Source organism: Triturus cristatus, chromosome 6 (assembly GCF_964204655.1).
Source record: "Triturus cristatus chromosome 6, aTriCri1.1, whole genome shotgun sequence".
Lineage (NCBI taxonomy): Eukaryota > Metazoa > Chordata > Amphibia > Caudata > Salamandridae > Triturus > Triturus cristatus.
This window is the reverse complement of record NC_140589.1, coordinates 122443106-122731463: the sequence shown is the minus strand read 5'-3', so window position 1 is coordinate 122731463 and position 288358 is coordinate 122443106. Positions and strand designations below refer to the sequence as shown.

Below are 288358 nucleotides of genomic sequence, written 5' to 3'. Positions count from 1 at the left end.
CCTGAGCTCCAACTTGCGCTCATCAATCACAGATGACAAAAATGCAGTGATTTCTTGAACTTTCTCCGCTGGTAACCTTGCTACCGTTGCAATGGTGTCTATTTCAATACCCAGAAAAACCATCGTCGTGTTGGGACCCTCTGTCTTATCCGGGGCCAATGGCACACCCAGCTCCTGCGCCAGCGTCTGAAAAGCCCGCAGAGCTCCCTGGCACTGACCTGTACCTTGAACTCCAATGAAAAGAAAATCATCTAAATAATGACAAATGAGGGCATGTCCAGTAACCTGGGTGAAGCGCCACTGCAGAAATGAGCTGAAAAGCTCAAAGAGGGCACAAGAGATAGAGCAGCCCATAGGAAGCATTCGATCTACATAAAAGGCTCCCTGCATCTGCATCCCCAAAAGTTCAAAATCAGAAGGATGAATGGGTAACAGCCTAAAAGCAGATTGGATATCACTCTTGGCCAATTGCGCCTCCCTCCCTGCCGATCTAACCAAACGCAAGGCATCATCCACCGAAGCGTATGACACACAGGCATCGTCGGGCGAGATGAAATCATTAATGGATGCGCCCTCAGGCCATGACAGGTGGTGTATCATACGGAATTCCCCAGCTTTCTTTTTAGGGACCACCCCCAGTGGAGATACAATCAAATTGGGCATTGGACAGTTGGAAAAAGGACCAACAACTCTTCCGGCTTCTACTTCACCCTGCAACTTCAGCTGAACCACCTGTGGCAACTCCTTAGCTGACTTCAAATTATCAGACCACCTACCCAGTCTAGGCCCCTGGTAACCTATCTTGAAGCCTTCCTTGAAACCCCAAGAAAGCCTACTGGCGGCCTCAACATCAGGGTACTCCTGCAACCATTGCCCCAGAACCTCCACCTTAACCGGAGTAGGACCCCTTTCCTGCAAACTGGACAGCATTGCCCCTTCCCCTCTGTCCCCTCCCCATGTCACTGAACTTCTGGCCGGCGAAGCATTGCGTGAGGGGATGCCTTCCACCACACTGGGAACACTCATGTTTATATCGGCAAAACTGCCTATTGCAGAAACCCCTGTTGAAATTCCAACAGGCTCCAAAAATAGGGGTCTGACCTCTGCCACCAAACCCCGCCCCAGGCTGGGCGGGACGAGCGGGAAAGGGCCGATAGGATATAGGTAAACCACTAGCCGTGTGCGTAGTAGCAGGCGGCTGAGAAGACGCCATCCATTGAAGCCACAGTTCGGAATCCACATCACCCCAAGGTCTGTCCTGAGACACACTTAAACGGGCTCTAAACTCCTCGTCATAAGACAGCCACGCAAAACCCCCAAAGTAACTCTGAGCCTTCCGAATAATATCCATGTATTTGAAAATCGCTACCGCCCTATCTGGGTATTTTTCACAATATACACTGGCATATATCAGGAAAGCAGACGACCAGTTCTCAATATTCTTAGGCACCCTGGGACGCCTCGCCAGCTCCCACTCCTCCTCCTTGGAGCCCTCCTTTGCCTGAATGTCACGGTGCAACAGTTTAAAAACATCCACAAACTCATGTCTCCAAATCCTGTTTTTAGTCTTGTCAGATAGATGTGAGCCCAACGGCATGGCAATCCCCATATACGGCAATTTCTTGTGGATATTTTTATCTTCCTCCACCACCTCCGGGACCCCTTTACCTTTCTCCAGAAGAGGCTGAGACCCAGGGACGGGGGCAACCCCCCCCCTTCCCCACACCCAAGGAGGAACCTTGCTGCTCAGACACTGTCTTGTCCCCCAAAGTATCTCCCCCAGTCCCAATAGACCTGGTCGCTTTTGGTGGTTGACCCCCTTGTTGCCAAACCGACCACCACCCCGTAGTACCTGAAGGCAAAGGAGCTGGTCGAAGAGTGTTGACGGGCCATGCTGCTTGCGTGCGACTGGTATCCTCCAGAGCCTGGTCCGTTGCATTGTCCGCACTAGACGTCTGCAAAAAACTAAGCACATTTGGTTGCCCCACAAAACCCCTCTTCCCCCTCACAGGCTGCGCCTGGTGTGCCCCACAAGCCCCATCCCCGTCCCGCAATTCCCCTTCCTCCAATTCATCACTGTCCAAATTCAAAGGACCCAAGACACCAAAATCACCAGCAGGTGCCCCATTGTCCCCCGTCCCCTCCAGAAAACCCCCTCTCCCAAACCCCAAACGTTGCTGAACAGTCCCTCTAGTGGAGGGGTGCCCTCGCTGGGAAGGGCAATCCGCTCCAGATCGCCCCCCCTCAGTAGGCCCCCCAGACAGAGCCACAGCGTGCTCCATCCGCCTCGTGCGCTTGCCGGCCGCAAACCGTGTGGCTAAAACCGGCATATCTTCCTGTAAGCCGCTCAAACCAATACGTTCCTTTCCAATCGACTGAACCCCCTGACCCTCCAAACTGCCACCCCTCCCAACGCCCGAAGCCGCAGCCCCGTGCACCCAGATCCACTGACCATCACGTGGCGCCGGTAACCCTCTAGCGTGAAACCCCTCTAAGTTGGAAAACTGTGCTGCGCGCCCTAACGTGGAGCTCGGGCCCTGAAAAGCTGCCTGGCCAGTAGAGTCACCAGTACTAACAAGGGGGGAAGCGCCAAGTAGCTCAGGAGAACTGGCAGACGATGACGCAAAAAACCGGCCCCTCCGGCGCACTCTGCCGCCCCAACGCGCCGTCACTCACTTGAACTGGACCCGTCACCCCTGTGCCCATGGCCCCAGACACCCTCCTGGGTGTCACCACCACTGTACTCTTCCTTAAGGGGCAGTCGGTAGGCACCTCCGGGGGAAAAACAACAGGCAGGGACGTCGCAGGGCTCAACAGAAATGTCTGCCCATTCAATTGCACCAACTGTGAGCTGTTATGCCACGATAAATCAACTGACCCTATAACTGGGGTGGTGGCGTGCCTCTGAGCCGGCCCAGGGACCTGCAAAACCTCCATACTCTTCCCCCGCCCCTCACTCCTGGCACGCCCAGCTGGACCACCGGCCCTGCAACCGGCTCTCCTCCCACGCAGCCCGGCCTTCGAGAGGGACCGCCCCCTCCTTCCTCCCACTGCTGTCCGCCTGGGGCCCACAACCAGCCGTGCAGGAGCACATACCTGCGCCTCTTCAGCCGCCTCCTCCGACGGGCCTGCCTGCGCCTCAGGGTCCCCGAACTGGGCCGGTTCCGGCGCCCCCACCGGACACATCGCGACCTCCTCCACCGCGTCGGGCCCCGGGGATAGACAGGCCGCCACCGCTCGAGCGACGCCCCTCCTGGCCTTACGGGGTGCGAGGTCCAAGCCCACCCATGCCTGGCCAGCCACGCCAGGCTTCAAAAGGTCACTCCTGCCGGCTTCGTGCAGAACCCGTAACGCCTCCCGCACCGCCTCCTGTGACGCCATGACGCCTACGCAAAACTACGGGAAGCGCGAGGCAACAAAAAGAGTAAACCAGCCCCTCCTCCCCGCTCCCGAGGGCCCAGTGATTTTCCCGCCCCTGCCTCCCCCTACTTATTACCTTCGGCGCGCCTCGCGCCCCTAATCAACCCTCTACCCTGGCACCTGGGTGGCCGCTCCATTGTGCGAAGCCACCCAGGGGGAGACCTGGCTCGCGCCCTGCACCCCCTGGGTCCCCCCTTTCCCAGCAAAGAATAAACATAGCAAAATGGCGGCACGTTGATCTTGCGTCTGCCGGGTGGCTCCGTGCGCGCTATTGCACCAAAACATCTGGAGGCAGTAAAGCATCAAGTAACGAATAGTAACGTCATAGAGGGCTCACAGGTTGATACGTGTGAAGAGGTGAGAGGCACATGCGCCCTGTATGAAATTTTGAATGGCTACAAGGCGATTTTCTTCTAACTGTACTATAGTCAAAACCACTTACTTGTGATAGCAAGGCCACTTTTGCATCCAAAATCGTCATGTATGGACACAGTCGAGAGAATACACATTGGCCCCAACTCACTGAACAAGACTCGTACACCATAATAAAAACCGGGGCGCTTTTGCAAATGCGCAGGTGACATCAAACCAAGTGCCACTGAATGGTGGCTCTCATGAAGTACGGGGCACTGCCTGCGCTCAGAGCACCTTCTTGAACACAGACACAAAGGGTGCTCTCACAGGAAAGAAACCGTGCTCACACTGCAGAAAGTTCAGAGCTGTCCTACCGAGGATGCAGCCAAAGCGTGCTGTCAGGGTCAAACCACAGCAGAGGGACACAGCAGGGTGATCAGGCCAACTGCACCTCTTTGAAGCTTGTAATTGTGAGATCACTGTTATGACAGTCACTAGCAGTGCACGGGCAGAGCACCCATGGGTGTGTGAGGCAGGCAACGTGCAAGGCAGGAAAAACCAGCACTTTAGATCACAGGTCACAGGAAAGTCAAACGAAAGTCAAACGCCCTGGTCTGCAGGCTGTCCTGGTGACAAAGGACACTGGAGGGCTGACCAGAGCGTATCTCTAGTAATCCTTTTTCTTGGGAATTCTTTTTTTTGAGGTTCCAGTAGCAGGGTATTCCTTCAGCAGGACGCAGGTTATTTTAAATCGTCGCCAGTGTTGTAAATAAAGGATAGTCCTGTAGTCAAGTCATGTATAAGTACGTTGAAGGTTTATTCATAGGTACAGCTTCAGATATGTTACTGGAAGATGTAAAGTCCAGGTGATGCCCCACCAGGAGCAGCCTCCCTGCTGCTCAGCCTGCTCACTCCAACTGACACTCACAACCTCACCAGGCACCCATGCATTCCACGACATCCTCAATCATCCAACATTCCAGACATCTCCAAGCACACTAACTCTCGTTCTGGCTGAGCAGTAGGGAGGAGATACATAGGCAAAGGGGAAAGGCAAACAGTAGATCATAACATGTTTGCAAGTCTCGTTAATAAAAAAGCAAATAGTACCCGCACTTCAACACTTTGAGCAGCGCTTTGAGAAGTTTAACTACTTATAAGCTCTGGTAAGCAAACCCCCCAAAAAATCTCAGGCAATGCAAACCTTCCTGCTGTATGAACCACACACACCCTTGCTTTGCATTCTACTTTCCTTCAGGGCAGTATTATCTGAAGGTATCAACTGCCCAGTGCTAATCCCAAACCAAGAACACACACCGGCTTCATTCATTCACTCCTGCATTCATTCAGTCCCACCGGTTGGCGCATCAGCTACCGTCTGGGGAATCTCTCTCATCAAAAGGCTCAACCTTCCACGATGACGTCACAGACACTGCTGCTCTAAGGCTGGGCGCTGGGAGGTAAATACGGGCGTTCTCAGAGACACGCCCAGCCAAAATACAAATGCATACTACCCAGGAACACAACGTAAACACTACAGCTGAGTATAAATCAGACTGAAGGCATGCACAAGCTGCAGTCCAGTTCCACTTCTGCCGAGCAGTTCACGGATGCAGATACCCTCATTGTGCGCCTTTAGGCGCTACATTTGTATCTTCACAACTACTACATATCTAAATGTACAGCTGTCCGAGTGCCTACGATCAACCCTTGTCATGTCTCAATAACAATAACTCTTTACTAGCAGTCAGTGCGCTATGAACCCTCTTAACACCAAGGCTTTGCCACTCTTCCATATACTCAGGCCGCCTCAAGCCAGACACACCTCCACCTCACTTGGGACCTACACGACCCCCTCTTCACCCTTCTCAACAAGGCTCCCACAGAGGAGCCTCGAAGCGCTGGCCTGTATCAGACCCGCCCTCTGTGCTCGTCTTATCCCCCGGTAGCAGTAGGAGTGTAGCTGTCATCAGTGCAGCAGGTGCAGTGACACCCGAACGCAGGGGTGTTCACTGAACCCAAATTACTGTTGCCTCTTCTTAGTTATTTAATGCAGTTTTACATAGCGCGGACTTTACCCAAAGGTGTCACAGCGCTTTACAATAGCGCTTTTACCAAAAATGAAATATGTAGGCCATTTTCTCTTGATTCCGTCATGCCCCTGGCATTCCCTGGCGCGTAAAGCGCTTTATATTAACGCTATATACAGCTGCTTTTTTAAAATTTAAAATTTAAATTACAGAAATAGCATGCGGAAAGAATACGGGGTCTGAGAGCAGGCTGCCTTCCATTTTGGTGTTAGAAGGACCATTTTGAACAAAAAGAATTCCCCGAGCCTGAAGTCCTTTTAAGTGAAACCGGCAGTAATTGCGGCAAGAGTGAGCAGGACACGACAACCCGGCCCCGTCCCAATAAGTGCGGAGATAAAGGCATTATTAAGCCATCCGGAAAGATTATGCGCGCGATAATCACACGCAGGCTTGATTAGTTAATGCAATTCTGACATGAGGCGCTTAGTATAATTTATACGTGGCTCCATAAAGGGCACCGAGACCGCCACTAATGCTAAAATGTGGCGCGCGCGCTCTCCTTCCGGTAATGCTTGCATAATGATGGCTCTTTCCCAGACAGGAAGCGGAGGTGTCAGAAGGGGGACGCGCTGAACACTGTCAGCCGGGGGAGGCGAGAACCGGGCGGACAGGAATCATGCGAATGGGGACACCTGAGAGGCCATCACAGTAAAATCGCAGGAACACTATATATATATTCAATGAAAAACACAAAGATGGAAGATTAGTTCGTTATGGTGGGGAAAACTTTATCTATTAACTCTATAAAAAGCAATGTTAAACTGCACAAACATTGACAATTCTAAACTTATAGTTATAACTCAAAGTTAGAATTTACGTCCCGCTGAATATACTTACTATAACTCACAGACCTCCGAGACAGTGTTCTTAACTCGCCAGGCAGACTCCATTAACTGTAACTCAACCCTTAACCACGCACAGCTTATACCCTTACATATTACATCACTCATACCTTAAATCATAGCATTCATAGCAACACTCATGACATAGTTTATAAGAACACTGGGGCATATTTACAACGCGGCGATAGAAATTATCGCCGCTTTTGCGGCCGTGTTCAGCCGAAAAGCGGCGATAATTTTATCGCCTGATTAGCAAGGTCACGCTAACGCGTGAAACCTTGCATTAGCGCAGGAAATCTTAATGCCCAGCTTTGCATCTCTAATGAGAAGCAAAGTGGGCGTTCCTGACCTAACATGACAGGAGAAATGTCGCTAAGCGACATTTCTCCTATCATCAAGCCCCACACTATGAAGCATAGCGGCAGGAAAAGTAGCGATAGCCCCTGTTATCGCTACTTTCCTTACGCCTGCTTCAGGACTGACTTAGCCATGATATCCTATGGAAGGCGGATATCATGGCTAAGTTTGTGAGGCCCTATCAACAAGCTAACGCCACATTTCGTGAGATTATCGCTGGGTTTCCAGTGATAATCTCACGTTAGCGCTAGGATTTTTATCGCTTTTGAGATAAGCGTTGCTAATAGCACGCTATCTCAGCGATAAAAATCCACGCTAGCCGGCGATAATTATCCTAGCGCTAAGTGAGCTTAGCGATAATTATCGCCGGTTGTTGCTGATATACCCCTCAGTGCCTGGTTGAGGGACGAGTTATAGTTAATGTAGCCTGCCTGGCGAGTTCACAACACTGTGTACGGAGGTCTGCAAGTTCTAGTACGTTTTGGCCGGGAAATACATTGTGAATTTACATTAGAAGTAGAACTTTAGATTTCCTGATGTTTGTGTAGTTAAAATGTGTTTTGTGTAGAAAAATAAATCACGTTTTTCTAACTGTAACTCTTCTATAGAACAAATACATCGAGTTTTCCCAACTGTCTCTAATCTTTATCCTTTTAATAAGAATGTGTCTTAAATAGCACAATCCAGCCCCCCTGATATACCTCCATAAAAAAACTGTTGTCCAAAGATTTTCATTTTTGATTTGTGTTTTTGTATTATCAGAGAAGTAATTTAGGTTGGATAGACATTGCTGATCCGGCCAAATTTTTCTGGAAGACAGTTTTAACAAGCATTTGCAATGCAGTAGGTCTCGCATTTGTGGGAGTAAGAGCTATTGGCATTGTAAAAGGCAATGTCTTTTACCCATGTGTTTGGTATGGAGTGGAATGGAAATATGTGGTGTGGAGAGGAATTATGTGGGTTGAATTGAAATGGTTTGTGGTGGAATTGTGTGGTGTGGAGTGGAATTATGTGGCATGGTGTGCTGTGGAATTAGGTGGATAGTAATTATGTGGTATTGAGTGTTCTGGAATTATGTTGAGTGGGACTGTGTGTCATGAAGTGTAATTATGTGGAATGGTATTTGGTGGTACATAGTGATATATAGTGGAGTTTGATTATGTTGTTGTTTTGTTGAATTTTGTGGCATTATGTGGAATTCCGTGGTGTTGGTTGGATGTATGTGGTGTGTTGGGTAATTGTGTTGTTGAGTTGAATTATGTGGTTTATTGTCAAATTATGTGGTATGAAAATGTGTACAGTTGAATTGTGTGGTGTGGAAGTGTGGGGCATTGAGTGAAATTATGCTGATTGGAATTATGTGGCATGGTGAGGAGTGCAACTTGAAAATGTTATCATTGAGGACGGTGGGGGAGTCTTTTGTGTATAAAAAAAGATATTAGGAATTACACAAAGGTTATGTCAAAACATTTACTTTACCTGAATTATGCAATTCTGAGGCTGCAGCGTTTTCCGCATGATTATGAATTTGCTGCATACGATATAAGTGAGCTCCTATTTGTGTATGGGCAGATGTCTAACACTTCCCTCTGATAAGCCTACGGCTGCTCGACCACACTACCTCCTAGAAGAGCATCATGGAATTGCTAGAGCAAGGCCCTGATCACTAGTGATGAAATACCTGGACTCTTTTCATGGTATACCTCTTTTTGGCATACCACATATAAAGTGCTGGCTTCCTAAACATAGGGAAAAAGAAATGCTAAAAAAACTCAGTGAGAACGCTAAGTGCTCCCGTGGGGGCATATCAACAAGGGCTTTATCTCTGCTTTTTTGGCTTTAAAAGCCAAAAAAGGAGAGATAAAACTAGCGCCCTATCAACAACAGGGTGCTAACATGCAAATGTGCATGTTAGCACCCTTTTACTCTACGCTTCCCCTTGCATCTCTAATGAGATGCAAAGGGGGCGTTCCAGAGTAAAATAATAGGAGAAATATCGCTAAGCGACATTTCTCCTATTATCAAGAATGTCGCTAACCCTGTTAGAGACAAAAAAAGCAGCGCTAACCGCGGTTAACGCTGCTTTTTTACGTCTGGTATTTTTCTGACTTAGCCATGATATCCTATGGAAGGTGGATATCATGGCTAAGTTTTCCTGTCCCCATCAACAAGCTAACGTGAGATTATCGCTGGGTTTCCAGCGATAATCTCACGTTAGCCTGTTAGCGTGAGGATTTTTATCGCTATTGAGATAAGCGTTGCTAATAGCACGCTATCTCAGCGATAAAAATTCATGCTAGCCGGCGATAATTATTCTAGCGCATAGTGCGCTTAGAGATAATTATCGCCGGTTGTTGTTGATATGCCCCTCTGTGCCTTTCTTCTTTAAAAGGTTCAGCATTACTAGTTGGAACAGCATGCGTGGCTGCAGGACATGGTTCTTTTATTGAATGGGTTTAAAGCTGTAGGCTTGAGCATGGTACTGTTTGAGAACTGGATTCTTTTCTGTAATGACCCTAGTGGACAGCTTGGGTTTGCTCCTCTTGAATATGGCATGTATGAAAAATTAACTAAAATATCACATCCCTCCTGTAGGCCAGCATATTTTATGCCTATAACAATATACAGTTTTAGGATTCCTGACAAAAAAACACTAATGGGAGACTCTGACAATGTTTTACAATGAAGCAAGACAGCAATACAAAAGTGAAATATTTTCTGGCTAACAAGCCTGTAATTTATTAAACACCGCAAAGTAATGCCTGGTGTGCTCTAAAGCTGTCCTTTGAAACAACTTCTTTATAGATGTCCATCAGGACCTAACTTGAGGGTTTCATGAGACAGTGCGATATCAAAATGGATATGTATATTTATACCCACCACACAGGTGCCCTTTTGTACCCTTTTGTCTGTGTGAGACGCACCAAGATCAATGTCAAATGCTCCTCAGTTGCCCTTTTTGATGCAGCTTGGCTAGGTCGATTTTAAGTTTTTGCAAGAAACCACAACATACTCAAAGTTGGATCCCGGGTCCTCAACTTTTCCTGCGAATGGCCACGCCCCTCAGTCAGTGCAATACATTCACTTGGTCCCCTTTACCTCAAACGCTTGCAAACATTTTGAGCCGGATTCTTGTATAAAATCTGAGAATAGGTTTATAATTTGCACATCACTTGCAATAGGTGGCAAGAGAATAAATAAGTGGAATTTCCACTACTTCAATATTGGCTGTTACCAAAGCACTCTAATTGCAGGCACTAAAAGTGATTTTGTAAGTTTGCATTTCCTGTGTAAACTTGCCCTCGCCTGCAATGAAGGTTATGTCAATGCTTGTTTCCTTTCGTTTAGTTTATTATTAATCTATAATTTTAAGAAACCACACGCCGGTGTTCTTGGAATGTTAAAATATTTAGGGTAGGGTGCCTCACGCAGATTTTCCCTGCCCATGTCTGAAAGGACCGGCATGGAGGTCTTGGCAAAGAACGTTATCAATGGCTTCTGTGCTGATTAAAAATCATTGTGCAGCGGGGCCATGATTTTTATTTTGCTCCTTAAAAACATACTCCCGTTTGGGGATGTTTTTGGTGCGATCCCAATTAATGTTAAGTGGGTCCCAGATAGCGCGCTCAGCATGCCCTTTCTAATTGTAGGCGCTGGGCTCTGCACCGAGGCAGTGCTGCTGTACATCATAGGTCCCAAGTGTTTAAAGCCAGACAGTCTCCATAACTAACATATTGCTCCTTTCTCCCATTCCATTAACGTGAGAATGTACACATATTCTACATGCCAAGGCGGGACGGCGTTAAAATTATCGACGGTTTAGCGGCAGAAAACTGCAGCTAAAGCGGCGATAATGGGCTTGATAATACGCCCTGGAGAATTCCAATTGAAGCCCAGGTTCACACCAGAACATGGGCTTCTATTGGAATTCTCAAGGGCTAAACCGGGGATAATTTTTAAAGCCGTCCTTGATAATATGCCCCTATGTATTTAGTGCATGCATCAGAAAGAGATTGGAAGAACATTTTAGGCAAGGAATACGACTGGGCTTGGACAGAAATGAGGTGATGTTAATTTATTCTTCACTGAACAACAGACAGCAGGGCGAGGCAAGGGTGCGCCATTAGCAAAAGCTTCAAACACAAATTTAACCGTTGGTCTCAGTATATGCTGCCAGTATTTTATTTTAAAGTTTAACTTAGCTAAATCCCTTGTAAAATAGTTCTCCTCTTCATTTCTCATGCTCTAACTGTTCATTGCCGCAACATTATTGTAATTCAATTTCGGTTTCATTTTGTTTCTTTTCATCATTGTGGAGCACCTCGAAATGCTTCAACTACATAAATAATAAAAGAAATAGAACGGACTACAAGGTCTCATTAAGACAGCAGCAGGAGGAGGGAGGAAGCGACTGCTGAAGCGATGGTCAGCCGAGCCGGTTTTACGCTGCTGCTGCTCCGGGGCCACAGCCGCCTCCAATGTGATCCTCCTCCCATGGCTGGAACAGGAGGCACTCCCAGGCTCTCAGTCAACCAATCACAACACTGTAATGTAGTGTTGTGATTGGTCTGAGTGCCATGGTTCAGCACTCAGACACTGACTGGGAGCCTGGGTAGTTTCTCCAGGCAGGCTGTAGTGCAGCCTGCATGGAGAACATGCAAAGTGCGCATTAATGTTTGGCAGGTTTGAGATGGCCAGCCAAACATTCTTGTGCACCTACAGTATGCTCACCGCTTCCCCTGCTCCTGTCGTGAGAGCAGCCCGCCCCACAAAGCTGCAGACATCAGGACAAAAGAAAATGATAATTGTGATTTTATTTTTCCTTAATTTACCTCTAAAAATCAGTGGGGCGACGCTCCTCCGCCTTAGCGGAGGAACCGCCACTGTATGTACTTCATTTTGGTGTAAAAACTTTGGGCATATTTACAAGTTTGGCAGTCCGTAGGACTGCTGAACTTGCTAGTGGAGATGCGGTGGCAGTGACTGCTGCACTAGTGGTCTGACCACCATATTACGAATACGGCAGTCGGACTGTGAGAGGACCGCCGTGATCCCTGGCGGGTGGTATTGAGGCTGCAATATGCTTGGTGGCGCTGCTGCGGCACCGCCAAACATATTATGAGCTTCCTCACTGTAACCCTAACCACGGGGTGGGCCCACATTGGAAAGGGTGGCAGTGAGGAAACAAAAGGAGCCCTAAAGGCCTTTCCTCAGCCCCAAGGGATGCATGCATGGGGCACATGGTTGTGGCCCCATGTCTGCATGCACCCCCATTCCTGCATGGCATAGACTTTATAGTAGCAGGGCTTTGACGTTCTCATTGTGCTGCTTTTTTAAAGGCACAGACATGGGAATGCCAAATGACGGGCCGCAAGACTATGAGAAAACTCGTAATCTTGCGGGTGGCCGACAGCCCTGTTTAGCAGTGTGGGGGCAGGGCGGTGCCGGCCTGCTCCTACACCGCCAAACTCGTAATCAAGCCCTTCGTTTTTGGGAGTCAAGTAGTCATGCAATGACAGAAAATAACTCCTCAGTGCAGCCCTTCTGCTAATTTCCTAAATGGTGGCTATAATAGAGGAAGAAGAGACATACATAAAAATGAAACAAATAATATTATGGAATCCTTTTTTGTATACACCAAACAATGTTTATGTTCTGAATATGAATAAAAAATAATGTTTATAGCTCCTATTTTAGACACATTTTCATAGTTCACTTTATTTATTTGTTTTGGCAATCACTCGTGCAACATTTGCAGAATGTTGAACATTTGAGAAAAGCATATTGAAAGGGACACATTGTTTACATATTCTACACAAAGGGTAGATTTTTGAAGGTGTCTCCATATGCATTGATTAAAGTGGTAATAGCAACCTTGTATGGCTGTGTGAGGGTAATGTTTCAGGATGGCCTATATCATTGACCGTTCGACGTCTATGATAATTTCTGGTGGGTAGAAGTTATTAGTTCCTTGATTTACCTTTGTTAGGAGTTCTATATATGCAGTTGTTTGTTTGTTTGGTAACAGGGCATATATAAAGGGGATGTTGCTATTGTGATACTGGCCATGTATTGTGAATAACTGGTAAAATTGTTTGGGACTTACTTTAAATGTCCCATCCATCATCTATGTTTCACAATTTTGCATTTTAAGTAGGTTTGTAGGAGATGCAAATATTATAATACATTTTCCATCTGATTTATTATTATATCAAAAGTAGGGACTAGGGGTGTTGTTATTTAGAGAGGTCCAGTGTACATACCCCATATGACTAGCGACAAAGAAGGGTACAAAGTTCCTCATGTACAGTGACGAAGAAGAGCCATTAAGAGAATCTCTCAGCTGGTTAGTGCTAAGAAAGGCCGGTCAGAAAAAGGGGAAGGAATTCCCCTAATTTGAACTAGTGCTCTCACACACCCAGCAAGCTAGGTGTCATGCTTCATCATATGAGCACTGCCCCTCGTCAAGTCGGCGCTGCAATCCTTGACGGGCTCCCGAAACCGGGGCTCTTTATCGGGGATCTTTTGTTCGAGCCGAGGGTGCTTGGGGGTGAGGGGCCTAGTGTGGTGTAATGTAGCAGAGAAATGTGAATTAAAAGGGGTTAGTTGGTCCTAATTCACCTTTATTCCAAAGGTCAACTACCCTATTAAAAATGTGTAGAGTGGCTGATATGCTAGGAGTTAGGTGTCTAGGTAAAAGCTCTACTCTATGTGATCAACATGTTTCTTGCCACAGACGTCAGGAGGATCAGGGCAATTCGTCAGGATCAAGGTAATACTGTCTACAACAATATGTGGTAAGGTGCTATCTACATACCACTTCTTATAGTTTGTTCCTGTAGGGAAAAAGAAGAAACTCTTTATAACAAATAAAATAGCTCTTTATGCTGTACATAGCTATGAATATTGTGTCAAAGTGATCACCGTGCTCAGGCGTGCAACACGCAATCTCATTAGATAGTGGTGTCTCGAACGCTATTCGGGAGTGTAGGATGGGGCGGGCAATTTAATTATCCAAACCAATCTACGGGAAGCAAAAAAGGACTCACCTAAAAAGGTTGCTACAGTTGTTAGCAACTGTGCTGGCGGTAAAAAGGAACCCAATTGGGTCCTAAGAGGGGACAAAAATAGTCAGAAAACCGTCTCTATTAGTATCTGTATATTTATTAAAAAGACGGATTAACCACATAGAAGGTCTAAGTCTAAGTGCCATCAGGTAGCTGGACAAAGCCGTAGTTACCGAATACCTAGCCGATCCATCCGTAACGGACACAAAGGACGGGTCAAAGTAGTGACCTCGGTGCTGAGAGTCCGTGGGAATAGACCTGGGAGGTTCCAGTCGACAGTAGGCCGATGTGGCTCCTCGGGTGTAGAAAGGAAATTAAAAATAGAGTCAGTACTCACCGACGTGGATTCACGTCCAGGGAAATGACCTACCCAAACCGCCAGGAACCGGGGTGGTAGGTATCGAAGGGAGAGCCGAGAAGATAAACAGTTGTTCCGTATACGTCATCGAGTGCGTAGCACGTCGTGACGGAATGCGCTCGGGGAGTACAACTATCTGATTGGTCCCAGGCATGGAAGAGCGTTACCGTTGCTAGGTAACCTAGTGATGTTGTATAATAGCCAATATGAGTGTCTCGCTGTTGAGTACGCTGTGTGTGATGTGATAGTGCGCAACCCATCACGGTGTGACGTGTTGTGCAAATGGAGTAAGGCCAAAAGGTGGATTCAAACCCAGAGCAGCGTCTTTGTTGCTACGCGACCTAATGAAGTGGTCTCATCAGTAAGCGCAATATATTGCGGAGTGTAAATCAGCCGAGAATTGGTATGTGAACCAACGGGAGGTTCCGCAACGCTACTGGTTCAAGGGTCGGCGGGTTAGAGACCAGAGTCATATTAGTTATAGGACCGCTCATAAACAAGGAGGGGGGCGTCATGCTGGTTAGTTATGTGGTCGTGTAGTAGTTAAAGCCTAGGGTGCTAAGATAAGATATGTCACTCCCGAATGGCGTCGGATGTGAAACACAATTTCCACTGGTGAAGTACATGACAGTAGTATATTGATCAGTCACCAATCGCTCATCATGGTTGAATACAAGGCACTACTTAGATAGAGATGGCTCATCCTGAGTGGATAGAGGGCACTACTTAGCTAGAGGACCAAGATTGAAGGGCCTTATGTCCTTCCACTTAGGAAGTTATTTCCATGAACTGTTCAACAAGGTGTTCCAGAATTCAGAGTGGGATATGACCAGTTGGTTTTGGGCATATGGATCCCAGTTCAAGATAATGTATTCCAGGGTATGTCATCATTGAGGCCCTCGATATGGCTTGATAATCTATGTACCCATCTCTGTTCGAGTCTGAATAGGGAAGATTTGGAAATCTGGGCATGAGATTCTAATATGACCCAGCGTAATGAATCAGAAGTATGTTGTGTCTCAATGAAGTGTCTGTATAGTTTCGTAGTGGTTCGTTGGCAACGTATGTTACTCCTGTGTTCAGTTATACGTATTTTAACTGGACGCATAGTCATCCCTATGTACTGTAGGTCACAGGGGCAAGTAATCAGGTAAATGCACTGTTTGGTGTTACAATTCGTGTGTTTTTGTATGCACCACTTGAAATTGGGTCTTAACGCAATTTCTTTAGTGATCGTTGTAAGTGGGCACACTATACACGTGCCACAGGGAAAATGTCCTTTTACTGGTGGAAGTCCCCATAGGGTGGTTTGTGATGGGGTAGTGTGCTTCTTGGGTCTCGTATGAATCAAGATATCTCTGAGGCTGCTAGTTCTGGTGTAGGCAAACCTTGGTGCAGGTATCTGTAGGTCGCCTGTGTTTAGAATGCCCCAATGTTTCAAGATAATCTTTTTTGTGGACGTGGAGTTGGGTGTAAAAGAAGTTACACACGTAATGATGTCCTCAGGTTGTTTCTGATGGATTTCTAATAATGCCTCCCTGGGACTATTTAAGGCTCTCTTCATGGAGTTTCGTATCACCTTCTGTGGGTAGCCTCTAGTCTTGAGATTGTTAGCTAAAGAGGAGGCTTCTATTTTGTAGTCATTTGTGGAGGTACAATTGCGCCTGATACGTAGGAACTGTCCCACGGGGAGGTTATCTTTCAGCGCTCTCGGGTGATGGCTCTGGTACAAGAGAAGGCTATTACGATCTGTGGTTTTTTTGTAAAGGCTTGTAGAGAGTTGTTCGCTTGAGAGTTTTATGTTCAGATCAAGAAATGGAATGTGAGAGTCTGAGATAGTATGTGAAAATTTCAGAAATGGATTTTGCTGATTGATCCACTGTACAAACCTGTTGCAAGTGTCAATCGGACCCTGCCAGAATATCAAAATATCATCGATAAACCTTTTCCAAAGGATAAGATGTTGTAGAAACGGGTTTTGTACAGTATTGATGACTTCTTTCTCAAAGGTTGCCATGTAGAGGCAGGCCAGGCTCGGCGCAAAAGTGCTGCCCATCGATGTACCCTGGCACTGATGGTATAATTGCCCTTTATACTCGAAAAAGTTCTCAGTTAGGGCTAGGGACGCACAATCCATGATGAATGTAACTGGGGTAGGAGAATCCCACTCTAATGAGTTCAAAGCTGCTTCTACAACTGTCAGTGTGTCTCCTTGAGGAATGTTAGTATATAACGCCTCTACATCAAGTGTGACGAGGAGGTCGATACAGGATGGGTCCTCTATGGAGTCTATGATTCTGAGGATATCAGTCGTATCCCTGACGAAAGACGGGATATCCCTCACCAGAGGCTGTAGGAAATGATCCACAAATTTGGAGAGTGGTTCCAAAATTGAACCGATACCCGATACTATAGGGCGCCCAGGAACCGGTGTAGTGCCCTTGTGTATCTTGGATAGAGTGTAAAAGTAGGGCGTCCTCGGTTCTGTGGCAATCAGAAAATCTGCTTCTTTTTTGTTGATCCACCCATTGGTTAATGCCTCATGAACCAACATGGAGATTGTATTAGAGAGGCGCGGGGTGGGATCAATAGCGATGGGGGCATAGTATCGGTCATTGTTCAGTTGACGTTTGCATTCGTCATCATAATCGTCAATAGACTGAATGACAGTCGCCCCACCTTTATCGGCTTGTTTGATGATTATGGAGTCGTCACTTGCGAGGGCATTTGCTGTTTCTGTCTCAAATTTTGACAAATTCTGGAAGGGTGTGGGGAACGGTAATGAAGCTAGATCTTTCAGAACAGCCTTCTCGAAGGTAAGAACCTCAACCGGGACCATCCCGTTATGAGGAGTAAAAGTGGATGGTTTGCTTAGTCCTGAGCCATCCACTTGGGTGAGTGGTTTATCCATAAAATAAGAACGTAGCCTTATCTTACGGAAAAGTTTTTGGACTTCGCAGACATCCCTGAATTTATCCACTTTAGGTGTAGGTACAAAACCTAGTCCTTTTTGTAATATTGATATTTCAGGGTCCGTGAGTACACGTGATGATAAATTCACAACTAATTTCTCTTGTTCACAGTTTTGCTCCTCGTGTCCATCCCAGTGGGGGGCACACTACCCCATCACAAACCACCCTATGGGGACTTCCACCAGTAAAAGGACATTTTCCCTGTGGCACGTGTATAGTGTGCCCACTTACAACGATCACTAAAGAAATTGCGTTAAGACCCAATTTCAAGTGGTGCATACAAAAACACACGAATTGTAACACCAAACAGTGCATTTACCTGATTACTTGCCCCTGTGACCTACAGTACATAGGGATGACTATGCGTCCAGTTAAAATACGTATAACTGAACACAGGAGTAACATACGTTGCCAACGAACCACTACGAAACTATACAGACACTTCATTGAGACACAACATACTTCTGATTCATTACGCTGGGTCATATTAGAATCTCATGCCCAGATTTCCAAATCTTCCCTATTCAGACTCGAACAGAGATGGGTACATAGATTAACAAGCCATATCGAGGGCCTCAATGATGACATACCCTGGAATACATTATCTTGAACTGGGATCCATATGCCCAAAACCAACTAGTCATATCCCACTCTGAATTCTGGAACACCTTGTTGAACAGTTCATGGAAATAACTTCCTAAGTGGAAGGACATAAGGCCCTTCAATCTTGGTCCTCTAGCTAAGTAGTGCCCTCTATCCACTCAGGATGAGCCATCTCTATCTAAGTAGTGCCTTGTATTCAACCATGATGAGCGATTGGTGACTGATCAATATACTACTGTCATGTACTTCACCAGTGGAAATTGTGTTTCACATCCGACGCCATTCGGGAGTGACATATCTTATCTTAGCACCCTAGGCTTTAACTACTACACGACCACATAACTAACCAGCATGACGCCCCCCTCCTTGTTTATGAGCGGTCCTATAACTAATATGACTCTGGTCTCTAACCCGCCGACCCTTGAACCAGTAGCGTTGCGGAACCTCCCGTTGGTTCACATACCAATTCTCGGCTGATTTACCCTCCGCAATATATTGCGCTTACTGATGAGACCACTTCATTAGGTCGCGTAGCAACAAAGACGCTGCTCTGGGTTTGAATCCACCTTTTGGCCTTACTCCATTTGCACAACAAGTCACACCGTGATGGGTTGCGCACTATCACATCACACACAGCGTACTCAACAGCGAGACACTCGTATTGGCTATTATACAACATCACTAGGTTACCTAGCAACGGTAACGCTCTTCCATGCCTGGGACCAATCAGATAGTTGTACTCCCCGAGTTCATTCCGTCACGACGTGCTACTCACTCGATGACGAATACGGAACAACTGTTTATCTTCTCGGCTCTCCCTTCGATACCTACCACCCCGGTTCCTGGCGGTTTGGGTAGGTCATTTCCCTGGACGTGAATCCACGTCGGTGAGTACTGACTCTATTTTTAATTTCCTTTCTACACCCGAGGAGCCACATCGGCCTACTGTCGACTGGAACCTCCCAGGTCTATTCCCACGGACTCTCAGCACCGAGATCACTACTTTGACCCGTCCTTTGTGTCCGTTACGGATGGATCGGCTAGGTATTCGGTAACTACGGCTTTGTCCAGCTACCTGATGGCACTTAGACTTAGACCTTCTATGTGGTTAATCCGTCTTTTTAATAAATATACAGATACTAATAGAGACGGTTTTCTGACTATTTTTGTCCCCTCTTAGGACCCAATTGGGTTCCTTTTTACCGCCAGCACCGTTGCTAACAACTGTAGCAACCTTTTTAGGTGAGTCCTTTTTTGCTTCCCGTAGATTGGTTTGGATAATTAAATTGCCCGCCCCATCCCACACTCCCGAATGGCGTTCGAGACACCACTATCTAATGAGATTGCGTGTTGCACGCCTGAGCACGGTGATCACTTTGACACAATATTCATAGCTATGTACAGCATAAAGAGCTATTTTATTTGTTATAAAGAGTTTCTTCTTTTTCCCTACAGGAACAAACTATAAGAAGTGGCATGTAGATAGCACCTTACCACATATTGTTGTAGACAGTATTACCTTGATCCTGACGAATTGCCCTGATCCTCCTGACGTCTGTGGCAAGAAACATGTTGATCACATAGAGTAGAGCTTTTACCTAGACACCTAACTCCTAGCATATCAGCCACTCTACACATTTTTAATAGGGTAGTTGACCTTTGGAATAAAGGTGAATTAGGACCAACTAACCCCTTTTAATTCACATTTCTCTGCTACATTACACCACACTAGGCCCCTCACCCCCAAGCACCCTCGGCTCGAACAAAAGATCCCCGATAAAGAGCCCCGGTTTCGGGAGCCCGTCAAGGATTGCAGCGCCGACTTGACGAGGGGCAGTGCTCATATGATGAAGCATGACACCTAGCTTGCTGGGTGTGTGAGAGCACTAGTTCAAATTAGGGGAATTCCTTCCCCTTTTTCTGACCGGCCTTTCTTAGCACTAACCAGCTGAGAGATTCTCTTAATGGCTCTTCTTCGTCACTGTACATGAGGAACTTTGTACCCTTCTTTGCCATTTGATTTATTATCATAAATAAGGAAATGCTCTTCATAAAGAGTTATAGTGAGTTCAGGTGGGATTTGAACTTTACTGAAAGTTTTGGGGGTAGGTGGGGTGTTACTAGTTAATTTTTTCTATCTAGCTATAATCTTTTTAAACTTGGGATGGAGGGTAATTGGCCAGTTATGTGTTCTGGAACTCTGGGTAGGATGTCCTTTAGTATTTGAGTTGTAGGTTTTTGAGAGCTTGTGCTAGCTTCCTTAAGAGTTGCTAAAACGTCTCTTACTTCTATTTCGGCAATGTTAGGGGAGTGGTTATCTTTTTTAACATTTAATACAGTAGTTTATTTTGTTGTAGCCCTCCCATAACATGCATTTCCATAATATTTGCTGCATTTCCAATTAACATTGTCTCCTGTTTGTTTTTCTTGGGTGTAGACATATCCCATTTAGCATAATAACAGTTTTCCTTTTTGTAAAGTATGAATTTTGCACCTTCAGTCATTTTGATGTTGTAACTGTTATAAGAAATATGTATAATTTTTTTACATATATTATAAAAGCTTTTCTTGTATTGCAGATTCCTAAAAACAAAGTTACACTTACATGTTTTAATCTGTTGAACTTGCTCGATGTTCTGATGCTTTTCTGTAGATTTTTGAATTTAGTGTTTTGTTTTCTTTTCTGTAGGAAAAATACCTAACTTTAATTAATTTGTTTAACTGCATTTTTTGTCTTTTGTGGTTTGGGTGGTTAGTGGGGCTTATGTGTTGTGATTATTAGTTTTGGGATAAATGTATCCTTACTTTTATTGTAGGAAGTTTTTTGGTGTTGTCTGTAGTTAGTTTACTGTTGTTTGGATTTTATGTAGAGTAGATATCATTAAAAAATATTATATTAAATATTTAATTATTTTAAAAGCACTTTACTTTTGTTTTATAAGTTATAACATTAGTTTTATGTTTTACTTAGGTTGTAAAGTTGAAATCCACGTTTTCAATGTGGTAGTTTGATGTTGTAGAAGCAATGTGGCAGAGATTTTCGTTTTTCTTGTATTTACTGTTGTAGCATAATATAATGTTAATTTTTCTTTACTTTATATAGTTTTTGTCTAATTGTTCTTTAAATATTATTGGTTTATTTAAGCTGTAGGTTCTTTTCATTGGATGTTATTAATGTTTTCAAATTATTTTGGCAGTTTTTTCCTTATTTGGGAGACGCTAATTAATGTTCAGTTAACCGTTTTTTTATTATTTGTTTATGAAAGTAAATGTTAGTATCTAATTTGTAATTTACATTGTATTTAAGATTTGAATTAGTGTAGTTATTTTATATATTATGTTTGTAAAGAGTAAAAAATGTTGTGGTGTTTTTATGTTAAAGTTATATTTTTTAATCATAGTTTTTTTATTTGTAATTGTATATATTTATTATAGTGTGTGTTAGTGATATATTTGTACTTTATTTTTTAAGTATTGTGTTATTTGGACAATTTTTAAAGTGTCGATATTGTGATATTGCCGATAATTGTGTGGTCTATATTTTTGGTGTCGATATTTGTGTTATTTTGTATGTTTATTTAATGTTGACGATATTCTTTTCAACAATATTAATGATTTTTTATATTGTTTAAATCGATGTTTGTTGTTGACGATATTTATGTTTCGATATTTGTGTATTTTTTAAAATAAGTATAGTAAGTCAATATATGTTATCGATATTTGAGTCTCGATAATTTTGTATGTTGATATTATCATAGTCGACATTATGTTGGTGATTCCACTATTAGCATGTACCAAGTTTTTCACCAGAGCTATCATGTGTAAAAGATTTCCCCAGTACTTGCAAAGTTGAGATTTTTCCTCACATTCTTTGACAAACTCTACAAACTTGTTTTTCAGATTTTCTGAAGTGAGTGTATTGAACATTGCCTGGCTTTGCATTATGGCTTTTGAATGAAGTGAACCTTGTGCCTTCTTCACTTCTTAGATAAGCTATGCAAAACCTAATTTGTCATTCTTGTTCCAGAAAGCATTCCAACACAATGTTTCGATATGCCTCAGATATGTAGAGCATACCTTGTAATGAACAAACATAGGGGCATATTATCAAGACAGGCGATAAAATTATCGCAGTTTTAGTGGCAGAAAACTGCCGCTAAAACGGTGATAATGGGCTTGATAATATGCTCTATGGAATTCCAATTGAAGCCCATATTGGATGTGAAGGACATCTAACCTGGGCTTCAATTGAAATTCCATAGAGCATATTATCAAGCCCATTATCGCCGTTTTAGCGGCAGTTTTCTGCCGCTAAAACGGCGATAATTTTATCGCCTGTCTTGATAATATGCCCCATAATGAGCTCCGCTCAGCACTGACTAGACAGTTTTGCTTCCAAAGATTCCAGCCTCAATAAGTGCATAGTTATGCCACATCCACTGAGATAACTTCATGCACACGATTACACAATTTTTGTCATGTGGAAAACGCCCATCATTGGCTAAAGATCGTCAAATTCTACTGGCTTGCTCATAAAAATGTCAGCTACAATACAGAAAACACCTTCATCGAAGAAAATTGGCCGGATAGGCTGGTCTTCAAGCTGAGTACTCACTCTTTGGAAATCTTTTAGAGCTGTGTATACTGTTGTGTAGTTTGTGACTGTAGATGGTATTACTGGTAAAACCCCATCCTTCTTCAGTGGCTCGGTATTCTGGGAATCAAAGCATGAACTCCATCCCACAGAGAAACTGGCTTATCTTGATCCTTCAGTCCACAACGAATAAGCAATATGATCAATACAGTTATATCAGCTCTGTGAACCGCAGTATCAGGTAGAAGATCAATGTCCTCAGTCACTTTGAAACTTTCTGGTAGACTGTAACATATTGATAGCTTGTTGTGATTTTGCACATAATTGCAAGGCAGTTGGGTTATAAGTTTGCACCAACGTTTGTTTATGCCTACAGCTGACGCAGCTTGTTTTCCAGCAGCTACATCATTGGTACAGTCTTGAAAAAGCACCATGGCAGTATCATGTGTCCTCCATGTACCAGGCAAAGCTGTCTTCAAATTCAAAATGATCAAGAACAGCATTGTAAATACTTTCATAGTAAGGTGACTTGCAAGTGGTGTGCTGTCGGATTCACAAGATTTTACAGCATGCGCTGCTAACAAGTTCTTGCACCGTACTATGTCATTATAACTTGTTGATAAAGCAATCCTATTCATTCATTAAAGTGATTAGCTCTCTACCTTAGCACTTGTCATAGATTGCGTGGGCAGTCATCATGTGTAGCGGAGTTTATTTTTTGCCGAGATGTGATTCATAAAACATGAATTGAAAAAGACAGTACATTTGCACAGCATAAGCCTGTCAGTTCATGGAATCACCTTCCACTTCTTCACTTACATCTTCAAAGCCATCATCAATGTTGTCTTCTGCGCCAAACTCAAGAACTTTAGTATGTAACAGCTTTGCTTTGCTGATATTAAACAATGTTGTAAAAATGTTGAGACAACATCAGGCATTCTTATTGACTCCCATTTGTGGACCTCTGGGGCATCGCAAAATTTTTTCATGAAGTCCAAAATCTAAATCTTTCAAGACGTCTCTTAAAATGGTTCCTGCTGATTTTACTGCATCCTGTGATCTTATTTTGGTGGCAAGAACTTCAGGAGTCAAATCAGCTGAGAACACCATAAGTGGCTCATTCTTTTGTTAGACTGACAAAATGAATTCTGTCATTGTACATTCTCACCGGGAAAAGTTTTATTTCATTATTATACATTAATACAGTTTCATCAATGTTGACCATTATTTCTCTGATCTCACTAAGTGTGAACACGTAGCCAGCACTCAAGAGTGGCTTTGAAATGTATTTGTTTTTTTTCAAAGAGTGCAACCTAAACTGAAGGCTGGCAGTTACATTGCTGCTGGGAGCTCATTGTACATTCATATTTTCGAATTTATGCACACATGCAGTTTGGGTGGGCATACAAATCCGCTCCAAATACATTCACCTCGATGTTTAGATCACCTACTCAGCTGAAAACATCATTGTGGAAGAAACTAACTGCAGATAAAAGTGTGTTTGCCCTTTGAAACTCACATAAGCAGTACCTTGTTCTGGCTAAACCACAGATAACACATTGGAGATCCTCTGTTTTCTAATCCGTTGTTGGAGGTGGACCTGGGGTAGCCATCAATCTTCTAAGTCGATGGGCATTGGCTTTGGTTGTCAAGACTGGGATTCTTGTTGTGATTCACTGGTTTCTGCTATTTTTTGACAGGTTTTTTTCAGGCTTTTTTTTCATTGCATATGACTAGTAGCATTTGTTGTTACAAGTATAAAGTAATTGCTCCTCTTCACCCATCAGTTTTAATCATTTGTGAACTCTGTGTTGCTGTATTTCTGCAGCATCTCAAACTCTCTTCTTTCCAGCTGCAGTTGATGTTAGCTTTTTTTTGGATTAGTTTGACATATGACACATTTCTTTCGTTGGAGGAGTCCTCAGATTTTGCAATTAGCAACACTCTGTCAAAAGGTAAGGATCCTCTGCTACTACCTGCTTCGCTCCTGTTTATGATTTTGAAACAATGGAAAACCTGAAACAAAAACAATATTAAAATAAATGACCAATATGAACACATCATTATAGAGCCACCATTTTGGAAAATAGCACAAGGGTTGCTCTGAGCAGTTGTTTCCTGTATATACAAGACTACTTGACCCCCCAAACCTATGTCTTGATACCAAAATGAAGTATATAGATTGCATGGTTCCTGAAATATTACATCATCACTGCAACACATCTGCCATTTTGAAAGAAATGTTGCACAGAAAAATTCGGCCTGGATCTACCCAAGCTAAATTACTTCTTTACTGATACAAAAACATAAATCAAACATGAAAATCTCTGGAAACCAGTTTTATTTACAGAGGTATATTAAGGGGCCAGGACTAGTAGAGCGGAATGTTGTTCTGTGAAGTGTCATCGAGTAGATTGTCATAGAGTAGAGTGGAGGAGAGTGTAGTGTCATAGACTGGAGTGTCATGGAGTAGAGTGCCATAGAGTGGAGTGTCGTAGAGTCGTGTTGTACAGTGTTGTGGCGTAGAGCGTTGTGGCGTAGAGTGGAGCAGCGTAGAGTGGAGTGGTGTATATTCAAGTGGCGTAGAGTGAAGTGGCATGTCATCGAATGGTGTGGTACAGAGTGTCTGAGATTGGAGGCGTGTAAACCGGTGTGGTGTACAATGGAGTGGCATGCCGTAGAGGGGAGTGGCATGGCATAAAATGCAGTGGTGTGTTATACAATGGAGTGGCATGTCGTAGAGTGGAGTGGGTTTGATTTTCATTGAGTGGAGTGCCATGCAGTGGAGTGGAGTGTTGTACAGTGGAGTGACGTGTCATACAGTGGAGTGGAATGTCCTAACGTGTAGTAGAGTGGAGAGACATATAGTGGAGTGGTATACAGTGGGGAAACAGCATTTACAATGCTGTAATCACAACGCAGTAGTTTACAACGCGATCGTTACAATGACCGTGCTGTTACCACATGTGCCTTTAACAACGACTTGCTATAGGGGGCCTGCAACACTAGGGAATGTGTTGGATTTTAAATCCAACACCTTCCCTGCTGTTGCACAAACTGGAGTAGGAATAGTAATTAATACTATTCCTAAGTCCATCGCGCCCCCTACAGCAAGTCGTTGATACGACTTGCGATGTAATGACACGCATGGTAACACCGCGGTCATTATAATGACTGCGTTGTGAATGCACACATTTTAACGTGCTATATTCATACAGTGGAGTGTTGTACAGTGATGTGGCATCGAGTGGAGGGGCATGCCATACAGTGGAGTAGAATGGAGTATCATAGAGTGGAGTGTTGTACAGTGGAGTGGCATGTCGTGGAGTAGAGTCACAAGTCATCGGCTGGAGTGCAGTGCCATAGGCTGGAGTGGCATGTAATAGAGTGGAGTTAAGTGGCGTAGAGTGTAGGGCATAGAGTAGATTAGAGTGTTGTAGAGTGGCGTACAATAGAGTGGTGTGTTGTAGACAAGATTGGAGTGGCGTGCTATAGAGTGGCATGTCATAGAATGTATTGCAGTGGATGGGCATACAGTGAAGTGGCATGTGGTAGATTGGAGTGGCTTGCCATAGAGTGGAGTGGTGTGTCGTACAGTAAAGTGGAAATGGAGTGGTGTACATTGTTATTACGTAGATTGTTGTGGTACAGAATAGAGTGGTGAGAGTGAAGTGGGGTACAATGGAATGGTACAGAGTGGAGTAGCGTAGAGTCGAGTGTCATGTCATAGGGTAGATTGGGGTTAGCGTTCAGTGGAGTGGCATGGCATGTTGAAGAGTTGAGTGACATGTTGTAGAATCGAGTAAAGTGGCGTGGCGTGGCGTGGCATGTTGTAGAGTGTTGTTTGTCATATTGAATTTTTTGTGTGATTTTCGTAGGTACCGTAGTACTTCCTAAATAGTTTCCAGGAAGTACAGAACTACTCTATAAAAAGTTTTTAAAACATATAGAACAATAAAGCCTCTTTTCCTAATCTATACAAACGTTTTCACTGCTTACACCCTTTTATATTATATCACTTATACAATCTAAAACAATAGCATTTATGAGCTTAGTTATGACATTGCAAATTCTATCTTGTGTGAGAACATAATGCATTATATAGTGGTGAGTTATAGTTAATGTAGTGTGCCTGCAGAGATAAAATACACTGTGAATAGAGGTGCGTGAGTTACAAACATTTTGAGGGTGTTGCGTGAGTTATAAATTAGAGGTATAAGTTTAAATATTTAAATTTGTGTATAGTTTAAGTTTGGGTTTGTAGATAAAGAATAAATAAAGTTACATCAGTTTAAAGGTGGTGTGTGCACTGATTCTAATATCTGTAGGCAAAAATTACTAATTGCTTTTTGGTGTTTTTAATTTTGCAGTATATATTCAGCTTTATTCTTCTTGTTTGCAACAAAGATGAAAAGAGTAAGATACTAAGGGGCAGATTTACAAGTCCCTTGCAACATGTTTATGACACCGTTGCGTCACTTCTGTGACGCAGCGGCGGTGTAAACAATGCGCCTCCATGCAACAGATTTACAATGTGACGCATCTAATGAGATGCGTCATGTTGTAAAGCCCTGCGCTACATTATACCTGCGTCAGGTATAATGTATGCAGGGTGGGCATTCCGTCGCAAGGAAGCCCCGTAAAAGTGACACAGTGAAATCTACAAGATTTCACTGTGTCACTTTTACATCCATGCTGTGTCAAAACCCTACGCCTGCTTGAAGTAGGCATACGAAGTGACGCAGCATGTTAGGAATAGGGTTCCCCTGAGCATTGGTGGAGCTTGCGACACAACTCCAGCAATGCGCTGCCCTTACGTCTGAAGATGCAACACGTTTATGGCTATCCTTGCACCATGGTGCATTGCATTGTAAATGTGACGCATCCGTGGTGGCCCAAGGGTATTCCTGCGTGTTGCATCTTTACTGGCGCATCCCTGCTGATATGCAGGGATGAGCCAGTCCTCATAAATCTGCCCCTAAGGCTTTAAGTAGTTTGTGGGAAGGTTGATGGTGTGGCCATGTCTTATAAGGAATAAAAACCCTCTACCGTGCCTAAAAAAAAAAACCAAGTTGTGTGTGCATTATAACTTTAAGATAGAACTATAACTTGAGAATGTGTACTGTTTGTGTATTTTAAGTTTGGTTTGTATAGAAATAATACTGTTTTCCTAACTATAACACAGGTTTAGCCTTTCTCTTTTTCATTGAATTTCAATGTTTTTTTTAATTTTTAATACAAATGTGTTTCAAATCGTAGAGTTTACTGTCGTTGAGTGTCATTAAGTAAAGTGTGGTACAGTGGCGAAGAGTGTTGTGCAGTGTACTGTCATAGAGTATAGTGTCATAGATTGGAATAGACTGGAGTGTGATACAGTAGAGTGTCGTACAGTGGAATAGAGTACAATGGGTTGGTATAAAGTGCAGTGATGTAGAGTGGAGTGTTGTAGAATGGGGTGGAGTGGAATAGAGTGGAGTGGAGTAGAGTGAAGTAGCGTAGCGTACAGTGGAGTATATTGTTGTGTAGTGTGGTGGTGTGTTGTATAGTACAGTGGTGTGGAGTGCACTATAGTTGACATGCGTAGTGTAGAGTCTAGTAAATTGTTATAAATTGGAGTGGTGTCTTGTGCACTGCAGTGAAATGGTTTGTCGTTATTGAAGGAAAGTGCCGTACAGTGGTGTAGAGTGCTGTACATTTGGGGTGTAAGGGCATAGAGTGGAGTACAGTGTGGTATAGTGTCACAAAGTGTAGTAGTTGTTTGTAGAGCGGAATTGCATAGAGTAGTGCAGTGTGTGGTAGAGTGGGATGGTGTACAGTGCCATAGAGTGTGGTAAAGTGTGGTAGAGTGGAGTTCACTGAAGTGGTGTAGCGTACTGTGGAATAGGGTGTTCTAGTGTACAGTGGCATGGAATTTAGCAGACAGGAATGGCGTAGTATACAGTGGAGTGAAGTTTTGTAGACTGGAGTGGTGTTGGGTAAGGTGGAGTAGAGTAGTGTTTCACAGAGTGGATTAAAGTGCTGTACAGTGTAGTGGCATGGAGTAGAGTAGAGTGTGGTACAGTATGGTAGAGTGGCATGGGATAGGCTGTTATATGGTTGAATGACATAGGGTAGCGTACAGTATAGTGGCGTAGTGAGCAGCAGTGGAGAACAGTGGAGTACAGTCAAGTGGTGTCTCATAGAGTAGAATATATTAACTAGGCCGAAGCGGCATAGAGGGAGCTGCATAGATTGTCGTAGAGTGGAGAAGAGTGTCATTAAGTGCTATAGAGCAAAGTAGAGTGCTGTACATTAGCATTGACAGGAATGCATTGTTGTATAGTTTAGTACTATACAGTAGAGTATAGTAAGTAGAGGGGCATGGACTGTTGTTGAGTAGTGTATAGTGTTGTTGAGTGGAGCACATTGGAGTAGCGTTGAGTGGAACTTGGTAGAATGCAGTGGCATAGAAAGGAGTAGCGTACAGTGGAATGGTGTACAATGGAGGGACATACAGGGCAAGGGTGTACAGTGTAGTGGCATTGACTGATCTAGCATAGCGTGGAGTGGGGTAGAGTGTAGTTACGTACAGTGTAACAGCTTATAATACAGTGTTGTGGAGTGGAGTGGTGTTGACTTCAGTGGCATAAAGTGGAGTGGTGTACAATGGAATAGCATACAGTGGAGTGCTGTAAAGTGGAGTGGTGTAGAGTGGAGTGGGGTACAGTCGAGTCACATACAGTGGAATAGCATACAGTGAAGTGGTGTACAGGGGATCGGTGTACAGTGGAGTGGTGTAGAGTGGAGTGCCATATATTGGAGTGACATACAGGGGAGTGGTCTAGAGTGCAGTGGCATACAGTGTAATAGTGTACAGTAGAGTAGCGTAAACTGAAATAGTGTACAATGGAGTAGAATACAGTGGACTGGTGTGCACTGTAGTGCTGTTTGGAGTGGCATAGATTGGAACAATGTAGAGTGGCGTTGAGTGATGTGGTGTGACATGGAACGAGTGGGCTGGGGTCAGGGAAGGAGCATACATTGGAACAGCGCAAAAGTGGAGTGGTATACAGTGAAGTAGGATAGAGTGGAGTGACATACATTTGAATAAAGCAGAGTTGAGTGGCATAGCGTGTAATTGCGTACAATGGACTAGCGTATAGTGAAGTGTCATAGAGTGTCATAAAGTGGAGTGGTGTAGAGTGGAGTGGGGCACAGTGGAGTGGAGTACAGTGGAGTGGCATACAATAGCGTGGAGTAGAATAGCATATAGTGGATTGGCATAGAATGGCATAAATTGGAGTGGCATACAGTGGAACAGCACATAGTAAAGCGACTTAGAGTGAATTAACATATAGTGGAGTGGCTTACAGTGAGGTGGCATAGATTGGAGTAGCCTAGGGTGGAATAGTGCTGAGTGGAATTGCGAGAGTGAAGTTGTGTACATTGGAATAGCAAGACTGGAGTAGTGTACAGTGTAGTGGTGTAGACTGCTGGAGTGGCATAAAGTGAAGTCAGATTGGAGTGGCAAATAGTGGAGTAGGGGAGAATTGAGGGGCGTATAGTAGAGTGGCATAAAGTGGAGTGGCATAGAGTAGAATAGCATAGAGTGGATTGGCATACAGTGTAGCTGTGTAGAGTGAAATAGTGTAAAGTGGTTTAGCATATAATGTAGTTGTATACAGTGGCGTACAGTGGAGCAGCATACAATGGAATAGCATAAAGTGGAGTGATGTACTTTGCAGTGGTGTCGAGTATAAAGTGGAGTGGTGTACACTGCAGTGGTGTAGAATGGTGAATGGCAGAGTGGACTGGCATACAGTATTATAGCATAGAGTGGAATGACATACAGTGGCGTGGCAGAGAGTGCAGTGGTGTAAAATGGAGTAGTGTATAGTGGACTGGCGTTGAGGAACTTCGATTCTCGAACCCGATCGAATCGACCCGCCATTTTGTAACCCGCCGCCATTTTGTGTTGCCATCACTCAGGCAGCACGGCGAACGAAGTCTATTCTGCCTCTCCCGTAACTTGGTGTCAAAATACGTCCTTGGCCTTGTTTGCGAGGCTGGTGTTTGGACTAGCCGAGTACACTAATCCGTGTCTGGCTCTCCTAATCCATGTTCCAACTATCTGTAGGCTCACACCATTCTTTCCTGATCATATCTTATCGACTGGACTTCACTGTCTCCTGCTGGCATTCTCTTGTGTCATGCCCGTCCTCAATACACACAAACGTATCTCACCACCTGCAAGTCAGTCGTATTCTGTTAATGAATCAGTTCGGGGGTGGGATAACAAATATAGTTGGAGGAGCGGACTCTTCGAGACATCTGATCTTTTTGTTTTCGAACTTTCCTTACTGGTTCCCTTTGTTTTCCACTTACCCTATTGGCTCTTTTCTTCTTTGCTTGGGGCGTGTGTTTCATTAATAATTCTATATTGTACAGTATTTAATCTGATGCGCCACAGAGTGAAGTGGCAGTCTCCTGAGAACCTACTTTGTGTACTTCTAGGATAACTGTACTAGCTGCAGCTAAATAAATCTAATCTTCTAACGCCGACAGAGTGTCCCGTGTCTCTGTGTAACGAAGCAGGTGAACCCAGAAGACGGAGGGCGTACCCTGCGCCGCCAGGTCCAAAAGGTTCTGGTTCTTCAATTGGCGCCCAATGTGGGGCGGCTTCAGTGGTACCGGTTCTGCTCGAAGGTCGTGAGGAACCTCGCAAGAAAATTCCGGAGGGTTCGCGAGCCACACTAAGCGACCCCTGTATGTCGAAAGTGGTCCGAAGGTCTTTTGCAGCGCGGTTACTCCTTCCTGACGGCTACTGGCGACCGCTGCCCTGACTGCTGCCCTGCTTTGGCCCATTCCTTTGGTGATGTATGGTAAAGCGAGACGATAGACGGGCCTCTGTTGGTGGAAGAAGACGTCCTTAGTTAAGTTAAGTATTTTCGTGGGTCGCGCCCACAAATCTTGGTTCTTTGTTTGATGTTCTTAGGGTACTTAGATTTAGTTTGTGCAAAGACTAAAGCCGAGGGTAAGTGCATTTGTGCTGCGTAAACTGAGTTTACTCCCTTGAAGTTTGTGAACAGTCCAGAGTCATTGTGAAATGCCTGGTCTGACTAAGTTTGGAAGAATTTGTTGCCTTGGTTGTAATAGGGACTCCCGACTTGAGGACTCTTGTCCGATTCCTTCGGTTGGAACTCCCACATATGAGCTCTACTCAAAACATGGTATCGGCCCCATTGCCTTTAACGAGACATGGACTCGATACACGAAGAAAGATGGTGTTCTTAAATGGCCAGAAAACTGTAGTTTTGATCCCGATGTGCTAGGTAATTTAGAAACAGTTTTGTTCAAAAGGAAAGCCCGGCCGGCAATGTTTGACTCTCTTCGCCTTTGGCGTAAGGAAGCCAAACAGAAAGAAATTAAACAAGCAAAACGAGATAGGAAAGCAAAGGGTATGACGATTATACAGGCTGCTCAACAGTTCAAAAATGAAGAAATTGACAATGCGACTGAAATCTCAGAAAGACAACATCGTATGGCGATAGATAAATGCTATCCGGTGTTGCCTGTTTCTCCTTCTGATAATAAGAAAGATATAGAAGAAGATCCCAAAATGTCTCATTTATTAAGGTTGCCTCCACCCTATGCGCAAAATGCTAATGTGCCTCAGCCGTTACAGCCTGCTCAAATGCTCGTAGTACCTCCGCCGGTTCCGGCTCTTCAACATTTGCCTCCTTCAGCATTACCGCTCTTGCCGGTTTCACCATTAGTCTCAGCATCTCAACCTTCATCTCCTGATCCTAGCTCTCCTTTGCCTTCTGCTCCTCCTGTAATTTCTAGTTCTCCTCTTGATAATTCTCCTAATATTCTGTCTCCAGTTCTGATGTCTAATTCACCATCTATGCGTAAGCGTCTCGCAGATTCCGTTACTAGTATTTTATCTCCTTTCTTTGGAGCTCTTAATGCGTCTCCGGCTTTTGCTCGAAGACAATCACGTAGTCAGTTTCCAGATTTTGAGGAACGAGAGAAGCTAGATTCTCTTGCACGAAGATGGATCAAGAAGGGTCCACAATATAGTGTGTCAGATATTATGCCTACCTTTTTGCAGTGGAATGCACCTACACAAAGGTATGTTTTTAATGTAATGTGCGATATTCTCATTAAAGAATGGGAAGATGTGAGTTTGAGTCCGATCTCACAAGATTTATTAGATGTCCAAGCCGATTTTGAAAAAGGGTTTATTGTAGGCTCCAAAGTTGAGGAAGCTGTAAGGACACTCATCTCTTATAGAACCTTATTGTTCTCTCAGATTTTTCTTGACTCTGATCCGTCGGTTAAACTGACATCGAAAAATTACCCTATGAGAGAAGTTCCTCCAGTATGGAAGGAAGAGGTTGCGGGAGTAGGTGCTAATCCAGCTATTCCAGCTCACTTTCAGCGTATATGGGTACATGTACCATGGAAAAGATCCGAAGTTTTGGCCCTTAAACAGACTCTACCAGATCCTCGTAAGAACCCTGCAGGTTACTATAAAGAATTATCGCAGACAATCGATGCTTGTATTATGAATCTGGCAGATATTGATATGCTAATGGGTAATGTAGTTCCACAGACAATATGGGCTAAAATTCGTAGAGAGGATCACGTACAGGAATTGGGTGCCACTTGGGATGTCATAGCTAATACAGATAGAGACCAAGTGGGTGGTGCAAAGCCTAACGTTTTGATTTCGGAGCTTCCTGGTAGAATCATTACGTTAATGAAAACTATGATGCCTGCATTAAGAGTGAATTGGGATAAGCTAGCAGCATGTAAACAAAAGAAAGATGAAAGTGTCTCTGATTTCTTTACTCGTTTCGTGGAGACATTTATTGATCATAGTGGTCAGGACATGGCTACCGAGGGTGGACAGCGACTATTCGTGGACAAATTTGTATTCAATTTGCTTCCCGAGCTGTCACACAAATTAAAGGATTCAGAAAGTTCTTGGGCTGTTTCTTCTTCTGCCCAGATATTGGCTACTGCACAATATTACGAGAATAGGGACAAAGAAGAAAAACAGAAGCAAGAGAAAAAGACGAAAAAGACGAAAGATTTAAAAACGAAGGTTCTCTTGCAGCAAGCTTATCCGCCACGTTATGTTCAGCCTCAGACTCAACAGCCACCGCAGTTTCAGAGATTGCATCAGAAACCTGAGCCATACATTCCGCGATCCTTGTTAGGTCCTAATCAATGTACTTATTGTAGAGAAGAAGGTCATTTTAAGAGCAGTTGTCCGATTTTATTGCAGCGCAATGGAGCATCATTTGCTCCACGAGGTCGTGCTGGCCTCCAGTCAGCAAACAGAGGTAGAGGTCGAGGCATGTTGACTCAAGAACAGCGTGCCCTTCCTTCTCCTAATTCCATAAACTACTTTGATCAGCAGAATGTGAGATCCACTCAATATTATAATGATGACCATTATGTTGAAGGCGAGAACGAAAGTCTTCATGCCAACTAGGACAGCCATGGACAAAGTAGAGGAGTTGTGCCAATCCCAGTAGATCAAAATGGCCCTTATGTCAACGTCACTACAATGGGTATATCAGAGCCATTCCTTCTAGATACTGGAGCAATGAGAAGTTCTATCATTCATTCTAAACTCCCTGGCGCACCTTTGTCTGGCTTAACGAATGTTTCTGTAGGATTTTCTAGCGCCCCTGTTCGCAATCCGGTTTCTTGTCCTTTGCCTATTTCAGTTGGTCCTTATGACTTAGAAGCTTCACTTTTGTTAACGAATGGTTGTGGTTAAAATCTGTTGGGTCTAGACCTATTGAAAAGAATGCATGCTACAATATATTGTTCTCCTTCAGGCGTACATCTCACCCTAGGTCAGAAGTTGATCTCCCCAATGTATCTGTCTAAAGATCAGTTTCCTCCCGAGTTGCTTTCTCTTCCGACAGCACTTTGGGCCACGGGTCCGAACGATGTGGGTTGTCTTGAGATACCGCCTTATGTTGTTACTCTTAAGCCCAATGTTGAATTACCACGCATCCCACAATACTGAATTTCTGCAGAGGATGAAACAGCGCTTTTGGAAATCATTTATGATCTTATTCAGAAGGGTGTGGTTGAAGAAACGAGAGGCAACACATGCAATAGTCCTATTCTTCCTGTTCTCAAACGTACTGATCCTTCTCAACCTCCTGTGTACCGGTTTGTGATTGATCTGCGAGAAGTAAACAAAATTGTGATTCCACAATTTCCTGTTGTTCCAGACATTACTGCCTTGTTGACTATGATACCTTCCACAGCGACTTGGTTTTCTGTTATTGACCTAAAGAATGCCTTCTTCAGTATTCCAATTGCAGAAGAGAGTAGGGATATTTTTGGTTTTTCTCTTGGAGGCCGAAGCTTCCGATTTAAGCGCGCACCCCAAGGGTACTGTGAAAGTCCCTCCATTTACAGCCAAGCTTTGAAATGTCATCTTGATACTTTTCATTTGCCGTCTGGTGCTGCCCTTATTCAATACATGGATGACTTGTTAGTCGCTGCCGATTCAGAAGATATCTGTAAGGATGTCACTGTAGCACTGTTTCGTCACTTGTTCAAGCTGAATCACAAGGTTTCACCTTCCAAACTACAGTATGTTTGTCAAGAGGTTACCTACTTGGGTCATCTCCTATCAAAGGAGGGACGACAATTGACACAAGAACGAATTCAGGCGATTGCTCAAATGTCTGTGCCATCCACACAAAGGGAAGTACGTGCTTTTCTGGGAATCACTTCTTATTGTAGACAGTGGATCCCTAACTTCTCTTTGATCGCCAAACCTCTGTTGGCACTTACTTTGAAAGATACGCCTCAGCCCCTACCTTGGACTGATGAGTGCCAAAAGAGTTTCACTGATTTACGTACTGCTCTGTGTTCTGCTCCTGTACTAGGCACCCCAGATTACACTTAGCCTTTTACGCTGTATGTTCACGAGAAAGAAGGTTGTGCATTATCAGTCTTGACACAGCAATTTGGAGATAGACAGCGGCCATGTGCTTATTTTTCGGCTACGTTAGATCCCGTAGCTAAAGCATTGCCTAGTTGTCTCAAAGCCACAGCAGCCGCAGCGATTTCAATTCGACAGTCCGCTGGGATAGTGTTAGATAACACTCTCATTGTCATGGTGCCACATGCAGTGGATACCTTACTAAACAGAACGAAGACACAGCATCTCACGAGTGCACGTTTAACTGGTTACGAGCTGACGCTATTGGCTAGACACGTGCATATCAAACGATGCAATACTCTGAATCCAGCTACCTTGTTGCCCCTTCCTAATGAGGAGAGTATTGAGGATCAGGATGATTGTTTCTTCCGTACTGAGGAAGAAACAAAAGGAAGGATTGATTTGAGAGACACACCTTTAGAGAATCCAGATGGGACTCTATGGGTAGATGGTTCTTGTTTTAAGATGCCTAATGGGGATACGGTTTCAGCCTATGCAGTAACTACCTTACATACGGTTGTGGAAACTGCGCGTGTTAGACACAACTCAGCACAAGCAGCAGAGTTGATAGCACTGACGAGAGCTTGTGTATTATCAAAAGAGAAAAGAGTGAACGTGTACACTGACAGTCAGTATGCCTTTGGTGGCGCGTTCAATTTTGGGCGTCTTTGGAAAGAGAGGGGTTACCTAACTTCACATGGCACTAAGATACAGCATGGTCAGTTAGTGACTTATCTCCTTGAGTCACTTACTTTACCTGTCCAAATTGCGATAGTGAAGTGTAGTGCTCACAAGAAGATTACGGCTGATGTTGGATGAGGAAATGCATTTGCTGATGAAACAGCAAAGAAAACAGCGAGAGATTCAACGAGTCGAATGTATATGGCAGGTCCTGCGAATTGGGTCAGAGAGAGAGGAATGTGTGAGAATACAGTGGAAAGCGTGAAAACGATTCAGAAAGAGGCTACAAAAAGAGAGCTGAGCATGTGGAAAGAAAGTACGGGAATGTTAGATGAGATGGGTTGTTGGGTTGAATTGTCCGAACATCAACGATGGTTGTTACCAGATGCTTATGTACTTCCAGTGGTTACCATGGCTCATGGTCCAGCTCATCTTAGTGCAAAAGGCATTTGTAAACTTTTAGCTCCAGTTTGGCAGAATGAGAACATCCCAAAATGTGCAGACAACGTAGTAAAGCATTGTATTGTTTGTCTGATGTATAACCCAGGAAAGGGAACCCCCACTCCAGCAGGTCACTTTGCTCCTCGGACATACCCATTTGAAGTGTTGCAAATCGATTACATTCACATGGATCGATGCAACAACCTCAAATATGTTCTGGTGGTAGTATGTGCCTTTTCGAGATGGATAGAAGCATACCCTTTAAAAGACAACACAGCTTTATCCACAGCCAAAATCCTTCTGAAAAAGTTCTTTCCCAGGTTTGGATTGCCGCGCATTGTCTGGAGTGACAATGGGAGCGAATTTTGTTGGCCAAGTCATGCAGAAAGTTTGTGCAGGTCTTGGAATCAAGCAAAAGTTCCATGCGGCAAATCATCCCCAATCAGCAGGTTTAGTAGAATGCTACAATGGGACCTTGAAATTGAAGTTAGCGAAAATTCAAGCAAGTACGCGACTTAATTGGCCTGATGCTTTGCCGTTAGCTTTGCTATCCACCAGAACTGCAATACACTCTCGTCTGGGACTTAGCCCCTACGAAGTAGTGTTTGGCCGTCCGGCCAACATATGGGGAATACCTCGTCCTAAAAAGTTCTCAGATTTACCCTACCCAATGTTAATTGACTATTTGCATGACCTTACAACTAAATTGCATGTCCTTCATCGACAGGTTCGGAGTGCTTTGCCGGAGGCTTCCACAGATCCAGGTCACTCCATCCGTCCAGGTGACTGGGTCGGCATCCGCAATTTTCAGAGGAAGAAGAATTTGGAGCCCAAATAGCGGAAGCCCCGAATGGTTCTTCTCACCACCAGGACAGCAATTAAAGTTGAAGGAAAGAAAAATTGGATTCACGGTGTGCACTGCAAGAAAGTACCTTTGCCCTTGCCTTTCGATCAGTGGGTTCGTAGAGGGATTGGTGACTGTGAAGGCGAAACAGTTCCACGATTCATGCCCTTTAGCGATGCACACCTGAATGGGACATTGTCTGAGAAAGAGGACAACGACATTTTACAGAAAGCGATTCCATTGCACCGTCGCTTGAACACGACTGAACCAAAAACCTTGTTTCAAGATCAGATTGTACCTGGGAAGGATCGCTACAATCTTAGGCCCAGACAAAAGAACACTTAAAACTTTTTTATTCTTCCTTCTCCTTTGTGTAGTGTTCTGTTTAGGTTGCAGGGTCACGGTAGGAGTCTAGGTCACGACCTGAGTAGTGACAATAGGTCTGCAGGATCTTTCAGTGTCATAGGACGGTTGAGTATCGTGATTTTAGTGATTAAGGAAGATTGCCGTGAGCATCCACTAGTGAAAATGGAAACTACACCAAGTATTGAAGAGAGAAGAAATGAAATAAAGACAGCATCTTGTAAAACAATGTACAGTTGTTACAGTATAACCCTATGTATTTTGATATCATTATGTATTGCTCTGGCGATTATTGGTTGGGTTGTTTATGTTTTGCAGCCAAGAAACACCTCCTCTACCTCCTCTTTGCCTTCTTCTACTATCTCTCCACACCTCTTTCATACTTTTCCTTCACACGAACTTGTCAGAAGAACCGAATATTACAACAATTCTTTTGTCCAGCTATTACACAAGCATCAATTAGTGGTTAACACAACTGATTGTTGGGTATGTGGTCTTATGCCGCATACTACTGAGAAAGGAATTCCATATTTAGTTCTCCCTTTCTCCTATGAGGGTTCCGCTTGGGCATTCTTTGTTAATTTCTCTAATGCATATCAAAGTAAATTCAGACGGTCTGTCGCTTCACAAATTAATTATCCGGATTTTAGCCATAGTTCCTTGATTAAAGGTATGGTAGTTATGGCTAAAATCATGGAGAATAGCAAGATTTCCATCGATGAGAGAAAAGCCTACACCAATTGGAACGTCACCCAATACATGTCGAGTCTTAATAACAAAATGGGAAAAGAGAAATCCTCACCAATCTGGACTATACCACACCAAGGTAATTTCTGTTTAAAAATAAACGATTGTTCTTCTGACTCTGTACCAAAGAGTAACTGCTCCTATACATACATTTATTCCTCTCTGAACTCGCCTCCTCTGGTACCGTCCCAAGGCACCTATTTCATTTGCTATGATCGAGCTTATACCTGGTTGCCAACGGGTTTCTCTGGTACCTGCTACATAGCTTTCCTTCTTCCTCCTACTTACACTGCTTCTGCCAATTATCACCGAACCCGTCTCAGCCGAGGAATTATTGACTCCAAAGACACCACGGGACAAGAAGGAGGAGATTTCCTTAAAGGTTTTCTTCCTTTCTGGGGTCCAATGGCCAATAGCAGAAATATAAGGCAACTGGTCCGTGTTGTGGAGACTACAATAGACATCACTGTAGGAGCCTTGAGTAATATCACGGCGGAACTACAGGCGGATCGTCTTATGACCTTACAAAATCGAGTTGCCTTAGACTTTATTCTTGCCGATCGTGGTGGGGTATGTAAATTGATCGGGTCAAGCTGTTGTATTTTCATTCCTAATGACGCTCCGACAGTATACCAAGCGATTTACAAGTTGCATATAATCTCCGAGTCTATTCATCAGGACGAAGGAGATTGGTCCTTAACGGAATGGTTTTGGGGATTACTGTCCAAATGGGGTTGGAAAGTATTGACATTCCTTGGAGTAATTTTGACAATCATATTTTCTTGTTGTCTTTGTATGCACTGTGGTCCCGCTATCTGTGATCTTTGTGCCACTATGTGCATTTCAAGACCCAAACCCCAAGTAGCAGAAGACATAAAGATGATGCTACAACAACAGCTTGATGATCTTATGGCCATCGATGTAGACTCAGATTAACGTGAGTCTATCTTGCCTGAGTTCTGGCAAAAGGAGGGTCTGAGGAACTTCGATTCTCGAACCCGATCGAATCGACCCGCCCTTTTGTAACCCGCCGCCATTTTGTGTTGCCATCCCTCAGGCAGCACGGCGAACGAAGTCTATTCTGCCTCTCCTGTAACTTGGTGTCAAAATACGTTCTCGGCCTTGTTTGCGAGGCTGGTGTTTGGACTAGCCGAGTACACTAATCCGTGTCTGGCTCTCCTAATCCCTGTTCCAACTATCTGTAGGCTCACACCATTCTTTCCTGATCATATCTTATCGACTGGCCTTCACTGTCTCCTGCTGGCATTCTCTTGTGTCATGCCCGTCCTCCAATACACACAAACGTATCTCACCACCTGCAAGTCAGTCGTATTCTGTTAATGAATCAGTTCGGGGGTGGGATAACAAATATAGTTGGAGGAGCGGACTCTTCGAGACATCTGATCTTTTTGTTTTCAAACTTTCCTTACTGGTTCCGCTTTGTTTTCCACTTACCCTATTGGCTCTTTTCTTCTTTGCTTGGGGCGTGTGTTTCATTAATAATTCTATATTGTATAGTATTTAATCTGATGCGCCACAGAGTGAAGTGGCAGTCTCCTGAGAACCTACTTTGTGTACTTCTAGGATAACTGTACTAGCTGCAGCTAAATAAATCTAATCTTCTAACGCCGACAGAGTGTCCCGTGTCTCTGTGTAACGAAGCAGGTGAACCCAGAAGACGGAGGGCGTACCCTGCGCCGCCAGGTCCAAAAGGTTCTGGTTCTTCAGCGTAGAGTGGAATGAGGTACAATGAACTGGCGTATGGTGTAATGGCATAGAGTGGAGCTTGTTAGAGTGGATTGTTGTACAGTGGAGTGGCATACAGCGGAATAGCATACACTAGTGCGGTAGAGTGGAGTGGTGTAGACTGGAGTGACATATTCAGGAGTAGCGTACAGTGGAGTGGTGTGGAGTGGAATAACATTGAGTGTACTGGCATACACTGTAGTGACATGAAGTGTGGCCATATTGTGGAATAGCATAGAGTATAGTGGCATAGAGTGGAGAGTTGTACAGTGGAATAGGATACAGTGTAGTTGCGTATAGTAGAGTGGCTTACAGTGGAGTGGCATACAGAGGAGTGGTGTACAGTGTAATAGTATAGCCTATTGTCATAGAGTTGAGTGGCATATAGTGGAGTGGGGTACAGTGGAGTGGGGTACAGTGGAGTGGAGTAAAGTGGAATGCCGAATGAGGTACAGTGGAGTGGAATAGAGTGGAGTGGAGTAAAGTGGAGTGCCGTACACTGCAGAGGTGTACACTGAAGTCGGGATCAGTGGATACAGTGTAATAGCATAGAGTGTGGTGTAGTAGAGTGGACTTCGGTATAATGGAATGGAGTACAATGGAGTGGAATAGAGTCGAGTGGCATAGAGTGGAGTGACATAGAATAGAGTGGTGTAGAGTGGAGTGTGGTAATTGAAATAGACATAGCTTGAAAGTGGGTGAACGATATAGATGTAATGTGACAGGAATATAGATTATTAGGTACAAATGTTAATTTTTGGTAGCATGTGGAAATAGTATAGTTAATGTTAAAGTAATTCATTTTAAAATGCTTAGTTATATATTGTGCCACATATACTGTGGTACATGCTGATGAGAAGGCAGTATGTGTTTTGCTAATGACTGCATTTACCAATTGTAAAACGCAGTCATGTCATTTTCAGCACAGTTTGGCTGCGTTCAGGTTTTATTGATATTCCCTACCTATTACCAGTTTATGGCAGCAGTAAAAGTCAGATATTTTTAAAAATAATTTTCGATATATTTTTACAGCAGTTTAGGGAGAACCACACTTTTTCTTTTAAGTAGAGCGTAATTTGCAGGTATTACCGCGGTACTCCATAGACTTTTTTGTGAAGATTTAAATATGTTACAAATAGAAAATTCATTGTAGTACACTATATTTATAAAATGCAGTGTGGTACAGTGTATTTTTAATTTGTAACATTTGTTTTAAAGAAACACAGTGCTCTGTACATTTTTTTTAAATATCTAGAAATTTATAAATATTTTCCCTACCTAAGAACTCTTTAGTAGGTAGGGGAAAAATATCAAACCTAATGCTTACTGTATTTAAAGGTATAACACTAAACACGCCTAAAAACAACAGAACAACATGACTGCCTTTAACTTTTACAAAGGTATTCATTAGCCAATCGCATAAGGACTTATCATCACCATATTATGTGGTACTTCTGAAAAATACCACAAAATTCAACAGCAGATATCGCCAATTAAAAATGCCTTATTACTTAAATGATACTTACCCTACTTACTGTACTACCCAAAAGGATCATCTGTGCACCATATGTTAACCCTGCTGAATTTAATGGAAATCCATTCAGCCATTTTTGTGCAATGTGAGATACAAATGTCTATGGAAAATGCATCTGTGGAAACACACATTTTGGGACCCCTCCCTTTTATCTTTGCAGCCCATTTGACCAATCACCATGAAACTTTCCATCCTCTGCCAATGTAGAAAAAGCTATTGGTCTGCAAAAGTTTGTGAATATTCCTCAAATGGGGGCAATGTTATTAGCACCCAAACTTCCGAGAAACTCCTATACCTGGGAATCCTAACTATAACTGCACAGTGGCTAAATAAAGTGAAAGGTGAAGCTGCCAAGGGCATCAACAAGAGCCCAGAACAAAATAGAAAGTGGAGCGGCCAATGGAATTTGAGAAACATCCAGGCAAAATAGATTGCAGAGCAGCCAATGTGATTTGCAATGGCCCAGAGCAACCGATAAGGGGGAATACCTAACGGGATTTTAAGAGCCCCAAGTAAAACAAAAACTGGAGCAATCTAGGGTGTGTTTAAGAGCCCCCCAGGAGTGGTGGATGAGATAAAATAAACATGTTGGATGTCTGCTATCTTAGGACTATCTATCTCAAAGGGCATTATAATTTAAACATAGTGACAGATTTAGGCATCCTTTCCCTTTGCTAATATGTCCAGATTTTCTTTCTTTTTACTTCTCCTAAAAATGTCCAAAATTTGTTTCACTAAAGTGCTAGTGCGGTCAACACTCTGTAGTATGAATGCCAGTGCCGACACCATGCCTCCCCATGAGCCTGATTACAATTACTTAATAGAACAAGCACTGTTTATAAGACTCTGGGGCAAACAGGGAAAAAGGTTAAGGCTATCGAGAAACACTGGAGCAGCCTTGCTGACATCTGAGGGCTTCCACGCTCGCTCTGCCATTATGCCCAATCAATGGTGAGGAACAGTATGTGAACAACTGGTGGTGCACTCTTATTGAGATGAACTGAATTAGTTAGTTGTAGTTCCACTATAGGCTAAGGGTAATGTGTCACCCACAGTGCGAGTAATCTCTCTAATAGCAGACTCACAGGAGATGAAGAGGAGATAGCCGCATGACTTCAGGAGCAGGTTTGTAGCGGTAGACAACTGGCATGCTAATACACAGAGGGTAAGCAGGATATCATCAGGAGGGAACCAAAGGGAAAAAACAAATCAATTAATGGGTATAGAGAGGGGGATTCAGGTGCAATTATTATTAGAGCTGAAAAACCCAACAAAACGCATAGCTACTGGGGAAAGTGATCTCAGATGCGCTTGAATAAATTCCTTCTCTTCCCACTGAACCTGGAAGCAATCTTTTCTGCCATCTTGGATTGGGAAGTCTTCATACTCTAGAATGAAAATGAGTACTGTGATGGAAAGGGAGGGACACTAACCATTTGTCAGCACATAGAGTATTATCTGTTTCGCATTACGGGCTTCCACAATCGCCATGTTCATACTGCTCGTTTCCTGTATTGGAACCTGATATGCGTGCGTGTAATAGTAAGATATACTTGCAACCCTGACAGGTACCATCACTGTAAACTCCCATTAGATCAGATCATCTTTTCTCAAGGAACAACAATTCATGAAAAAGCAAACATGCTTTCTGAATACACAGGTGATTTCAGGTGACCGATAAATATTTCTTAAGGCCAACTGGCATGGATGACAAATTCATAGATAAAATGCCCTCTATTGTTTTAGGGTTGTGAACTAGTAATACGTTGTCTTGAGACCATGTTCCAGTCAAGGGCCTTTAGTTGAACCTAAATTATTCAAGAGTTGTGGTCATGAGATAGTCATTGAAACATTGGGCTGATACTTCTGCAATGATTTGCAACAGAAAACCCCAGGGAGTGAAAAATTGTATCTTGGCGACACTGGGCTAGGTAGCAACCTATACAATTGGCTGAACACCCTGGTGACTAATTTAACATTCTATGGCAATCACTAGCACATAATAATGGTTTTGTTCTACTAACAGAGGAAAATCAATAGATGTGCATTGGTGTTTATTTTCTCATTTTGAACCTTATTAAGAGGCTGATCGGTGACAGAATTTAATGTAGGGTTAACTGAAAATATACTTAGCAAAGGCATTTACTGTGGAGGATTATGTAAATTGTCCCCAGACCAGCACAGGAATTTGAAAAAAAGCCAATTCTATGGGATTTCATGGTTGGGGGCATGGCGTATGGGAGAGTACCAAATTAGTAGCACAGTTGTTGGTCATGCTGACAGTTCTGAGGAAATACACAATTTTACTGTGTTCCTCCCACTCATTTGATTTGAACATCTTGGGGCATATGTATCATGGAGTTGCATCACACTTGCAACACACAAGGAGTCTGATTTATCAAGCAGCGCAAGGCCACTTTGCGTGGGCCTGTAGGGCTTGATAAATCTAGAGTAACGCAGCGCAAATCGCTGCATTGCCTTACTCTGCCCAAGTGAGGCTTTCCATGGGTGGAGCATGGGTGTTAATGAGTTAGACGTGAGTTGTGGCACTCCTGTTAAAGTACTGTGAAACGTAACACTTTTCTTCTGTGTAGATCTGTTTTGGGTGCAGGTGGGTACCGTCCCTCTGATCTAGGGCATCACTATCAAAAACCCACCAATTGCGTTGTCTTAAACAAGAGCAACGTCCCCACCTTGCATTCCTGGTTAGCGTAGTAGTATAATTTCTTAAAGCAGTTAATATTCATACAGTCATCACTACTTTGAAATTAAAGTCTTCATTTATTTAATTTGAAGTATTCGTATTCATCGTGTTGGACCATCACACGTCGATAGCAAATTAACTTTGCATTTTTTACGAATCTCAATGCATTTCGGGACAGGCCCTTTGTCAGGGGAAAGTATCCTACAATATAATCAACAACAAATATTAAAATATTCAGTTATCCAAGAGATACAGCCTACCATATGATTGAGTAGCAATATATAAGCAACATATTTCATATAGAAGTGCATCAAAACACTTTTGCCCAAAGGAAAAAACAGAATTAGCAGCTAGGTGACTGTTGGTGAAGTGAGTTTAGGTGCAAACGTCACAAGGAAAACAGTCTTATGAATGTCATAACACTTATTGCAAAAGTGTGCGAAACGTACAAGTAACAAGTGTTTAAAGGGCCAGCGCTGTGACTTGCATGCAACTCAAGTGGATTTATTCAGAGTGACAGCAGATAGATTTGTAAGGGTGGAATTAATAGCGAATTAAAAGAACACAGTATCATGAGATCCATATCATAGTTGGAAATCTGGTTAAATGAAGTGTATGCAAGTCAAAAGGAATGAAAGTAAGGTGCTGGCGGATAAAATCTGTGCATATGGGTGATAGCGAATAAGTACGATGGTGACAAGTTTGTAAATTGCAACACAAATGCTTTAAGATGTGTTGCGTATTCGTCCTCATTCAGTCGACCACAGATGTAACTTTTTTAGGGAGAGGCCAAGATGCTGCCCTCAAACCTGGAGGGGACAGGGACAAAAAAAACAAAGGATCAACCCATTGCAAAGTCAACCTGGAGTCAAAAAACCTAGTCATTAGCATTTCCAGTTATCAATTAACTTCCTCTCAAATAAAGACTTACAAAAAGGCATTTCATTTGTCCCTACCTATCATTCCAATGATTTTGAAACTCAAATACGTTTTTACAAATTCATGAGAAATTTGAGACTTAGACATTTTTTTGACAACATGATCGAATCTCGCCCTAGGAAGGAAGAAGGGACGCTAATTTATCTCAAAAAGAAAAGCACATTCGGAGCACCCATGAGTCATAAAATTTTGGACTCCGTTGAAACTGTTGTCCAAAAAGAGCTCCATGAAATTATTAAGAAACAAAATTCAAAGATTTCTAATTTAACACAGAAAGAACGTAGAGTCATTACCCAGATTGCAAATAACTCTACCACCACCTGCTGTAAGACAGACAAGGGAGGAGCATTGGTCATTCTAGACACAGATTTTTATTAGAAGAGTGTTGACGGGCATGTTCACTGCACCTTCATATACATGAAACTAAATTCAAACCCTACAGGAGAATTTTTGAAGCTTCTTGTAACCATTCTTGACAACGGCACTATCTATGGGCACTATCACAGAAGCCGATAAACAATATCTCATCCAAAACCATCCGAGTATACCATACATATACTTGTTACCGAAATTCCACAAAGATTCACAGAAACCACCGTTTCGATCAATTGTTTTTACAAGAAATTCCCCACATGAACCTAATGGAAGATATTTGGATCGACATCTCCAACCCATTGTCCAACGAATGTCGACTTATTTGAAAGACATGACTGATTTTCTCGACAAAATAAAATCAATTGAGTTTGATGAAAATATTGTTTCTATCCTCTGTACCATAGACATATGATCTTTGTATACTTCAATTCCTCATGACCAAGGGTTACATGCTGTAGAATCTTTTTTGTTGAATGACAGGATGAATATAGCCCGTCAAATATTTTTGTTGGAAATACAAAATTTTGGAGCAGATGTATGGCCGTTGTTTGCGGTCGCAAACGGGAATTTGGCCCGTTTGTGACCGCAAAATAGGGCAGTTCCATGTACAAACCATATTTTACAGGTCGCTAACCTATTAGTGTCTCGCAAAATATGCTTTGCGGCCAGGGCCGGACTGGCCGTAGCGGGCACCGGGCACCGGGCAATCCCCCTGTAGGCCGCATGGGTGGGGGCTGGTTTTGGGCCCCTGGGGGCCGTTTTGTTACAGGGCCATTTTTGCAGCATAGCTGCAAAATCTGCCCTGTAACAAAATCGTCCGAAAACCGGCCCTGGCAAAGAGCTCGGCAGCACACCCAACCCCTCGGGGGGGGGGCGGGCGAGCACTTTGCCAGGGCCGGTTTTGGTTCCCAGTCCAGCCCTCTTTGCGACTCGCTTTTAGGAAGGGGCGTGCCAAGGGTGTCCCTTCCTAATAGCGAGTCTCCCACCTACCGCATTTGCAGTCGCAAAACACTCGCAGTTTACCACCCTTTTACAGAGGGTGGTAAGCCACTCGTAAACAGGAAGGGGTTCCTAGGGGACCCCTTCCCCTTTGTGAATGGGTGTGAAAATATTTTTTCAGAGCAGGCAGTGGTACCAGGAACCACTGCCTGCCCTTAAAAAATTAAAACTGAAAAGTTTAATTTTTCTTTTTTAAATGAATCCTGTTTTCCTTTAAGGAAAACGGGCTATATTTTTGTTTTTTAATAACTGCTTTATTGAAAAAGCAGTTACAGACATGGTGGTGTGCTGACCCCAGCAGGCCACCATCCTTGTGAATGCTGGCCATTCCCAATGGGGTTGCAAATCGCGTTTGCCTCATGAATATTTATGAGGCATGAAATTTGCGACCCCATTGGGAATCGCAAACAGCGTCTGAGACACTGCTGTACATTGCATCTAGCGAGTCGCAATTTGACACAATTTGCGACTCGCTAAATGCAAGCGTCGTACATCTGGCCCTTTGTGCATTATCACAGCAACTTCACATGAAACAATGAATTCTACTTACAACTCTCTGGTACTTCCATGGTCCACCCTACGCAAATTTGTTCATGCAATGCTTCGAATTAGACAACATTTTTCAAAAATACGAACGGTCCAAAAATGTGATCACCTTTTGGAGATACATCGATGACATTTTTGATATGGAAAGGTCAAGAATCACAACTCGTTTCAGCAATCTACGATTTGAACACCATAGATGAACGTATCAGTTTCACCAACAGCATGAGTAAAAGTCAGATCACATTCTTGAATGTCGAAATCACAGTACAGGGTAAAAATCTTGAAACCAATGTATTTACCAAACCCAGACATAAAGAAAACGAGATACTAACTTCAGTTATCCAGTATTGGTATCTTTCATAGATTCACATGCTTGAATCATCCCCGCCGTCGAGGTGGGAGTCTCACGTTACAAAATAAATATATACATTATAGTAATAAAATATCATACAATAGGCTATAATGGACAATAACGTCACTACACTAGCCTATCCTTGTCCATTTGTAAAAAAGAACCAAATTTGGAACACAGCCAATCAGGCTCCAGCACCCTCTAGGATCAGCGTGGGCGTTAGCTCTTCCCACCAGAGGCCCCCACTGAAGCATACTGTGGTAACACAGCAGCCACTATGCAAGGCAGGATTTCTAAATGTACTTTTTCAATCTAAACAACAGACTACGACTTTCCACAAAACATTACACCAGCGTCTTCTACAAATTACTTTGTAAAATAAAACGGTTTCTAATGCAGATATGTATGTAACCAGCAGTGAGGTGGCATTCCTCCAAGAACTGTCCATCACTTGATTATGACTAACAAACATACCATACCAGGCAACAGGAGAATAAAGACAAACCTGGGCGTCTCTTTTTTTACATCAGTGTATTCTTGCATAAGTTCAAAATTTTGAATGACAAGAAACACAGACATTTTTCACCCTTATGCTAAAGTACCCACGAGAGTGTGGTTTGAGTAGAACATATCTAGCTGAGAGATGTTTTCTCCTGAAATCAGCCAGGCTTCTGCCAGCACCTGGCTTGACTGTACTGTGCGAGGAATGCCCGAGGTACCAGCAAATGTACATATATTTTGATGGCAAATGGAGTACATGTGGTTCCCAATACTCCCTTGCCATAAACTAATGTATAGTTAAATAATCGCATCATGTTCATCCTGTGTCAACACTACATTGTGGCCTTCATGGTGCCCATGACAGTTACCACTGAGATTCTGAACATGCTGCATGACTGTCCCAGCGGCAAAACATGTGAAGAGAAACACACCGGTTTTCAATGCACTTATGAGCATTTCACACTGAATATGAAAGTCACCTCAGTAATATTGCATGTAGCCACCATACTTCAAGAATAAATCATACAGTTTGGGGGGACGGGCTAAACATGTTTGTAAGTGGAGTTCCTTGGCTATGTGGTTTTAGCGATTGTGAAAAGAAATTAAAATGTCATGCCGGATCCTTCTACATTTTTAATGGTTGGTCCCTTGGCAAGGTTAAAAACAGTGCAAAGTCATAAGGGAGTAGTGGCACTATTCATGTACGGTCGAAATGTTTCAGCTGTTAGAATCTCCTGTATGGGTTGGCTGGCTTTCTTCAGGACCTTTTTTTTTGCACTAATTCCTATAAGTGTAATTAGACTTTATTCTGCCGTGTATATCCGTCTTTTTAAAAACGTTTTTAAGACAAGGCTGCACGCAAATCATGAAGACCAGTATTTTGGACTTTTTCCTTTTTGCATTGGTTTGTGTTGGCCTACTTAGTCAACAAGGCTTCATAGGGTTATTCTGGGGGGGGGGCTCTTCATTGTCTCACTTTCGTCAAAGGACAGCACCCTCGTCTTTACCTATTCGGCTCCCCACACCCTGATACAGATGCAGGCACTGTCCTTTGACAAAAGGGTGACTATAAGTAGTGCCCCCCCCCCAGATTAACCCTATGAAGCCTTGTTGACTAAATAGGCCAAGGAGGAAGGAGAAGAGGACACCAACTGCCTTGGCACCAGCCCTACCGGCCTGTCCCGTCTATGACCTGCCAACAGCAAGAACCCCGGTGAGTCCAGCAGCCAGCAACCCCCAGATCCCAGAGGACCTGCCCTGTGACCTGACTACAGAATGTGCCTGCCGTGAGCCCTGGATTTGCTCAACCAGAGAGTCACCTTCAGAATTCCGATTCTGGTGACTCCACGATTCTGCACCACTTTAAACCCGACACCCACCGCCCCAGCTCGAGAGGCCCAACACCCCATGGAGGTCTCCTCAGCGATCCTGACTAGGGATCTGGTGATCCACGACCTCCCTCAAGCCGATGCCTTCAGCCTCAACCTGAAGGGTCCCACCTGACCGCAACCGAAGCTGGTAAGAAAACCCGATGCCAGAAGATACCCCTGCACCCGACGCCCCACGGTCTTTGGTGGCCCAACCAACGGTGTCCAGGCATCCGCAAATATCCCAACTTACCTCTCTAGCCAGAGGTTGCCTTTAGGAAGCCTCCCTGCTCCAGCCTGCAACATATTTGCGAAACCGAAGGTCTCCATTGGAAAACACAGGGTCCTCGATGTCCGACTTGCACCCTGGACCTGGCAGCACCAGTGCCGCTGGTTGTGCGGCTCCTGTGTGGGTTGTTGGCCCCTGTAGTGCTGAGCTTAACCCCAGGAGCTTCGCTCCCGCACCCAAGTGGCTTGTTAGTCAGCAGTCCCTAACCGAAGGCCCCCTTAGCCCCATTGGCTAACATTGAGCTACTGCACTCTGCACTGGCTGCCCCAGTGCCGCTGGTGGCGCAACTTGAATGCCCATCTAGACCTTGGGGTACCTTGGTCCTAACCCGCAAAACTCAACCCCGTAAGTCGTGTACTTACCTGTGAAACTGCTAACACTTTTTTATTCCCAAAAAAGTGTTAGCAGTTTACAACTGTGCTGTATAAAGAAAATAGAATTCTATTGTAAAGTATAAAAAGCTGTACTTTAGAGATCCTAAGGTGTAGTATCTAGACATACCACCCCCAGTATTCAAAGTAATCCAAAAGTTATCAAGAGTAAAGAAAAGTTATTACTATGTAATTCAAACTGATTTCAAAGCATTTACAAACCTGGAACAATTGCAATTTCAAGCACGACTGCATTTCATTGAGCAGTCTTGCATTTGAAAGTATATTTGACTTACCTGTGCCAAGTCCTGCTTGTTTCTAAAATAAAACCTAAGTATACCTTTTTTAAACATACCTAATTGGTCTGGATTCTGTCTCTGAGTGTGTGAATCAGTCCTTGATTGAGTGAATACAATAAATGCTTAACACACCCTCTGGATAAGCCTCTGGATAAGCCTAACTGCTCGCCCACACTACCACAAAGAGAGCTGTTAGTACTTACCTAATTTAGCCTCTGCTATTCCTCTGTGGACTGCCTGGACTCTTTGAACACTATACCCCTAATTTGGTATAGTATATACAGAGTCAGCTTCCTACAATAGCCCACAAGGGCACAGTGATATCTATCGATGTACCTGGGTAAACACTCCTACACCTGAGCGAGACAGTGGCAACGCAACATTCTGTCTTGTGGATAGTAATAGGATCCAACAAAGTAAGGTAACCCTCCTCAAGTATTGTTGTATATGCTTGGGGCATGTAGCCTACAATTGCATGTGTCGTGTAAACAAATACTCTTTTTTTTTTTTTTTATAAACTTTTTATTGTATATGAAGTTTGGCACAAGCTTAGCAAACAGACAATATATCCAGACATCTTTGTTTTTTCAGGCACCCGCACGGGGATTTTACAGGCATCATTACTGTGAACAACTTCCCAACCCTCAAATCCCAGCCTCTCCATCACTCCCGTCTTCCGAATCCCCCTCCGCCCGCATCTCGGGAGGCTCACAGATAAATCCCCTGAATTTATTCCATGCCCCCCATACTCTGTTCCATTTCTTCAGACATCCTCGATGAACGAACACTGCCCTTTCGGCCATCATAGCAGTGTCTAGATCTCCACACCATGCAGCCAGCGTTGGTGACTCTATCGCGCCCCATTTCTGTGTGATGTTGCGCTTTGCTACTAGTATCCCCAGCGTGGCCCATTCCTGCAATGGGCGCGTGAGGTCGTTTGTTCCCAAACATTTAGCAAGCATCTCCTGGGTTCCGGCGTCAATGACACCTCCACCGCCTTCAATATGGTCCTCATTACTTTTACCCAATAGTCCCTGATCTTAGCGCACTCCCACACCGTGTGAAAGAATGTGCACCCTCCCCACAACGCCTCAAGCAGTATGGGTGTGGCGCCGACCCTATCGTGTGAAGAGTTTGTCTCGTGTAGTAGATTCTGTGTAGGATTTTAAGTTGTACTAATTTAAGTGTGGAGGGTCTTCCCACCTCCCACGGTGATGCCAACGCCTCCCGCCATTCGAATTCGTCAAAGTCTCCCAGATCCCGGGACCACCTCTCCCTGAGCGCTACATGTGGGTCGGGTAAATTGTTTATTAGTTTACAGTAGGTTAAGGAGGTCGCCCGCTTCGGCATGTAGTCCGTCAGAACAAATACTCTTTAAAAATGAAGTGTAAGTGAGTACAATGATTCAGAGGGAGAGGGGAAAGGAAGGTAGTGAGAAAGAGAGGGAGAAGAGAGAGTGGAGAATAGGCCAGAGAGAATGGATGGATGCAAACAGAGAGATGTTGCACAAGGAGATGGAGGGAGGGTTGCGCATTTCTGCCAGAGCTGTTTTTGGTTCCTAAGTCCAGCTCTAGTTAGTGTCCAAGCCACGCACAGACAATTGTGATTCAGAGGCTTCAGATGTAGAGTAGGTGGAACTATTTGGTCTCACACAATCCCCTCTGCCCCTTAAGAACTTGTGGCTGCCACGCAGAGCCTACATTTAGCATGGGCGAGCTGGGAACAGGCCCAGGGCACCAATTTTCTGAGGGGCGCATGAAGCTGTGTGCAATAAGGTTATGCCAACAGCAGCGCCCTTCTCATCTTGCTTCAGCCTTGTCGATGTCCATGCCTGTCCGTTTCTGTTTGATTTACCAGTTCGTTATCATACGGCAGGCACCTCTTTAGCCCCCTTCCTTGCCCTTACTTCACCCTCTGACCCCTTCTGGCACAAATCAACAAACCCATCACCTGCGTAAGTCAGCTAAGCTACGGATGATTTGGGTGAGCAGGGGGAGGTCTGGGGATGTTGTGTTCAGGAGCCAGTCTCTGCTCATCCAGGTACTGACCAGTGAACATAGAAGGGACCCCCCTGATGCATCATTCAATGCAGTACCATCAGCAAGGGCGCCAAATTTCTCTTCGCCCAGGGCACTATTTTGGCAAAGGCCACGCTTGAGTAAGAGCAGGCTAAAAGCACCACCCACCATTCACCAGAGGATATAACAGGCATACAACTAGAGCCGAAATAGTGTCAGGCATAGAGCGTTTGAAAGAGATCCACAACATGGTGTCCTCCCAGCCATGGTGCACCTCCGAGGAGGCACAGAAATGCCTCCAGAGCATCCCTGAGAGCATGAATGGATGAGAATGCAGAATGATTATCAGAACACAGCTGGTGGTGTACTAGAGGGACAGAAGGGTATCTGGCCAGAACTTGTCAGTCTAAGAGATGACATTCAGGTCCTGACAACAAACCACAAAGATCTGGTATCTCACACATACAGTGTTTAGTGTGTGTAAAGGCACCAAAGAAATTTTTTTCTGGACGTCTCCGTGTAAAGTAAGTTCAGACATTTGTCCTTTCTGAGCAACCCCACATTGTGTTTTTTTAAGCTTGTGATGTTCACAAACAATTGGTACATTATTAACTGGCATAATCTTCCCCAAACATTAGAACAAGTGAATTAAGGTTACTGGTGCAACTGTTTTTGTAGAGTTACCATAGCTGTTCACAAACATTTGCTTCATCGTAAGAATTATGTTTTCATGATGGAGGATGGATGTTGCTCTCTGGGGACAATTCCATCCCTACTTCCTCTTCTAGTTGTTTGTTTGATTCCAGGCCAGTCAGGATGAAATCCACAGAGATTCCCACTAGAGCTGCATCCCTGAAAGTGTACCTCAACGTCTGCGTTGAAGCAAGAACTCCAGCAGAGGCATTCCCAGATTTCTCACTCACAAGAAAAAAAGAGATGCAGCTTGACTGCTGCACCTTTGAATCTACAAAAGGTACTCAACACTGATTGTTGAGAAAACGTAGAGCGCGTCTGAACCTCACTGAGCATCATTTGGACAGAAGACCCGCACTAAGATGGTTTACAGAGTGTGGAGCCAGTGTGCTGTCCATTTCCTCTTGGATAGGACTGAGTGTCTTATTTAAAATCAGGTGGATCTGGAACATCAGTGATAAATGTCCAGTCTACCAAATTACGAGTGCATTGCTGTCCTGCGGCAATATTAATATGGCCATTTTTTGACAGATGTTCCATTAAGTCAAATTTTAAATTTGGCCCACAGTCCAAGGGCTCTAATGACACTCTGCTGGCCTACCCTCATACTGATGCTGCTAAATATTACGTTTTGACATTTTTTTTCCTGCCTAGCCAGAGAGGGTGTTATACTAGAATATCATATTTTAAATATTGTGCTGCAAAGATATTCTAGACAAAATGTCGACTGCTTGAATATTGTGAAAATGAATAGACATAAGTGAAGATTTATTATTTTTAACCCCACATTTATCTACCATGACAATCTATTTTTAGTTATATAGTAAACCTATAATTACTTGTATATAGTTAAGAAGTGAGAAATGTGCTCACTTAAGCTTATTTTTTGATGTTTCATGGATTGTCAGGAGCATAACCAGGAAGTCTATGCCAAATGTAGATTTCCTGAAGTATTCTAATGCACATCATTTGTTTGCACATTCCAAATTTCTAGAGAGTTTTCCATGCATGAATGTAATAAATACTTACATTTGCACACAAACCTGTTTTTTCATCCACAATTTATTCTCTATGTAAAACATCCTTTCCCACTAAAAAGTATGATTTTTGTTCTCTATTGCCACTTGGTGTTAGAAATGACAATCTTTTGCATGGTGTACCCCAGAGATTTGCCTTGACTGTTTTTGCTCGCTGTAGATCTCATAATGTGATTGGCATGCCCCTAATTCGAAAATGTAACTTACCCATTAACCCCTAGTATATGGTACAAAAGCGTACACAAGGTTTGTACACTAAGGGCCAGATGTATCAAAGGGTTTTGCCCATTCTGTGTCTATGGGGAAATGTGTTGATACATATGGCCCTAAAGGTCACAAGTGGATGCAGCACCCATTGTGCCTTCCACTACAGTGACAGTGAAAACCTGGCTGCAGGCCTATCATTTGTAGACCATTCAAAAGAACTCAATTTGACCTGTTTTGACAGGCCTAAAAGCTTTCTATTAAATATTACTAAGTCACCCCTAAGTGAGCCTTAATGCCCATAAGGCAAGGTGCATGGTATTTAAAAGTAGGACATGTAAAAGTTTAACATTATACATGGCCTTACAGTGGCAAGGCCTCAACAGCTATTAACATTGTAGCATGGTTGGCTGTTCCATAGGAAAGCATTGGGATGAGATATTATATTTAATAATGTTATCTCCGGCTAGGAAACAGTTGCAAATGTAACTCTTGGACTTTTTTGAAATATTTATTAAAATCTCAATTCATTGGTGAAGTCATATTTCCAGTAGGTATTTTGAAAAAGGTACCTTTTTCTCTGCCTAAACCCTTTGGGCACCTGGGAGCTGAATATCCCCTTAATGAGGTATGAAAACTGCTCCCTAAGCAAGACAAAAGACATGGGGATGGGGAAATGTGCCTTTTCCACTGGCAAAATGACCATCTGGGCTGTGTCGAGAAACTTGATTAACTTCAAAATGTCTACCCTGTCACAGGCAAATGTTAGCTGGCACCTGGGCAGGGCCCTCCTTAGTTCCCCTAGCCAGACAGGCACCAATTCCAGGTGTAAAGGAGCTACCTCTAGAACTGGTTTAGAGTGACCACAGAGAAGGGGTTGCTTATTTCCCTGACCGCACTTCAGCAGTGGCAAATCTGTTGCAGCAGAGAAGATCTAGCCTCGTGGAGCCCTTTACGGCTACTGCCTGCAGCCTTGCCCCTCTGGAAGAATCCAAGCTGTAAAAGAGTGACTAAGTCTGAAGGTATTAATCTTACCAGGCGAAGGCCGAAAAGTACCCGGCAGGTAAGGGACCTTGCTTGGGCACGCAATTAAAATGTTTTCCATTTAGAGCTTTCCTATCAAAAGTCAACAGCTTCACCAGGACCTTGTTCAGCTGCTATCCGACATTGCGGAGCCCTCTTTCATCACAGTCTGATGCTTTGATGCTGAGGATTTTTTGGCTTCCATTTCAGAGACTAAGGGGCCCGTTAGGATGGCGGGCGGAACGCCCCTGCCGGACCGGCGGTAGTCACCGCTGGCCCGGAGGGGCGATCGCCCACCATCCACACTTCAAAGACCCCCCACCATATTAGGATGGCTGGGAGGGGTCCACGGCGGATGGAAAGACCGTCCGCCGCTTTTCCGCAGGTCGACTCGTCAACCGGGCGGAAAACATGGTTTATATGGTGGCAGTGTCTGCAAGGCACCGCCATCTATAGTATGATTAGGGCGGAGATCAGCCTTTCCATGGAAAGGCATTCGGTCTTTGCTATTGGGGGCCCGTAGCGGGCCCCCAGGAGGTTGGAGGGGTGGGGATGCACATGAGGGTACCTATGGTACCCTTCTTCATTGGCATGGACAAGGTGGCATGCACCGTGCAGTGCCTGTCACCTTGTGCATGCCAATGCACAATGTGCATTCCCAGCATTGTGGCTGGCGGTGCTGTGAGCACCGCCCACTACAATGCTGGGAATAGGTGGCATACTAATTGCAGGTGCGGGACCGCCGCACCCCTGGTGGATGGTCCCACATTCCGTTACGGTGGCGGGCGGACAATGTAATGGACCCCTAAGTCTGAAGGTAAAACTTCGACCAGGTCGAACCTGATTTCTATATCTGAACTGCTCTCCCACGTGATCAGCCTTATCTTGTGTATGAGAACATGCTCCATCATGGTCAACCTCAACTTTCACATAGTTAAGTGCAACCAGATGATGCTTTTTGGAGCTTTTTTCTACCTAAACTTTACAAATTCATAACTTTGGTTTGCCTTATTGGATTTGTGTCATTTTGGTGTCATTTAATTTATTGCCATTGACTCTGTTTTTCACAATAGTTTTTTCTTTTATTTTGTTTTGTCAGTATTACTGTCAAAACATGAGTATTTTACACATTCCCTCTAAGTTAAGCTTGTTTGCTCTGTGCTGTGTCTACCAGGGGGTTGAGCTCAAGGTAATTAGTGACTTTAATAGCTTATTCCATCAACTAATACCCCATTTTCTTACACATGGAATGTGAGAATCCAAAAAAATACGAGTTTGTGGCTATTAACCATTTCTTCATGGTTGCCACCAAGAAGCAACCACAATCCTGCACTTAACTATAGGTTTGCAAATGGGGCAATAATTCCATACTGCAGAATTCCTTCTTCCATAACTTTCCATGCCTAACATCTTATACTGTTGCTAATCCTAAATCCAGGAATCAGGATTGGAAATTGACGTTCACAGCGTTCAAATTAGATGTGAAAATTACTGCATAGTTCAAGAACCAGGGGCCCGTTTACAGCTAGAGCGCACTTTCTCTGTTTGCGCCATGGTGCACCTTAAAACAGGCGCAAACAGAGAAAGTGCACCCTATTAAACGAAATGGCTGCTCCAGGGCAGACGTTACATCACACTCCCCCTAGGGTGGCGCATTCAAGTGAAAAACGGAGCGGCTTTGAAGCAGCCAGTCTGTGTTTCACTGTCAAGGTGGCAACCCGCCTGCACTTTTAGGGGGGTTTAGAGATCTCTATGCAGGGGGTGTGCAGTGAGTGACTACACCTGCCTGCAAGGGTATGTCTGTGGGGGGTCCATAGGACCCCTTTTTCCCCCTCCAGAGTGCTGCCATCAGGGGGTGCACTGACAGTGCATCACCTTTTAGGTGGTGCATTGTGTGTGTGCCTCCTGACAGCTTCTTTGCCTCTTCGCCTGTGTCTATAAAACGCGCCTCGCCCACATGCAAATGAGGGAACCACCTCTGGTGATAGTGCTGGCGCTAAATGTGCGCCATCGACCTCTGTATTACAGAAAGGGCCTCACAAGCGACTGCTGCCCCTTCTGTAATACCAAAGTGCCTTGGGAGCCCGCAAAGCATATTGAAATGCCCGTTGTTCCCCAGGGCACTTTGTATAATACGGCCCCTGGTGTTGTTTCTAGGAAAACCCTTTACAGTAAGAGGCAAAAATAGTACAATAGAGGGTTTTGTTATTTATTTTGGTATAAAACATGTTATTTAACTCACATTGTTCAAGTTTACGACTGTGCCAAACTTGGGAAATTAAATTCAACGTTATGTGATTGCTATCCCACTAGTTGCAAAGCTCCATGTCATTATTGGTTCTCTTCTGGGTTTATTGGGGCTTTGCTTGTGAATTCCCAGGGCTGTTCATTCAGAGTGTGGATGGCAGAATTTAAAATATGCATTTGCACACTTTTGTTACTGCCCATGTGACTGTCATGAGCCGCAACTGAACTTGCCCTCTATTTCTTGTCACAAGACCAAGCCCAGCTAAAGAGGACCAACACATTTAAATCTCAGGGTCATTGCACAATATTTCTTATGATCTGGTTGCATTCCTAAATGCCATATTGAATTGTTTAAAGTTGTACTAAGCTTGACTGTAAATCAATAATTAGTGCAATGTAGTTTGTCATGTACTGTTACATTTTTCAAAATGATATGTGAATTTTGAACATTTTAAGAGAATGTATGGTTTACAGCCTACCAATTAAAATAGTGCATGGACGTGACCAGTAGTTCTGATACCTTAGAACTCTCGATTTAAAACCACACACCAGGTTTATGATGACAGGTGATTTGTGGCAGCCGCTTCAGCCTGTGGGCAGCTGCTCCAGTTGAATGAGTGCAGGATATCTGGCACACGCTAAAAATACTTTGAGAACTGTGATTACATTGCATTTGACAATATTCTGTGCTGAACTCAGTGCAAAACACAGTGAAAGCATAATTTGGCATTTGAAGCCTTTTTTTCACATGGAAGTTTTTGCTTTATCCTGAAATCACCTTTCTATTGCTTTAAGTGCATCAAAGGCAGACATCACTGTGCCATCGAGAGCCAAGATACATGATGTAAGATTGTATGTAAGTGGAGTAAAAAGGTACACACGTGGCTACAACGCATGAGTGAGGGGAGACAGTGAAGCCAAGGAAAACAAAAAAGGTAATTACTAGTGATGCTGTATAGAGTAAAAAAAAAAAAAACCCCCAATACCCGGTGTATACAATATGGAGATTTCACGTTACCTGGGAGCTCAATAGCCCCCCAACATTCGGTCTGGGGCCTCCTTCTTCTATATGATCATGGAACGCCTCAGTACATTAAGTACACGACAACAGCACGATAATAAACATTTTGTCGTACTTTGTAGTACTAAATCCTTTATGTGACACTTTATTTAGAGTAATTGGAAGAACTTTACAAGCCACTGGTGGATACCAGTTCACCTAACACTCCAATGTTAGGGGAAAATATGTGTATCTTCTCCTGGCAGGGTATCCGAACTTTTTATTTTTCATATGAGGGCTTTTGTGAAAAATCCGCTTTAACGAACTATTAATATATTGGGTCTTTTCTCTCTGAGCACGATAAAGGGCCTGATTTATACTTTGGCGGATGGGATACTCCATCACAAATTTGACAGTTACCTCATCCATCGTATTACAATTATATTATATCCTATGGCAATTGTAATACGGCGGATGGGATATCCGTCCCGTTTGTGAGGGAATTTCCCATCCGCAAAAGTATGAACCAGGCCCTTGGAGCCTGATGTAGACTTTGGCAGATGAGGTTGCTCCATCACAAAGATAACGCATCCACCATATTACAATTCCAAAATATTCTATTGTACTTGTAATACAGCGACGGTGTATTCATCACACTTGTAACGGAGCAACCCATCCACCAAACTCTAAATCCTGCCCAAAGGCTCTCGACGTAACCATGGACCACAACCTTGCTATAATCCTGAGAGCAAACAGCACAGGAATTGGGCTCATGGTTCTAATCATGGCCTGTATGGGAAATATCTGCTTGGTAGAAAGTAGCCTAATGTCCAGTTCTCTCTTGAGATAATCCGCCTTCCTTAGTTTGTGGGGCGGCCCCTTGGGAGTCCAGAGGGGGAGCCACGTATTTACACTCCACAGGGCAAGACTGAAAATCTAACTCCACACATCTTTTACTGTGCAAAGGTGACTTTTGTGGGGCACAAATAGATTTCTTATCAGTCCATCTGTTGAGGATTGGCTTATTGCCATGATGTGGATATATTTTCTAATTAGATGCCATGTGGGGACAGGCGTGCTGTTATTGAATTGGAGTAGACATGACTGTAAATTATTAATATTGCAAATTATTTTATATCTGTGCCTTAATTTTGCAAAATGCTTTTAGCATCGAGCAGGACATTTGTACCTCAGACGCCCACTATGTTCCTAGATTTAATCCCACACTCTCTTATGTTGGACAGGTGATTTGTGACAGCTATTGCAGCCTGCGTACAGCTTCATTAGGTGAGGGATGTGCAGGACAGCTGGCCCAAGCTAAAAATAAATTGAAAATGAAAGACTGCCCTTCCAGTGGGCGATTCTGCATTTCATTGCTGCCAAAAGTGCCCTTTCTCTGCATATGAGTTAATTCTCAAAACAGAACATATCATTTGGCACGTAAAGGCTTTATTTCCCTGCCAATGCTGACGTTTTGCCCTGAAATAACCGTCTCTTTACTTAAAGCTCATCTGATGAACGTGCCCGTTGGAGATTGAAAGACATTTGTGATCCCATCTCACTGAGTCAAATGCATGCAGCTTTTTTCAAATCGAATTTCTAATTCGTGTCCAAAGTTTGAATCAGGAGTTCTAGGGTGCAGAATCCACCTGGGCCTAACTACCAGTGGCTGTGGAATATTCAAAGTTTACCGGTGTATCTTGGTGAGGTATTATCAGGTCCACAAACACCCAGTGGCGACTGGCATGTAAGAAAGGTGGTGAGGTGGGGGGAATTAAAGTAAAAAAATAAGTAAACAAAAAATAATACCACTTACCTTCCTGGCGCCACGTTCTCCTCCTTGTTAGGGTCTTCTCCAGGAAGGCTCCAAGAAACTGCAGTAACCAATCCTGGCGCTGCTCTCATGCTGCATGAGAGCAGCGCCAGGATTGGAGGGAGCGGACGCTCTTGCTGCTCCAGAGGGCACTGGAGCCCTATGCTGTCTCTAACCCAGCTGTGTAAGACAGTTTAGTTACAGAGGTTTAAAATGGGCATGCCTGGCTGGCCATCGCAAGAAGGCCGGCCAAAAAACCTTGCGCACTTTAATTGCCTGACTGGCAGCAGCAGAAATCAGAAAGCCCAGCCCACCCATCCTGACGTTAGACTCAGGATAGGGTTTTGAAAAATAAAATGGTAAGAAATGACCTTTATTACCATTTTATTTTTCTATCTCTGGGGCAATTTTTAGTGGGGCGACACTCCACCGCCTTAACGGAGGAGCCGCCCCTGCAAACACCAGACTTAATAATCCCACCACCGGAGATATTGGGCCCAGGTTTGACAGTGGAGATGTGGGGGGTCCAGGAAATAGCTTTAGAGCCCAGTCCTTGCCCACCACCTACCGCACCAAGGGGGAGCAAAAAAAGCTCCCCAATTGAAAATAAATCCGATCTACCCTCCAAATTCTTATCGCACACCACAGCCAAAAGAAAAGGTCAACACGTATTTCCCATCTGCTCCAAGCTGTAAAACAAAAATAAAATGGATTAAGACATTCTGGCTGTACACGGTGAACACAGATATTCTGACCCGGCACAAGCGAGGTTGCTGTGCGCTGTTGGCTTGCTGTAATCCTGGCAAGTGGACGGGTTTGCTGCCGACGACTTGGCTGACTTTTGGACAATAAGTGCCCATTACATCCTCAACTAGGGAGGTTATAGAAGTGCTTGTTGCCGACCTCCTGGAGTCGCCTGTTCGGCCCTTAGCTTGATGGTCCACTTGGGCCATATTAGAGGATCAAAACCTACTAAACTTTGCCTGTTATCTGCCCCGGAACCTAGTGGGCTGTCGCAATAACCACTATCGATAGTGAGAAGATTCCTGGGAACGCTTTGTGACACCTATATAGGACATTGGCTACCTGAGACTTTGAGGCTTCTGTGTCCCTGACAGACTCAATGGGATGCAAAAAAGACCCCAGACCAATGGATTCCGATGGTAGGGATTCTGTCAAAGAAGCAACAAGAGGACCGGGGCCTTTGGAGAGTCCCACTCTACAAGACATCCTGCAGGCTATCACAACCAGTAGGGAAGCCATAGAAATTAAAAAAGATACTCTGAGCATGGACCTCGGATTGCTCCGAGATGATCATAGGAAAATAGTGGAACGAGTCACCACCACTGAGAGGGGCCTTGCAGAGATATCCGACTCACTTTTGCTGATTAATAGAGTCCAAGATTCAAACACTTGAATTGAGAGAAAAGGATGCTGAAAATCAGTTCCTCCATAATAATGTCAGGGTAGAAGACTGAAGATGGTGACATGTTGACCTACTTGGAGGCGTGACTTAGAGCCGAGGTGGTGCCGCAGGGTCTGTCCCAGTTTTATGCCTTGGAAAGGGCTCACAGAGTTTCGACGTGACCGCCTCACCCGAAGCTCCACTACAAAGCTCATGACCACATCCTTTTACAAGCCATGCTCACAGGGGACATTACAGTTGGCAATACTAAAGTCAGAATATTACCAGACTTCTCCAGAGAAGTACAAAGGCATAGATCTAAATGTATGATTGCTTATAAACGTCATAGACAACTGGAAATGCAATATGGAATATTGTTCCCGGCCAGGCTGAGAGTGGTGACCCTGGATGGAGTACAGTTTTTTCAGAGTCCCTAGGAAATATGGGATTGGCTGGAACAGCACACACATTTGCAGTCTGACCGAGAAACTGGGAGCATGGGACAGAGTAGGCCAGATCAAGCTGCAGAGAAAACCGACTAAAAACTCCTGCTCCCTCCCAAACAGAGGTAATTCAGTGTTAGAGTCGGGGATCTCTGGTTGGCGCAAGGTTGCCCTTGTGTCAAGCAGGAACCCTCTCCTCCACGTCAGGGCGCAGGATAACCCCTCGCGAATGACCCTTGCTCACCCTCTAGGTGCGTGGCGTGAGCAGCCAAGGCGATTCCTCAGGCGTTGTTGGTTAAGCACTTACAATCATACACACAGTAAATACATCAATCCCCCCAGAAACGGACACCAGACTGGGATATATATAAAAATACGATTCTTTATGTAAAAATACGGTATATATATCTCAACAGACTTATCACAAGACCAATAACGTTTTCGCTAGGCCACCAGGTTATACAGCAGGCAAATTTTCTTGGTTCGTTGTTTCAAATGGATACTTTGTAGTCTCTTTACTTGTAGTTCCAGTACTCACAGGGATCGACTCCTGGGAACGGGGAAATAAGGCGTTGCGGGCCCCGAGCCCGATACTGGAACTTCTTTCGTGATGTGGAGAGTCGGCACAGGTGGGTGCGACTCTCAGCTTGGGAAGTGTTCTTGGGTCCTCAATCAGCAGGTGTGGGCAAGTAGGCAGGCGCGGCCCGCGACCCTTTAGCACGGCGGTGCCGGAGGGTCTCCACAGCGGGGGCGGCGCGGCCTGAGATGTCCGAGGATAGCGAAGCGGGGCCACAGGGCACAGTCAGTGCAGCTGGGTGACCCGGCGTAGATCACAGTCGTCGGACGGCTTCCGGCAGGAGGGGTGATAGCGCGGTCAGCGCGCTCCAGTAGCAGGCGGTGACAGGGATGCAGGCGGCCTGGCCCGGGGACAGAGAGCGGCTCGGGACGGAGCGGGGCTCTCACGGGTTGGAGGCAGGCGAGCTTCTGAGTGTCACGGCCCTAGGAGGGGCGATGAGGGGCGCAGTCTCTTTTCCAGCGGGATGCACACACGGCTCGAATTGGAGGACGAGCAAGAAGCACAGAGAACCCACTGTTCCTGGGGTTCAGTTCAGGGGGCAAGCTCAGATCAAGCCCTTGGAGAATGTTCAAGCACAAAGTAGCAAAGTCTTTTCAGTAAGTCTCTTCCTCTCCTCTCTCAGCAAGGCAAGCAGCAGGCCAGCTCCTCCGGCGTCTTCTTCTCCTTCTAGTCGGGCAGAGGTCCTTTGTGGTAAACAGGATTCTGATTTCTTAGGAGCCAGGCTCCTACTTTTATACACCAATTCTTTTGTTCTTTAGCGCCAGGGGGCCCAGGCCTGGCTCAGTCCAGTTCCGGAGCACTCGGTTATGGTGACTCTGCTCTTTCCTTTCAGCAGCAGGGCAGAGACATCAGCCGCCCCACAGGGGGTGGCGCCGGCTTTGTGGTGGCAGAGCACAGGTCTATTCAAGAGTCAAGGTGTACTCCTCCCACCCATCCAGGTGTAATCTCTCTACCCACCACCTGGCAGCCAACCTGTCTCTGGGGATCCCCCCACCCTGCTCCTTACTGTTGCCAGGCAGAACACATACACACAGCAGAGGCGGACTGAGATGGTCAGGTCAGTAAATACTAACTTTCTAAAAGTAGTATTTACAAACCCAGGATACTAAAATAAACTTGACTACAAGAAGTATTTTATTATTCTGAGTTCAGGCATACCAAACTTGACACTCTACCATGCTCTCTGAGTCCACTGGGGTCACAGCGTTGGCGTGACCCCGGCAGCCCATTCTGGCCTATGGAGAGCAGGTAGCCTTCAATAGTGAAAAACGACAAGGCTGTAATTCACTACTAAGACATGCCACACACATCAGGGCATGTCCTACCTTATGCCTACAATGCACCCTGCCCTCGGGCCTACCAGAGGGGTGGCTAATATGTAGGTAAGGGAAGGTTTAGGGACTGGCAAGTGGGGGCACTTGCGCAGTCAGCGCGACGGTCCCGGACCGCGCACAGGGTCTGCGGTGGCAGACCCTAGACACACTTTACAAGGCCGCTTCCGTGGGTGGCGCAACCAGCGCTGCAAGCCCACCAGCAGCATTGGCATTCACAAGCCCTGGCACCCCTGGTGCACTTTACTGGGGACTGACAGTGAATCCAATAAACCAATCATGGACATCAATTACAGGTACACTTTATCTAGGGAGCACTTGCACTGCGGCACGGATTAGCCGTGGCGCAGTGCCCTGAGCGGACAACACCAGCAAAACAGTCGAGGCACACCATCAAAAAGTGGAAGGGAAACTCACGCCAAGGTGCCAGGTCTAACACGTGTCCCCTCCAGCTGAAATGTGGGGAGAACTACCCTTGCCCAGGGGGTTCCTCGTCACTAAGGCGGAAATACCTAGACAGACCGTCAGCGTTGGCGTGATCTGTACCAGGACGGTGTTCCACCGTAAAGTCCATACCCTGTAGGGAGATGGACCACCTCAACAGCTTCGGGTTTTCACCCCTCATTTGCATCAACCATCTGAGGGGCCTGTGGTCCGTCTGAACCCGGAAGTGAGACCCCAACAAGTAGGGTCTTAGCTTCTTCAGCGCCCAGACCACAGCAAATGCTTCTCGCTCAATTGCACTCCACCTACTTTCCCGTGGAAGTAACCTCCTACTGATGAAGGCTACGGGTTGGTCCCAGCCCTCCTCAGTCATCTGTGAGAGAACAGCCCCTACACCATGCTCTGAAGCGTCTGTCTGGACTAGGAATTCCTTGGAGAAGTCGGGGGCCAAGAGCACGGGCGCCGTGCACATGGCAGTCTTCAGGGTGTCGAAAGCTTTCTGACAGGTGTCAGTCCAAATCACGTTCCTGGGCTGCTTCTTCGAAGTCAGCTCTGTCAAGGGGGCAACGATCATTCCATAGCCCTTGACAAACCTCCTGTAGTACCCAGTGAGCCCCAGGAAGGCCCTCACTGCGGTCTGCGTCTTGGGGGGTTCCCAAGCCAGGATGGTCTCGATTTTGGGTTGCAAGGGTGCCACCTTGCCACTCCCCACTTGGTGTCCCAAGTACACCACGGAACCCTGCCCGATCTGGCACTTGCTTGCCTTGATCGTGAGGCCTGCTCGGCGCAGCGCCATCAACACTTCCCAGAGGTGGCGCAGGTGTTCAGGCCAGGTGGTACTGAACACTGCGATGTCATCCAGGTAGGCGGCACTGAACGCATCCAGCCCAACCAGTACCTGGTTGACCAACCTCTGAAAGGTGGCAGGGGCATTCTTCATCCCAAATGGCATGACTCGGAACTGGAAGTGCCCATCTGGTGTAGAGAATGCTGACCTCTCTTTGGCCCCATCGGTCAAGGCGATCTGCCAGTACCCAGACGTTAAATCAAACATGCTGAGGAACCGGGCAGCCCCCAGCCGATCAATGAGCTCATCAGCTCTGGGGATGGGGTGCGCGTCAGTCTTCGTGACTGAATTGAGTCCTCTGTAGTCCACACAGAACCGGAGTTCAGGTGTGGCTCCCGGCGCAGCAGCTTTGGGGACCAAGACCACGGGGCTGGACCAAGGACTGCTGGAGGACTCAACCACCCCTAGCGCAAGCATTTTGGAGACCTCCTCCTTAATGCAGGCTCTGACCCTGTCAGTTACCCTGTAAGCCTTGTGCTTTACAGGTAAGCTGTCTCCTGTGTCCACATCATGGACGCACCAATCTGTGACACCAGGAACCAGGGAGAATCGGTCGGAAAATTGTCCCAGCAAGTGGCGGCAATCTTCCTGTTGTTCGGGCGTCAGGGAGGGTGAGAGGTTAACTCCTTCCACTGACCCATCTTTCTCAGAGGCCACTAAGAGGTCGGGAAGAGGCTCGGTCTCCTCTTCCATTCCATCATCAGTGGCCAGCAGCATGCCCACTTCGGTCCTCTCTAAGTGGGGCTTAAGGCGGTTAACATGTAGGACCCTCAAAGGGTTCCTGGGAGTCTGCATGTCCACCAAGTAGGTGATAGGACTTTTGCGCTCCACAACCTCAAATGGACCTGTCCACTTATCCTGAAGTGCACACGGCTCCACTGGGGCCAAGACCCACACCTTTTGTCCAGGTTGAAGCTCTACCAGAGTGGCATTCCGGTCGTACCACCGCTTCATCTCCTCCTGGCTGGCTTCCAGATTTGCCTCAGCAAGTTGCCTGAAACGCCGAGTCTGGTTTCGGAAGGCCAGCATGTAACTATATACATTCTGGGGAGGTTTCCTGGGAGATTGCTCCCAGCCTTCCTTCACCAAACTCAGAGGTCCTCTTACCGGGTGACCATACAGAAGCTCAAAGGGGCTGAACCCTAGAGACTTCTGTGGCACCTCTCGGTAAGCGAAGAGCAGGCATGGCAAGAGGACGTCCCACTTACGCCTCATTGGACCGTCCAGGCCCATGATCATGCCTTTGAGGGTTCGGTTGAATCTCTCAACCAACCCATTTCCTTGGGGATGGTAAGGAGTGGTGAACTTGTAAGTTACCCCACACTCCTTCCACAGGGATTTCATATATGTGGATATGAAATTGGTCCCCCTGTCGCTCACCACCTCTAGAGGGAATCCCACTCGGGAGAAAATCCCCATCAGTGCCCGTCCCACCACGGGGGCCGTCACTGTCCTCAGAGGGATGGCTTCAGGGTACCGGGTGGCATGGTCCACCAAGACCAGGATGAACCTGTTGCCCAGGGCTGTCTTGGGGTCCAGAGGCCCCACAATGTCAATACCCACTCGCTGGAATGGCGTACCGACCACAGGGAAAGGTTGCAGAGGAGCCTTGTGCTTCCCTCCGCTCTTACCACTTGCCTGGCAAGTCTGACAGGTTCTGCAGTAGGAATCGGAATTCTTGTGCATTTGGGGCCAGTAAAAGTGGGTGACAAGCCTGTCATAGGTCTTGTCCATCCCCAAATGTCCTGCTAAAGGCACATCGTGAGCCAGCCCCAGTAGGAAGGTTCTGAACTTCTGGGGTACCACCAGCACACGGGCTGACCCAGGTTCAGCAGCCTTAGGCTCGGAATACAGGAGGTCACTCTCCCAGTACACGTAGTGTGTTTTGGCCTGAACACCATTGGCCTGGTCTGCAGCCTGTTGCCGCATACCTACGAGAGAAGGGCATTCTTTCTGCTCCCTGCAGAATTCCTCCCTGGAGGGACCTCCTTCTTGCTGCCAATGGGTCAGCTCAGGCAGATCTCCCAGTTCGGCAATCTGTTCCCCGGTAGGCTCCAGAGCATCCCCCTCAGGGTCTACTTCCTCCTGGGCCGTGGGAACTTCGGGGGCCGGTTTCCCGCGCCTCCTGCGCCTTCTCCCTAAGGCCGGTCCCTGGACCTCTCCCTCAGGTTCCAGGACCCTCTCAACACCCCTACTGGCTGCCATGGACCGGGTGGTCACGCACGCCCAGTCGGGTAGACCCACCATCCTCAGATGCGTGGTCTTCTCCACCTTTTCCCAAGGGGAACTCTCCAGGTCGTTCCCTAGCAGACAGTCTACAGGCATGTCAGTTCTCACAGCGACTTGTAGAGTACCAGAGACCTCCCCCCACTCAAAGGGAACTTGAGCCATTGGACAACGACTCTCTACGTTGTCAGCATTGACAACCCTACAGTAGGCATTGGGTACAATCTGCTCTTGAGACACCAGGTGTTGCCTCACCGAGGTCACGCTGGCTCCTGTATCTCTAAGAGCCTCAACCTTCTTTCCATTGATGGTCACCACCTGCCCATATTTCTTAGTGTTAGAGGGTAGGTAGGTTACAGGGACCATCTCACTGTCTCCTAGCGAGACTAGGGTCATCTGCCCGGGACCCCCACCCTCCTGGACTGCTACTTCCTCCCCAAAGTTAACACTAGCTACTTGCCGGGGTGGAGCACCAGTGGGTGCGGTCTTACCAAACAGGCGACACTTAGGATCAGAGGCAATGTGACCCGGATCACCACACTTATAACAATTGAAGGGCCCCTTTGGAACAGGTCTACCTGTCGGGGCCCCGTTCTGCTGCGGGGGTGGGGGAGGCTGAGAACCCTTCTGCTGGTTCCCTTGGGAATTACTTTGGGGGCCTTTTTGGAACCCCTTCTGTTTACCCTTGTCCCCCCCACTCTTCTGCTGGGGACCCTGCCCACCTTTGGCGGAGTCTCCCACTTGACCCTTGTGGACCCTGGTGCTGAGCCAGCGGTCCGCCTCCTCAGCAAGCTTCCTCGGGTTGGACAGCTTGCTATCTATCAGGTGCTGGCGTAGCTCAGGAAAACATTGACTGGACAAGTGCTCCCATGCAATTAAATCAAGCAGCCCTTGGTAATCATTCACTTTGCTACCCTTCACCCAACCATCCAGCGCTCTGCAGAAAAAGGTCACATATTCCACATACGTACTCTCAGGGATCTTCTTCGTCTCCCTGAACCGCTGTCTATATAGCTCCGGAGTTAACCCATACCTGGTCATTAAAGCTTCCTTCATATGGGGGTATGAGGTTTGGAGATCTAAGGGTAAATCTAACAGTGTGTCACGCCCTTCAGCAAGGAACCTTCCCCACAACCCCGCTCACCAGTCTTTCTCAGGGACCCGGTGTGAGGACATGGCCACCTCGTAGGCCCTAAACCACTGCCCTATGTCATCCTTTCTGAAATACTCCTTTACTACATCTTTGGGGATGTACACCTTGGACTCTACCTGCGCTGGTGGAGCGCTGCCACCAGAAGGAGCGGTGTCCAAACTTTTTGCCTTCAGCTCCAACTCCTTCAATCTGATATCATGATCCATTTGGCGTTGTTGTGCCTCCAGGGCCAACTTCTGCTTTTCCATTTCCATCTGTCCTGCCAACTTTGCCATCTCCATTGCATGCGCCCTGTCTGCTGCCCTGTCTGCCAGCTCCTCTGGCGACCGGACTCTGCTGGGCTCCTCAAGGTTGTCGGGTGGAACGATGTCCCCCGCATTCCGTAGGTCTCGTGACTCCTTCCAGGCTCTCAACGCCTTGGTGTACTGGGGCTTCCTCTTGCATCCAGCATGGGGGACTCTGAATTGTACACTGTAGCCTTTCAATTGCTCCATCGTGTAGCCTTCCAGTCTCTCCCAATCCACCTCATCGATTCCAGAAATCACAGAGAGGGCCCTCCCAGCGGAGTGTGAGCCAGGCATGGTTGCAGTAATGGCAGATGTCTCAACAAAGTTCAACAATTACAAACCTGTGGCTGCGTTATTTGGTCTGCTCTCACTATCTGGTGATTAATAATTCACTGTATGCAAATTACAAGTGCAAATCCGAAATCCCAACCGCTGCCAACAATGTTAGAGTCGGGGATCTCTGGTTGGCGCAAGGTTGCCCTTGTGTCAAGCAGGAACCCTCTCCTCCACGTCAGGGCGCAGGATAACCCCTTGCGAATGACCCTTGCTCACCCTCTAGGTGCGTGGCGTGAGCAGCCAAGGCGATTCCTCAGGCGTTGTTGGTTAAGCACTTACAATCATACACACAGTAAATACATCAATCCCCCCAGAAACGGACACCAGACTGGGATATATATAAAAATACGATTCTTTATGTAAAAATACGGTATATATATCTCAACAGACTTATCACAAGACCAATAACGTTTTCGCTAGGCCACCAGGTTATACAGCAGGCAAATTTTCTTGGTTCGTTGTTTCAAATGGATACTTTGTAGTCTCTTTACTTGTAGTTCCAGTACTCACAGGGATCGACTCCTGGGAACGGGGAAATAAGGCGTTGCGGGCCCCGAGCCCGATACTGGAACTTCTTTCGTGATGTGGAGAGTCGGCACAGGTCGGTGCGACTCTCAGCTTGGGAAGTGTTCTTGGGTCCTCAATCAGCAGGTGTGGGCAAGTAGGCAGGCGCGGCCCGCGACCCTTTAGCACGGCGGTGCCGGAGGGTCTCCACAGCGGGGGCGGCGCGGCCTGAGATGTCCGAGGATAGCGAAGCGGGGCCACAGGGCACAGTCAGTGCAGCTGGGTGACCCGGCGTAGATCACAGTCGTCGGACGGCTTCCGGCAGGAGGGGTGATAGCGCGGTCAGCGCGCTCCAGTAGCAGGCGGTGACAGGGATGCAGGCGGCCTGGCCCGGGGACAGAGAGTGGCTCGGGACGGAGCGGGGCTCTCACGGGTTGGAGGCAGGCGAGCTTCTGAGTGTCACGGCCCTAGGAGGGGCGATGAGGGGCGCAGTCTCTTTTCCAGCGGGATGCACACACGGCTCAAATTGGAGGACGAGCAAGAAGCACAGAGAACCCACTGTTCCTGGGGTTCAGTTCAGGGGGCAAGCTCAGATCAAGCCCTTGGAGAATGTTCAAGCACAAAGTAGCAAAGTCTTTTCAGTAAGTCTCTTCCTCTCCTCTCTCAGCAAGGCAAGCAGCAGGCCAGCTCCTCCGGCGTCTTCTTCTCCTTCTAGTCGGGCAGAGGTCCTTTGTGGTAAACAGGATTCTGATTTCTTAGGAGCCAGGCTCCTACTTTTATACACCAATTCTTTTGTTCTTTAGCGCCAGGGGGCCTAGGCCTGGCTCAGTCCAGTTCCGGAGCACTCGGTTATGGTGACTCTGCTCTTTCCTTTCAGCAGCAGGGCAGAGACATCAGCCGCCCCACAGGGGGTGGCGCCGGCTTTGTGGTGGCAGAGCACAGGTCTATTCAAGAGTCAAGGTGTACTCCTCCCACCCATCCAGGTGTAATCTCTCTACCCACCACCTGGCAGCCAACCTGTCTCTGGGGATCCCCCCACCCTGCTCCTTACTGTTGCCAGGCAGAACACATACACACAGCAGAGGCGGACTGAGATGGTCAGGTCAGTAAATACTAACTTTCTAAAAGTAGTATTTACAAACCCAGGATACTAAAATAAACTTGACTACAAGAAGTATTTTATTATTCTGAGTTCAGGCATACCAAACTTGACACTCTACCATGCTCTCTGAGTCCACTGGGGTCACAGCGTTGGCGTGACCCCGGCAGCCCATTCTGGCCTATGGAGAGCAGGTAGCCTTCAATAGTGAAAAACGACAAGGCTGTAATTCACTACTAAGACATGCCACACACATCAGGGCATGTCCTACCTTATGCCTACAATGCACCCTGCCCTCGGGCCTACCAGAGGGGTGGCTAATATGTAGGTAAGGGAAGGTTTAGGGACTGGCAAGTGGGGGCACTTGCGCAGTCAGCGCGACGGTCCCGGACCGCGCACAGGGTCTGCGGTGGCAGACCCTAGACACACTTTACAAGGCCGCTTCCGTGGGTGGCGCAACCAGCGCTGCAAGCCCACCAGCAGCATTGGCATTCACAAGCCCTGGCATCCCTGGTGCACTTTACTGGGGACTGACAGTGAATCCAATAAACCAATCATGGACATCAATTACAGGTACACTTTATCTAGGGAGCACTTGCACTGCGGCACGGATTAGCCGTGGCGCAGTGCCCTGAGCGGACAACACCAGCAAAACAGTCGAGGCACACCATCAAAAAGTGGAAGGGAAACTCACGCCAAGGTGCCAGGTCTAACATTCAGGAACAGCATAAAGTTGTGGAAGCCGTGGTTTCCAAGAGTAGTTAGTGGAAGCCGTGGTTTCCATGAGTAGTGTAGGAACAGGTCCGTCGTCGGAGATGGATGAACACACTGTGAGGGATTCGGATTCGGACTACACAGCCAGTCCTTCTGGTTTCTTCAACATGGAACTGCCAGTGGTGACTCCTGGAACTACAAACTAAATCATTTAACTTTGAACTGCTGGTGGTAACGTAGCTCAGAACACTTGTCCAGTACTTACCTGACGTTTGCTCTGAAATATCCCAAGGAACGGTGGGGAGGGGAGACACACACCCCCCTGGGAGGTGACTACTTCTCAATGCTGCTGTTGCCGGATATATGGCCCTAGATGGATTGGTCTTCTCCCATGCCTCATTCCCCACTTTATAGTTACTCTTAAGTACTCTCACAAAAAAGTTTATACATACTAGTTTGAATGGGGGTTACAACCTGCTTGTTCTAGGGTTTGGGAGTTGGGATAGTTGTATGATGTTGTTTTATTGAGGATCCAAGAGCTGTATGGCCTTCTAAGGGTCACACGCTCTGCTTTTCGACCTTACCATTAATAAGGAGTTGTTGTCTGATGACGAATTGCATGAAGTATAAATGTATTTTCTAGAATATCAGAGGAATGCATACCATGCCTAAACGTTACAAAGTGTTCTCCTATTTAAAGAGGCATGGTATTCAGATTGCATTACTTCAAGAGACACATTTGACAGCTAAAGAAGGGGAGGCCCTGAAAAGGCACTGGTGTGGCCACTTAAACTACACACATTACTCTGCTTATGCTAGGGAAGCCCTGGTGTGGATTCGGGGGGCGTGCCATTCCAATACACCACTAGTGTAGTGGATCCGAAGGGCCATTATGTGATAGTGATGTGTAAACTGGAGGGACGTGACATCACTAATATTAGTATATATGCACCTAATGTGGATCAGCCCCCCTTCTTTGGATCCCTCTCAAACTCACTGGCCCTGCATCTCATTGGCTCAGTCCTTATGGGAGAAGACTTTAACTGTGTGGCAGACCCTTTGCTGAATAGGTCCAACCCCCCTCTCCCGTAGTTCCATACATATAGAGTAGCCTGAGCGTTTAGGGACTGGCAGTTGGGATGGGGGCTGGTTGATTCATGGAGCACCCATATACCTGTAATTACTCCTTTTTCTCTGGAATACATGAACTACATGTGTGGTTGAATGTATTCCTGTTCACCCCTGATGTTCACTGCTTTCTACAGGATACTGAGTATTTGCCCCACCGATCTCAGATCACAGCCCCCTCCTGCTCAGTCTAGGATGGGCTCGTCCTGTTACGTGAGTACCTTTGTGGAAATTGAAACCCGAATATTCAGTAAATTATTTTTCTGAAAATAGTGCCTCGGCCTCCATCCCTCAAGTGGAGTGGGACACCCTTAAGGCAACAGTTTGGGGACAATTCTTGTCGATGTCCATAGGTATATGGAGTTCCCTCATACAAGATGTCTCTGCGGCAGAGAGGGTAGATTTGGAGACCCTCAGGCCTGATCGGGAGGATCTGCAGAGGCTCTACTGGATGCCAAGGAGGTGGTAGCCGTATAGGTGGAGAATCTCCGGACTTTTGACTATGAAAATATATGGATCGTACGCATGCAGAGTGTGATCATTTTAGTGGACAAGTTATATAGCCAGGAGCAAATCACAATTATTTCTACCAAAATCATGCGACACTATATAGCAGTACCACGCTGTATAGCCCATCTGCTATACAGGACTACCTGGCCTCGATTCCGCTACTAGGGCTTACTGGGGAGGATGCTCAGGACAATAGTGCAGATATTACCCCACAAGAAATAAAAACTTCAATTAAGCAGATGGCTCGGGGGGAAAACACTGGGTATGGATGGGCTCCCGGTGGAATTTTATGCAGCACACTCAGAAGAACTGACCCCTGTGTTGGTTGCACTCTGTGGAGCAGTCCTGGCTGATAAATGCCTCCCAGCTACCACCAGGGAAACCCTGGTGGTTCTGCTCCTCAAGCCTGGAAAATTGCATTACGATCATAAAGCATATAGGCCATTATCGATGCTTAACTTTGATTATAAGATTGTAAGTAGAATTCTGGTATGTAGAGTTTTCCCATATATGGTCAAGCTGATCCCCCCGGAAAAAGCTGGGTTTATTACCAGTCACAATATGGCGCATAACATTAGGCGCCTTCTGTCATTGCTGCAGAGTGTTTGCTGTAGATATTGAAATGTCCTTTGATAGCCTGGAATGGGGACACCTGTATGAGGTTATGACTCATATGGGCTTAGGAGGGTGATTTGTTGACTGGACGTGGTTGCTGTATACTGACCCATCAGCGAGAGTTAGGATGGGTAGAACCATTTTGAAGAGCTATGCGGTGGGGAGGGGAACCAGGCAGGGATGCCCCCTATTACCCCTGCTTTTTGATGAGGTGACTAAGCCATCTGCTAGCTTGGTGTGGCTTATCAGGGGTTTCAGGTTGGAACCACTTGGCACCTCATTGCCTTATATGCGGATGACCTTTTGCTTTTTCTATGCAATGTGAGGGAAGATTCGACTGGTGCCATGCTTCACAACTTTGGATCTTTATCCGGCCTTGGAGTGAACTGGCAGAAGTCGAAATTATTACCGCCTAATCATGAGGCCCCTGTTGGACTTGACGCCCTGATGTGGGAACTGTGGTGTTGTACATCTTAATGTATTTATATACATTTATTACTATTTCTATTTCTATTAGTATTTCTTCTTTATATAGAATATTTTCCCTATGATTCCGTTATCGAATTACCTAACGTCATGATGTGTCACCATGGAACCCTGGATGGGTATTTATACAATGTCATGGAATGTTGGTCATTCGACCTATCTCCCTTCACCTGATCTGACCTGTTATATGATGCATGCCTGTGGGCCTTTATGCTTATATTTATTCTTATAATAAATATATTTACTTTATCAAGAACTCGTCCTTCTTCATTCCGCAACAATTTGGCGACGATTATATTCGCGGGATTAAGAAGGCCTACGGACTACTTTACACTTCAAACATACTTTTGTATGCAACTTAAATTGTTGGAAAGGAACAGGACAGAGAAGAAACCTACGAGAAATTTAATCATCTACTTCAGCTTAACCGCAAGTACTGATGGCAAATTAAATATTTTTGGCCAACGAATAAATTTCTGTGTGAAAATACGTTAAATTACCGTTTTGGCAGTTGCTGTAATAACGGACATCCTGCTACTTGATGCGCGAGCCTTCTGTGACGTATGTGCACCTCTCCTGAAATTGATCTCAGTCAATTGCCGTACACGTCACACGCACGCATTACGTTTTGAACGTGCGGCCATTTTGCAGTCAGTCAGATTGAGCGAAACTGACTAGAATCTCGCCGTACGAATTGGAAGAACAGAAAATATCGGAAAAAACTGAACTAAACTGTAAGTAAAAACAAATTACATGATTAATTTGAGAAGGCAATACAGTAATACCATTTAAACGTTGTGTGGCTTCTTTTGGAGCACATTATGGCACAAAGCAACAATATTTGTGTACCAGCTCATTTTTTGGATGAACCTGGAAAGCCACCAATGAGGTGGAAAAACTGGTTAAGGGCATTTGAAAATTACCTATAAATGGGAAGGAATATAGTTTAGAACGCAAAAAAGCTTTATTGTTTGGACTACTAGGAAATGCAGGTCAAGAACTATTTGACAGTTTACCAGAATTTGAAAGTCCTCCAGGAGTATTTATACCTTTAAATGAATACCAGGAAGCAGTAAAACGATTAGAGAAACAATTCTCAGAGGAACCTAATAGTATGATCGGCAGGCATAAATTTGCAATGAGAAAGCAAAATGAAGAAGAAACAATCGAGGAATACATCGCTGCCCTCCGCGTTCTTGCAAAGAACTGTGAATTTGAAGTAATGGCCGATACTTATATAAGGGACCAATTTGTTTTTTATTGTTTTTCAAAGAAAGTACAAGAGAGATTACTTGCAAGTATAAACCCAACGTTGCAGGAAGTTATCGATATTGCAAAAGGGATAGAACGATCATTAATATCTACTAAAGAATTATCTAATGGTAGCTCAAGTACTAATGTTTTCTCTTTACAGAAGAAAAAGAAATATGAACACAAACAATATGAAAAATTTAAAGGTGGAAGAAAAACTGAAGGTAAAAATTATATTTGTTACAGGTGTGGTTCACACGAACAACTTGCTGACTTTAAAGGTTGCCCAGCATTAGGGAAAAGATGCATGAAATATAAAAAAAATTGGACATTATACAACCTCATGTAGGTCTAAAAAGTATTTTACTAATGTCAAAGTAAAAGTAAATGTAATCGATTAATTCGATGAGGAAATGTGCGCAAATATTGTTTTGTTAATAGAGTCAGCCGATGGGAAATTTAAAGGACCATTAGGTAATGTGCTTGTTGGTGAAATTGAATTAAAAGTAATGGCAGATTCAGGTTCACCGATAACAATAATTTCTGACACTACGATCAATGAGAAATGGAGTAATATAAAATTAAATGAAACAGATGTAAATCCAAAGGCTGTTGGAGAGTATGATATCGATATGGTGAGATATTTTCAAGACACACTCTCATTCAAGGGCAGAGTAATCTATACAAATGTTTATGTAGCTGAACGAGGACGCAACCTGGTGGGTTGGAAAGATTTAGCTAAACTTGGCATTATACTAAAGCCAGGTGCAGCAGAACCAATTGTTCTTGATGATGAATATGTAAACAATGTACAGATAACAAAAAAAAATGATAATCTAGATTACGTTACACAACAAAATAAGGATGTCTTTAGAGATTAAATTGGTTGTGTAAAGGGATATGAGCACAAAATTAAACTCAAAGAAGGTGCCATTCCAGTCGCACATAAAGTAAGAACGATTCCTTTAACTGTGAGAAATGAGTTAAAAAAACTATTAGATAGATTATGCAAACAAGGAGTCATAGAGACGACTGATTCTTCTGAGTGGGTGTCCGCTATTGTTGAAGAACTCAAACTCATCATTCGCTTGGACACTATAAAAAATGGTTTGAACAGAAGTGAGGATTGGACAACGCTAATCTGATTCCAACACATGTCCTTTATACCATTTAATTGTTCTTCCTGACAACTCTGTAATTTTAATCTATTCTAATTCTAATTTTGTTATACTCCTTTTATAAATTCTCCCTGTATATAAGGATGCAATTGTTGGAGAATTGTATACATTGAGTCACTATTCTTCTATCACGTCCTATTGGGTCAACTAATCACATTGGCCTTCAGACCTTCACTCCCTCACCTAATATGGCTGACCTTGCTACCCGTACACGCCCCTCCCAGAGGCACTCTTGCGCATGCTCACACGCTTTCACCTGCCCCTTCAAATACTTCCGGCACACCAAGCGGGAATACCGGCGATCCTGCGCGGTCCGAATCGTATCATACACGGTAAGACCAGGCTCCTGCCTTGCTCAACAACCCCCGCCTCTCACTTGGGACTTAGTTGACCCCGTTTCTCTCCCCCATCAGGCTTCCCTTGTCATCGGCAAGTAGCCCCCTCCCCTTTGGACGAAATCCAGCATTACAGCACCAGCGCCGCCGTCTTCCCTTGGATTGAATTCAAATCGTACAGGGTAATTCTTACATCCCCTTGATAGGTGTGTTTTCCGTCCTTCGGTCCTTACTCATACCGGATCTGGTTTTTTGAATGGCCTTCACATTATCCCTCCTTTATCCTACAGCAGCTACTCCGCTCTACCTAATACCCTGGATGTGTCCCTCCCCGCACTTGCTATCAGGTGAGCGCTTCCAAACGGTATTCGCGCCCAACAGCCGCTCCATAGCGCCATCACTTCCTAGACCTCACCGCCTACCCCTCACTGCGACATGCATCCACCTCGTTATGCCACAGCGTACCGTATGAGGCTTCTTCATGAACCCCTCCCGCGCCCCCACGTTGCCTTGTCACGGTGTAATATACCGCATATAGTTAGCCCACCGGGTTAATATAGTTATTTTTCCTCTTACCACTGTAAGATTCACTTGCGCTTCTTCTTCTAAATATGCGGGTTCACAGAATTCTCATTCACCCGCATGTGTCTCAAACGGCGGTTCTATTATGTTTTTTATAAAATTGTTGGTTGTAAAATTAACCATTAATGCGCTGCTGTACATCCTACTGATTATCTGGTCGTTAGTTGGTATGTGTCAACTGTCTACTGTCAATTCTTGAATTCTGTAAATGTTAATGTTTTCTCCCTGACTCCCTTCCCGTTTTTTCATTTCTTACACAGGCAGTGTGTGTTCAGGCTAGTTAACTCTCGTCCTGATGATGATCTATGTATCTCGGTATAGATCGAAACGTCGTCGACTCTTTAGACAACATGCACGTTAAACTCACTTGTTAAAAAGCTTGTGCATTACTGTCTACTTTCTAAAAGCTTGCCCCTACCATTGTAATTGGCGTTAAGCTGTTGTTTTGCCTGAAAAATGCCTTTTTACATGTGATTGTCCTTATATGTTTTATGTTGAAGGATACAGGACTGCGTCCCACTCAATCACTTTCGTTTTGATTTTGAATTATTACGGTTTAAATATTAAATCTACATGTCCGGATGGACATTTTTGTGTAATATAGTACTGATTCTGGTCTATATTTATCGCTTTCTTATTTATTCTTGTTTGAAGGACCAATTGTTTCCTATAAATAGTAACTACCCAAGGTCCTTCTCACCCTATGGGTTCCCTTGTTGAAGAATAATCATTATAAAATGTTGGCATCGATCCCTTCAAAAAACAGGTGTGAAAATTCTGTTCTCCCCTGATTTGCCCATCGTGAGGCTATGTGAATTACTACATGGCTGTACTTGGGGCAGCTAGAAGAGTGGGTCGCGGTGGGAGCTTCTCCGGTGGGAGACTTGTTTAGAGAGGGGACATTGATGCCCTTTGAGGACTTTCGCCTAGAAAGCGATATTCCACAAAGCCACCTCCTGCTACATGGGGTGATCACGACCACTCTCAGGAAGCATTGGTTCATGGGCATGGTGGAACCCCCTACACATCACTGTTGTCACTATATGGGTATTTGGACAGGCACCTTTAAGGCTGTCTCTTGCCTCTACAAAGCCATCTGAGAAGATACTGTAGAACCATTGGAAAAACTGAAAACTGTTTGGGAGGAGGATTTGGACGTCCCCCTGTCATAAGCGGCCTGGGCGAAGATACTGACTGGAGCCCCTAAGATACCCCGTAATGTTCGATTTACACAGGTCAATTTCTATGTCCTCCATAAGGCATTTCTTACTCTCGAGGTCACTGAACGATACTTCCATGTTAAGGGGGCAACATGTCCTAGGGGCAGCGCCTGAGAGCCAATTTGATGCACATGCTTTGGACTTGCCCCTCAGTTGGTCGGTTCTGGGAGGAGGTCACTAGTAGAGTTGCTATAGTTCTAGAGGGTGAGAGCCATTGCACCCCAGGTTAGTGTCTGTCGAGCTGGTTCCCCCATACATCTAAAATAAAGTGACCAGTAAGTTACTGGACCTGGCCATTGTGATGGCCAAACATTGAAATCACCCTAAACTGGTAATCACCACAGGGTCCTAACTCCTCCTCTTGGTATAGGGAACTGGAAAAATGGGCAGGTTGTGAGGGGCGTATTCGACTGAGGGAGGCCAGTAGGGGCATAGGCACGATGAAGGCAACTTGGACATGGGAGGTGTTAGTGGAGAGCCTATAGGCGAATTTCCCAGGGGCCTCCCCATCATTACCACATGGGCTGGAGGGACAGGTAAAACTTAAATCCCTGCTGGGGGAATACATTCCCACGCAGATTACCTGATAACAAGTGACTTGCACACACCTCTCCTCATAAATTCATCCATCATCTGGAACAGTGGGGCATAACTGTAGACATATTGGTATGCTGTAATTATATTCAACTCTTGGATGGGGAGGGTGATTTAGCTGGAGAGGGGTTGGGGTATTGTACTTTTTGGGGATGATTAGTTCTCGCTTATCATTGGAAATGTTCCCCTGCATATGATGGTCCTCAGACGTTTGTAAGATATACTAACATTTTGAAGGGATGACATCAATAAGATGTGTTATGAATACTTCAATAAAATATGTTGAAAAGAAAAAAAGGGGGAAAGATTGAGGTACCCTGATCACCTAGCATTTTTTCGTACCGCTGATACTTTGATACTTCTGGAGGGAAGATGAGGAGAGGAGAGGCAAGGAGAGCATAGCTGCCACATTTCCAGATTGCTTATGTGTGACATTTTCCTAATTTCACTGTATTTATGAGCGACATTCAATGACTATGAGTGACATTTTCAAGCAAACAAAATCAAGCTAAGAAGATGAGGGAAACACAGAAATATCAGGAATTACACCCATTAAGCAACCAGAAACTCAAGAGATCTTGAAACTGCTGCAAAGTACCAGGAATGGAAGGGCAATAACTGCGCAGGAGGGCCTCTCAGTTATAAATTAATGCCAAACTGCTGTTAAAATTTTACTGATTTATTGAAGTAAAAGAGCTTGTGCAGAAGTGTGCCACAGCTGCAGATCCCGGACCGCAAGTAACGAACAGCCAAAGTTCTAGACTGCTGAGCACAGTCTAGTACAGAAGAAACTACAGTGCTATTTAAGTTAGGTCTTTTTGCAGACAGGCGTGGCATGGCTGTATAATATATAAAGATATATCAGCACAGCTTAACTTATACCAAAAACTGGCTTTTAACTCTGGTTGTAACGGTTACGTCTTAAGACCTGAGCATTGAGGCTATAACTACAAAAGAGCAACAGAAAGAAAACTGGAGGTGATGAGGCATACCGGGGACTGCAAGATTGAAAGTACCGGGCTGGAGCAGGAAAGCACAGCCTATCAGTGTGCCGGTGACACTGGAGATAGGGTGCCAGGATGGAGGGCCAGACCAAAGTGCAAAGGGGAAAGAGACATCACCACCACCAGCTGACCTCAAACACAAGGAGATTGCTGCAGCGCGCATGCGCTTCGGTGAGAGAGAAAGATGAAGCCCTTCTTTCATTTCAATCATTTTGTGTCTCATTTCCTCTTCTGTCTTTCACTTTTCTCATAATTGTATATATTTTAGACTTCCCCTATGTACCCATTGCCCATTGATAGAAAGCCAATTGCGTAGGTTTAGCTTGGTGTTAAAGATAACGCACATGGACTGCAATATCCAGGGGCCTGCATAAGAGCCACAACATTAACCCAGTCTCTCAAATTTTAAAGGAAAATCATACATTTAAATTTGTTTTAATGGTAGTTATATCCCTCTTACTAAACCTGACGAGACATTCAATGGCAAATTTATGATGACATTCAATGCTGATCCTGAAGTGAGCTCCCGCCATGATTCCCTTTCTCTGTTCAAGCTTTTAACCAGCATTTGCAATGCAATAGGTCTTGCATTTCCGTGAGTTTAAGCTATTGGCATTGTAAATGACAATTCCTTTCATGTTTTTAAAACGAAAACAAATCTTGTTGTGCTTGCTATGTTTGCCCTAAGTGGCCACGCACATGCCCAGACGTGGGTCCCTTGCGCGCTGAGACCATGGATTCCTGATAGCCAGGCTGATGAGGTGTCATACCCCGAAATCAGTCCCAGGATGCTTTTGTTCAGGCCGGGGAGGACCTAGCTTGGCAGTTTGGGCTGGACTGTTCTCATGGAGAACAGGGTCAAGACTACAAGACTGATTTGGAAATGGCTAGGTCTACAATGGAAGGGCAGGGTGAGAAAAAAAGAGGATGTATTTAGTCTCAGATATCTGTACTGGAGTGAATGTTTGACATTGTTGAGCATTTCGTCCATCAATTACTCTTTTGAAGCATGATATCTTAGGCCGATTTAAGGCTGTACTGTTCCCATGAGAAGCTGGGTCAAGATTGATTTGCAGATGGCTGAGTTCAAACTGGGGTGTCATGGTGAGCAAAACAAATGCTGGATTTAAGCCCGATCTCTTGACTGGGGGTGAATGTTTGATTTGTTCAGAATTCCTTCCATCTTTTGTTTGTGCAGCAACATTCTAAAAGTGGCATTTTCACAATTGTGAATTAAAATTCGACTTTATCATTAAAGAGGATCTTAAATTACAATTCTTTAGAGACCAAACAGGACATTTCTACCTGTTCCCATGCAAACGTTTGTACTGATTAAATGTAATAAGATGAGCCAATGTTTTCATATGGGAGAGGCAGGCCTTGCAGTAGTGAAAAACAAATGTAAGAGTTTTTTACTACCAGGACATGTAAAACGTAAAAGTACATGTACAACTTTTTATATACAAAAACGCTGTGCTCTATAGGCTGTTTCAAGCCTTCCCTAGGGGTCACTTATATGTATTAAAAGAACAGTTTAGGACTGGCAAAAGGGGCTACTGTAGTAGGTGGCACAATAAGTTCTGCAGGCCCACTATTAGCACTTAATTTACAGACCCTGGGTACATGTAGTACCACTTTACTAGGGACTTACAAGTAAATTAAATGTGCCAATCAGGTGTGAACCAATTGTACTATGTTTTAGGGAGAGCACAATCCATTTAGCACTGATCAGCAGTGGTAAAGTGTAAAGAGTCTTAAAGCAAACAAAAAATAATTCAACGAAACAAGAGGAGTTAAGGAAGAGAGTTTGGAGGACTTCCACCCAAGTTTATCAGATCTAACAGTACACAATAGGGGTCTCTCCGAATTGAAAGTATTGCTTGCATTTCATTAAGTGAGATGGGCACTAGGATGTGCTGAAATGTCACACCGCTTAACAAATAATTGTAAAGGGGTCTCAACAAGCATAGGGCTTGCATTTTGCAATGAGGCAAGAGTCTGGCACCTCTTTTAAAGCGTAGGTGTCTCTAGAAATACTGTTAAAACTCCACATTCCTTTAGAGCAGAATTTAAAACTGCTTCTTTCCACAGGTTTCCATCCACCAATTGGATGCTATCGCAAAATATCTCCATCTGCTTTATTTGTCAACAGCGTGCATGAAAATTGAGCTTGAATTAAACTGCCACTTTTTCCCTTCCTTTTTTATTAGGTCGAGCATTCAAGAACTCTTGTATATACTTATATGTGTATGTACTTTGTGGGTTAGGACTTGTCTGCTTCCGGTTAGGAACTTTTTTTCTGTTCAACTGCCTCTATTTAAGTGTCTTAATAGAAAACTACCAGAAGAGGTCAGTAAAATACCAGAATTGCTTTCTGCTATTCAACTGCCTCTATTTCACTGTCTTGATAGAAAACGACCAGTAGAGGTCAGTAAAATATCAAAATTGCTTTCTGCTGAGGGACTTTATTTTCTTTATTTTTCTGGCAACTGCCTCTATTTAACTAGCATTCTCTAGATTCCAGTCCAAAGAAATTGTCTTCCACGAGCACCCGTAGACAATAATATTTTTTTTAAATCTTGTATTTTCAGTGATATGATCACCGAAGGCCCTGATTCTATTTGAAAAACAGAGCTTTGAACTATACCATTTCCCGCTGAAAGGCAATATTTCTCTCCATGTGTTCCCATACCTGGCATGTCACGCAGTTTGGTGCTTACTTTATCTCCATGCTAAAGAACACTCGATGTTTCAGGACCCAGGCTAATGTGCTGCATAGTTAAATACATATAAGTGTCCAAAGGCGAGACTGATTGCGTTGCAAATGCTTGTTTTGGGTGCATCAGCTTCCCTTCTGCTTCTGCTTGCTTCTTCTATGCACAAAGCATTCTAAATCTCATAACTGTCTGTATTAAGCTTGTTTTTTGGAAACCATAACAATATCTAGTAGTCCCGGCAAGTATTATCGCTCACATAGCCCCCCCTCTAATACCATACCTAAGTCACTAATGCATCCAGGTCCTAAAAACAATAACTATCCTGCTTCCCCTGAATGACTCATACCTCCCTGGTGTACCTCAATTTTACCTTTTGGATAGTCTGAACGCATTGGCCCATAATAATATAATGTTCATGCGTCTCTTAGGTTTGCGCTCCACTGCATTCTACCGATGGGCTCCAACAAGTGAGGAGGGGGCCTGCAGACTGTGCAACTACAGGACTGAATCATGGTTGCATCTCCTGTGCTGTTGTGCCGCCCTTGACGCTTCCAGAAGACTTCTTTTAAAACCCTTATATTTAAAAAGGGGCATCAGTACATGCTGGGAGGCTTCAGCCCTCTGCTTTACTTCCCTCGACATTCAAGTGCTTGCAAGTAAAATAGGAAAATTTGTGAGACTCTTGGACAATCTGCCTTCACCCTCTCCCACCCCCGCCCTACCAGTCCTTCCCCCCAAAAAACTTATCACGGGCTTCTTTCGCCCTCTGCCCTAGCTTCCCTGTACCAAATTATTGTATCCTTGGCTTTGGAAACCTGTCACGTGATTATAATAGTAACTACAAGACTGCCTCGTCAGTAATATGTATATGAATTTAAATGTGATGGTTTTCTTTGTTTTTGCTTTTAACGTGGTAACAGCGCTATGATGACATTTTATTGCAATGGTTTTAACTAACTGTGCTAATTTAATGATAAACTAAACAAAACACTAATGCACTACAAAGAAAATGGAATAAATGAACAGAATGGTTTCTTTTAGAAAGCAAATACTAACCCCAGTAACCAATGGAGTAACCACAAGATGTGGGCTCCTGGGTAGGGTGCTACTCACAATAACGCAATTCAATGCCTTGTCATGGGTAGTAAGAGCTATATAAATGCAATTTCAATTCAGTTCAATTTTGTAGATGTGATATCTGTGGTTGGACACAGTGCTCCTGATGAGATCTGACCTGGGACTCATTTCTTTCGAAGCTGCACTCCTGTGACCTGTCAAGCCCTTCCTCACCATCTGTATTATGCTTCTGTTTGCTCACATTCATCAGTTGGGTTGCCTCCTATCAAGGCTGGCTGCAGTTGAGGGGCTCAACATAGAGCCCTCCCACATGTTTAAATGAAAGATAATGGTAACTTATTTAAAGTTTTGAAATTAAAAGTGTCTGTCGTGTTACTACATAATAATACATGTACCTAGAGAACAACTAAATAATTTAGAGAAAAATGTGAAAATTAGTCAAATCTGTTTTTTTATTACATAAGCTTCACTTTCTTTCCCCTACTTTTCACAGATTTTCACTGTATTGCTTTCCCTCTTTGCATTCTAGTATAGCTTTTGTGGGCTATTCACCCCACCTGGACAGAGGGAAGCATCTCCTCTGCGGAATCCCATCACACAGAATGTCTGGGCACCTCTACCCTCCACTGTGTATGGGGTAGATTATCCTCTTTTTAGTGGCTTCATAACAGTCCCTGCTTCCTATATATGTGTGATAAATGTGGAATGTATGTCCCTGTAGTCCGATTTTTCTGAACATTTTACCGATTGATCTTTTTGCTGCTTTTTGGCACCATTTTGCTTTAATAACGGGTTCATGGGCCTGAAAGGAAACCAAAATCAAACGTGTAGTTCATACCAAGAGATAGAGAGCATATGCCTAAAACATTAACGAAACCAGGAAATTGCTTATGAATGCACACAGCCTGAAACACAAAGGGTATCTTCATTTGTGGATTTTGGAGACTGGGGCAGATTTACAAGAAAGTAACGCATCTGTGAAGATTCGTCACTTTCCCTGCGCCACTTTGAGAAACCCTTGCGCCACTATGGATGCGCCATATTTACAATACGGTGCACCATGGCGCTAGGATTGACAGATGCGTCATAAATTCTGACGCATCTGTTGACGCAAAAGTCACGCATTGCTTGAGTTGTTTCGCAAGCACAACGCAACTCCAGCAATGCAGGGGGATGCTTATCCTCATTGTGCTGCGTCACTCCTTACGCCTGCTTCAAGCAGGCGTATGAATTTGACGCAGTGTCGTCCTAGAAGTGGCGCAGTAAATCTTGCAGATTTCACTGATTCACTTCTACGAGGCTTTGTTGCGTTGGAACGCCCATCCTGCATACATTATACCTGACGCAGGTATAATGTGACGCTGGGCTTTACAACATGACACATCTCCCTAGATGCGTCACGTTGTAAATGGGCCGCATTTTTACGCTGCTGCTGCGTCACAAAAAGTGACGCAACTGCGGCGCAAAAATGATGCAAGCGGCTTGTAAATCTGCCCCAGAGTCTTTATAAATAATTTTGAAGTCCATTCGCTGTGATCTTATTTTATCATATGACTCTGAATTATGAATAGAAGTTTCTAGATATTTTCGTTGGTCACTAATAAACATTTCTGGCTCTGACATCCTTTTTGTTACCCATCTTGCTGGAAGTCCTTGAAATGCAAAAAAAAAATGGAGATATTACTGCTAGAGTGTTCTCCTACCAATGTTTTGTGCTTCACAGGAGCAGTAATGTTCCATCTTTTCCACCCCCATCCTATTCATACCTTGCTTGGATTCGGGCCATTGGCGTCCATGACAGGCAACTGGAGACATCTTCAGGAGGGTGGTCAGTCAAAATATCGAATTTTTGATATCGACCTACAATAATATCGAGTTTTTAATATCGTAGGGACAGAATATCGAAGTCAAGAATATCGATGGACAGAATATCGACCCCAAGGTAAGTAATATCGAAGTAAATAATATCGAAGTAATTAATATTGATGTAAGTAATATCGTAGCAAAAATATCGATGTCAATAATATCGTTATTTTTTTAGTGTTATGTATTTTATTTGTATGTTAAAGATTATTGTAATGTATTTTAATACATTTAAAAATAAATGTTTAGAGATTAATAATTATTTTAAAGTAAATTTAGCGTTTTAGTATCAGAGCGGGTTGTGGGTTTATAGGGGAATAGGGTGGGAAGTAATTTAATTATAATATAATTATTGAATTAATATGTATTGTTTAATTGGTATTTATGATTAATTAATTGTTAATTAATTATTAATTGCAAAATAATTTTATTAATTGGTTAATTATATTAGTTATAATTACTTTATTATTAATATTTATTTATTGTCATTGTAAATTAATTAATTGTTAATAATTAATTGGTGATTTATTTTTATTAAGTGATTAATTGATAGTTAAATTAATTATGTGAATTTTTATGTGTAGTGGGTTGTGGGTTTATAGGGGAATTGGGTGGGATGTAATTAAATTAAAATAATTAATGATATTGTTTTTTATTTGTATTTATTATTAATTAATTGTTAATTAATTATTAATTGGTAATTAATTGTTATTAGTTAGTTAAATATAGTAAATATAAATAATTTATTTATTCATTTTTTTTATTGCTAATTAATGTATTGTTAATTAATAATTAATTGGTGATTAATTGTAATTTGGTAGTTAATATGTATTAACTAGTAAATTAATAACTCTATTAATTATAAAGAATGTATTAATAATTGTAAATAATAGATAAATTGATCGTTACATTTATTGTGTTTTTTGTATGTGTAGTGTGTTGTGTGTTAAAGGGGGAATAGTGTGGGATGTAATTTAATGTTATTTATTTAAATATTTAGTTTAAATTATTGGTATTTAATAATAATTATTTTGTAAATTAATTATTAATATGCTATTTTTTAATAACAAATTATTGAATTGGTTATTATGTTCATAGAACCCCTATGCTATCCAGTGCTTTCCCAACTGTTTTACTATCTGGAGTGGGAATTGTAATTTTTACCCTTACGCTATCCAGCGCTTTCCCTACTGTTGCACTCTCTGGAGTTGGAATAGTAATTTTTACCCCTACGCTATCCAGCGCTTTCCCTACTGTTTCACTTACTGGAGTGGGAATAGTAATTTGTACCCCTACGCTATCCAGCGCTTTTCCTACTGTTGCACTCTCTAGAGTGGGAATAGTAATTTTTACCCCTACGCTATGCAATGCTTTCCCTAATGTTGCACTCACTGGAGTGGGAATAGTAATTTTTACTCTTAAGCTATCCAGCGCTTTCCCTACTGTTGCACTCTCTGGAGTTGGAATAGTTATTTTTTCCCTTACGCTATCCAACACTTTCCCTACTGTTGCACTCTTTGGAGTTGGAATAGTAATTTTTACTCTTACGCTATCCAACATTTTCCCTACTGTTGCATTCTCTGGAGTTGGAATAGTAATTTTTACCCCTACGCTATCCAACGCTTTCCCTACTGTGGCACTCTTTGGAGTTGGAATAGTAATTTTTACCCCTACGCTATCCAACGCTTTCCCTACTGTTGCACTCTCTGGAGTTGGAATAGTTATTTTTATCCCTACGCTATCCAACACTTTCCCTACTGTTACACTCCCTGTAGTGGAAATAGTAATTTTTAGCCCTATGCTATCCAACATTTTCCTTACTGTTGTTTTTGTTGGAGTTGGACTAGTAGTTTTATTCTCTCTGATATTTAATATGTTTTGTATTATTTTAGCTAATGTAATATATCATTAATAATTAAAAAAATATTCAAATTAAATTTATTTATTTTTATTTGCTATATGTAATTATTGAATATTTATTAATGTTATTGTTTTATGTGTATAGATGTATTGGTAATTTTTAAAAACATTTAATAATTTATACGTTACTAAAATAATTATTAAAACTAACTATTAAGTAAGTATATATATTATATATTATAGGTATATGTTTAATTAATGTTTTATTAAATTATATATATTAATTATTAATTTTAAATATTATAAACTATATTTAATTAGGTTTATTTTATTAGTATTATTTGGTTTATTTTACATATATTTTTAACTAAAAAAAAAACGATATTTTTTACTAACGATATTTTTGACATTGATATTTAATTATCGATATTTTTGTACTTACCATGTTGTAGATAGGATGTCGATATTCTTGACATCGATATTTTTGTTCCGATATTTTTGTAGGTCGATATTTTGACCTTCGATATTTAGTCAGTGATCCCTTCAGGAGTTAGGAAACCTGTCTTCCACTCGTGCAGGAACATGTCCTGAAATGTCTCTTTTACTGGTTCCAATTTTTTCTCTATGATGTTCTAAACCAAACCTTGATAGGCACAGAACAAGGTATGCAAACTACGGGTGGAACTACAAGTCATGTGGATTTCGTATATAGCCCCTCTCTCCAGTGACTCCTTAAGTTACCAATACCAGGGACATCGGCTACTCAGAGAGGCAGAAATACTTGCAATTACTTGTTTTTGGGGAAACCCAGAGAATCTGACTGCTGTCGGCAGGAGCAAGACATTAGTGAAATCTGGAAACTTTTAATAAAATAATATAACGTAATATAACATATTATGCAGAAACATTTCGGCAAACAGGATCTATTGATTACCTCTATATAGCATTCATCTATATGAGGGAGGCCTTCGACCTAATACATAGATTTATTGTGGGATATACTGAAAGATTACGTATACCTTGACCTCTCTTAACCATCCAAATGTACTTACATTCTAAAACCAACTTGCAAGTAAGATGGAGTGCAAATGGAGAACTCACAAGTACAATTCCCATTGTGAGAGGGTTCCGACAAGGGTGAGTGCTCTCACCTACTCCATTTAGTTTGTATATAAATGGAGTAATTGCAGACTTGTCAGAATGATGCGCCAACTTTACCAGGAGAGTGAATCCACAGCCTTAATGTTTGCAGATGATACTTTATTACTTTCAATGTCACCATTAGGCCTACAAGCTTTACTGTATAAATTCATAGTTTTTTGCTCCCTATGAGGTCTTGAAATTAATCCACACTAGACTAAGTATGATATAAGTCACCATCATGTCCCTATCGTGTATTTATTGTAAATGTAACAGTATATGGTAATAAAGAGAGGGTAAGGATGTTATGTTAATGAGGTGTCAGTGGCATTCATCAGGACAAAATTTGCCCTGTTTGAGCCCGCTCTGTTCAGAGATATCACTTAGCAGAAGCATGGATTACACTTCAGTCCTGACCTATTTACTCCAACATCTGAGATGCAAGAAGTCAAATTATACTTCATATGAGAGTTGTGGTACATGACATAATTTACACTCATCAGATTCTGGTAGTAAATATGAAGTCTTTATTTTGACCTCACTTTCTCAAGCAGAGAGGGTGGCTTTAGTCCTGATGAATGCCACTGATAAGTTGTTAGAGGGTTAAGTAGGCAGAAACATGTTGACCTTCCCTAGTCAGTAGAACTACCCCCCACTTTATTTTATTCTACCACTGAGGAACCTAATACAATTTGAACATTTCACCCAGTAGATAGTTTACACTCATGTTCTTTTTACATTACCATCACACCTTCATTGACCAGACAGGTGGCATAGCAGAGTATCCATCACAGATTTCCTTAGGCTTTCCAATGAGCCTGCACCACCCCTCCCCATCAGAAAGGTGCCAGGAGGGGCCCGATGAGGAAGCATGTCACCCACTGGGTGGGTAAGAGTTTTTGTCCTTAAACAGAGAAGGTTTTCTTTTACAGTACCCGTCCGTTTATTGTGCCCTTTCCCTGCACAGCAGAGACAATCATTTACAATGTGTATTGATGAACTTAATAGCAGGCTGTATTTTAATCCACCTGCTCCTTCTGTGTTGGATGATCTTGATACTGAATGTCCTGATCCTCTTTTCCTTGATCTTCCTGATCCCCCTAGTCCATTGATCCTGGTCCAATTAGAACGTTTCTTATTGGCTCTGGTTGCCTGTGTCCCTGGTCTCAGCACCCTGGCACTCCTGGCCATGGTCGTGCTATTTTTGTTTTTCATAATCCTTTTCCTTCTTGAGATTATGTGCCCATTGGCTTTGATATTGCGGGTCCTGGTCCTTGTAGTTTGGTTTCTCCTGGGCATGGTTCTCATGGACCTGGTAGACAAGCAAACCTAGTCTTGGTCTTTTCTGGCTTGGTCATCCTTTTTCTTCTTGTCCTATTGTGGTCGTTACCATAAACTGTGTATTTTGGTCATCCTGGCCCTTCTTGGTTCCCCAGTCTTAACCCATCTGGCTCTAACCCCTTCTGGTCCTCTTGGCTCTGTCATGGTTCCTCCTCACCCTAAATCTCCAAGCCCTGGTACTGCAGATCCTTGTATATCTGGCCTCTTGTGTTGCAACCATCTTAGGCACTGTCCTCCTGAATCTGTCCCTTGTCCTCTTAGTATTACTGGTGCTATAAATATTGATCTTGCCACTCTTGATCCAGGCTCTTTTTGTTCAGGTCCTCCTGATCCTGGTCCCTTTGGTCCTAGTTCTCTTGAGCACCACTGTCTTGTCATCTTGGTCTTCCAGATTCTGGTTGGCCTTCTTACATCTGATCATCCTTACCCTGTTTCTGCTACCTGCAATGATACCTCTGTCCCACTTGGTAATCCATGTCCTGAGCTTCATGGCATTCTTAGCCCTGATTCCGGTCCTTCTGGACATGATCCATTTAGTTCACCTAATCCTCCTTGCTCTGGTCTTCTGGTTGCCCTTGGTACTGGTCCACCTGGTCTTCTTAGTCCCTGTGCTGGGTAAGATGGTCTCCTGGTACTACTGGCCATTGCCCTCCAGGTCCTGTTCTCTGTAGTCCTCTTCAATCTGGCCCTGATCCTCCCAGCACTAGTCCCCCTGCTCCTTGCCCTTATGGTTCTATAATGGCTTTGTCTTTTTTTGGCTTTTATCATTTTCACAGTAGTGTAAATTCTTTGTGTTTTAACATATCGTCGTATTTATATTTTGTAATGGTTTCTATTAACTATACAATAAAGTATTTACATTACATTACATTACATGGTCCACCACGGATCATCCTAGCCTTTTCTGATGCTCCCTGACCTCCTGTACATGCAGGCCGTAGAACTTTCTGGCCCTGTACTTCCTGATCTGTATGGTCATCATTCCCATATACTCCTGCACTTAGGGCCTGATTATGAGTTCAGCGGTCCTGCCGAACCCATGGTGGCAGTCCGTGGACTGCCACATTGGTGGTCCATCCACTGTATTACAAGTTGGGTGGTTGGACCACCACAGGACCGCTGCAACCGTCGGGGATCTGTGATCCAGCGGAGGTGGCGCAGCGGTCTGAGGAAGTAATATGCTGGCAGTACCGCTGTGGCACCGCCGAGCATATTATGAATTCCCTCTCTGCCCTCCTTTCCATTGCGATGAGCTCACCATGAAAAGGGTGGCAGTGAGGAAACTAAGGGAGCCCTAACTTGCCCTCTGCCACTACTGGGCCAGAGAGTGCATGCAGGGGGGCCCATGTTGTGCCTCACTGTAAATTTGCACGCCCAGTGTCTGCATGCTATAGAATGCACAACATCGTGCATTCGATATCGTGCAGGAACCAATTGCAGCAGTTTCACGTGGTGCATGTCTAAGGCACACCTATGTGCCTTAGATATGCACCACAGTAACACCACCACAGCACCTTCCACCCACCCAAGATTAACTCTTAATCTGGTGGGCGGTCTGTTTGGCGGTGTTACTGGAGGGCGATGGCCCGCAGGAGAGACCACAATACTTGTAATCAGGCCCTTAGTTTTTTGCTAGTTCTTTGGATCCTGGGTTTCCTGTTTCACAGGCTCTCAGTCCTGGCGCCTTTTCATCCCCCTCACCCTAATTCTCTTCCATCAGTCCTCCTGGTACTGCTACCCTGATATATCTGGTCCCCTGGTTTGCCTGTTATAAATCCTTCTGCTCCTTGTTCTCCTGATCCATGTAGACCTTGTCTTGGGTCTGGTTTCCTTTGTCTTGTCCTCATGCATTAGGTCTTCTGGTCCTGGTCCCACTTGCTTTGGTTTCCCTACTCCTTTTAGTCCCCTAGCCCACCTGATCATTCTAGTCCTACTAGTCTTCAAAAGCTATACTTTAAGAAATTTCCCAATATGTATGTATTCTTGTCATGGCCACCAAGTTTATAGAGTCAAGTGTTTCACAGAAAATCCCCTAGGGTTGGTCTTTTTGGGTACGTGCAGCGAGATGCAAAAAGATGGTTCCCAAAGCTTTGAAGGCGGGGGAGTCACAAGTGTTAAAATGTTATAGAACTGTAATGAACAAACATAATTTAAGTGTTGGTAAAAGGAAACAAGGTTGTCAACTAATCGCTTATAAATAGAATGTGAAAGCATAGACAACCTGTGCCAGAAAATCTGGGATAGCAAGATCAATAGGTACACATGGTTGGAGGGGAAGAGGCAATCCCTAATTTTACCGAAACTTACTCAGTACTTTTTATGTTTCAGAGGCAAATTAACCATACTGTTGGACAACAAAGAGAATTGTGGCAGTATACTGCACATACTGGAATGGCCATGGGGCACCTCCATGTTGATGGATTTCTACTGCGGTGACCTTACTTACACCCAGCTCATCCCTGGATTGCGGGGCCTCTGCGCCCTTATGACCATACACACCCCAGCCCTGGTTATCCCTGGAGAAAATCTGTCTGAATGGTCTCAAATATCTGTTACAGAAGAAAACAACTCTGTTGCATCAGGCTCAAAGGAGATGAACTGCTGATTATTTTGGTTGGGCTCAGTATAAGGACATTCCAGAAGAATTCAGACTGTTCACAGAAGCTCAAGTAAACGTCAATGCAGGTAATTGGACCCAATAAAACCCATTTGGCCAAAGGCTCGCTGTCCCCAGAAATACCACAAAGCTAGATACCACATGTAGATAGTTACACTCAACCAATCAGGACACAACATGCCCACCACATGTAGTGATCATGCGCTCCTCATGTCGGACATCTGGACAGATATACACTGGCCCCCATTAGCTCTCCCGAGGTCAAGAACTATCTGTGTCCTTATTAGGTGCACACATTTCATTGATTTACAGCTAAGATGCTCTCTATGAATGTAAAGGTTATTTTATTGTACCTAATGAACTGTATTTATTGATGGTAAAAACTTTGTACATCAAGAGTTTTTGAGCAGAGGCACTCTATTAGGCTCTCCCGGCCTCAGCTGTTAATTAAGCCAACTTATTCCTGCTTTGCCAAATGCCTCTTGTCTTTTCATTCATTTAAGGTAAATTCATATTCGACCAACAAAACCCTATTTACTAAAATGAGGATAATGAAAGACTGGGAAAAACGCATAACTTCTTACCTTAATAACTATTGTATCTAATGAACTGCACAGTCAATAAAGGGTCTCTTGTGACAAAAGCAGTAACTCACTGAGATATGTACATAAAACACTGTTCTGTGATCTGCATAGTACAAGTTCTTTGTAGCAGGTATATTAACCCTCTGCCCAACATTAGATGAGTCAAAACTGACACTAGACAAAATTATGATCTGATTCAGGTACATTAATCACCAGAGTTATCTTCACTCTTTCATTGTTGCCTGAAAACTGTTGGATATACAAGGAACTCTGCAGGACTTTTAAAACTGCTGCACTGCTACAAAACCGACCCCCAGCAATAAAAGCAGCCCCAGCCCTTCCAGCCTCCTGGGGAAATGCCTGACACATCGAGTATGGCCTTGATCTAGGCACAAGTTAAGGCCAACTGCAATTGAACGCGGGTTGGATACAGAAACTAGGTTCGTTAGTTTTACCTTCGGACTTAGGGCTGGATTATAAATTTGGTGATGTGGGATTGGGCCGCCGCACCAGCGTCCCGCTCCCACACCGCCAAACTAGACTGCCTGCCAGATTAGGAGTTTTCTCCTGGTCTGGCAGCCGGTCCTTTGGCGGTACCGTGGCAGTGCAGTTCTAAGGCTCATCAGTGAGCCTGAGAAAAGCAGTGCCAAGGGACCGCCAAAGCCTGTTCCTGCATGTCGTGGACTGTGAAGTCCATGCTGTGCAGGAACAGGGGGTGCATGCACACAGGAGGCACACCATGTGGCCCCCTGCATGCATCTCCCAGGCCCTGAGGCAACTGCTTCCTCTCCACCACACTTTTCAGGGCCGGCTAACTGCCATGAAAAGTGTGACGCGATCCCTGGCAGTAGCAGCAGTTCTCTGGCAGTCCGACTACCAAAGTCATAACCGGTGCGGTGGTTGCCGCACCGCCCCTGCTGCACCACACCAGGTTTGGTGGTCTACAGACCACCAAACTCAAAATCAGCCAGTTAGTCTCTGAAATTGAAATCGAAAGACTTAGCAGGACAAAGTAGCAGGCTGTGCCTGATGGGAGCCCCACGTCGTCGGATTGCCCTTGGATGGGGTCTCGTGAAGGTACTGACTTCAGAGTGAGAGAAATTTGTGCCCAGAATCTGTCCTTCACCAGCCAGATACTTCATATGGTGAAGATTTCTGCCCTTGGACTTAGTCACTTTGCTGGAGCTAAGATTCTTCCAGCAGGGCAAGGCTGCAGGCTGTAGCCGAAAAGGGCTCCATAAGCCCAGATACCTTCTCCGCAAGCTCTAGATAAATCAGATATGCTGTTGTGGACAAGCGTAGAGCGGGAGCAACCTGAAAGTTTGGCTTGGTTGATTGGTCTCACATTCTCTAGGGGTCTTTGAAGTCAAACATTTTCTAAGTCCCAGGTTTCAGGATTTGTTAGGAGGAGTACACTGATACCAGACTCAATCTGGGAGAGGCCAGCAGCAGGGTCCAGAGCAGGTCCAATTTGGGCTGGCCAGGTGGGGAATTGCAAGAAAGTTGTGTTGTGTCCCTGTAGTATGAACAGAAGGCCAGCCTTATGGCCCTTGGCATATATTCTGTCCTGTGTACAAAAGGGAGAGCAGGTCCAGTCCTCTAGATTCTCCTCAGGTCACAGACAGCAAGTCTAGTCCTCTTCTGTTCTTAAACAAGGTGGTGAAAACCTTCTCCCTTTGTGCAGGCCTGTGTGCCCACCCTAGACGTGTGGAAAGGCAAATTAGCAACCCCTCACTGGTGGTCCCTCTAAACCAGTTCTGGGGCCAGCAGCCTTTCTTCTGGGACTGGTACCTGACTGGCAGGTGGCCCAAAAGAGGGCCAGGCCATGTCTTAGCTAACATATGCCTGTAACAAGGTAGGCCTCTTTGAAGTTAATTAAGTTCTTAGCCAAAGCCCAGATGGTCATCCTGCCAGAGCATATCCCCACACCCAAGGCCTTTGTCTCAGTCTTGGGAGAAAGAGCACACCTCTTCAAGGGTGCTATTTAGCTGCTGGGTGACAGTTGGGCTCATGCAAATATGCATCTGTAGGCTTTAGGCAGGGAAAAGGTAACTTTCTAAAAGTACCCTCTCAAAAATATTTATTACAAATCTGACCTCACCAGTGGATTGGGTTTAGAATTAACCTTTCAAAAAGTCCATCAACGAAATTTGCAGCTGCTTCCTAGCCGGAGATAACATTAGTAAGTTTAATAATTTATACCAATGCTTGCCTATGGAATAACTAACCATGCTGCCTTATTGGCAGTAAGACCTACTTAGGGGTGACCTACCAATATTTCAAAGGAAGGTTTAGACCTATCAAAGAGACTTGTTTTGGCAGGTCAATTTTGCAGTTTAAACCAGAAGTTATATTTGCACTGTCACTGCTCAGGGTGGCATAACAGATGCTGCAATTTTTTGATTTGTTCTGCATTCCGTCCATCAATTGTGTGTCTTTTGCTTCCTTGTCCTAAGTGCGCCGGGTATGCCCAGACGTGTGTCCCGGGCTCACTGTGCCACTGGATTAAAGCTATCCTGGCTGAAGAGGGGTGAAACCCTGAAACAGGTCCTAGGATGCTTGATCCGGTCCAGGGATGGACCTGGCTTAGCAGTTCGGGCTGGACTGTTCCAATGAGGCACAGGGTCAAGACTGATTTGCATATGGCCAGGTCTAAAATGGGGTGGCATGGTGAGCAAAAGAATGATGAATTTATCCCAGATCTCTTGACTGGGGGTGAATGCTTTGATTTGTTCTGCATTCCGTCCATCAATTGTGTGTCCTTTGCTTCCTCGCCCTAAGTATGCCGGGTATGCCCAGACGTGGGTCCTGGGCTCACTGTGCCACTGGATTCAATCTATCCTGGCTGAAGAGGGGTGAAACCCTGAAACCGGTCCTAAGATGCTTGATCTGGTCCAGGGATGGACCTGGCTTAGCAGTTCGGGCTGGACTGTTCCAATGACGCACAGGGTCAAGACTGATTTGCATATTGCCAGCTCTAAACTGGGGTGCCATGGTGAGCAAAAGAATTATGGATTTAACCCATATCTCTTGACTGGGGGTGAATGTTTTGATTTGTTCTGCATTCCGTCCATCAATTGTGTGTCTTTTGCTTCCTCGCCCTAAGTGCGCCGGGGATGACCAGACGTGGGTCCTGGGCTCACTGTACCACTGGATTCAAGCTATCCTCGCTGAAGAGGGGTGAAACCCCAAAACCGGTCCTAGGATGCTTGTTTCCAGTCTAGAGAGGACCTGGCTTAGCAGTTTGGGCTGAACTGTTCCCATGAGGCACAGGGTCAAGATTTGCATATGGCTAGGTCTAAACTGGGGTGGCATGGTGAGCAAAAGAATGATGGATTTAAACCAAATCTCTTGACTGGGGGTGAATGTTTTGATTTGTTCTGGATTCCATCCATCAACTGTGTTTCTTTTGCAACCCACAAGTGGCATGTAACGTATTGGCCATAGGTACTATTTGTACCATTCACTAAGGAATTATAGGTAAATTAAAAAGAGCAATTAGATGTATGCTGATTGCATGTGTTAAAAGGGAGAGCACAGGTACTTTACCTCTGGTTAGCAGAGGTAACGTGCACAGTAAGTCCAGCAAAAAAAATTAAGACAAAAACCAGGGGGGGGGGGGAGGGGGGGGGATACATCCCCCAAAGGATGATCATTTCCAACACATAACAAACACCTTTACTTATAAATATTACTTAAATTATTTTTACTAATTGTTGGCTATTGAAGTATTAGTTGGGGGGGTGTGAGACCGTCCTCAAATAGTAACCAAAATTCTTGTCAGGATGAACCACTATAATCTCTAAAGGAACCTATGATTAGTCCTCAGATAGCTTGCCACAAAGCAGTCCGGCATAACTTAGAGGCTATATGTAAAGTGTTTATGCAGAAGTCAAACAGTAATTAAGTGAAAACACAAAACTAGAACATTTCCAGACCATTTAAAAAAATAGATTATATTTTAATAAATATAAATGACACCAAAACAACAAAAATCCAATTAGTGGAATGGAAGATATGAATTTTTACATATTGAATTATTGATAGCTCCAAGAAATACATAGGTATCTGGTCGTGCTAAACCAGGTCAAAATTTAAAGCAACCAGAATGATGTTCCGATACAGGGGCCACGTTCATATTGGTGGAAAGTTTACCTGCTGACCTAGAAACCTTTATGGAGTAAAAGTGGTGGTTGACCAGTCATAAAAAGGGTAAACTGCAAGCCGGATCAGAAGTGGTGCACGAAAATGGTGGGTTGCTGAAGAGTGGTGTCCCGGTGCAGTCACAGAGAAAGGTGGGAAAGCTCTGAGCAGGAAAAGTCAAAATTACGTACCCAAGAAAACATTGGTTGTATGCTGTTCAGTGTCAGTCCCGATGAAGCCCTATACGTTCAGACTTAGAAATGTTTCTGGAAGTCAGATCTCCTTCAGCTGGGCAAAGCAGCAAGTTGATGCAGAATGGCGATTGAATGTGACAGATGCGGCTTTGAATTCAATGACGATCCAGGTCGCTGTTGGTTCTCCAGGCTAGAAATTGGCAAAAAGTTTCCACGTTTCACTACTTGCAGTTTGGGGACAGGAGGAGTACACTCTAATACCATCCAAACACCACCAAAGGGTCCAGGACCTGGGGAGGCACCACTTGGGGGTTAGGACTCCCACCAGTAGAGTCCAGCAGCAAGGTCCAGGACAGATTCAGTTGGAACTAGTCAGCGGGCTAGTTACAATAAGAGGGGCCTCTGATAGCTTGTTGTGTCCCTATAGATAAAACAGGAGGTCCACCAACTGACCCCTGGAGTCCCTTCAAGCTATGCAAGCAGATCCAGTTTTCCATCACGTTTTGCAGATAGCAGGGCAGTCTCCATGTGATTCTTCACAGGTCCAGGAGTGGTCTGAGGAGAGGTCTGTGGGGTCCACATTTATGCCCAGTGCCAGTCTGTAGGTGGAGGGCAAATCTTTATCTATCCCCTCAACCAGTTATTTTTAGTTCCTCCTCCCCCACTGGGTTTGGAGCCAGTTTGACCAGAGAGACAAAAGGAAGTTAGGCCAAGGGGTGACCTTCATCTGCCTGTGAGAAAGTAAGCATCCTTTGAAGCTCAGGAAGTGACTGGGCACAGCCCCCCAGCACATCCTGTCAAGGGAGGAGTCCCCCTCCCCACACCCTGAGCCCTTTGTCCTCTCTCTGGCAGCAATATACATTTCACCACATGGAATCCATCACTGGTCAGGTGACAGCTGGACACTGGCAGGTTTTAGGGTTTTTTGGTTTTAAGCAGGAAACTGATAACGTTCATAAAATGTTATTTCCAAAATAGCAATGTAAAATCTGATTTGACCATTCGTAACTACTCCCAAACTGGATTTAGCACTTTTTAAACGTAATAATGTAAACCAGTGTTAACCTATGGGAGAGCCAGCCTTGCCACAATGAGAAATTACTTTGCAGGTTTTTACTACCAGGACATGTAAAACATACAATATACATGTCCTACTTTTTAAATACCATGCAGCCTTCCCTTTGAGCTTTTAAGGCCTACCTTGCCACAGTCAGAAATTGCTTTGGAGGTTTTTCATTGCCAGGAAATGTAAAATATTTAGGCTCTAATTACGAGTCTGGCGGTCTGATGACTGCCAGACTCGGGATGGCCCTCCAGACACCGCCACACCGGCAGTCCATTCCCTGGAGGTGGCATGGCAATCAGGAGGCCGCAATATGCTTGGCGGGACCGCTAAGCATATTACAGGTTTCCCCTCCGCCAGGCTTTATATGGAGGTCCTTACTCCATGTAAACCCTGGAGGAGAGGAAACAAAGGGGGCCCTTCGGGACCCCCTGTGCCTCCTAAGCTTGTGGATGCACTCAGGGGGGCCTAACATGTGACCCCCTGTGTGCATGCACAACAGTTCCTGGATGGAATGGATTTTTGAGTCCATGAGGTGCAGGAACCTTGTGAGGCGTTCCCAATGTGGACCCTTTGCCATCACCTTTGAATGAGGCACCGCTATGGGACCGCCAATCTGCCTGCCCACCACACCACATTAAAGTCGTAATCTGGCAGGCGGGCAGCTACGAGTCGCCAAAACTCGCAATCGGTGTCTAAATTTAAATGTCTTACTTTTTAAATACCATGTACCTTGCCCTTTCTACTATTAAGGCCTATCTGGGAATGACTTATAAGTATTAAAAAGCAAGGTTTAGGACTATCAAAAACTTTATCTTAGCAACACTAAAGATGATGGATGGAATGCTGAACAGTGTCAAATATTCACCCCCAGTCACAGATCGGGGTTAAATTCATCATTCTTATGCTCACCATGCCACCCCAGTTTTGACCCAGCCATATGCAAATCAGTCTTGGCCCTGCTCCCCATGGGAACAGTCCAGCCCGAACTGCCAGGTCAGGTCCTCCCTGGATGGGAAAATAAGCATACCGGGACCCGTTTATGGATATCACCCCTCATCAGCCAGGCTTGCTTGCATCCAGTGGCATAGTGAGCACGGGACCCACATCTGGGCATAACCTGCCCACTTAGGGGCTGATTCTGATGTCGTTCAGAAGGGCTCCGAATCGTATTCGGGCTTGTCAAATCCGATTCGGAAGCTTTGTTTCCGACTGAATCGTACCCAGTTCCGAATGACCGATTACAATGCCAGGGAACCATAAGGGCTGTCCAAATCAGATTTGAAAGGCATTTTGACAGATTGAGCCTTTCGGAGCCTAATCGTACAGCTCCATGGATTCGGTTTCCGAGCGAGCGATTACAATGCCCGATTCGGACAGCCGTTCCGAATCTGTTTGCCCGGAACAAAACAGCTGCCGGAATCCGTCTTTAAGGGCCCGTAGCAGGCCCCCCTTCACCCTGGGCCCTCCGAATCAGGACAGTGGGGGTACCCATGGCTCCCCTCTCCCCCACCATGCACAGTGCGGCAGGCACCATGGGGTGCCCGCCACAGGGTGCACGCTTTTTCCCCTGACACCCCTTTCTTCAAGGGGAGCCTGTGTTCACGTTTGGAACATAGGCTTCCCATGGTAGTCAATGGGAGTCCGGCCAACTTGTATCCGGAAGCATCCGGATGCATTCAAATTGCTTGGTCGGACTCCCCCAATCCGAGTCTTTCGGAAAGCATTCCGGAACCGATTTGGTCGGACTGCTTTTTGAATGACATCGGAATCGGCCCCTTAGAGTGACTATAGCAACACAAAAAGATGATGCATGGAATGCTGAACATTGTCAAGCATTCACCCTCAGTCATAGATCTGGGTTAAATCTATCATTATTTTGCTCACCATGCCACCTCGGTTTGGACCCAGCCATATGCATATCAGTCTTTACCCTGCTCCTCATTGGGGCAGTCCAACCCGAACAGCCTGGCCAGTTCCTTCCTGGACATTAGAGCTATTAAATATTCTTTACCCGGTCAAATATAAACTACATATATTATCACTTATGTACCATATGAACTAAGATTAATTATAACAAATAAACTGTATAACAATCAAATGTATACATGATAAAGACATTATGTTCATTAATGTATTAAATAAAAAGTATAATAATCAAACTGTAACATTGTAGAAAGTATCTATTTACTATTTCTAAATGTTTTTAATCAATTAAAAATAGTAGTTTAAAATATAAAAATTAACTATATTAAATTATTTAAAAAATACTACTAACAACTACATTTCCTATAGTACAAAATTAAATAAAAACATTACATCGATCACTATCAATTTCATTATTATCAATTAATAAAGTACACATTTATTTATTTTCTTAAATGGACAAAATGTGTAGTAAATTATTTCAATATATTTTAAAAAGCATACCAAATATGTGAATCTATAATAAATTATAAAAATGCATTTATATATATTTAGATTTGAGAATTGTCTCTTGCACACTCCTGTTGGAAAAAGACGATGCGATCCCGGAATTTGGTGCAATCCTATTTTTTCTTTGCCCTGCACCGCCGCCGTAACGCGTTTCAACCCTCATGGGGCCTTGATCACATGATATGTTAAAGGAGCGGTCGCAACCTTTTAAAAGTGACAGTGCTAAAAAACGTGACACACAATCATAATAGACATGGAAGCGTTGAAGTACTTGTTCACATTCACCAAATTTCCTTTCGTTGTTGCAAAATAAGCATTTCAAGATTATAGTTGTGCAAAATGTGCAATTACGATATAAATATCATTAAATATGTAGTTAAATAAATACATATTAGTCAAATACATATAACGCTCATAAATCTGCCAAAATGAAAAAACATAAAAACCCGGTACATTGGATAAAATGCATATTAAAAAGTAAAACAGATGAAAACTTTTCCATATATATAGCAGCATAATCCAATCCTAACTGGGTTCAATCAAACACAATTTGTTACTAATTTATCTCGAATGTAAATGTGGAAAGAACATAGCCCTAGTGGGCTTTAAACTGCTGGTCCATGCCCGAAGATAAAGTGCCAATGCAAGTGTAAAGTGTCACCTGTATTTATAATATACATTTTTACATCGAATATTAAAAAACAATATATTACAATATACAACGTAAATTAAGAATAAAAACATAAATAAATATTATATTTCACTAAAAACTAATACTTAGGGGCTCATCGACCGGCGGAAAACGGGTTTAATATGGTGGCGGTGACTGGAAAACACCGCCATCCATACTACGATGCAGGCTGTGATCAGCCTTTCCATGGCTGCATTGCTGCCATGGAAAGTCTGGCAGTTCCTGCTGTTGGGGGCCCGTTGTGCGCCCCCAGGGTGTTGGGGGGGTTGGGGGTACACATGGGGGGTACCTATGGTACCCCCCTGCGTTTGCATGTACAATGTGGCAGGCACCGAGCGGTGCCTGTCACATTGTGCATGTAAAAGCACAACATGCTTTTTTTACATTGCGGTGGGTGCTGCTTGCAACACCTCCCGCCGCAATGTAAAATATACAGGAAGCCCCGCCACACTGGCGGGCGCATCATAATTCGTATGGTGGGACTTCCACAACTATGGTGGGCGGTCCCTTTTGCAGCTGCGATGGTGGGCGGACTTTGTCCGCCCGCCATCATAATCGGCCCCATTGTCTTTTAATGATAAAACATTTACAAGCAGTTTTAATGAATCCCCTCACCTTTTGTCCTTATAATTCCTACATCCAACTACTAAAATCCATTAACTCAATGAAAAATAATTTAATTCAACCACCAACATATTTCTAAACATTTTACTTAACTTTTTCTAAAATATGACTTAAACTTAAACTTTCAACTATTTTATTCCAAAATATTAAAAAATAAATAATACTTGTAATTCTAAAAAATAATTTCAATAGTATTTTAATAACAATATTTTAACAACTTTATTATTTAACAGTGATATTAAAAACACTAAAAAACAATATTTCTGCATGTGATATTCTTAGCAGCTATCTTATTGATGTTATAATATTCTTGCAATAATATTATAGTAAGACGATAATACTTGATATTTTTGTCAAACGCTGCTTTTACAGTGAATGTTTATTTTTTTGTTTATATGTAAGTTAAGATCTTTTACCATACCTAACTATAAAGTCTCTGTAAACTATGCAGACACATAAAAGAAACATTTATCACCACAGTGGAGTGCCATTGTACATTCTTCATGGGCAGAGTGAAAATATATCCCCCAATGTGTGCCCTACTTCCAGTCGAGGAAAGAAAATGTTTAGAGGATTTAAAATGTTAAACAACTTAATAAATATGTAAATCTAAAATAAATTATAAAAACGGATTTAAATATTTGTATATACATTATCAAAAAAACAATATGTTACAACATACAACTTAACATTTAGATAAAAAAATCTAATAAATATTATAAGATTAAAATAAAACCAATAAATTAAGTCTTTAATTAAAAAACATCTTACAAATTTTGTAATAAACCTCCAACCCTTTTTCCTTATAAACTCTACATCCCACTACTAAAAACAATGAACACAAAGAAAAATAATTTAGTTCAATCACAAAAATATATTAAACATTTAACATAACATTTTCTAAATAATGTATGTATTCAAAAAATGTAAACAATAATTCTTTTAAATCAGAAACTATTTTTACTAACCACTACTTTTAAATCAAACTTTGCAACATTTTATTCAAAAATATTGAAAAATAAATAACACTTGTAATGCTACAAAAATATACAATATTTTATAACACGCATATTTTTGACACCGTTATTTTTTTAACAATGATAATAAGAAACACAAAAAAACAATGTTTATACCTGTGATATTCCTAACAATTCTTTTATGTTACGATATTCATGCAATGATATTATGGTAGGAATATATTTCCAACTTGATATTTTTGCCAAGCACTGCATTTTCAGTGAATTTCTGAAGTTTTGTTTACCCTAAGATAAGATATTATTACCATACCTAACTTTAAAGTTACTGTACCCTAGGCAGACACATAAAATAAACATTTTTCACCACAGTGGAGTGCCATTGTACAATCTTCATGGGTAATGTGAAAATATATCTCCCAAGGTGTGCCCTCTTTCAGTCCAAAAAGGAAAATGTGTAGAGAATTGTGTGCCCAACCACCCCTAAAAACAGTTCACTTTTGCATTGACATAATAAACAGACTCTCATGTCATGTATGAGTTGCTGCAACCTGATTTTCTTTTTCTCTAAACTCACAATCATCTTCTATACCAATATAAACAATCTACGAATTGCAGAATTTACATACATACATTTTCATACATCAATTATTTTGGCAGTACTTATCCATATCAGACAGGTCAATTCATGGACTGCCCTCTAGTGGTATATGCCTCAAATTATCTGTTTCTGCACACCTCTAAAGAACTACCCATTCCATGGTTTCAATGAGGTTGCCATAACAGTTATATTGACTGTCACTCATGAGTGTCTATATCATTTATATTACATTCATATGGTGTAAAAGTGAACTCAGAGTCCCCTATATGCCATGTTAAAATCAAAGTGAAAGATAGGTGAAAAATAAAAGTCGAACAATTCGGATACAGCTCATTTTTGATAAGGCTAATTCATACATTTGAAAACAGAACAAGGATGCGAAGAAGTTATGGAGTTGCAATCCAGTGGGTTTCTCATGAAAATGCATCTCAGTATATTGCATACTCTCATAGGGGCAATTATTATAATATGTCCTTCTAAATAGGTATAGTTAGTGATATTAAATTATTATGCTCACATAATAAATTTTACATTCCATAACACTATCCTCTATTGAAAAAGCATCATATTAGTCTGTAATAGAAAACTAGATCCTTTGTCACCCTTTAATAATACTTCTTCATGACAGAATATGAACATAGAACTCCTCCTCTATGTTCAATCCATTCGGAGATTTGAATTTCGCTGAGATAATATGTTTGGATTCCACCTGACGCAGTTTCCTCTCTTTATCACCACCTCGTGCATTAGGCTTGATTCTGCCCACTGCAAAAAAGGAAAGGGTGGCAGGTTTATGTTCATGTTTTTGCTTCCAATGTCTTACTGGGTAGCTCTAATGGCGCTGAGATGTCCCAATGATGATGGGTAAAATAGTGCTTCTGGGCAAATCAACTACTGAGCATTGTCTTAAACTCTATCTACTAGTTAATAAATACATGGTAGCCCAGCCTGGTGCCCTATTCTTAGCATTCATGGACCTCATGTCTGCTTTTGATTGGGTGAACCGAAAGAAGCTGTGAGACTTTCTTATTTCCTTGGGTGTTGCTTATTTCCTTGGGTGTTCACCCAGACATCGTAATTTTCCTGATAAATCTCCATGCCCATACCACGGCAGTGGTTAGATACTCCCAGGGGTGGGCCTTTCAGAACCGTTTCAATGTACAAGGGGTGTTTGTCAAGGGTGTATACTTGCCCCCTTTTAATTCACTATTTATATCAATGACCTTGAAGTTGCCCTTTTCTTTATTACAGTCCAACTGCCCTAGAGCTGGCAAGAAATTATTTCCATTTTTATTCTACGCAGATGATGCAGTGCTCAGGGCATGCAGAGCAATGGGTCTGCAGTTTTTAATAAATGGGTTTGTCTCTTTTATGGACAGATTGGACCGGATGGTCAACTTTACAAAATCTTCCGTTTTGGAAGTTGGCCCTTGGTTGACTAGGTTAAAAACTTTTAAGGCAGGATGCCATATTCTAGCAAAGGTCCTGGCTTTCCCATACTTGGGAACATTGTTTGATGCTAAACTGAACTGGAAATCCCTCATAGAGGGAAAGCTGGGCTACATGAACAACTCAATAGGGGCCATTGCTAGCTATGCTCAGAGACTGAAATCATGGACGCCAAGCATACTCTTAAAGCTTTACCAGTCTAAATGTATCTCTAAGGCTTTATATGGTAGTGAAGTTTGGGGCTACACCCTGGTGCAAAAGTTACAGCTCGCCCAAAACAAGTTCTTGAGATCAATTATGAAGATCCCCCGGAGTACCCACTCGTTCTCTGTACACGAAGAACTAGGAGTAAATTATATTGCCGATTTGGTGGCAGTGAAGCCTCTGTTGTGCTGCGTAAAGATATGGTCCAGGGAGGGTGCTGAGCTAAATCGCCTGATCATGTCAGATTGCCTGTCATTGGACCACGCGCACATAACTCCCTGGATCTCGTACGTAAAGGCATACTTCACCAGGCTAGGTAGGGCAGATACCTTTCTCAAACATGATTCCTGGAGCTCGCAAGAGCTCAATATTGTAAAGGATCTGTTTTTTAAGCACGCCACGGCTCACTGCAAACATATGGAGCTCTTGAAGCCCACAGTGAGGAGGTACGTTCTGCTGAAATCTGTGCAGGGTATAGAGAATTACCTTTCTATCCTCACTAGATAGGCCAGTTTTAGGTTCAAAAGGGGGTGGTGATGGACGGAGCATCAGAACCAATCAAACACTCACACCCAGTCAACAGATCTGGGTTTGATCCATCACCGTTTTTTAGCCCGCTCTGCCACCCCAGTTCAGACATGGCCATATGCAAATCAGTCTGACCCTGTGCCTCATGGGAACAGTCCAGCCCGAACTGCCAAGCCATGCCTTCTCTGGACCGGAAACAAGCTTCCTAGGACCGGTTTCTGGCATTTCAGCCGTCTTCAGCCAGGCTTGCTTGAATCCAGTGGCAAAGTGAGCAAGGGACTCACGTCTGAGCATACCCTGCCAACTTATGGCGAACAAAGCGGTACAAAAGGGGGTGGTGATGGACGGAGCATCAGAACCAATCAAACACTCACACCCAGTCAACAGATATGGGTTTGATCCATCACCGGTTTTTAGCCCGCTCTGCCACCCCAGTTCAGACATGGCCATATGCAAATCAGTCTGACCCTGTGCCTCAAGGGATCAGTCCAGCCCGAACTGCCAAGCCATGCCTTCTCTGGACCGGAAATAAGCTTCCTAGGACCGGTTTCTGGCATTTCAGCCGTCTTCAGCCAGGCTTGCTTGAATCCAGTGGCAAAGTGAGCAAGGGACTCACGTCTGAGCATACCCTGCCAACTTATGGCGAACAAAGCGGTACAAAAGGGAGTGGTGATGGACGGAGCATCAGAACCAATCAAACACTCACACCCAGTCAACAGATCTGGGTTTGATCCACCACCGTTTTTTAGCCCGCTCTGCCACCCCAGTTCAGACATGGCCATATGCAAATCAGTCTGACCCTGTGCCTCATGGGAACAGTCCAGCCCGAACTGCCAAGCCATGCCTTCTCTGGACCGGAAACAAGCTTCCTAGGACCGGTTTCTGGCATTTCAGCCGTCTTCAGCCAGGCTTGCGTGAATCCAGCGGCAAAGTGAGCAAGGGACTCACGTCTGAGCATACCCTGCCAACTTATGGCGAACAAAGCGGTACAAAAGGGGGTGGTGATGGACGGAGCATCAGAACCAACCAAACACTCACACCCAGTCAACAGATCTGGGTTTGATCCATCACCGTTTTTTAGCCCGCTCTGCCACCCCAGTTCAGACATGGCCATATGCAAATCAGTCTGACCCTGTGCCTCATGGGAACAGTCCAGCCCGAACTGCCAAGCCATGCCTTCTCTGGACCGGAAACAAGCTTCCTAGGACCGGTTTCTGGCATTTCAGCCGTCTTCAGCCAGGCTTGCTTGAATCCAGTGGCAAAGTGAGCAAGGGACTCACGTCTGAGCATACCCTGCCAACTTATGGCGAACAAAGCGGTACAAAAGGGAGTGGTGATGGACGGAGCATCAGAACCAATCAAACACTCACACCCAGTCAACATGTCTGAGTTTGATCCATCACCGTTTTTTAGCCCGCTCTGCCACCCCAATTCAGACATGGCCATATGCAAATCAGTCTGACCCTGTGCCTCATGGGAACAGTCCAGCCCGAACTGCCAAGCCATGCCTTCTCTGGACCGGATACAAGCTTCCAAGACCGGTTTCTGTCATTTCAGCCATCTTCTGCCAGGCTTGCTTGAATCCAGTGGCAAAGTGAGCAAGGGACTCACGTCTGAGCATACCCTGCCAACTTATGGCGAACAAAGCGGTACAAAAGGGGGTGGTGATGGTCGGAGCATCAGAACCAATCAAACACTCACACCCAGTCAACAGATCTGGGTTTGATCCACCACCGTTTTTTAGCCCGCTCTGCCACCCCAGTTCAGACATGGCCATATGCAAATCAGTCTGACCCTGTGCCTCATGGGAACAGTCCAGCCCGAACTGCCAAGCCATGCCTTCTCTGGACCGGAAACTACTTTATAATGGCAACTTGTTTACTTTATTTTTATTTTTCTTTACTCCTTTTGTTAACACATTGCTAGGGCTGGTATATTATAATCCCCTCTACCAATATGGCTGCCAATCGCACTTGGCCGCACTCTGGCCTACCCAGTGTTTCTGCGCTTAGTCCTTTCTTTACCTTGCTGCCCCATCGCCGACCGCATTTCCATGCCGCTGTGCGTTCGAACCTCGCTGCTATTAAAGTAGCACACATCCAAGACTCGTCTTCGGGCTTCTCTCATTCCCTTGGTATCCGGCCCCTCGTAGTTGGATCATTCGATTCAGATATGGCTTTACAAACCCTTCCCATAATTTTCGGGAATTGATACCTTATTAACTTCACCGATCCTTTGATATTTGGCATTTATCATATAGCTGGTTGTCATTTGGGAACACACTGTTTCCCTTGCCCGCATCCCGGTGGAACGCCTACTGGGCCCCGGCTGCAGACAATGTCCTGAATGGCTAAATACTTATAAGGCCCCAAAGGCAAGACCGATTGCATTGCAAATGCTTGTTACTGCTTAATTCGAGTGACATCACGAATACATCACGCCACAAGCAGGGACCACTCCAAACCTGAGGGGAGTTTCTCGGCTCCACTTCTCTGCCTGATGCTGGGAATGAAGCAGAAGCCAACATGTCAGTCACAGAAGTGCATGTTCTCATGCCTCATCTATGGCTAAAAAACTCTGAGCTGTTAGGCCTGGTTAGAGTTAGCGTGCCCTGCTGCAGTGGCACAGCATTAGTCCCCCCAGCCCCTCTGGTGGGGGGGGTGGGTGAGCTCAGGGTTGGTTTGGGATAAAACAATAGGCCCGGGCACACTAAAAAAAAGTGGCCCACATTTGCATATTGTCTTTCCACAAAACAGAGTCACAAGTCAGATTAAAAAAAAATGCACGGATTGGTTCACACTGGTGAAACACACCCAAATACAAGTGAGGCCACTTCTGCTCTGTCCCGCTGCCTTCGCTCAATATGCGTACATTAATAGGCCGGCCCAGTAAGAGAAACGGAGTGACACCTCTGCCCCATTGGTAAAAGGGAGGTAATGGACGCCCATCTGCCACCAGAAAGTCCACTCGGGCACCCACTGGGCCGCTGGCGGCATCCGAACAAAGACACCGCCCAAATCAGCCCCCCAGGCTGCCCAAAAAAGCAGCCCACTGCTGCAACTCAGATACCGGCCCCTCGGCCATTGCCCGAGTGCCCACCTTACCAATCCGACCCTGGGTGTGCTCCAGGGGGCCCTCCAGCACTGTGCATGGGCCCCTGACCTGAGAGCTGCTGACCGGGTCCGGGGGGGGAGGGACAAGGGTGGTGGCTAGCCCTCCATGTACTTTGCAGGGGGGCCCCTTGACATTTTATTATGCCACAGCCCTGCCAGTGCCATTCCTGCAGTTTCCTCCATACAGCTCTAGCGCTGCCCAGCAGCAGAATGATGGCAGGAGCTATGAGTGAAAGCAGCTCGCATAACACCCTAGTCCTGCAGTGCACATGGGGCAGCATTCCTGCAAATTCACAGCCCTGCAACAGGGGTGAACTGGATGGAGTGAGGCCTTCAAACTTCAGATTTTTTTTATTGACTGCAATTAGTTTTGATGAAATCAAGAAAATTAATGTGCCTGTTTGGTCAATTAAAGTCATTACGGATTTGTCCATGTTAAACATGGCTGTGCAGTGGATTTCAGTTTTGGGACTATTTCTTTTCAGTTTATGTTTATTGTCTCATAAAAAAAAAATCAACAACATTGTAATATATTTTCAGCAAAATAATTAAGAATCCTAAATTGTAACCAAACACACTTTGAAATATGTTAAGGAAAGAATTACACTCTTTTGAATCTTAACAACCGCACTATTTATACCAAACTGTTTTGACATTCAATTTTATATGACAATAAATTAACATATAAATCAGATCTCTAACAGTACATCAATCTTGTTAAGAAATGATAGGATAATGTTAATTCACGTAGAGCAATGTGCTAAAAGAAAAACAATAAATAAAAACTCCATAACAACAGCACTTCCAGTAAGAACAGGAGACTAATTACTCGCTTTTCATGAGCCCTGTTTTATCGTCCTTGTCAGTACATTTGAGTATTTCACCATCATGAAATATGCCAAAGCTTCAACTCATAAAAAGCATGTGCAGAAAAAAGAAAACACAGTAACTAAACTAAATGTTTGAAATACTATTCTGCTAACCGAGCCTAATCGAAGCCAGAAAGCTAGTCAGCAGGTAAAGTCAGACTAGTTCAACAGCCTGTCTGTGTCTTAATCAATCATAGGATGTGCTCGGTTAATTGGACAGGTAATCCTCCCTCAGGTCTTGATTGCGACTTTGCTGAATAATTCCGACCGCTGTGCAAACTACTCTTTGCGCAAGGGTCAGAATTATGAGTCGTGTAAACTTTATTGCACTTGAAAATTAATTACCGCTCGGACTAAAGTCTGAGCAGTCATTGAATTTCAGACTAACAAACCGCATGGACGTCATTTGGGTTCGCCGGGGGTCACAGCTGCGACCCCTGGTGTTCCTTTGGCAGTCTCTGGTTGAAGAACCAGAACCTTTTGGACCTGGCGGCGCAGGGTACGCCCTCTGTCTCCGGGGTTCACCTGCTTCGTTACACAGAGACACGGGACACTCTGTCGGCGTTAGAAGATTGGATTTATTTAGCTGCAGCTAGTACAGTTATCCTAGAAGTACACAAAGTAGGTTCTCAGGAGACTGCCACTTCACTCTGTGGCGCATCAGATTAAATACTATACAATACAGAATTATTAACAAAACACACGCCCCAAGCAAAGAAGAAAAGTGCCAATAGGGTAAGTGGAAAACAAAGCAGAACCAGTAAGAAGGGTTCGAAAATAGAAAGATCAGATGACTCGAAGAGACCTCTCCTCCAACTGTGTTTGTCATCCCACCCCCGAACTAATTTATTAACAGATTACAACTGACTTGCAGGTGGTGAGATACGTTTGTGTGTATTGGAGGACAGGCATGACACAAGAGAATGCTAGCAGGAGACAGTGAAGGCCAGTCGATAAGATATGATCGGGAAAGAATGGTGTGAGCCTACAGATAGTTGAAACAGGGATTAGAAAAGCCAGACACGGATTAGTATACTCGGCTAGTCCAAACACCAGCTTCACAAACAAGGCCGAGGACGTATTTCGACACCAAGCTACGGGAAAAGCAGAATAGACTTCGTTCGCCGTGCTGCCTGAGTGATGGCAACACAAAATGGCGGCGGGTTACAAAATGGCGGGTCGATTCGATCGTGATCGAAAATCGAAGTTCCTCATGGTCTGGAGCTTTACTTGCGACCCCTGTCAGAGCTAGCAATTTTTGCTTCCAGGGGGTCGCTGCAAATTCCCCGTACCATGGCAGCAGTTTCTTTCTCGGAAAGGTCACAGTGGCCATCCGAGAACCGGAAGAAGGTTGTCAGAACTAAAGATGTGGCTCTGCGTGGTTCTTGCTCTCAATGCGCATGTGCAGTGGGCAGTGGAACAACCAGTTTCGCAATCAAGTCTCCAACTGGCTTGCAGTACACCACACATGACTCTACCGCAGTACCTTTCTAAGTGGTAACCTAAATAGCGTTGCACCTGCTTTGTTATTATTTCATTAATTGTTTTTATTACCGGTGTTTGTGAAGTTCAGAGATGTCATTTCCTGTAATATCAACAGAGTCAAAGGTCACATGGCTTAAATTCCTGTGATGCTGTCAGGGTCAAAGGTCAAGTGAGGTTACTTCCTGTGATGTAATGAGGGTCAGAATCAAAAAGACATATCACTTACCCTACCCCGGGCCTTTTATTAAATCGATGCCCATGAACAATCCTGACAGAATTTAATGGAAAAGGCCCAGTAATGGTTGGGTAAGCCAGATTGTGGTGTGATAAGCACCAACATCCACCTGTTAGACCCTAATACTGTTGAAAAACACTGAATATCTGCTATTTATCATGTCAGATGAATTCCAAACCTCAGGGATTCAGATTCTGTGGGAGCAATAAATAATGAAAACTCTCTGGAACACTTATAAACAGGGAGCGAGGCGCGATTCCATCACTGACCCTTGCTCCACTCCCAAGGAACCAATAAACGGTATGGGGATTTACAAGCCCCGCTGTGCAGCCAACTCGATGAAGCTACCCCATCATCACTCAGCGCACCATGGCCTGCCCCCACGCTGGCTCCAGTGCATTGGCTAGGAGTCCGAGGCTTAGCCACCAGACACCAGCTTCAGCAGACCCAAAAAGAAAGTTTCCCACAACAACCACTCATGCTGCAACCTCCTTCCTGAAGAGCTCTCCAGAGATCCCCACCTTTAGGCCAACAAACACAAATGATTAGGCCACAAGAGGTACTGTGTAAATCACGGCTTTGCACCAACAACAGACTAAGAAAGTAAATGAAAACTGTAGTAGATGAATAGCAAGAAGAAAGAGGAACGAGTGGTCGGTGTCGCTTGGCCTGCATCCTCCACTACAGAGTCTCTGTTAGTTAATTGCTAGGTACTGCACCCAGCTCCTGAAGTCTACTGTCTTCCAAAATCTGGCACAAGAAGGAAGGGAAAGACTGAGGGAAGCACAAGCCGTGCTCCAGAAGCAATCCCTAGCGCCTGAAGCCCATACCAGAAGCCTCACCAGTTCACTGCTACTGATAGGAGGAGGCCAGATCTGACCTGCCTGCTCCACATCTCAGTGGCCCTCACTCCTGTATGCAGAAAGGACTGTCACACTGCAGGACTGTCAAGGCTTACCCTACACTACAGAAGAATAAAAGAGGGGGAAACAACAATTGCATGCGGCTGCTCATACCGCCACCATCTACCACCATCCACTTCAGATCAGCCCCACCTGGAGCTCTACAGATGCTCCTGCTCTATCAGCCTGGGAGAAGGATCCTGCTATTGCCCATCTCCACACAACAACCTGTACTGCAGTCCTGCAACTCATTCTGAGCTGACCAATGCCTCCTGGAAAGGAAAGGAGGGGAAATCATACAGCAAACTGCTTGTGTACATGATGCTCCTGTGCGCTTTGCCTGCTCCCACACTGAGGCCTTCTCATGCCACTTTCTGTCACCCGACAATGCCAATACCCACCTACCGAGAATGTACAAACTCACCAAGTAAACTACTAACTTTTCTAGGTATATTACCGCATGGTAGGTGTACGGATAAGCACACGGAATAGAGTTCAATATGTACTTTTATCTCCTTGTGTGCACACGCAGGGTGTAACATGATCCTTCTTAGAGCAGTGCCAGCCAGTAACTGCCTTCCTGCAAACTCCCTGACCTTCAGGAACACAGAACACAGTAGAAGACATAACAACCCCGAGCCCAGAACACGAGCACCCAATACTGAAAGGCGAGCCAGCACGAGCTCATAACACATCCCCTTTTCTTAAATACAAACAGACAAAAATAAAATACATTTCTCATAATATAATGACACGCACACTCCCGCCAACACATGCAAAAAAAAAAACTTGCAAAATTCCTATTTACATCCTTCGACAATAAAGTCTTCTAACCATAAGGGTGGTTTCTTAATTCATTTACCTGCCTTACCCGCATCCACATTTGAATTGGACACCTCCATATGCTAAACTTCATCCGCATTGTCCTGTGAGTCATCCATGCTACCAGCATTGTATTCGCCAACAGAGTCTTTTTCAATGTCAAAATCTGAACAATAACCATTGATTCCAGCACCCCTAGAGTTGCCATACAAAGGAGTACTTGATTCAACACCAATTGCTGCATCCTTCTGAATTTCAGCTTCCTCCAAAATGTCATCCATCCCATCGCCCACATTTCCAGTGTTCACCTTTTCAGCACACCATGCATCCTTGTTATACGATGCCACATGCTTGAGATTCCATACTTTGGCATTATTTTAGGGCATTATTTTAGGGAACAGCATTGTGCAAAACCTCAACTACCTCTTCAGGTAAATAATATTTACTTCCTCCTTTTGCTATGAACCCAGGTTTCGGTAAGCGTACCCAATCTCCAATATTGACATTAACTTGTTCAGTAATGTTCTTGAGAACACAGTAGTTCTTGCTCCTTTCGTGCATATTGGCCATGGTGCTTCTAACTGTCTCTAAAGACTAGGGTTTAACACAAGAATTAAATACCCAACCTGGGTTGTACTTTGTTCTTGGGTTCCTGCCTTCTTATAATTAAAAATGGTGACAACGCAGTAGCTAAATCCTATTAACTCTTTATGCCCATATTGTCTTAAGCAATTGGATTTCCCAATCTTAGTCACTGGCACATGCAGATTGGATTACCACCTTAATGACACAGTTGAATCTCTCAACCATACCGTTCCACTTGGGTTATAAAGTGACGTGGTGTTTAATGAGAATCCAATCCTGCTACAGTATTGCTTGAATGCACAGGCCTGGAACTGCACTCCGTTGACATTCAAAACGGAGGTGGGAATCCCTTCCAGACTAAACCCATGGTCCAGAAACAAAACAAAACTGCATTGGTGTCTGCATTCTGCACCATTTTCACTATTGGCCATCTTGAAAAAAATTCAATTTACGGCAATGAAGTACTTCTGTGATAAGCCAACTGGTCTGATAAAGTCAATAGCATAGACTCCCATGTATTCTTCGAGAAATTGCCCTCACTCATTGGACTTGTCTGCTTTGGAACAATCCAAACGCTTCCTCATCATGTGCTCAACTGCAGAATCTACTCCCGACCACCAGAACAATTTCTTGACCACAGATTTAGTGTGTCCAATACCAACATAGCCCTCATGACATAATTGCAAAATGTGTCTGACCGAATTTCCTTTTGTTGGGCCATCGACTGCCAACACATGAGGCAACTTCCTTTAAGGGGGCGCCCTCTTTACACTCCTTCTCCCAATCCTTCTTTCTCGCTGAAGGATAACCCTCATCATAAACCAAAGCAATCTGCCAATCATTCCACTTCTCATTCTCACATTCCTCTAGTGGTGTAGGCATTCGGGATAGACAGTCAGCTACAACATTGATTTTTCCAGGCCTATACATAATCCTATACCTAAAATCCTGCATCCGCATGGAGATACAGGCAATTCTAGCTGATGCACTTGCAGGCCCTTCTGAGGTTAGCAATTTCATCAAAGGTTTATGATCAGCCGGATCGTAATTGGTCTCCGCCAAACAAATGTCCGAAAATGCAGGGGCTGCTCCTCCGCTATGGCGGAGGAGCATCAGCCCCCCTGCCAGTACCTTCCAAAACATGAAAAGTAAAATAATAATAAAACAGGTTTAAAACCCGTTTTATCATCATTTTATGTTCCTTGTGCTGAGTCTTAGGGCGAGGCCACAGTGCACTCCCTTCACAGTGCATGAGGGTTTCAGGCTGGTCAAACCGTCATGCGCAGTGAAAGACTCCCAGTCTGTCCCGGAGCGCAATAGAGAGCGCTCAGGCCAATCCTGAAGCTGCTCTCATGCATGAGACCAGCTTCAGGATTGGCCTCAGGGCAGGCCTGTGCCTTCGGAAGATGAGAGGAGCAGACAAGCGTGGCATGATGGTAGAGGGTGGCAGGTAAGTTATTCTTTTTTTTTTTACATTTGTCTCCCTCGACCCCCTTTCCAACTCTCCCTGACCCCCTGCTCTGCCTTTTTCCCTGATAAGATCCGCACCTGAGAACATTTTCTAATGCCCAAGCGCATGCTTAAGCCTCTTTTTCAATTGCTGGATACGTTTCTTCAGTGGGAGATAAAGATCTAGATGCGAAAGCTATTACAATGTTCCACACCCCACTTATCGGTTTGGGATAGCATTGCACCCAAACCCTGTTACTTGCATCAGTAGCAATAATACAGTTAATCATAGGGTCAAAGCTGTGTAATTGGCAGCATTAGAAATGGCATCCTTAATGATTTTAAAGTCATTTTCACACTGTTGTGACCACACAAATTTACACCCTTGTTTCAAAAGCTGTCTGATATGATATCATTTCTCTACAAATTTGGGTATGAATTTGGCACGGTATTCAGCTAAGCCAAGAAAAGATCATATGCCATCTTTGGAACTGGGAGTAGCAGCATTCGTAATGGCTTTAACCAACAATGGTTTGGGTTTAACTCCTGACTCATCAATTATGTGACCTAAATACGTAACACTCTTTTCTGCAAACTTTTATTTGTTAAATTCTACAGTAAGCCCTTTACTAGCCATAATCGATCGAGTTGTCATTAATTTGGCAGCATGTTCTTCCTTACACTTCCCGAACACCAAAATATCGTCTTGGAAGAACATCACATTTGTTTCCTTCCAAAACAGATTAAACATCAACCGCTAGAAAACATCTGAAGCAGAAGCAAGCCCCAACGGTATCTTCTTATATTGAAAGCATTCATCAGGGGTAATTAAAGCAGTGTATTTCCGAGAGTCAGGAGTTAAAAAAAACGTGTGCTAAGCAGAGGGGAGATCACTAGTGGAAAACCATCGGGCATCCTTGAGTAGAGCAACCATCTCATTTTTGGAAGTGGAAACGTATCAATAATATTATTGTTATTCAAATAGAGTAAATCTACACATCAATCATAGCATTTGTAAAGCGAACTACATACCCGTGAGGGTCTCAAGGTGCTGGGGGGTGGGGGTGCTGCTACTGCTCGAAGAGCCAGGTCTTGAGGAGTCTTCTGAAGGACAGCAGGTCTTGGGTCTGCCGTAGGTGGATGGGGAGGGTGTTCCAGGGCTTGGCGGCGAGGTGGGAGAACGATCTGCTGCCGGAGGTCGATCTTCGGATGCGGGGGACTGTGGCGAGGGCGAGGTCGGCGGAGCAGAGCTGGCGGGTGGGGGTGTAGAAGCTGAGTCAGCTGTTGAGGTATGCTGGTCCGGTGTTGTGGATTGCCTTGTGTGCATGGGTGAGGAGCTTGAAGGTTATCCTCTTGTTGGCGGGGAGCCAGTGCAGGTCTCTCAGGTGGGGTGTGATGTGGCTGCGGCGAGGGATGTCGAGGATCAGGCGTGCAGAAGCATTCTGGATGCATTGGAGCCGTCTCAGGAGTTTGGCCGAGGCTCCTGCGTAGAGGGCGTTTCCGTAGTAAACCTGCTGCTGACGAGGGCCTGGGTGACCGTTCTTCTTGTCTCGGTGGGGATCCACTTGTAGATCTTGAGGAGCATGCGGAGGGTGTTGAAGCAGGAGGACGAGACGGCGTTGACCTGCTTGGTCATGGAGAGGGTGGAGTCGAGGATGACTCCTAGGTTGCGTGCATGGTCAGTGGGTGTGGGAGCTGTTCCCAGTGCGGTCAGCCACCTGGAGTCGTTCCAGGCCGAAGGGGTGGATCCGAGGATGAGGACCTCTGCCTTTTCCGAATTCAACTTCAGTCGGCTGTTCCTCATCAATTCGGCTACGGCCTTCATTCCTTCGTGGAGGTTGGCTTTGGCAGTGTGGGGGTCCTTGGTGAGGCAGAGTATCAGCTGGGTGTCGTCGGCATAGGAGATGATGTTGAGGTTGTGCAGTCGGGCGACGTGGGTGAGTGGCGCCATGTAGATGTTGAACAGCGTTGGGCTGAGGGATGAGCCCTGGGGTACGCCGCAGATGATCTCGGTGGCTGCGAAGTGGAAGGGGGGGGGAGGCGGACGCTCTGTGTTCTGCCGGAGAGGAAGGAGGTGGTCCAGTCCAGGGCCTTCTCTTGGATCCCGGCGTCGTGTAGGCGTGTTCATAGTGTGCGGTGGCAGACTGTGTCGAAGGCGGCTGACAGGTCCAGGAGAATGAGGGCCGCGGTTTCTCCATTGTCTAGCAGGGTCCTGATGTCGTCGGTGGCGGCGATGAGGGCAGTTTCGGTGCTGTGGTTGCTGCGGAACTCGGACTGGGAAGGGTCCAGGATGCAGTTCTTCTCTAGGTAGCGGGTCAGTTGTTTATTGACTGTCTTCTCAATGACCTTCGCCGGGAACGGGAGCAGGGAGATGAGCCGGAAGTTCTTGAGGTCTTTGGGGTCTGCCTTGGGTTTCTTGGGTAAGGCGTTGATCTCAGCGTGCTTCCAGCTCTCCGGGATGATCGCTGTCTCGAAGGAGATGTTGATGGTTTTCCGGAGATGGGGTGCGATGGCGGTGCTGGGTTTGTTGAAAATGTGGTGTGGGCAAGGGTCTGATGGAGATCCGGAGTGAATGGTGTTCATGATCTTGATGGTGTCGTCGTCGTTGATGTTGGTCCAGGAGAGCAGGCGGTTGGTGCGGATGATGGTCGTGGGGGCGGGGGTCTCGGTGGTTGTCGGGGCGGTCGTGTTGTTGAAGATGTTGTGGATGTCTGCGATCTTGCGATGGAAGAAGGTGGCCAGCGAGTCGCACAGGTCTTGTAAAGGTGGGACGTCGTTGGTGTTGGAGCTGTGGTTGAAGAGTTCCTTCACGATGTTGAAGAGCTCTTTGCTGTTGTATGCGTTGTTGTCAAGGCGGTCTTTGAAGGAGGCCCTTTTGGCTGATCTGATGAGGTGATGGTGTCTGCGGGTGGCGTTCTTGTGGGCTGCGTAGCTGTCTGGTGTTCGTTCACGGGGCCAGTTCTTCTCCAGCTTGCGGCAGGTTTGCTTGGAGTGTCAAAAACAAGGAGAGAGCTAGGGAAAGGGGTGCGTCCATATCCCCTGTATTAATATATGTTTTAATCAATGGTGGACGAACCCAAGTATGTGTGGTACGATCACTGCAAGGCAGTGTTTTGGAACCAACTGGGTTAGTTGAAAGACCCCTCACACACCAACCTGGTTGCTTGGAGGCCTGGTGGTCTTCAGTGAACCAGCTGGCTTTCTTGCTGGTGTGACTGTTGGAGGGCTTCTTGAACGGGGCGAGGTTGTTGGCGCAGTCATCGATCCACTGTCTGAGGTTGCGGGCGGCGGTGTCTGCGTCGGTGGGCTCTGGGCGAGGGTGGTGGTTAGCTGGTCTTCGGTGACTTTGCTCCAGCAGTAGCGGGGCATCTGTTGGGAGCGGTGGTGCGTGGTAGGTTTCCGGAAGGTGAAGTGGATGCAGCGGTGGTCAGTCCAGTGGATTTCGGTGGTGTGGTTGAAGGAGACGTGGGGGCTAGAAGAGGATATGGGGTCGAGCGTGTGGCCGGCGGAGTGGGTGGATGTTGAGACGAGTTGTCTGAGTCCGAGGTTGGCTAGGTTGTCGATCAGGGTGGTGGAGTTGGTATCGTTGTTGTTCTCGAGGTGGAAGTTCAGGTCCCCGAGGAGGATGTAGTCCGTGGAGGTGAGGGCGTGTGAACTGACGAAGTCGGTGATGGAGTCGCTGAACTGTGGCTGGGGTCCAGGGGGTCTGTAGACGAGGGTTCCTCTGAGGGTGGTGTTGGGATCGGTGTGGATCTGGAAGTGCAGGTGTTCGGCAGTGCTGAGGGTGTCATCGGAGTTGGTCGAGACTACTCCGTTGGTGCGGTCCCTGCGGGTGATCTTGTAGCCTTCCGGGATGGCTATGGCGATGTCGGGTGCAGAGGAGGGGTTCATCCAAGTCTCCGTCAGGAAGGCGACGTCGGGGGAGGTAGAGTCGAGTAGGTCCCAAAGTTCAACGGCTTGTTTGCGGGCAGAGTGGGTGTTGAGAAGGATGCAGCTGAGGTAGTTGGGTTCTTTCCGGGTCGGTGGGTTGACGGGTTGGATGCTGGGGTAGCTGCAGTTCTGGCAGGAGAAGGATCCATGGGTGGGCTTCGGGGCGGCCTGGAAGCAGGAGTGTGGATGTCCGGTGTTGAGTGCATGGAGGGTGCTAGCATCGTAGTGGAGACGGGCATCGTGGTGTTTGAAGGGGTCAGGGGTTCTGGTGCTAGGCGCGGACCAGGCGCGGACGGGCGCAGATGGGCTTGCCTTAGGCGCGCCTTCGGTGCGCCAGCGGTGCGGCCACACAGAAGCCGCCATAAGAAGGGGAGGTGGGAGGGAGGAGCAGCTGGGAGGGGGGTAGCGGACGAATGGGAGCGGGGGGTCGGGCCACAGGGGACGCAGCGGCGGGAATGCGGGACCGGCGAGGAACCGCAGGCAAAAAACGGGCACAACAGTCAGGGGGAATGAAAGAGGCACAAAAGAAATAAACAGTACAGAGCAGAAGGCAAAAAACGGGCACAACAGTCAAGGGGAATGAAAGAGGCACAAAAGAAATGAACAGTACAGAGCATAAGGCAAAAAACGGGCACAACAGTCAGGGGGAATGAAAGAGGCACAAAAGAAATAAAAAGTACAGAGCAGTCAACAAAAGTAAACCAACAGTGGAAACAGTAGAAACAGTCAAAAAAGCAAACCTAGGGCCTACCACTGGCCACCAGGGATGAGGCGCAGGTGGTAGCCTGAAGGTGGAGGTGGGCCTCGAACTTGCAGTAGCAGCTGGGCAAGACACGGGCGCAGTCAGGTGGAGCTGCGCGGCGTGGGGAGCGACCTGCCTGGAAGCAGGGTCAAGGGTCACTCCTTTCACTGCAGAGCGGCCGCCATAAATGGAGAGGTGGATAGCGGATGAATGGGAGTGGGGGGGCGGGGCCACAGGGGACGCAGCGGCGGGAAAGTGGGACCGGCGAGGAACAGAAGGCAAAAACGGGCACAACAGTCAGGGGGAATGAAAGAGGCTCAAAAGAAATAAACAGTACAGAGCAGAAGGCAAAAAACAGGCACAACAATCAGGGGGAATGAAAGAGGCACAAAAGAAATGAACAGTACAGAGCAGAAGGCAAGAAACGGGCACAACAGTCAGGGGGAATGAAAGAGGCACAAAAGAAATAAACAGTACAGAGCAGTCAACAAAAGTAAACCAACAGTGGAAACAGTAGAAACAGTCAAAAAAGCAAACCTAGGGCCTACAGCTGGCCACCAGGGATGAGGCGCAGGTGGTAGCCTGCGGGTGGAGGTGGGCCTCGAACTTGCAGCAGCAGCTGGGCAAGGCATGGGCGCAGTCAGGTGGAGCTGCGCGGCGTGGGGAGTGACCTGCCTGGAAGCAGGGTCAAGGGTCGCACCCTTCACTGCGCAGCGGCCGTCATAAGAAGGGGAGGTGGGAGGGAAGAGCAGCTGGGAGGGGGGTAGCGGACGAATGGGAGTGGGGGGGCGGTGACGCAGGGGACGCAGCGGCGGGAAAGCGGGACCAGCGAGGAACAGAAGGCAAAAATGGGCACAACAGTCAGGGGGAATGAAAGAGGCACAAAAGAAATAAACAATACAGAGTAGAAGGCAATAAACGGGCACAACAGTCAGGGGGGAAGATAAAGGGGCACAAAAGAAATGAACAGTACAGAGCAGAAGGCAAAAATCGGGCACAACAGTCAGGGGGAATGAAAGAGGCACAAAATAAATAAACAGTACAGAGCAGTCAACAAAAGTAAACCAACAGTGGAAACAGAAACAGTCAAAAAAGCAAACCTAGGGCCTACCACTGGCCACCAAGGATGAGGTGCAGGTGTTAGCCTGCGGGTGGAGGTGGGCCTCGAACTTGCAGCAGCAGCTGGGCAAGACACGGGCGCAGTCAGGTGGAGCGGCGTGTGGAGCGACCTGCCTGCCTAATCTTCGCATTGTTCAGTCTGGCTACCACTCTGATACTTCTACTGGTTCAATCACTCCAGTCACCACTAATTGTTCTAACTTTCTTGATAGCTCCTCTCGTATTGTAATGGGTACATTTCTAACTTTTGAACTCTTGGGCAAGCATTTTCTTTCACACGGATTCTATGTTCAAACTCCACTAATCTCATCAAGGTCTTGCTAAACACCATTGGGAATTTCCTTCGTACCTCATCACCCACAGACGTGCCATCATCAATTAGAACTTGCTCTTTGCTCTCTGGGTTTAAAGTAATATGAAGGTCTCTCTGGTTACGCAAGCCCAATACTGCTGCCCCCCTCTTCTAAATGTACAGTTTCCCACACGAAGTTCTGTGTTTGAATTTAAAGACTAACCATCGGAATCCCACAATCTCTATTTTCTCACTGCCAAAACTTTCTGGGTTTATGTCACATTCCAACAGATACTCTCCAACCTTCTCCACAAATGTGTCCTTCCATACCTCTTCACTTATTATGGTATATGGAGAGCCTGAATCCGCATATATGGTTAATCCAACACCACCAATCGACATCCAGTATTCAGGTTTGCCTTTGTAAGACATCTCATTCACATTAAGAATTAATTTCTTCTTGACATCCATTACAATATCTAAAATGTCCTCATCCCCTTCTTGCTCACTGTTGTGATGTGCTTATTATCTTTACACTCTCCCTACTCTGGCTCTCTGCCTGCCTGCTCAGCCTTTGATGAGGTATGATAGAATGTTGAGGGTGGTTGGGATTCTAGTGTGATCAGTTGGTAAGAAGGGGCTGAGCAGGGAGGACGCTGCTCCTGGTGGGGCATTAAGAAGGAACAGAACATCTTCCTGTAACATGTAACTAATGATTTGGACTGAAGAATAAATCATCATATCATCTATACAAGACCATGCTTGCGCCCATTCATTCCTTTTAACACTGGCGACGATTCAAAGAACCTGCGTGTATTTTTGGACTTGTTAAACTCATGAGCCTATGTGAGTCACCTTGGATGAACTTGGTATTGAAGAAGCGCAGTTAAGAAGAAGTAATCTTGCACTCCACAAGCCCCACCAGTGACCAGAAGATCGGTCAGCCCTATCGTGGACGTGCTAGATGATGAATTTGGGTGAGTGTTTCCCCAAAGGACATTTCTGTCTATCTGGAACGATCAGCTCTAGCCTGGGCCTGCCGATTTTAAAGCCTGCTCCTGTTCTGGAGTATTTGGAGTTTGCCCTGTTGAAAGAAGCTGTGGGGAACTGGCAGCGTGTGTTTTTGTATCCTGGGAGGATCTTTTGCGTACAAAAAAAGGACTGTTGTGGTGTTGGGTGCGACCTGTATCAAGCGTTGCTGTGGAGAGACTGACTAACTTTAATGCGAGTTTACTTACAGACACTCCTTTGTCGGGGGCATAAGTCGAGCCCCAAGGAGTGTTTGCCTGAACTTTGTGCTCGCATGCGAGGCAGCTCTGGGAGTACATCGACGACTTAAGATGGCGGCGATAACGATTGTTTTTGTTTGCCGGCCTCTGCATGTGGTTTAAACACTTACCGGTATTCTGTGGGAAGCGCGTGGTTCTCTTTGAATGTGGGTTTCCACGCGCTGAGTCTTCCTGCAAGTTTCTTTTCGATGCGCGTCATAGCGGGACGCGTCTGGACAATGCGGATGTTTCCTTAGCAACCTCACCGTTGTTGTCATCCTACGGCGTTACGTAGTTCAACGTGGGAGCTCGCAGGACGTTGCCTGGTAACCACTGTACTGTGTGGAGACGCTTTTCAAGCTTTCATGTGCTGGGAGCCATCCGGGGCTGACGTCAACCACAGTGCCGCCATTTCAGGATTTTTGCGGTTTCAAGAGTGCCCTGCATTCGTACTTCCAACTACGTCGTTCACGTTTTGTTAACTACGTTTTTTTTTGTGTTTTGGTTGCCGGAATAAAGGTGAACAAAATCAGATGGAGTTGGGGGTTTACGCTGTACAATGGTGCCGCATTAAGGAAAAGCTAGTGGAGGAACTGGTTTCAAGGAACAAACAGTGACACAGTGAAGTTTTTTTTGTTCGTCTATGCTTACCATGGGGTGGCCCTCGGGTGAGAAGTCGCTCACTGGTCACTTTTGTGTTAATTTATTATTGCACTTCGTTTTTTCTATTGCTGTGATTGTTTCTCATGCCTATGAGACTGTGTTTTGTTTTGTTGGGGCCAGTTTTTCTTGGGTTCAAAGTTACCCATGATGTTTTTAGTCTTTAGTTACCCATGTTGTCTTTAGTTACCTATGAAATATTTATGGGTGTATTTTTGAATTCATTTATGTTGGTTTGGCCAGTATATTTTTGGGGTTCAAGGACATACTGTTTTTGCTATGTTGCCCTGAATTGTATGGGGTTGCAGGTTAACCTGTGTTTGTATAGGGTTAAAGGATACCCTAGATGGTCTAGAGTCACCCTTTTGGGTGTGTCTTGGGTTAAGGGATACCCTAAAATTTGTCATGGGTTATGTATATCCATAGTGTTTTGCGAGTGTGTTTTTGGGGTTAAGGGATACCTTAAATTTGTCATGAGTTATTGTTACTCATAGTTATCGCAAAAGTGTTTTAGGGTTAAGGGATACCCTGATTTGTCAGTTATAGTTACCCATAAAGTATTTTGGGTTTAAAGGTACCCTATGTTGGTTAGGGTTAAGGGGTTTAGTCTTAGATCTGTCTTATTGGTAGATCTGTTTTTGTCTTAGTTGTGCAGTTTAGGGTTGTAGATCCCTGTTCTGCCTGTCTTGTGTCTTTTTATGAGGCACAATGGGTACGTTGTGGGGTGTAGTGTAGTGTCTTGTACCCATAGTTGTAGTCTGAGTTTTCATGTTAGTTTTGCAATTTTGTTTTTGATCATTATCAGGGGAAGGATGGTGTTTAATGTTTTGGTTATTCATCTTCCTTTTCTACTAAATGTGTGTTCAATTTATTTTCATGCATTTTTCTGTTTATGATCATTATCGCTGGGGGGGTGATGTTTAATTAGTTGTTATTAATGCATCCTCCTATGCTCAGTGAGTGTTGTATCATCTTAACACATGTTGATTGTTTTCAAATATTATAAGGGGGGAGATGTGTTGTGATGTGCTTATTATCTTTACACTCTCCCTACTCTGGCTCTCTGCCTGCCTGCTCAGCCTTTGATGAGGTATGATAGAATGTTGAGGGTGGTTGGGATTCTAGTGTGATCAGTTGGTAAGAAGGGGCTGAGCAGGGAGGACGCTGCTCCTGGTGGGGCATTAAGAAGGAACAGAACATCTTCCTGTAACATGTAACTAATGATTTGGACTGAAGAATAAATCATCATATCATCTATACAAGACCATGCTTGCGCCCATTCATTCCTTTTAACACTCACCTTCGTCATGCACGCATTTAACACACTTTCTCTTTCTGCAAAATTTAGCATAATGGCCCATAATGCCGCAATTGGCATAGTTCAGATTAATTGCAGGACAACCTTTGCTATAAGTCATGTGGTCCTTACTATCACACCTATAACACCTGCCTTTATCACCTTTACATTTAATTTTTGTATTGTCCTTGCATTGTGAAGCACTTTCCTCAGAACTATAACTTTTAAATACTATCTTTATGGAAACCGATTCCTTTTCATTCACATTCAATGCTGTAGCACTTTTCTCAGATACTTCAGCCTTCCTGACAAGCACTAAAACATTTTTTAAACAGGAATTGCCATTTATACATGACCTTTCCTATATCACAGAGTTACTAGCGTACATCACAATTGGTCCCCTATAAGATCATTTAATAATCCCCCAAATTTGCAATCCACCGCTAACATTTGTAAATCAGTCACACACTAATCCACAGTTCCTACTTTAGTCTGTTTAGGTTGGAAAAACTTGTACCTACTTATGCCCACACAAATTGTCCGTGTAAAATGCTTATCTAAGTCATTAGGAGCTGCTATAAATACGTTAACATCCCCCACAACCAGTGTTTAGACATACAAGAGAACATTCTCAATCCAGTAGGCCCAAAGAAGGGCTCGAGTCGGGGTACCATGCGGGTGGACGGCGTCCCCCCACTTATTTTACCTGGTGCTCGATAACTGGAGCAAATGGAGCCACACATTCATTCTTTGGCCTCTCTGGGGCGAGATCGGAGCTCATTCAGAACGCTGCTCATGCGCTGGCTTCTCTGATGCAATCGCATCTAAGGGGTGAGAGAGGGGAGGTATAAGTCTGATGGTGCAAGCCACCTTTCGTGACCTCACTTCCTGTCGTGACGTCAGCGTCCCCCCACTTCTTTTTTTAGAACTTGTGCCCCTGGCCCAAAGGAATGTAGTACAATCCTCTTCTTCTGTGTGGCAGACACATCCTCCGCTACATCAAAAGCCTCAATGTAGTTAATAAAGTATTCTTTCCACTCCATCCATTTTAATTGAGGCTCATTCCCTGAAGACCAAAAAGGTTGAGGCGGACTGGTACTCATACTGGAGTGAACTAGTTCAGTGGTGTAAGGTAAAGTAAAGTTTCAGTCACTGTTCAATCTTCACCAATCATTACGAAATGGGCTAAATGTATGATTAATTAATCTGCTGCCAAGGCACACAAATAAGACTTAAGTGGATGTACTGCTTGTTTTCAAAAGGTACCACAAATGACCTCCATTAGGTATCCGTAAAAATCTGCTCGATTGAATAATTGCTTGCTGATCGCTTAGTTGAACCTGAAAAGTAAATCAAAGATGGTGCCTACGTAGTGTCGTCATCAGTGAAAGCGTTCCAGACACTGACGTCAGTCGGTGGTTCACCGGGTACGCGCCGTCCTTCTCTGCAGGCGTTGCTAGTAAACCAGGTACGCGCTGTCACTTTCTAGGAAATTGCAATCCCAAGGCAAGACGTACGCGCATGTGTCAGGAGACACGAGTCTTGCGTGAGTTGAGTCACCGGTAAGAAGGCGTCTGATCCTCGGCACAGGGGGAGCAGCAGTCACAACAGTAATTAAAGGACTAAAGACTCAGGGGCAGATTTACAAGAAAGTGACGCATCTGACAGATGCGTCACTTTCCCTGCGCCACCCTTAGAAACCCTTCCGCCACCATAGATGCGCCGTATTTACAATACGGCGCACTATGACACAAGGATTGACAGATGCGTCAGAAATTCTGACGCATCTGTTGGTGGAAAAGTCACGCATTGCTGGAGTCGTGTCGCAAGCACGACACAACTCCAGCAATGCATGTTGAGGCCTATTCCCACTACACTGCATCACTACTTACGCCTGCTTGAAGCAGGCGTAAGGTTTTGACGCAGTGGCCTCCTAAAAGTGGCGCAGTGAAATCTTGTAGATTTCACTGAGTTACTTTTACGAGGCCTTCCTCCGTGGGAACGCCCACCCTGCATACATTATACCTGACGCAGGTATAGTGTGACGCAGGGCTTTACAACGTGACGCATCTCCGTAGATGCGTCACGTTGTAAATGGGCCGCATTGTTTGCGCCGCTGTTGCGTCAAAAAAGTGACGCAACTGCAGCGCAAAAGTGACGCAAAGGGCTTGAAAATCTGCCCCTCTATGACTAAAAATCACCGGAACACGGAAATGTTACACCAGAAACTTGCATAGTAAATCGTTGTTCTGCAGACTTTGGATCATTAGCAAAAGACGTCCTGCAAACAATTGGCATAAAAATCCACATCCATGTGAAAAGTCCAATGCAGGCGATGGGTCAGTTAGCACTCAAGAACCCTCGTCATTAAATTGTAGTGATGAAGTACACGAAATAGAGTTCAATATGTACTTCATTTCCTGGAGTGAACAAGCAGGGGAAACACGATCCATTCCCAGTGCAGCGCCAATCAGCAACTGCCTTCCTGCGAACTCCCCCGACCTTCAGAAACACAGCACACAGTACAAGTCATAACAACCCCCGAGCCCACGACACGAGCACGCGTCACTGAAGCGCGAGCCAACATGAGCCCACTACAGAAGGCCTCACTGGCCTATGAGCACACCACAGAAAAAGACTCGTCTTAACAGACAGCAGCCGACTCACATGCAGCACAGGACAGAAGGCAGAAGATACAACACAGCGACACCAACACAGAACAACAAAAGAAGCAGCACAATAAATTAGCCTCTCGAAGTCCATGGAAGAGGAGGAAGAAACTCCCTCCCAAACAGGCCGTCTTAAGAATAAGAAATAGCCCACAATAGAAGTTCACAGCCCTGTCGCAGCCCAAAGGAATCGGGGAACATAGCCCGGCAGTGGCCAAAAGAAGAGAAGTGAATGATACTGCTACATCTCAGAGGTAGAGAATTGCACATCACTTCAACAAGCCAGCAGAAGAGAAGAACACAGCTCTGTTATGGCTCAAAGAAGAAAAATGCATGGTCTTGTAGCGTTTTCAAAGAAGTGAGCACTTGACCTAGTGGTGGTGGGAACTAAACAAATGCCAAGTTCACCCCCAAAACCATTAGCTAAATAAAGCCATAAAGAATATTTGAAGTCATAAGTGACTGGAAGAGGATGAAATAGAGGAGCAACATTGCCAGAAAAGCAGCAGTCAAGTTTACCAAGTAAAGCACAACAACGTTACTAAGGTCACCACCTCATATAACCACTGAATCTCACCTCCTACAAACTTGAAAAGGGAGAGGGGACATGACACGATGAAACAAAAATGATCAATCCACATAGACTGTGGACTTTAGGAACTCAATTTTATGCCGGGAGATATGTAGTGTACTACTACCCTCTCCCGCATTCACAATCTTACCACTATTGAAAGTGAAAGCTTGTCATTTCCATGGCACTTTCTAAATGCATCATTAGGAGTTTGGCGGTGCGGGAATGGGACAGCCCCACTCCAGCACTGCCAAACCCGTGTAGGAACCGCCCACCAAAGCAGGAGTTTTCTCCTGGTCTGGCGGGTGGTTCTTTGGAGTTCCCAGGGTAGTGCCTATGAAAGAGGCACCGCAATGGGAATGTCAAAGGCAGTGGACCGCTGCAGTCCATGCCGTGCATGTGTTGGAGTGCATGCACACAGGTAGGCACATGTGCCCCTCTGTGTGCATCCACACGGCATGAGACACCTGGGAGCCCTGTAGGACCCCTTTTCTTCTCTACCCCAAATTTCATGGTAAGCTTCCTGCCATGAAAACCGTGGTGGATAGGAAACTCAAGCATATTGCAACCTCAGGACGGCCATGCAACTGCCTTGAAACAACATTTCCCTAGCGGTTGCGATGGTTGCGGCTGTCCCAGGGTGGCCTGTCAGCCCTGGTCGTAATAGGGCGGCTGGGATACCACCATTGTGAGTCTGGCAGTCTGTGGACTGCCAGACTCATAATAAGGGCCTTCGTAATTTGTCTAGAGAGTGAGTGTTCATCTTGTCAATCTATACCCTCATAATATAGAATTCACTAACTCAGTGAGTTGGTGTATATGCTGCATGTATGCAAGAGGTTCGGCATGTCTAGGGAAGGCCAATGCAATAACCTTAGGTTTAGGCGCAAAGCCAGATCCATTAAAGGGCCCCAAACCACATAAAAGCAGACAAAAGCAAGGAGTCAAGAAGTATATCACATGATATACATATTTGCAGCATCATTTCTTACTTACAAGTTGCATGTCTGACAGTTCTGCTGTACTCCACAAATTTGTACAGTAGGATCCTACGCAAGACACTGCTGTATCGCCTTTCTACAACAGCACAGGATTCTGCGACACGCAGAAGGGCCACATTTAGAATGAGCCAATTATGTCATCAGAAGGCTTCTCTTACTGCATCTATGGCTGCACTTTTTACTGACCTTCATGGAGTGGAGTGCAGTGCAGTGCTGCAAAGTTTCCTGCAGTGCCTGGTAGATGAAGGTTGGTAAATCTGGGCCCAGAAGTCAACTCTTTCTCCCTCTTTGCACCAAACATCTGTAATAACATTTCACACAAAAAATTATGAAAACAAATTTAACATTAAAAATATTATAATAATACACTCCAACAAATACACATATTTATAAATGAAACAGAAATTCTGATTAGCATCCACCAAGGAAATAACAAAAAAATAAAGGTACACACACCAATAGGCAATAAAAGTTACCATAAAAGAAACTGATAAGTAAAAAGAGAAAACGAAATAAGTGAACACTATAAAAACAACACTGTTGGACAGTACAAAGAAAAACCAGAATGATGACTTCTTTTCTTTCCCATATTTCTCTATTAGTTTTTATATTGACAGACACAATAACCGCCAGATTGTTAAGGCCACAGCTATACACAAGGGAAATGTAAAAAAAAGTCTAACCTTACCTCAGCAAAGAAAATCATAAAATAGCACACTATCGGCATACATTGTATAAAAGCTTAAGGGAGTATTTAATGCTCCTTATCAATTAAGCACTAACCATAAACCATAAATAAATAAATTGTGCTTGCTTCTCAGTGACAAAATTGCCTAAATCTGTGTGTTTTTTAGGGGAAAAGGAGCAGGATGGCCCCTGTGCATGCGTTGGTTGGGCGAGGAAACCGGCGACCTGCTGGCATAAGCCTGGGCAGTGACGACACACTGGTGGGCGTGGTGTGTGTCACTGTCAGTAATAGATTTTTATTTGGGGCAATATTTAGATGGCCCAGGGTGAGGCTGAAAGATTTCCATCAATCAAAATGTCCGGGAGCGGACCAGGCCATCTGGAACAATGTAGGAGTGGCTGTGACAGTGAACTCTGCCTCCTTCACTTCCACCAATCAACTCCTATCGATGAATTTTGGATAGGTGGGCGGGGCCTGGGAGAGGGATTCCAGTAGTTTGTTTTGGTTTAAGCTACTGGGTTCATGTGTGTGTCAGGACAGTCTTGTCACCAGGCCTAGGGAGAATAAGTCAGGTGAGTCATCTTATGTGAAGATTTCTTGTTTCATTTGGAATTGTATGTGTTGTTCTACATTCTAGTTTTGTAAAAATAGCCCAAGCATGTCTTGCCATCTGTCCCTAGATGTTCACAGGTATCATTCATGCACAGATCCTCAGCACACAAGGCACTCCCAGCAGCTGGATTAGGCCTTTAAGAGCCCTTAACGCCTATTTATTCGCTCCCAGGCTGACAATGGAGCCTAGTGAGCAGCTGGGCCCTGCGGGCTGTATGGGCTTAAACCCTACACTCCTAGTGTGCTTAACTGGGCCACCCTCCCTTTCCGACCCCCTCCCACACCGCGATCAATGTCCTACACTGCTTCATTAATAAGAGACTCCTGGTGTCCTTATCGTGGCAGGAAGGGCCTGGAATGTCTAAAAGTAAACTCGTGAATGTATCCCGTGAACAACTGCAATCCTCCACCTCATTTGGTCACACCTTACTATAATGACCGGTTACTTACCGGTAATATTCATTACTCCGAGTAGTAGACCTCCCCGTCACAGTCATTACCATATGAGCAATAGCTCCTCCCCAGAACTCCAACATCCTGTGGCATATAACCCTTGACCCAAGGAAGCACATCCTGTACCCCCAAGCACAAGAAGCATAACAGGGAGAGAAGGATGGGAACCCAGACTGAGAGGGGGAGGTCTACGACTCGGATTAATAAATATAACCGGTAAGTAACCAGTCATTACCTCCTCGTCAGGCCTCCCCGTCACAGTCATTAACAAAGCAAGAATCGGCTTCAACAGAAAGCAGGAAACAGACTTTATTGACACAAGCATAAAGTCACACCACCTGAACCGAACGCAACACAGCATCCCCAAAACCAGCCGACCGGTCCCACCCACCACCAAATGATAATGGGACATAAAGGTGTGAGGAGCAGAGGAGCACGCCAAGGAGCTGCCTCGCAGATCTCCGCCATAGATGCCTGCTGAAAACAAGCCCAGGAAGCAGCCACACCAGAGTCGACCACCCCTGTTACGACTCGGGTGCCATCACACCACAAGCCGCATAGGCCGCCCCCACAGTCCACCTCAGCCACCGACGGAGAGTAGCACCAGAGGGCATCAGACCCCGCCCAGCCAGGCTAAAGGTCACAAAAAGCTAATCCACCATACGAAAAGGCAGAGTACGCACTAAGTACACCTCAAAAGCCTGATTAACGTCCAAACATTTCAGCCGCGCCTCAACCTCCGAAAGAGGAACAGGACAGAACACAGGAACCAGATCCTCTAAGCAGCGAAACGAGGAAGGGACCATGGGAATAAGGAAGAATCAGGCCGGAACCCGATCAGGAAAAAAACGCAACAAGGGTTCCAAACAAAGCAAGGAACACAACTCCCCAACCCTCTGGGCCGAGGCAATAGCGACCAGAAAAACAACTATGATCATCAAAAATCGCAGAGACACCTCACTCAGATGCTTAACGGGAGCAGGCCGCCAAGCCCACAGAACCAATGGAAGACCCCAACAAGGAGCCAAGGACTTAACCATAGGCTACTGGAGGAAACAACTCCTCCACAACCAGGACATCAACGGAACCACAGGGTCACAGGCCGAACTCCTAAAGGCCCTTACTGCTGCCCACTGAGCCCATAAGGAGGACACAGCCAGACCCAAGACAAAGCCATCCTTGAGAAAAACTAAGATACGCATAGGATCGACCTCCATAGCAGACCAGCCCCGATCCATACACCAACCCTGAAAAGACACCCAATACTGAGCACAGGACATAAGAGTCGAAGGGTGCCGGAACTGCTGGAGAAATTGAGCCACATCAGGAGAACACCCAATAGCCACGAGGTTCATCCTCTCAACAGCCAGCCCGCCAGATGCAAGTGGACCAGACAATCCCTGGACAGAGGAGGACACGACAGGGGACCAGGAACCGCTGGCAACAGCCAGCAAGGGCCCACCGCCAACGTCATCAACAGAGGGAACCAAGGCCCTCTGCACCAAGCAGGTGCCACCAGGAATACAGAATCCCGGTTCAACCTGTGGCGTCAAGCGCATGTCCGACAGGGGTGAAGAAACCCCGCTCCGGCGACCCGCCTCCGAGTTCAAAACTTCCGGCAGATGCAACACCCTCAGAGACAACACGATCAATGCTTCCCACCGGCAAATCGGATGCCCCAACAAGTTGAGGGAGGCCACTTTCGCACTCCCCTGGCAATTTGACACAACACACCACCACCGTGGTGACTGGTCTCACCAGCACATCCTGCTGTAGGACACAAGGAAGAAAATGAGTCAAGGACGACTGAACCGCCTTCCATTCCCTCCAAGATGAAGAAATCCTGCCTCCTGGACCGACCAGATCCCTTGAACTGACTCCAGGGCCAACACAGCTCTCCCACCCAGCTCGCTGGCAACTGTAGTGAGCACCAACTGTTCCTGGGACACAAAGGGAAAGCCCTGCAAGACGGACTGATCCTCCAGCCACCACAACAATTCCTGGGAATCTACACACCCTCTGGAATCAGCTGCTCGTAAATCCAAGACCCCGGATACCAAAGCCCTATAACGTAATTCAACAAGGGGTACAAGTGCAAACGGGCCCAAGGAACAATCATTATGGCAGCATGCCATCAACCCTTTACACCATAACCACATTCGAGCTGTGAAGACTGGGCTGCCAACCCCTTCCTCAGCCCACGCACCAGTCAGCCAGCAGGATTCTGACAGGAAAACTTTCCCCACCTCGGTGTTGAAGACCCCCCAAATGTACAGTAGGTCCTGGGTGGGGCACAGATGGGACTACACCAAGTTCAGAATCCACCTGAACTGCTGAAGGAACCGGCAAACCTCCTGGGTATGTGAATGAGCCTCAAGGAAAGAAGAGGAAGATATCAACCAGACATCCAAGTAAGGAAACACCTGGATCCACTGAGCATGCAACAACCCCACCCAGGGTGCCAACACCGTAGGAAAACACCCTTGGAGAGGCAGACAGGCCAAATGGTAATACCTGGGACTGCAAACCACCAACGCCCACATAGAACCGTAGAACCCCCAGGGAAACCACGTGAACCCGAACATGGTAGCGACACCATTTTGAAGGACCGATGAGGGACGCACAAATCACCACCTTCAGATCCAGAACAGGACGGGAGTCCCCATCGGGTTATTGGATCCGAAACAGGATCGAGTAAACCCCCGACCCTTTTGACTCCCAGGCACCCACACTACAGCCCCTTTCAAAACCAGGTCCAGCCCGACACTTGACCTGAGAACTGGGAACAGGGGTAGCCTGAACACAACCACCAGTGGAAACCCAAATGTGATCTGATATCCCAGCTGTATAATCCGCAAGACCCATCGATCCTGAATGGACTCCCCCCAGACCAGAAAAAAACTCCTGAGGCGAACCCAACCGGCGTCACATCCGAACCCCTAACATAGACATGTATTGGAAGGCCCCGAAGAAGTGGAGGCACCATGCCGACCCCGGGACTTGTGGACGGAAGGGACACCCCGGTCACGTCCCCCACTATGAAAAGGGCTAGGCGGTCATGGGGAATGAAAACTTCCCCTTCTGTGAAGAGCGGACTGGAGCCCAAACAGTTAAGAGCCCGTGAAAGGAATTTTCAAGAGGGCAGGCTTCTGCGCTGCCTCTGCTTTCCAAGGCGTAAGCCACAACTGTCTCCTAGCCACCATGAGGCCCCAGCCGCAGCAGCGAAAGCACTAAGGGAATCAAAGGACAAATCAGCCAGGAAGCTCACTGCTGCTCCAACATAGGCAAAGACTCAGAGGGGTCACCCTCTTGTAAGAGCTGCTCTGAAACATCCTAACAGTCCCTCAGAAGAGACAGAACCAGGTATCTAGTGCAAGCCGCAGAATGAACCGCAAAGTTAGAGGTTGCAAGGGACCTCTTCAAGGCCCATTCAACCCGCTACTCCCCAGAATCAGAGGGAACCACATCCCCGGAAACCACCAGGCTCTGAGATGCAAGACCCACCAGCAGGGAATCTATCTACACCACAGGCGGAAACTCCTCCGAGAACCCTCGCAAAGGATATCTCCCAGCCAGAAACCAGAGAAAGGAATGCATGGCAATATTCTTCCCTCGCAAAAACAATAGTTGATGGACAGAATGCAGAACAATGTCATACATTCACCCCAGTACAGAGATCTGGGCCTAAATCCATCGTTTTTTTGCTCACCATGCCGTTCCAGTTTGAACCCAGCCATATGCAAATCAGTCTTGACCCTGTGCCTCATGGGAACAGTCCAGACCGAACTGCCAAGCCAGGTCCTCCCTGGACTGGAAACAAGCATCCTAGGACCGGTTTCGGGGTTTCACCCCTCTTCAGCCAGGATAGCTTGATTCCAGTGGCATGGAGAGCACGGGACCCACATCTGGGCATACCCTTCCCACTCGGGGTGACAAATGCAAAAACAACAGTTGATGGACAGAATGCAGAACAATGTCATACATTCACCCCAGTACAGAGATCTGGGCCTAACTCCATCGTTTTTTTGCTCACCATGCCGTTACAGTTTGAACCCAGCCATATGCAAATCAGTCTTGACCCTGTGCCTCATGGGAACAGTCCAGCCCGAACTGCCAAGCCAGGTCCTCCCTGTACTGGAAATAAGCATCCTAGGACCGGTTTCGGGGTTTCACCCCTCTTCAGCCAGGATAGCTTGATTCCAGTGGCATGGAGAGCACGGGACCCACATCTGGGCATACCCTTCCCACTCGGGGTGACAAATGCAAAAACAACAGTTGATGGACAGAATGCAGAACAATGTCATACATTCACCCCAGTACAGAGATCTGGGCCTAAATCCATCGTTATTTTGCTCACCATGCCGTTCCAGTTTGAACCCACCATATGCAAATCAGTCTTGACCCTGTGCCTCATGGGAACAGTCCAGCCCAAACTGCCAAGCCAGGTCCTCCCTGGACTGGAAACAAGCATCCTAGGACCGGTTTCTGGGTTTCACCCCTCTTCAGCCAGGATAGCTTGATTCCAGTGGCATGGAGAGCACGGGACCCACGTCTGGGCATACCCTTTCCACTCAGGGTGACAAATGCAAAAACAACAGTTGATGGACAGAATGCAGAACAATGTCATACATTCACCCCAGTACAGAGATCTGGGCCTACATCCATCGTTTTTTTGCTCACCATGCCGTTCCAGTTTGAACCCAGCCATAAGCAAATCAGTCTAGACCCTGTGCCTCATGGGAACAGTCCAGCCCGAACTGCCAAGCCAGGCCCTCCCTGGACTGGAAACAAGCTTCCTAGGACCGGTTTCTGGCATTTCAGACGTCTTCAGCCAGGCTTGCTTGAATCCAGTGGCAAAGTGAGCAAGGGACTCACGTCTGAGCATACCCTGCCAACTTATGGCAAACAAAGCAAAAACCAAAGGAAATGATGGACGGAGTGTTGAACATTGCAAGCACTCACCCCCAGTCAACTGATCTGGGTGTAATCCATCACTGTTCTTTAGCCCACTCTGCCACCCCAGTTCAGACATGGCCATATGCAAATCAGTCTAACCCTGTGCCTCATGTGAACAGTCCTCCCCGAACTGCCAAGCCATGTCTTCCCTGGACCGGAAACAAGCTTCCTAGGACCAGTTTCTGGCATTTCAGCCGTCTTCAGCCAGGCTTGCTTGAATCCAGTAGCAAAGTGAGCAAGGGACTCACGTCTGAGCATACCCTGCCAACTTATGGCGAACAAAGCAAAAACCAAAGGAAATGATGGACGGAGTGTTGAACATTGCAAGCACTCACCCCCAGTCAACTGATCTGGGTTTAATCCATCACCGTAGAAGTTAGAAATTAGCATTTAAAAAACCTTTGAAATTCACTGAAAAAACCATAGGTTTCAGGCACGTTATAGTTAGGAATTAGCATTTAAAAAGCCTTAAAAATTCACTGAAAAAACCATAGGTTTCAGGGGCGTTATAGTTAGCTGGACTTTTCATTCGTACAAAACCATTGAAATTCCCCCGTTATAGTTAGTTCAGCTAACTATAACTCGCACGCCCGCAATGCACTGCTGATGACGTCACACATTACATCACTCATGACATGGTCAGTGACATCACTCATGACATCACTGATGACATCTCAAATGACATCACTGATGACATCACTGATGACATCATCCAGTAAATTTGTGTTTTTCTGAAAATTACATATGTTTTATATATGTATATCTCGTACCCGCCGTCGCCACTACATTCACCACAGTTCTTTGGGGCAACTTGCTGGTGTGACGAGCAGTGTGCGACCAACTTGTGTTCAAATGTATATCTCAAGGTCGATGGAAGTATAAATGGGTATATAAGTGTCTAAATGGATGATTTGTTTTTGAAAAATTGATTGTATAACTGACTGATTAAGTGTATCTTAGTGAATACATGGCTTAGTGAGTAATGTTTAAATATGTAAATATCTGTATCAATCTCTCACTTTGTGTATAAGTTGCTGCATGGGTTGGTGAGTAGCTACCACCAACCAACATCACACTGTACTAAAATCAGTTAGGAGCCCAAATAAATATATCAGGACAAAATAAAAAATGTACAATATCATAGGCCTCTTCTATCAGTGGTCCTAGGAAATGACTTTTTAAAGTAAAATAAAGGAATTGAAGCACACACTGGCTGCACAAAATCATGGAAGCTACCTCATCCACCACATGGCCACTGAAGAAGAAGACATGAAGGGCAAAGAAAAAATGGCCACCACCAAACTCACACACACTAGCTGGATCTACAGAATGGTGGTTACCACGTTACCAGCAAAGAAGCATGCATTGAGAACAAAGACAAAGTGGCCATCGTGACCCCACACACACACATTGGCTACACAAAATGACCACTACCTCATGGCCAGCAAAAAAAGGGCATGGAGAACAAAGAACACATGGCAGCCTTTGGCAAACACACACATTGACTACACAAAATGGCCACCGCCGCATGGCCAACAAAGAAGACAGTTGCCCAGTGCTGCCTGGAGCACATTCGACCCCCACCCCCTCAGAAAAAAAATATATTTTGTGGCACTGCAGGGAAAGGAGTATAGAGATATTATCTGCAACAAGCACATGCAGGAAAAAATTAAATATTTTACATCCAAAATACACCCAAGGCTTAGTGGAGGGCAGTCTAGGCCAAAAATAGACAAACAACAGCATAGTAAAATAAAAAGTGAAGACATTTCCATTACACCTTAAAAAAAGCTGATCCCACATGCCCCTCCCTTACTCCAGCTCAAGCTCTAGGCCACCCACCAACAAAGTTACATAATTAAAGAAAAAGGAACAAAAAATACTGGTCAAAAAGAGTGCTGCAAGGAATTACTTGATTTGTACCTTAAAGTTAAGATGCCAATGGTGTGGATACAGAAGGGATTGCAGACCAACAGAGAGAGTAATGTTGTCCCTTCAAAAATCAAAAAGTGACCAAAGCTGGTTGCAAGTGTATGTACATTAGCCTCCCAGTCGCTATAGCGCTTCCTTCCTAAAATTTTAACTTGAAAATGCATTTAGAGTTGATTTCTTGGCTGCTCCAGTAGGAAAGTTACTTGGAATGCTGCCGCGCCATCCTCCCCAATAAAGTACTTCTTCTTCAGTTCTCGCCACTACAGCTGAACGTTCTGATCATCTTCACCAAAAGACAAATGCGAGCATTTGCACTTTTGTGTTGTTTCAGTGCATCTCACAGCCTCTGTGGTCCAATTTTCCCGAATCTGAGAATCGGTTATGTGACGCGGCGTTATGGCATTACAGTTGGTAATTCTACGCCACAAGAGTAACACAGAATTTCCAAATTACTCCAATTACTCCAGAGTAATCTAAAATATGCCCAGGCCTACCTGTAATCAGCCCCATCAGAATTATGAGACCTGTGGGAAAAGATCTTTTTACTTTCACCCTCAGATTTCCTCTGCTAGAAACAGCTGAAATATTACAGTGAAAATGAGATATTACTAGGCAATTCATACCCTGAATTGCATATTTCCCTGGCAATTCCTCATGTCTTGGTGGACTCTCAGGACCCAACTTGTCATTGACCGGCAATTTCTCCACCACCTGAGTTACTGGCACATTTATCAGGCTTTCTCATAATGAGGGTCTTGGTGGGTCTGCCTCATTTAGAGATCCTAACTTGCCTTTCCTGGATCCTTGTGCTTTGAGGGAACCTCCATTGCAGCTCCCATCACATGCTCATCAATTTTCTTTTCTTCAGAGAAAGCAAGCTTCCAAAGGATGAGTTTTTCTTTAAAAAAAAATATATAAATCGTCCCAAAGCACAGGGTGTTTCTCTCTATACGTCGGGAACATTTTGCATTTTTCCTTTCCGTGTTCACCATGCTTTGCATGGTAGACATAGGTAGGGAAAATCAGTAGTTGCCTCACCCTTCTGAGACCTCCTCTAACACTAACACACTGGTTCTGCGGCAGACGGGCTGCTGGATGAGGGGCTACTTTTGGCACTGCCAATAGTAACCCTACATTTAATTCACCTCTAATGGGGCGAGGTAACTACCATAACAGCATTCCTTTTTTTACTCTGATCCCTTATGTCAAGTCGCCTTTTTTCCCTCCTGCTGCAGGGTAGATTGGAAGAAAACCCCCTAATCTGCCCCATGGGAGGCAGAAGGACTTTTAACCGCCTCAGAGTAGAGGGGTGCTGCCCAATGCCACGACCGGCCAGACTCCCATCTCACTGATAAAAAAATTGTATTACCTGATCTCTAGCATGCTTTCCACCCTCTGGGGTGAGCAGATCAAGGGAAATCTCCCAATTTGCCCTCCCCAGTAAAACTATAACACACACAAAAGGGGATAAGAGTAATGCTACCAAATAGTCTAACCACTGTCAATGGCTCGGGACAGCGTTCCAACCCATTTATTTTCTCCCACTGTGCCACTCTAGACAAAAGCCTACTTTATGCAAATCAGCACTGACTCTGCTCCCCGTGAGAATAGTCCATCCCAAACTGCCAGGTCAGACCCTCTCTTAACCCCTTGGCTGCGGCAGGAATTCTGCCGCAGCGCTGGGGGGGGTTTGGGGGCAGCGCGGTGGCGCTGTGCTCATGACGGAGCCACTCCGTCATGAGCCACGGTTGAGCTGTGCTCATGACGGAGTGGTTCCGTCATGACTCCGCCCACTGTGCTAATCGCCCGCACAGGCGGGGAATCAGCGCAGCGTGGGAGGAGCGGCGGCCAATGGCCGCAGCATGACGGAACCACTCCGTCATGAGCACACGGCACCCGTGGCTCATGACGGAGTGGTTCCGTCATGAGCGCTGAAGGGGTTAAAGGGATCACAAGCAATCCCAGATGGGGTATGGCCTTGTTAGGCTTTGTCAGAGAAGTATAGCTGGATCCTACGGAACAGTAAGCAGGGGGGCCGCATCAGGGCATACGCTTGCTCACTTAGGGCGTTACATAAAACTAAGGGTGGGCGTAGTTCGCGAAGTAGCACTTCGCGAAGCTACGCAAAGTGAAGTTCGCACTACGCGAGCTACGCGTAGCACTTCGCGAACTGCGAAGTAACATGTTCGCACTGTGCAAGATGTTGTTTTCAATGTTTGCACAGTGCGGACAAGCAACCGGCACTGTGCAATCATTGAAAATGGCATCTTGCACAGTGCGAGCTGTAGTTTTCTGCTGCTCGAGTAGATTTTTCCTCGAGCTGCAGCTTTCTCAACGCGAACTGGTAGTTTCTCATCGCGAGCGGTCGCGAGCATACGCGACCCCTCGCAATGAGAAACCTGACCTTCTCGCGTTGTGAATCTCGCCGGGAGGTTTATTTTCCATGCTCGCGATCGCGAACAAGGAAAAAGTCTCGCCAGGATGTCATTTTGCTTGCTCGCGGTCGCCAACTTGACGTTGAGGACCGCGAGCAAGCAAAAAATGACCGCAGCACTACGCAACACTACGCTACGCGTGTTCGCACTGTGCTACGTGCAGTTCGCGTAGTGCGAAGTAGCGCGAACTTCGCAAACTACGCGAGCGTAGCGTAGTGCTTCGCCCAGGCCTACATAAAACACAGAAAAGGTAATAGGAGGAATGCTTCAAAATAGTTTAACCACTGGCAGTCTCTCGGGGTTAAATTGCAAGCCATCATTTTTTGCCCACTGTCAGTCTGTGGCCAGGGGTTTGTAGGGGTGCAAAACCCAAGACTGGCCAGCATCCTACCATAGTCCTTTATTGTACATTTCTTCATAGTGGTCTCTTTCAGCAATCTTCTAGCATGGGAGTTGTCTTTCCTGTATACTACATGCATCATAAATTTGGGCTTATGCTAACCTGGGTTGTGTTTGCACTGTCCTCCATCTTTCATCAACGTCACCAACTGTCACGTGTTAACTGTTGTTGTTGTTCATGTTCTAAATAAATAATTGTGAGACTCACATCAGCAAACAGAACATTCCAAGATAATTTCTCCCATTGTACCTAACCAAGGACATTTTAACTGTCCCAGACTAATGCCATAAAATGTTTCAGTTCGATTGTTTGAGTAAACTGTGAGAATGCCAATAGACTCAATGCATTACTATTGTGAGAGAACCTTTGAATGTATTTGGTAGGAAACGTTTCTTTTTCTTGTTTCCTATTGGCGTACCTCCTGGAACGATGAATTTGTATGAATGTCATTGTCTAAAATCCTATAAAAGTACGTGTGTATTTCTATGAAGATGAACACCTTTTCCCCCCACCTTTAGAAGGTGAATCTATGCCGGATTTCACATAGAACTGGACTGAGTTCTCTAGATTTACAATTTGTATGCTTTGCTGCTGAACTTATGGGATGTTCTATGTTTACTGCTTATTAATTCTTTATATAAAGCTTTGAAACGCCAATCCTTGTCTGTTATTCTTACAAGAATGTTTCTCACTTGCTACTGGGCTTAATCATTCCGATACCAGTAACAGCGCCAGTCGGGGATCAGCAAAGTCCATTTTGGGACTACACTGCTCCTGGCCCTAGGCATTGGCACACCCTGTAAGTAAATTGTATGACAAGTCCTCACGCCAACACTAGTGAGAAGTATTGTTGTGGGGGGGAGAATCTCCTCTTTAAACCTTTACTTCTCCGACTGAGCATGGTGATTGTGGGGGCTGAGTTGTGCCCCTAAGACCAGATCAGACTTTAGGCTCTGGCTGCTTTCAGTTTCACTTTCAGTGACGTTAGATTGCATGGTACAGTGATCGTCACAGAAAATAAATATATATATATCTCTGGCAGCAAGGGAAGCTCTTCCATTGCAGCATGAGGTTGATCCTGACTGGTTCAAGCACCACTGTGATTTTCAGACATGGGTGTGAGGACATGGCCTCCCCTCCTCCACACTCTAGAGCTGTTGAAGAGGATGTGGAAATCACGTCCTCTGCACTGAAGGGGTTAAATGCAGCAACATTATAGGCGGGGTAGTGAGAATGTAGCAGCAATTACTTTTAAATGCTGAGAAGGTACAGGTGTCTGGACAGCTAAAAGAGTAGGGATACATATTCTGAAAGGCTCTATCCTGCCTCACATAAAGCAACACTTTACAACCTCAAAGTGCCCATGGGCTATTCACCATATCCTCAAATGCTAACATTTTACTTCTTGTTCTGAACAAGGATTTTCAGATCTATTCTGAGTTAAATGTTCATTGAGATGCAAGGAAAAGTGTACAGCTCTGAGTATTGATCTGAAACTCTGCATTTTCATGTCTTCAGGGTCTTTAGCTACAATTCAACATTCAGTGCTCTTTACTACAACTATTCTCATGCATTTGCAGTGAAACTCAAGCTAATGCCAAGCCAATTAATGGATATGTTTTTTCAGGCTGTTGCTCTTCCCGAACCCTTTAGAGAGCTGCTTGACATATCGAGCTTCTTGTACACTTCAATGTGTTATTGGTTTTCTGGCGCTGCTATTGATGACTTACCTTAAGGATTTTACTGAGGAAATCCTTCATTCTTCCTTCACTTTGGCCTGATTGAAGCATCATCTGTGCTTATACTTGATTTAGGTGCATAAAAAAGCACTGTCTGAGCCCCAAATCCTAATCCTTTTTCTGTGATTTGAGATTGGTCGAATTTAATGCTTGCCCTATTGTGAAAAAGTCTGAAATTAAATATTTTATTTACAAGAAGTTTCCTATAGGGTTGAACGAGGATCCCAAGGGTGTCCATTCTTTGTAAATGGAGGGGATTTTCAAGGCAATTTATCTGAGAAGAGGGTTGATATCACAGGAGAAAAGGCCAAGCAGGGTGAAATGCAATGCTTTAGCTGAAGCAGCCACAAGAAAGGGATACAACATGTGCTAAGAAGTCTCACAATGGTGGACTGCTCAGGGGGATGAGAAGTGGCCTAGTGGGTGAAAAAAGCAGAGTGTGTTCTTTAAAGTTTCCATTCCTTAGAAAGTGAATCCAGAGGTGCAACTGAGGGTACCTGACAACTCAGAGAGATTCCTTCAGATAGCATGAGTGAACGGGTTCTCTGATTGCACTAAAGGGAATCTGTGACAGCTGATCCATGGTAGTGGAAAGTGTGCATCCCCTGCGCAGTATCCAGTGTGTCAGACGGGCAGGACAGAGTGTCCACAACACTGAACAAGACTGCGCAGATACTTTGGTCACCCTGAAAAGTAGAGGTGGTTGCTTAGAAGATGGTAGCTGTCTATCTGAGTCTGCCATTAGATTGCATTCTTTGCAATGATTTGTTACATTCATAGGTGCTCTAAGGGTACTGGCTAGAGGGTTAGTGTTCCAGTTCCCCAAAGAAAGAAGGATGGGTCACGCGGCCCCCCTCCCTGGGCTGATTTTGGCACTGGGGACACCATCCCTCAGGGCCCTGCTATTACAAATGTCGAAGGCGGGCTGCGTGGCCCCCCTCCGCGGGCTAAATTTGCCCCGGGGACCCTATCTCCAGGGGCCAGGCCATCTTTCTGTAGGTTGCCGCGGTTCTCCCACACTCCTCTGAGGCATGGGGGAGCCTGAAGGCCCCTGCGTTCCCTGCCAGCTACCCACCTCCTGCAGGAGCCGGCATTGCTTTCAGACATAGGGAGCTGCTAAACATACAACTCCCTGTGTCTGAAAGCAATTCTGATCTACTTCCAGCAAGCAAGAGCATTTCTGAGCTCTCACAGGAGCAGTAAAGCTCTCGCCAAGCCACAGCAAACAGCTATGTCCCGGGGGTGGACATCCCAGGACATAGCAGGAGCCAGCCTTGGGAGGTGGTGGGCCCCAGGGCCAATTTATGGCTCCAAAAGTGGTGCCACGCGGTCCCCTACTTTTCTTGAACTATGGCATGTCCCGGGGAGGTAGCGATCATCGGGGTCGAGAACAGCCCAGGAGGGCCCCTCACCCATTTAAAAAACTTTCATTTGGCCCTGTGTAGGTGATGGTCCCTGGGGCCGAGGGGGTACGTGAGGACCCCCATTACAAAATTAAACAACCCCGGGGAGGTGGTGGTCCCTGGGGCACGGGGGTTCTGAGAGCCCCCCCCACAATTTATTTTGTCTTAACTCCAGGGGGGTGGCAGTCTCTAGAGCTTCGGAGAAGGCCATAGAGGCCTCCCCAGCATTAATTTGATAAATAGACATGGGGTGGTGGCGGCCCCAGGACATGGGCAGGACCACAAGACCCCCAGACACCCCAATGGGTTTTAAATAATAATGGCCACATGCACCTGGGACGTGGGACGCCTGGGGTTTACAAAATAGAGAAACGTGTGAATCTGTGCTTCTCTCTATTTAAAAAGAAAAAAGGGTTTTGCCTGGGAAGGGTTTCTCAGGGATCCCTCCCTCTCAACACAAGATTGTCAGGGGGCTCTGGAGCCTTCATTTCTCTATATATACAAATTTGGATTTTTGGTTAAGATATTTAAAACTATTGAAACTAATTTACACCAAATCACAAAAAGGCACTCCCCTGGACCAACATTTACCTTCCTACCAAATTTGGTGTAATTCCATTCATCAGTTCGGGCTGTAGTCGTGTCTAAAGTTCCTATGGGAATTAACATTAGGAAATCCTTGTTTTGGGACCTCCTTTTGGTTCGGTTCCCCCCCCCCACGCTTGACGGATCATCACAAAACTTTCAAGGGAGCAGCTGGAGTGAGCATCATACTAGTTTTAAAAAATGTGCAATAATTCGTCAAATGGCGCCAAAGTTATTGGCAGATAAAAATACGCTCTTCCTATGGAAATTACATCCAAACTATAACTACCTACTGGCAATGGCCAGTGGTAATAGATATATATATATATATATATATATATATATATATATATATATATATATATATATATATATATATATATATATAATCTACTGGCGGTCGCCAGTAGATAGTTATAGTTAGGACCGAGTTTCCATAGGAAATCTCAAAATTCTATTTTGAATAACTTTGGCGCCGGTTGACGAATCCTCGCGAAATTTTCAAAACTAATGGGGCGCTCCGCTCAGCTCCTACCCTGAAAGTCTCGGGGTGATTCGTCAAGCGGGGGCCGAGAAAAAAGGGGGTCCCAAAACGCATTTTCCCCATGCATTTTCCCATAGGACCTTTAGTCGAAGGTACAGCCCGAACGGCTGAACAGAATTACTTGAAATTTGGCAAAGAGGTAGTCCTCAGGTCAGGCATGTGCCTTTTGCTTATATGGAGTCAATCTGTTCAGTATTTCCTGAGAAAATTGCAGTTAAAAGTACATATATAACTATATGCGCGCACCGTGCGCGCCCCGTGCGCGCACATTAACGTGCGCAAGCGTAATTCTGATTGGTGGTTACATGTCAGTCAACGTTCGAATCGGTCGAAATCAGGAAGTGTCACCCGCCATTTTGTTTGTTTTGTGTGCGACAGGGAAAAAGGAAGGTGGTGAACGTGAAAAGGGGGCAGGGTAGAGAGTTTCTGACCCCCTAGCCTTTGTCAGGGGGTCCCTGAAGGACCCCGAAGGCTGGAATTTTTTTTTTTAATTTTTTTAAAAAAATCGCGGGGTGCGCGCACCGTGCGCGCATGGTGGAAAACATTAAAAAAAAAAAAAACTTTTTAAACGAGCCATTCCATATTACAGGATACAGTCAATCTATAACTATATACACAGGTAGTTTATTGTAAAATAAATATATAAAAGATATAATAATACATACATAACTTAGCATTTAAAAAACCGTACAAATTCACTTAAAAAACCATAGGTTTCACACACGTTATAGTTAGGAATTAGCATTTAAAAAACTTTGCAAATTCACTTAAAAAACCATAGGTTTCACACATGTTATAGTTAGCTGGACATTTCACTTGTAAAAAACGAATGAAATTCCCCCGTTATAGTTAGTTCAGATAACTATAACTCGCGCGATCACCACTCTATCACAAGGATGATGTCATGAGTGATGCCACTGACCATGTCATGAGTGATGTAATATGTGACGTCATGAGCAGTGGATTGCGGGCGCGCGAGTTATAGTTATCTGAACTACCTATAACGGGGGAATATATATATATATATATATATATATATATATATATATTATCTACTGGCGGTCGCCAGTAGATAGATATAGTTAGGACCGTGTTTCCATAGGAAATCCGCAACATTCTATTTGGAATAACTTTGGCGCCGGTTGACGAATCCTCGCGAAATTTCAAAATAGGTGGGGCGCTCCGCTCCGCTCCTACCCTGAAAGTCTCGAGGGGATTCATCAAGCGGGGGCTGAGAAAAAAGGGGGGTCCCAAAACGCGTTTTCCCCATGCAATTTTCCATAGGGACCTTTAGTCCAAGGTACAGCCCGAACGGCTGAACAGAATTACTTGAAATTTGGCAGACAGGTAGTCCTCAGGTCAGGGAAGTGCCTTTTGCAGGTCTGGTGTCAATCTGTTCAGTAGTTCCTGAGAAAATCAAAAGTAAATTCATATATATATGTGGGCGGAGCCTAACCACACATCTCATCCTGAGATCTGATTGGCTGTCAGCACTTCATCCAAGAAGTGTTGGCAGCCATCTTGGGACCAATATACATGATAGCACCTCATTAAAAACCATTGCAGTTAATAGAAGGTTTTAAGACTTTAGTTACATTATAAATCATTTGTTGATGGTACCATACTCATTTTAGGAATTGTGGTATGTTCTAAGATGATTTCACCATGTGAAAAAGCCTTCTGCTGGGATATCATGATTGAGAGAAAAATATGTTCTCATGCTTTTCCCACAGAGGTTTGGAAGGTGATCTATAAGCTAAACTGAGAGCTTATTTTCTGTAAATTCACATTATCTTTCTCAGTCATGTGAGAATGAAGTCTGACATTCTCAGTAAAACATGTACATCCAACAAGGGCAGAGACTGTCAGTTGATTCCTTTGTGTTCTACTGCAGCTTCCCAGAGTGTTCCAAAGAACAACTAGAGCGCTAACAGTCCTACTTATGATAAACGAATGGCACACCTGAAGCCATCTTGCTTGGATTAAAGTGGTAACTCTTAAAACATTTAATTTAAAAAGGAACAAAATGAGGGGGTTCATTTTTCCATAAAAAGTATGATTAGTGCTGCAGAAAGAAAAATTAGCAGTGGCGGTGCGTCCATTGTGGGCGTTGGGGCGTTGCCCCCCCGCCTGCGCCCGCACCTGCACCCGCACCGTAACTCTTATTGAAGTTCAGCCGCAGCCCGCAGCGGCTCCGAGGGAGAACTGACATTGACAATCATGACTGTCAGTCAGCATGAGTCAGACGTCGGACCGCCCACCTCCTTCAGAGTCTGAAGGGGGTGGGCGGTCTCCGGTCTGGCGTCATGTTGACTGACAGTCATGATTGTCAGGGGCAGGCAGCAGGCAAGCACAAGCACAAGTGCGCATGAGTGGGGACGGTGGCGAATTTTTGCACCGTGCCCAGTCATGCGCACTGGTGCCTGCTCAGGCTGGCGCATGCCCATTAGGAGAGCGAACCTCGGTCTCCTAATGGGCAGGCGGGCAAAGCGTAACATTGCCCTACGCCTGCTCTGATTGGCTTAGAAGGGTTTGAATTGCGACTTAGTTCCCAGCAGTGATGCGGCTGTTCCACTGTTGGCGCCAGAACGGACCCGAGGCCGGCGGCGCAGACCTGGTCAGGTAGGATTGATTTGAATTATTTTAAAACTCCCTCCCCCGCGCGACACCCCCTCTTCTCCCCTCGTGAGCCGCGACTGCCGCGGTATCCCGCCAGAAAGGCGGTTACTCTATAGTGCAGTCTCCCGCTGCAAATCAGCCGTGCTCCAGAGACTGGTCGTTTGTGGGGTCCACGGTGAATACACTGGTGCTGGTTGAGGCTGTTCGTTGGATTAACATATATATGCGTCATATGTGGTGGCTGTAGATGTTTCGAAAGGGAACTGACGTCCCTTGTGTGCGAGTGTTTGATATTTGGGTTCACAAAATGCAAATTGAAAAAAAAATGTCATGAAATCTGCGTGTCACGCGAAATACATGAATTTTGTGGTCTGCATAGATAAAATTTCGGCCGGATTTAAGAAGGCCCGGATGTCCCAAAATGCCCGCAGCCTCGCGTTCACGTAGTAGGCGTGCCTCCCTCAAAACAGACCGACGCCTGGTAAGAAAAGGTGAACTCTCGCAGCGCTCACATAAATATCTTTGCTAATAGGAGGCTCCATCTGTTTACAGCGTTGTTGTGCCCCGTGTCCCCTGCAAGTGCGCATACTTTATGCAGTCTGTTTAATTTACCTCAAGGAGCCGTCCCTCGGTGGGTGCAGCCTCCCACAGGCGACGGCACTGTTTGCATTCTTAAGAGGCTCCATTTGCGCGAAGAGGCTTAAAATCAAAGTGCATGAGAAGAAACGTGTTCTTTAATGTAACTCAGCGCGCGCTGTACTTGTTAAATAATTGATAGAAGGAAAGGCGTGGAGGGAAGGTTCAAGCTTGTACAGTACAGTATCGCTCTCAAGGGGAGTTGCGATGTATTTTGGGCGCCTCGCAGCAAGGAAGGGGTTGAACAGTTTTATGCCCTGTCGAAGCACAGGCATGATGGGGGTGAAGTGCTCAGTGGAGCGATGGTTGTTTGTCAGCAGGAAAAGGTGGCTGCTGGGCAGATCCCGTGCAGTAGTTTGAGGGCAGCCTGTTATTTAATGTCTCCAGAAAGACGGGACACCACATCAGTTTTTTTCGGGAGGCAGAGAGCTCTTTTGGATATGGCTTAGCTGATGTATTTAGTGGAAAAGGAATCGACATTTCAGGAGGCACTGCATACTAGTGTGTCACTTCTGTTTAAACGTGTCATTCAAAGAGGCGTACGTTCAAATATAGCATGTATCGTGCCCAGGATGGCCTCTGGCACACAAGGCAGGACTCTGGAGTATTAATCAAAGGCTGTGGCTACTGTGCTGCGTAGGGCATCACATTGTACACTACTATAGTTGTAGCCAAAAATTGCGTGCCTATTAAATATGATATTGAAAAAACAGACTAAACACGTGTTAAAGGTTTTAAATCTCTGCCTGAGTGTGAGCAGAAGAGTGCCTAGGGCAGGCCGGTGTATGAAAAACACACCACTCACACCTCGTCTTTGAGTCTCTCAATCTCTGCCGGCGTGTGCACAAGAGAGCACCTAGTGCAAGGATCCGTAACCAGTACTGTCCGTAACTCCCCTGAAACTCCCTTTTTTCGCACCCTAAGTCGCATGTTTACTACAACAGACATCGTACTGGTGGATTTGACATTTGTGAGTGATAAACCCAGCTAGCCCTGATTCTATGACTTGTTCAGCCTGTGAATCTTTCTTTGAATGCCGCTGAGTCTGTGCCTCAACCCTCCCGAACCCTCCTTAAGTTGTTCAGAATTGCTCGCTACGCTCGCTTGCCATAGTGCAGTCCGGCAATCATTTTCCGCCCCCCCACTTTCAAATGTCACCAGCCGCCACTGAAAATTAGGGCACATTTTGAGTGACTTCTCAAATCCTCTTGTATTTCATTAAAAAATTCTGACATGCAGACTGAAACATGCACTTTCAATACCAGCAGTAGTTTTCCCTGGTGAGCAGTAGCTTTACTACAGTGATTTAACAAGCAAAAAGAGTGCTAACATTCTGAATTTATGGCAAATGTGTGACACATCTGAATGCCTTCTTGATGGAATCAAAGTAAAAAACTGAAAGGAAACTTCATAACAAATAAGTCTCCCAAGATGGCCATCAGAGACAAAAGAGCCAAAATGTAGCCCAAATATCACCCAGATGTAGCCCAAGTATAGTCCAATGACAGAATGTCCCAGAGTGTTCTTAAAAACAACTAGAGCGCTTACTGTCTTCATTATGACAAAAGTATGGCACACCTGAAGCCATTTTGATTGGAATAAACTGGTAACACTTAAAACATTTAATTTAAAAAGGAACACAATGAGGGGGTTCATTTTGCCATAGAAATTATGATTAATGCTGAAGAAAGAAAATGAGGGCACATTTTGAGTGACTTCTCAAATCCTCTTCTATTTCATTAAAAAATTCTGACATGCAGACTGAAACATGCACTTTTAATACCAGGAGCAGATTTCCATGGTGAACAGTAGTTTTACTACAGTGATCTAATGAGCAACTAGAGTGCTAACTTTCAGAATTTATGGCAAATGTGTGACATATCTGAATACCTTCATGATGGAATCAAATTAAAAAACTGAAAGCATTTCCTACTGAGGAGACTGCAGTACATGAGGAAATTAGGAAACTTCATAACAAATAAATCTCCCAAGATGGCCAACGGAGACAAAAGAGCCCAAATGTAGCCCAAAATCACCCAGATGTAGCCCAAATATAGCCCAATGACAGAAGTGTGCAAAACACTTATTATTTTGTGTTTTTGCAGTGTTATATAGTGCAGACTTGTCAGGTATTGGACTGCTTTACATGAGCATTGGTTACATCACACAAGAACAAATTCATTTTGGTTGTAGACATAGGGAGACTAAGTGATTTGACCAGAATCACAGAATGTCGAGCTGAAGCAGAAACTCCAACCTGGTTCCCCAGTTGCAAAGTCTGCAGTTCTGTAAGTAACACCACATCCTCTCCCCTAAGTGCAACATTTAATCAAGTGGTCAACTGGATAAAAAAAACATAAAGATAACAAATAATTTAAAAGTGCTTTGTCGCTATTTGAAAACTCAGAAAATATGTCCTTATTTTAGTCTTTTAGAGCACTAACCATAATTTTGATGCCAATAAGACCCTCTCATATATGTAATTTCTAAAGGAAATGCTCCAGGTATTACAGTTTTGATTACATCAAGATGACGTCAGGCATTCCACACTTTTGTAATAAATATAGAATGTTAGCAATCTAGTTGTTCATTAGGATTCTGTTGAGAGGCTGAGGCCAGGGGCACGGACTCTGAAAATTGAAGGCAGGTAGGAGGGTGCAAAGGCAACAATTTAACCACACTGAGCAGGCAGGAAGGGCCGTGGCAGCACAACAGACTATGGAGGTCAGTGGAAAGGGGGGCAGGGGCAACAAACCAACAATACAGGACTTGCAAGAGAGGCTGTGGCAATGTAATAGACCATTGTGGGCAGAAGGAAGAGGCAATGGTAGTACAACCATACATGCCAACAGACCCGATTCAGCCAGGAAACGTCCAATGTTTTTAAGCTCAAATGGGCTTTATTTGATCTGTCTCCTGTCTACAATCTCCTCTTTTTCAATGTAACTCAAAGGGGAAAATCAATAGCCCAGTTTTTTTTCAAAATCGCCCTCTTATCAAGTTCAAAATATTCGCAAGTATGATACATTGGATCATGGAAGGAAATGGGGTAGGGACATGGACTTGGATAACAGAGGACAGGAGGGACATGGAGAGGTGCACCAAACTGACCCTGCAGGGCAGGCATCAGGGTTTTGCAGCAGCACAATACACCACACAGGGCATGCGGGACGGGAGTGCAGCACAACAATCCATAGAAAGCAAGAGGGAGGGGACAGGACCATGCACATGGACAACAGAGAACAGAGGGGCAAGAGGCAATGGTAGCTAGCTGACCATAATGGACAGACAGGAGAGAAAGCTGCAGCATAACAGACCATAAAGGGCAGGAGGGACGGATCAGGGGCATTACAATGGAACAGACAAGCCAGGAGGGAGGGAGTAGGGGTCTGCACATGTAAACAGAGGGCTGGGGGCAAGGGGGTAGGGCAGGAGCAGCAAGATAGCCATGGAGGTCAGGCAGGATGGGCACTAGAAGCAAGACACACCGTGAAGAGCAACAGTGAGACTGTGATGGCATACACACAGACCATGGAGGGAAGGTGGGAGGGGGTCAGGGGCAGCTAACTGACCACACAGGGAAGGTGGGAGGGGCCATGGCAGCACAGAAGACCATGCATGGCAAGTGGGAGGGTTAGTGGCAGCACAATGGCTATGATGGGCAAGAAGGAGGGTGCAGGGGCATGCACAAAGGACGATGGAGGATAGAAGGGAGGGTCAGGACCTGTGCACAGAAAAGAAAGTTCAGGGGAAGGGGCCTCACAACAGAACGCACGGGGCAGGCAGGAGGAGCAGTTGCAGCACAACAGACCAGGGAGGGCAGAAGGGTGTGGCAGTACAATGGATCATGTAGGACAGGAGGAAGAGGATAGGGGTATGGCATGTGGACAGGCAGGGTGGAGGTGGCAGGGACAGGTTACAGTCATCTGACAATGCTAGGCAGGTGGGAGGGGAGTGGCAGCTCAACAGAACACTCAGAGTAGATAGGAGTGGCAGGTCCATGGAACATGGTGGGCAAAAAGGATGGAGCAGGGGCTTGCACAAAGACATCAGAGGGCAGGGGGAAGGAGAATAGGGGCAGCAAGCTAAGCACAGAGTTTAAGCAGGAGGTCAATGATGGGGCATAGAATTGGGCAATGGGGGGCAGGAGGGGTGGACTAATACATCATACTAAATTGAGGGCAGTGGCAGCACATCAGACCATGCATGGCAGGAGGGAGGAGGCTAGTCCATGGATTCACACAACAGAGGATAGGGAGGAGGGAGATGGGGCAGCAAGCTAACAGAGAAGGCGGGTATTAGGAACTTTATTGTTTTTAAAACGTGTGTCTGTGCAAACTACTTAAAATATGAACAAGTATGCAGCATAATCTCACTTTTATTTAGGAAGAAGAGGACGTTTGTGACTGTGACTCCGGGCTCACTTGGCAGAAACACCCCCTGACCCTCCACCCCCTATCGCAAAATGTAATGCCCGTGAAAAGGGTAGGTGAACACAGTGTTATACAGAACATAGTCCTGAGGGCACGATTGAAAATGAAAACTAGATATAGTGTATGGTATAAACTATGCACCAAAAAGTGTGATATAAGATGAACCGGGCGTGAAATATAATATGCAATACATTGTGCGCAATGACAGATTCATTGGAGAGCGCGAGATAGCACAGGCACTAGCGCGTGCTATGCGATATGCGCCTTGGAGTGTAATATGCACAGGGCAGTGTTGTGTAACCTAACTAGTCTCTAAAGTTGTAATATAAAACATTTGCTGGGGAGTGTAACTTTGCATATGCACTGTGACAAAGATATGGATCCCAGATTGTAATATGTATGGCATAGCACTGTGCGTTATAACATAGGCATTGAGGAAGGCACGTTAGATGGGGCAATATAACCCGTGCGAAGACAAGTGCGGCATGACATATTCACGGGGTGGTGTTACAGTGCACATGGGCTAGAGAGTGTCATAGCATATGCACTAGCTGGTGGAATACAACACAGAGGTGTGTGGCACTCGGCAGGCAATGGTGGGTGTAATACAGCATTGGGCTCTGCCAGGAGCGCGCTGTGACTCTCAAGTGATGTTCGTCCCCTTTCCAGAGAGTAAAATAAAAAGTATTACACATCTGGCAGTGGATGTGTGTTTTATTAACCGTGAAGGGGTTTTTTTTGCATAGTTTTGGTGGAATTTTTGTCGAATCCCCTTTGAATGGCTTGGTGTGCATGTGTATTAAATGTGCCCGTCAATAGCTACCCGTATAAATAAACGACAAGGGTGTCTACCGGGATTAGGCACGGTAGGGCATCAGACATGTCAGAGCTTCACTAGTGGTGTAAATACATTCCACGTGGATTCATTGTATGCATAGTCGCCTTTTAATGAATATCACGCAAATCGTCATGGTGATAGGTACGTACGGTTTGTCCAGCATGTCCTAGGTGTGTCTATAAATATATATTTTTTAAAAATAATAAAAAACAGTGGCCGGCCCTGGGGATTGGGGTCAAAAAAATATAATTAGGAGACAGGCCCTGGGGGATGGGGTCATCAGGGCCAATAAATTAGAATAAGAAGGGGAACCACACAGCCCCCCTTCTTAAAAAATAAAAATAAATAATAGACTGGCATCTTGCCGGAGGCCACGCCCCCTCCTTGCAGCACTCTGCAAACGCGCCCCCTGGCGAGTTGTAAGTTGGGGAATTAATTCCTCTTCAATACTGAGGGTCCCTGAGGGCCAACTAGCCCAACAGGCATCTCCAGTATGCGCCAGGGAGCTGCGCTGCAGACAGGTGTTCTGAGGCCAAGCCCCTTTTTACACCTCTCTGCATCGCAGCTCTGTGGCGCTTACTGGAGGTACCTAGTGGTCTAGTTTGACCCTAGGGACCCTTAGGATTCAAGGGGACTTAATCTCTCAACTTAGAACAGCCACAGGGCACGTTTACACAGTGGTGAAGGGAAGGGACGGGGCCTGAGGTGACGTGTGCAAACACGCACTATGGCACGTTTTAAATTGGGGATATAATTTCCCTTCAATACTGAGGGCCCCTGGGGGCTAACTAGCCCACCAAGTGCTTCCAGTAAGCGCCACTGAGCTGCATTGCAGAGAGGTGGTCCAGGCCGTGCCACTTTTTACACCTCTCTGCAATGCAGCTCTGTGGCACTTACTGGAGGTACCTAGTGGGCTAGTTAGACCCTAGGGACCCTCAGGATTCAAATGAACTTAATCTCCCAACTAAAAACGGACACAGGGCGTGTTTACACAGTGGTGAAGGGAGGGGACGGGGCCTGAGTTAACGTGTGCAAAAACGCCCTGTGGCCTGTTTTAAGAGGTAGTTTTAATCCCCCTGCCCTATTATATACTAGGGGCTTACAGAGGAGGTCATGTTAATCAGAGGGGGACCCCAACGCATAATGTTCCCTAGTGTATGTAGGTGTTTTCACTGTATTCTAAGTGTCTTTTAACATAGCACTGGCTCTAGGACTGGTTAGTCAGACTCAGTTACCACCAGTATCCGTCTGAAAAAGTTGAGGGTACAGGATGATTTTGCAACAAGGATTCTTTCTGCTCTTCTTTTTGTTCTTTCTGCACGTTATCCTTCTTCCTGCACTTTTCTTCGTCTTTGAGGACTTCTGTTGCTTCTTTCTGCACTTCTGTTTTTTTCTTTCTGTGCATTTTTTCTTCTTTCTTCACATGTCCTATCTCTGTAGGCATAGTTAGAAATTAGCATTTAAAAAACCTTTGAAATTCACAGAAAAAACCATAGGTTTCAGGCACGTTATAGTTAGGAATTAGCATTTAAAAAACCTCAGAAATTCACTGAAAAAACCATAGGTTTCAGGGGTGTTATAGTTAGCTGGACTTTTCACTTGTACAAAACCATTGAAATTCCCCCGTTATAGTTAGTTCAGCTAACTATAACTCGCGCGCCCGCAATGCACTGCTGATGACGTCACATATTACATCACTCATGACATGGTCAGTGACATCACTCATGACATCACTGATGACATCTCAAATGACATCACTGATTACATCACTGATGACATCATCCTTGTGATAGAGTGGCAGACCTCCTCTCACCCTAATATAACCTTTGATACACACATTCAAAAATAGAGACTAAAATTTTCAAAACAATGGACATACCAATACCAGTTACAACAACCTCTTCAGTAATTCTAAGATCCACATACACATCCACTCATTCACCAACAGTCCTATACAGTCACTCATACATGTACTCACTCATCATATGTACTCATACACCTATACATCCTGTTACACAATGCCACTCATCCATAGAGTTACTCACACACATAGTCACTCATGCTAATAAAGAATCAAACATACATTTACTTGCATATACAGTTATACACACACCACCACACTTAATTTTAGGGAAACTTACACATACTTAGTCTTTTAAACAATCACTTATAGAAACACATACTTATTCAAACAGGAACTCTTTCAATCTCTCACTCTCACATATACTCACTTATATACACCAATAGTCACATAAACTAGTTTAAAACATATGTAGTTACTCATAAAGACACTATTGAGACAGTCATTCACTCACTAACACACCCATACACACACTCATCCACCCATACAGTCCTGCACACATGCTGTCTTCAACACATACAAACAGTGAGTCACTCATTCATGCACCTATGCACTATGTAATACCCTCCACCAAACCATGCAGACACTCAGACTGATACTCAAAAAACCAACTAATAACCTATATAGACACCCATGTAGCTACTCACCAACCCATGCAGCCACTTATACAAAAAGTGAGAGACTGATACAGATATTTACATATTTAAACATTACTCACTAAACCATGTATTCACTATGAAACACTTAATCAGTCAGTTACACAATCAATTTTTCAAAAACAAATCATCCATTTAGACACGTATATACCCATTTATTCTTCCATCGACCTTGAGATATACATATATAAAACATATTTAATTTTCAGAAAAACACACATTCACTGGATGATGTCATCAGTGATGTCATCAGTGATGTCATTTGAGATGTCATCAGTGATGTCATGAGTGATGTCACTGACCATGTCATGAGTGATGTAATATGTGACGTCATCAGCAGTGCATTGCGGGCACGCGAGTTATAGTTAGCTGAACTAACTATAACGGGGAAATTTCAATGGTTTTGTACAAGTGAAAAGTCCAGCTAACTATAACACCCCTGAAACCTATGGTTTTTTCAGTGAATTATATATATATATATATATATATATATATATATATACATTACCTACTGGCGGTCGCCAGTAGGTAGTTATAGTTAGGACCCCTTTTCCATAGGAAATCCGCAACATTCTATTTTGAATAACTTTGGCGCCGGTCGATGAATCCTCGCGAATTTCTCAAAATAGGTGGGGCGCTACGCTCCGCTCCTACCCTGAAAGTCTCGGGGGGATCCGTCAAGCGGGGGCTGAGATAAAAGGGGGGTCCCAAAACGCGTTTTTCCCATGCATTTTTCCATAGGACCTTTAGAACGAGCTACAGCCCGAACGGCTGAACAGAATTACTCGAAATTTGGCAGAGAGGTAGTCCCTAGGTCAAGGAAGTGCCTTTTGTAGGTTTGGTGTAAATCTGTTCAGTAGATTCTGAGAAAATAGCCTTTAAATCAATATATATATCTGAGCCCGCTTACGGTACGCTTACCGTACGCTTACCGTAAGCGTACGGCGGCGTGCGCGAGCGCGATTCTGATTGGCTCTTAGATCTTAGTAAACATTCGAATCGGCCGAAACCAGGAAGCGGCGGCCGCCATTTTGTGTATTTCACTCTGAAAAAAAAGAGTGAAAACAAGAAAAGGGGGCAATGAGGAGAGTTACAGACCCCCTAACATTTGTAAGGGGGTCAAAGAAGGACAGAAAAGTACAAAAAAAACATTTATTGATTTTTAAAAAAATCACGGGGTACGCGTACGGTAAGCTTACGGTAAGCGTACGGTAAAAAAAATAAAAATAAATAAATGAAAAGCAGATTTAAGAGTTTAGATATTAGGGAGCTCTAAAAAGAGCTGTTGTGTTTATGAAGTCATTTTTTTAGTGGTACCTACAAGTAAGTACCGATGCAGAGTCTAAGGTTCAAAAGGAAGACTCTGTTCCCTTCATCATTGAAGTGCACACCATCTCCTCTATAAATGTCTTGCATGTCATAACGCAAGTTGTTTTTTTAAAGCTATTTTTTAAAAAAACAAATGAATAAATATTTTTTTGAGTGAGTATGGTAAGTCAATAATAATAATTGTAGTCTCTCAAGGACCTTGTAATGTGATAATTGATTTTTAGTGTTTTAAAAAAAAAAAAAAAAAAAATTACGCGTACCGTACGCGTACGGTAACAAAAAAAAAAAAAGTTTTTAAAAACATATATAAAAAATAGATGAAAGGTAAGGTTGGCTCTTAAAAGAGCCGTTGTGTTCATGCAGGGACAGAGGAAAGAAAGATTGGGAATATTAGACGGTACGACAAGTGTGCTGATCTATTTTACTGTTCACTAGGGAAACACTGGTCTCCCTATAAGTAATTAGATCGTGACAAGTGGCGCACCGTACTTCAACCCTCGCAAACCGAGGGTTAATTTCCAGAGGGCCAGCAAAAGGAGATTCTCCCCCCACAGATGAAGGGCTCACCTGACCTGCAGAAGAAGGAGTCAGCCCTGCAGATGATGGTCCAGGCTGAGCTGCTGTGGATGTACTGGCTTGTCTTTCTGAAGAGTTACCTCCAAAAAGATGACCATGTGTCCTTCTGTGTACATCCTGGAGGTGTCTCTTCATGGTGTGATTCCCAAAGGAATACTTCCTGTTAGGATTACCTCTAGAAAGTACACGCTTACACAGCTTACAAGTCACTAAGGGTGCATTTACCTTTTGCTGGCCTTCAGGAAAAGTAAAACAATCCCATACATAAGAGGGCTTTTGTTTCCTCGATCTCTGCCTCAAGACAGTGCTGCTAGTGCTAGCCTCACTCTCAGAAGAGCTCTGCTGTTCTGCCATCGTATCCCAAAGACAAACCAGCTCCTTCTCCCAAGGGATCACAAGCAGAAATGAGGGGAAAGGGTGTGGTGTAGGAGAGTTCTAGAACTGAAAGTAGTTTCAACCAATCAAAAGTTGTGTTTCATGATCACATGACCTACCGTACGCTTACGGTACGCTTACGGTACGCTTACGGCAAAAGTGCGCATGCGCGTAAAAAAGACACGCGCTTGCGCGCATGCGCATAACAGTCACTCCCGGCACTTCCGCGTAACGTGCGCGTGTAGCGTACACGCGTACGCGTCCCACGCGGAGTACGCGCGGCTACGCAAATTGCGTAACTATACGCAAGCAGCGTAGGAAAATTACGGACGTTGCGTAAACCGTACGCTTACCGTGAGCTTACGGTACGCGTACTAAAAAAATTAAAAAAAAAATAGAAAAAAAGTACTGTAAATAAATTTTACATGTTTATTTTAAAAAATATATAAAAAAAAAACATATTAAAGAATTTTAAAAATTTAATCATAGTCTTTATAAAAGGTAAGAAAATTAAAATAAAAATATGTTAGAAAAAATAGAAGAAAAAAAAAAATTTAGCATTTAAAAAACCTTGAAAATTCACTGAAAAAACCATGGGTTTCACACACGTTATAGTTAGGAATTACCATTTAAAAAACCTTGCAAATTCACTGAAAAAACCATGGGTTTCACACACGTTATAGTTAGGAATTAGCATTTAAAAAACCTTAGAAATTCAGTGAAAAAACCATAGGTTTCACACACGTTATAGTTAGGAATTAGCATTTAAAAAACCTTAGAAATTCAGTGAAAAAACCATAGGTTTCCCACATGTTATAGTTAGCTGGACATTTTACTCGTAAAAAACCAATGAAATTCCCCCGTTATAGTTAGTTCAGCTAACTATAACTCGCGCGCCCGCAATGCACTGCTGATGACGTCACATATTACATCACTCATGACATGGTCAGTGACATCACTCATGACATCACTGATGACATCTCAAATGACATCACTGATGACCTCACTGATGACATCATCCTTGTGATAGAGTGGCAGACCTCCTCTTCCCCTAATAAAACCTTTGATACACACATTCAAAAATAGAGACTAAAATTTACAAAACAATGGACATACCAATAACAGTTACAACAACCTCTTCAGTAATTCTAAGATCCACATACACATCCACTCATTCACCAACAGTCCAATACAGTCACTCATACATGTACTCACTTATCATATGTACTCATACACCTATACATCCTGTCACACAATGCCACTCATCCATAGAGCTACTCACACACATAGTCACTCATGCTAATAAAGAATCAAACATACATTTACTTGCATATACAGTTATACACACACCACCACACTTACTTCTACGGAAACTTACACATACTTAGTCTTTTAAACAATTACTTATAGAAATACATACTTATTCATACAGGAACTCTTTCAATCTCTCACTCTCACATATACTCACATATATAAACCAATAGTCACATATACTAGTTTTAAACATATGTAGTTACTCATAAAGACACTATTGAGACAGTCATTCACTCACTAACACACCCATACACACACTCATCCACCCATGCAGTCCTGCACACATGCTCTGTTCAACACATACAAACAGTGAGTCACTCATTCATGCACCTATGCACTACGTCATACCCCCCACCGAACCATGCAGACACTCATACTGATACTCAAAAAACCAACTAATAACCTATATAGACACCCATGTAGCTACTCTCCAACCCATGCAGCCACTTATACACAAAGTGAGAGACTGATACAGATATTTATATATTTAAACATTACTCACCAAGCCATGTATTCACTATGATACACTTAATCAGTCAGTTACACAATCAATTTTTCAAAAAGAAATCATCCATTTAGACAGTAATATACCCATTTATTCTTCCATCGACCTTGAGATATACATATATAAAACATATTTAATTTTCAGAAAAACACACATTCACTGAATGATGTCATCAGTGATGTCATTTGAGATGTCATCAGTGATGTCATGAGTGATGTCACTGACCATGTCATGAGTGATGTAATATGTGACGTCATCAGCAGTGCATTGCGGGCGCGCGAGTTATAGTTAGCTGAACTAACTATAACGGGGGAATTTCATTGGTTTTTTACGAGTAAAATGTCCAGCTAACTATAACATGTGTGAAACCTATGGTTTTTTCACTGAATATATATATATATATATATATATATATATATATATATATATATATATATGTATATAGGGATTGGATGTACCAGAGCCCACCTCCGTGTTTGAGAAGAGATAGGGCGGTGTTGGAGTTATTAACTCCACGCTGGGCGAGCTGAACTGTCAGATTTGCCCCTGCCGAATGGATTCCTGAACTGGAGGTTGATGCGGTTGGGGACCCAAGGGGGCGCCTGAGTTCTGAGTTCAAGTATTTTACAAGCAGGAAATTTGTTTTAACGTCATCGTGATACCCTGCATTCCGTGAGTGAAGATATATTTCATTAGTACATGTGTGATTTAGTACATATGTGAACGGCAGTATATATGTGTGTTGGAGTACAGAAATGACGATAAGTGAGAGTGTGCGATAGTGTGAGTGGCTGTATGGATGAGTGTGTGCTTGTATCATTGATTCTATAAGAGCATAAGAATGTGCTAGTATTTGTATGAGTAATTGAGCTAGTGTGTGTATAACTGTATAGGTGAGTAAATGGCAGTGTGATTAATTATTTGCATGACTGAGTACGTGTGTGAGTACCTCTATGGATGAGTAGCAGTGTGTGAGTGTCTATATAGGTGTATGAGTGCATATGATAGTCCTGTACTGAGTGACCATAAGTATGAGTGACTGTGCGGGTGAGTGAGTTGATGGGTGTGTAGACCTAAGACTCTGTGATGGGGTATGTACTTATTGGTGTTGGAGTGTCTATGGTTTTGAGAGTGGCAGTATGTAATTTAGAGTGGGTGTATCAAAGGTTATATTAGGTTGTGAGAAGATGCATCAAATGATCACATGGATGACGTCATCAGTGATGTGATCAGTGATGTCATTTGAGATGTCATCAGTGATGTCATCATTGATGTCACTGACCATGTCATGAGTGATGTAATATGTGACGTCATCAGAAGTGCATTGCAGGGGGCGAATTATAGTTAGCTGAACTAACTATAACGGGGGAATTTCAATGTTTTTGTACGAGGGAAATGTCCAGCTAACTATAACACCCCTGAAACCTATGGTTTTTTCATTGAATCTCTAAGGTTTTTTTAAATGCTAATTCCTAACTATAACGTGCCTGAAACCTATGGTTATTTCAGTGAATTTCAAAGGTTTTTTAAATGCTAATTCCTATCTATAACTTATCTCTAACCTATGATTTTTAATGATTTTCATAGGATTTCTAAATCTTTATTTTTCAGTGTATCAATTCCTTTATTTATGTTTTTTATATTGTTTTTCACCATTTTGTTAAAGTTTTTTTCTTACTTATCTCTTTAAAAAATTTATAAATATAATTTATTTTTAATGTTTTTTTAAATATTTGTAAATTTGTTTTAACTCTATTTTTTATAAATGTTTTCATATTTTTTAAACTATGTTTTTAATACTTTGTTATTATTTTTTTCAATTATTTTTTGGATTTGCGCACCCAATGCGCACCTTTCTCAATCCCTGCGTGGAACATAGTCACCATTTTACGATTATAGTGTAGGATCCGCGTACGGTGTGCGTTGGGTACGTATTTTCGTGCGCGATTGCCATGTGACCGGTACGTGACTCCAAGCGCATACGTGTCACGTACGAAGTACATTACGCGACGCTCGCGCGCTTCCGCAAACATCATGTACGTGGTTGACGCAGTGGGTGCGCGAATCCCGTGAAATATTTTAAATGTCAAAAAACATATATATATGTAGTTCATGTAAATATTAAGGGAAGACATAATCTAAGCTACTCATAAAATTAATATATTTTTACTTTCAATCATCTTATATTGCTTTTAGATGCAATTTCGCAAATTCACGCTCGGTGCGTGTTGCCTATGCGCACGGTGCGCGGATCCCATGTGACCTGAAAAAAAGAGATTTGATTGGTTCATTAGATTTCCTATTCTAACTATTGAAAGACCCCACAAATTTCAATCATTCTTCTTAGACCTTCTTTGGAGGAGCATCTCTGCTGAGAAGAACTTTTTTTGACTAAGTTTACACTTAGATCAAACTTTTTTTGCAAACAATGGCTTCAGGGCAGCAGGCATCTCCAGCATTTGCTCATTCATCTGAAGATGAATTTCTGGTTGAACCACCACGCCCAGAAAGGTATTAATCTGTGGTCTGGAAATTTTTTACTTTTCCAGAGGGGCAAACCAAAATCAATGCCACCTTAGTGACATGCAAGATATGTCAACGAGTGCTCCTCCGTGGCGATCCAACTAAAAAGTGTTCATGTGGTACAGCCAGCATGAAGAAACACCTCAAAACCATGCATCCAGTCAACCTGGCACGTGAAGAGTGCCGAAGAATGCGAATTCTTCCTGGTCCTTCACAGGCATCACAGCTGAGTACTTCGCGAGTGGATCCATCAGACCAACACTTGGACATCCGTCCACAGTTTGCCACACTGAAAGTCCTCTGCCTAAAATGCAATGCCGTCCTTTGCTACGGAGAGCAGTCCATTGACCTAATTTGCAGGAAGCAAGAAAACCAACATTGATAGTTTTTTTTCCTGAAGTTCATTGTTTTGCGCCTCCAGTTCTGTTTTTTCCTTTTTTTCCCAGAAAAACCCCAAAAAAATGTTCAGAAACCCCCCCAAAAAATAATATAGAAGAAAAAAGATGAAAAAAAAGGTTCTTGTAAGAACTAACTTTCCTGGTTTAAAAAAGAGCTATATTTGTATGTTAGTGTGTGAAAGTTTAGATGAATGTATGTGTAGTGCGTAATTGACTGAACAAATGCATTAGTAGTGTATGGTGAATGTATAAGTGCAGAACTATGAGGAAGTGCTGCAGCATCACACAGTAACCTCTTTAACTGCAGTGTGCTGTGGTACTTCCGAAGCACAGGGATGCAACATATGTACATAAACATGTTGCAAGTCTATGCTTCTCTCTGCACGGCTACTTAAACTGCAGCCATGTGGTGACACAGGCACCCTTGCAACATGGTGCAAGGATATCTGTGTCATGTGGTGTTTATTTTTGTGCAGGAAGACACACCTTCCTGCACAAAAACAATCAGTAAAGGCATTTATCTCCTTCAATGTATGCTGAGCATTTTAGCATATATTGAAGGTTAAAAAATGAGGAGAAATGAAAACAATTCTCCTTGTTGTGCTTTGCTACACCAATTGGAGAATGGTGCAGCATTCACACACATGTCCAGGTTTATTATTTTTGATAAATCTGGAGATGTGTCTTGTTCTATCAGTATTCTGTGCAATCACGCACAGCAACACTTATAGAACACCCTTTCAATGCAAAGTGGTGTGTATTATGAGGTCGTATTTACATTGACAGAAAACGGTACACAGAGTGCCTTTTCCTCTATTTGTAAATATAAAAGAGTGTCTTGCGTTATAACTATGTTACAAAAAAGTAACATATTTCTGTTTGGAAAATTCCTTGTGAATGATAGGAGGTAAGCACAGAGGTTTGTCTGCAAAGATGCTCAAAGAAGAATGACTGAAATGATTGCGGTCCTTCAATAGGAACAATGGGAAATATTATGAACTACACAAATCTGTTTTTTTGCAGGTCATATGATATCCTATGACAGGGAGATTCCAAAACTACATAGGTATAAACAGGGTGTTTTGAAAAACGTATTCACACTTTGAAGCTTCTTGCAGATCTGCCCATTGTGCATATTAATACTTAATTAAACGTACCTTCACAGTAATAGAAATAAAAAATGTTACACATTTTTTTCAGATGTTTTTTGTAATGTAAATTGGGGTAAATTGCTTATTTTAGAATTAGGATCTGTGAAATAAAAGAAAAAATAGTTATAACATGTAATAATACATTTTTAACAACAATTTAAACAAAGTAATTTGTTTGCCTTTTTTGCTGTTCTCAGAATATATTGAATTTCACTAGAAATAGTGATTTCAATTGTACTCATCACATAACAGCGGGCAAAAAAAAAATCAAAAAGATTGTTTAAAAAAACAACAACATTCTATTCTCAGTAAAGTACCAGAAAATACAAATCACACATATATAAAATGCTTACTGCTAACAACATTTTATAACTTCGATTTATAAAAACTGTAAATGTTGTCACTTTAAAATATTCACCGAGTCAATGAGTAAGAGAAATTCCATAATTCAAACATATACCTTTCCTTGAGGCCAAATGGTATTTTTGCACTGTTTTTTATGTAAATTGTCCAATAGTAATCCTAATAAATTATAGTAATAAATTCCTCAGAGAGTGAATTATCTTCCTAAAACTTTGGCTTTAAAAATATTAGGTAGGAATTTGGTAATTCACTAGGCAAACGTTATTGAAAACCAACTGGGCATCATTACAAAGTGTCCAGCCTTTGTCACATTTTAGATAGGCAGTGTAATGTCCAGATGTTGTGGAAGGACCATCATGGAAAATTATTGCAATTGCTACAAAAGTCCTTCCTGATATTGATAGTTGTGTTGCTACAAATTGCTTTATTAAAGTGTCCAATTTTCTTCCATCAGCTGTACAGCGTTGCTTCATTAAAATTATATATTGTCCATATTTTTTTTAAAAATAATGTGGATAACATTTCTGATTTACATTGGCTACACTCCATGTTTTGATTTGCAGCTTTAACTAATTTATTGAAAGACACCGATATACAGTCAGGTAGTGCTAAATATAGAAATCTTTCAGTGTCTACATTAGTGCTAGATTTATACATATAATTTTCACAATGATGTGCCCATTTGTAACAAAGGCCAAAAATATTTTCTATTTCTACACCTTCATTTTCAAAAACGGTAAGCATATACATTAAAAATTCCTGAGCATCTTTTTGAATATTTTGCGTAAATTGTGTAGAACCAGAACATACATCCAAAAGATAACGAACATCTGAAACAGTTTGTATTTTACTTGTATCTGTTCTCAATTTTTCATAAACAGAATACAAAAAGGAACAAAATCTTTTTTCCTGATTCTGCATAATTTGTTGTTACAAACCTTCAAGATCAAAAACAACATTGACCACTACATTAGCATAGCAGTTGACACCTGAACTATTTTCAAACTGATAACCAACAATCTCTTCAACAGTGTCCTTTTACTTTTTGCTTGCAATCACAACATTATCTTGTTTTTTTCCCTTCTCTACATCTTCAGTACAGATATTCTCATACCTTCTTTTTTGACCAACCACACGCTTTTCAAATACAGGATATTGACCTATATTGGGAGCATACACCCTTCTTAACCTATTATACTCTTTTACACAGTTTGCATCTGCAGTAACCTTTGTGTCATCAAAATCAATCAAAAACAAAATAGATAATGTTCTGACTCACGACAAAGCAACATATGCCATACCCTCTTTAAACACGGTAGAGCCAATGTTCACCAATGCATTGTCTTACACTTAATCCTTGAGATTTATGAATAGTCACTGCGTATGCCAGAGAAAATGGAAATTGTTTCCTACGGACATATAAACCTTTAACAAGCAAAAAACGAACTGAACAACGACCAATTTCTTTAACTTTTTCAATCTGATCTAATTTAATTTAAAAAAATTAACAAAATCCACCACTTTACCCATTGCTCCATTAACTAAACCTTTTTCTACATCCAAATTACGCCTTAAAATTACCCGACAGTTTATACATGCATATAGAGTCTTTTCTAAACCAGCCGTTTTAGATATCTTTTTTTCTAAAAAATCGAGTTTTGTTTTCAATTTTCCTGTCAAAATAATAGTGATTCCTTCATGCTCTATTTTTTCGATGGCTTCCATTTTTATAATTTCTTCATTTTCCAGTTTCAATAGTTTTTCGTTGAATATAGAACACTCGCACAGTGTTGGCATTAAGCAGATCACTGATTTATTTTCTGCAATTTTCATGTATATTTTCTCAGGAACTACATTTTCATTTGGAAACAAATTGGAAAGTAATCGACTCTGCAAAGCTTGTTTTCCATGTTCTGTCAGATGTCCAATTCTTATATCTTAAAGAATACTTCCATATTCAGCATCATTTGCCTGTCGCATATTTTTCGTCAGTTCTTTGTCTTCAAAATATGTCCAAATGTTTACGTTTCCAACACTACTCAGAGACTTTCTGGTATCTTCATGCGCAAGTGTTTTAAATACTGGTTGTCCTTTTACAGGAGTCAGTTGCAGTAGATCTCCAAAAACTATGACGTGTTTTCCTCCAAATAACACGTCATACTCTGTTTTAAGAATTTGCTGCATTCTTAAATGCACAAAGGCAAGCATTAAGTTTGAGACCATGCTTACCTCATCAATAATGAGAAGTTTAATTTTCTTCAGGACTCTTGAAACTTCACAACAAGCTTCTCCAGATAGTTTGTGGTATTCCAATTTGTTCTCATGCTCTACTGGTAGCATTAGTGAATGATGTAAAGTAATTCCTTTAATGTTATGTGCTGCCAACCCAGTTGGAGCAGTGACAACACAAGACAAATGTGACTCAGTTGTTTTCTGCAGATAACTTGTAATTACTTTAATTTAGAAACTTTTTCCTGTTCCATCTTGACCACTCACATACATTCAGATAGGTTGAAATGATGTACATGAGCACTCTTTCTTTTCATGAAGTAATCCATGGTCAATCTGTTCTTTCACTTGCTGATATATTTGTTTCTGTTCAACATTTAGTTGTTCTTCCAAGTTTCCTAACTGCATTACATCTTCTTGAGCTTGATGCATTGCTGTTTCCACCTCATTCATGGCAATTGCTGCTTCATTTTCAACAATTGGTTGTCTTAGTGGATCTTGACTCAGTGCAGCAGAACTTTGACTGTCTTGAGAACTGTCTCTAGCAATCTCAGCTGCAATTGTAGCTTCTTGATCAATTTAATCATTCAAACATTTTCACATAATTTGCAAAAGCACTGCATTGTATGCTATCTTTACAAGCATTAAATGAATCTTCATAGTTCTGAAAATCTCCAAGTAATTCCAGTTCTGAACACCACGGTTTGAACATTTGCAAAAGGGCTAAATAGTAAAATTCCCTTTTATCAGCAGTGTTGCAACTCAGTTTCCTGTGATTAATTAAATTTCCTTTCCTTTGTTTCACCAAACATCCTTCGAAACCAATCACTGCATATTTTCCATCATTGATGTTCTCTGTAGTATTCCGTTTAAAAGTGTAGTTTTTCAGCACTTCATAGAGGCACAAGTTCTCAAGATGATGACTTCTGTTTGGGTAATATGTGTCCAACATATTCGTTTTCAAAATATCTGTACTTTCTAGTTCTTTTTCTGCTAAATATTCCATTTCTTGAACAGATTTCAGTACCCGATTTCGCATTGCTGCAAGACCTAGACTCACCCAAATGATTCTTCTACTTTTGGAGTATAGACTTGCAGATGATAACCGATCTGAGCATTCATATGCTCCAATTTCTAGATGCGATAACATCTTCAAACTGAAACTGTATAATTTCTTAATTAGAGTCTTCTCGTGAGAAATCTCTTCCCACATTTCTCTCAATTCCGTCTTTTCTGATTTAGTAATGTAGGACGTTACATATCGAGCAACAGCAATGGAATTGTCCGCAACATACTGAATAGCCATGTTAGCATTCCACATGGATAAAATAACTGGAGTGTAGTCATTTATGTATTTTGACTCTTTGCTTCTTCTTAAGTTGTAGGTATTTTTCGGAGACTTTCTTGTGATGGTATGTCGCATAGCTGACATAAAACTGTTCACTCTTCCTTTGGATAATACAGGACATGGAAATACAAAACGACATTTGGTATAGAACTTATCCTTAGACTTGTACTTTCGTCGACAGTATTTTCCACATCTATGGCTTTGGAATCGTAAGACTTGTTGTTTTAAGTTTTTATCTTCTCTGCTATTGGGTACAGCACATGTGGCATATTCTTCAAAGAAAGACAAAACAGTATCATCTGAATCTGTTCCAAATTTGGGGGCGTCCTTGATCCATAACAACATATGTATATAAGGAGCACCTCTTGCTTGATACTCCTTTCACCAAAAGAAATCCACAACTTCTCCAAGAGTAGGATTTCTTTTTATTGCAGATGAAAGACATCATAGCTACAAATATATGATTGAAATATCTGCATACATTAACAGGATCCAAAGAAAAAAATTCTCCAGGTGTCTTGTATTCAATATTTTTTATATTTGAATTTGCCTCTCGAAGAAATTCAAGTAAATCATCCCAAGCATACTCAGCACAGCTTAGTGTAACGAACCATGTAGGAGTTCCTAAGTTCCGTAGCATACATTTCAGTTCTCCATGACGACGGTACCCATATTCGTTAGTCCCACGCTGACATGCCATCAGATTAATCAACTGAGATTCTAAATGATCATCTCTCTGATGCACTTTATCCATAAAATCCTTTGCAGTTACATTTTGCAGATCCATCCCAGTTTTTAAAATGTGATTTACTGCATATGAAAGTCCAGACAAGTCACTTTCAAACAGAAGATGACACATATAAGGGATACATTGTCCAAATCTTGGATCTTCTGCATATAATCTTGTCCGATATTCAGATGCAGGAATCAGCACAGGACGTTCATCATATCGTCCACCTTTTCCTGTTGGAAACAACTGCGGGAAACAATGAGCTTCCAAGCTCTCTTCCCATACACTCATGGGACTTCCTTTTGCTTTTTTCATTTGGAACAACTCAATCGTATTCCCCATCACTTCTTTAGAATGAAGTGAATGTACACTGTACTGTTCATAGATTTCTTCACATCTGGACATGTCCACTTTTTCAATTTGTCCACTTAATGTTTCAGTATCTTCTGTTAAATCTATTTCTTCTTCTCCTACAAACACATTTCTATAGTACTCATTATTTTTCATCAGATACAATGTTGCCTTTTGCACTTTTCTAACATCCACTAACTCTTGCCAGATTTTCTTATTCTTAGAAGGAACACCATTCACTAGAATAACTAGTGGTTCATTTTCTGCACAGTCTACACCAATAGTTCCAATGTTTTTCTTTAGATCTAACGGTAAATACACAACTCATCCTTTCAATCCTCTTTCTAAGTCTGATGGAGGCAATTTACCTGTTTTAGGCTCCATACGAACAATAGCCTGAAACGGGTGAACACATTGAATTAGAATAGACTCATAGGTATTTAAATCTATCAGCTCTGGAGGAATAGCAACCAACTCTAGATTATTATGAACAGCTCTAGCAGGCATTTTATTCTCATCTAATTTGTTATAACAATATTTACAAATACGCTGCTCAGATCCCAAATCAAAACAATGCTCTACCAACAAATAAGTTGCAAATTCCTTCCACTGATCATTATCTTCTGTTTCACTTTTTAAATACAGATTGACACTCCTAGTCTGATTTTTATAATGAGTTCGCCGACAACAAATACAAGAAACATTTGGTCTTTCACCTGAAATCACCTTAAACTTTGTGATTTGATCTTCAAAATCTTTTGTAATCATGGGTTCTACATTGTCTTCAACATTTTTTTCTATTAATGTGTCAATTTCTGCACTCTCTTGCTGAGGACCAAAGTAACAAAACTCAATATCATCACAAACCTTCTTCACATCTGATACTGACCCACGCAAAAGAGCACTGTTCAACTCATTTAACTTTAGTGCTGGACTTTTTGCATAATACAATCTTCTCACTAACTTCCGCATTTGAGTATGATGTACTGCCAACATCCTGAAATGGTGAAAAACACTTCGACAAACTTTCCTAGAAAGACAAGCCAGAGAATGACCTTGCAAACCAGTATTTTTTCTCACTCTGCAAGAGTCTAGTCCTTGCAACACCTTAATGTTTTGTTTAACACTTTTTTTACTATATGCTCGTAAGAAACTGCATAATTTATCAATAGATTCTTGTCGTACACTACAAATACTACTGCAATCCCAAGTGTACACAGGGTCTTTAGGACGTCTCCCTAGAACTTCATCAGCTATCACTTCTTCTGCATTTCTTTGAACCATTTTCTCTTTGTCAATTGGACAACCATTTCTAACCTCATAACCTCGACCACTGATGTCAACTGCATGCAATAAATTATTGCTCTGTAAATAACTCTCTTCATTAAAGAAAGGCTCTGAACTTGAACTTTGTTTCCATTCACCCCAAAAAAATCACAAAAATTTGTTCTGTTAATTACTCTTTTCCTCTTACTTTTGGTCTTCATTAAATGGAGTGGTTTATCTAGTGTTCGAATTCTGTTTAATACTAAAATGAATAGTTTCTTTTTACTTCAAAAGCCTTTTCAACAGTGGTTTCAATATGCTTCTTCTTTTTATAAAATAGAGCTCTCTTTTTATATTTCTTCACATCTTTCAGCAAATTATGTACTACTCTCTTGTAAAACAATTTTTTGCGTATTTCTTTATACTGATTTTGTCTTCTTTTACCATAATTCGTCTCCTTTGACTGTCCATTTGCTTTTTAGCTTTTCCTATTATTTTGAATATTTTTTCTAGTTGAAACATTCTCAGAGGTTTCAGCATTCTGTACATTCTGTCTGGTCCTACAAACATTTTTAATAAATTGCTTTGTGATCTTACCAGAAGATTTTTTCTTTTTAGCCACATTATGTTGTTCATTCAATACTTGTGGAGTAACTGTCCTTTTCTGTTCTTTTCTTTTTCTTACTTTGTCCGGCATGATTTCTCTATTTTAATGGTAATAAACAGTATTTGTAAAAATTAATCACAACAAAATGTATATTAATATCTTTATATATTATACTTTTCTATTACTATACAAACACATTTTATGTAAATACTGACTAAGAAATTATAGGCCTGAAGCACAAGTGTGAAGGTAGTTAGACCACTACATGCATAGTGCATACTACTTTGAAGCAGTTCATGCCCCAAAGTCTGCCTCACTGAAAGACTACATGCTTAATGACTGAATGATTACAGTACTATAAGGAGAGACACTGAGTGAATTCACAGTTGTTTGAGATTTACTTTACGGAATAGATTACTACATGGTACTGAAAGACTCACTATGGGTTTGCAACAGCAGTCACAGTGTGTTTGCTGGAGTGTATGCATAGTGACTGTGGAAATGTAGGCCTGAAGCACAAGTGTGAAACTGGTTAGACCACTACATGCATAATGGATAGTTGTTTCAAGCAGTCCTTGTGAAAAGGCATGCTTCACTGCATGAGTACCTGGGTACTGACTGAAACATTAGAGTAATGCAAGGAGAGTGCCTGAATGAATCTTTTAAAGGTTCGGGTTTTTGCGCAGTGAATAGATTAGTACATGGTGCCGGATGAGTCACTGGAGGTGTGCAAGGGGAGTGTTAGTTTTTTTTGTGGAGTTTATAGATACTGACTGGTCAATTGAAGGTGTGAAAGACAATTGTGTAGGTGGTTAGAGGCCTCCATGCATAGTGGATAGACATTTGAAGAACTCCATGTGCTAAGGCCCTGGGTACTTACTGAATCATTAGAGTACTACAAGGAGAGTGTCTCGCTGAATTTATAAGTGGTTGGGTTTTGGTGTAGTCAATAGATTAGTACATGATGTTGAATGGGTCACTGGAGGAGTGTAAGGGGACTGACAGGGTGTTTGCGGGAACTGTATGAATACTGACTGGGGTATTGAAGGTCTGAAAGACAAGTGTATAGGTGGTTAGAGGCCTGCATACATAGTGCATAGACGTTTGAAGCAGTGCATGTACTAAAGCTGGGTTCACTACATAAGTACCTCAGTACTGACTCAATCATTAGAGTACTTCAAGGAGAGTGCCTAGGTAAATTTATTACTGGTTGGGTTTTGGCGCAGTGAATGGATTATTACATAGTGCTGAATCAGTCACTGGAGAAGTGTAAAGAGAGTGACAAGGTGTTTGCAGGAACTGTATGAATACCAACTGGGGTATTGAAGGTGTGAAAGACAAGTGTGTAGGTGGTTAGAGGCCTACATGCATAGTGCATAGGCGTTTGAATCAATCCATGTGCTAAGGCCTGCCTCACTCCATTAGTACTTAGATACTGACTGAATGTTTAGAGTATTGCAAGGAGAGTGCCTGGATGATTTTATAAGTGTTTGTTTTTTTGCAAACTTAATGGATTACTACATGATACTGAATAAATCACTGGAGAAGTTCAAAGGGAGTGTCAGGGTGTTTTCAAGAACTGTATGGATACTGACTGGGATATTGATGGTGTGAAAGACAAGTGTATAGTTGGTTAGAGGCCTGCATGCATAGTGGATAGGCGTCTGAATCAATCCATATGCTAAGGCCTGCCTCACTCCATTAGTACTTGGATAGTAACTGAATGTTTAGAGTATTGCAAGGAGAGTGCCTGGGTGAATTTATAAGTGTTTGGGTTTTGGCGTAGTAAATGGATTACTACATGGTGCTGAATGAGTCACTGAAAGAGTGTAAGGGGAGTGACAGGGTGTTGTGAAGGAACTGTTTGAATACTGACTGGGGTATTGAAGGTGTGAAAGACAAGTGTGTAGGTGGTTAGAAGCCTGCATGGATAGTGGATAGACATTTGAAATAGTACATGGGCTAAGGCCTGCCTCACTCCATTAGTACTTGGGTACTGACTGAATCATTAGAGTACTGCAAGGAGAGTGCCTGAGTTGAATCTTTTTAAGTGTTTGAGTTTTGGCGCAGTGAATAGATTAGTACATGGTGCCAGATGAGTCACTAGAGGTGTGCAAGGGGAGTGACAGGGTGTTAATTGGAGTTTATAGATACTGACTGGTCAATCGAAGGTGTGAAAGACAATTTTGTCGCTGGTTCGAGGCCTACATGCATAGTGAATAGATGTTTGAAGTACTCCATGTGCAAAGGCCAGGTTCACTGCATAAGTACCTGGGTACTGACTGAATCATTAGAGTACTACAAGGAGAGTGTCTCGCTGAATTTATAAGTGGTTGGGTTTTGGTGTAGTCAATGGATTAGTACATGATGTTGAATGGGTCACTGGAGGAGTGTAAGGGGACTGACAGGGTGTTTGTGGGAACTGTATGAATACTGACTGGCGTATTGAAGGTCTGAAAGACAAGTGTGTAGGTGGCTAGAGGCCTGCATACATAGTGCATAGACGTTTGATGCAGTGCATGTACTAAAGCTGGGTTCACTACATAAGTACCTCAATACTGACTCGATCATTAGAGTACTTCAAGGAGAGTGCCTGGGTAAATTTATTACTGGTTAGGTTTTGGCGCAGTGAATGGATTAGTACATAGTGCTGAATGGGTCACTGGAGAAGTGTAAGGGGAGTGACAAGGTGTTTGCGGGAACTGTATGAATACTAAGTGGGGTATTGAAGGTGTGAAATACAAGTGTGTAGGTGGTTAGAGGCCTGCATTAATAGTGGATAGGTGTTTGAATCAATCCATGTGCTAAGGCCTGCCTCACTCCATTAGTACTTGGATAGTAACTGAATGTTTAGAGTATTGCAAGGAGAGTGCAAGGGTGAATTTATAAGTGTTTGGGTTTTGGCGCAGTAAATGGATTACTACATGGTGCTGAATGAGTCACTGAAGGAGTGTAAGGGGAGTGACAGGGTGTTTGCATGAATTGTATGAATACTGTCTGGGGTATTGAAGGTGTGAAAGACAAGTGTGTAGGTGGTTAGAGGCCTGCATGCATAGTGCATAGGCGTTTGAATCAATCCATGTGCTAAGGCCTGCCTCACTCCATTAGTACTTAGATACTGACTGAATGTTTAGAGTATTGCAAGGAGAGTGCCTAGATGATTTTATAAGTGTTTTTTTTTTTTTTGCAAAGTTAATGGATTACTACATGATACTGAATAAATCACTGGAGAAGTTCAAAGGGAGTGTCAGGGTGTTTTCAAGAACTGTATGGATACTGACTGGGATATTGAGGGTGTGAAAGACAAGTGTAAAGTTGGTTAGAGGCCTGCATGCATAGTGGATAGGCGTCTGAATCAATCCATGTGCTAAGGCCTGCCTCACTCCATTAGTACTTGGATAGTAACTGAATGTTTAGAGTATTGCAAGGAGAGTGCCTGGGTGAATTTATAAGTGTTGGGGTTTTGGCGTAGTAAATGGATTACTATATGGTGCTGAATGAGTCACTGAAGGAGTGTAAGGGGAGTGACAGGGTGTTTGAAGGAACTGTATGAATACTGACTGGGGCATTGAAGGTGTGAAAGACAAGTGTGTAGGTGTTTAGAAGCCTGCATGGATAGTGGATAGACATTTGAAACAGTACATGGGCTAAGGCCTGCCTCACTCCATTAGTACTTGGGTACTGACTGAATCATTAGAGTACTGCAAGGAGAGTGCCTGAGTGAATCTTTTTAAGTGTTTGAGTTTTGGCGCAGTGAATAGATTAGTACATGGTGCCAGATGAGTCACTAGAGGTGTGCAAGGGGAGTGACAGGGTGTTAATTGGAGTTTATAGATACTGACTGGTCAATCGAAGGTGTGAAAGACAAATTTGTCGCTGGTTAGAGGCCTACATGCATAGTGAATAGATGTTTGAAGTACTCCATGTGCTAAGGCCAGGTTTACTGCATAAGTACCTGGGTACTGACTGAATCATTAGAGTACTACAAGGAGAGTGTCTCGCTGAATTTATAAGTGGTTGGGTTTTGGTGTAGTCAATGGATTAGTACATGATGTTGAATGGGTCACTGGAGGAGTGTAAGGGGACTGACAGGGTGTTTGAGGGAACTGTATGAATACTGACTGGCGTATTGAAGGTCTGAAAGACAAGTGTGTAGGTGGCTAGAGGCCTGCATACATAGTGCATAGACGTTTGATGCAGTGCATGTACTAAAGCTGGGTTCACTACATAAGTACCTCAATACTGACTCAATCATTAGAGTACTTCAAGGAGAGTGCCTGGGTAAATTTATTACTGGTTAGGTTTTGGCGCAGTGAATGGATTAGTACATAGTGCTGAATGGGTCACTGGAGAAGTGTAAGGGGAGTGACAAGGTGTTTGCGGGAACTGTATGAATACTAAGTGGGGTATTGAAGGTGTGAAATACAAGTGTGTAGGTGGTTAGAGGCCTGCATGCATAGTGGATAGGTGTTTGAATCAATCCATATGCTAAGGCCTGCCTCACTCCATTAGTACTTGGATAGTAACTGAATGTTTAGAGTATTGCAAGGAGAGTGTTTGGGTTTTGGCGCAGTAAATGGATTACTACATGGTGCTGAATGAGTCACTGAAGGAGTGTAAGGGGAGTGACAGGGTGTTTGCAAGAACTGTATGAATACTGTCTGGGGTATTGAAGGTGTGAAAGACAAGTGTGTAGGTGGTTAGAGGCCTGCATGCATAGTGGATAGACGTTTGAAACAGTCCATGGGCTAAGGCCTGGGTCACTGCATGATTACCTGGGTACTGACTGAATCATTAGAGTACTGCAATGAGAGTGCCTTGGTTAATCTTTTTAAGTTTTTGGGTTTTGGCACAGTGAATAGATTAGTACATAGTGCCGGATGAGTTACTAGAGGTGTGCAAGTGGAGTGAAAGAGTGTTTATTGGAGTTTGTAGATACTGACAGGGAAATTGAAGGTCTGAAAGACAATTGTGTAGGTGGTTAGAGGCCTCCATGCCTAGTGGATAGGCGTTTGAATCAATCCATGTGCTAAGGCCTGCCTCACTCCATTAGTACTTGGATATTAACTGAATGTTTACAGTATTGCAAGAAGAGTGCCTGGGTGAATTTATAAGTGTTTGGGTTTTTGCGCAGTAAATGGATTACTACATGGTGCTGAATGAGTCACTGGAGGAGTGCAAGGGGAGTGACAGGGTGTTTGCTGGAAGTGTATGGATACTGACTGGGGAATTCAAGGTGTTAAAGACAAGTGTATAGTAGGTTAGAGGCCTGCATAAATAGTGGATAGACATTTGAAGCAGTCCATGTGATAATGCATGGTTCACTGCATGAGTACCTGGGTACTGACTGAATCATTACTGCTAGGAGAGTGCCTGGGTGAAACTTTTAAGTTTTTTGGTTTTGGCGCAGTGAATAGATTTTTACATGGTACTGGATGAGTCACTGGAGGTGTGCAAGGTGAGTGACACGGTGTTTATTGAAGTATATAGATACTGACTAGTCAATTGAAGTAGTGAATGACAATTGTGTAGGTGGTTAGATGCCTCCATGCATAGTGGATAGGGATTTGAATCAATCCATGTGCTAAGGCCTGCGTCACTCCATTAGTACTTGGGTACTGACTGAATGATTAGAGTATTGCAAGGAGAGTGCCTGGGTAAATTTATAAGTGTTTGGCGCAGTAAATGGATTAGTACATAGTGCTGAATAAATCAGTGGAATAGTGTAAGGGGAGTGACACCGTGTTTGCAGAAACTGTATGAATACTGACTAGGGTATTGAAGGTGTGAAAGACAAGTGTGTAGGTGGTTAGAGGCCAGCATGCATAGTGGACAGACGTTTGAAACAGTCCATGAGCTAAGGCCTGGCTCAGTGTATGAGTACTTGGGTACTGACTAAATGATTAGAGTTTTTTAGGTACTTATATGTATGCAAAGACATAAAGTACCCAAAAGCTTCTCTCTAAATGGTTCCTAAATGCATACAGACTCTCAGTGTGATTCTAGACAACAAACACTATCCCATACATATTACTAAATCACATTTTCTTTTCCGGAATTGGTAAACAGAGTACACACAATACACATATTGTACTACTGCACATAATTGTGGAACCCTGACTCTTTTACAAATACCTAACCAATGACTGGTTTCTTATTCTACCAAAGTATGAGAATAGGGTAGGTTTTTAACCAGTTATATGTCTGCAAACACATAAAATACCCAAATCCTTCTCTTAGTACATATTCTAAATGCACACAGACTCACAGTGTGATTCTAGAAAACAAACAATATCCCTTGAATTTTACAAAAACACATTTACCATTCTTGAAGAGGTAATTTGAGTGCACACATTCCACATATTTTACTACTGCTCATTAGTGTATAAACCTGATTCATTTTACAAACACATAAATAATAAATGGATTCTATTTATACCAAAATATAACAACAGGATAGGTTTTTAAGCACTTATGTGTCTGCAAAAACATGAAACCCCCAAATGCTTCTCTCACATTAGTTCCCAAATGCACACAGACTCACAGTGTAATTCTAGACAAACAACCCTATTCCTTCTATTTTACCAAAACACATTCACTAGTGTGGAAGGGCTGAAGTGACTGCACAGATTCTACATATTTCCATAGTGTACACTAATATGAAAGCGTGACTCATTTTGTGAATGCATAAGCAATGACTGACTTCTAATACTACTAAAACTTGACAACATGACAGGTTTTTAAGCCGTTATCTGTCAGCAAATACAAGATGTAACCAAATGCTTCTCTCACAATGGTTGCCCAAATGCACACAGACTCACAGTGTGATTTTAGACAAGCAACAATATCCCTTAGACTTTACCAAAACACATTCACTACTCTGGAAGGGGTAAGGGGACTGCTCACAATCTACATATTTCAGTACTGCACTTAAGTGTCAAAGCCTGACTCATTTTATGAATGCATAAGCAATGACTGGCTTCTAATGCTACTAAAACTTGACAACATGACAGGTTTTAAAACAGTTATCTGTCAGCAAATACACAATGTTACCAAATGCTTCTCTCACAATGGTTACCCATATGCAGACAGACTCACAGTGTGATTCTAGACAAGTAACACTATCTCCTGTAATTTACCAAAACACATTCACTACTCTGGAAGAGGTAAAGTAACTGCACACATTCTACATATTTCAGTACTGCACTTTAGTGTAGAAGCCTGACTCATTTTCGAATACATAAGCAATGACTTGCTTCTAATTCTACCAAAACTTGAGAACAGGAAAGGTTTTTAAGCAGTTACGTGTATGCAAAGATATGAAGTACCCAAATGCTTGTCTCACAGTGGTTCCCAAATGCATACAGACTCACAGTGTGATTCTAGACAAGCAACACTCTTCCTTGTACTTTACCAAGACACAATCACTAGTCTAGAAGGGGTAAGGTGACTGCACACATTCTACACATTTCAATACTGCACACTACTGTGAAAGCCTGACTCATTTTGCAATTGCATAAGCAATGACTGGCCTCTAATGCTATTCAAACTTGACAACAAAACAGGTTTTAAAGCAGTTATCTGCCAGCAAATACATGATGTTACCAAATGCTTTTCTCACAATAGTTGCCCAAATGCACACAGACTCACAGTGTAATTGTAGACAACCAACTATCCCTTGTAAAAAAATACATTTACTAGTCTACAAGATGTAAGGTGACTGCACACATTGCAGAAAATGTTCTACTACACATTAGTAACAAAATATTTCTCTCAAAATGATTCCTAAATGCACACAGACTCACTGTGTGATTCTAGACAAACAACACTATCCCTTGCATTGTACCAAAACACATTTCTTAATCTAGAAGGAGTACTACATTTTAGTGTAGAAACGTGACTCATTTTGCAAATACATAAACAATGACTGGTTTCTAATTCTACCAAAACATGAAGAAAGCACAGTTATCTGTCTGCAAACACATGAAAAACACAAATGCTTATCACAGAATGGTTTCTACATGCACACACACTGACAATAAGATTGTAGACAAAAGAAAGTACTCCCTACACTTTAGCAGGAGAAATACATTAGTCTGATTAAAATCAAAATAGACCACATACATGCCCTCACAATTAAATAACTCACCTTTCAAGTTGTTTTGTAGATTAAGAAGTATGTCAGTCACACACCAGATTTTCTTATAGAAAATCTCTGCAATGTGCACCTGTCAGCAAAACCAAAGAATGGCAAAGTTTCCCTCTCATTTTGCACACATATACATGTAAACACTGAATCACATTCCTTCCCACATTAATTCAAAGGCTAACACACATTTCTATTGGTTAAACAATTCAACCCTTTCCAAATGACATAAATTTGAACCATACCCCCAATCTGCCTTCTGCCTGTTACCATAGAAACAGTTCATAGAACACTTAACTGAGCACACAGGTCACAAGTTCAGCACACAATGTTGCTAATCAAAACAGCAAGTGTGCTTGACTTTTCAACATATCAGCTTACCATATATAATGTTCCTTTCAATCAGTTTTCGTTAACCAATAAGAATCATGCGTTTAAGAAACAGAAACATGCACCCTAGTTTTCAGTGTAGAAGGTTGTCAAACAACCAATCATTTCTTTTCTTTTTTCAAAACTGCATGTTATCCACCATTTTAGAAAAATCTTACTTTTTAAGCTGCCATTTCATTTACAGAGACCATCTGAGTGCAGCCAGACCTCCCTTCAAGATGGTTAGAGTGTGGATTGTGGGACACAGCTATATTTTCAGGAGCCAAAGCTATGCAGAAAATAAAGACATTCACAAAGACCTAGGTTTGCCAAAAGTAGACATTAAATGGATTGGACAGAGAGGGTTAAAGTGGCACCAATTGATGCCATTGGTAAAATCCTTTAAGCATCTCCAACACCCTGACCTCATAATTGTGCACTGTGGTGGCAATGACCTAGGCACGTTGACTGGGGTAGGTCTGGAAATGCTTATCAAGGACACATTTGCAGAATTGATTTAACTTTTTCCCCAAACTGTCTTTGTCTATTCTAACATATGCCAAAGGCAGAAATGGAACTGGTCTAATCATTTTTGTCCACAGATTGAGAAAGCTATGAAACATGTGAATAAATCTGTTTCTGCTTTTCTCCGAGACTATAGAATGGGGTCCAGTTACAATAACAATCTGCGTTTTCATATGCAAGAGATGAATAGGAGAGATGGTGTACACTTTACTGATGAAGGAAACAGAGTCTCCCTCAACTACTTTTGACACTGTATAGGTACTTACGTATAAGTACCAAAAACTCTCAATGAACACAACGGCTCTTTTTAGAGCCACTCAAGAACGAAACACATAAGCTTGATGTTTATCTCGAAAAAAATGTAATTTTTTTTTTGCTTGGAGTCGCGCACCCAACGCGTTAAGAACCGCGCACCCTACGCGAGAGAAATCGTGCACCCAATGCGATAGGGGTCATGCACCCAACGAGTGCACACCAGGGGGCGGGCTGAGGGCCGCGCTGGATGCGCGACTCCTAATTTTACCGTAAAAAAAAACAGCCCCTATCACTAATTTTTATTATACCCGGGGACCCCATCCCCCGGGGCTTATAAAAAACGTTGGGTTTCACTGCTCTCTCTTTCAAAATCCAAATGAAGTTTGCTATGGGAGGGCGGGAGACTCTCGCCCTCTCATAGTAAACAACAGTGTCCTGGGGGTGGGCACCCCAGGACACTGCAGGAGCCGTCCCTGGGGATGGCAGTCCCCAGGGCCCTTGAGGGCTCGAGGAGGGGGGCCACACAGCCCCCCTCCCTCAAAAAATAAAGCCCCAGGGGTGGTGGTTCCTGGGGCTTGGGGGGGCCGTTCAGTCCCCCAACCCATTTATTTTCTAGCCCCGGGGGTAGCAGTCTCCGGGGCTGTAGGGCCCCTGGGCCCCCCTATAAATGTTATGTGTTTTCCCCCGAGATTTGGCCCTCCTTAATTATTAAGGAACCGCGGTAGCCCGCGCTTCGATTTTTATTTTTTACAGCCGGATCCGCGCACCCTGCGTGCATTTCGCCGTTTAAAAAAACCCAAAAAAAGGGGTCCTGGGAGTCCTTCTGGGACCCCCTAAACAAGTCTAGAGGGTCAGAGTATTTCTACCCTGCCCCCTTTATATGTTTTTCACACTTATTTCCCTTACTTCTTCAGCCTCGCTTCTACCGAGGCACAAAATGGCTGCCAACAGTTTCTGGTTTCGAATGTTGACAACCACTTGACAGCCAATTAGCATTCAGCGCGTGATCGGGAGGATGCGCGCATGGTGCGCAGAGAATGCGCTCAGGGGGCGCTTAGGGTGCGCGGATCCTCCGAGGCCACAGATATATATGTACTTTTAACTGTCATTTTATCAGAAACTACTCAACAGATTAACACCATTTAAGCAAAAGGCAAGAGTCTAAACTGAGGACTATCTCTTTGCCAAATTTGGTGTAATTCCGTTCAGCAGTTCGGGCTGTAGCTGCAGCTAAAGGTCCTATTGGAAAATGCATTGGGAAAACGCGTTTTGGGGCCCCCCTTTTTTCTTGGCCCCCGATTGACGAATCACCCTGAGACTCTCAGGATAGGAGCGGACCAGAGCTGGCCAAAAGTTTGGAAAATTTCGCGAAGATTCGTCAACCGACGCCAGACTTATTAGGAAAAGAATGTTGCGGATTTCCTATGGAAAATAGGTCCTAACTATAACTACCTACTGGCGACCGCCAGTAGGTTATATATATATATATATATATATATTCACTGAAAAAAACATAGGTTTCAGGCCTGATATAGTTAGGAATTAGCATTTAAAAAACCTTAGAAATTCACTGAAAAATCAATAGGTTTTAGGGGTGTTATAGTTAGCTGGACATTTCACTCGAACAAAACCATTGAAATTCCTCCGATATAGTTAGTTGTACTAACTACATCTCGCGCGCCCGCAATCCACTGCTGATGATGTCACATATTACATCATTCATGACATGGTCAGCGACATCACTGATGACATCTCAAATCCCCCCACGGTCCAAGCCGGCTCCCCGCGTCCTGCGGGAGCCGGTATTGCTTTTCCACATGGGGAGCAGCTAACATGCTGCTCCCCATGTGGAAAAGCAATCAGATGGGTGCGACATCTTCTTCTTCTTTGGGGGTACCTGCGTGCGGACGGGCCGAGCTCCGCTGAGGTGCACGAGCGTTGTCTCTCCAGGATCCTGTGCCGGCCGGGCTTGGCTCTGCCCCCCGCCCGGGACTACAACACCCAGCAGCCCCGCAGCTTCCAGCCAGGCGACGCTGCTGCCCTCGCAATCTTAGCGCGCCAGGAGGCGCTATAAAGCTCAGCCCGGGGCCGAGTCCCTGGTGCGACATCTTCTTCTTCTTTGGGGGTACCTGCGTGCGGACGGGCCGAACTCCGCTGAGGTGCACGAGCGTTGTCTCTCCAGGCTCCTGTGCTGGCCGGGCTTGGCTCTGCCCCCCCGCCCGGGACTACAACACCCAGCAGCCCCACAGCTTCCAGCCAGGTGACGCTGCCACCCTCGCAATCTTAGCGCGCCAGGAGGCGCTATAAAGCTCAGCCCGGGGCTGAGTCCCTGGTGCGACATCTGCTTCTTCTTTGGGGTACCTGCGTGCGGACGGGCCGAGCTCCGCTGAGGTGCACGAGCGTTGTCTCTCCAGGCTCCTGTGCCGGCCGGGCTTGGGTCCGCCCCCCGCCCGGGGCTACAGCACCCAGCAGCCCCGCAGCTTCCAGCCAGGCGACGCTGCCGCCCTCGCAATCCTAGCGTGCCAGGAGGCACTATAAAGCTCAGCCCGGTCCCTTGTCTGGCGAGGACACGCCGGGAGAAGCCCGGGACAAGGGTGGGACCGTCTGTGGCAGTCGGGGACCAGAGGAGGCCGGGTCGGGCTACCCCCTATCGCCCCCCTCATCCATGACTGTGCACACGGCCCCCACCCAGAGGAACTCATAGGCGTGAATAGAGGTATTACAACAATGTTTTTGGGGGTCATCATTGATACTGCTTTTTAATTTTGTTTGTGTAATATCCTCCTCGATTTGACATTACCCCACTTCCACCCCACTTTCTCCACTAGTCACTTTCGCGATCGGCAAGAGAAAATTGCTTGATGCCAATGGAGAGATTACAACTTGCAGTGGCGGGGTAGCCAAAAGGAAGAAGGCTAGGAGGATTTCGGAAAAACCGTCACCTGTCACCACATTGGATCGCATAGACACATTGGTTAATGACTGTGAACTAATTCTAGAAAATGCTTCCCCCATGTACCCACAAGAAACATGTCTATGAGTAAAAGCCATGCTGGTACTGTCACAATTCCACAAATGTTTTGCAAAGCTCCTCCCCATCAACCACCAATTGAAACCGATGACTGGCCGAGTGTTATGAGCAACTCACTAGCAATTCTGGATGCACCAGTTCCTACTGCTGCCGTTGTGAATCCTGTCCCTCTTGACCCTATTGTTATTGTTTGCAAAAACCGCTATGCGGCACTGGCTGATAACTCTGAATTGCTTGCACCAATTAATTTACCGACAGGTCTAGACAAACAAAATAGGGCCTTGAAGGACATAGAAAGGGAACATCGAGAGAAACCTGAAGGGGGGTAATTGGTGTAGGGCAAATTGCCGACAAAATTGATCTAGTAAAGCAAGAAATTACTGAGCTGAGGAAAGTAGTTCTGGAGCTGATGTCTATGATTAAAAAAAACATCTCCCCTCTTCGAGCATCCACACTGATAATCCCTTCCTCCACCCAACTTCTAACTTGACCCAAACAAATCACTTAAACCCAGAAAGCAATATGACCCCCCCTGCTGTTCCACTTTCTCACAGCAAGAACAATTTAAAATCATGCTCTAAAGCTGAGGCTACTCTTGGCAACCCCTCAGCAAAGCCTCGAGTGCCTTCCAGCTCTTTTAATAATTCCAGACTGACCAACTTGTCTCATAGAGCCCCTGTTCCCCTCTTAACCCAACTGCATTACAAAACTCAAACTCCCCAAGTTAAAGATAATCCCACGGTGTTTATGGTCCTTGTGCCTAAGGTAAATGGGCGTGACACTATTGAGCTTACCCTGGCTAGCTATCCAGTGGCAGAGGGACTCTTAGCACTTGAATTCAGATCATCCTCTCCAGATTCGTCCTCCATACAATTTAGACGCTTCCCCACGACCTTCACTGAACCAACTAGGTCAAGGGGTGGGATACTAGGTCCAATGAAAGTTGATAAGTCCACTCTCGACAATATTGATTGACTAACATCTGCCATTAATTCACCTAAAAAACTGCTTACACCGATTAGTGGCCCTTCCAACGCCGTTAGAGAAATGACATACTGCCCAGCCACCAATACTATCCCTCTTAATCATGGTGAAAAAGACACTGAACCCGTATTATTTGACTTGCCCACTCCATCGCTTCACACACCAAACCTCAATCTTAAAATAATCTCATGGAATATTGCCGGTCTGAGAGATAAACTCTTACTTCCAGACTGGAACCATTATATAGATCTTCATGATATATGTATTTTCCAAGAGACCTGGAGTTTGGCCCCATTGCACAAATCTGGTTATACTTGTTTTTGTGTCCCAGCTACATCTACTGGGCGAGGGCGCCCCTCAGGAGGACTTATAATATGGGTGAATATCGCACTCACTTGTAGGGTTTCCCAGTTCTCTATCATATCACCAGATGTGATTCACCTATCCTTGAGAGGGGCAAAAGGTGGCCATGCTATTGAGCTTTGTAATGTTTACATCCGAGGCACCCATGGCGGCTCCAAGTCACCGACTGTCACAATCTTGGGAGATGCTCTTTCTTCTTGCCCACCCGATTCTTTTATTCTGGTAGCAGGTGATATGAATTGCACCTATGAACCCTTGGCCTCTGAAGACCTATTGGAGATAGAGGTTGAGGATGCACAGTGGGGCATACCACCTTTATCAATACCTCTAATTAAGAAATGGTCCCAAGTGGCAATCCCATTGAACGCGTTAAGAGCTGCCAACGGCCAATTGCCATCCGACGTCCAAGGTGCCACTACTTTTAATAGAGTGTCTAGTCTATCCCGAATTGACTCTATCTTGATCGATTGTAGACTATGGCAAAATGCACTGGACTTGGTCATAACTCCCACTGTCGACAGTGATCATAATCCTCTGTGCTTGACTATGAAGAGCCCTTGGTGTCTCGATCCATCAAATTCTGGCACCAGTCCTATTATGTCCACCAAGGAAGTTATTCCATCAAACTCCAAGAGACATCTCAAATGGCTTAAGATCAGCTCTGATAACCAAAAACTTTTGACCATCAAGGAGATTTTATTAAACAAAATCATCGAACTCCAGGGACTAAGTGATGATATAGATGGGCACCTTAGGGCTGGGAATATCTATATAGATACAGTCGAGACGATTGGGTCATTTTTCTGGGCACCCATTTCTTCTAGAATTTCTATTAAGCATAAATCTCCCGATTCTTGGTACAATACTGAGTGAAGCCAAAAAAAGAACAACTTAATACTTGCCGTCAAGAATCGTGACTGTCACCGGGTACAAACTGCCAGGAAAGAATATAGAAAGGCAGCGCTGGGAGCCAAGCAAGCCTGGGAGGAATCCCGTTGGTTGGCTCTCAAGGCTGCGAGCCTGGCTAAAGACAGAAATGCTTTTTGGAATCTCTGTAGATACTCAAGAGGTTGTGACCCCGATGTAATTCCAAACCACATTACGAACCAGGAGAGGTTTGATCACTTTGCAAATCTTTACTCTGGGAGGATGCTCAAAGCCCCCGGTTTGTTGTACATACTGCGACAGCAACTCCCAGCTCTGAGGGATATGATCCTTTTACAGAGATGGATGTCGAGATTGCCATCAGCAAGATAGTTCCAGCAAAGGCCCCTGGACCCGATGGTCTCCCCGGTGACTTGTATAGATCGGACCCCAAACATTGGGCAAAGTATTTTGCCATCTTTTTTAACGCACTTCTTAAGGGATCGCCTATCCCAGAATCTTTGAAAGGAGCCGAGGTGATCCCAATATTTAAAAAGGGTTCCAGGGAGGACCCTGCCAACTATCGACCCATCAGCCTCATCGACGTCTGCCAGAAGATTGCCGGCAGGGTCTTGCTGGAAAGAATCTTGTTGTGGGTTAATGAGAATAATATCCTCTCCCACTATCAAGCGGGATTCAAACCAAATATAAGCACCATTGATCAGGTCTTCAGACTTCTCCTTCTATATTGGAAGGTGGTTCTGATTGGTAAGGGTAGCCTTCATTTGGCGTTTATTGATCTGAAGACCGCCTTCGATCTGGTTCCTCGAGATCGTTTATGGCAGGTCTTGAAGGACATGGGTGTCCCCTCCCCCCTTCTTGCCCTTCTGGTCCGATTACATGAAGGCAATTATGCCCAGGTGAGGTGGGGCACCCAGGCCCAGAAGACTGCAAAGATCCCTGTAAACAGGGGAGTTCGACAGGGTTGTGTACTGGCCCCCACCCTCTTTTCTTTATTTGTAAATGGGGTGGTGAAGTTCCTAAAAGATATTCCTGCCGACGCTCCGACACTGGCTGGCGACAGAGTCCCAACACTATTATTCGCTGATGACTCAGGGGTTAGAGGCGGCAGACCCGGAAGCTGAGATCGGTCCTGGACCAGGGTTCAATTCCCCGCCTCGGCGGGTCTTGGGCTAAAAATTCCACGGACTCGATAATTCTCGCCCCGGTGCCTCCTCGACTCACGGGTTCACACTCTGCGACTCTGGGCAATAGCTTGCTTAATCTCCACAACGGCCCCTCGTGGCGGGATGCCTGACTTTCACCTTGTGGATACCCTGCTATCTCACAGGGGAATACCAGGACGGGTTCCCTAAGCAAGCGCCAGGAAACCCACAGCGGGTAGCTGTGCGCTATATAAGCTCAACTACATTTACATTTACATTTAATCTCCAAAACCCCGGTAGGTCTGCAAAAGCTTCTGGACAGATTTCATCTGTTCTGTAACCAGAGAGGCTTGAGCATCAACACCCTAAAGACCAGCTCCTCTCATTTAATTTACGAAAACCATCTAAAGCTACTCTCAAGCTTGATGGAGCACCCTTGGAGTTTGTTAAAACATTTGACTATCTCGGTATAAGAATCTTCGATAGATGAAGTTGGAGGCCCCATATTGACAAGATGCTGTTAAATCACAAACGGGTAGCGGGAACAATCAGTAAAGAACATCGTATCTCGCGCAGCAGACCAATCGCTCCCGCGTTGATGATTTACCAGGCTAAAGCTGTTAGCTCGGCACTGTATGGTGCCGAACTTTGTGGCTTCGACAATCTCGAGGACATCTCCAGGTCTGAAAACAAATTCATGAGAGAATTGGTCTCACTTCCAAGGGGAACCCCACTAAAACCTCTTCTAAGTGATTTGGGTAGACGTGCGATCAAAGACACGGCAAGATTATGCCCCCTGCTCTTCTGGGCCCGATTATGGCGTACCCCAGAACTAGTGAAATACACTGAGGGGCTAAAAGAAGTAATGAACTCTCCGGGGTCCCACAAAATCAGTTGGCTTTGCTGTATTAAGAAGTCCCTTCTGCTGCTAGGCCTTAGAGAAGTTTGGGAGCAAGGTGTACCCTGGAGCAAGGCAGCCCTGAAGAAAGCCTATTGGACTTGGATAGATATCCAGGAGTCCAGTAATCCCACTCCAGGTAGCCTGACCGAAGCTTTCTATATACACAAACAGGCTGTCAGCTTTGAGCCGTATCTGGATTTTGTACAGAACCCCAGAGACAGATCGCTGTATATTCAATTTAGACTTGACACACTGCCAACCCGCGAGCGCACTAGCAATTGGAAGCCACCCCATCAAACCCCGTCAACTTGCCTGAGCTGCAGCGGGCTGGTAGAAAACACGGCGCACATTATGTTCGAATGCCCAGCCTACAAAAAACCAAGAAGTCGATGGTTGGGACCTGTATGTCGATTGCTGGGCACGTCGAACTACCGGGTTGCTCTCAGAATATTACGTTCCGATACCAGCCCAGTGTTAGTCTGTGGTGTGGCAAAATTCTTTGGGTGGTCTTGGAACATTAGGGCTAAATCTTTACACTCACACCATAATGAATTCTTTTTTTAAAATGTTTTTTGCACAAATGGCTTAGTAAAATTGCATTTTTATCATGAAATGTAAATATTTTTAACGAATATATTTTACATTGATTCTTAATGTACATACCTCAAATTGCTATATTTTGGTGTCAAGAAGTTCTGCCCCTCTTTCTGATACATTGTATTTTACATATTTGTATTCCTATGCTTTTATGATACAACTTTTATCGAAATAAAGCTTTTTGACTTGACTTGACAATCAGCTTTGCTTCATTGAAGCGAGAGCAGGTTTCCCTGCTCTCGCTTCAATGAAGCAAAGCAGTTTGCAATGACAGGGCGGGAGCCGCGAGGCTCCCGCCCTGTCATTGCAAACTACAGTGTCCCGGGATTGGGCACCCCGGGACACTGCAGGAGCCGGCCCTGGGGGATGGTGGTCCCCAGGGCCTATTCAAGGCTCCAGGAGGGGGGCCGCCCTCCCACACTGACAAGTTGCCCCGGGGGTGGCAGTCCCCGGGGCTGTGAGGGCCTGAGAGCCCCCATCCCAAATAATTTCAAGCCCCGGGGGTTGGCGGTCCCTGGGGCTGAGGGGGGGCCGTGAGCCCCTCCGCATATAGTATCTTTGAGCCCCGGGGGGTGGCAGTCCCCAGGGCAGTGTGGGGGGATTGGGAACCCCCGACACTTTTTTAATTCTGTCCCCGGGATTTGGCCCCCCCGGGGGCCAATTACCAAAGAAGCGTGGGAGCCCGCGCTTCTTTTTTTTATTTTCGGCCGATTGCTTTTTTGCAAAAATGCTTTTTTTGGCCCTGGGGCTCCTTGTGGGCCCCCTGAGCAGGCCTAGGGTCAGGGTGTTTCTACCCTGCCCCCTTGTCGCGTTTTTCGCATTTGTTTTACAGGTTTCTTGTGCCTCAGTTCTACAGAGGCATAAGATGACTGCCAACACTTCCTGATCTGGAGTGTTGACAGCCAATTAGAATACAGCTCGTGCATGGCAGGGTGCACGCTGGGTGCGGGGAGGGTGCGCGGATCCTCCAAGGCCATAGATATATCTATGATTTTACTTTTGATTTTCTCAGCAACTACTGAACGGATTTACACCATTTAAGCAAAAGGCACAAGTCTGAACTGAGGACTACCTCTTTCCAAATTTGGTGTAATTCCGTTCAGCAGTTCGGGCTGTAGCTGCGTCAACAGGTCCTATGCGAAATTGCATGGGGAAAATGTGTTTTGGGACCCCCCTTTTTTCTCGGCCCCCGCTTGACGAATCACCACGAAACTTTCAGGATAGGAGCGGACCGGAGCTGGCCAAAAGTATAGAAAATTTTGCGAAGATTCGTCAATCGGCGCTAACGTTATTCCAAATAGAATGTTGCGGATTTCCTATGGAAAATAGGTCCTAACCATATCTACCTATTGGCGACCGCCAGTAGGTAATATATATATAAAACCTACCTACTAGCGGTCACCAGTAGGTAGTTATAGTTAGGACCTAATTTCCATAGGAAAAGCGTTTTTTGATTTGCCAATAACTTTGCCGCCGGTTGACGAATCTTCACACATTTTTAAAACTAATGGGGCGGTCACTTCAGCTGCTGTCTTGAAAATTGTGGAGTGATCTGTCAAGCAGAGGTGACAAAAAGGGAGGGTTCCCCAAAAAAAATCTCCATGTTAATTTCCATACATACATACATATGTGTGTGTGTTTGTGTGTGTGTGTATGTGTATATATATATATGAATATATGATACCTACTGGCAGTCACCAGTAGGTAGTTATAGTTAGGACCTATTTTCCATAGGAAATCCGCAACATTCTATTTGGAATAACGTTGACGCCGATTGACGAATCTTCACAAAATTTTCCAAACTTTTGGCCAGCTCCGGTCCGCTCCTATCCTGAAAGTTTCGTGGTGATTCGTCAAGCGGGGGCCGAGAAAAAAGGGGGGTCCCAAAACACATTTTCCCCATGCAATTTCGCATAGGACCTGTTGACGCAGCTACAGCCCGAACTGCTGAACGGAATTACACAAAATTTGGCAAAGAGGTAGTCCTCAGTTCAAACTCGTGCCTTTTGCTTAAATGGTGTAAATCCGTTCAGTACTTCCTGAGAAAATTAGAGTTAAAAAGATAGATATATCTGGGCGTAGCCTAACCACACATCTCATCATGAGATCTGATTGGCTGTCACTACTTCATCCAAGAAGTTTTGGCAGCCATCTTGGGACCAATATACATGATAGCACATGAAAGCATTGCAGTTAATAGAAGGGTTTAAGACATTAGTTACATTATAAATCATTTGTTGATGGTACCATACTCTTTTTTGGAATTGTGGTGTGTTCTAAGGTGATTTTACCATGTGAAAAAGCCTTCTACTGTGATATCATGAATCATGTTTGAGAGAAAACTATTTTCTCATGCTTTTCCCACAGAGGTTTGGAAGGTGATCTATAAGCTAAACTGAGAGCATATTTTCTGTAAATTCACATGATCTTTCTCAGTCATGTAAGAATGAAGTCTGACATTCTCAGTAAAACATGTACATCCAACAAGGGCAGAGACTGTCAGCTGATTACTTTGTGTTCTACTGCAGCTTCCCAGAGTATTCTAAAGAACAACTAGAGCGCTAACAGTCCTATTTATGACAAACGTATTGCACACCTGAAGCCATCTTGATTGGAATAAAGTGGTAACTCTTAAAACATTTAATTTAAAAAGGAACAAAATGAGGGGGTTCTTTTTGCCATAGAAAGTATGATTAGTGCTGCAGAAAGAAAAATTAGGGCACATTTTGAGTGACTTCCCAAATCCTCTTCTATTTCATTAAAAAATTCTGACATGCAGACTGAAACATGCACTTTCAATACCAGCAGCAGACTTCCCTGGTGAGCAGTAGCTTTACTACAGTGATCTAATAAGCAAGTAGAGTGCTAACATTCTGAATTTATGGTAAATGTGTGACACATCTGAATGTCTTCTTGATGTAACCAAAGTAAAAAACTGAAAGTATTTCCTACTGAGGAGACTGCAGTAAATGAGGAAATTAGGAAACTTCATAACAAATAAATCTCCCAAGATGGCCACCAGAGACAAAAGAGCCCAAATGTAGCCCAAATATCACCCAGATGTAGCCCAAGTATAGCCCAATGACAGAATGTCCCAGAGTGTTCTAACGAACAACTAGAGCGCTAACAGTCTTACTTATGACAAAAGTATGGCACACCTGAAGCCATCTCAATTGGAATAAAGTGGTAACACTTAAAACATTTAATTTACAAAGGAACACAATGAGGGGGTTCATTTTGCCATAGAAATTATGATTAGTGCTGCAGAAAGAAAAAATAAGGCACATTTTGACTTCTCAAATCCTCTTCTATTTCATAAAACAATTCTGACATGCAGACTGAAACATGCACTTTGAATACCAGCAGCAGACTTCCCTGGTGAGCAGTAGCTTTACTACAGTGATCTAATGAGCAACTAGAGTGCTAACATTCAGAATTTATGGCAAATGTGTGACACATCTGAATGCCTTCTTGATGGAACCAAAGTAAAAAACTGAAAGTATTTCCTACTGAGGAGACTGCAGTAAATGAGGAAATTAGGAAACTTCATAACAAATAAATCTCCCAAGATGGCCACCTGAGACAAAAGAGCCCAAATGTAGCCCAAATATCACCCAGATGTAGCCCAAGTATAGCCCAATGACAGAATGTCCCAGAGTGTTCTTAAGAACAACTAGAGCGCATACTGTCTTACTTATGACAAAAGTATGGCACACCTGAAGCCATCTCAATTGGAATAAAGTGGTAACACTTAAAACATTTAATTTACAAAGGAACAAAATTAGGGGGTTCATTTTGCCATAGAAAGTATGATTAGTGCTGCAGAAAGAAAAATTAAGACACATTTTGAGTGACTTCTCAAATCCTCTTCTATTTCATTAAAAAATTCTGACATGCAGACTGAAACATGCACTTTCAATACCAGCAGCAGACTTCTCTGGTGAGCAGTAGCTTTACTACAGTGATCTAATAAGCAACTAGAGTGCTATCATTCTGAATTTATGGCAAATGTGTGACACATCTGAATGTCTTCTTGATGGAACCAAAGTAAAAAACTGAAAGTATTTCCTACTGAGGAGACTGCAGTAAATGAGGAAATTAGGAAACTTCATAACAAATAAATCTCCCAAGATGGCCACCAGAGACAAAAGAGCCCAAATGTAGCCCAAATATCACCCAGATGTAGCCCAAGTATAGCCCAATGACAGAATGTCCCAGATTGTTCTTAAGAACAACTAGAGCGCTTACTGTCTTACTTATGACAAAAGTATGGCACACCTGAAGCCATCTTGATTGGAATAAACTGGTAACACTTAAAACATTTAATTTACAAAGGAACAAAATGAGGGGGTTCATTTTGCCATAGAAATTATGATTAGTGCTGCAGAAAGAAAAATTAGGGCACATTTTGACTTCTCAAATCCTCTTCTATTTCATAAAACAATTCTGACATGCAGACTGAAACATGCACTTTGAATACCAGCAGCAGACTTCCCTGGTGAGCAGTAGCTTTACTACAGTGATCAAATGAGCAACTAGAGTTCTAACATTCAGAATTTATGGCAAATGTGTGACACGTCTGAATGCCTTCTTGATGGAACCAAAGTAAAAAACTGAAAGTATTTCCTACTGAGGAGACTGCAGTAAATGAGGAAATTAGGAAACTTCATAACAAATAAATCTCCCAAGATGGCCACCTGAGACAAAAGAGCCCAAATGTAGGCCAAATATCACCCAGATGTAGCCCAAGTATAACCCTATGACAGAATGTCCCAGAGTGTTCTTAAGAACAACTAGAGTGCTTACTGTCTTACTTATGACAAAAGTATGGCACACCTGAAGCCATCTCAATTGGAATAAAGTGGTAACACTTAAAACATTTAATTTACAAAGGAACAAAATGAGGGGGTTCGTTTTGCCATAGAAATTATGATTAGTGCTGCAGAAAGAAAAATTAGGGCACATTTTGACTTCTCAAATCCTCTTCTATTTCATAAAACAATTCTGACATGCAGACTGACACATGCACTTTGAATACCAGCAACAGACTTCCCTGGTGAGCAGTAGCTTTACTACAGTGATCTAATGAGCAACTAGAGTGCTAACATTCAGAATTTATGGCAAATGTGTGACACATCTAAATGCCTTCTTGATGGAACCAAAGTAAAAAACTGAAAGTATTTCCTACTGAGGAGACTGCAGTAAATGAGGAAATTAGGAAACTTCATAACAAATAAATCTCCCAAGATGGCCACCTGAGACAAAAGAGCCCAAATGTAGCCCAAATGTCACCCAGATGTAGCCCAAGTATAGCCCAATAACAGAATGTCCCAGATTGTTCTTAAGAACAACTAGAGCGCTTACTGTCTTACTTATGACAAAAGTATGGCACACCTGAAGCCATCTTGATTGGAATAAACTGGTAACACTTAAAACATTTAATTTAAAAAGGAACACAATGAGGGGGTTCATTTTGCCATAGAAATTATGATTAATGCTGAAAAAAGAAAAATTAGGGCACATTTTGAGTGACTTCTCAAATCCTCTTCTATTTTATTAAAAAATTCTGATATGCAGACTGAAACATGCACTTTTAATACCAGCAGCAGACTTCCGTGGTGAGCTGTAGCTTTACTACAGTGATCTAATGAGCAACTAGAGTGCTAACATTCAGAATTTATGCCAAATGTGTGACACATCTGAATACCTTCTTGATGGAATCAAAGTAAAAAACTGAAAGCATTTCCTTCTGAGGAAACGGCAGTAAATGAGGAAATAAGGAAACCTCATAACAAATAAATCTCCCAAGATGGCCACCAGAGACAAAAGAGCCCAAATGCAGCACAAATATCACCCAGATGTAGCCCACATGTAGCCCAATGACAGAAGTGTGCAAAACACTTATTTTTTGTGTATTTGCAGTTTTATATAGTGCAGACTTGTCAGATATTGGAGTGCTTTCCATGAGCATTGGTTACATCACACAAGATCAAATTCATTTTGGTTGTAGACATGGGGAGATTAAGTGATTTGACCAGAATCTCAGAATGTTGAGCTGAAGCAGAAACTCCAACCTGGTTCCCCAGTTGCAAAGTCTGCAGCTTAGGAAGTAACACCACATCCTCTCCTCTAAGTGCAACATTTAATCAAGTGGTCAACTGGATAAAAAAACATAAAGATTACAAATAATTTAAAAGTTCTTTGTCGCTATTTGAAAACTCAGAAAATATGTCCTCATTTTAGGTTTTTTAGAGCACTAACCATAATTTTGATGCAAATAAGACCCTCTCATTTATGTAATTTCTAAAGGAAATGCTCTAGGTATTACAGTTTTGATTACATCAAGATGACGTCAGGCGTTCCACACTTTTGTAATAAATATAGAATGTTAGCAATCTAGTTGTTCATTGGGATACTGTTGAGAGGCAGAGGTCAGGGGCACGGACTCAGAAAATTGAAGGCAGGTAGGAGAGTGCAGAGGCCACAATTTGACCACACTGGGCAGGCAGGAAGGGCAGTGGCAGCACAACAGACTATGGAGGGCAGCGGAAAGGGGGGCAGGGGCAACAAACCAACAATACAGGACTGGCAAGAGAGGCTGTGGCAATATAATAGACCATTGTGGGCAGAAGGAAGAGGCAGTGGTAGTACAACCATACATGCCAACAGACCCATTTCAGCCAGGAAATGTCCAATGTTCTTAAGCGCACATGGGCTTTATTTGATCTGTCTCCTGTCTACAATCTCCTCTTTTTCAATGTAACTCAAAGGGGAAAATCAATACCCCAGTTTTTTTTCAAAATCTCCCTCTTACCAAGTTCAAAATGTTAGCAAGTATGGTACATTGGATCATGGTAGGCAGGAGGAATTGGGGTAGGGACATGGACTCGGATAACAGAGGACAGGAGGGACATGGAGAGGTGCACCAAACTGACCCAACAGGGCAGGCATCAGGGTTTGCAGCAGCACAATACACCACACAGGGCATGCGGGACGGGAGTGCAGCACAACAATCCATAGAAAGCAATAGGGAGAGGACAGGACCATGCACATGGACAACAGAGAACAGAGGGGAAAGAGGCAATGGTAGCTAGCTGACCTTAATGGACAGACAGGAGAGAAAGCTGCAGCATAACAGACCATAAAGGGCAGGAGGGACGGATCAGGGGCATTACAATGGAACAGACAAGCCAGGAGGGAGGGAATAGGGTTCTGCACATGGAAACAGAAGGCTGGGGGCAAGGGGGCAGGGCAGGAGCAGCAAGATGACCATGGCGGTCAGGCAGGATGGGCACTAGAAACAAGACACACCATGGAGAGCAACAGTGAGACTATGATGGCATACACACAGACCATGGATGGAAGGTGGGAGGGGGTCAGGGGCAGCTAGCTGACCACACAGGGAAGGTGGGAGGGGGCATGGCAGCACAGAAGACCATGCATGGCAAGCGAGAGGGTTAGTGGCAGCACAATGGCTATGATGGGCAAGAAGGAGGGTGCAGGGGCATGCACAAAGGACCATGGAGGATAGAAGGGAGAGTCAGGACCTGGGCACAGACAAGATAGTTCAGGGGAAGGAGCCTCACAACAGACCGCGCGGGGCAGGCAGGAGGAGCAGTTGCAGCACAACAGACCAGGGAGGGCAGAAGGGTGTGGCAGTAAAATGGCCCATGGAGGACAGGAGGAAGGGGATAGGGGCATGGCATGTGGACAGGCAGGGTGGAAGTGGCAGGGACAGGTTACAGTCATCTGACAATGCTAGGCAGGTGGGAGGGGAGTGGCAGCTCAACAGAACACTCAGAGTAGATAGGAGTGGCAGGTCCATGGAACATGGTGGGCAAAAAGGATGGAGCAGGGGCATGCACAAAGACATCGGAGAGCAGGGGGAAGGAGAATAAGGGCAGCAAGCTAAGCACAGAGGCTAAGCAGGAGGCCAATTATGGGCCATAGAATTGGGCAATGGAAGGCAGGAGGAGTGGACTGGTACATCATGCTAAATGGAGGGCAGTGGCAGCACATCAGACCATGCATGGCAGGAGGGAGGAGGCTATTCCATGGATTCAGACAACAGAGGATAGGGAGGAGGTGGATGGGGCAGCAAGCTAACTGTTCAGAGGAGGTGGGTGTTAGGAACTTTATTGTTTTTAAAATGTGTGTCTGTGCGAACTACTTAAAATATGAACAAGTATGCAGCATAATCTCACTTTTATTCAGGAAGATGAGGACGTTTGTGACTGTGACTCCGGGCTCACTTGGCAGAAACACACCCTGACCCTCCACACCCCATCGCAAAATGTAATGCCCGTGAAAAGGGTAGGTGGACGCAGTGTTATATAGAACATAGTCCTGAGAGCACGATTGAATATGAAAACTAGATATAGTATATGGTATAAACTATGCACCAAAAAGTGTGATATAAGATGAACCGGGCGTGAAATATAATACGCAATACATTGTGCGCAATTACAGATTCATTGGAGAGTGCGAGATAGCACAGGCACTAGCACGTGCTATGCGATATGCGCCTTGGAGTGTAATATGCACAGGGCAGTGTTGTGTAACCTAACTAGTCTCTAAAGATGTAATATAAAATATGTGCTGGGGAGTGTAACGTTGCATATGCACTGTGAGAAAGATATGGATCCCAGATTGTAATATGTATGGCATAGCGCTGTGCGTTATAACATAGTCATCGAGGAAGGCACGTTAGATGGTGCAATATAACCTGTGCGAAGGCAAGTGTGGCATGACATATTCACGGGGTGGTGTTACAGTGCACATGGGCTAGAGAGTGTCATAACATACGCACTAGCTGGTGGAATACAACACAGAAGTGCGTGGCACTCAGCGGGCACTGGTGGGTGTAACACAGCATTGGGTTCAGCCAGGAGCACGCTGTGACTCTCAAGTGAGGTTCGTCTCCTTTCCAGAGAGTAAAATAAAAAGTATTACACATCCGGCGGTGGATGTGTGTTTTATTAACCGTGAGGGGGGTTTCTTGCATAGTTTGGTTGAATTTTTGTCGAATCCCCTTTGCATGGCTTGGTGTGCGTGTATATTAAATGTGCCCGTCAATAGCTACCCATGTTTGTATAAATAAACAACAAGCGTGTCTCCTTGAAGAGTACCCACCGGCGGGAGCGCCGGGATTAGGCACGGTATGGCCTCAGACACGTCAGAGCTTCACGAGCGGTGTAAATACATTCCACGTGGATTCATTGTATGCATATTCGCCTTTTAATGAATATCATTTCATTTCATTTCACACAAATGGTCATGGTGATAGGTACATACGGTTTGTCCAGCATGTTCTAGGTGTTTCTATAAATATATAGTTTTTTTTAAATAATAAAGAACAAAGGCCGGCCCGGGGGATGGGTTCCCTGGGGCCATAAGTGGCCTGAGGAGGGGGGCAACGCAGCCCCCCTCGTAAAGATTTTTTTTTTAAAAAGGCCATGACCCGGGGGTTGGGGTCCCCGGGGCCGATTAAGGCCTTGGGAGGGGGGCCACGCGGCCACCTTCCAACTTAATTTTTTTCAACAAAAACAATTAGGGTGTAGGCCCCCTCCTTGCAGCACTCTGCAAACGCACCCCCTGGCCAGTTGTAAGTTGGGGAATTAATGATGTCATCAGTGATGTCATTTGAGATGTCATCAGTGATGTCATGAGTGATGTCACTGACCATGTCATGAGTGATGTAATATGTGACATCATCAGCAGTGCATTGCGGGCGCACCAGTTATAGTTAGCTGAACTAACTATAACGGGGGAATTTCAATGGTTTTGTACGAGTGAAAAGTCCAGCTTACTATAACACCCCTGAAACCTATGGTTTTTTCAGTGAATATATATATATCCCAAACTTCTCTACTCCTCCACAGGAAATACTCGGACACCCGGGTATGCTGTGAAATGTTTAATCGCAGACAAAACAACGCTTTTCGGCTTCTGACTTGCTCACGTTTCTATGAGAGAAATGTGAGCAAGGCAGAAGCCGAAACGTGTCGTTTTGTCAGCAATTAAACATTTCACAGCATACCTGGGTGTCTGAGTATTTTCTGTGGAAGAGCAGAGAAGTTTGGGAAAGAAATTTGGTGCCTCTGATAGCCCTAACTCGGACCGCCCTTGAGTCAGTCTGGCGTATCCTATAACCGGATTGGATATATATATATATATATATATATATATATATATATATATATATATATTCAATGAAAAAACCAAAGGTTTCACACATGTTATAGTTAGCTGGACATTTCACTCGCAAAAAACCAATGAAATTCCCCCGTTATAGTTAGTTCAGCTAACTATAACTCGCGCGCCCGCAATGCACTACTGATGACGTCACATATTACATCACTCATGACATGGTCACTGACATCACTGATGACATCACTGATGACATCTCAAATTACATCACTGATGACATCACTGATGACATCATCCAGTGAATGTGTGTTTTTCTGAAAATTAAATATGTTTTATATATGTATATCTCAAGGTCAATGGAAGAATAAGGGTATATAAGTGTCTAAATGGATGCTTTGTTTTTGAAAAATTTATTGTGTAACTGACTGATTAAGTGTATCATAGTGAATACATGGCTTACTGAGTAATGTTTAAATATGAAAATATCTGTATCAGTCTCTCACTTTGTGTATAAGTGGCTGCATGGGTTGGTGATTAGCTTCATGGGTGTCTATATAGGTTATTAGTTGTTTTTTTGAGTATCAGTCTGAGTGTCTGCATGGTTTGGTGGGGGGTATTACGTAGTGCATAGGTGCATGAATGAGTGATTCACTCTTTGTATGTGTTGAAGACAGCATGTGTGCAGGACTGTATGGGTGGATGAGTGTGTGTATGGGTGTGTTAGTGAGTGAATGACTGTCTCAATAGTGTCTTTATGAGTAACTACATATCTATTAAACTAATATATGTGACTATTGGTGTATATAAGTGAGTATATGTGAGAGTGAGAGATTGAAAGAGTTCCTGTATGAATAAGTATGTGTTTCTATAAGTGACTGTTTATAAGACTAAGTATGTGTAAGTTTCCGTAGAAGTAAGTGTGGTGGTGTGTGTATAACTGTATATGCAAATAAATGTATGTTTGTTTCTTTATTAGCATGAGTGAGTATGTGTGAGTAACTCTATGGATGAGTGGCATTGTGTAACAGGATGTATAGGTGTATGAGTACATATGATGAGTGAGTACATGTATGAGTGACTGTATATGACTGTTGGTGAATGAGTGGATGTGTATGTGGTTCTTAGAATTACTGAAGAGGTTGTTGTAACTGGTATTGGTATGTCCATTGTTTTGAAAATTTTAGTCTCTATTTTTGAATGTGTGTATCAAAGGTTATATTAGGGGAAGAGGAGGTCTGCCACTCTATCACAAGGATGATGTCATCAGTGATGTCATCAGTGATGTCATTTGAGATGTCATCAGTGATGTCATCAGTGATGTCAGTGACCATGTCATGAGTGATGTAATATGTGACGTCATCAGTAGTGCATTGTGGGCGCGCGAGTTATAGTTAGCTGAACTAACTATAACGGGGGAATTTCATTATTTTTTTACGAGTGAAATGTCCAGCTAACTATAACATGTGTGAAACCTTTGTTTTTTTCATTGAATTTCTAAGGTTTTTTAAATGCTAATTCCTAACTATAACGTGTGTGAAACCCATGGTTTTTTCAGTGAATTTGCAAGGTTTTTTAAATGCTAATTCTTATATTTACCTTTTCTTTTTTTTTTTTTTTTCAAATTTTTTTACATATTTTTATTTTAATTTTCTATCCTTTTTTAAAGACTATGGTTAAATTTTAAAAATTCTACAATATATTTTTTATTTTTACCATTTTTTTAAACTAAACAGGTAAGATTTATTAATATAAAATATTGTTTTTTTTTCCCCTTTTTTTTTTTTTTTAAATATTTTTTAAATATTTTTTTAACGTGTGCGTACGGTAAGCGCACGTCTTGCTTTTATAACGTTAGATTTCTACGCTGTTTGCGTTCATTTACGCAATTTGCGTAGACGTACGTCACGCGTGCGCAGCGCGTAACGCGTACGCTGCACGCGCATGTTACGCGGAAGTGAAGGGGCATGCCTGTTTTGCGCATGCGCGCGTGCGCGTGTCTTTTTTACGCGCATGCGTACTTTTGCCGTAACGTACGCGCACGGTAGGTCATGTGATCAAGAAACAAAACTTTTGATTGGTTTAAAGTACTTTCAGTTCTAGAACTCTCCTACACCACACCCATTCCCCTCATTTCTGCTTGTGATCCCTTAGGAGAAGGAGCTGAGTTGTCTTTGTGATACGATGGCAGAACAGCAGACCTCTTCTGAGAGTGAGGCTAGCAGCACTACCTTGAGGCAGAGAAGGAGGAAACAAAAGAGCTCTTTCATATGGGAGTATTTTTCTTTTCCAGAGGGCAAGAAAAAGGTAAATGCACCCTTAGTGACTTGTAAGCTTTGTGACCGTGTACTTTCAAGAGGGAATCCCAACAAGAAGTATTCCTTCGGGAATCACACCATGTTGAGACACCTTCATGATGTACACGGTAGGACATATGCTCGACATACTGAAGGTAACCCTTCAGTAAGTCAACCAAGCACATCCACAGCAGCTCAGCCTGGTTCATCATCTGCAGGGCCGTGTCCATCTTCGGCAGGTCAGCTGAGCCCTTCATCTGTGGGGGGAGCATCTCCTTTTTCTGGTCCTCTGGAAACCAACCATCGGTTTGCGAGGGTTTTAATTCGGTGCGCCACTTGTCATGATCTAATTTGTCATAGGGAGACCAGTGTTGCCCTAGTGAACAATTTAATAGATCAGCACATTTGTCGTACCGACTAATATTCCCATTCTTTCTTTCCTCTGTCCCTGCATGAACACAACGGCTCTTTTAAGAGCCAAGCTTACCTTTCAACTTTTTTTTATATATTTTTTTAAACCTTTTTTGATTTTTTTTTTTACCGTACGCGTACGGTACGCGTAATTTAAAAAGAAAACACTAAAAATCAATTATCACATTACAAGGTCCTTGAGAGACTACAATGAAAAACTCTGCCTGTAATTCCTCTTTGCACACAGAGTCATGTTTTCATATTAGTCTGAAAACGTAATTTCTTTGCCAATTTGAAACCACACTTACTACTCTTTTTTTTGGCAAGTGATAAATACTTTTACAGTCTGACACATTTTAAATCCACTTTTCAGATTCTTAAAAAAGCACATATCCAAACTGCTTTTTCAGACCAGCAACATGTGTAACCTGGGTGACTGACTACACTCCAGCAAGGGCAACCAGCCTTAGTGATGCTGAATGTATTTGCATTACTAAGTGCAACCTCAAACCCCACTCGGTTGTGAATACTGTGCATGATTCCACAGGATAAGCAGCTGGGTGTGTGCTAAGAGTCTGCTTCTGCATAAAAAAAATGCTCCCCCTTTACATCTAATGCAAATGTAAAATCACCAGAGCATAACGCAATAAATCTCTGCCTGTAATTCCTATTTGCACACAGAGTCATGTTTTCATATTAGTCAAAAAAAAAATTCTTTGCCAATTTCAAAGCACACTTACTACTCTTTTTTTTGGCAAGTGATAAGTACTTTTACAGTCTGACACATTATGAATCCACTTTTCAGATTCTTAAAAAAGCACATGTCCAAACAACATTTTCAGACCAGCAACATGTGTAACCTGGGTGACTGACTACACTCCAGCAAGGGCAACCAGCCTTAGTGATGCTGAATGTATTTGCATTACTGACTGAAACCTCAAACCCCACTCGGTTGTGATTACTATGCATGATTCCACAGGATATGCAGCTGGCTGTGTGCTAAGAGTCTGCTTCTGCAGAAAAAAATACCTCCCCCTTTCCATCTAATGCAAATGTAAAATCACCAGAGCAATACCAAACAGCTTTCTGAGACCAACAACATGTGTAGCCTGGGTGACTGACTACACTCCAGCAAGGGCAACCAGCCTTACTGATGCTGAATGTATTTGCATTACTGAGTGCAACCTCAAACCCTTAAAGTATTCCTTATTTATACCAGTACACCTTAATTTATCGTGAAAACATAGTCCATATTATTTTACATGTTCCTCACATTTAAATTTCTCCCAAAACAGAAAATGATAAACACAACTTCAACAAAAGGAATTCCAATTCTATTATTCATTTCTTAATTTACCATATACATCCCCTCTCAAACTCTAAACTCACCTTTAAAATTAGTTAGTTGTGAAAGAAATGTGGCACTCAAACAGCAGATTATCAGAGCCAGGATCTCTGTTCTGTACACCTCTCTCCTCTCAGCAGAACCAGATAATGGAAAAGTTTCCCTCTCTTTTTCCACACATATACATGTAAGTTTCAAATCTCAGTGCTTCCCCCTTTTTTTCAAATGTAATCACACATTTCTATTGGTTGAAAACCAACCCTTTTCCAAAAAAACCCTTCCCCCAACTTGACTTCTGCCTAGTACCCTTCCCCCAACTTGACTTCTGCCTGCTACCATAGCAACAGCTCTTGAAACACTGCTGTGCAGAGTTAGATCAGAAGTTCACCAAACAATGTTTCATTTCCAAAGAGCAGGAGTGCTTGACTTTTCAAACCTAACAGCAAATCCATCGTACTGTTCTTTGGTAACACATTTTTCTGTACCAATACAAAACATGCTTCTATAATATTTACACATACAGCCTAGTTTTTATTGTAGAATGGTATGAAACAGCCAATCATTTAAAAAAATATATATATATATATGTATGCCTCCATTTCCAAACTGTCTTTCATTTCTTTTTACCATTCTACTGAATTACACCTCCTGAGTGCATCCAGTTCTCCTTTGAAGATGTTCACAGTGTGGATTGTAGGGCACAGCTATGTCTTCTGGAGTGAAAAGTATGCAGAGAAAACAGGTATGGTGAGAGACCTTGCTTTGCCAAATGTAGACATTAAATGGATTGGTCAGAGAGGGTTAAAGTGGCACCAATTGATGCCATTGGTGAAATCCTTCATGCAAATCCAACACCCTGACCTCATAATAGTGCACTGTGGTGGCAATGACCTAGGCACTTTGACTGAGGTAGGTCTGGAAATGCTTATGAAGGAGACCTTTGCACAACTGTTTTCACTTTTCCCTAAAACTGCCTTTGTGTTTTCTAACATATGCCAAAAGCAAAAATGGAACTGGTCCAATCATTTCTGTCCACAGATTGACAAAGCAAGAAAGCACGTCAACAAATCTGTTTCTGCTTTCCTCCGAGACTATGGTATGGGTTCCATTTACCACAACAACTTGCGTTACGACATGCAAGACATTTATAGAGGAGATGGTGTGCACTTCAATGATGAAGGGAACAGAGTCTTCCTCTTGAACCTTAGACTCTGCATCGGTACTTACTTGTAGGTACCACTAAAAAATCACTTCATAAACACAACGGCTCTTTTTAGAGCCCCCTAATATCTAAACACTTAAATCTGCATTTCATTTCATTTTTTATTTTTTTTTCTACCGTGCGCGTACGGTTAGCTTACCGTACGCGTACCCCGCGATTTTTAAAAAAATTTATACATTTTTTTTTGTACTTTTCTGTCCTTCTTTGACCCCCTTTCTAATGTTAGGGGGTCTGTAACTCTCTTCCTTGCCCCCTTTTCAAGTTATATCCCTTTTTTTTTCTGACTGAAACACACGAAATGGCGGCCGCCGCTTCCTGGTTTCGACCGATTCGATTGTTTACTAAGATCTATCAGCCAATCAGAATCGCGCTCGCGCACGTCACCGTACGCGTACGGTAAGCGCACCGTAAGCGCACCGTAAGCTGGCTCAGATATATATATTGATTTAAAGGCTATTTTCTCAGAATCTACTGAACAGATTTACACCAAACCTACAAAAGGCCTGAGGACTACCTCTCTGCCAAATTTCATTTAACTCTGTTCAGCCGTTCGGGCTGTAGCTGTGTCTAAAGGTCCTATGGAAAAATGCATGGGAAAAACGCGTTTTGGGACCCCCTTTTATCTCAGCCCCCGCTTGACGAATCCCCCCGAGACTTTCAGGGTAGGAGCGGAGCACAGCGCCCCACCTATTTTGAGAAATTCGCGAGGATTCATCGACCGGCGCCAAAGTTATTCAAAATAGAATGTTGCGGATTTCCTATGGTAAGAGGGTCCTAACTATAACTACCTACTGGCGACCGCCAGTAGGTAATATATATATATATATATATTTATATATATATATATATATTTATATATATATATATATATATATGTTTTTTTTTTTCTCATTGGTAAACAAGCCTGCTGGTTCAGGCGAAACCTGTACGAGCAACTGACAAATTAAGCTTATTTTGTCACTATATGGTGTCGTTCGTCCTTGGGAAACTGAGGTTTTGGTGATATATCTATGTGGAAAATTGTAAACTTCAATCCAAAACATTTAGGAAACCCACAGCGGGGAACGCTATACTACACGCGCACAGCTTCCAACCCACCACTTTGAAAGAAAGCATACATACGCGGAATGCTTACGCATGAAGCGTAATTGTAGCACCCCTAGTGGCTTAGAGCAATCCACCAGCGAACTCTGCGATAGGCTACAACGCAGAGGCTACAGTCCGGAAACACTTACCAAAGCCAAAAACAAAACAGCCAATGTCACTAGAAGGGACCAAAACAACCCACAAAGGAAATCAACCTAGGAAATTTACACGCCCAGACTAATAACAGGCTTTAACGACTACCATCCCAATGTGCGCTGAATAATACATAGGCATTGGAATGCAGTGCGTAATGACCCTGTCATAGGCACTTTCCGTACCAAAACTCCACAAATCACCTTCAGGAGAGCTAAATCAATGAAACAGGAGATAGTCAAAAACGTGCCAAGCATAAATAAAGGTGGCACATGGCTTAAAACTCCTTAGGGATTTCATAAATGTGCCAAATGCAAGGCGTGCTTGCATGGTGTGAACACTAGAGAGGTCCAAATGCCCTTCAAACAGTCCCCTTATGTGATCAGAGGTAGTTACACTTGCAAATCTGATTTTGCGGTTTATGTCTTGAACTGCACATGTGGCAAAGTCTGCGTGGGTAGCACCATCCACCCAGTACACGCCCGTATTTTGCAACACCCCAGGGCCATCACTAACAATGACCCTACCTATCCAGTCGCTAGACACATCAACACATTCCATGGTGGTAAGGTGCAAAACCTATCCTTCTACTGACATCAGACTATATGCTTTTTATTCAGTGCCCATATTCCCGAGTTATATGAGCTAATCTCAGGATTCAGAATCAGTGGAGAATGATACCGCTTCACTTACTCAGCCCACAGGGGCACTACAGTTGGGTTTCATGATTGCTGCCGTACTTTTCCGTATGATTTCTATCATGTCTAGCTAACGCACGTGCTGAGCATATACATATACGCGAACAGGGAGTAGCAAGCGGCTGGCGATCTCAGCCCACAGGGGCTCCACAGTCAACATATAAGGCATTCGCACACACTTAGTCCTGTAATCGACGCTTTTGCTAGGGTGACTAGAAACAGCGTTAGTATGTTTATTATCTTTATTATGCTTAATATCGATAAACGCACCTGCTTGCACACTCCCGGAGTCCACATGTTAGTGACATCCCACTTACCACATTGAACACAGTGCTCGCTAAAGTGAAGCATTCTCAACACACTCAGCCCACAGGGGCACCATAGATTGGGTGAACAGGCTACCGTGCACAATGTAATGCTGCCACACATACCCTCTGTTTTCAAACATGCCAGCCTTACACATCTGTAGTGCATATACAAAGAAGATGGCAGCGTTTTAATGTTGGCACACTCCCGCAGACACTCTTCCTTTAAATTTGCACGAAACACGGGAAACGTGGACCAAGCAAACTCTTTCATGTCCATACATGAGTTGAGGTATGATGTCATATGTGAGTTTTTCTAATTCTTGAAATTCACTTATCGCCACCATAACACTTTTTATTTTTTGCATTGTTGTGCTATTAATATGTGAACACATTAACAACAATTGTAACTAACTGTTTTAACAACTGTGCCTCAAACAGAAATAATATGCACTGTCATGTTTGAATGGACATAGAAATTCTCTATGTCTATCATCAGGTCGGTGGTTGCTGTGACAACCGTAGGAAAATAGGTGCATATAACCTTTTACTTTAGATTGTACCTGACGTAGTGACCAAGGCAGTACGGCGTCGAAACGCGCCTAAATTGTTGTTTGGATTAAAACTTTCTTTGCCATCATATCACGGAGTCAGTGCCCGTCTGTTCGCCGCCGTCAGGATTGGATTACAATATTGAAAGATTCGCTGCCATCTTGCCACTGATCCTCCTCGCTCTGGTGCTCTGCGCATCCGGAATCCTTTGGTATACTTCTCTGGAAGAGAAAACGCAGAGCACCCCGAAGCCGATATCCTGCGACTCGATCATCGAAACCAGCCATCTCCCAGATGGGCACCCTGTTCCTTACAAGGGCCGGAGGGCAATCGGAGATTCAGGTAAGCCCGCAAGGAATGGCGTGTGAGGTGATTGACGAGCGCAACAAAGTGGCTGATGGGAGAGGTAGTCCCGTTAACTAAATAGCGGGCAGTGAATGACAAAGAAATGACCCATATCCAACAATGGCTGCAGAGTGGGAGAAGGAGCGGGAAGAGGCAGCAAAGGACATTTTTTGTGATAGTGACAGTAGCGCCACAACAGCATCCACGGCAATGGGATCTATTACAAAACAACCGACCAACGACATTATCAAAATCATACATGAACTTGAGAAATTACGAAAGGCAGAAATCGCCAAATGGTGGGAGTGCAAATCACTCCAGCGATATCTTGATGTGGGGAGAGTGCCTTAGAATCCGCGTAGCGTCAACATACGAAAACCCGAACCCAGAGATGTTAAAGGAGTGGGCGGAGAACAGTGCAGAATCATCGATGAGAATGCTGCGAATCTTAATCAAATATGCCATAAGTGACCGAGAAGACCTATTGAAAAAAATAGAGGCCCTGTTCAATGAACTTGAAAAATCACCAAGTCAAGAAAAAATTGGCAAACTAATGTCTGACATGAAAACAAGGCTTGCCAAATACGAACAATCTATAAAAGACAGAAAAGCAGTCAAATTCCAGAGACACCGGAATGATTACATGAGTGGCAAAATCTATACGTTTTCAAAGAAGTTTGAAAAAATACGCTGCCAGCAACTCTCTGCAACTTCGGAAACACTAATGAGATCAACGGAGCCCAGCAAGTTGGAGTTGAGCTCGGAAGTTGAGTCAGACGTGGAATCGGGTGGCACAAACAAACGAAAAACCCCCACAGAATTTGTTTTTTTACGACTGGAACGGCTCATGAGCCTGCTGCCGCTGCCACCGAGACCAGAAAACAACAACTCCTCAAGAAATCACAAAACAGGAGAAAAAAAGACAGACGCTGGGGAAAAAGACACACGAAGCAAGAATACACGGCCATATAGAAGAAACAAACAACGATGAATACAAATATGGATTATAACAACACAGTCATCAACCTGGCCCTACTGCAAGATCTAGTTAATATGGAGGAAACGGAAAATCAGGAAACAACCACTGAATTTGCCTTAAATATTGGCTTCGACATTTTTAGTACTATACAAACGCCTTTTAGTTTTAAATCTGTTTTATTGAAAGAACACCAGCGATGATACAAGAGCTTAGCGCCTACAACCCAACGGGCCGGCGTGCTACTGCGCAGGTATATCAGCAAGGCAAAGCAAGCAAAATCAAAGCAGACACTTCCAACATAAACACAGCATGTCGCCTACAACCCATCCGGGCTGGCCACGTCTGAAAGAATATAGGCAGGGAATTGCAGTGACAAGTAATAGCCTGAGCAGGCAAGCAAAACGCTCGAGATGCAGTAGGTCCTTGTCCCTGAAGAAGTGACCCGCCAAAATCCAGCGGCTCTGAAAGGCACTCCATGGTGAGATATAGATCTTTCTTGAAGTTTCAAAAGAGACAAAAAAGATAAAACACATACAAGGCCATTCGGGCCGGGGAGCTATCCGAACCCCGCTGACATAGGGCCTGCAACTGAACAAGCCAACTTAGAAGTGAGTGTCCGATCACAGGCATGCTCCTTTGTAAATCAACCACACTAAGTCGAAGCAGGGCCTAATATACCCTGAAAAGGAGAAAAAAACGAAAAAAAGAAAGGCACAAAACTCCCCCCCCTTTCCCCTACTCCCCCCGTACCCTCGCATTCCATGTCCACCCTATAGATCCCCGGGTCCCCTAATAGGACTCCCTCACCCCTCCGTCTCCGTGGTGTCCGCTAGGCGTAAGAAACGCAGATAACGTGGGCAAGTGACTTCTCGAAATTCAGTTGCCAAAAGGGCCAGAAAAGGCTGCCATAACTCTCTATACTTGGAACATTCACCCACCATTGTCAGCGTGAGTTTCTCCATTCTGAGGACATACCACAAACGATACAGCCATCCCGTGAAGGTCGGAACGGTAGGGGTACGCCAGTGAGTAAGTATGTTCTGTATCGCCGACCCCAGTGCTATTGCCATTTTCCGCCCTCTACGTGCTCGAAGCGGGTAAGTCAAGGGGTTTGGAAGACCAAGCAAAATGTACACCGGGAATCGTGGTATCTCAGTGTTGAAGTGTTTATCTACCTTATCAATCACCTGTGACCAATAAGTCTGAATATGTTCATACTCCCACAACAAGTGCACCAATGTGCCTATCTGGTCACACCCCCTCCAACACCGCGCCTCCTTCGTGTGGTCCATTAAGTGTTGACGTTCTGGGGTGTAGTACCAATATGTTACCACCTTCATGATAGGCTGAATGCCGGGCCCTATAGTATATACCTTCCCACTCCTTGTTGCTAAGTGTCCTGCCTAGCTCCTTCTCCCAATGCACCCTGCCAGGATTGTAAATGTGTGTAAGTCTAACCTGGAGCATCTTGTATGAGTCCGAGATTTACTGTTTGTCAACGTACAGGTTGAGGGGCCTATGTTTCTTGCGGAGAAAGGGGATCTCTTGCAAAGGCCGTGCTGCTACCGCTTGGTCTTGAAACAACCAGTAATTCTCTGATTCCCAACGACTCCATTCGACCAAGTGTCTCAATTGGGCGGCCTGGTAATAAAGCTGTAAATCGGGAATTCCCAGACCACTTCCCTCCGAGGGCAAAGTCGACAAGGTCCGCTTCATGCACGGCTTTCGACCGCCGCCATATGAACTGGGCAAGTTCAGACTGGGTCTGCTGCAGCCAGCCTGTGGGCGGATGTAGGGAAATAGTGCGAAAGAGATAGAGAATTTGAGGCAAAATGGTCATCTTGACCGCTGCAATTCTGCCCAGCCACGTGAGGGGACTATGTTTCCAGCGGCCAAGTTCCAGGCGGATCTTCCGACGCAGGGAGGCATAATTGATAGCAACAACTTGCGGGAGAGTGGGCGCCAACTGGATCCCCAAATAGGGAATCGAATCTTGAGCCCACTGAATAAGCAGCAGACCCTGAAGGTATTCCCGAGTGGATCGTTGCAAGGAGAGATCAAGAGCCAACGATTTGTCGGCATTGACCTTAAACCCCACAGCCTGCGCAAAGGTGTCCAGAACCGCAAGGCATGCCGGCAACGCCGTGCGTGGACTAGATAGCGAGATCAACACATCATCTGCGTACAGACTGATGGTATGGACATAGCCCCCGAACCGGATTCCGGAGATCTCTGGATTCTGCCTAATCCGTTGGGCCAGCGGCTCCATGTAGGCGGCGAAAAGAAGGGGTGACAGAGGGCACCCCTGTCTGGTGCCTCTCTCTATCTAGTGGACGTGCAGCCGTTCACCCGGACGGAAGCAGACAGGAACTTATAACAATTAAATATGTGGGTGCGGAATTTCTCTTCCAGGCCCATCCGGTGCAAAACCCGCTCCAAATACGGCCAATCAACGCGATCGAATGCCTTCTCGGCATCGATTGTGAGTAACATATACTCTCCCTCCATGCGAGAAGCCTTCTCAATCAGATGTAGAGCACGTTTCGTGTTGTCCGATGTTTGGCGCTCCGGAATAAAACCCGCTTGGTCCGGGTCAATAAGTCCGGGCATGTGGGGTACAAGACGATTGGCCAAGATCACTGTATATAGTTTGAGATCTACGTTTAAAAGGGAGATGGGGCGGTACGCGCCACACTGAGTCCTGTCCTTCCCTGGCTTGGGAATTACTGCTATTGAGGCCTCTAAAAGATCCGGAGGTATCGCCCCCGGTTCGGAAAAGGAATTAAAAATTTGGGTGAGGAGAGGAGCGAGGCGGGCACAAAACTTTTTTATAGAAGATGGCTGGGAAGCCATCCGGGCCGGGTGCCTTGGCGAGCTTTAGCCGGGCTATGGCAGCAATTACCTCCTCAACTCGTATGTCCCTATCTAATAAATCAGCCTGTGCCTGAGTCAGAGCCGGAAGGGTAACAGAATCCAGGAAGTCGGCCCCCTCCGTCTCCGCCAACGTAGAGGCAGTGTAAAGCGTGGCATAAAAATCGCGGAACGCCTCAGCGATGTCACCGTCCTCCGAAACTCGCGTGCCGTTACCTCTGCAGATCTCGTGCACCCCCTGCGTCTGCCGGACTTCATGTAACTTGTGTGCAAGAAGGCGCCAGCACCTATCTCCCCCCGTGTAGTAAGCATGTTTCAACCTCAGGGCCGCAAATTCCGCCTTATCCTGATCCAGGGCTGTGAGTTGTTGGCACGCCGCTTTTAGCTGAAGCCACACTCGGGGTCTCCCGTTCTCTGATGCATCTGTTCCAGTTGAGTGAGGTCGTCCCATTTACGCCTTCGCTCTACATTATCTGCTGCCGATATGGCAATAAACTCCTCCCGGAGGACTGCCTTTAGCGCCGCCCACTGTGATGCCAGAGTTGTGTCTGTGTTGGCATTATGTGACAGAAAATCAGAAATAGTGCTTTGTATATGTGTTACCATGTCTGCTCGATGGAGGAGGGTATCTCTAATGCGCCATAGCCTAGCAGGCTGTGACAAGGGTGGAAAGGTAAAAGTAGCAGTCAACGGTGCGTGATCGGAAAGTGAGGCAACCCATATCTCAACCCCTGTCGCTATCGCTCGGGCCGAGGCAGATCCCAGAAGATAATCTAACCGGGCAGTGGTCTTATGGGCGTGAGAATAGTAAGAGTACTCCCGGCCCTGCGGACGGAAGCTGCTCGATAAATCACAAAGCCCTAGGTCCAGCAATCATTCCATCCCCAGTGCCGAGAGAGCTCCGGCATGGTGCGCCCGCTGACAGGATCTGTCCAGTGTATTATCAAAAACAAGATTCAAATACCCCACAATAATAATGTGGCGGTCAGCCGTTGCCGTGATGTCAGTAAGGGCGGATTGGAGGAATTGTTCCTGGCCCTCATTGGGGGCGTATATGGAGCCCAAGGTGAAAGTCGTGGTGCCCAGGGCAAATCTTTAGGCTAGCAGCCGACCCCTTATTTCTGCCTCTTTCTGCAGGACCTCCCCCTTAAATCGCTGCGCCACCAATATCGCCACCCCTGTGAACTTGGTAGGGCCGGAGGAAAAGAATTGTGTCGGGAATTTCCGTGACCGGAGACAGTAGCAATCCCTGGCTAGTAGATTTGTTTCCTGCAAAAGACAGAGATCAGCCTGGGAGTTTTCCAGATATGATAAGACCACCCTATGCTTCACGGGGTTGTTGAGACCCCGCACATTGAGAGTTAGTATTTTAAGTGTGGAAGCCGGCATTTATGGTGTCTCACGGAACCAGGCAGCAGGATCAGGACCCAAAAGAACTCCTGGGAGAAGTGCGGGGTGTGGAGTCCTCGTGTGTGTTATCGGCTGATGGCGCCCCTTCGGCCCCCCCAAAGGTGGACATGGAACCCTGAATCCCCCCAACATTCCCCAAATACAGGAACAATAAAACCAACCAAGAAGAAAAGTGTAGCATATCCCATTGTCCTCCAACTTGCGGTGAATGGAAGGATGGCATCGTGGAGGAAGTAGCCTACGGTGAGATGCCCCCCTCCCGCCAGCGACCCGTGTACAGAACAGTTACCTAGCTGGACCCTCACTGCTGCCGGGGTCTGCCAGGCTGGGAGCCGGTCAGTTCCGTGGACACCGACTCAAGAGCCGCCTGCTGGCCTTTGAGTATTTCCGCCATTGGGGTTTTCCTGGGACACCGTCGACGGCCCTGCTGACGCCATCTGGGCCTCGAATCATTGACCTCCGTTAGGTGGTTGTCGTCTTCGCTATCGCCCGCTGGCAGTTCCACTCCCAGCAATCTGCCTGCCTTGGCCAAGGAGCGCAATTGATAAAGCGTATTGTCAATCCGAAACACCAATCGAAAAGGATGGCCCCAACTGTAAGGAATCTTGCGTTGCTGAAGATGTGCGGTAATGGGCTTGAAGGTTCTGCGTTTGTGAAAGGTGAGGGCAGAGGGGTCCTGAAACAAATCCGGCCGTTGATCGCGGAACGACACCGTATGCATCTGACGGGCCTTTCTCATTATATCCTCTTTGGTGCGGTAGTCTTGGACGCACACTAATATGTCCGGAGGGGGGGCGGCTGGTGCTCGCGGAGGTCCCACTCTGTGAGCTCAATCAATCCGCAGCTCCGTCTCGAGTGGCCTGCCCAAAATATGATTAAAGAACTCTCTTGTGTACCTTTGAATCATCGTCCATCTTCACTCCACAGATCCGAATATTGTGGCACCGGAACCGGTTCTCCAGATCCTCCACGTGTATTTGCAGGTCTACCTGCTGATCGTGAATCCTGAGGACTTCCTGCTGTAGCGCCGCCAGCTCCGTATCCCGGCCGTCGCTTTTGCCCTCCAACTCCGCCACTCTCTCCCCAATGCTGTCCACATCTCAGCGAACCTCTCTGAGTTCCGCCGTGAATTTCTGCTTGAGAGTGTGAATATCGTCCCTCAGAGCAGCGAACATGGACTCCAAGAAGGCCTTGGTGATTGGTTTTGCACCCTTCTCTGTAGCTGGGCGAGCCCCACCAGTCGCCATGTCGTCTGGGTGCTGACCCACCTGCACCTTCGCAAACAAGTCCTTCAAAGTTTTGTCCTTGCGCCCCTTAGGGGGGACCATAGTGTGCCACACTCCAAGCCGAGAGGGGCTCCAGACATCAGTATCTACCTCCTCCTTGCTCTTCCCCCTGGCTCAGTAGGTCTAGATCATGGCGTCCAGCTGTGTCCCTGTGGTCAGCAGCCGCAGAAGCACCAGCCTCACGCCGCCCGTGCCAGGCCTCTCAGCGCACCCTTGCACTCCGCCGAGTTCCCACAGCTGTGGTGCGCGGACTATCCCCCAACTCCCTCGTAGGACCTCCAGCTGATGCAATGGGGGCACCCCCCCACTCTGCCCTTCGTCCGTGAGCCGCCCAACTCCGGTATGTCATGGCCTCAGGTCGACACCGGGATGCAAGCACATGGCGGGGAAAGCAGGACATCGGACGTTCTCTGTTCTGTCCCGTAGGGTGTGTGCACCCCTCCCAGCACCTTCGTGGCCTAAGCCCCCGGGAAGCGCACTAGTCCATGTGCTGGGTACCCCCCCTCAGGCAGTAGCACCGCAGAATCCAGCAAGCTGTCACAGTTCAGGCGGGCACTCACTCCCTCAGCTCTTGGGCCAACCGCAGCACCAAACCCCCCACCTGCGGCGTGAGTAGCGCCGGTATAGCCTCCCAGCTGCCGTATGCGTAGCGGCAGCTCGCAGAAGCGGTGAGTCAGAGACTCTCCAGGGTCAATCGGTCCACCACTGACCGCTCCAAAGGGGCCAACAACTCGGCGGGCGATCGCCACCCCCGGCCGTCAATCAGGCAATCTGCCCATCTCGAAAGCCTCGCGGCGAGCGGGCCTTCCGCTGCGGGCCTCACCACGCTCCACTGCCGATGATTCACTATGACTCCGACAATGAGCGCACCCGCTCAACACCGCCACTCCGGATCGGCAGCTCTACGATTCTGGATCACAGCCGGCCCCGTAGCGAGGGTCGGCAGGTGCTAAGACGACCCGAAGGCCGTTGCTGCAACAGGCCATCGGTGGGAGCTCCGACCCTACACATCTGCTCGCACCGCCATCTTGGCCACCTACGAACGCCTTTTAAACTCAGATCCGTATTTACACCCATGATGCCCAAAGATGGGCTGGACATCTATGCAGAAAACTTCATAAAAGATCTGAAAGAGTTAGCACACAAAAGCAGCAATGAAGGTTTGAGTACTAATCACAATAGGATGACAAAATACAATGAACTCATTGATAAGATCAAGCAAAGACTGGACATAGTGGTCCGCTGGTCAGACAAAGATGGTAATGTCGTCCTCTGGCCATTGGAACAATATAACAAAGAAGCGCAAAACCAACTGCAAAACAAAGAATGCTAGAGCCGAGTGAGTCCGAACAGCATTGTGGGAATAAAATTAAAATTCCACAAAGCCTTATATGACTGGAAAAGTATGGGATTACTTTCAAAGCACGAATTTGAGTACTTCAAAACTGACTATCCAATAATACCATTGTTATACATAATCCCCAAGATCCACAAGAACAGAGTGGAACCTCCAGGGAGACCAATACTTGCCGCAATAGGAGGACTGTTTGAGAATACGTCTAGATTCATAGACCACATCCTTCAGTCCATTCTTTGCAAATTACCAGCATACATTAAGGATACAGGGGATTTTTTAACGAAAATGTACAATGTGAACTGGAATAGTGATTACTTACTAATGACATTAGATGTGAACACGCTGTATACCAGCATCAGACATAAGGATGGACTCAATGTCCTGAACTACTACCTTGACAAAAGATCTATGCACCTTTTTCAACACTCTATGATGATTGTACAAATGTCGGAAATGTGTCTAGATAATAATGTGTTCACATTTGATAAACTAACCTACAAACAGCTGCAGGGTACTGCTATGGGTACTTGCTTCGCCCCCAGCTATGCTAATTTGCATATGGGCTGGTGAGATGAGCAAGTACTCAAAACAACCCAACATGATGTATTTACAGAAAAAGTGGTACTATATGTCAGGTACATAGATGACATTTTTATACTGTGGAAAGGTACAGCAGAAAGTGCCAACATTTTCTCTGAGGAAATTAACAACAACTCTCTTAATCTAACGTTCACATGTAACACCAGTGATAAGAGTATACACTTTCTTGACCTAGAGATCTATGTAGAAAATGCTAAACTTCAATCCAAACCATTTAGGAAACCCACAGCGGGGAACGCTATACTACACGTGCACAGCTTCCACCCCACCACTTTGAACGAAAGCATACCATACGCGGAATGCTTACGCATGAAGCGTAATTGTAGCACCCCTAGTGGCTTAGAGCAATCCACCAGCGAACTCTGCGATAGGCTAGAACGCAGAGGCTACAGTCCTGAAACACTCACCAAAGCCAAAAACAAAACAGCCAATGTAACTAGAAGGGATCTTCTGTTCAAGTAGACCAAAACAACCCACAAAGAAAATGAACCTAGGAAAATGGACACGCCCAGACTAATAACAGGCTTTAACGACTACCATGCCAATGTGCACAGAATAATACATAGTCATTGGAATGCAGTGCGTAATGACCCTGTCATAGGCACTTTCTGTACCAAAACTTCACAAATCACCTTCAGGAGAGCTAAATCAATGAGACAGGAGATAGTCAAAAACGCGCCAAGCATAAATAAAGGTGGCACATGGCTTAAAACTCCTAAGGGATTTTATAAATGTGCCAAATGCAAGGCGTGCTTGCATGGCGTGAACACTAGAGAGGTCAAAATGTCCTTCAGCCAGTCCCCTTATGTGATCAGAGGTAGTTACACTTGCAAATCTGATTTTGCGGTTTATGTCTTGAACTGCACATGTGGCAAAGTGTACGTGGGTAGCACGTCCGTATTTTGCAACACCTCAGGGCCATCACTAACAGTGACCCTACCTATCCAGTCGCTAGACACATCAACACATTCCTTGGTGGTAAGGCGCAAAACCTATCCTTCTATGTGGTGGATACCGTCCCTAAAAACCCCAGGGGAGGTAATCGACAGCTCTCCCTTAGAAGGCTTGAATCTCGTTACATCATCCTCTACAATTCCAAGATTCCTCATGGAATGAATGCGGATGAAGCCCTAACTGTACACCTATAACTTGTCCTTTGCTGTCTGTCCCGATCCAGACCCAGTCTCTGTAACGTCAGGACACAATCACATTTTAATTTACGTTAATTTATTCTTTTTCACCTTTTTTCACTCACTATTTAGTCTACATTTACTGACATCAGACTATATGCTTTTTATTCAGCGCCCGTATTCCTGAGTTATATGATCTAATCTCAGGATTCAGAATCAGAGGAGAATGATACCACTTCACTTACTCAGCCCACAGGGGCACTACAGTTGGGTTTTATGATTACCGTGTATAATTACTGCTGCCGTACTTTTCCGTATGATTTCTATCATGCCCGGCTAACGCACGCGCTGAGCATATACATATACGCGAACAGAGAGTAGCAAGCGGCTAGCGATCTCAGCCCACAAGGGCTCCACAGTCAACATATAAGGCCTTCACACACACTTAGTCCCGTAATCAACGCTTTTGCTAGGGCAACTAGAAACAGCTTTAGTATGTTTATTATCTTTATTATGCTTAATATCGATAAACGCACCTGCTCGCACACTCCCGCAGTCCACATGTTAGTGACATCCCACTTACCACGTTGAACATAGCGCTCGCTAAAGTGAAGCATTCTCAACATACTCAGCCCACAGGGGCACTATAGATTGGGTTAACAGGCTACTGTGCACAATTTAATGATGCCACACATATCCTCTGTTTTCAAACATGCCAGCCTTACACATCTGTAGTGCGTATGCAAAGACGATGGCAGCATTTTAATGTTAGCATACTCCCGCAGACACTCTTCCTTTAAATTTGCACGGAACACGGGAAACGCGGACCAAGCAAACTCTCCCATGTCCATACATGAGTTGAGGTATGATGTCATGTGTGAGTTTTTCTAATTCTTGAAATTCACTTATCTCCACCATAACACTTTTTATTTTTTGCATTGTTGTGCTATTAATATGTGAACACATTAACAACAATTGTAACTAACTGTTTTAACAACTGTGCCTCAAACTGAAATAATATGCACTGTCGGTGGTTGCTGTGACAACCGTAGGAAAATAGGTGCATATAACCTTTTACTTTAGATTGTACCTGACGTAGTGACCAAGGCGGTGCGCCATCGAAACGCGTCTAGGTTGTTGTTTGGATTAAAACTTTCTTTGCCATCATATCACACAGAGTCAGTGCTTGTCGGTTCGCCGCCGTCAGGATTGGATTACTATATATATATTTTCACTGAAAAAACCATAGGTTTCAGGGACGTTATAGTTAGTTGGACATTTGACTTATATAAAACCAGAGAAATTTGACTGTTATAGTTAGTTGAGCTAACTATAACTCGAGCGCCCACAATGCACTGGTGATGACGTCACATATTACATTACTCATGACATGGTCAGTGACATCACTGATAACATCACTCATGACATCTCAAATGACATCACTGATGACATCATCCAGTGAATGTGTGTTTCTGTAAAGTTTAAATATTTTTCATATATATCTATGCCAAGGTGTATTGAAAAAAGAGTGAATTTACAAGTCCCTGAATGGATTATTTAGTAGGTGCATGAGTGACTGTATAAGTGAGTGATTGAACATGTGTTACTGAATGTATGGGTTAGTGACTGTGTGAAAGTCTGTATTAGTGTCTCAGTTGGTGCATAAGCGGCTCCATGGGTAGGTGGGAAGCTACATGAGTGTCTATATGGGTTATTGATTTGTTGTCTGAGTATCTGTATGGGTGCCTGAGTGTCTGTATGGGTGGGTGTGGGGGGTGTGACTCTGTGCATACATGTCTGAGTGGGTGATTCACTGGTTGTATGGATTAAAAAGTGCTTCTGGGGAGGGCTGTATGGGTGAGTTAGTGTGTGTATGGGTGAGTTGGTGAGTGAATGAATGTCTCACTGGTATGTGTGTGAGTAACTACATATGTTTTAAGGCAGTATATGTGAGTGTTTATGAGTATATAAATGACTATACATGAGAGTAAGTTATTTGAATAATGGGTGTATAAAAGAGTGTCTGCTTCTATCAGTGATTGTATAAAACAGTAAGTATGTGTTAGTATCTGCATAAATAAGTGATGTGGTGTGTGTATAAATAACACAGTTGGTGTGTATAACTGTATACATGAGTAAATGCCTATGTGATTGATTCTTTGCATGACTGACTAGGTGTGTGAGTAACTCTATGAAATGAAATGAAATGAAACGTGAATTTATAAAGCGCGAATTGCTGCCCTGAGGCGTCCAAGCGCTACCTGAAGACTATAGTCATCATCATCAAAAGTATCTTTATTCGGATATTAAAACATCCAGGAAAAGAACAATATATTTACACATATCATATACAAGAACAATTCATCATAAAAACATTAAGATAAAGCATATCTAATGGGCCTTTCCAAGATCACAATAGCAGGGTTGGGCCTAAACTTCAGACTAGGTTACAAATTCATAATTTTATAAAGTGCAGGGTGCTAACAACTATAAAAATATGGGATACCAACACATTAACATTAATTAAAATGCATGATCGTAGTTTACATAAAAACAGTCCATTTTAAAATAAGCCATGGCCTATATAAAAAAGAACTTCTTATAACATCCCAAATACTCTAAACGTTGCAGTACGACAATTGCAAAAAATCCACGTATTATCTCCTAATCTGTGTACAATGTATAACAATCTTGCGGAGGAGCTTTAATCCAGATGCCTCGTCTGCAGTATCCAGCAAACAGAGTTACTTACACCTCCCTTCTAGATTTCCTCAATTTAGCTGCTAATCTTAAAAAATGTACAGTACAGAACAAAGTAAAAGGTTCCGCGGAGAGTTTTAAGTATAAGAGTGCTACTCTAACTTGGGTGAATTTATTCACTCTTAGGATGGTTTTTAAAAAAAGAGCCCGCGGGTATTCATATAATGGACAAAAGAATACAAAGTGGAGGGTATCCTGTGGAGATCCCAGATCGCAGCCACAGGGACCCTTTGAACCAATATCTTTCGTGAACCCTGCAGGAACAGCTAAAATGTGATGTAAAAGATCCAGTCTAAATCTGGTCATTAAAAATCTATCGTTTTTGTTATAAATCTGTGCCAGGTAGGGTTCTAAACCTGCAACAGATTTTGTTAATATATGTGATCGCACTGACCCTTTCAGTATTTCGCTATCTTCCCGGGCGCAGGCTAACCGCCTCGTATATTCTGCTTTTATCGTGACTTTTAGCTGCGGCGTTAGAGACGTCGGTTCCTTAAAGTATCTAGCAAAACCCAGCCACTCCAACTTATCCTTTACGTATTTAAGCCATGGTATCTTGTGACCTTTGTCCCTGTTGATACAGTCTATTATTATTTCTCTACTTAGACTAGCTTCAGGGTTAGTCCAGATTTAATTCAACACAATAATGGCTTAAGGCTTAATCTGTCGGAGATATAGGGGAGCCCTAGCTCCTCATGGATGATATGGGCCGGGGTGCTTTGAGGAACTTGCAAAATCCTCCTAAGAAACTTATTTTCCTCCAATTGTATAGTGGATATGCTTCTAAATCCCCAGACCTCACTCCCATACATGATTTTGGAACAACAGATTGAATTGTATAAGTTCAATATTTCCGTCAATGACCAACGACCTAATCTCGTGGCTCGGTTCATGATTGAGCCCATTATGCTCACATGCTGCTTGCATTTTTCTGCAATTAGTGTGTTAAAATTGAGGTGTTTATCGAAGATAATCCCTAAATAATTGAAAACCTCGACCTTCTCTAGTTTGTGTCCCCCAATTTTAAAAATAAAATTCCTAGTTGGTCTTTTTCCTGCTTCCATGATGTAAGATTTTGTTAGGTTAGGGGATAAATCTAGATTTGCCATAAACTCACAAAAGCCATCGATAAGAGACTGCAGTCCCCTCCCTGTACGCGAGAGGAGTATAGTCAATTGTCAGCGGCGGTCAACAGGTGGTTAGTTATGGACACTAATAAGGAAGGTCTTTAGTTGCTTACGAAAAGAGAGTAGGTTAGGGTTAGATCTGAGTTGAAGGGGGAGGAGGTTCCACTGCTTGGCGGCGTTATAGGAAAACATCCTGCCACCAGTTCTCGCTCTCCTGATTCGGGGAACTGTTGCTAAAAAGGCCTGACCGGAGCGAAGATGTTTCCTAGGGAGGTGCTGTGTAATTAGATCACGACTGATCGTCGGTCCTTTGTGCCAGAAGGCTTGATGGGAAATACACATTGCCTTAAAGGTGATTCTTTGCCGAACCGGCAGCCAGTGTAGGCTGCTCAGCCCAGGTTTGGCTGATAGTCTCCGTGGCAGCTGGAGCAATGTGCGAGCTGCGCAGTTTTGGACAATCTGCAACTTACGCAGAGTGTAGTCGGGAGCACCGAGATACAAGGCATTGCTAAAGTCCAGTCGAGACTGGATCAGGCCTTGAACAGCAATTTGCTCGGCTTTCATAGGTAGAAGTGGGAGCACTTTTCTCAACATCCTGAGGAGGCCAAAACAAGTTGCGGAAAGCCTGATGGCCTGGGTGTCAAAGGTTAAGGCTTTGTCCAACCATACCCCAAGCTTTTTATGTTGTCCTTGGGTACGGGTGGGGTGCCCAGGCATAGAGGCCAGAGGGAGTCAAAAAGCATTGGAACGGCCGGCCCATGAGCATCAGCTCAGTTTTATCCCCATTGAGTTTAAGGGAGGATCTCGTCATCCAGCCTTTTACTTCCTCCAAGCATTGCCTTAGTCTCATTGGTGCAGGTTGGCTGTCCTCCTGAGCCAGGGATACCACCAGCTGAGTGTCGTCCGCATAGGAAATGATCTTAATGCCAAACGGACGAACAACCTCAGCCAGTGGTCTCATATAGATGTTAAATAGCGCAGGGCTTAGAGAAGAGCCCTGCGGAACCCCACAGCTCAGGGGTTTGCAAAAGGAGACTGTATTTCCCTCAAAGATCTGAAAGGACCTATTGCTCAGAAAGGATTTGAGCCAGAGTAGTGCCCTGCCTGAGATACCAACATCAGAAAGGCGACACAGCAGCACATCGTGACTAACCGTATCGAATGCTGCGCTCAGATCGAGGAGGACCACTGCCACTGGTCCGCCTCGATCCAGGATCCTTCTGGTTTCCTCGGTGACAGCTAGTAGGGCAGTCTCCGTCCCATGTCTAGGTCGAAAACCCGTTTGGGTGGCATCCAGCAACTGGTTATTCTCCAGAAAGTCCATCAGGTGTATGTTGATGTGCTTCTCTAGAATTTTGCTGACCAAAGGGAGCAGGGAGATGGGGCAGTAGTTGCTAAAGTCACCAGGATCAAGGTTTGGTTTCTTCAGTAGTGCACGCACCATAGCCTGCTTCCAGGGCAGCGGAACTTTACCAGAGGCAATAGAGGCATCTATGGATGAGTGGCGGACTGTGACTGTATGTATAGGTGTATGAGTGCATATTATTGTACTGTATTGATGAGTAACTGCATGTATAAGTGGGTGCATGTGAGTGTAGACTTAGGAAATAGTGGGTGGTATGTAGTATCTGGCAATGTTGTGTGTATGGTTTCAAAAATAGTAGTCTGTATTTTAGAGTGCGTGTATCAAAGTTTATATTAGGTCATCAGTATGTGCATCAGATTATCACGTGGATGATGTCATCAGTGATGTCATCAGTGATGTCATTTGAGATGTCATCAGTGATGTCATCAGTGATGTCACTGACAATGTCATGAGTGATATAATACGTGACCTCATCAACAGTGCGTTGCGGGCGTGCGAGTTAGCTCAACTAACTATAACAGGCGAATTTCTCTGGTTTTATATGAGTCAAATGTCCAACTAACTATAACGTCCTTAAAACCTATGGTTTTTTTCAGCGAATTTCTAAGGTTTTTTAAATGCTAATTCCTAACTATAACGTCTGTAAAACCAATGACTTTTTCAGTGAATTTCAAAGGTTTTTTAAATGTTGATTTCATATTTTAATATTTATAAAAACGTATATTTTTTCTATTTTTTGTTGTCATATTTTGCAACTCTATTATCCTTTTTTTTTATTTGAAAAATTATGTACTTTTTTATATCTTCCAAAAAAAGTATGTATAAATATTTTTTTATAAAACTAGACTCCCGTACCGGTAGTGTACCAAGCTCTATCATCACGCGAATCCTATCCGCGATATTGTAAAACTTGTTAAGGATGCGCATTTCGTATCCGATGGCTTCGCAGCACCGTGTCCCGCCTAACATCATATTCGTATAAGGTCGCGCCAACTCCTAGTTTGGTATGCGACGGCTGCGCGATACCAATACGCGCATTGTTCATCTACGTATAGGGGTGCGCCGGCTGTGCGTTCTGTATGCGACGAGTGCACGCTGCCAGGCCCTGTGTTACATCATAGACGTATGGTATCGCGCCAGGTATGCCATTCCCTCATTTATTTTTTTATGTCTCAAAACCATATCTAAATACGTTTAAAGTGTATATGAGAGCAAGCGATAATCTAAAATATTTTCCACATTTATAGATTTCTAGCCGTAATAAACTTATATTATGGTAAATATATTTTCTCAAAATCGCGTCGGGTGCGGCCTCCTTGCGCGCTCAGTGCGCGCTTGCCATGTGACCTTAAAAGAAAGCTTTTGAGTGGTTATAACATTTCCCATTGTAACAGTTGGAGGACCCCACCCATTTTAGTCATTCTCTCTACACCGTTTGATGAGAGATACCTCTTCTGCTTACAGAGCGTTTTTGAAAACTTTTTTGCTGTGTACACATATCTTATAGTACACACAACATGCAACGATCATCTTGATCAATAATCATTTTCTGTACAGTAGCTTTCCACGTGTGATAGCCATGCATCTGAAACGTTACATCAAAAAACAAATGTGTGTTACACGATGCCCCTGGTGTGTGTGTGCGTGCGTTATTGTGCTGCCTTTCGGCCTGGGTATTGGTGGCTCGAAGGGGTATCATCAGCCACGGGCAGAGTGCACATCCTAGATCGCATGTGACAAACAGTAAAGAGTAATGTGTATATTTGTGTTGCAGTATGCTCTGTTGTCAGGATTTACTAGTATAGTAGAGTGTCATATATGGGACTTTCAGATTCACGTTTGACATGCATTGCTTGACTGTAATGAGCGTTATCACTGTGCATGATGTAGCCTCACTGCAGATGCTCCCTCCATCCGAGCACATTCACATGTGTGTGCTTCGCGATAGCAACACTTTCAATAATACCGCACACTATTGACATGCGTGTCTGCGCTTATCCACAAGCTTGACAATGACATGTGATGTTGTCTATTCAATGTTTTTGGACAGCGTCTCATTAGCGATAGTTGCCGCCCTACCGATACATGCTACATTGATGTAAATTGCGGATTGTGCAACGTCAAAACTGCAACAGGGACACACACAAAAGTACACTTCCTGCCCAGGCAGGAACTGAACAACACCCAGGTCCCCGGAATAATTATTCACACCCCTACGCTGGCCTGGCGTACGCAAGCCCAGCCCACTTTATGTACGTTTAAATAGGATAACGACGAGGCCACATGTCCCAGTTCTTCCACACTGCTTCAGGTGATATGGCCGCATCCACCTCGCATATGACAATGCGCAATAAAAAAAGGGATCCATGAGGTGTACATCATCCTGGCAATCAAAACTACATCTGAATTGTGAACCCTGTGGACGTCGTGTTTGGACACAAACCAATGACAGCAGGTGAGCAGTGGGGCCTGGGTGCACAGGGGCTGAAATTGAGTGCAGTGAGGCAGAGGGGATGGGGTGCATCAGCCTGGGTGCACAGGTGCAAACAAGCGATGTTGCTGTGCGTAATGATGTAATCTCTGACCTCATTCAGTCACATCTCTCTCTCATTTTAAGGACCTGCTGGACCGTACTGTAGGCCTGAGCCAGCAGGCAGAACTGCCCTACAGACACGTGGTGTTGGCTTTTGGGGCACTGTAGTGAGCTGATTACTAAGTGTATATGCACACAGACTAGCCCAACTGCATTGCACACGCACATTATCCTTCTAGCATGCGCTCTGTTCCTTTGTATGTGAACGTTGGCATAATATATTATTATTTACCCTTGTGTATTCTTGTGCACTCCAACTCCTCTTTGAACCACGATTACCACTAACAGTTGGTAGATCGTACTTCAAGAAGGAAGGATGCACTCAACTGGTGTTCTCTCTTAAGCTTGAAATAAACCTTCATTTACCTTAAGACGATTTCACCATTATATTATTTCTCCCTTTTCAGACACTGAGTTAGTTGCACGAAAAAGCACGCAGCAGGTGCTCAACTGGTGCTGATGCTCTGGCCTTTCTGACGCCTTCCATTGTGGTATCAAGACACCGTTCCCGACCGGAGACCTACTGTGCCACCCTGAGAGAGGCGCCCCGAAGTGGGAGCGCGCACCGGCTCGTCGTTGGACACACCGGTTGTGGCAGGTGAGCAGTGAAGCCTTGGTGCGCAGGAGCTGCAATTGAGCACAGTGCGGGGGAAGGGGCTGGGGTGCAGCAGCCTGGGTGCACAGGTGCAGACAAGCGATTTTGCGTAGATAATAATATAATCTCTGGCCTCATTCATATCTCTGTTTCATTTGAAAGATTTGCTGGACTGCACTCTTTCTCGCGGACCCCAGCGTCCCAGACACACGGGTGACGGGAGGTGAACAGTGAGGGCTGGGTGCAGTAGGCCGACGCTCTGTCACCTCCTCCCTCTGTTCTTCTGACTCTCCCTCCCCTTCTCCCTTCCACCCACTGGCTCTCTGTCCCATTCTCACTTTCTTCCTTTAATTCTGACTACCTTTCTTTTTAGGTCTCGCCTACACAGTGCGCATGAACTGCATAGGAGACCTTTAGTCGTCGTGTAGCTCTTTTTACAAAGCACATACTCGTGCTTGTGGCGGCATGCGGCTTGCGGGAGTGCGCAGCCACGCGCCACAAGCACGAGTATGTGCTTTGAAAAAGAGCAGGATGCGCAATCACGCACCCGGTCATCGCCAGCGCACTCACTCAAGCGCCTCTGAGCACCACTCGTGTGCTTTTTTAAATTTTCTTTTAGCGCGCACGCACACAACTCCCGGGCTTGTTATTTCATTGTATTTATTTTGACGTTTTTAGAGCGCCTAAGTGGCGCCTTACGAGAACTTCAGGGCGCGTGCTGGTATTGCCTCTTTTCTGATGCCAGCTCATGAACGTGGCTTAAGGCTGCCTCTGGTCTCATGCGGTGAGCAAATGGTGATAAGTTTTAGGAATAGGAACTTCATACTGTGGGCAGGAGCCAGTGTCACTGGGCAGGGAGCCTTGGGTCAAAGGGCAAGGAGCCTTAAGTCTCGCGCAGAGGGCGCTTGCTTGAAACTTACAGTGCGCAGGGCTTTAAGTGGGAGGGGTCCCTCCTAGTCGTAGACCTGCCAGCAATTAACAAGCATTTGCAATGCAATAGGTCTCGCATTTACGCGAGTTTGAGCTATTGACAATGCAAATAACAATGCCTTTTATTTTTGTTTTCGTTTTTAAAACATCAATAAAAGGCAGTGTCATTTACAATGCCAATAACTTAAACTCAGGTTAATGCGAGACCTATTGCATTGCAAATGCTTGTTCTCTTGGACAAGGCACACATACTTACATACTTATGTTTCTTTTTTCTCTTCAGGTTTTGTACGCTGCTCCCGGAGGAGTCCCACCCACTTCTTTCATGTTTTACTGTTGTTCGAATAAAGTTACATTTCCATTTTTTGTGTTGTTTTAATAAAAGTTATTTTTTTACCAATTAATAAGTGAGTGTATGGGTCTTCTTTTTCTGACAACACTTGTCTGTAGTTTATTGTGAAAATCAGCAGTTGATAGAGGGTTATGAGGGAAAACATTTTTAAATTTGAGGTGCACCTCCCAAATATGAACCAACATTATTACATAAATGAAGCCTGGGTAATTCTACAACGGCAAGGGTTCTATGAGTGTATCACTTTATAACACCATGAGTACTGCCGGTGTGATTTCAGAACCAATAAGGCACTGCCTATGGCCACCGAGGCTTCAAGGACTGGCGAGGCCCACCCTGCAAAATAAAGTAAAGACCCGGAGGTTGCCGATCCCCGGTCTTGAGTTGGCCTCGAAGCCCCCCGAACAATTAGTAAGCAATACCCGGGGAGGTGTCGATCCCCTAGTCTGTGAAACGTCTCTGTGCCCTCCCGTGCCTAATTTACAAGTGAGATTAAGGTCCCCAGTGCTGCAGAGACCCCGCAATATAATAATAGGATTGGCCCTAGAACATTACCCACCAGGGGGCTCATTTAAATGAACGGGTGAGACCACGCTTCATTTTCTTTTCTCCATTTTTACCATCTGGATCCGCTTTATTGAAGCGATACGAGGTATTCCACCTCTCACTTCAACGAGGCAATCAAGAATTTACTATCAAAGGGTGGAAGCAATGCTCCTGCCCTGTAATAGTAAACATAAATGTCCCGCGGATGCACACCCCAGGACATTCTATGACCTGCGCCTGGGAGGTGGCGCGCCATAGGGCTATGATGCATTTGTTAATGCATAACTACAGAATTAGTATAAACGCATACTAACACTACTTGAACACGTGTAGTACAGCAACCAGAGTGTAGTGAAGAAGCAGAGGAAGCCCAACATCAAAAAATATAAATCCGGGGGGAGGAGCCTAGCGCGCAACCAAGATGGACGCGTAGGCACAGAGCTCCCGAGACCCTCGCAGCCTCCCACGTCTATCCTGACCACTATCCTGTTACCTTGAAGGGGTAACACGGGCGAACTGATGCTGGGGTGACTCCCGTTCTCGGAATTTCGATCGGACTTCGGGAATTGTGCCTATGTGGATTTCAAGATTGAGGCCAACACCGTGACGCTGCCCCAGTCTCGGGTTGGCATTGTTCCCGAGTTGCAGTTGAACAACAACGGGCTTGGATCTTTGAGTTGGCTCGCCACTTTAGTTTCACTTTCGGTCTCGATTCTCCTCCGCGAGTCCGGTGGCGGATGTGCGCAGAGGGACTGTAACTGGACTGGACGGCGATTGCTGGCCTGAGGGGGCTGCCAACCACTGCCTGGTGCGGCCTCCCCAAGGAGATCCCAGCGCCTCACAGCCGCGCTGGATTTTGTGGTCCCGCTGAGTAATGACAGGCCGGCCAGACAATGACATGCAAAAGTCTAGAGCGACCCAGAGAGGTGGCTATGTTCAAACGAACAACATGGATCGCTACGCACAACAGAAGGGATCCCCCGGTTTATCAAGTGGCCCTCCAGACGGGACCAAGGAAGGCTCGTCTTCCTCGACGGAATTGACACTACAGGACATCATGGGTGCCATTGATGCCATGAAAGCTGCTGTCGGCCAACAATTTGATTCTTTGGCCCACAAACTGGACACTGTGTTGATCGATGTCAACCTGATTAGAGCGGACTTGTCGAAAACTAATGAGAAGGTCAAATCGCTGGATCTCATGACTTCAAGCCTGACTACTGATGTGTCTGGCCTCCAGACCGAGGTCCACAACCTGCATACCTTCAACGATCTCTTTGTCAAGAGACTGGAGGATTTTGAAAGTAGGGCTCGACGGAACAACTTGCGCATCATCGGTGTGCCGGAGCAATCGGAGGAGGAATCGCCCGCTCTATTCGTGGAAGACCTGATCTTGAATAAACTTGCGCCGAAAGGACTGAGTAAATATTTTATGGTTGAACGGGCCCACAGAGTTCCGGGAGATAAACCGAAGCCGGGGGCTCCATCGCGACCTATCATTGCCAGGATCTTTAACTTTAGGGACCGGGACCCAATTCTGTAGACCTCCCGTGTGAATGGCCCGATGAAGTACGAGAATGTGGATATTAGCTTTTATCCAGACTTCGCGCAATCGGTCCAAAAGCAAACAATGGGATTTCTGTCTGTTAAGCGGCGACTGAGGGACATGAGCTTAAAGTATTCTATGCTCTTCCCGGCCAAGTTGCGTGTTGAATTAGCAGAACGGACCTATTTTTTCGATCGGCCCGAGGCGGCTGGGGACTGGCTGGACACTCTGCAACGTCGCCGTAATAATGAGGAGCGGACCGCGGACGAGGGTGGCGGACGGAAGGACGACTGTGAGCACTCAAGTGCTGATTCCTGGACGGGATCGTGTTCACCTCAGACTTTGGTTTGATGTTTTTGTATTGTGTTCTCTTTCCTTCATAAATTTGGGGGCTGCAGGGTAACTGGTGAGACTCTTCCTCCTAGGGGGGTTTTCTTTTCGTAGAGTAGGTTTGATGTTGGGGCGACAGGCACACTGCAAGTTGGGGAGGCTGAATGGTCTAGTGCAGGGGTGCAGGGTGGGGGTGTGTGTGACGGGAGTTGGGTGGGTGGGGGTAGAGTTGTGGGATGGGGGTTGTCTCAGTTTAATACAAGGCAATTGGTTTTCTGCTTCGTGTTCTCGCTGTAGCTGGGGGAATCTTTGCATCGGGGATGGGGGGTAGGGGATTACGTGTGTTGACGTGGAACGTCAACGGGTTAGGGGATCGATTGAAGCGGGGGGTGGTGCTGCAGTACTTGAAGCGTCTTTCGCCCGATGTAGTGTTACTGCAGGAAACGCATTTAATAGGACAGTCCTGCCAAGCCATGAATAGGAGGGGCTACCGTTTGGTCGCTCACTCTGGTTTCACTTCTGGCTCTAGGGGAGTGGGTATTCTGGTTAGAGCTTCTCTCCCACTAGAAGTTGATGATGTCATACACGATGAGCGAGGACGCTATGTTGCGTTGGTGGGCCGGTGGGAGGGGAAGGTCTTATTGCTGGTCTCCGTCTATATCCCCCCTGGGCTGCAAACTACCACCTTTGCCGATTTGGGGCGGTTGTTGCTTGGACTCCCGGAGGGCCTCCTGCTTGTGGGTGGCGATTTCAATTCTGTGGTGTCGGGGAGAGAGGATCGGTATCCACCCAGGGACCTCCCTGGGGCACACTCTTGGTTGGGTGGCTTTCTCAGCACTATGGGGCTTATGGACTGTTGGAGGTTGCTGCACCCGGGGCTAACACAATATACATTTCATTCTGGTGCCCACGGCTCTTTATCTAGACTGGATTATGTGCTGATGCCGGCTGCCCAAGCTCAGATGATTAGGGAAGTTACACACCTTGCCCGAGGCATTTCCGATCACTCCCCACTGTTCTTACACTTGGAGGTTGCCTTGGGGGCGGCGGGGAGGGTGGCGCCGATTAACCCCTGGTATTTGCGAAACCCCAAAACTCGTGCTCTTTTGGTTAAGTCACTGGACCATTATTTTATAGAAAATCAGGGGTCTGTCACTTCAGCTGTAACCTTAGGGGAAGCCTTCAAGACGGTCATACGTGGGCAGGCTCTCTCTTTGATTTCTTTAGCCAAGAAACGTAAAAATGAGGAGGTGGAACGCCTTGAATCTGACATAGCCGAGTTGGAAGAGGATCTTGGACGGGGTGTCACGCGTGACAAGCTCCATACCCTCCGCCTTAAGCAGTCGGACTATAGGGCGCTGGTTACTGATGCTGCTAAGCACATGAGCCGCGAACAACAGGGACGCCTGTATGATGTTGGCGACAAGGCCGGAAAGTTGATTGCGTGGCTGGACAGAAGGGAGAGTGGCAACCGAGTGGTTCCGGGGATTGTGCGTGCCGATGGTGTGAGTGTGACGGAACCTGCGGAGATTGTGAATTGTTTTGCGGAGCACCTTCGTGAGGTGTACTCTCAGGTCTCTGATAGACCTGAAGAGGATTCTCACCTATTGCTGCGAGATATCGCGTTGCCGTGTCTCTCTGACGAGGATAGGGGTTTGATGGATGCCGCATTGACAAGTGATGAGATAGCTTTGGCGATTCGCTCTGTTCGCTCAGGTAAGGCTCTTGGTCCCAATGGCCTTCCGATTGAACTTTATAAGCTTCGGCCTGATAAGTTGGCGCCGTATCTCCGGGAGATGTTTATTGCGTCCCGTGATGTCGGCTCCCTTCCCCACGACCAACGCCTTGCCACTATTGTGGTGATTCATAAAGAGGGAAAGCCACGCGATCGCTGTGCGTCATATAAACCTATATCGCTTCTGAACGCTGAACCAAAGATTCTCGCTAAGGTGTTGGCTAATCGCCTGATTAAAGTTATCGGAGACCTGGTTCATCCGGATCAGTCTGGTTTCATTCCACATCGTAACACCGCTCTGAACTTGCAGCGCCTCCATGGAGTTTTCGCGAGAGTGGATTCTTTGCAGGAGCCTACCATTTTGGCGTCTTTGGACGCCACGATGGCGTTTGAAATGCTGGAATGGTCTTATCTCTGGGCGGCGCTGGCTAAGTTTGGTTTCGGGCCTGGGTTCATCGGATGGGTGAAGTTGCTATATGAGGATCCGCTGGCGCAGGTGGTGGTGAACGGTAGAGTGTCTCACTCCTTTGTGCTTGGTAGAGGCACACGACAGGGCTACCCCTTGTCCCCACTTCTTTTTGCTCTCGCGTTGGAACCCCTTGCGGCATGGTTGCGGTGGGAACCCTCTTTGAAAGGTATTCAATGGACACCGACCTTTGAGGATCGCGTGTCACTCTATGCAGACGACATTCTACTCTATCTTACATCCCCGCGGAGGTCCTTGATTGTATTGTTTGATGTGTTAAACTCCTTCGGTCGCAATTCTGGGCTCATTATTAACTGGTTGAAATCCTGCGTTTATGTGCTTGTTGGCGATCCCCCTCTTCTCCCCCGCGGGTGTCCAATCCCGATATCGCATTCCGGATTCAAATATTTGGGCGTCTATATGTCATTGAACCCTGCGGTTCGTTATGCTCGGGATCTATTGCCCCCGCTCCAACGGCTGAAGGCCGATGTTGCTCGCTGGCGGAAGCTTCCACTTTCGCCGCTCGGCCGGGCGGCCTTATTCAAGATGATGTCTCTTCCGCGTTTCTTGTATGCCTTACAGAATACGTTAGATGTGGTGCCTCGGCGGTATTTTAGTGAGGTAGAGAGTTTACAGAGACAGCTGATCTGGGGTGGAAGATCGCGGATTGCTCTCGCTAAATTGACCCTCCCGTGGTATGATGGGGGCATAGCTCTCCCGGACATCCGGAGGTACTACTGGGCGTCCCAGCTGGTGGCGGTGAATCATGGGACGTATGGCCAGGCTATGAATCCTGCCTACGAGATGGATAAACTACTGTTGCCAGGCGGAGATTACACTAGAGCGCTTTATTCCACGTCTGGCAGTGTCAAGTTGATGGGTCCCACGAACACAGCTGTACGTGCCTGGCACTGTGCCACTGCCGCTACTGGCTGGAAGGGCCGTCTGTCTCGTGCGACTCCACTATATGCTTCTGACAGGCTGGGCGGCCTGTGGAGGACGAAGGGTTTTGAGAAATGGGATATGATTGGCATTTCTCGGGTGAGTGATCTTTGGGCGAGGGGTGCTTTTAAGACGTTTGAAGAGCTTAAGATGGAGTACAAGCTGCATGACAGGGAATTCTTTCGTTATGCGCAGATTCGCCATGCACTGCGTTCGGCTTTCCCGACTCCAGGGGATATCCCTGAATCCTCTCCGTTGGAGGACCGCATACTCGATGGTTATCTCCCAGACAGTACCATCTCCCTGATTTATAAAAAATTGATTAACACTCGTGCGGACCTCCTCACGCATCTGAGAGAGGTCTGGATCGCTGATGGTCTGGAACTAGATGATGAGGATTGGACCGCCGCTATAGCTTCACCGAGGGAGGTGGCCATACCGGCTCGCCTTCGATTTGTACAGTTGAAGATACTACACATGGTCTATGTTACTGGCCCTCGATTGCTCCATATGGGGTATTCCGTTGATGGTTTGTGTAGACGCGGCTGTGGTCTTCTTGGTACTTTTCTTCACATCCTCTGGGAGTGTCCGATGGTGGCGCGTTTCTGGGCTGCGGTGCATGCAGTAATGGAGGAGGTGACGGGGGTGGCGTTGTATCCCGAGGCTCGGCGATGTGTGTTGAATGTATGGGAGCCGACTGATTGCAGGGTGGAACAAGAGCGCTGGGTTACTCTGGGCAACATGATTGCAAAGAGGGACATTGCACAGTTGTGGGGCTCCCATAGGCCGCCCACGGTGTCGAAATGGAAAGAAAATATGGACTGGTGTATGTTCCGAGAAAAGACGGTGTATGTGGCTAGAGGCAAACCTAAGGCATGGAGCAGGATGTGGGGCCCGTGGAACTCCTATCGCGGGGACATTTGCGCCCCCCCTTGGAGGTCACATTAGACATATCTTTGTCCCCCTAGCTGTGATGCTCCCGGTCCTTACTGAACTATACGATTGGTAGTTGGCCTTCTTCCTGCCCCCCCCGATTTCCTCGACGTGAGTTGGGGTATAGTATATTGCATCATTGTTACTGTCGCCCGCCTACGAGAGCACATGCTTGCGATAGCGTAATTTTTGCCTTGTTTCTGTTTAATTTAGTTTATTTTGTTTCAACAAACAGAAAACAAAACCTTCTTGTTGATCTGATGGGTATTGGGGACGTTCGTACCCTGTTCATGTATGACCCGTCCATGTCTTAATAACTGAACTTGATATGTAACTTGTGTCATTGGTAATCTTTTTACACTAGCGGCTGGCCCCTGTGGTTGTAGGCCCATGTTTGTACATATTTCTTGTGTTAAATAAAGGTTTTTAAAAATATATATATAAATATATATATAAATCCTACCAGAGGTAGGATCACATAGTTCGATCAGCCGACGACCCTGGGATGAGTAGAAACAGCTTCACCAAGAAAACGGGTCTTCCGCGGAACGCAAGCAAGCTCAAAATCTTGGTGAGTGCTGCCTTCTTTTTACCTTCTCCCGCTCGTCGCCAAATTTATGTACTGAAGAGGAAGACAGCAGTGGATCCGATAAGTAGATTTATTGCAGGAAAAGAAGACAGCTTAAGCAGCCACCAACAGGACCTGACAGCAAGGCAACCATCTTCTCCAGCACAGTGTACAAACTCCCCAAGATTACCCTCATGACAGCCCCACATTCTAACATTACATACTTACATTATAGTAGCATTACATACTAACATTCTACTATGACTTACATTGGAATACTACACAGAGCACATGACTTTACAGCAATGAGCTCATGGTTTCATCCACGAGTCTTGAGACCGGTAGGGGTGAGTAGTTCGCTTCCCACTCCCTGTATTGTATAAACGCAAACTAACACTACTTCCACAGGTATGCTACAGCGCCCATAGCACATCACTTTACAACAATGAGCTCACGGTTTAATCCCCAAGTCTTCAGACCAGTAGGGGTGACTAGTTCGCTTCCCACTCCCTGTATAGTATAAACGCAAACTAACAGTACTTACACAGTTATACTACAGCGGCCAGTATGCTACAGCGCCCACAGCCCATCACTTTACAACAATCAGCTCGGTTTGATCCCTGAGTCTTCACACCGGTAGGGGTGAGTACTTCGCTTCCCACTTCCGGTATAGTATAAACACACGGTAGAGGTCAGTAGTTCGCTTCCCACTCCCTGTATGGTATAAATGCTAGGCCTGGGCAGTAAATTCCGTTCCCCTCGCGGAATTTGCGGAATTTGGGTAATTTTGCGTTCCGCGGAGAACGCTAAATTGCCCAAAATTCTGCGTTCCGCGGCTTCGCAGACTTTTTTGCTTGTTTGTGGTCTCAAAATGGGTGTTCACGAGATATTTCCCCTGAGCACGCAAACAGCGATCGCAAACAGGTAAAAACAGCGCAAACAAGCAATTCCGCATGTTCACGGAATTTCTGCATGTTCGCAGAGATTTTTTACCATTTCGCGGAGCTTTGCGTAGCGCGACTACGCAAATTCCGCCCACCCCTAATAAACGTCTACTAACACTACTTCCACAGGTATGCTACAAACACCAGAGCACATCACTTTACAGCAATGACCTCACGGTTTAGGCTCTCGGTTTCATACACGAGTGTAGCAGCATCTCATCTCAGCACCATGTCACTCTGAGTAACACCGCACTTTCAGTCCGGTAGGAGTGACTGCTTCGCTTCGCACTCCCCAACAGAGGTTACAGTGCTCCTATCCTCCTGTTTCCTACTCTTTTCGCCCTTTTTCCCCCTTACTTGTTTAAACGGAATCACAAAATGGCTGCCAACACTTCTTAGTTGCAACCGCTTGCACCGCTCGCAGTCAATAAGCAGCAAGCTCGTGCTCGTAACGCCTCAGCCAATCAGATGGCAGAATTCCCAAATTTCGATATCTGTAAATTTCGATATTTCTCCAAAACTACTGAACGGATTTACACCAAATAAACAAAAGCGTGCTTTCTAGACCAAGACCCTTCTCCCTGCCAAATTTGGGGTAATTCGTTTCACCCATTCGACCTGTAGCCTTGTCTAAAGTTTCCTATGGAAATTAACATGGAAAAAACACGTTTTGGGACCCCCCTTTTTTTCCGGCCCCACTTGATGAATCACCCCCAAACTTTCAACATAGGAGCTGATATGAACAGGGAATTAGTTTGGAAAATTTCATGATGATTCATCAAACGACGCCCAAGTTATAAGCAAAACAAAAATTGCTCTTCCTATGGAAACTTGGTCCTAACTATAACTTCTTACTGGCCAGTAGGTAATATATATATATTCTTAACTTTTCCAACCTTGCATGAGTGCTGCACTGTACAGCACATATCCAAAGTAGGAAAAGTTTTAAAGTGTGTCTAGGCATGATATTTTGTAGTGGAAGCGTACTCTTCCAGTACAAAACCTATGCTAGACATGATACAGACACTTTGTACTATGTCTCACAGGTGTGTGTATGGCGCTAAGAGGCCTCATTGTGCGCCAGTGCTTGGAAGAGAGTAGGACAGTGTCATATCTGTCCCTCTCAAGCAGTGCAGTGTAGAAACTTTGGCAGCTGCATTGCATGGCAACTTTGATTATATGGGTCTGTGTCTATTATAGCTAGAAGATAGGGCTTTGCGTCAAAACCCATGCATGGTTGCATGGGACCGCCTATGTACTGCTCATGGACGCAAAGCTCTATTTTGCGCTACTTTCAGGAAATGTTCAGTTTTACACAGGAAAGTATGTTCAAGATCAGCGTGTTATGCTCCTTTATTTGAGTCACTTTCGTGTCTCAACACCAGGCACAAGTGTTTGTCGATTTGCCCCGACGTGTTTCCCGAAATTGACTAATTCTAAATAAATGCCTCGCACTTTCCGATACTTGGCAGCAGCCCCCTCTCAGAATCCAGTCCCAGCAGCCTCGTAGGACAAACTCTGGCCCTGGAGCCGTTGCTATGACAACCCCGTCCCCTGCCTGTGCGCGCGCGCCTCAAACGCTCTCCTTAATGGACCCTCTACTTAACAAACTGCTTAAACTTAATATTGACTCTGGCGGCACGCGGCTCGTCTGCAGCATGAAACCGGTGTATTTATTGGATAGACTGCCGTGTTTTATTGTCTAATAGCACCACTTTAATGAAAACGCATTTCATATGCAGTTGGCAAGCTGCGCCAATACTGCCTGTTACTTTTCTTCCACGTCCCTACTTTGTTTTGAACAGTTAGGGGCCTGCAGTGGAAGCTTCTTGCAGATAATCTCCCACAGCTCGTTTGCATTTAAAGATCCCTAAAATTATTACCAGGCTCCCAGAGCTCGCCGGATCAGGATAATTCCAAATGAGAATCTTATATTGAGCCACGCGGATGTTTCGGCTTTGGTCCACATGTGAACAGTGGAAGACATAAAATAAAATGCAATGGTTAAATAAAAATATCGTTTGAAACCATTAGACAGCATATCCATCAATAGCCAATTACAGTTTGCAACAGGACGCCGGCCCACAGCTGAGCTTTATGAAAACTGATGGGGAAGTCACAGTATCTAGTACAAGCTAGTGTTCAGAAATGTGTGCAAAGCTTTACAGGTAGAAAGATTGAAGCAATGATAATAGCGATGGAAAGAGCCGCTGGGGGGGGGGGGGTATGTACAATGAAATGTCGGAGCGCGTAGCTGCGCCAAATTTGGCAGCACACCGCTCCGATATTTCAAAAACGCAGGGATGCGCCGTATTTGCAAGAATACAACACACCGCTGTGTTTTCCCGAGCGATGGCATTAGATTTAGATGCCTAGCGCCAATGCAGACACCATTACACCATAGTGCAAGGGTGCTTGCGTTGCAGGGAATGATTTTTCATGTGCAGGAAGGTGTCTCTTCCTGCACATAAACAATCCATAATGGTGATTTGCTACTTCTATGTAATTCATCATTATTAAATGATTGTTTATGTGCAGGAGAGGACAACTATGTGCACGGAAACAATCATTCATGCTCTTTTGCTCCTTCTATGTGTGTTGCAGAATGCCGCACAGACAGAAAAAGCAAAAACGTAGAGAAATAAAGGTATTTCTCCACAAATTGCCATTCTAACGCCTGCTGTTACATGGCCCTGTCTCAAATGCACACATCCTTGTAAATCTGGGGCAGCGTCAAAAGCAATGGGTGTTGGAGTGGAACGCCCACAGCAACTAACATCGCACGTCTCTTTCATGCAGATACCTGCATGAAATGGTACAATATTTACAAAGCGGCATTAAGCCACAAAAAGTAGGAGCAGGGCATTGCGCCACAGGGACATCGTTAAAAGTGATGTTCCTGGACCGGAGTGGGGAAGATGGTGGCCGACTGAAGAGCTCGGTCGGGAGCTCCCTGCCCGAAGATCCAAATCAGCGAAAAAATGAAAATGCCACCGAAATAGACAACGTAGCTTGTACATGGATAGGGTGTAAGAAGGAGAGAGAAAAGAAATATATAAACGTACCTGAGAGAATAGGGAGGACTGGCTGTGGAGCGTAGCGGAGTTGGTGTCGGTGTGTCGCCCGGTGGTGGTGTGCCCTCGCTGCTTCGCTGCTTCGTTTGCTGTGTGTCATCGTGGGAATTGTGGTGTCTCGTGTTGATTACTGTGGGGCTCGTTGGGGCGTTCCGGGGATTCTGGTGCATGGGGAAGAGCGCTCTGTAAGAAAAGCACTCTGGAGGTCCCGCGACGGAGGTCCGCGGGAGTGTGGGCGGAAGCTGCTGGTGCGCGCTGCAGCAACAGGAGGGCCGCTGGCAGGGTCTCCTTCCGGGGAAGATCGGCAGTGGCAACCGAGGCAGTGTACGGGAGAGGAACGCAGCGCAGCAGCATTAAGGTGGATTACAGCGGCGTAGGCAGTCCACATTCGGAGAGAGCAGCCTGTAAAGCGGATACCGCTCAGAGACTGGTTTATCAGCACTTACATGAGCCGGTAAGTGTATCAGACTTTAACTCTAAATTAACAAATGTCTTAAACCCTGATAAGATACTAGGGTCAGCCGGAGAACACGGGGTGGTAGTAGACGGGATCCTGGAGGGCACTAACCCCCCCACAAACACCAATAAAAGTCATAAGAGTGGGCGTTTGGGAAGAGAGGATTATAGCCCTAGGAGCAGGCAATCACCCCCTAGAGAAAATACCGACCTCAGGACTCTCAAGCTGGCTAAAGGTAATGGAGTCAGGGAAATCAACAATGAAGACAAACTTTCAACACTGGCAACACCTATAGTCGCAAGAAGTAAAAAGTATATTTCAGGCCAACCACAAGCCCCACTATCCAGAGCAAGTCGCGCCAGCTTAAGGAAAGTATCGGGCTCGGCAAAACTACAAAAAATTACGCCCTCCCTAAAATCCTATTTTAGGGTCCAAGGTAAGGAGCCAGTTCCAGGAAGGGGGGGACTAGTGACACCAGTGAAAATTAAAAGTGACACAGAACTGTCTAGTTTATTCTCTGCTCCTTCCCCTTTGGTAGTTTCAGAACTAAAGATGGCAGAGAGTAAGGTTGGCAAAAAAGAAATAGGGTTGAGCAATAGATTCCAAATCCTATGAGACCAGGTTTCAGAGATTGGTGGGGAGGCACCAGAAGATGGTGAAAAAGGAGCGACAGCTACAGCAAAGGAGGGGTTGGGAACTACCTCAGACCTCAGGCAAAGCCCAGTAGTCCCAGTGATCCATCACTCAGATAACATCTTGGAGGAAATGATGAAAGAAATGAGAATAAACTTTGCGACCTCAGAGAGAAACCAAGTAAAAATACAAGAAACCTGTGAAGTACTCGACCAAAAAATAAATACATTAATTGATAGAGTATCACAGAGGGAGGTAGGAGTAGAGCTACTGAATAAGAAAACAGAAACTAATCGAGAAGAGATAGACAGACTGAAGAACAAAGAAATGGAGATCAGTGATAGGATGGAATCTTTGGAAAATCATGCGAGAAGGAACAACCTTAAAATTTAAAACATCCCTGAAGACATCGAAGGTGACGATATTAAAGGATTCATGATCCAGTTACTAGAAGAGAAGATCCCTTGGACCAAATCGGTTAACCTTGCGGAAGATATTCAAAGAATACACCGAGATCGGTTTAGGAAAGGGAAGGTAAGGAAAAACCCAAGAAAAATCTTAATTAACTTTAAAACATACTCCTTGAAAGAAAAGATCTTGAGTGAGGGTCTTAAAGCCGGCTCGATTCCCAAGGACGACTGGTCATATAAAATCAGGTCAGATCTATCCAGAACAACTCAGGATAGGCAGTGGGAACTGGGTCAACATATGCCACAATTAAGATCACTTGGTGCTACTGTTCAAATGCGCTTTCCGGCCTCCTTGAGAATAATGTGGAACAACAAAATGCACAATATGAGAGATCCGAAGGAGGTCGAAGCTTTTATTGCACAGATAAATGCACAAAGGAAAGATCATCCTATTACATAGGATATGGGCTACAAACCTGATATCTAAATAAGATGGCAAATATTGTAAATATTGGTAAAGGGCAGGGAGCTCAAAAGGGCAGTAAAACTGCCTGAGAAAAGGAAGAAAAAGGAGGCTTCTCCAGGGGAGGGGGAGGGTTCTCACAAAAATTTGAATAAAAAGAAAAAAATTAGAGCACAAGGTGGGGAGCAAAATGGGGAAAAAATGAAAAAAAAATGTCCTAAAAGCTAATATAGGAGGAGAAGGGGTTCCTTTGAACAAACTACAAAGGTTTAAAGATAAAGATGTCGGTCACAGGTTATAAGGCTAAGGAAAAGAGGATCAATGTTTTATCCTGGAATATTAATGGCCTAAGGATAAAAAAACGAAGACTGAAGATCCTTGAATATATAAAGAATATAGACTGTGAAATAATTATACTTCAGGAAACCCATTTGAAAAAGGAAGAATGGGCCTTGATCTGCAAAAATCTACGATGGGTGGACTATTGTGTATGTACAAATCAAGACTGTAATATAAAGGGCATAGCGATACTATTCAAAAAATCTTTGAAAGTGACCATTGAGAAAACGGAAATTGACAAAAAAGGAAGATGGATAATAGTTAAAGTAAAAATACACAATAATCCTTATATTATAGCAGGATATTATGGTCCAAACATGGATGACCCTGAACCCCTGCAAAAAAAATATTCACACTTAATTACAACACAGGCCCCACTAATAATGGGTGGGGATTTTAATATAATTTTAAACCCCAAAGAAGACCGACATCCAGCAAAAAACCTTCCTAATTTACCAAAAATGAGAGAATGGATAGGGACGTGCATCCGTGATCTGTGGCTAGTAGACATTTGGAAGGAAAAAGGGAATAAAAACTATTGATTTACCCTTCAGAATAAAAGGTTAGGGCACGCATCCAGAATTGATTTTTTTTTTATCAGTAGGAGTTTAGCAGACAATATAAACAAGGTCGAACATGTCCCAGAGCACATCTCAGATCACTCTGCGGTGCAACTCAGTCTTAATGTAAAAACCTCACCGTGCAATCAAAGATGGACAGTAGATAGAACCATATTCGCGGATACATCCTGCCTTGATAAGCTGGTTGAAGATACAAATCTCTTTTTTGAATTTAATAAAGAAGGTACAACAAAGCAGATAGCCTGGGATGCATATAAAGCTTATATCAGAGGGAGGATCTTGAGCATAGCAGGTTATAGAAATAAAGGGAATAAAGCCTATATAAAACAAATTGAAAGGGATTTGGAAATACTGGATAAAGAATATATGAAAACAAAAAACCTACAAGAAAAGGAAGTATTAGAGGAAAAAAAGAAGAAGAAGAGAATAGAATTAGCTGATTTCCTTGACTCAAAAGTCAGAGACAGATGGGAAGCCAGTAAGCTATCACAATATGAATATGGTGAAGGGTGTGGGAGAATTCTGGCATGGAAAATCAAAACAGAAGCAACACGTAATAGGGTTACGAAAATTCAGAAGGAAACCCAACCTGGCTGCTATCTGGAAGATACAGAAATCAGACAAGAATTCAAAGCTTTTCTTGATAAACTATACATGGATGAAATATCGGGAAATAAAGAACAAATACAAAGTTTCCTAGATGGAATAATTACCCCAGAAACTACTCCTGAGCAGAGAATAATCTTGAATCAAGAGATCACCAGAGAAGAAGTCATGGATGCAATAAAAAGCCTAAAAAAAGGAAAAGCCGCAGGCCCGGACGCGCTACCTAATGAACTATATTCAACCTTAAAAGAAGTCTTAATATCTCCCCTTACAGACCTCCTAAAAAATGTTTTTTCTGAGAAAAAAGATATCCCAGTCTCATGGAGCGATGCTATAGTGAGTATCCTATTAAAACCAGGAAAGGACCCTGCCAAATGTGAATCCTACCGCCCTATCTCTCTTTTAAACTCAGATTATAAAATCTATACACAGATACTAGCAAAGAGATTAGGGGAGGTGGCAGGGTCTCTGATTCACTCAAACCAAAAAGGGTTTATTAAAGACAGACAAATCTATGAACTATCACATGAACTAGTCAGCGCAATTTACATCGCAACTCAAAATCTTATACCATTGGCGGTGATAACATTTGATGCTGCAAAAGCATTCGATAGGGTCAGTTGGCACTTTCTGAATGCCACTTTATCTAAATTTAATCTTGGGAATAAGTTTGAGCATGCTATTATAAACATATATAAAAATCCAACAGCTAAAGTACTTGTTAATGAAGCCCTCATGGATAATATAAAGATAAAAAGAGGCACAAGACAGGGGTGTCCTCTTTCCCCGCTGCTATTTGATTTGTATATAGAACCTCCTGCCTTCTGAGAAGAGAAGAAGGGATAGTACCCTTTAAACATCGAGGCTGGGAAAAGAAAGTTGCACTATATGCTGACGATCTTATGATATTTACCGGTAACTTAAATAGCTCACTGCCAACGATAGAAAAAGTAATAGATCAGTTTGGGTCGGTTTCTGGATATCTTGTTAATCAATCAAAAACGGAAATCTTAGAATGGAACATAACCTCAGGCAATCCATTAGTAAAAGAAAAAATAAAGTATTCGGGTATAGAATACATAAAAGATAGGATACCCAACATGAATTTCATTAGAATTCATAAAGAGATAAGAAAACTTCTTAAAGCCTGGTCGGGTCTACAACTGTCCTTTCTGGGTAAATCCAATTTGATCAAAATGAATATACTACCCAAATTTACATATTTATTTAACTCTATTCCATTAGACTTCAAGATTGTACAGATAAAAAAATTACAAGGGGAAATATCCAGCTTTATTTGGGCGGCTAAGGGGGTGAGGATTGGATGGAAGAAACTGAGGAGAAGTAAGATACAAGGAGGAATTGTGAGCCCAGATATACTTGAATACTGTAGAGCTTTCCAATTCAAGAACATAAGGAAACTCCTGGGTAAGCGGGAAATGTGGCCCACCTATATGGATGCCCTTATTGAACAAGACAGAGATCATTTTTTGTATAAATTTGGTCACCCAAATTTTTTTAAAAAGATCAAACTAAAGACTTTATACGCAGCCGTAGGAACTTGGTATAGAATAAGAATGACTTTGAAAATCCCCTATTACAGCATAAATGCTCCCATATGGGACTCACCAGGCACCCCTGAGTGCCTAAAAGATAGTCTGGCGACCCCCATGAGGAAAGGAAATATAAACTATTGGGGACAGCTAATAGAAAATAACAAAATTATTGACTGGGAGACTCTGGAAAAAAAAAACTGGTTCGCTAGCAAGATTTAAATACTACCAACTTAGTAGTTGGGTAAAAGATATCAAGGACAACCTGCAAGGGGATTATGACATTGAACAAAAGTTGTTAATTATAAATCCCTTTAAAAAGGAGGTGTCATTTTGGTATTGGGCCGTTATAAAAGCAGGTGAAACAGAATATAAAGTCCCAATTGAAATCTGGGGTAAAACCTTTCCAAGTCTGGATATACCACAGTACTGGCAAACCTCGATGGCAACTTTTGGGCGTGTGGTAAAATCAGCCCCACTGAAGAAGAATCATTTGTTCACGATACACAGAGCATACTGGACTCCAAAAAAACTGTCCAAAATCAACAGCAGTATGATAAAGAAGTGTCCTAAATGTGGGGAAGAAAGAGTGGATGATCTTCATATGTTCCGATACTGTGCCGAGCTGGAAGAATTTTGGAAACAAATTGGCAAAACCTTCTCGGAGGTACTGGAACAGCCCATAGAGGTAAGCATGATAACAGTTATTTTTGGGATTAATACACAAAACATAGTCTATCCCCCACTGAACAGGGATCAGGAAAATATCCTTTTCCTATTTACCTTGCTCGCCAGAAGGGAGATTTGTATTAACTGGGTAAGAAGTACACCTCCAACTCATAGAGAACGGCTGGCATCTAGATTAAGGGTGTATAAACTAGATAAACAAGTGAAAAAAAGTAAAAACAAAAATTTTGGGAAAGTTTGGGAAAATTATAGTCAAGTAAATGATAGGGTGTCCAATGATTAAGGCAATTGTAACAATGATTTCAAGCAGGGTCTTAAATTCCAACAATCTTGTGCCAGGAGATGGACAAAAAGGGGCCCCAACGGTTAAGAGCAGACTTATCCCCGTATGTTACACTCAAAGCTATGGACGCATCGAAATCAGAGTGTCCAAGGGGGCCCCCGACTCCTCCAAAAACTCCAAAATAAAATTGCTTATGAGGACAAAAAAAAAAAAGTGATGTTCCTGTGGTGCAATGCCCTGGTACATATGTCCCTAGGGTTTTTGTGGTAGTGGAAAAGCTTCTGATTTCTAGAGGAGCAGCACGCATATGACTGTTATAGGTGTACAAAGAGTTCACCTCTAGCTGCACAATCATGTATATTCAAGAAAATCTACTTCGCTTTGGCCACCTGAAGCATACATGCCAATGTTCCTGATGTAGGTGGGAGACACACTATTTTTTAAGCCAAAAAGGGCTTCATTTTCGGTGTCTTCTGCCAAAGATTGCCTCTACTTCAGTATATTCTAATGGAGAAAATACTCCCTCCAATTTATTTTTAATATCTCCCGCTTTAAAAATTATTAGCATGTATGCTGAAGTGACCCGCATGCAACCATATTATCCTGAAGTACACCCAGGGCCACTTCAATTATGCGATTGTGAGGCCAAAGCGTTTTTCGCATACTTAGGGATTTACAGCATTTGCCACACAAGCAGGGCCGTTTCCACCATTAGGCAAGACTAGGCGGCCGCCTAGGGCGGCAAAAGGGGGAGGGCGGCAAAAAACATGATTTTGGGAATATCTAATGCATTAATTATTCTAGCCTGGATGACCGGGGGAGAGAGTGATGGTAGTAAAAGGGAGGGGGCGGCATTTTTCAATTCTCGCCTAGGGCGGCAAAACACCTAGAAACGGCCCTGGGTACTCCCCCCGTTAGAAGTACTGCACCCCTGCTGAGAAGGGCCGGTACTCTCCCGTTAGAAGTACTGCACTCTTGCTGAGAAGGGCCGGTACGCTCCCGTTAGAAGTACTGCACCCTTGCTGAGAAGGGCCGGTACACTCCCGTTAGAAGTACTGCACCCTTGCTGAGAAGGGCAGGTACTCCTCCGTTAGAAGTACTGCACCCTTGCTGAGAAGGGCTGGTACTCCCCCCATTAGAAGTACTGCACCCTTGCGGAGAAGGGCCGGTACTCTCCCTAGAGAAGTACTGCACCCTTGCTGAGAAGGGCCGGTACTCCCAGGGCCGTTTCCACCATTAGGCAAGACTAGGCGGCCGCCTAGGGCGGCAAAAGGGGGAGGGCGGCAAAAAACATGATTTTGGGAATATCTAATGCATTAATTATTCTAGCCTGGATGACCGGGGGAGAGAGTGATGGTATAAAAAAAAGGGGGCGGCATTTTTCAATTCTCGCCTAAGGCGGCAAAACACCTAGAAACGGCCCTGCACACAAGCCATCATTTGCTGCATAATCTGCACATTTTTACAAAATAAAATTGTGTTTCTAGCTCCAATAGTTCAAAAGGTACTAAAAACACAGCAACACATGTTGCCGAGCAGTGGAAGACCCTTCGCAAAGGTTGACTGGTCATCTTTCTGTTCCTTATTGCTATATTTTAGTGTCAATCAAGTACTAATGAGGTGCAATCTATGTCCAGACAGTGTTAACAAGTTTGAAAATGACAAAATAATTACGTTTCTCCAGTTCTTTTTATTTCCATAGGATTTATTTCGACAATACGTCATAAAAGCAGTAGAAATACACGTCCAATGTAGATAATAGGAATAGTAAAAATTTACATGATATAAAATCAACTATGTATGAGGATCTAGGCATCGCAGAATACAGATTTAAAAAGAGATGTATAGAATATAGATCTTCATCCATTTGGATGTCATAGACAATAAAAACATGACATAAAAATGTATGTGTGTGTGTTAAAAGCCTATTGGAAGGTTTGAGCCTGCAATCTGATGTGAGCAGGAGACTATCATTAGACTCAGTACAAAAAGCTACACTAGTCCAACGCAAACTAAAGATGGATCAAGGATCATTGGCTTCGCTAGGGAGTAACGCCGATAACTTCCCACGCCTTATAGACCACATCCAACCTAGAAATTTTGCAACCAAACATGCAAAGAGTGGACGGGAATCGGTCGTTAAGATTCTTATTGCAGAGAAACTGCTTCTTGTCCCCAGACACTTACATGTAGGATTCAGCAATTTCTTTCGAGAGGCCGCGTATGCTGGAAAAATGAACATGATGTGGGAGATAGTTTCTCTGAAGGCGGGACAAGTAAGACACAGATAATCTCAATTCAAAAATGTTTGTAAAAGCTTTTACTGGGAGAGATCCTACCCTGAATTGAAAATAAGAGTTTTTATCGAATGGTGTGGATATAATGTCCCAAAAACCTTCCAGGGAACAGCAGGATTTAAATTCTAGGAATCTCCCTGTGAAGGATGTGCTTTTCGCTACTTGCATCTCAACTAAGGAGACTGATAACCAGTAGTGCTATTTCAGTTTTTCTGCTGAGAGTGTGGAGGCTTAGTTGGGGTTGTTGATATAAATCAAAAGAGAATGAGCTCAGAGCTGCGCTCTAGGAAACCCAGTCATCAGGGTTAATGAAAAGAAGTATCCTTGGCAAGGAACCCAATTGGTTTTTTAGAAGAACCCTCACCCACCAACCTAGTTGGTGGCATGCTTCATCATCGGGTTCCCACACAGGAAGCCGAGTGCCTCCTAAGTGTGCAACGACACCTGATTACAATGGAGCTGTTTTTTTCAGGTTTTTTTTTAGAGTGGTTGATACAGTGAAAGTGGAAGGTTAAAGCTGCCCCCAGGGTACCCACTCCTTTTTTATATGGTCCCTGGGGTAGGGTTAAAAAACAATTACTTGGACGTGAGTGAGACAATTGATCTCGCACGTCTCCTAAAAAATGTTTGAAAGTAAGAAATTGCAGTGAGATTTTTTTGATGCTTGGGAGACAGTCGATCTTTTGGGAATGGTCGGCATCCCAAATATCCCGTAGGGCTGTAGTGTAGTGGGCCTGCTCAGGGGTGGACCACAGCCTTTGCCAATAAAGTATTGGACGATCTAGTATCAAAGGTTATAGGGACGTGCTTTTGGGAAGGCGTGACTTGTTCCTCAGAAGTTTGTTTTCAAGCCAGTAAGGGTGGCTATGTTGGAGAAGGCCCTTAATTCTGAGCTATAAAGAACTTAGCCCAAAGGAAGAGGTGTGGTGCCGCGGCCAGGGCGACTGACTCCGGAATCTGGGGATCACGGTTCGTTCCCCAGCGCTGGCGACAGTTTAGCCCAGCACCATGTGACTCTGGGCAATAGCTTGCTTAATCTTCTTGACGGCCCCCAGCGCCTAGAGACCCTTACGGGTGATTGTTCGCGCTTTACAAATGTGGATTATTATTATTATTATTATATAGAGCCATAGTGTCATATATCTGCAGGACTTGACTAATGGGCTTGATAAAGGGGCAGTTAAATTCCTTAAGAATGCATCTGAAATTTGTCGATATTTAAGAGCCATTGTTTCTATTTGTGGATTTCAGGACATATTTGAGGCCAGCGTAATACCCAAATAGTTAAAATCATCTGTTCTTTCCAAGGTCTTGGTCCCCAAGCCTAACTATACCCTTCAAGGATTTGTGGTGATTAATAAGTATCAATTCAATTCAATAAATCTTTAATCAGCTTAGACAGCCATAAAAGAATACAATAATAATACATATACCAATAAAAACAGCTACAAAAGAATACAGTGAAAAAACATTAAATGGATCAAAAACAGCAGCATTCATTTACAGCCTACAACAGATGGGCGTACAGTTATATTATATACATCATTGAAAAACGTTTGATGAGTCAGTCGGAGTAGCATCAACTGACAACATACAACATCCGGACACACACTTATGAACATCACAAAGAGAACTATTAACCATAAAGTGCTTTTCTAGTAACATTTATAGCAGCTAGGCAAACGTCCGGAGTTACCAAGTTGGGTCGAAATCTATATCCTTCAAAATACGAGTTACTAAAACTAAGAATAACTCTATATCGATTTGAAAAACCATTAAAATTTACAATAAAATTATCACATCATATGGAGAGTTACAAACAGTAAGTTAAAAACAATTCATAAGATTCCAGGGACATGAAACTCTTTACATACAGTAATTAAGTTGAAGCAGCACAGGAGCTCTTACTCACAGCGTTTTCTAATAGCCATAGAAACTTTTATATAGTTGGCTACCACGATGCAAATATCAGAGGTAGCCAGTGTATGTAAGAATTTCAAACCATCAACATGTGTACAGGGGTGAATTTTCTTTAACAGTGCAACTAAGAATTTGCTCCTCACCGTTTTATATAAAGTGCAGAATAGAGTAAAGTGCAGAGTGCTTTGGCTTGTGAAATTGTCACATGGACAAGGTATAAGTTCATCCGTCCACCCTCTCTGACGTGGAGATGCCAACAAAAATGCACAGCACATAAACGGAATCTAGTTAAGTAAAATCTAGCCTGCAGATTAGTGGTAAATGTTAAATAATAATGCAATGGGGCCGGGGACATCTGCAGTGGGCCCATCTCAGCTTGCTCAGGATAACGCATATTTCCCCTGGATTAAAACGCCTCTTTGATAATGCTTTGGCATTCAGTGGTATGCTTTCAAGGTTATCTTTCAGGGTTATCATAAAAGTGCCCCAACCCTATTTCATAATATTTGGCTTTCAGGAAGCCTTGGTATTTTTAGGGTATTGGCCAGGTTTTGACAATCTCTAATTATTTCTCGTGAGAACATTAGTTCTTCAGATAGACAAATTTTAGCCCATAGAAATAGGGGGCACAAGATATGCGATCCTCTATGTGCTCTAGTCCCAGTTCCTTGTGACATAGGCGGGCGGGGACACTATTCGGCGTCATCAAAAGCCTTTTGGTGATTTGTTTTTCCACTATTTGTAACTGACGGTTCTTATGATGTCCCCACTCCCCTGCCCCATATGTTGCGGTAAAGAGGCATTTAGCTTTACAAAGGGTAATTTGTTCCCTCACAGGCTTATGGCCTAGTTTGTATGCAAAAATAGCACATCCACAGCCCTAGTTATATGGAGGACTCTTGCTATAAAAAGTGGGTTCCAACTCAGCTTATTGTTAAATAAATTCACCAGTTACATAAAATTCGCAATCTTTTCTATTCTCTTGTCCCGTGCGACAAAGTTCTTGGTTTTTGTGCTCTTTGGGCTGCATACCAAGATGTATGGTTTTATAAAATTTACTTTTAGGTCGAGTGAAAGCATAAAATCAGTAAAAGTATCAAGGGAATTCTGAAGGCTATTAGCTGTCGTAGCCATTAACACAGCGTTGTCATCATAAGATAAAAAAGAAAAAAAAATTGCTGCCAACTTTAGGAAAATCAAGCATCCTGCTTAATAAAGAGGCCTCCAAACCATTTGTGTATATTAGCAAAGGACAATATCTCAACTGGTTAATCATGTACAGGGACCATTAAGTTTAGAATAGATCGTAGCGAACAGGCCAAGGAAAACAAGGGAGACCAAAAAAGAGGGTAGATAGTTGTTATTTGTAGTTAGAAGTACATAGCACAACTAAATTACAGTAACCATAACAAACAAGTGAGCACTGGGGGTGTGGTGTTGAGTGAAACGGCGCAGTGACACAAGTGTGAGAGAACAACGTGAGGCGGCGCAGGATAAATAAACAATGAGGGTCAAACGGAATATTTACAAGTATTAACAATTATAGACATCATTTCATTGTTAGAGAGTGACCCTGTTGATTTGCCACGGTTGGCGTTGTTGAGTCAACGGCGTTTCAACCTCATAAACTTGAGGTCATCATCAGGACTAAGGCCACTGTCAATTCAACGAGTACTTCTCATGACGTGAGAGGGAAAATACTCGATGACTCAATCAATGGAGAGCGAAGGCGTCCAAGCGACCATGGAAGAATAACTGTGAAGTGATCGAGGCGAAAAAGTAACAAGGCCAATGAAGGGTCAGGTGTCGACGGTGCTCAGAGTGCGATAGACGATCAATTGGCCGGTGAAAGATATCCGGGATACAGGCCAAACCGGGTTAAGTCCGGTATTCAGGGAAACGAATGAAGCGTCTCCGAGCGCCGTCAACACCTGACCCTTCATTGGCCTTGTTACTTTTTCGCCTCGATCACTTCACAGTTATTCTTCCATGGTCGCTTGGACGCCTTCCCTCATTGTTTATTTATCCTGCGCCGCCTCACGTTGTTCTTTCACACTTGTGTCACTGCGCCGTTTCACTCAACACCACACCCCCAGTGCTCACATGTTTGTTATGGTTACTGTAATTTAGTTGTGCTATGTACTTCTAACTACAAATAACAACTATCTACCCTCTTTTTTGGTCTCCCTTGTTTTCCTTGGCCTGGTCGCTACGATCTATTCTAAACTTAATGGTCCCTGTACATGATTAACCAGTTGAGATATTGTCCTTTGCTACACGACTTGCCTGGTCTCAACTGGGATAACGGGTTTACTCCTGTTTCTTGTTCCATTTGTGTATATTAAACACAGAAAAGGGGCTAAAATGCACCCTTGACGGACACCCTCTGTTGAAGCTATTGGATCAGTTTTTTCCCCGTGAGAATTCGTATCTTGCTGTATCTTATGGTGACTGTGCAATTAAAATGTAACCGGAGGATGAGTGACACCAGTGCTTCTTCCCCACCCAAACTTTCCAGCATATCCCACAATGTTTCCCGGTCAAAGGCACTAGACAAATCCATGAAGGCCAGGTGGATCGAGCCCTTCCTGGCCTTCACGTATTTGTTAACTCAGTCGTGTCTAGCCCCCTCCTGAAGCCATATTGCGTTTTGGATATCACTCTTGTGGTGGTTGCCCATGTCTCCAATTGAGCAATGAGGACTCTGCCTAGGATCTTAGCTGTGGCATCAATAAGCGAAATTGGCTTATAACATGCTGGTCACTTCTTTTGCCCTTTTTAAATACGGGGACCACTAGTGCCTCCTTCCAGGATGCAGGCATTGGACCAATAATTACTGCCCTAAATACATTTGTCAGCAAGGGTGCGCACAAATTAGGATTGTTTTTAAAAAGGTCAAGGGGCACCCAATCTGGTCCTGGGGCTTTCAGGCAAGTCCCCTGAGCTAATGCCTCCTCAACCTCAGTTACTGTGATAGAATGACTGAGTTGGGTGGCTGTAGGTAAATCTACAGACAAATCCCTTGTAAACTCCTCTACCCTTTTATACTGGGGTGAAAAATGCCAGTAAGGTGAGCTACTCAAGCATCTCATATTAACACTATCACAGTATGTGGCGCATTACATTACATAATTTGCCTTTTTTTTTACGCATAATTTGGTAAACCCTGCCACATAATTTGCCTCTCCCCACAATTCCAGTGGCTTTGAGTATAGCTAAAATCTGCATGATGTCTGCTCACCCAACTTTCTAGTACAGAATGAACCATGAGCTGGGCATACTATGCCAGATAATCCAGAGTAAAATGATCTACAACCCCCTCACTCTCCCTCCCACACATGTAAGAATTAACGGAGGAGTCAGACTCCTGGACCTCACCCGATGACCGTTGTGGGGCTTGGCAGCAGGTACCAGTTCAGGTAGGGTGAAATGCTTTGCCCATAGGTTAGGCCTGGAATTTAAGGTAGAGGACTGCTGGTTTTCCAGGAACAAACTCTCTGAGCTGTGCAGCTCATGAGATCATTTCCTACCTCTGCAAAAGGAATTTAAAACTGTATTTTTTAAATCTTGGTAACACACAATTTTAGCTGTCAGCCCCTTGCTCATAATTGGATCGATTTGTTGACTGACTTTTGTGTACATGATTCAGTGACTTTCTTCTCTATTGTTGGGTTTGGTCTGCCCAGAACCCTTAGAGTCACACAGGGCCTGAATATGAGTTTTAGCGGTGGGGGAGCAGGCGGTACTCCACCTCTGTGTGCCCGTGAGTCTAGCGGTCCCTGGACCGCCAGACTCGTATCAGGCATACACTGTTCGATCACAAAGATGACCACTGTGGATGCCCATGTATCTGCAGTGGCTATCATTTCATGCATTGTATAATATTTTACGTAATTCTTTTTCTTTTTCCAAACAACAAGAGAGATTCTCTTGGAGGAAATGGCGGCCGGCTAACAGCGGGCCGCTGCAACTCACCTCTCCGGACTACTTAAAAGGCCAAGCCATCTAGCTGCACTGAGCCGCGCTGAACCGCGCTGAGGCTCACCGGTTCACCGCATGTGACACGACTCTGCTGAGCATATCACATACTTTCGTGAAGGGGGTTAGAACGCCCTGGAGCTCTCAAGCTGCATTGCTCCGGCATTTCCTCGCAGAGGCCGGTCTCCTGCGGGGACCAGTGGTTTCTGGCCGCATCGCAGCTACATCGGGATCAGAGAGCTGCAGCCCAGTTTCACCACAAGGTCACTGCCAGCACAAGTCTTCGGGCACGTCTTCCCATTTTGGACGCATCAATGTTTCCACACTCTATGTGCCCCAAAAGTACTCCTCTGACAGGTCTCAGGGAAAAAAGACAGGGGAAATCCATTAGGACAGCCAAGAAGGCGGACAAGACTGGACTCACCCCCTCTGCAGAAGGAAAGCCTCAAGGTATTTCACGCTACACCCTAAGAAATTGTCAAGTAGATTTTAGCTCTGAGTTGTCTAAGGTTGAGACCTCTGGCGCATATCCCACAATAATTTTTCCTATATCTACGCCTACTGCATAGTCCACCCCACTGCCCCAAACTATTGTAGCGACTCCACTAGTTAAAGAGTCCCTGCCCGAACGCAAACAATGGAAAAAGGGTAGAGGGAATTTGGTGCCCTCATTGGACTGCTTGTCTAGGAAAACTAAAATTACACCCTCTATGAGATCATATTTTAAGGTGCAAGGGAGGGAGGAAATCCCCACTCACCACCTTGCCTGATATAACCACCCTCAGAGGAATGGCTTCTCTAAAAACAGACCACAGAGATCATGAGGGCTTCCCTCTTTCTAACCATTTCCAAGCTCTGGGGGAGAGTACAACACACCCTAAAATTACATCTGAGACAGAAATTGGGGCACCTGCAGTAGCAGTAGCAATTTTAACAGAGGAGAACACGTCCTCCCTCCCCCCAGCACAAGACACAGGAGGCCTATTGCGCTCCCTCTCCGAAGAGATTAGAACTAGGTTCTCACTCTCTGAGGCAAACCAAGCAAAAATCTGTGATGTCTGTGAAAGCCTAGAAAATAAACTTACGGTCCTCTTAGAAAGAATAGGGAGCCTAGGGGGCAGTGCGGGAGGAATCAGCGGGGAACAGCAGAGAAATCACGGATCTTAAGGCTAATCAGAGACTACTGCAGGAAAAGGTAGAAGTGCTAGAAACCCACTCTAGGAAAAATAATCTAAGAATTCTAAATATCCCCGAGGGAGGAGAAGGGGGGGACCCAAAAGAGTTTGTGATAACCTTGATAAAAGAGTCTATACCTTCTTTTAGGACATTAGACTAGCACCAGGACATACAATGGATATACGAGGATCCATTTAGGAAGAACCCCAACATAGCCAAGCAAAGAAAAGTCCCAGTAAATTTCAATACCTATGTGATAAAAGAAAAGATACTAGCGGAGGGTCTAAAGGCGGGCACAGTCACAAAAGATGAATGGTCCTTTTGCGTTCGGTTGGACATAGCCAGGGAGACCCAGAATGGGCAGTGGGAACTAGTTAAACATATACAGGAGCTCAGATCATTAGGTGCCACGGCCCAACTGAAATTCCCCGTTACACTAAGAATAATGTGGAGTAATACGATGTTTAACTTAAAATACCCTGATGAAGTTTTGAATTTGATTAAAAAAATAAAAGATAAGGGCTAGGTTCGGGACACTGCAATGCATCATTCATACCCAGCACAGAGAGGTAAGGGCATAGCGCATAATGGAAATGCCCAGTTGGATCAAAGGGAGGGTTCCTCAGGGGGGAGGGGAGGCGTAACTATAATTATATCAATGTAAATAATTCACTGGGTGGGGAACAGTGTGGGGGGGGGAAATAAGGTCCTCATGTGTGGCAACTATATTGAGATTGAACAGTGCAAAGAAAGGGAGTCCCCTTCAAAATAAATAATCCCAACAACACCCATAGCCTGAGGATATTAAGCTGGAATGTAAATGGGTTAAGGGTGCCAGCCAGAAGAAGGATAATCCTTATGTTTTTAAAACAATCAAAAAAGGATATATTAATGTTGCAAGGGACCCACTTCTGGCAAGCAGAGTGGGAAGGAATTACCAAAGGCCAGAGCTGGATCAATCAGTATGCATGCACAAACCAAAATTGAAATGTAAAGGAGGTTGCAATCCTAATAAAAAATTCAGTGCAGGCTAAAATATTAGAGAAGAGGTTTTTGCAGACCTTAAGGGGAGATGGTTGATAGCCATTGTAAACATCAATATCACTAAACATTCTCTGATCACTTACTATGGTCCAAATGTAGATGATACTTCCTCCCTGCAGGATCTATTCCAATTAATGTTAGACAACGAAAACATTATTATAATGGCTTGTGATTTCAAAGCATTACTCGATCCTGTCCTAGACAAATCCTCTACACGACCAATGGTGAATACACCAAAAACAACGAATGTCATACAGAATTTAATGAAGAATATGGAGTTGATGGATCCCTGGAGGCGCAAGGCAGGCAGTAACAAAGGCTACACATACCAAAATAAGAAATATGGTCATGCCTCCCGCATAGATTATTTTCTAATCAATCTGAGGTTAGGCAAAAAGGTCCTAGCAATCACTCATCAACATGAACACCTGTCAGATCACTTCGAAGTTAGACTCGTTTTAACTCTAGATAGTGACACACCTACTCCTCTGTAGACTCTAGACAGATCCATCCTAGAAGACCAGAAGATAATACCAAGTCTAAAACGAGACACCCTAGTGTTCTTTGATATAAACAAAACTTCTGCTCATCCAGGTACAAGGCCTATTTGCGGGGGAAATTGATAAGCTATGAAACATATAGACGGAAGGAAGCTAACCATAGAATAATCAAGCAAGAGAGGGTAATAGCTGATGGGCTCACAGACCTAAATAATGCAGTTGACCCTGGAGAAATCATTAGAATCTAACAACAAATAGATGAGTTAAAAAATGGCACTCTCAGAACATCTAGGCGAAATTATACAACAAAAATGGAAAGCCAGCCAACTTTCACATTATGAATACGGGGAGGGCTGTGGGAAGCTACTGGCTTGGAAGACAAGAGGGGCTCGGACGAGAAATACAATAAAAGAAGTGGAAGTTGAAGAAACAGGGGAAAGATGTCAGAATGATCAAGATAGTGGGAGGGCCTTCAATACCTTTTTCCAACACTTGTACAGGTAGGACTGTCTTGCTACAAGGACTCAGATAGAGAGTTGACTAAGTCTGGACTCATTCCCAAAACTCGCACCAGACAGGGAGCAATATCTCAACATAGAAATAACCTCAGAGGAAGTTCTTAAAGCCATTAAACACTCAAAAAGTGAAAAGGCCCCAGGCCCAGATGGTATCCCATCTGAGATATCCTATCTGAGATATACAAAGTCCTAGCAGAGGAAATAGCTACAGAGTTGACTTGATTAATAATCTTGAATACATGGAGAACAACCCCATACCTGATACGTGGAATGGTGCTATAATCACCTTAATTCTTAAACCAAATAAAAACCCTAAAAAATGTGAATTATATAGGCCAATTTCATTACTCAATGACTATAAGCTGTTCACAAATATTCTGGCTAAAAGACTGGGTGGTGTTTTGGGAGAGCAAATCAACACTTCTTAAAAGGGGTTCATGTCGAAGAGACATCTACATGAGTTGGTACACGAGTTGGTCTGTGCAATTGATTTAGCCACTGTCCAACAACTTCCCTTAGCCATAATGATGGTAGACGCCACAAAGGCATTTGATAGGGTGAGCTTGCCCTTCCTATATAAAGTGCTAAGATTCAACGGAGTAGGTAACAACTTCCTACAAGTAATTCAAAGCATATCTAGATCCCCAGAGTCAAGGGGGGTAATGGCACCCATACACCTGTGATGAAGATAGATAGAGGCACCCGGCAAGGTTGCCCCCTATCTCCATTACTCTTCAACTTTTACATTGAAAGCTCTAGCCAGAAGATTCAGACAGGAACAGCAAATCTCACTATTCAAATATCTAGAATGGACCAAGAAAGAGGCCCTCTATGCAGATAACTTAATGATATCCACACAAAATCTTCATGGTGCCTATCCCATCATTATGGAAATATTAACAGATTTTGGGAAAGTTTCGGGATACTTAGTCAATGAAGGGAAAACTGAGATTATGGCATGGAACACACCTTTAGACACAACCCTGAAAAAGCAATAGAAGAATGAGATCAGGTACCTAGGGGTACAAGTGACGAAAGACATAGACATCATGGCAGAGACCAACTGGTCAAAAATCCCGAAGAAACCAGAGAGACCCTAAAACTCTGGTCCCACCTCCCCCTATCGATCATTGGCAGAACCACCCTAATCAAAATGATGCTTCTCCCAAAATGTACCTTTCTGTTTAATCTGTTACCCCTCCATTTTGAAGCTAAGTGGATGAGGAAGGACAGGGTGAGCTGAACAGTTTTATTTGAGGCAATAAAGCCATCAGAATATCCTGGAAGAAGCTGCGAAAAAAAAAAATGATGGTGGTGTGACCCTGCCAAATATATTGTTGGGCCTTTCAATTAAAACACTTCAAAACTCTGTTAACAGACAATTTTCAATTGGGGATGTCCTGCTTTGGAGCCTTAGCCGAAGACCTGGCAGAGCAAAGAGCTCACTTCTTATTCAAATTTGGGCACCCCAAATATTTTAAAAAGGTGCGACTTAGGGTTTTGATCACAGCATGTAAGTTGTGGATACAGGTTAGGAGACTCCTGGGAATCTCCTACTATTGTCATCTGGCCCCAATTTGGAAGTCCCCGTGAACGCCGATATGCCTAGTGGACTCACTGGAAACACCACTTATTGAGGCCGGGATAGTAAAATGGGGCCAGCTGTTAGGGGACGAGAATGCAATTTCATGGGACCTCCTTGCCCAAGAAACAAATAATACGCTGTCAAGGTTTAACTATTTACAATTAACAAGTTGGGCTTGTGAACAACCAGATGCAGGTCGCGCCATGGACTGGGTAAAATGAATCTGCGATACAGACGCGCAAAATAAAAAAGAGATCTCAAACTTGTACTGGATGCTGATCCACGCAGAAGATGGCCCTAACACCCTACCAGAAGAAAGATGGAAGGAAGTTTTTTCCTGCAGCTGATGTACCATCTTTGTGGCAAGTATCTATGGCTACTCTTTGGTCTTTTGTCAGATATGCCCCATTAAGAAAGAACCATCTGTTTTACTTCCCATAGGTTATAAAGGAATTGGTCCAATGATTAAGACACTCACCTCCAGAGAGAGCTTGAGTACGTGATCCCATTACCACTCACAACTGGAGCATGAAGGCAGATCAGGAGTAAATTTGTCCGGCAGGCTGCGGGCATGGGGCGCTAGAATCATATAACACCTGATTACATGCCTTTGCAAGTTGACACATGAGGACTAAAAAACAACAACAACAAAAAATCTTTTCCAAGATAGCCACAGCGGAAAGATTTTCATTTAGCTATCTAGGATAGTAAAATAGAAATGGCTAAACCGAAAGGTGTTGCAGCCGAGACCAAGCGGCTTTGCCAATGCTTGTTCTTAAGCTGTGAGAGCTTTGAGAATCGCAAAGGTTGTAAAGTTTTGGGAAAAAAATGTGCATTTGCATCTATAAGAATTTTGCAATTTGGTGCAATTTGGTGTCACTTTTTCTGCCTGTGGGGTAAATGTTAAAATTTGGAATGTATCGTCCATTCATCACTAATTACTTTCTCATCTCTCTTTATAAGGTTCTTATGTTATAAAGAGAAACACAAAGTGCTACCATTGTTACAATGCTGTTGTTTCTCTTAGAAATGCCACGTTCACACATGAATTTTTTTGGTGCGGGGACATGAGTGGGCTGGAATCCCCATACTGGGACTGTCTCCCCAAAACAAAAAATGGAAATTATGAGCTTGCCCTCCAGTGTCTTGAATCATCATGGAGACCCAGATATGTTGATTCCCTTTCCGTGTGGTTTTCCTCGTTTCTTGTGAGAACTGCTGACATGTTCTGCCAGCCGTGAGCAGACAGAAAGTGTCAGCAGGCTGGCTGATGGGGCTAAGCAGGGGCGTAACAAAGGTCCCCGCAGACCCTGCAGTGCGGGGGGCCCAAGCTCCAGGGGACCCCCTGAGCAAAGTATGTTGGCCTGAGAGATCCTGAGTAAGCAGGAAGGGGCCCCTCCATGTACTTTGCAGGGGGGCCCCCTCGAGTTTCGTTCTGCCACTGGGTTTAAGAAGGGTGTGGTGAGGAGAGGCGGGGCTCAGGTGAGGGTTAAAGCGGTCTCAGTGGCGGCTCCTCCACTAAGGCAGAGGAGCATCACCCCACTGCTTTTCAGCAGTGTAAATAAAGGAAAAATAAAGTGATAATAACTTGATGCAATTATTATTTAATTCTTTCCTGCTGTGGCAGCTTTCAAGGGCAGGTCAGGGCTGCTCTGCTCACAGAGCAGGGGGAGGGGTGTAAGTGCACATGAATGTCTGGCTGGCCAAAAAGTCATGCACACTTTGTCCCCCCTGTACTACAGCCAGGGGGGAGAAAATGCTTAGGCTTGCAGTCCCAGTCTGAGTACTGAACCACGGCACTCAGATCAATAAGCGATAAGATACGTTTATTTTTCTTTTTTTACACCCCCTCACCCTGCTGCCACGCCACCCCCGATCAGTGCCTGCCGCCACTGGGCAGCCTAGGGAAGTGTTATCCACCCCCCCATCACCTGTCTGAGTCATGCTGGGGCCAAGCTGTGCTCCTGCCAGCCACCTCTTCCTGTCTCTGCCGTGGATTTATGCAGTGAAACAGTGCATAATGTCTCTGTGCCCAGAATTACTGTGGCCAAAAACACCGGGCTTCTCATGAAGCCCAAAGTGGTATGTCACCCAGAGTTACCACTCTGAGTGGGATACCAGTACTTGTAATCAGGGTTTAAATTCCCCTTCGATACTTCTTCCAATCTTCTGTAGAGTAGTGCTCCATGTAAAGAATAAATATATTTAAATGTCTAAAATTTCTAACGATTTTCTACAAGTAAAATGGCACAGAGAATGTTTTCCTGTTTTTGAATTTTATTTCTAGGAGAAAATATAAATTAGATTGTTACCACCACGTCATGTTCAGTCTAGAGCTGAAACTCTATTGATACATATGATAAAAAAGGCCATAAAATATAAAGAGTGCAGCACGTGGTCAATCATGTATGGTGACATGGTGACAGCCTGTAAGCCTCATAACTGCAGACTGTGGAGGCCAGTAAAACACCCTAACACCAACTAACCCAAATAATTCACTATTGTGCAATATCTTTCAGCTTAGATAAAAGAGGAACCCTACTTGGCTCTTCTTGTGAGACTACCACAAGTGCATTTTTCCAAAAGCTGAGCTAGCAGAAAATAAAATATTTCCTTGATGCAATATATGTTATTGTGGGATTATTAGAGTCAGTGATTCCATTACGATGATGATTACGGACGCTCGCGCCCCAAGAGCAGCCTGTTGTTTTGCCATTGTAGCATAAGGTCAGTACTCAATTTGAGCCTGTAGTTTCCGATGCTCAGCAACTGCACTTAATTGTCAACACTGAGGCTTGTAACAGTCTGTCACATGGTGGCGTTACGTGTGCAATTTAAAGATGAGCACAACAACAGTTGTTTATTAATTCAATATATAAATGACTATTGAATGCCGCCCAGGCCATTCTTATAGGTTCCGGGGCCTGCAATAGGCTGAATTTTCACACTTGTAGAAGTGCGATGATTAGTAATTGTGTTGGTACTGCCATTGGCAGCGCTGGGAGGGGCAATGTGTTTTGCAAGTTGCAGTGGCCTCCTGATGAGAGCTCTGGCACTTATTTTTTAGGTCTTGCCTCACCCAGCGCATGCGCTGGTCTGGCGAGACTTTTAGTGAGGGCTCAAAAAATGCTACCATGGCCAGCCTAGAGCTACAGTGCATGTGCGCAGGCGTGGGCGTGCGCTTAGGAGCAGAGGCACCATATGGCAAACCTCATGATGCCCATTAAGCGCCCGCGATCACTTTCGCCTGCGATCACTTTCGCGGCGCCCTTTTGATGTTCTTGTTCAAAGAACATCAAACATCAAAGAACATGTTGTTGTGTTAATGCTTTGCTGCGCCAGTTTGACTTGCAATGTGCTTTCTCTTTCCACAAACTCGATGTTTGTGTTACTTTATTTTGATATGCTTTTAGTATTACTGTCACACACACAACCACACACATAACCACACACACAACCACATGCACAACCACACACACAACCACACACACACACACAACCACAACCACACAACCACAACCACATGCACAACCAGACACAAACCACACACACACACACAACCACACACATACACACAACCACACACACACAACCACACCCACAACCACACACACACACACAACAACCACACAACCACACACACAACCACACACACACAACCACACACAACCCCATACACAACCCCACACACAACCACACACACAACCACACACACAACCCCACACACAACCACACACACAACCACACACACACAACCAACCACACACACAACCAAACCCACAACTACACACACAACCACAACCACATGCACAACCACACCCACAACCACACACACAACCACACACACACACAACCACATACACACAACCACACACAACCACACACACAACCACAACCAAACACACAACCACACACACACAACCACAACCACACAACTACAACCACACACAACCAGACACACAACCACACACAAACACAACCACACACACACAACCACACACATACACACAGCCACACACACACAACCACACCCACAACCACACACACACAACAACCACACACACAACCACACACACACAACCACACACAACCCCACACACAAACACACACACAACCCCACACACAAACACACACACAACCACACACACAACCAACCACACACACAACCACACCCACAACCACACACACAACCACACACACAACCACCCACAACCACACACACAACCACACACACACACAACCACACACACACAACCACACACAACCACACAACCACACACACAACCACAACCACACACACAACCACAACCACACACACAACCACACACGCAACCACACACAACCACTCCCACAAACACACACACCCACAACCACGCACACACAACCACACACAACCACACCCACAAACACACACACAACCACAACCACGCACATATACAACCACACACATAACCACAACCACACACACAACCACACACACAACCACAACCACACACAACACACACAACCACACACACAACCACACATACACAACCACACACACAACCACACACACAACCACACACACAACCACACACACACAATCACAACCACATTCACAACCACACACAACCACACACAACCACACACACAACCACACACACACACACCCAACCACACACAACCACACACACAACCACAAAATCACACACACAATCACACACACACAACCAAACACACACAACCACACCCAACCACACACACAACCAAACACACAACCACACACAACCACACCCACAACCACACACAAAACCACAACCACACCTACAACCACACACACACAACCACGTACACACACAACCACACACACACAACCACACACACAACCACACACACACACACATACCACACACACACAACCACACACACAACCACACATACAATCACACACACACACACACACACAACCACACACTCACACAACCACACACACACAACCACACACAACCACACACACAACCCCACACACACAACCACACACACACACAACCACACACACACAACTACACACACACAACCACACACACACAACCACAACCACACACACAACCACACACACAACCACACACAACCACACCCAACCACAAACCCACACACACACCCACAACCACACCCACACCCACAACTGCACCCACATACAACCACAACCATATACACAACCACAACCACACACACAACCACAACCACGCACACAACCACACACACAACCACACACAACCACAACCATACACACAACCACACACACAACCACACACAACCGCACACACAGCCACACACACAACTACACACACAACTACACACACAACACACACAACCACAACCACACACACACACAACCACACACACAACCACAACCACACACACACAACCACACACACAACCGCACACACAACCACAATCACACATAAAACCACACACAGAACCACACACACAACCACACACATAACCACACACACAACCACACACATAACCACCCACAACCACACACACAACCACACACACACACAACCACAACCACACACACAACCACACACACACACAAGCACACACACAACCACACACACAACCACACACAACCACAACCACACACAACCACACACAACTACACACCGCCACACACACAACCACACACACACACACAACCACACACACACAACCACACACACACACAACCACACACACATACAACCACACACACAAACCACACACACAACCACACACAACCACACCCAACCACATATCCACACCCACAACCACACCCACACACAACCACAACCACACACACAACCACAACCACACACAACCACACACACACCCACACACACAACCACACACAACCACACACACAACCACACATACAACCACACACACAACCACACACACACAACCACACACACAACCACACACACACACACACAACCACAACCACGCACACAACCACACATACAACCACACATACAACCACACACACAACCACACACACAACCACACACACACACAACCACAAACACACACACAACCACACACACACAACCACCCACACAACCACACAACCACACACACCACAAACACACACACAACCACACACACAACCACACACACACAACCACACACACACACAACCACACACACACAAGCACACACACACACACACACAACCACAACCACACACACACAACCACATGCACACAACCACACACACAACCACACCCAACCACCCATCCACACACACACCCACAACCGCACCCGCACCCACAACCGCACCCACACACACAACCACACACACAACCACACACACCACAACCACACACACACACACACACACACACACACAACCACACACACACACACACACACACACAACCACACACAACCACACACACAACCACACCAAGCATCGGCATAGCCAATAGGTCTTGCCTTTGGGACCTTATAAGTGTTTAGCCACGCAACAGTTGATGTGGTTGCACCAAGGATATTGTGTTGCATAACTAAATACTTAGAAGGTCCCAAAAGCGAGACCTATTGGCAATGCCAATGCTTGTTTTACAGATGAAGCACTGCTTAGGTACTGTGTGAAGCACTGTTTAGTTACTGTGCCTGGCCTACATGAGTGAGTGTGAATGTTCTGCCAAGGATTCTCTTCTTTTAGTTGTACAGTTTCAGATTCCCTGTAATTATGGTTCAGTTCCACAAAAGACGTAAAGCTCTCTCAACCTACTTGGTGCTGGCACTGTGAAGGGGGGGCACAGTTAGAAATATTTCTTTGGACACTGGTGCGTGCATCGCTGCTGTCTTTGGGCATAGGAGGCCACTCAGTAGATCAGCATCACAAAGGGTAAGGGCATTACAATTTAAAAGAGCCCTATTGCCTTAGCAGTGAGACAGAATGTGGCAGCCACAGTGCAGGAGGGTCTTGGGGAGACCACAGAAGTCAACAGCCTGGTAACCGAAGACGTTAGAAGGAGTGGTGAAAGGATGTCACATGGCGCATCGAGACATTGTCGTCTTCTCTAAGTTAGCATGAGCATGCTGCAGAATGTATGCTGCCTTGCGCACTATTAGAAATGAGGGGGTTCTGGTTGGTGCAGGTAAGTACCAGCGACAAGCAAGGACCCTTTACTTCTACTCAGGGCGAAGGATGACTCTTTAGAATAACCCCTGCTCACCCTCTAGGTGAGTGGCGCGAGCAATCAAGGCTAAACTTCAGGGCGTACACAGTTAAGCATTTGCAATCATACACACAGCAAATACATTGCATGCACCACAAATGGACACCAGGCAGGTTTAAATAAAAATAAGGCTTTTATATATATATATCTTTTATGCAGACTTATTACACGACCCAGTAACGTTTGAAAGGTTGGGCCACGATATCTAATACTGCGGAAAGCTCTTTAGTGCGGGGCAACAAGGTGAACTGTGGGTCTTGGCGCGCTTCACGCTGGTAGGCGGCCTGGTGGAACGTGTAGGACGACAGGGAGATCTGGTCCTTCAGGCTTACAGGGGGAGTGGTGTGTCCAGGTCGGCAGGTGAGCAGAGCGGGGCAGCCGGGTACGTTTTCCACGTCTGTGCCGTCCGAGGCTTTTGGAGTGCTCACAGCGCAGATTCCAGCGGGAGGGGTGAAGGTGCACAGCGGGCCTCCAGCAGGCGAGGTGACGGGGGCAGCCCAGCACGGCGTAGACAGAGCGGCTCGGGTCGAGCGAGGCTCTTCTCAAAGCAGGGGTGGCCAAGCAGCCCGGTCACGGCCCAAGGAGGGGCTGAAGAGCACCGGAGTCACGGCTCCGGCGAGGGAAGGAACACCACAGTCCAGCAGTAGGCGGGCGAAGGTCAGGATGATCCCAATGGTCCTGGGGCTCAGTTCAGGGGGCAAGCTCGCTTCCAGGCCCTTGGAGATTGTTTTGAAAGCACAAGGGTTTTGAAATAAAAATGGAGCAAGTCTTAGTAAAGGGTTCTTCTTCTCTCCTTTGGCAGCAAGGTCACCACTGCAGGCCAGTCCCCCAGGATAGGGACAGTCTTCCTCCATACAGCTTTCCTGGTGCCTCCTCCTCAGGTAGAGATTCTTCTTGGTTCAAAGCAGATCTGATTTCTTAGGAGCAGGGCTCCTTCTTTTATACACCATTTCTTTTGTTCTTCCAGGCCAGGGGACCTGCGCCTGGTTCAGTTCGAATCTGGAGCACTTTGTTGACAGGATTCTGGCTTCTCCGTTCAGGGTGCAGGGCAGAGACATCAGCCGCTACGCAGGGGGTGGAGCCAGCATTGTGGTGGCAGAGCACATCCCTATTCAGAGTCAAGGTGTACTCCTCCCACCCATCCTGGTGTAATCTCTCTATTCACCACCTGGCAGCCAGCCTGTCTCCTGGAATTCCACAGCCCTGCCCCTCACTGAAACCAGACAGCACATACATACTCAAGCAGAGGCGGACTGAAATAGTTAGGCAAGTAAATACTAACTTTCTAAAAGTAGCATTTACAAACGCAGGGTATTAAAATAAACTTTACTGAAAGAAGTATTTTATTATTCTGAGTTCAGGCATACTAAACTTGACTTTCGACCATGCTCACTGAGTCTGTTGGGATTATAGAGTGTAATAATTCCAGCAGCCCATTCTGGCCTATGAGAGCAGGTAGCCTTACAATAGTGAAAAACGAAAATGGGTGTAATTCACTATTAGGACATCCCACACACATCAGGGCTTGTCCTACCTTATGCTTACAATGCACCCTGCCCTTGGGCCTACCATAGGGGTGACTCATATGAAGTAAAGGGAAGGTTTAGGGACTGGCAAGAGGGTGCACTTGCCCAGTCAGCATGACAGTACCAGACTGCACTCAGGTTCTGCGATGGCAGACCCTAGACACATTTTACCAGGCCGCTTCTGTGGGTGGCACAACCAGTGCTGCAAGCCCACCAGCGGCATTTGTATTTACACGCCCTGGCACTCCGGGTGCACTTTACTGGGGTCTGATAGTAAACCAAATAAGCCAATCATGGAATCCAACCAACATATACATTTTACATAGGGAGAGCATATGCACTTTAGCACTGAACAGCAGTGGTAAAGTGCCCAGAGTCATAAAACAGCCAACAACAGGTCAGAAAAAATGCAGGAGGAAGGCAAAAAGTTTAGGGATGACCCTGCAAAAAGGGCCAAGTCCAACACGCACATTACTATAAGAGTTTATTTTGCGAATGCCTCTTTTGCCGTTTTCACATGAGAACCTACCACTGTGTTCACACTCTGCAGGTTTCTGGGATTTAAGCCTGAACATTGTGAGCAAGGTCAATCAACAATGCCCCTTGTTATTCTGTTCTGTTCAGGCCCTAGCACCTAGACAAAACATAACAATGGAGAGGTTTTTTGGGAATACGTACTTTGGTCTTAGTGGGATACACGCATAGGTAGCACACACTTGGAGAGGGACCTTTCCATAGATAAGGGAAAGACTGCACCTATGATGTAAATCCATAGACTGAGGTACAGGGTCTGCAGATCACGCCCAGAGATCTTCTAATATATAATCATTCTGCTTCTATACAAGGGGAGGAATGACAGCTCCTTTCATGATTTACGGACTACTGGCTGTGCTGACGGTATTTGTGTTATGCTTTTTCCTGCTTATTGTGGCAGGTATACTGCATAGTAGAGCATGTTAGTTAAAATAAAAATATTAAACTTGTTTGTGTCTCTGTCAGATCTTACTGTGGAAAAGTACACGAGTGTGAGCGAAAGGGTGTGTAACCGCGATTCCAGAGAGAGTCAGGAGTGTTGTGTTCTGGGGTGTCTAATCACTTGTTTCTCTTTCAGTGAGTAGGAGAGCAAGTGAGACACTATAGCTAGTCGGTCCTTGGCTCATGTGTACCAAGGTGGTAGGATGACTCAGTCACTATGCTCTAATGTCCTATAATCCTACGCATAGTTCTGTGTTTGTGCAGAATCCCTGCAACAAGGGCTCAGAGACAGAATATGTGTGTGTGTCAATGTCTATGTGTATTAAGCCTGGGCAAAGCACAACGCTACGCACGCGTAGTTTGCGAAGTTTACGCGACTTCACACTATGCGAATTGCACGTAGCACAGTGCAAACACGCGTAGCGTAGCGTAGTGCAGTGGTCATTTTTTGCTTGTTCGCGGTCCTCAACGTCAAGTTGGCGACCGCGAGCAAGCAAAATGACATCCCGGCGGGACTTTTTCCTCGTTCGCGATCAGCAACATCAAGTTGCCGATTGCGAGCGTGGAAAATAAACCTCCCGGCGAGCTTTCAACGCGGGGAGGTCAGGTTTCTCATTGCGAGTGGTTGCGTATGCTCGCGACCGCTCACAATGAGAAACTACCAGTCCACGTTGAGAAAGCTGCCGCTCGAGTAGAAATCTACTCGAGCGGCAGAAAACGATCGCTTGCACTGTGCAAGATGCAGTTTGCACTGATTGCACAGTGCGGACAAGCATCCGGCACTGTGCAATCAGCAACAGCAGTTTGCGAAGCTACGCGTAGCTCACGTAGTGCGAAGTGCACTTCGCGTAGCTACGCGTAGCGCTACTTCACAAACTACGCCCAGGGTATGTGATCATGCATTAATGTGAGGGTATGAACAAGTGATTTTCTCTGTGATAATATGCATGTTTCTGTGTGTGTGTGTGTGTGTATGTGCCTTATAAATGCATGTGTGTGTTTCTAAGGGTGGCTTGTGGCATGAACACGTCTGTAGCATGTCATGACAATAAATCTTTCCTTAGAATAATGGTGGCGTATTCTTCATGTATTGGAGTTGTTGCTTACAACATTGCGGCTAGCCATAGCATGCTTGGTATATTGTAGGTGTTGACCCTGGCCCTTTTTGCAGGGTTATCCCCAAACATTTTGCTTTCCTCCTGTACTTTTCTGACCTTGTTTTGCTGGTTGTAGGACTCTGGGCACTATACCACTGCTGACCAGTGCTAAAGGGCTAGTGCTCCCTGCATAAATTTTATTGGTAATTGGGTTATTCATAATTTACATATTTTATTTACTAGTAAGTCCCTAGTAAAGTGCACCAGGTGTGCCCAGGGCCTGTAAATCAAATGCTACTAGTGGGCCTGTAGCACTGATTATACCATCCACAGGAGTAGCCCTGCAAACCTGTCTCAGATCTGCCCCTGCCTCGTTTGTGTTTGCAGTTTTAAACTGCTAGTTCGACCTGGTAAGTGCACTCACTTACCAGGCCCAAACCTTCCCTTTTACTACATGTAATACACCCCTAAGGTAGGCCCAAGGCATCCCCTTCGGCAGGGTGTGGTGTATTTAGAAGGTAGTATATGACCTGTTGCGTTGTACATGTCCTAATAGTGAAATACGTCCAATATCGTTTTTAGGTCTCACCTAGGCAGTGCGCATGCGCTGCTCTAGGAGGGCCTTTAGCCATCGGTCTTCACTTTTGTAGCAATGCACTTGTGATTGTGGCGGCATCCACCTTGCGGGAGCGAGCAGCGGCGTGGCCATGTTAATTACAAACATATGGTCACTGCTCGCTCCCATAAGGTGGATACCGCCACAAGCACGAGTGTAGTGCTTCAAAAGTGAAGACCGCCAATCGCAATGCTGCTTGCGTGTGGCATCACTTGTTTACATTGCTGTGGAGTCTGCGTGGTGTCAGCTTGTGACTAGCGCTCATGCAGCAGATAGCAGGCCAAGTTTTACATAAATAAAATAAAATTGTAAATTGATACTTGTATAGCGCACTACTCACCCGCAAGGGTCTCAAGGCGCTTGTACGAATACCGCTGTGGAACCCATCCTGGCTTTCCCTGTGAGGCGTCCACTCCTGGGCACCCCCAAGGTGGAGGCCAGGCATCCTTTAGCGTTGTGGGGGCTGTTGTGGAGATTAAGCAAGCTATTGCCCAGAGTTGCAGAGTGGGACTCCATGATTGGAATGGCACCGAGGCGAGAATTATCAGGTCCGTGGAATTTTTGAGCCCAAGACCCGCCGAGGCGGGGAATTGAACCCTGGTCCCGGGCTAGACCTCTGCATCAGGGTCTGCCGCTCTAATCATTGAGCCACACTTCTCCACATAGTGTCAGTCTGCGCACTCACTCTCTCGCTTGGCCGCGACGGTCAGTGAAATAGTTGTGCTTTAAACCTGACTGGGCTTATGTTACCCTTTCTGTTGGTGTCTTCAGCTGTGTGTTAAGTTTCCCTCCGAGGAACAATGATGTTGTTGCTGCTTCATTGGTCTCTGTGACTGCAGATTCACTGCACCGATACAACCATCATAACTAGCAGCGCTCCAGGCTCCACTTGCTGACAGAGGATGTGCTTTTGCATGCATGTGTGGCATGGAGCAATGCTTGTGAGAGCCGCTCTCCGTCTTTAAAGCGACAACATTCAGACACCTGCATTGTCGAGTTTCGTGTAAACTGCAGGCACACTTCAACCAGTTGTGAAGGAGGGATCGATAGTAAGTAATACAGGCACTGGCATCAACGTGACTGTAATTTAACTATACTCTGGGCTACTGGAATGTTGCAAAACTGGCCCTTTTTTGCATGATTATGGATTAATCACGTAATGCAACATCTTCTGCACCACTAGCAGACTTTGCCAATAAAAATATATTTTTTTAATCTCAAACTGATTAAAGGTTATTAAAGAGAGCAATGGCAGACTCTTTGCAAGTGTTGACTGGTGTCCTTTCAGCTGGTGGCCGATTGCAGTGTTCAGGTTTTAAACTGGTACTAGTGAGGTGAAGTTTTGTCCTGCCCGTATTTCTAGGTGCAGAAGTGACAATCCTAATACTGTCACAAATTGTGGCGCATTATGATCCATCGATTTGGGAAAAAGGGGGTGGTGATGGACAGAGTTTCTGAATGATGCAGAATACTCTTACCAAGTCAAGAGATCATGGTTTTAATCCATCACCGTTTTTTAGCTCACTGCACCATCCCAGCTCAGAACCTGGCTACATGCAAATTAGTCTGTACCTGTCCCAGTGCATGATGGGAACAGGGCAAACCAAACTACCAAGCCAATTCTTCTACTGGGAAGGAAACAAGCTTCCGGGGACCGGTTTCTGGCATCACAGCCTTCGTCGGCCCGGCTTGCCTGAATCCTGATGGTGCAATGAGCAAGGGACTCACGTCTGAGCATACCCTCCCACACAAAGTGTGGATAAAATCGATTTGGGAAAAAGGGGGTGGTGATGGACAGAGTTTCTGAATGATGCAGAATACTCTTACCAAGTCAAGAGATCATGGTTTTAATCCATCACCGTTTTTTAGCTCACTGCACCATCCCAGCTCAGAACCTGGCTACATGCAAATTAGTCTGTACCTGTCCCAGTGCATGATGGGAACAGGGCAAACCAAACTACCAAGCCAATTCTTCTACTGGGAAGGAAACAAGCTTCCGGGGACCGGTTTCTGGCATCACAGCCTTCGTCGGCCCGGCTTGCCTGAATCCTGATGGTGCAATGAGCAAGGGACTCACGTCTGAGCATACCCTCCCACACAAAGTGTGGATAAAATCGATTTGGGAAAAAGGGGGTGGTGATGGACAGAGTTTCTGAATGATGCAGAATACTCTTACCAAGTCAAGAGATCATGGTTTTAATCCATCACCGTTTTTTAGCTCACTGCACCATCCCAGCTCAGAACCTGGCTACATGCAAATTAGTCTGTACCTGTCCCAGTGCATGATGGGAACAGGGCAAACCAAACTACCAAGCCAATTATGATCCATCATCTGTCTTTTCTTGTCACAATGTTGTCAACACTGCTTCGTAATTCTGGCCTCTCAGGATAACCCCTGTATAGGGGGTCGTGATTTCCTTAGGAGCCTGCTTTCTTACCCAGTCTACTTCTCTGAGCTGATTTGCATCCTTTTGGCAAACTCTCACTTCCTCCCTGGTCAAGTATTACTATCATTGTCTTTTAAAAGGCGTAGGTCCGTTATACCCTGTGTGTGTGCCTGTGTGTGTCTGTGTGTGTGTGTGTGTGTGTGTGTGTGTGTCTGCGTGTTTGTGTGTGTCTGTGTGTGTGTCTGCGTGTGTCTGTGTGTGTGTCTGTCTGTGTCTGTGTCAGTGTCTGTCAGTTTTACATAATGTCTTCTTGGTTATATATAAGGTAAGAAAAATGCTTATAACACGTTTTTATTATAACTTTTCAACATGCTGCACTGCAGCCACACTGCTCTACAACCTAATTTAAAGACTTTGGCAAAACCATTCGGTCTGGCTAAACACTTATAAGGTCCTAAAGGCAAGACCGATTGGCTATACCAATGCCTGCTAACTATTGCAAGGACTATCTCTCCCATAGGGTAACATGGAGATTGCAATAAACTATCTTTTAAGTGTCATTTCCCATTGTGAGCAGATAGAGATTTGAAGTTTGAGGTCTCTAAACTCACGATTTTAAAATACATATTTTTGTGAAGTTGGTTTTTAAATTGCATGTTCGAAAATGCCACTTTTAGAAAGTGGGCATTTTCTTGCTTAACCATTCTATGCCTCTGCCTGTCTGTAGAATCCATATCTGGGTTGGCTGACAGTTGGGCTCTTGTGTGTTCACTCTAGACAGGCACACAAAGGGAGCTGAGGTGTGCCTTGCATATCCTGATGGACCATCACCAGCCTGATGGGCCTTCCTGAGCTAGAGTGGGGTAGGAGTTGTTACTGACACCTGAATAGGGCTGTACATGACCTCAGATAAAACTGTCTTTACCTTCCTGTAGTGTGCCTGGACCCAGGTCAGGGAAAGGCAGAGTTGTGTGCACTACATAGACTTTCCTTTGAAGTGTGCCTACTTCAAAGGCAGAAAGGGTTATAAGTATTGGACCTCTGACACCCCAAAATCAGAACACTTTTAGACTGAGGACATTCTGCCAGGAAGAAGAGCTGGATTGCTGTCAGGAAATACTGCCACTTTGCTGGGTGCTTTGCTGGGCTAGCCTGCTGCTTCTGATTCTGTCCTGCGAGTGAAAGGACTGCGATTTGCTTTCTGAATCCTGCTTCCAAGCTATTTCAAGGGCTTGCACATGCTTGTCTCATTTTAAGAAGTCTCATGGCCATCAAAGACTTCACCTGCATCCTGCTAACATAACCTAGACATCTCTGCTCGGAGTCCTGATTGCCAAGTGGTGGCAACTCCAGTTCCTGGGCCGTAGGAATCGTGTGGCTGGTGCTACAACTCAAGAAAAGCAGCATTGACACCGTCAGCGACGCCACTGCATACACCGGAGCCGAGGGCACCACTCGTGAAGGGGATGACGTACCACCCCAACTGCTGTTGTCGCATCAGCAACTTATCGACGCTGACTTCGTCATTGAGGCCACTGCCTGCACTGGAGCCAAGGGCACTTCTCCTGAAGTGTACGATGCACCACCTCAACTTGCACGGCAGCCCCGACCTCTCCGACGACAGTGATTCTCACCAACGCTGCACTGCTGCCTGAACCGAAGCCGAGGGCACCGCTCAGGACGAGCATGGTGCACTGCCCCGACTTACACCGCAGCCCTGATGCCTGTCGATGCCAGTGCCTCACCCGCATCACCGACATGGGAGACCTCTCGAACTCATCAACACCACATTGTCATAAGAAACCAAGGCATCCCCAAAACGCCACCTCACATCCCGTTCAACAGTAACAAACCAATACCTCACCTCCCCTGCCTAGCAGTAAGGAACCAATGCATCACTCACCTCCCCTGTGGCAGTAAGGAACCGATGTTGCACTGGACCAGCGATGCCTCACCTCCCCGGTGCCGTGCACGGTCTTTGTTTCCATAGTTTTCAAGGTACTGTTACTGGCGGTCTGTGTGACTCTGTAGCCGGCCCGCGCTTCTCACGGTTGGTGCCGAACTGTTGCATTAGTACGTATCACAATGTCAAGATAGCCACGGTTAGTGCTATTGTTTTCTAGGAGCTATATTTTTACAGTAATCTTTTTAAAAGTGATATCTCGATTTGTGTATGTTGGATTTTTGTCATTTTGGTCTTTCTTTATTTAGATAAATATTGGCAATTTTTCCAAACGGGTGTGGACTCATTTTGTAGTGTTTTCACGGTTCAAATGCTCTGCACATTGCCTCTTAGATAAGCCTGACTGCTCATGTCAAGCTACCAAGGGGGTTAGCAGGGGTTATCTTAGCTGTGTGACTCCCTTACCCTGACTAGAGTGAGGGCCCCTACTTCCACAGGGTGCAAACCACTGCCAACTAGAGACCCTATTCTAACAGTAGGCATTCATCACCACATTTTGACTATCTCTGTTACAGTGGCCCATGCTTGCCATATGCAGCCAGAATGGCAACGTTTTAGCACTCAGTGAAATAACAGTTGCCCATTTTTAGGTCAAAGCTGTCTGGTATGCTAAAGACATCTTGTGCATATTCAGAAAGTTTCCCTGGGAATGCATTCTGCACATTACTTACCATTGACTTTGTTGTTAGAAACTATCATTTTCTGGCTTTCTATTTGCTGGCTTTATTTGTTTTAGGCTGTCCAGGGTGAGTTTGTCCCTCCCAAGGTGCAAAGCCTTTTCACACCAACTCCCCTTGTATTCTTCCACGAGTGCTCCTTTCTGTAAACAGGCCAGTAAATCTTGTTCTTTTGTTGTGCATTCAAGGACAGAGGTCAAATATCAGGCTCTGTCTTCCGAGGGAGCTTGGTGTTTACTTTGCTTTCATATAAATGAACTGTGCAAGTAGTGCAGAATATTTCAGAATTATGAACAGACAAATGAAGCGCATTTTTTTTAAATTCTGAAGTTTGCTGTAAACAAATACTTTAATATGATCAAAAGAAATCCATACACTAGGTGATGCCTTTTCCACACATTATCGTTTGTGAGCTCTATAGTTTTGTTAGTGAAACTGTATGTCTGTGCAAATGTAATGCCCATTTCAATTGAAAATGTATTGTATGTAACGGCAGTGTGCCACCATACCGTGCATACTCAACTGTACACCACTCCACTCTACTATGCACAGCACCACGGCACTGCAGTCTACTCTGCACCACTCCAATTTACACCACTCCACATCAATGCACTCTGCGCCATTGCACTCTACTCCACTCTGCACCACTCCACTCTACTCTACATCACTTCACTCTACGCCTCTCTACTCTATGCCAATGCACTCTACGCCACTCCACTCTATACCCCTGCACTCTTCGCCACTTCAGTCTATGCCATCCACTCTATGCCACTTCAGTCTACTCCGCACAACACCCTATGCCTCTTTACTCTACGCCAGCAACACTGCATTCTACGCCACTGCACTCTATGCCAATACATTCTATGCCAATGCACTTTACTCTGCAACACTCAACTCTACACCACCGCTCTTTATGCCAATCCACTGTACGCTGACTCTAATCGGCTCTGCACACTGCACTCTATGCCATTGCACTCTACACCACTTTACTCTATACCAATACACTCTATGCCACTGCACACTACCATGCACCAGTCTCCTCTACACCACTTCACTCTTTTGTGAAACAATCTACTCTATGCACTCTATGCCTCTACACTCTATGCCATCACACACTACACAACTGCATGTCACAGGACTCTATGCCACTGCACTCTACACCACTGTACTCTATGCCACTTTAAGCCAATACACTCCACATCACTCTATACCACTGCAATCTACAAGACTCTACTCTGCAGCACTGCACACTCCGCCACTGAACTCTATGCCACTCTATTCTGCACTACTTCACTCTACGCCACTGCACTCTGCATCATTGCACTGTACACAACTGCACTCTACGCCACTCCACTCTGTACTACTCAACGCCACTGCACTCTCTGCCACTCTTCTATATTACACTGCACTCTATTAAACTTCACTCTATGCCACTCTGCTCTGCACAACTACACGCTGCACCACTTCACTCTACTATGCAGCACTCTAATCTATGCTACTGCTGATGAATACAGGCCCCAGCTAGGCCCGCAGGACACAAGGGTTCGCTCTCCTGTAATGGAATCTATAAGGAAGTTGGCACGGAAACTGCAAGGTACAAAGACAGCATTTATTAACCCTTAAGGGTGGTCCTACAATCCACACAACACTCTTCAGTATTGCATAGAGTAGCACAAAGAACTTGCGTACACAGTCCCCTTTTATATACAACAGAGGGGCTCATAAGTGGGTGGATACAACATGAGGCTGAAGAACATTACCATTTATGGTCATTTTCGATACTGAATCAATATGTGGGCGGAGCTAACACACTCCTTGAGCCCGCGAAAACATGGTCAAGCAAGGCTAACTGATAACAGATGCGGTCAAGTCTGGGCATGTGCCAGATGGACAAAGGAGCTATTTATAGACTGTTACTAGGCAGATTACAAGAGCAACTAACACAGAGGTTGGACTCTTCTCGTGGGGAACACGTGGAAGCATGACAATACAAAATGAAGTCCGAACTTCGGTCAACATAACAGAGAAAACATGATCTATAGAGGGGAATTAATGTCTTTAGTAAATGCTTAATCATACGCTGTTTCACTTTACAACAGACGACCCTTTCAGCATTTACTGAAGACATCCGGCTTGTTAGAATAATCATCATATATATCAATTATCATCATCTCTTCTACTTCCTTAGCTAAACGTTTCTGATAAGTGACATTGGCAATAGCTTTCTTATCGGGGATACAAAATGATACACATAATGAGCAGAGTAAAGGACCACACTGAACGCAGATACAGCAGGAAAACAGAACCGCTACAATAATGCAGAGACCAGTTAGAACCTTCCATCCCCAGGCAGTAATTAACGCCCAAAACCATCCAGAAAAGGACCAAGTGCCGTTTTCCGTATGAATCTCAGCTGCAATCTTATGCAGTTTATTGATGGCATTATAAACTGATGGCGTATGGACAGGAATAAACACACAACAGCTACTTCCAATAATTTTACATGCTCCTCCTCTGTCAGCTAGCATAACGTCTAATACCATACGATTCTGCAATGCAACAATTCTAGTGATCTGTAATTCCTCCGTAAGATTCCCAAGAGCAGCAGCAGTCTGATTTGTCACAGCTTCTACCACTCTTGTTAATCTTCGGATCTTCCTACTGTTCAGGGCAGCTCCAACAAAGAAAAACAGTCCCAAGTTAAAATCAATATACTGTTGCAGACTGGTGTCAGTCTGATCTACATCATCAATTGATAAAGTACGTTTATACCTATTTACAGTCACATTGTTTAATAATTTCAAATCCTTATGATAAGATGCGGGAGCTAAGAATACTGGAGGTAATAGAAATGATACATAGCATACCCCAGACCACCCAGCCGGCAGACGGTAATAACCTTTATTTCCACACACAAAGTACGTATTATGGGAGGCTAAGAAGGTACTATTGTTCAACCCATCAATATTTAAAACAGTAATGCAATCACTAACACCAACAGGAATAAAACCCACACTCTGGACACACAGGTCCGCTTGAGCTTGTGCTACTTGAATTACAAACTTGTCCTTTCCCACAGTGTCTCTTGTGTTCGTAAAGATGTAGGGAATGGATTCATTGTCTGGTCGGTACTCTTCCCACTCCCAAATTGTCCCATTCGCTTGTGGATACCCATTTTTGTCTTGATGACATTCTTTATTGAGTCTGAAGAGCAATCGTCCCACTGTTGGTTTCCGAGTAGCAAAAAGCAAGGTATACCATGCTCTACAAGAGCCATTATGAGAGAAAGGAAGGGGTATAAATGGCGTTCCTCCTTTCTTCTGATGAGCTGGCATCATCCCACATATCCAACAGTTCGTAGCATTCGTAGCAACGTGGGTATGATGCAGCATCTGGATGAAAGTGTTATTCAAGTAGGATTGTCGATGCTTCAATTCTTGATACGGTAATGTATAAAAGTAGTGCTCCTCAGGCACCGGAGTTGTCAACACAAAAATTTTCCGAGCGGGAGTTACATCCTCCACGAACCATGTGGTTATCCCAACAATAGCTACTGTCAACATGAACCCTACTGCACAAAGTATTTTCTTTTTCTCCATGTCAAGGTAAAAATAAAACCCAATATCTTCCTGAAACTAGAAGTCTGTCAGAACTCTTCCCCTTGGGCAGCGGTTGATTTCTTCACCAGCGGGCCAAGACGGGTGTCGCTACACTAATGCAGGGCTGATCCCCCCCCCTTGCCTCATCGGCTCTCCGTTCACTAACCCAAGGGCCGTTCTGACAGTATGTCCCGGTACTGGAAAACTCACTTCCTTGGTCGAAGATGATATCCGCTTCCTCCAGGAGTCGCGTGGTCCGGAAAGAGCTCCTCAGTAGCGTTTGGCTCCGCAGCACGGCCTGTCTCTGCAGCCAAGATTTCTCGTTGATCGGTCAGCACGGCAGGTTCCACCAATCCGGGCGGCACCTTCCTACAGTGCAGAGAGTGGATCCAATTCTTTCGGTTGGAGACTCGCACAGCCGTCCTCGTTGCGAGGAGGACCTGCTCAGGGCCCACCCATCTCGGTTCCAAGCTGTTCGTCCTGTCGAAAACTTTCACCATGACATGGTCACCAGGCCGGAGACCATGTCCTTCACCGGTAGACCGATCAGGGAGCGCCTCTCGGACCTGTTGATGAATAGAAACCAAGTTATCCGTTAATTGTGCCAGATAATCGTTCATCATTACACAAGGTACATCATACACAGCCTTAGGTTTTGGTGGACCCCAAATATTCATTGGGCGTCCAAAAACAATTTCGTAAGGTGTAAGGCCAGTTCGAGAGTGTGGTACCGATCTAATTGACAATAACGCCAGTGGCAGAGCGTCTGGCCAAGTCAAAGACGTCGAAGCTTGAATTTTGGCGATCTTAAGCTTCAGTGTACCATTATACTTCTCAACTAGGCCTGCAGACTGAGGGTGAAACACGGCGTGGAACTTCTGAGTGATGCCTAGACCCTTCAAGACATACTTTATAACGTCCGCTACAAAGTGAGGGCCATTATCACTCCACAGAAGTCTACAAACACCATATCGGGGGAAAAACTCCTTCAGCAGCAGCTTCGCAGTAGTCATCGCAGTATTGTCTTTCGTAGGGTACGCTTCAACCCATTTGCTGAAAGCGCAGACCACTACTAGAACATACTTCAGATTATTACAGCGCTCAAGCTGGATGTAATCCATCTGCAGAACCTCAAAGGGTGCAGTGGGTGTCACAAATCCTCCTGCTGGAGTTCGAGTACCCTTTCCTGGGTTGTACCTCAGGCAGATCATACAGGTCTGCACCACCCTCTTCGCTGTGCTAGCAATCTCTGGATGCTCCCAGACTTGGGTAAGCAATTTCACAATTGCGGAAGCTCCAACATGTGCTAGCCCATGTGCCATCTGAACCATAGGCTGTACAAAAGCCGTAGGTAATTTCCATCTATCCATCTGCTTATTTCTCCAGCAACCCTCATCATCCAATTCTCCCTCAGTAGCCCATTGTTCCCGCTCTTTGTCAGAAGCGGTCCTTTGCATTTCTCGCACTTCCTCCTTCGCATCATGCCATCTTTCCACCTGTGACTTCACTACATACACGGCAGTAGTACCGGGCTGCATCGCAGTTTCCCGTGCTACTCGATCTGCCAACGCATTCCCTTCTCCAACTTTGTCAACTACTTTCCTATGGGCGCTACACTTAACGATAGCAATTTTCTTTGGGTATGTCAATGCGGTTAAAAGATTGTGAACTAACTCTCCATGCATTATCTGTACTCCATGTGACGTTAAAAACCCTCTCTCCTTCCAGAGTAGGCCGAAGTCATGCGCTACTCCGAAGGCATAGCGGCTATCTGTATAAACATTCACACATAGTCCTGTACTGAGCTCACATGCTCGTGTTAATGCTATCAGTTCCGCTGCTTGGGCTGATTTCTGTGGTATGCGTGCTGTCTCCACTATCGTTTGTAATGTGGTAATTGCATATGCTGCTGAAGCCGTACCATCTGGTAGCTTCAGACAGGATCCATCCACCCACAGTTCCCCATCTACATCTGGAAAGGGCGTATCCTGGAGATCAATACGACCCTTTGTTTGTTCCTCAGTCACAAGAATACAATCATGCGCTTTCCGCGCCTCAGGCTGAGTTTCGGGGTATGGCAACAATGTTGCCGGGTTTAACGTTACGCACCTTTTTAACGTAATATGAGGAGCCAAAAGCGACAACTCATATCCCGTTAAACGGGCACTGGTCAAATGCTGCGTCTTTGTTTGATTAAGCAGGGCATCGACAGCATGGGGGACTAATACCAACAGCTTATGAGATAACACAATTCCCTCGCTCTGGCGTATTGACACAGCTGTCGCCGCAACCGAGCGAAAACACCCTGGTAATGCTCGGGCGACAGGATCAAGTACAGCCGAAAAATATGCACAAGGGCGCTGCTTATCGCCGTGCATCTGCACTAAAACTGACAATGCACATCCATCTTTCTCATGCACATACAACGAAAAGGGTTTTGCATAATCAGGGGTCCCTAACACTGGTGCTGAACAAAGGGCCTGCCGTAGTTGCTGAAAAGCAGTATCACACTCATCTGACCAAGGGATTGGGATAGGCGTGTCCTTTGTCAAGAGGGCTAATAATGGCTTAGCTATGTGCGAAAACCCCAATATCCACTGTCTGCAAAAAGAAACAAGGCCCAAAAATGCACGCACATCCTTCTGTGTGGATGGTCTCGGTGTATCCAAAATTACTTGGATACGATCCGGTGTGAGTGCACGTCCCTCCTTAGACAAAAGGTGACCTAAATAAGTCACCTTTGGTCTACAGAATTGCAATTTCTTCCTAGATACCTTATGATTGTGGGACGCTAAAAAGGAAAGTAAGGATAACGTACTTTTTTCACACAACTCCAGGGTGTCAGCCGCCAGCAAGATGTCATCGACATATTGAATGAGGGCGACCCCCTCGAGCAGAACAAAGGAATCCAATTGTCGTTTCAAAGCCTGACTGTAAATGCTAGGTGTTAGAGTCGGGGATCTCTGGTTGGCGCAAGGTTGCCCTTGTGTCAAGCAGGAACCCTCTCCTCCACGTCAGGGCGCAGGATAACCCCTTGCGAATGACCCTTGCTCACCCTCTAGGTGCGTGGCGTGAGCAGCCAAGGCGATTCCTCAGGCGTTGTTGGTTAAGCACTTACAATCATACACACAGTAAATACATCAATCCCCCCAGAAACGGACACCAGACTTGGATATATATAAAAATACGCTTCTTTATGTAAAAATAGGTATATATATCTCAGCAGACTTATCACAAGACCAATAACGTTTTCGCTAGGCCACCAGGTTATACAGCAGGCAAATGTTCTGGGTTCGTAGTTTCAAATGGATACTTTGTAGTCTCTTTACTTGTAGTTCCAGTACTCACAGAGATCGACTCCTGCGAACGGGGAAATAAGGCGTTGCGGGCCCCGAGCCCGATACTGGAACTTCTTTCGTGATGTGGAGAGTCGGCACAGGTCGGTGCGACTCTCAGCTTGGGAAGTGTTCTTGGGTCCTCAATCAGCAGGTGTGGGCAAGTAGGCAGGCGCGGCCCGCGACCCTTTAGCACGGCGGTGCAGGAGGGTCTCCACAGCGGGGGCGGCGCGGCCTGAGATGTCCGAGGATAGCGAAGCGGGGTCACAGGGCACAGTCAGTGCAGCTGGATGACCCGGCGTAGATCACAGTCGTCGGACGGCTTCCGGCAGGGGGGGTGATAGCGCGTTCAGTGCGCTCCAGTAGCAGGCGGTGACAGGGATGCAGGCGGCCTGGCCCGGGGACAGAGAGCGACTCGGGACGGAGCGGGGCTCTCACGGGTTTGAGGCAGGCGAGCTTCTGGGTGTCACGGCCCTAGGAGGGGCGATGAGGGGCGCAGTCTCTTTCCAGCGGGATGCACACACGGCTCGAATTGGAGGACGAGCAAGAAGCACAGAGAACCCACTGTTCCTGGGGTTCAGTTCAGGGGGCAAGCTCAGATCAAGCCCTTGGAGAATGTTCAAGCACAAAGTAGCAAAGTCTTTTCAGTAAGTCTCTTCCTCTCCTCTCTCAGCAAGGCAAGCAGCAGGCCAGCTCCTCCGGCGTCTTCTTCTCCTTCTAGTCGGGCAGAGGTTCTTTGTGGTAAACAGGATTCTGATTTCTTAGGAGCCAGGCTCCTACTTTTATACCATGATTCTTTTGTTCTTTAGCGCCAGGGGGCCTAGGCCTGGCTCAGTCCAGTTCTGGAGCACTTTGTTATGGTGACTCTGCTCTTTCCTTTCAGCAGCAGGGCAGAGACATCAGCCGCCCCACAGGGGGGGGCGCCGGCTTTGTGGTGGCAGAGCACAGGTCTATTCACGAGTCAAGGTGTACTCCTCCCACCCATCCAGGTGTAATCTCTCTACCCACCACCTGGCAGCCAACCTGTCTCTGGGGATTCCCCAACCCTGCTCCTTACTGTTGCTGGGCAGAACACACACACATACAGCAGAGGCGGACTGAGATGGTCAGGTCAGTAAATACTAACTTTCTAAAAGTAGTATTTACAAACCCAGGATATTAAAATAAACTTGACTACAAGAAGTATTTTATTATTCTGAGTTCAGGCATACTAAACTTGACATCCTACCATGCTCTCTGAGTCCGCTGGGGTCACAGCGTTGGCGTGATCCCGGCAGCCCATTCTGGCCTATGGAGAGCAGGTAGCCTTCAATAGTGAAGAACGAAAATGGCTGTAATTCACTACTAAGACATGCCACACACACCAGGGCATGTCTTACCTTATGCCTACAATGCACCCTGCCCTTGGGCCTACCAGAGGGGTGGCTAATATGTAAGTAAGGGAAGGTTTAGGGACTGGCAAGTGGGGGCACTTGCGCAGTCAGCGCGACGGTCCCGGACCGCGCACAGGGTCTGCGGTGGCAGACCCTAGACACATTTTACAAGGCCGCTTCTGTGGGTGGCGCAACCAGCGCTGCAAGCCCACCAGCAGCATTGGCGTTCACACGCCCTGGCACCCCTGGTGCACTTTACTGGGGACTGACAGTGAATCCAATAAACCAATCATGAACATCAATTACAGGTACACTTTACCTAGGGAGCACTTGCACTGCGGCACGGATTAGCCGTGGCGCAGTGCCCTGAGCGGACAACACCAGCAAAACAATCGAGGCACACCATCAAAAAGTGGAAGGGAAACTCACGCCAAGGTGCCAGGTCTAACACGTGTCCCCTCCAGCTGAAATGTGGGGAGAACTACCCTTGCCCAGGGGGTTCCTCGTCACTAAGGCGGAAATACCTGGACAGACCGTCAGCGTTGGCGTGATCTGTACCAGGACGGTGTTCCACCGTAAAGTCCATACCCTGTAGGGAGATGGACCACCTCAACAGCTTCGGGTTTTCACCCCTCATTTGCATCAACCATCTGAGGGGCCTGTGGTCCGTCTGAACCCGGAAGTGAGACCCAAACAAGTAGGGTCTTAGCTTCTTCAGCGCCCAGACCACAGCAAATGCTTCTCGCTCAATTGCACTCCACCTACTTTCCCGTGGAAGTAACCTCCTACTGATGAAGGCTACGGGTTGGTCCCAGCCCTCCTCAGTCATCTGTGAGAGAACAGCCCCTACACCATGCTCTGAAGCGTCTGTCTGGACTAGGAATTCCTTGGAGAAGTCGGGGGCCAAGAGCACGGGCGCCGTGCACATGGCAGTCTTCAGGGTGTCGAAAGCTTTCTGACAGGTGTCAGTCCAAATCACGTTCCTGGGCTGCTTCTTCGAAGTCAGCTCTGTCAAGGGGGCAACGATCGTTCCATAGCCCTTGACAAACCTCCTGTAGTACCCAGTGAGCCCCAGGAAGGCCCTCACTGCGGTCTGCGTCTTGGGGGGTTCCCAAGCCAGGATGGTTTCAATTTTGGGTTGCAAGGGTGCCACCTTGCCGCTCCCCACTTGGTGTCCCAAGTACACCACGGAACCCTGCCCGATCTGGCACTTGCTTGCCTTGATCGTGAGGCCTGCTCGGCGCAGCGCCATCAACACTTCCCAGAGGTGGCGCAGGTGTTCAGGCCAGGTGGCACTGAACACGGCGATGTCATCCAGGTAGGCGGCACTGAACGCATCCAGCCCAACCAGTACCTGGTTGACCAACCTCTGAAAGGTGGCAGGGGCATTCTTCATCCCAAATGGCATGACTCGGAACTGGAAGTGCCCATCTGGTGTAGAGAATGCTGACCTCTCTTTGGCCCCATCGGTCAAGGCGATCTGCCAGTACCCAGACGTTAAATCAAACGTACTGAGGAACCGGGCAGCCCCCAGCCGATCAATGAGCTCATCAGCTCTGGGGATGGGGTGCGCGTCAGTCTTCGTGACTGAATTGAGTCCTCTGTAGTCCACACAGAACCGGAGTTCGGGTGTGGCTCCCGGTGCAGCAGCCTTTGGGACCAAGACCACGGGGCTGGACCAAGGACTGCTGGAGGACTCAACCACCCCTAGCGCAAGCATTTTGAAGACCTCCTCCTTGATGCAAGCTCTGACCCTGTCAGTTACCCTGTAAGCCTTGTGCTTCACAGGTAAGCTGTCTCCTGTGTCCACATCATGGACGCACCAATCTGTGACACCAGGAACCAGGGAGAATCGGTCGGAAAATTGTCCCAGCAAGTGGCGGCAGTCTTCCTGTTGTTCGGGCGTCAGGGTGGGTGAGAGGTTAACTCCATCCACTGACCCATCTTTCTCAGAGGCCACTAAGAGGTCAGGAAGAGGCTCGGTCTCCTCTTCCATTCCATCATCAGTGGCCAGCAGCATGCCCACTTCGGTCCTCTCTAAGTGGGGCTTAAGGCGGTTAACATGTAGGACCCTCAAAGGGTTCCTGGGAGTCTGCATATCCACCAAGTAGGTGATAGGACTTTTGCGCTCCACAACCTCAAATGGACCGGTCCACTTATCCTGAAGTGCACACGGCTCCACTGGGGCCAAGACCCACACCTTTTGTCCAGGTTGAAGCTCGACCAGAGTGGCATTCCGGTCGTACCACCGCTTCATCTCCTCCTGGCTGGCTTCCAGATTTGCCTCAGCAAGTTGCCTGAAACGCCGAGTCTGGTTTCGGAAGGCCAGCATGTAACTATATACATTCTGGGGAGGTTTCCTGGGAGATTGCTCCCAGCCTTCCTTTACCAAACTCAGAGGTCCTCTTACCGGGTGACCATACAGAAGCTCAAAGGGGCTGAACCCTAGAGACTTCTGCGGCACCTCTCGGTAAGCGAAGAGCAGGCATGGCAAGAGGACGTCCCACTTACGCCTCATTGGACCGTCCAGGCCCATGATCATGCCTTTGAGGGTTCGGTTGAATCTCTCAACCAACCCATTTCCTTGGGGATGGTAGGGAGTGGTGAACTTGTAAGTTACCCCACACTCCTTCCACAGGGATTTCATATATGTGGATATGAAATTGGTCCCCCGGTCGCTCACCACCTCTAGAGGGAATCCCACTCGGGAGAAAATTCCCATCAGCGCCCGTCCCACCACGGGGGCCGTCACTGTCCTCAGAGGGATGGCTTCAGGGTACCGGGTGGCATGGTCCACCAAGACCAGGATGAACCTGTTGCCCAGGGCTGTCTTGGGGTCCAGAGGCCCCACAATGTCAATACCCACTCGTTGGAATGGCGTACCGACCACGGGGAAAGGTTGCAGAGGAGCCTTATGCTTCCCTCCGCTCTTACCACTTGCCTGGCAAGTCTGACAGGTTCTGCAGTAGGAATCGGAATTCTTATGCATTTGGGGCCAGTAAAAGTGGGTGACAAGCCTGTCATAGGTCTTGTCCATCCCCAAATGTCCTGCTAACGGCACATCGTGAGCCAGCCCCAGTAGGAAGGTTCTGAACTTCTGGGGTACCACCAGCACACGGGCTGACCCAGGTTCAGCAGCCTTAGGCTCGGAATACAGGAGGTCACTCTCCCAGTACACGTAGTGTGTTTTGGCCTGAACACCATTGGCCTGGTCTGCAGCCTGCTGCCGCATACCCACGAGAGAAGGGCATTCTTTCTGCTCCCTGCAGAACTCCTCCCTGGAGGGACCTCCTTCTTGCTGCCAATGGGTCAGCTCAGGCAGATCTCCCAGTTCGGCAATCTGTTCCCCGGTAGGCTCCAGAGTATCCCCCTCGGGGTCTACTTCCTCCTGGGCCGTGGGAACTTCGGGGGCCGGTTTCCCGCGCCTCCTGCGCCTTCTCCCTAAGGCCGGTTCCTGGACCTCTCCCTCAGGCTCCAGGACCCTCTCAACACTCCTACTGGCTGCCATGGACCGGGTGGTCACGCACGCCCAGTCGGGTAGACCCACCATCCGCAGATGCGTGGTCTTCTCCACCTTTTCCCAAGGGGAACTCTCCAGGTCGTTCCCTAGCAGACAGTCTACAGGCATGTCAGTTCTCACAGCGACTTGTAGAGTACCAGAGACCTCCCCCCACTCAAAGGGAACTTGAGCCATTGGACAACGACTCTCTATGTTGTCAGCATTGACAACCCTACAGTAGGCATTGGGTACAATCTGCTCTTGAGACACCAGGTGTTGCCTCACCGAGGTCACGCTGGCTCCTGTATCTCTAAGAGCCTCAACCTTCTTTCCATTGATGGTCACCACCTGCCCATATTTCTTAGTGTTAGAGGGCAGGTAGGTTACAGGGACCATCTCACTGTCTCCTAGCGAGACTAGGGTCATCTGCCCGGGACCCCCACCCTCCTGGACTGCTACTTCCTCCCCAAAGTTAACACTAGCTACTTGCCGGGGTGGAGCACCAGTGGGTGCGGTCTTACCAAACAGGCGACACTTAGGATCAGAGGCAATGTGACCCGGATCACCACACTTATAACAATTGAAGGGCCCCTTTGGAACAGGTCTACCTGTCGGGGCCCCGTTCTGCTGCGGGGTTGGGGGAGGCTGAGAACCCTTCTGCTGGTTCCCTTGGGAATTACTTTGGGGGCCTTTTTGGAACCCCTTCTGTTTACCCTTGTCCCCCCCACTCTTCTGCTGGGGACCCTGCCCACCTTTGGCGGAGTCTCCCACTTGACCCTTGTGGACCCTGGTGCTGAGCCAGCGGTCCGCCTCCTCAGCGAGCTTCCTCGGGTTGGACAGCTTGCTATCAATCAGGTGCTGGCGTAGCTCAGGAAAACATTGACTGGACAAGTGCTCCCATGCAATTAAATCAAGCAGCCCTTGATAATCATTCGCTTTGCTACCCTTCACCCAACCATCCAGCGCTCTGCAGAAAAAGGTCACATATTCCACATACGTACTCTCAGGGATCTTCTTCGTCTCCCTGAACCGCTGTCTATATAGCTCCGGAGTTAACCCATACCTGGTCATTAAAGCTTCCTTCATATGGGGGTATGAGGTTTGGAGATCTAAGGGTAAATCTAACAGTGTGTCACGCCCTTCAGCAAGGAACCTTCCCCACAACCCCGCTCCCCAGTCTTTCTCAGGGACCCGGTGTGAGGACATGGCCACCTCGTAGGCCCTAAACCACTGCCCTATGTCATCCTTTCTGAAATACTCCTTTACTACATCTTTGGGGATGTACACCTTGGACTCTACCTGCGCTGGTGGAGTGCTGCCACCAGAAGGAGCGGTGTCCAAACTTTTCGCCTTCAGCTCCAACTCCTTCAATCTGATATCATGATCCATTTGGCGTTGTTGTGCCTCCAGGGCCAACTTCTGCTTCTCCATTTCCATCTGTCCTGCCAACTTTGCCATCTCCATTGCATGCGCCCTGTCTGCCGCCCTGTCTGCCAGCTCCTCTGGCGACCGGACTCTGCTGGGCTCCTCAAGGTTGTCGGGTGGAACGATGTCCCCCGCATTCCGTAGGTCTCGTGACTCCTTCCAGGCTCTCAACGCCTTGGTGTACTGGGGCTTCCTCTTGCATCCAGCATGGGGGACTCTGAATTGTACACTGTAGCCTTTCAATTGCTCCATCGTGTAGCCTTCCAGTCTCTCCCAATCCACCTCATCGATTCCAGAAATCACAGAGAGTGCTCTCCCAGCGGAGTGTGAGCCAGGCATGGTTGCAGTAATGGCAGATGTCTCAACAAAGTTCAACAATTACAAACCTGTGGCTGCGTTATTTGGTCTGCTCTCACTATCTGGTGATTAATAATTCACTGTATGCAAATTACAAGTGCAAATCCGAAATCCCACCCGCTGCCACCAATGTTAGAGTCGGGGATCTCTGGTTGGCGCAAGGTTGCCCTTGTGTCAAGCAGGAACCCTCTCCTCCACGTCAGGGCGCAGGATAACCCCTTGCGAATGACCCTTGCTCACCCTCTAGGTGCGTGGCGTGAGCAGCCAAGGCGATTCCTCAGGCGTTGTTGGTTAAGCACTTACAATCATACACACAGTAAATACATCAATCCCCCCAGAAACGGACACCAGACTTGGATATATATAAAAATACGCTTCTTTATGTAAAAATAGGTATATATATCTCAGCAGACTTATCACAAGACCAATAACGTTTTCGCTAGGCCACCAGGTTATACAGCAGGCAAATGTTCTGGGTTCGTAGTTTCAAATGGATACTTTGTAGTCTCTTTACTTGTAGTTCCAGTACTCACAGAGATCGACTCCTGCGAACGGGGAAATAAGGCGTTGCGGGCCCCGAGCCCGATACTGGAACTTCTTTCGTGATGTGGAGAGTCGGCACAGGTCGGTGCGACTCTCAGCTTGGGAAGTGTTCTTGGGTCCTCAATCAGCAGGTGTGGGCAAGTAGGCAGGCGCGGCCCGCGACCCTTTAGCACGGCGGTGCAGGAGGGTCTCCACAGCGGGGGCGGCGCGGCCTGAGATGTCCGAGGATAGCGAAGCGGGGTCACAGGGCACAGTCAGTGCAGCTGGATGACCCGGCGTAGATCACAGTCGTCGGACGGCTTCCGGCAGGGGGGGTGATAGCGCGTTCAGCGCGCTCCAGTAGCAGGCGGTGACAGGGATGCAGGCGGCCTGGCCCGGGGACAGAGAGCGACTCGGGACGGAGCGGGGCTCTCACGGGTTTGAGGCAGGCGAGCTTCTGGGTGTCACGGCCCTAGGAGGGGCGATGAGGGGCGCAGTCTCTTTCCAGCGGGATGCACACACGGCTCGAATTGGAGGACGAGCAAGAAGCACAGAGAACCCACTGTTCCTGG

General features: G+C 44.9%; 1 long non-coding RNA gene across 1 annotated transcript in view; it reads right to left on the bottom strand.

The window, feature by feature from the left end:
* LOC146816499 (uncharacterized) overlaps window positions 1–2010 on the bottom strand; it is a 3920-nt gene extending 1910 nt beyond the window's left edge. Inside the window, exon 1 of the long non-coding RNA XR_014962452.1 lies at window positions 1853–2010. This is a non-coding gene — a long non-coding RNA (uncharacterized LOC146816499). The remainder of the gene's footprint in view (window positions 1–1852) is intronic.
* Window positions 2011–288358: the final 286348 nt, after the last annotated feature.